Genomic DNA, 249,611 nt, shown 5'->3' with positions numbered 1-249,611 from the left:
AAGGGTAAACCTATTATGTCACCAGATGGCGCGCCAGTCGATCAGAAATATATTCAGTTAAGCGCAGGCGTCATGACATATGAACTTAAATAAGTTTCTACGTATTAGGCTCGAATCCCGCAAATTATGAAGCTGGGAAGCTGTCCGCTGGGTTATTTTGTTTGCCGCACAAAAAGGTTTCTTATCTCAAATAGGAAAAAATAAACTTTGAAAGCCCCAGCATCTATTTGTATGTGCTAATAGGTTCGAATCCCGAAATTGTGTAATAGAAAAATACATTAGGATTTATTCATACACCGATTTCAAATCTTTAGCTTACTGCAAAAGTTTTCATAACCCGTTATCCCAAAAAATACAAAAGATCGTCTTAAGCAATTATTGACAACAAAACGAAGAGTGCCTGATCCTGGTGCGTCCGCCGTTGTGGGCCAAAAAGAGTCAAATCAAATCTATGAATAATTTTTGGGGATTATAAATAGCGCCGCTTATGAAATAAACCAGTGACATGTGGTCATCAATTTGAAATAAGAATCAATATTTTGTGGGATTCGAATCTAATAGAAACTACTGCGACGCTCATGCTGCAGTCATTAAAGTTCACATGTCATGACGCCTGTGCACAACAAAATTGATTTCGACCGACTGGCACGCCATCTGGTGACATTATAGGTTTATCCTTAATGATGTGAGTTGATCCTTCGCGTCATGACATTAACCTTCACGTTATGGGTTTATCCTTCACGTGGTGACTTAAACGTTTGTTTGGCGGAGATGGCCGCCCATAAACCTTGGTTGAGCGTGCGTATTCATGGGGCGTATAATGCTGATGACAATTCAATTCATTTTTATATTGACACAATTAAAATTTTACAATGAAACACTTACTTTCATGTTACTTTTACGTTCATTGGGTGCTTGCATAAACGGCAATTTGAAAAAAATCATTGTAAGAACATTTATACGTTTTCAGTTTATCTAAAACTTAAAACCGCTTCTTTGTCAAATAAATTCTGAATTGAATTGACCGGTTTGACTGGTTCCCTGTCTCTTCAGAGAGCCAGGGAGCGATTGTTTGTGGTGGCATTTAACTTAATCGGTAGACTGGTCGCCTGTCCAATTCTGCGCCACCTGCATTCGCAGTCAGAATAGGTAACTGAAGGTAGAGACCGGCAACCAGTCTAACTTAATCGGATGATCGTAGTGGATTGACATTTGAAGGAAATGCAATTTATTATTGCTTTATTTTTTTTTTTATTATTTAATCTAGCAATTATCAACATATGATAGATTCCGAAAAGACACCTCAATATTTAAGAAACACATCCATCTAAAAGCTTGCACTAACTTGGTTCATGTCTACAATAAAACCATATTCCGATTCCCAGTCCGCGGGTGTATGATGATATTTCATGTAGTAAGACAACAGCACCAATTTCCGAGTTCTTTAAAAAGTTATCAGTTCGATTAATTCTACTACGGAAATACAAAACCAAGCTGTTAGAGGTACGAATAGCTCATAGAGAGCCTCATCACGAGTTACGTGTAACAACGAAATCTAGGATGAGAACTTTTGTAGATACAACGAGCGACACGTCGATTCTTTTTACAGATTAGATTTCATGCAATTAAACGAGTATTTAGGAGAATATATTGGTCAAAAAACATGTAAGTTTAACCAGTTAATTTGTATTCTATTATATTTGATAATGAATGTTTGAAATAAGAAATTAATCAAAGATCAGTGTTCAAATTTATTTAAGATCAGAGTTTAAATTCTATATGTTATTAATTTCAGATCAGCATTTCATCATATCGTGTTCGTTATGTCTCGATATTAAAATCCAATATAAATCCTAAAGAAAGGTCTTCTTCACATTAATGGAGCCAACTACACAAGCTTTCAGTACAAACATGTCAGCAAGCCCATTTTTAGAATTTCTTTCCTGTTTTTATTGTTGTCCCTGTTTGACCTTGTTACTTTAAATGTTGTATATTCGCAACATTGGTAAAAATATCGAACGTTTCCATAAACTTGACAAGAAAATATTTTCAGATTTATGCTTCTGATTTCAAAGAACAGAGAACAGAACAGAGAACAGAGAATGGAAACTTACAAAATAGTTTAAAGCAGGGCGTAGGTCGACGTTGCGACGCGACGCGATCGTCGCGTAGCGTCACAAGTCGGTTGCGACGCGATTGTCAGCGACAAAGTGCGACTAGTTGCTGCCAGTCGCAACAGCACGCAGGTCGGTTGCGACGGTCGCGTCGCATCGCAGAAAGTAGAACATGTGCGACTCATTGCGACTGGCGTCGCTGGCAGTCGCGACCCGTCGCTGGCAGTCGCAAGGTAGCGTAGGTCGGTGAGTCGTTGCGACGCGATCGTCGCTGGCGGTCGCAGTGAGTCGCAAGCCGTCGAAAGGCCGACCTACGCCCGCCTTAAGTCTTCAAACACAGGTATACATCGCATTTTGAACTACAATTTTGGGCATAACCACCTGGGCATAGTGTATGTACCCCTTTGATGAATCCCGATATGGTCGGCCAATGATCTAAGAAATCTTATCTAACATCATTAAGTAATAGGTTTTTAACAGACCTACAGATACGCTCGAGATCTAAGTTACACTAGTAATAATTAGTATCGTCCTCTAGGTGTCGAACTTTCGAAGTTGAAAAGGTGATGAGCTTGGGAGAGTAGGCCTACTTGGAAAAAATTTTATGTTCGTAATTTCAGCTTGATACGAGCATGTTAGTTATCCACGATGACGCTTAGTTGATTAAACTTCATTGAGTGCATTTTACGTTCACCGCCTACGGCCATAATCTGAACCAGCATCGCTGTTTTTGCAGCTATACTATTTCCTCTATATTCTGCGTACTGTAAGTTTGATATCGCGGTCGTAACACGTTTTTTGAGGCAACCACTTTCTATCTATGTTCCAACGTGTGGGCGTTGTTCGACTTTGGCGCTTTCAGAAACGTCACCAAAGCCGCTGTGATGTTAAGAATCATAAAATAGCTTTTAATAAAAGAGACGCCATTTCTTTCTTCGACGAGATTACGGGAATCCACTGCTTGTTCCATAACGTCTTAATAGATGGCAGCACTTAATTTAAACGGGTTAATTTAACTGGAACGGTAGTTTTCAAAAGCAAGAAAATATCTTTCCGATAAAGCTTTCTAATTTATCAAAAAAGGCAGACGCGCGAAACTCCCACGCGATGTTATGTTTAAATTATTTGATGTAGTCGTTGCCCCTGATGGCATCTATAGTTGCGAAGTCTGAGACTAAATGTCTAATAATGAGCGTTTGTTATCTCTGTTATCATTAAAACCCGAGCAGACACATCGAGGGTCGGCGGCTAATCGGAGTCACCCTCCTCACTAGCCGCGCACAGGAAATCGTGGCCACTCGGGCTACCTGCCAGAGGCGGAACGGAGGCGCCGTTCTCCCTTCAACATGTCATTTATCGCTGGTTATTCGGTGTCGTCTTAGCCTGAGACGCAAAGGGGTCTCCCACTGCGCACCGCCATCTTACTGAACATTGAGATTTGCGAAAGGAAATCGCAAAAATAAAATTTTATGCTGGTTTGTAATTATTGATATTGCTTCTTAGAGTTATCTACTACCTTTATTTTTGTATGGTTAAAAATGGACTTTGAGTGCTTTGAGAAATTCGAGTTGTGTAGCGTCGGGAATTAAAGGATTTCTTGTAAGAGAGGGAACTTTCTGTGTTGGTTGCAAATGTGGCCTAATTGAGAGCATAATTTGCGTTTCAACAGAATGTACCGCTCATGGTTGGAGACAAAAACAAAATCTAGTATCTCTAATAAAAGTTTTATATATTTTTGAAAATGCGGCTCCGCTGAAAGTTGCCAAACTGGACGTTGACCCCCTTGAACAGATTACTTGTTTTCCAGCAAGAAGGTTGAGATTCAGTAAATCCATCGTACGATCCCAGAATGAGGGATTATTAGAGAGATTTATGTGTTAAATATGTCATGAGCGTTTAAATTAACTGCCACATTTTACAATGGACTCTAAAAACGTTTTAGGGCCCATGATTTCGCCGAACACAAAATCGGCGCTAGGCTGGACGGGCTGTATACGACAATTCCTCAACTGGGCCGATCAAACTTCAATAGCGGGACAAACCGGATCCCGAAACCAGCTAAACGAATTGCCCCCGCCAAAATACGGTACAAACAAGATATGGATTATCATCTCAAAATATCCCCATGGAAAATGTGAAGGAATCAAACTGCGTTTAAAGATTTCTTGTCGGAAATCTCAATGTTCAGTTAAATTGCAATGCGCAGTGGGAGACCCCTTTTGCGCGTAATCTCAAACTCAAGCGGGTACAGATCAGTCGTCAGGAAAGATATTCCAAACATTTTAACGCAGGCTTAAACTGCAAATAACCCTCTTTAACCTCTGTGAAAATAGCAAAATATAGCTTCAAGAGATACTAAGATATTTCAAAATTAATAGATATTGCGGTTTCTTTTACGCACGGTTAAGATATGCGGTCCTTGGTTTCAGATCGTCACTGTTTTTAATTGTTGCGTTCAAAAATTCCAGGAATCGCCAGCAAATATCTGCATTTCATTTCCATTAAAATGCTGTATAACTTAAGTTTATCGAGCAAGGGGCTGCAGAACTATATGATATTCAATCTAAACTTATGTTTCAAAAATGAGCGTAAATCATCGCAACAATGGGGACCTCGAGGGACCGCCACAAAATGGCGCCTAGAAACTGGCAACTTCTTTTATAAAAATCCATTGTATTTTCTATGAACGATGTTTATATATTTAGTTTCATTTGAAAGTTGGTCGTTTTACAACGCATTTACGTACGGTACGTAGATATACCTGCTTGCAGTCAGCGATAAAGCCTTATGGCAATTATAAATAAGAAAGCATATGCTTTTATTTATATTATTTCGTGCTGAAAAGAAAATCAATTTCTCCTCCAGATAATCATTCTACAAGCGTTCTCATAAACCCATGCACAGGTGTTTCGCACAGATAGGGATTATACTGTATCGAGAAATAATTTTGTCGCGCATATTGGAAAGATTATTATATCCCAATTTGAACAGTTCTAACGGTCGATGACTATTCTTGAAAGGTGCAATATTGCACCTAGTCCTTCGGAAATTACCACATATTTATAGAACAGAATTACTCTCCTTTCATTTTCAAGATAAATAGGTACAACAAACCTAGACCAGAAGTAGCTTTATATCTGATGAAAATAAATATCATCTTATCCTTGATAGGTTAACAATAATCCAATTCAAATAGTTTAGAAGATGCCGGTATGCTCAATATGTGATTGAATAGCCTAGAATTGAAGAAATTTGCCTTGTGGAGAGTTTATTTCTATCTCAGTCATGATATTAGGCCTTTGCAAGTAACCCAATAGAAGTGGTACAGGGTAAGTCGGCAATGCTTGAGTAGGTATAGAACTGGTATCGTATAAAATTGAAGCCGTCGTAACAGGTTAACATCAATAGTGATGCATGAAATACACCACAGATTCATTCAACCAACAAGTCCAACAGTCACGAAGACGAAATACTGAAAATATCAAAACGCTAATTTTTTTGAAAATCTGAATTTTCGGTTTTTCACCAAAAGCCATTATCAAGGAATGACACGAAATACAGCGTATCACAGTTTATAAACAAAACACACTAGCGCACACATAACTAGGTGACATTGACCAGAGGAAATCAACTGGGACGAGAGTCTATCATTATTGGAATGTGAATTTATTAAGGCCGATTCAACTATGTGGCGTCGGGTAACATTGGAAGACGGAAAAACTTAATGAATTATCGAAATCAAATCTATGACCATTAGTATCCCAAACTGGGTAGCTACATAACTTTGGGGATGTTGATTGATAATACAATATCGGTTTCAGCGACCGGTTTCACCTAAATACAATTCATCACAACTAAAAACATTTATAACATTTATAAATACCTGGGGCCGGGTTTATAGACTGATCATTTTTTAACCCGGGGCAATTCAACCATTTTCTATCGAGTTAGCCCCCCAAAAGATAATAGCAGTCAATAAAACTGGCCCAGCATCTAAGATGGATGCAGGATTGCTTTTAGGAAGATGACCAGACATTCTATTATTATATTTGAATATATAATATGTAATATCCTGAATGGTTCAAGATAATAATTCGGTAGCATTTCTTAATTATCGAGATAAATCGAAACAGTGCATGCGTGAAGCCTGCGTGTCTACCAGCATGCCAGGCACAGCTGGACACAAAAAATGCGTTGTTCACGTTTTATTGTCAAATTGATAAATCATCTTAACTGAAAAGTTCTGTCTTGTCACAGCTTGCAATGTTACAATAGGGAAACGTCTTGTGGACATACATCTTAATTGAAATTGGGCGTCTAATGTGTCTATACATCATTCAAACAACCCCTGCATGCACAGCCGGCTGGCCTAAGCACAACGCCACCAGGAAAACCTGATATTTCCATTTGTGCGTTAGTCTATAATACGGGAATTTCATCACGGAATTTCATCGGAGTACATCCATCGGATTTTACGTGGCTTGGTGATGGTTCAAAATGATGGTCAGGATCGCTGTTGTTACTTCTATAATATTCCTGTAGTCGTAATCGCCGTGCAAACGATGTAAATCTGTTCTTAGCTTAATTTATCCATGTCTTTTGAGTAGGACAAAATTTAAACCCACGCGACAAATGCATGACCTCAGGGTCGGATCCATGGTCCAATTTTGCCTGGCTCACCAAAGAAAAAAGGGCACTTTTTCAAAAAGAGGCACATGAAAGGAATCGACCCCAATGCACTGTAAAGGTCATTTTCAACGATTTTTGTTGCTTTTGCTTGACAATGCGTACGAGTCGATCATGGATTCTGAAAACGAAAGTGCATGGTACGATTATATATTTGGAACACCATTCAGGACCATATGGAAACAATTGTTTAAGGCACATATTAACGAAATTTCCCCCAGAAAAGGCATTTGAAAAGTTTTCATTTCGAAAGGAATTTCAGATCGTTTGAGTGGCTAATGTGAGGCATGTAGGTACCGTACCCTAAATCCGCCACAGAACCTCATCAACGGAGAGTGAGCTGGATGACAAGTTCACCGACGATTTATTCTTTCCCAGCCAGTTGCATTTCCTCATGTCTTGACTGTGGTATCGGCATCAACAATTTCTTCATATTGACCTATTTCTCGAAGCATTAGATAATATATTTGAACATTTCTTTGAAAATCAGGCTGGTCACCAGTTTCTTATATACTTTTTACCTGCTCTTCAAAAATGAAAAAGCCATCTGCAAAATACCCGGATAGGATTTCGAGCAAAATTCTTAAATACGCATATTTTAGCAACAATTCCTTGAATGTTGAGTGGCCCATTAACGATTTTAAGTGCGAAATTATCACTAACCATGACCCTTACCGAGCCCCCTCCCACTATTAGGAAATCGCTGTTAGTACTTACACGGTTAGCACTCATCGCCTAACCACGCTTTGGTGCGGTCTCACGAACAGTGAGCATAACCGTGGTTAGTTAACAGCGTTTTCCTGCGCCCATTTACGAATAACTACAGTTTACTAACCACGGTTAGCGCTTACAAGGTTTTCCTGCGCCCGCCCCAGGATGATGAATGTTGACATAGTGACAATTAAATATTCATTTGTTACTATGTATTTATCCAGCCATTATCTTGATCAATTTTTGAACGACTGATGTAATAGAAGATTACCAGGCGCGGATCCAGGGCCATACAGTGACTACAGCACAGTGAAAAAAGGGCACATTTTGCATTTACACTCTTAATTTGAGAAAACAATTAAGATGATTAAGACGATTCTTAATAGTTTAAATGCAATTTAAACTTAACTTTGAATGCGTATCGAACCTGAATGTATTGATATATTCTCGTAAGTTCTTCATATGAATTCATTCTAAGAGTTTAAAATAAGTATTGTCAGCATTTTGGTTGAGTTTTAACAACAGCGAGTCAGACTATAAAAACGTCGTTGCAGTAGTATTTTTGATTCTGTAACGTGACGCCATTCGCCACCACCCGATGGCGCTGATACATTCGGTGTTTAGCGAGACTACGGTTGCTGAACTCCGTGCTAGCGTGTGTAAAGTGTATGTATGCTGTTTTCTTCTGTTTTCTTTTTCCCGCTCACAATCAGAGATAGTCGATATAATTTTTCCCAAGTGAGAACAAGTCATCACATACCAGTGTCATTCGCGGTCGATTGAGACGACTTGTAGAACTGCGAAAAGGTCTCAAACGTCCGGCGTAAGCGTGTCACTGATATCGTTGTAGGATTTGTGACACATACATAATTCATGTAATAGTTACGCGTACAATGAAATGAATTGAGAGTTGATTTATAAGTACTATAATCGTTTCATTGGTCTGGTTGTTTATCCCATTAAACACCTGTTACTACATACATACATGATCAATATGCTAAGGTTACAGATGGGTTGCCAGTATCAAGTGCTCTTCTTCACAGAGGATAATTCAAACCTATGAAAGCATAGTGGTGTGGGTCTGGCATGAATGCGATGAGCTTATTGATCACTAAATAAGATATGTGTCGTAAGGGAATTTTCATGAATACAGATGAAAATGCGGTAGAATAGTGCACGTGGTGTATGAATATATTCCATATGTTGGTTGTGATGCGGTTCCTCATCTTGATGCTATCCGAGGACTCGCCGACCGGAGACAGATGACAACGACGTATACTGAGCGACATACCGACTGGATGACTGGGCGACTGATGGTTGACTCTGGTCGACTGGATGACAAGACACCAACAATAGACCCTGGTTTTCACGAGCGGTTGAAATAGCTTTTTTAGCTGGAATACTTTCCAACTAAAGAAGCTATTGCTTGCATAGCTGGAAATTTCTGCCGGCAGCTGGAAACCGCGCTGCCGCAGTGTGGCTGTTTTCACGAGCGTCATTGGGCAGGCCTGGAAACTGTGACGGCAAGCATTTTCATGAGCGATTTACAGCCAGCAATTTCCAGCTGAGAAAAGTTGCAGTTACTTTTTTCAGCTACCGCGTTTTCTATCTCGGAACAAATTTCCGGCGGTAGCAGGAAAAAGCTACGTAGCTGGAAACCGCTCACCAGAAAACACTCGGATGATAGAAGTGATAAATATTAATGGTACGGTAATAGTAATGATAATATATCGATCACTACCGTTTGAACCATTACCACCATCGCAACCGTTATCATTACGACTACATGCATCTATACTCTACGAGCTTCCAGTAATCCAGTCATCCAGTTGTCCAGTCATCCATTCACTGAGGAGTGGGAGCACGTGATTTTGCCCCGTTTTTTTGAAATGGCCCTCGTCTTAAACTCATCTTAAATTCCATTCGTGTAGCATTTGTCAAGCAGATCAATAGAACTCGTTAATCCAATTTTCATAACTTCAATCTTATACAACTATAGTTTTATAGACTGTTATTAACTTTAATCTAGGGGTTATCTAAAAAAAAATTCGACAACTGATATTTTCTCTTAATAAGATCAGTACTGAATGTACAGATATAAGTCAGGTGTGACGATGATCACTGAAGGCGAAACGTCGCGTTCTCAATATTAGGAAAAGGATCCATCACCGTACAAGAATAGTGAATAGTACTAGGGGCCCAGAGACACCGCGGCCTTCGATATATGATTTCGACAGCACATTTTATTCAAAAAAGATTCAGAAAGATAGAGATCTTAAAAAAATTGCTTTTCTGCAAGAAATATATTTCCCAATAATTGGAAGTAATATTAATTCATTCTCAAAATGCTTATCACGTGACCATGAGCCGTTGCAGTTGCCAGTTATCGTAACCGACATAAGCAGGGAAGCAACTGGTCGGATCACGTATCCCGCTAGTCGGCCTCAGTAGATGGGAATCGGAGCGCTGGGTTGCTCTCAGTTGCGTCGGTAGCCGTCGACACTTGTCGACATAAGCCAGCCTTTAGATAAACATAACACATTATTATGGATTGAACACTGTCTATAAAACCGGGCCATTGTGCCTGAAAAACGATTTGCTTACTACATAGACAACAGACAACATGGCACTGACTGAAAGCAGCCGAACCCAGACTCGGACCTGTCAACGCCATCAACTGATCGTAAAGCTGGACACGGATGACGATTTTATGAACATTTCATGGACTCCAATGCGCCTCGATGTGAACCCTAACCCCCTACCTCACGCATTCGAAACTTATTCGACACTTCTAATAAACTTCTAATAAACATTTCCGCTCAGGATTTGACAGCTATATATGCCTAAGCCCAATAATCGTCTCAGCCAGGTTTTCAACTTTTTAGCCAGAGCGGTCTCGTCAGACATTTTACAGGTCTTCACCCAAGGATTCATGAAAACACCAGGACTACATTTGAAAAAGTGAAAGAATAATGAAGAATAGATATTGGTTTTTTCAATATGAAAAGATTACTTCCCCTGTGAGTGAAAATCTAATCTCAAAAGAGCAAGTACAATATTAGATTTACGGTGCCCCAACACCCCAATCTACTATCCCACGTTTTGTCCTGACCCCGCAATGACCCCTTTTATGAATGTGAAATCAATCGTGTTTCTTTCCATAGTTGATGTATTACGTTTGTCAATAAAACAGTTTTGATTCCAATCATTAGTTGAAGACTTAATAGAATGAATAGAATTAAACTAAAAGAAAGTTTCTCTAATCTGTTCGTTCAGGAATCGGTTTTCGGTAAAGAACGTATCTAACACTGATGGGGATTGGGTCAAAGTTCACGGTTAACGGTTCATATTGATGGCGGCTTAAAACGATTCGTTTTGAAATTTATATGGTTAATTGAAGTAATCACGATGGATTGCTTAGCCTGATAATAATAAAGGCTATTTTCAACAAAAAAAACGAATTAGCTAGCATCCTCAACCTATAATTATAGTGATGTAGAACGTGATTGGCTGCAACGGGCAGCAATCTCATGGTACGTATTTGACATCGTTTAACGGTCTAGGAATGACTCTGTAGTCCAGGTCCGGGTCGGTCTTTCAGTCATCGACACCTGGTGAGATGACCATATGACCAACCGTTTGGGTTGGAAAGGTTGCATGGAAAAATCTTGGAGCATCTAACACAATCCAATTTATAATACACAGCATGCACTATTGCCACGTGCAGTTCAAAGACCGTACACATATTTGATATTCCAAAATACGTAACACCTGTTTCCTTCAGTTAAAGATAGGGATTGTACACAGCTGGATCCTTGAATCATGAACACCAAAGTAAACTGGACTCGGCGATAATGAAAACGATTAATCGATTTATCGCTGGATGATTATCTACAATACAAGGCTCACAACTGTAAAACGCGTTATTCGACCAGGTGATTCAACGGAAATTAACGATGTGGTCAGTTCCTGTTGATCTTTACAATAAACTATAACAAAGATACAACTTTCCCACATATTCCGGCCAGTGATCATGTATTCCTACATGAGTTTATGATCCATATATATTTCATATATATGCAAGTAATTAAACAGACAGCTGCATCACAGATATAAAACATACGTTTTAGGATTTAATAGTTTTGGCATACTCGGTACGGTATTGCGTTTTGAATATTGATGAAAGTATTTTGAATACATAATTCTAAATTATCATAAAGATTTCAGATTATTGATAGTTGATGTATATATACATATATACATAGATGATTCACGGACGCCGGTCGTTTTGTACACGGGCATCATATTGAACTTCAAATGTCAGTAAGACTCTTTAACTTTAGCCGGCAGCTTGCACTTGACGTCCAATATGACGCATTGTGATGCCAGGTGCATTATCTCCTCGGGGAAGTACAATGAGGGAGGAAATGTAGACATTTGAATTATTCAATTAGGGTTTTCTGACTCTCTGTCTCTTGTATTCCTGGTGATTATTATTTCTTTTCCCCTTTCCACCCAGAAAAATGTCATTTAATGTACCCTCTCTCATGTATCATCTGTAATCCTCGGTCAGATACGACTACTAACTGGTAGTAAACGGTGACGAGAATCATATTGCTCTGAAATCATAGGTTAGTATTCTTTGAAAAGTGTTACGTAAAATTGCATCATTGAAAGAATAATTTCAGCTTCGCTTTTTTCGCGGTCAATTCAATTATTTCATTATAGTAGAATGAACGACCTTAACGCGGCCTGATTTTGATAAGGAAGCATCTCAAAATGTCAATAGTTGCGTCCACTAGAATAACTGTCTAATTCGTTTTAACGTGATGCGCTGTTGTATACGTAAGCTCAAGGGTTCCGAGTCTAAACAAAATAACTTTTATCCCGTTATATTTCTTTTACTTCCTGTGTGATGTCACTTATTATGACAAGGGTCAATGAAACTTTGGGGGATCAAAAAAAATCATTTAAGTCAGGAGTCATCGGAATCATAATTAGATATATCAGTTGCCTACGTAAAGCGTTAACGTTGCAAATCGTAAATATGCCCGCTTAGATCCGCGTCCGATCAACGGAATATCCTGAACACTAAATACTCTGCCAATACTCAGACTGTGGCGAATCGACGTTACTATTCTTATTCAAAGCTTATTCAAATACGTAAATTTATTCCAGGAGAAAATAAAGATATAAGTCGAATGTGTAGACTAACTGCACACACTGCTGCTGCTACACAACACTATAATTCAGACTTCGATAAGACGCACATCATTCATACCATAGTTTATACGTCCATGTTCATACAAACCCTGGCCTAGGTGGTGTAAATTTTTAAAACCTTATTTCAGCATCGCTTTTTTCGCGTGTAATTCAGTGCTTTTGTTTTATTATATATTTCATATTTTCTGTGTGAACGTGGTGTGAAAGAGAGTGTGATTGGGTGTACGAGGCCAGTGCCATGAACATTTTATAAACAGGTTTCTTCATGTGTACCTCCATCTTGAATTTTTGTATTTGTATTACTTTGTACGATTACTATAATTCAAAATGGAAAATGAAATTATCATATTATTATAGAAATCACAAAACGTAGTATATAAGTACATGTACATCGGTGGAAAATGCCAACTGGCACAAAGTGATTATTTCATACAACTGCCGCCAGGGAGCTGGTAAAGCACCGTATCATCAAAGTTATGTTGACTAAACTTGGTACATCAGTACTTTGTACATAGCCCATATGGATCCACATATCATACCAGTGTACGTCGAGCAGAAAAAATTGTATTGCTGCTTTACAGCTATATTTTCGTTTGGTATCCGGACGTCTTACAGTTCATGCACTAGAAATCTCCTTGATTTCGCAATCAGTAAAAACAGACGCATGGTTTATACGTATAGGCCTACATTTAAATTCAGATGAAGTCACAATCCGTTGAATTGATAAATTTCAACCACATGTACCCTTATCAAATTGATAGCTCAACAAAAATGACCCAATCACTGTAATTCATTAGACCAAGGTAATGCAAAATTTATTTTGAGCTACGCCTATTGCTGTAAATGGACACACGATGTGCTGGGAAAGGGTCTAATTCAATCGAAAAATGCGATTTGAAATCCCTCGATCGTTTATCAATCTCTCATGACGACTGAACAAATAACGCGATTTATACGCAAACATGGATATTTTATTATGCACAGCATATTTCATCGATCGGTTATTGAAATATTTCAAATTGATAATATGATGCTCAGTAGTTCCATTACAAAGCATAGCATTTTAAGAATCCATTCAGCTTCAAACGTGGGGGGATGGGGCAGAGAAACCCGAAGGACGACGCTTCTATTTGATATAATAATATTCGCAGAAAGGGCACATTTGTCCAGGGGGCAATTGCCACCCTGCCCCTCACTATAGGTACGGCCCTGTATCTAGAGGTACGTACGCCTTAACTAGAAATAGCTTCTTTTTTTTCTTTTTTTTTTTACTTAAAATAGGGATTGTTCCCATTATTTATTTATTTGGCTGGTAAATTTTGTTTGATTTTTCGATTGAGTGTCCCTTACAGACCCACCACACCTGCCGGGAGCGAAACAGGGGGTTTGATTTTGAAATCGGAAATCGAAGTACAGATATAGATGTGTGTTCGGCGGTCGAGTTAACAGAATATTTTTAAATCGAAGTACATAATTGGAAATTCGGTTCCGGTTCATCTAAACAATCTTCCATTCAGTCTGAACCGGCAAGCGACTGATTGGGATGAATTTTTCTGGCTGCCTAATTTAATACAATGAGATTCTGGAAATAGCTATATTCCAAGATCATTTTGTCCATTTTTATATTTTTTTTGGTCGTTTTCTAAGTGTAAATAGTCCGATAGTTTATTGTGGTTTTTTCTCGGTTAGATGTTGATGTACAAGTCCTCTAAGTTGATGATCCCGCGTGTTGACTAGAAATAGCTTTAAAGTCGTGTGCACGTCCCGCATTACGTCTATGGTATGGACTCAATGCATTTTTGTAAATTCTCGACCATGGAACTATTGTCCCTGCTTCATTTAACTCGGTCTACTCATTACCATGTTTAGTTCGGTAACATCTGGACTGTTTTAGTTGAAGTGACAATAATTTAATAAATGTCGGTTAGACGTTGAATGACACTTATTAGCTGATATAGGGTAATCAATAATTGTATATTCCTTAACGATCCTAAAAACCCCGCTTGTCTTGAATAGACGGGAATTGACTGGGGACATAGGTTAATCTAATCTTTTTTTGGATTCACTTATCTTGATTAAATTTGCGATTAAATGAAAACTTATACCAATCACTGAGTAGACAAATCAATTTAACGAACCGTATAAGCTTATGGGTTCCTGAATATATGGATTAGAGCCTAGAAATCCAGTTCAAAGTTGGTGATGAACTAATTTTGACAGACCGGCGGGACCACTCCAGTTAGCCAGCCGGACCAATACTCTTCCCATCAGTTAAATTTTTTCTAATCCACCTTTTTCAGGGGATAGTCCAATAATAATGACGAGAAAAGCAGACATTTCAGCCCGGTATCTCAGACTGTGTTTACTTGTGTTCAGATAATTTTTTTCAAGAACTCTAATCCAAACAGTTCCGCCTATATACATGGTACTATAGAATAGAAGGAACAACCGTCAAATGTTTAAGATGGTAGTATGGGTACCGTATGGAACTATCAAATCCTACAAAATGAGTAGTTGGTTACGCAAGAGGGTGAATCTTATATTCGATTCGCTGTTGCACTGGGGAGCCATGAAGAAAACCAGCTACTGATATAATCACGTTCTCTTGACCGGGTGAGGGTACTCTAGTAGGGTTGGATGAGCTACGTAGATCCCATTTACTAGGATAATCTAGCATTCATCCCAGTAGGCTACGCATGAATTACAGAAGTCAATACTTGATAGTATACCCATCAGTGACATCTCGAACATTTTCGCGGACTAGGATAAACTGACGCCAGATTTGGCCAATAGTGCAAAAATGGAATAAGGTTGTTCGAATAATGTCGTGACCCTTCAATCTATCTTTGAAAATAAGAATCGCTGATTGGCCTGTCCTTGCTGCTTGTTACCATAGTAACATGCCAGAGCGAATAAAGGGTAAAAAACAATTCATAGGTTTTTCATTAACACCACCTATAAATTCTTGGAATTTCTACGATTTAACTGTCGCCTTTCTTTGGTTAGTTTCAGCAATCTAACGAAAATTTGTTCATAAGTGAGTGCCGCCCTCAATTATCGATTAATTTTGAATATCTAGAAATTATGTATATATATGTACACTTACACAAAAACAGAGAGAGGATATTTAATGAAACAACCCGTTCACTCTGACCGGTCGTTAAAAACAATTCGCGCTTTCCGATTGCTCCAGGCCTACTTACGTATATAGTATATTACTCTATTACATATCGACCAACTTGGCCCGATTATAGTGTGTATGATGTGGTGAACAAATCGATAATCCAATGTTAAGTTAGAATGAATTTAAGTTCCACCTGCGCCCTTGAAGGATATATAGTCCTCATGACATGTACGTAATATAATGTATAGCTCTATTTCAGAATCATGATAAATCACACAACTTTATTAATCATCATCAATGATCTCATGCCGTCTTATCTTAGCATCTTTCAGAGTTTGCCAGCAACAATTATTTTTCGAATGCCAGCTTATTTTTACATTCGACCAATCATTTTCATATTTTGTACAGTAACTTAGACAAACACCACGAAGTTTATTAACGTAATGTGGAAGCTTGAAGTGCTCCACATATACATGGACATTTTCTTTAGAAAGCTAGTACTTTATATTTGAATGCAGTTACAAGGACCAGTAACAATAGTAGGCCTAATCTGAAAATTGATTCAAGGTCGGTGGTTGCCGTGGAAACATATTTGTATAATCAATTGAATATATATGAATGTATATGTAGCGAAGCTACAATATTTTACGAAAAATGTGTGTTCAGCAGTTATCATGGGTCTATTACATGAACAATGAGAAGCCAAATAGTTTAAATCAAACAAAATATTGAATTTAGAAAAAATGAATGAAGGAACCAATCGATCAAAAGGGCAAACATCACATATTATATATCGAGACAGAGTAGAAAGAACGTACGGGTAACAGGTGGAAAAAGTAAATGACGGGATGTACATTCGCGCACAGCTGACGATATGATTCCCAACTGAAGATAATTCATGTTCTGAATTAATGCGACACAATCCGCTTCAGCTGCCACGTGTGCATTTTAATGTATATATGTAGTAATAAAATCCTACCCTCAGACCAGCTGTTTGGTGATGGCGAATTATTTGAATTTGAATAAAATTGGGTTTTGATTAGAAGCAGGTACACTAACTGCATTTATAAGTATGCCTTAGTTTTTATAATTCTCGTGAATTTGTATGGATTACTAGAATACACATAGCGAATATAGATGTGTATGTATATATATATATACATACATATCAAATAGAAACAGTAAAGGCCTACACGTAAATATACGAATATCAAAAGTATATTTTCTCTGATATTCAATAGGGAATCCCTGAGTTAAAAGACTTAAATTCGGTGACTCAACTAACTAAACTATGAGAAAACCACAACCTGCTTTATTGCTTGACAAATAGTTTTCATGTATTTATGTTTGTTTAGAAATTTGGACCTAAATAAAATCAGTATGCCTTATCAGGCATCAATTTCCCAATATAAATATAGTAGATTTGAGTTTAAAGTAATGTTAACTGATAAAAGGTGATACGGTAATTCAAACCGCACGTGTTAGATTCTCATTGTTCATTGGTCGATGTTGGGACGGAAGGCGCGTGCGGTCCCACGTGGCAGGGCACCTGTTACGTTCGACAGCCGTTCAATATAAAAGCCAGACCAGATCGACGGTGAATCACATTAACTCGTGGACAGCCAAGAACTAGCGACTAAGCTAGCTTTGAGAAAAACCTTGGAATATGAATTCGAACATCCGGATACTGAAGAAATTTTATATAAGTCGGACATGTGGGGCACCCATACGTAAATCCGATCAGGCATGCTATATCGGCCGGTGCCTACGGTTAAAAACTTCAGTTCATACAAAATATGAATGTTCGAACAGCTGCACGCTTATCGAATGAATTTTTGCAGTAAAAGAAGGCGACGACGGTTTCTGAGCGTTCCGAAGAGTCGATCGGTATGGCAAATTGTAAGTTCTCAATTATCTTTAATAGTTAAATCGTTAAAATCTCATGCAATCAGTCTCGTTGGTTATGTGAATGACCAAACGGCAGAGGTGATCAATAAGAAAATTATAAATCGTATTATATCCGCGTAATATGTCTTTTTGGTAGCCTACAAATGGTGATAAAACACATATAGCCTACATTTACAAACCCCGATGGAAATCGAGTCACATCGACCGATGCCTATGGCAATTTATTCTATCGCGTCTCTCAAACATACATTTGGCTACATAGATTCGAAAATGCATTTATTGTTGAGAACTGTTAAAACGACACCAGAGTCGGTTGAATAGATATAAGTAAATGTAGGCTCACATGTCAACTGGCGCAAAACCTTATCAAGTACGAGGTTCTTTGTGCGCGACACACGATCAACGCGCACACGCTCTGAATTGTTTCGAAACCATTTAGTCGTGTGCCACCGCGGACTGGGATCAAGGATTGTGTACATTTGGATTGGAAGGCACCGACCATAGAGTTGCATCTGTTAGTCATAGTGATTTAAAACATAAATATAATCCATGAACATCGTGTGTTGTTATTTGTAGATGGACACACGCGGTTCCAGCCATCTTAATCAACCGGTGGCCTCACTATATGATATCTGTACCATCACGCCAGCCCTTCGTGCAATGCTCCGGTCACGCAATGCTTTGTTCGTTCGGCTCGCGTTATCAACCAGAAAAAAGCTGCAAAGTGAGGCCAACCTTACAGACGTCAAGAGTTTCTGCCAAACGGATATGCCGATAAATTCATTATATACGCCATATTGGCTTGACAACGTGCATCACGGATTTTGATCTGTTTCTAATTTGCTTTGTTACCGTTCGCCGGTGTCTATGTGTCATTACTCAATTAAAATTAAACTTAATTAAATCAATTAAAATTATCGATTGCTTCACCTGTTCTCTTTGTATCGTGGCCATGAAATTGCACATAATGAAAGAAATCCACTATCAATTTGAATTTTTTTCTTCTCAGTCCTAGTACCAGTACGTAGATGGAGAGGCACATCATAATGAAAAAGGCACCCCGAAAGAACGCTTGTCGCAAAATATTAACCAATTTTTGGAAGTACGTTGGACAAGCATATTGATTTAAACTTTTTTTAGGACTATCAGTTTAATTTTGTTTCATTTTCCTGTGAAATATCAGGGCAACTTCCCTTGGACCTGCACCTGAATAGTGTAGGCTAAAAATACATCGTTCCTATTTTGAAAGATCACTATTGGACGGGCCGGTGTTTTAATTTCATAACTTTTGAAAATAAAAATTGAAATATTTTGAAGCCTTTTTAAAAAATTGAGCCTTTTTAAAAAATTGACCCAGCAGGGTCTATCTCATCATTATACAGTAAACTTCGCTCGAGTCGGATCTTTTGGGACCGTAAAAATGGGTCCGGCTTGGGTGATATCCGAGTTGGAGTTAATATGTAATTCATACATAGTGCCACAAAAATGCTGCACTTTACTTTTGGCGACCAGCACCGAGCTGAGACACCAGGTATCTTTTTTAGACTTATACATGCATAATATTCAATGTATCCTGGTAAAATATGCGCGCTGTGCATGTAATGTATACATGTACATGGAAATGGTGCCGAGTGGGAATTATAATGCACACCTGCTTTAAAGCATACGCCATCGATTTGTTTTAACACAATGATCGATATGTTCCAATACAAAAAGCGGGTGAACATATAAAACCACTATGAATGTACAATTCAGGATAGCGAAATTCTTCAATTGACGACTGTATATCGGTACCTAGTGAAATACGGTATACACGTAATGCGAAAACTACTATATAAAATATATAAACATCAAATAATTTTCAATAATATATATCTATATATATTTCGCATATATATTTTCATACAAATTGTATCGTAGCAACCAAGCTCTTTATTTTACTTACACAAAATCATGTTTACCTATTCAATTAACTATTCAATTATCATTAAATTATATCTAAATAACTAATAATTACAATGATTATAATCATGGGCAGTATAAAAACAATGTATCATTGAAGTTATTGTTACCTTGGAAGGAATAAGCTAAGCTAACAGTTTATTCCGCTAAGGTCGTTGACAATATTATGTACAGTTGAGGAAGCATCATTGGTCTCTGCAGCACAAGACATTAAAAACGTTGATATAAAACATTGAATTTACATAACTATGTCATAATAAACATGACATGAAAATTAAAATATTCATCATGTAATTAAAATATTCAGGTGTAGGGCCTTCCTGTGCACAAAGGATTTCATAATAATTATCTTTCTGATTGTACACATATGTTGTTTGTTTCACTCTGATAACAAGGATAACATTTTGTTAAAGGCACAGGGAACACATCAAAATGGGTAAAAACTTCTCTTTATAATCTCATAACTAGTTTTAAGATCATTTTTAGGGATCATTTCTATAGTATGTATCGCCAGGACGTCACGCTATAATGTGATTCCGACCTCAACTAGTTGTCTTTGATAAATGATTCATATGTTCTAGTTATAAAAAGGGTTAATAATATGGTATCCAAGCTTTTTGGGCTACCTTTTACTGGATAACTGTACTTATTGACTGGCAACAATTCCATACTCCCCATAAGTAATGGGCCCTACGAAGTAAAGTGCAACTGGAAAAGCTTTCCACCCTAAGCAGGGATTGAAACATTAATGCACAATTTCTGTGATTAAACAATTTCGTTTTAAAACTTATCATTTGAGCAATGGAAAAAATTGTTTCAACAAAGATGATCTATTTTACTGGGATAGATTCCTTCACTAGTGTTTGTTAAATACAATCAATTCATATTTCATTAATCTTGATTTCATTTACAATTAAATGACATCATCAGATATAACCAAATTAACTTGTGTCACTTTCACTGACCATGAACTCTAAAACGAACATTGAACTGACCAACTATAACTTTCATCTTTAGACTTTAACTCTTTGTTGGATAATAATTTGATTCACCTTAGAAACTAATCATTTTGAAAGTTAGTACACATAAAACCCGGATGCAGAGTTCGACACTTCAAGAAGTCAGAAAAGTTTTCAAGGCTAAGTAGATATCTAACGAAGGTTTGACTAAGAAAGTTTATCTAACAAAGTTGGCAGAAATTCCAAAGAGCCAGTACTATAATGTAAGTCACAGTATTGTTACATGTATCCACCAGTCACACATCAAGCCGATTCAATGCCCGACTCAAAATGTGTCCTAGATCTTCATATGGTTACTCGATGTGATGAAATTATATCAGTTCAAGTTCAATGATCTGCCAGTCTGTTCCAATGATTGGATGAACTGCCATGGAGTGGGATATACTCATAGTGTTAATTGCTCTATTTAATCACTCTTGATTTAAATCGGGCGATTCAATTTCAAATTTTCACACGTTAGGGTTACTTTCCGCTGTAAAAAATGGTAGCAATTCTTGCACCAATGGAAGTTACCTAAAAGTTACCTGGGCAGTTAGCCTGGAACGTGTCAAATTTGGAATGAGCCAAATCAGAGTGCGCATCCTGGACACATCAATCTATGGTAAATTCTAGGATATTTTCAAAACAATTAAAATGGATAATCTGTGAGCAACCCGTAAGATAAATACTAATCCGGTTTACTTGAATTTTAGGCAATATGGAAATTATATGAAATTTGAAAACTACATTTACATTAATCAGCTTGATGAGTAAGTGACCAGTTTATTACCATTGAATTCATACCACATACCACAATGTACGATTTAGAACGAACCTGTAACCAGTTTCTGTCCACACACACACACAGATTAAGTTCATTCAAAAATATAGAATGGACCTGGACCAGTCTTTTAGGTTGGTCCAAATTGGAACGGTCTAAAATAGAACAGACTTTTGGAATGGAATTTTCGCTAGTGAATGTTTGGTCCCATCCAAATTTAGACCATTCTAAACATCGTAGTTAACACGGCTTATGGCTAGAACAATCATCACTGTCACTGCTTACACTATCATATGAGTAAGTTAAGTACAATATGCAAATTTAAAATGTCAGTTATCAGCCTTGAAGAATTAATAACCAGGGCCGTACATAGCAAGGGGTGGGGGTAAGCCTTTTGCAAATATACATGTATTGATACATCCAATAAAAATTCAATGTAGAATCCTTCACTGACAAGAATCTTGTTAAAGGCCTATAAGAATCGTTATATTGGTTTTTTACTTAAGGAAACTACACTTTTTCGGATTTCTCTACCACTAAATATTCAAATGCTAGGTACGGCCCTGATAAAGAGTGAAAATATATGTACAGTCAAGCCCGCTTAAGCCAGATTGGGATATGTTGAGTTTATATCATTTGATAATTTCGTGACCTTTTGTTTCATTCAATATAGCCCATAAATATTTACATTTAAGTCGTATAAAAGCCACATTTTTTTAGGCGTGAAATGGGAAAGGAACAAAATGGAAAAGGAGCAAAATTGGGATAGGGGGCAAAACAGGAAGATACCAGTCACTGGCAATGCAAACATAATACATACATTCAATAGCTAACCTCTAAAGAGCATAACTGCTATTGGCATCAAAGTGTAAGTTGGCTATACAAATTCGTGAAGAAAAATTATGAACAATCAAGAAAAATTCAAGCAGAATTCAGTTGAGGATTACTTTGCAAAATAATGAATCACTAACAGAGCTGCTGCACCCGAGAAAGCAGAAGTGAATACAATTACTAGGCTATATTGAAGTAAATGTAGTCTTAAAAAGTCTCCTCTATGTGAGAGGTACATATTCTATAGATTTTTTCAATACATGGCTCATCCTTTTGATAATCACACATTGAGAATGACTGTAGTAACAATTGGTATATTCAATTGGGAAGCTTTTCTAAGTAATAAGAATTTCACAACAATTTACAAATATATATATTTTTCATCAGATCTTGCTTAACTGGGCTTGACTGAATACTGAAATTGTGTTAACTTAAACAGACATTGTGGCAACTGGACACAGGAAAGGATAGGATCGATTATACCACGGAAAACGAAAGAGTCCATGATTATCCATAAGAAACAGGGAGTTGTTCACTGATTACTAAGTATATAGAGATCACTGGTAACTTCTATACTATATACATTCGTGAACAAAAAGTCTTAAATCTTATAATCAGATAGTTCTGCTGACATCTGAGCACAGAAAAAATTGAGGTTCGACTATTCAAGTTCTGAAATATAGCAAGAATTAGGTTCGTATAGTTGATTGTTAAGAAATAAATAACATATTCCTCAGCATCCAGAAGAACAGATATCATAACATATATACACAAATAATATTATACAAACATAATGAAACAATAATAATAATTATCATACATAGAAATAATTAAATTAATCTCCAATAGGAGCAAATATTACATTTTCTGGGATTGAAAATTAATTCATATACGTACACATAATCTGGAGTCATCAATTCATATATATGTCAGGAGAAATTTATATTTGTCATGACTTTGCAGGGATAACCTAGAAAATTTACAGAAATTCCAGCCCGAAACCAAAAAAGGTAATTCCATATAGACTTTAATGAATATATCAATTCTTTAAAAACCTTGCATTGATGAAAGATTGAAAATCGCAGCATTTGTCCACCTTACTAAAACGCATATACGATCCAGTCAACATTCAAGAGAATTGATAAACACCGTATTGAGAAAATCTTTTTTTAAACAAACTACAGCCGCACTATGAACTCAAGACTTGAATGATGACTCAATTGACAGGACTGTTCTAAAGGAATGTCAAAACTTCTCTTATATCCGTTTATCTTTATTAGAATACATACATACATACACATTTATAATAATGATAATAATATTATAGCACCATAGTCTATGCCACTACTCCCTAGGACATTACTGACGACTTGTTTTGTCTTGTCACACTGGCAGTGGTACTCTGGCATAATGGATAATTTTTTTTCCAAATGTGCCATCACCATCTTAAATTTTCTCCAATATGGGGATTGTTTAGGTCCATTGGTGGTTCGTAACAAATTCCATCTGTTCAGTGACTGACTGCTCAGTGTCACCTACAACTTACATGACATTCAGTTTGTCCTTGAAACCTTTGATAATGGCTGTGACCTTCACACAAATTCTTTGAGCGGTTTTATAATGTCATCTGCAATATATAAGAAATGACTTCAGAAATTCAGAGTATGATAAAGTTTATTATACCCATCGTCTTTACACTACATAAAAACGTAGTCATGGGTTCTCAGCCTATGGCTGTTGGAAACTTTGTAATACGAGGGTACTCTCTCATTTCTCAATAAATACTAGACATTAAGTCGTAACCCGCCTAGTTTTTTCCTCATACAATAAAATCCCATTATACAAACTAGGGGTCCAGGGACACCACACCCACTTGGAAAGTGGTTTGAAATGCTCAACAAACAGAAAATTCCTACATTCAACAGGTAGGTACCCGCTTCTCAGGGCCACAGTGTTCACTTGCTTTATCATATCACTCTTGCAATGTCTATCGATTACTTATTCCCCTATCACTAGTGAAAAATAGACTTTCCATTGAAAATATTTGAATTAATCAAAATTGTGAAATATTCCGTGACCAAAGGTAATTGTTTAAGAATCTGTGACATTTTAATGATACAATTGCGTGGCTGTCCTGCATAATGCAGGGCAGTTGGCAGCTCTGTTTAAGTGATGTTTTGGAGGTTTTCTTCCAAGGCCAGTCAGGCATCTTGAATAGTTGACTCTTCAAAATAGATAGGGTTCATATGTGTCAGTTGAAAATAAACACTAACAATAAATCAATAGATTCCAAACACAAACATGGCCACTTTCTCAATTTTCAATGATAGAAATCGTGTGTGCATTTCAATTATTTCGGCTGTTAGGGGTTTAAGGCACAATATAAGTTGATGATGTGATATGGCGATGTTAATTAATGATAATTCCGCAGTGAAGCTAGTCACGTACGGTGCCGATTGAGTGTACAGCTGCCAAAAACACTGAAATGTGCATAGTTGCGTAACTATTTGCAGTGAATTGCAGACGAAACATGAAGCCTTAACGGCCGTTTTAAAAAAGAATTATACCAATCGCAATTGTAAAATAAAAATGAGATAGAACCTAAGTTAAAATTCTGACCATTTCTAAAATGTTATTACTAATTTTTAGTCAGTGCCGAACGTTTAGTTTTCCAACAATAATGAGGGGTGGTAGGTAGTCATGCAATTCAAGTCATCATTTATTACACGTTACTTCCGTGTTGTTGAAAATCTCGCGAGTCCTGGACCAAACCCCATTGAACAATGTGATCTGTGTGCTGGCCACAAATGCACACAGATCGCACTACACTACCCATTAAACACTCCAGTACCCACAGCTTTCGTATATCCATCCAAATATTTAGAGTGTCTTTCTTCCTGGATTGAAAGGTCCAGGTATCAGGCTGTTATCAATACCAGCTTGTACAGATTACTACTCAAGTGAATACTTCTTTGATACAGCGAGGATAGATGATGTAAGTAGTCCGTTTGAATGATAGGCGTCATTAGTGATCATTATTGGGAAAGCGATTCAAGTCACAGAAGGTCTTTTATCGATAGTTATTAAGCATTAAATTATCAATGACTTTGGACTCAATCTGTAATCAATCTAAATGAACGGATCCATCCTTATTTCATTGATGAACAAAAAAGGATTCACTGAGATTCGATCATGTCACCAAGCCAATGCTCTATCGCTAGACTATCAAGTCTGGTGAGTACCACAATCATAGCAACTCTGTATTGCAGTTGGTTTTGTTAGTAATTTGAGTTTTGAAATAGATGGACAGTACATTTACAGAATCTACTGGTTTGGAATTAATGTTATATTTCATAATTGAACATTACATTCGGAAACTGTTACTAGTCAAATCAGTCATTTTTTAAAGATTCGCCGTCTGGAAAAGGGCAAAGAAATAATAACAATTACTACATACAATAGGGATTTTTCTGATGGAGTCGAATAAAACCCCAAAAAATTTAATTCCATAATACCTCAAATGGCCAATGGAGTAGCAAAATAAAACAATCATATAATTAATTTGTTAATCAAATAGATTATTCTCTGGGCAAGTACTACACGCACACATCATGCATTCTCAAATATGGCGAAAGAGTTTAACATAACCCTTGGTATGGACTTAATTTACATAATCATTGCATAATTTGTAGACTCATGTCCATAGAACATCCACACCGATTTTATCTAACATTATCAAAAAGTCAGGGATGAGAACGCTGATGAAATCCGCAGTATTTTTCTTGAGCTACACTGGCCAGGGATTATGAAAAAAGCGGGACTTTTGATGACAATTTGTTAATTACTGAAATTGCAGCTAAACTGCAACATAGGCACTAAGCTCAAAGTGGGGGTAACCAGCATGATTTCCTGCACAGCCTTGTTTCAATTCTAGATGGCAGCGCGAACTGGTTATTTTTTCACAGTAGTTTATATCGGCAATAACAGATGGCAGCACAAAACGAAAGTTTTTGGGCGAAGTACCGTCGCATGCTAAAATACTCGTTTGAGCCGAAACATAATGCCAGACACAGCAAACCATCCACCTCTATCAATTTCTCAACAGATCTGGACAATTTGGAAAGCTTGTTTTTTAGAAATTAAAAGTGTTTTCCGAGCAATTAGAGCGATCTTGAAACCATGAACGACTATCATATTTTGGAAGGTAATGGCTATTTCCAATGTGGCACATCCTCATTCGATGATAATCAGCATCTCACGCATTATGGGTCGAGGCCTGAATTATTGCTGTTTAAATGCGCCGATAAATGCTCACTAAAATTCATCACAGTGTATATCTGAAGGCATTTGCCACGTACGCGCACAGCAACAGTAGTAGGCTTATAGGCCTAATACATTACTACTGTTGCTGCGTGCACGTGTCAGCAACTGATCGATAAAATACATACACATCGTAGTAGATACAAAATCTGTGTTGCAATGAATACGCATTGAAATGCAATACACGACAAGTTAAACAGGCGCTGAACGCCTTTTCAGTTCATCCGATTACCAATCGAGAGTGAGGCCATCATCACCCACCACCCCCACCCCCAACCCCAACCCTGTACTTTTATATCATTTTGGACTATTTTGAAAAATTATATTTTTCAATACTTAAATCTGTGGGAAACTGCGGATGGAATTCTCATCTCTGCACAGTGAAGCGAGGAGCATTTCATAATCATATTCAAAGATACAAAGGATGGCGTGCAACTGGAAAACTAAACTACATGTACGTGGACTACTAGTATAATGTGAAATCATGGATCTACCACCATACGAATATTATCATAACATATATACACATCTTGATCCAAAGAAGTAAAGAAAGAAATGTGCTTTTGTAATACTAAGACAAGTATTTTGATAAAGAGAAAGTGGCTCAACAGTGCTTAAAAAGTATGTACACACGGACATGGATTGACACCATATATATCAAACAATGAAGGTTCAAACACAAAAGAAATTCTAAGTATTTTTTTGGTTCACATCTTATGGATCTTTGCATTCATACTTTATGAAGCACACCTCAAAGCTGATGATATAATTGGAAAAAGTGTATTTCCCACCCTCCTTTCAGAAAAAAATTAACCTGCTAGCTAAGCAATAGACATGACGGTTTCTCTCACCGCCACTTTTCGGTTGTGTCATATGATGGTTTCTCGTCCACGATTTCCATTCATTTGAGAAGACGTACCGTGATAAACTCTTAGAATTGCCTCGCATACAAACTTGTACTGACTCTGAAAATAAAAGATGGCTGATTTAGACATTGATGTGAACTAGTTTAAACAAGAACTTAACTGTTAATGGAAATGTGCAAATTCAGAATCCTCATTAAAAATCGATTTGTAACAGTATGATCCTGAAAACCAGTTTGAACTATGAAATAAGTCACACTCATTCCACAACCGATTACCATTCCCTGAAAAGGTGTTGTTTTTTACATTTAAAATTGTTCAAATTGTTTGGAATTTCTGAAAGATAAAATGCGCATTGTTTATCGTTGCAATGGCATTCAAATGGCTTCCTATCACGTGGATGATGTATTTCAACTGATATGATGACATTTAATACTCACAGGATGTGCGCCAGGACTTTAGTCCCAAGTGGGCTTAAGATCAGTTATAAAGGACCAATGGTCCCGTGGCTCGCTAAACTGGTGTGAAGTAAGAAATTTGTCACGTAGGCTACTAGTACGCAAAAATTCATTTCATTGAAAATCAAAAAAGAAAAAATATATCAAAAAGGACATAATTTTGGTCAGTAATAACTGACTTTTTAACGAGAATGAAATCTTTTAAAAATTGATTATGGGAATTTTTGTCTCGACAAATTAATGTTTATTCTAATACATCCCTGGAATGACATATAAAACAACTAAAAGTATGAGTGACCAAGTTTATGCAAATTTGAGGCCAGTGACTGACGAAATAAAGTTTATCGACTGCCATGTTTTTTAATAATTCACGATAGGATTGCTTTTAGTATGCAGGCAAGCTTACATCTTCACTCAAGACAAATCGTTGTTATGCGCGATATACACCGTAGCGCGCGTTGACTGATACATACACGCAGTGAACGCGAGAGTATAAGGTGATATCGTATACGCGACTGTACATGACTGTTTTCAACGCGAACGAACGCTCATCACTATGCCGCGATTTACAAACTAATACAAATAATCAGGCTCCAAAACCGATCGTTAATGCAAACGTCAGTAAAATGACTTCAATTAATGATGATAAAACAATTATTCCAGACAATATCAGACTCATCTTAATTCGATGCTAACAGCTGATCAGTATCATCAGTGAATCAGCCGTGTGGCGAACACGGAAGTAAATTTCTGCAATTTGAAACCAGAATTTCATCAGATATCTTGATGCAACGTTACCTTATGCACGGGATTTCAAAACTAGATGAATCATTGAACACATCGCACACAATAAATCGTTATATCATATGCCTTGAGTATCAGTATTCGCACTAGAAATGATGAATATGAACCTCTTCAAATTGTGCCACCATTTTTTCCTGCTGATCCACCTAATTTACATATTCAACCAATGCTATGATGTCATGATGGAGTTCAAACGGTCAACACAAATTATATAACCGAGATTTTGGGGGTTTCGTCTTTGAAAGCCCAAAGTTCTTACGACGCAAATAGCATCGAATTTTCACATGTGTTATTTTGGACAGTTAAGGATGCTGCATAAAAAACGCGCTCAAATAAATCAAATGTTTGACACATTTTGGTTAATTTCTCAAAAAATATGAAACCCAAGGCTTTCAACTTTTCGCACCATTAAGAAAATAAATTACGAAATATATTTTTACTTAATCCGTTCAATTCGCCCATTAGTAGTGAAATTACAGGCTACTGAAATTACGTTTGTGTGTGCTAAAAATAGCTCTGAGCGTAGTGTATTAAGCATACGAATGATTATCGGTCGGCCAGACCGTTGACATAGGCTCGCTAAAGCGAGCCAATAAAACTAATTGGTTAGCTTTGAGTTCTCATTTCTTTCTCAAAGAATTATTAGCGATGTGGCTAGCGACAATTACCGCTAGGCCTATTGCTGACGAATCAATGCATGAACAATCAGATCATAGTTTTCTCCAATGTTAATTAAGACAGCTTCACATCAGACTTCGACAGAATTGCCAAATGGGAGCTTCTAATACTTTGATTCAAGGGCATGCACTGGATATGTGAAAGCTAAGACATCAAACTCCAAATGCTGAAGAATCAAACAATGCGGATACTCGATCACCTAAAGATTATATGGAATAATGAATAATTGCCAGTACATCATAAACCTTGATTATCTATGTTTATCCTTACATGTATCATGTCAAGCCCCATGGTTGTTACTTTCATTCCAACCGATTTTCAACTAATCAAAACTTACAGCTGTTTGTATAAGCATTGCTCGTTGATCTCTCATTTGTCTTACAATATCAAGCGGATATACAGGCTGGTTGGCTTCTATAAGGCAAAGTGCTGTTTCCATAGTAATAAGCACTCCAGTGCGTCCAATACCCGCACTGTAAAATAATCCAAGACACTTTTTTCATCAGATTGTTTGATTTGAGCGACAAGAGACCAAAAATCACCATGACTTTTCATTCATAGAGTCACTTATTCTCAAATGTTTTGAATGATTAATAGTGTAAAGTTTGAAATTTCAGACCTGTTTGTTCAGGGATTACCTGTACTTCTCTTTTTTATACCTACCTGCAATGAACAATTGTTGGTTCATGCATTCCAGTTCTATTTTTACGCACACGCTGAACAAAATCTAAGAAGTCAGATGACTCATCTGGTACACCATGATCGGGCCAAGCAATATATTGCATTTGCTTAATATGGCGTTCTTCACTTGACTGCAGAAACAAAAAAAATATGCATTAAGGGGGGTATTCTCAGAATAGATTGTTTGTGCTGCTCATTAAGTATCGTTCGATACTAATGACACTACCATAATTGAAAGGTAACTAACAATTTTTGTTCAAATTGTTGCCCTGAATGATAGGTATAACAATAGATATGGTGAAGCCATGAAGGGACCAGCGAGAGGCATAGTTAAGTGTATACTATATGTAGTTAAGCATTTAAGTGTATACAATAGAGGCTATTATTTGTATGCAGTTTTCCCTTCATTGTAAAATCTGCTCTGTAAGATTCCCTGAAGTTACCCTGAAAACAGCACCGGATAAGATCATAACACCAGAAATGGTGCAGAGGGCTCTTTTATTTTCGACCTTGACCCACAGATAATTGCAACCAAGTGCACCTTGATCCATAAATAACTGTAGGACTAGGCGCGATTCATAGAAAAATGGGCTCCACTCCTAAAGGCATCCCTTAAGGACGAAACCCAAAAACGCCTCTTAATCAATTTTGGTCTTGGTCCACATATTGTTGGTAGCAAGTTTCATCTTGATCCATTAATAACTGTAGGACTATTAGTGATCTACATAAATATGGACCCCAGTGCTTAGGGGACCTGGGGAGCAAATGAAAAATAGAGTTCCCAGGACACCATGAACACTTCGGAAGTGGTTTGAAATGCAAATAAATTGCCCATGGGCAAAGTGTGGTTTACCTTGAAAACTAGAGGTTGTTGGGAGAAAGGGCATTGCTTAAAAAATCTTTTTAATTCGTGACTTCAAAGTTCTAGAAGTTTATATTGTATTCTAACTTTCTTTAAGAATTATTTTGTAGTCAAATAAGATCAAAGATAAACATTTGTTTATGGTCTATGTCCAAAATTTCGTAGGGTACAGGTAGGCGCGGCATTGGAAACTATTTTATATTTTCAAAGAAATATTTTTCACAATATGAAGAAATATTCAAATAAAATTCAGATGATGTCACATATCAGAGGGTGGCTGAATATTGAGTCTAGGAAACGAAACCTTTTCCAATGTATGGCCGCGGAAGCTAAAACCGGGGCGTAGTATTAGATCGTTTTAAATCCTAGAATTTCCCACTTCAATATTCAGACCTCGACCTATATCTCTAGTTTGCTGCTTAGTATTTTCAATTCACAAGAAATTACAATTTATTACAAATTCTATCAAACAGAAAACACAGCGCTCATCTGCTACGACGATTATTCAGCTTATCATACCAAACGTGCACGCGCCAAGCAGGGTTACAGCATCACCATATAGAAGTCTGTATGAGCGTGTGTTAGTGTGCACAACAGTCTAATGTTAGCACTCCCGCGCACGTGGAGGCCTTGTATAGTGAACGTTCACTTCAATCTCAATCCACACATTCACCGGGTATTAAAATGAAACAATACCTATGGCGATATGTGAAATAATTGTATTCTCACCAGCAATGAGCATTTAAAATTCGCACATATACGGCACCTAGTCCAATGAAACGTTCGCCATTAATGGCTTTCCCATAATTATTTTAGTAGTGCCGGATTCCCCGTATATCCCAAAAACAGCCAATCACATTCGCTCGTAGAGACGACGCCCCCAATCGAGGTCATTGCAATTTTATACGCAAGAGCTAAGAATTTTCCCCCCAAAAACAGTTTTTCGTCGAATTTAAACAAAGTTGACCATGTCATCGACGGAGGTTCGTCATGTCTTCAATCGCATCGATTATACGTCTTTAAACCAATGAAAAAAATGCTCACATAAAAAAAACGTACAGCGATTTTACATGAATTGGCTCAATGCCAACCTCATACTGCTGACAAAAGTAAACCAAATATTCGGGTAATCTTAATTTTAAATGCCCCCTGGTGAACATATGCAGAAACCGATGAAACTTTGAAACCCATCGCAATCACAGAACATGTCACAAGCTTCAATTTAGCAAATGATTGTGGTAAAAAATGCCTAGGTACCAATATGATATGCAAATATGGGCCTGCCAAGCAAGCCTATGTACACACACAAAATCTACCAACTACAAATATTGTTTTTGAGTTGAGGCATATATACGCAGTTCCACTCACCTCCATACTGATGAGCGTAAATTCTCTAAATGCAAATGATGACGATACTTGTTCTTTGAGGCAGGTAAGTTGTAATGTGCCAAAATCGGCAGTTTCGTATAAATCTGGCCAGTACTGATGACATTTCACTCGACCTCGTTCAACCTTCGTCGTTAGCATAACGACTAAACGTGATTGTTGTTCCCATACCATCTAAAAATAGCACAAACTACACAATCAAAATCTCCCTTCTACAGTGTAATTGTCCACTAATTTACTAAATCAAAATATACTTATATCATATTTATTATGATAAATGATCATTGTAACCAATAACTGAACCTATAATTCAAGGATTTTTGTCAGATAAAGCATTAAAAATATACAAATATAGCTGCAAAGCAGCGATAACGGGTTTTCTGCACATTCTTAGAATCCTGTTCAACGGTGGATTTCAACAAAGCATTTGATAAGGCTCAACATCAGCCATTACTAAACAGGCTATTAGGAAACAGTATCAATGATAGGTCGCCCAAATGGCTCAGCAGTTATCTCTGAACGGAAACTTGTAACCGAAATCAACGGAACGCCTCATCTTGGAATGAGACGGTTTAACTAGTGGAGTCACGCAAGGTAGTATCCTAAGTCGTCTTCTGTTTAATGTCCTGACAAATGACATACACAGTAATCCAAAATATACCAGACCGAGTAAATTTCCAAAACGACCTTAACACACTGTTCGACCAAAAAACTTAATGTTCCGACAAAACCACGGGTGACAAAACCAAAATTATGAATTGTTGCGGGTGACAAAACCAAAATATTGAATTGTCACGGGCGACAAAACAAAAATATTGAATTGTCGCGGGCGATAAAACCAAAATAATGAATTGTCGCGGGCGATAAAACCACAATAATGAATTGTCGCGGGCGTTAAAACCAAAATATTGAATTGTCACCGGCGATAAAACCAAAATAATGAATTGTCACGGACGACAAAACAAACTAGGGGTCCAGGGACACCATGCTCACTTGGGAAGTGGTTTCAAATGCTCAACAATCTAACAATTTCAATACATAACGCCCTCTAGTGACCATATACAAAAACCAATGACCTTGAAACCCACCACAATCATAGAACATGTGAGCAGCTATGATTTTGTAATTGATTGTGAAAATATACCTCGTTACCAATTTAATATGGAAATACTAAGTTATTCTACTATTCAACGCCCCCTGGTGACCATATGCAAAACCCAATGACCTTAAAACTCACCACAATCGTAGTACATGTCATGAAATACAACTTTGCAATTGATCGTAGTAACAAAATATGCCTAGGTACCAATCTAATAAGGAAATACTAAGCCATTCTACTATTCAGTGCCCCCTGGTGACTATATGGAATAACTAATGTCCTTAAAAACTCACCACAATCATAGACGATGTCATGAACTACAACTTTGCAATGGATCATGGTAACAAACTATGCCTAGGTACCAATCTAATAAAGAAAAACTAAGCTTTTCTACTATTCAACGCCCCCTGGTGACTATATGGAATAACTAATGTCCTTAAAAACTCACCACAATCATAGACGATGTCATGAACTACAACTTTGCAATTGATCATGGTAACAAAATATGCCTTGGTACAAATATAATATAGCGATACTAAGTTATTGTATTATTCAACGCCCCCTGATGGCCACATACAAAAACCAATGACCTTGAAACTCACCAAAATCATAGAACACGTTATGGGCTACAACTTTCCAATTGAATATAGTAACACAATATGCTTAGGTATCAATTTAATGTGGAAAAACTTTTTCCCACCTACGAATGAGTACTGATGACACCAAGATGGCCGCCAATTGCATCATAATTGGCTGATCAAAATACCTGTCCCAGGTATAAAACATCCCTCTCTAAAGAATACCCATCAGCAATTGCAATGAGAAATGGCAAACCAGTAGGAAGCTACAGGACCTAGAATTTTGGCCAAAATTGACATTTTTGGGCACTAAAAAGGTCATAGGACGGCCATCTTGAGTCAGATCGACCCAATTTTCTTATGCTGATGGGCCTTTGGTAGATTCAAATATAAACGAAAGATCAAGGTAATTGATCAGAGCGTCTTCAAAATTTCCCACGAAAACTTCGAAAATGTTTAAAAAGTGCTGATTTTGGCAAACAACAATGGCTGCCAGTCGACCATCTTGAATCTGACAGGGCCAGTTTTTGGGCTGACGATGTGTCTAGGGTAGATACATGTATAAACCAAATATCAAGACATTACCTTGAAGCGTCTTCAAAACTTCCGGAAATAACTGGATTCCGTCTATGGACGGACGGACGAAAAGTGAACGCAAAAAAAAAATTGTCCCGGGCGACAAAAACAAAATATAAAACCAAAAAAATGAATTGTTGCGGGCGACAAAACTAAAAAGAAGGATTGTCGCGGGCGACAAAACCAAAATAATGAATTGTCGCTGGCGATAAAACCGAAGTAATGAATTGTCGTGGCGATAAAACCAAAATATTGAATTTTTCGCGGGCGACAAAACCAAAATATTGAATTGTCGCGGGCGACAAAACCAAACTAATGAATTGTTGCAAGCGTTAAACCCAAAATAATGAATTGTCGCGGGCGATAAAACCAAAATTTGAATTGTCGCGTGTGACAAAACCAAAATAATGAATTGTCGTGGGCGACAAAATCAAAATCATTGTTTTCTGGCGTTATTTTAGTTTTGTCGTAATGTCACCCTCATTTGCATATTCGTGTTTTTTATCTTATCAGCCACCATACTAAAGCCTTAAGGTCGCGTAAAACTCGATAAACACTTCAAGCGACACAGCGAACGCTTACTCCGAATGTCAAGTGTGAGTCCAGCATACGGATAGGAGTGTGTAATATACTTGTATTTAGTAAATACCTTGTGGATTTGACAATGATCGGTATGTACTGTAGGAAATATAGAGTATTGATGGTAATGATATAGAGGTTGAAGCCCGCGGCCGAATAAAGTAATATATTTTTTTATTTTGATACCTCGTCGACATAACAGCTTTTCTCCGCTATATCTCTTCGGCATGTTCAGTTTAGGCCTACGACTCCCCGGTACACTTATGATTTATCTTAGTAAATACACGGTTAATTTGGTAAAGGAAAATAGGTATTGCTAAACTAACTGCTTGACGCCCGCAGCCAAATCACTGGTAGTTATAAATTAATTTGTACTCGACGTATCGGCCCCACTCCGCGCGGATGCGCCACCGCGCGGGATTTACGCGAAGCAGCAAACACAAACATGGCCACTCTCTCAATTTTCAATGATAGAAATCGTGTGTGCATTTCAATTATTTCGGCTGTTAGGGTTTTAAGGCACAATATAAGTTGATGATGTGATATTGCGATGTTATTTAATGATAATTCCGCAGTGAAGCTAGTCACGAACAGTGCCGATTGAGTGTACAGCTGCCAAAAACACTGAAATGTGCGTAGTTGCGTAACTATTTGCAGTGAATTGCAGACGAAACATGAAGCCTTAACGGCCGTTTAAAAAAAAATTATACCAATCGCAATTGTAAAATAAAAATGAGATAGAACCTAAGTTAAAATTTTGGCCATTTCTAAAATGTTATTACTAATTTTTAGTCAGTGCCGAACGTTTAGTTTTCCAACAATAATGAGGGGTGGTAGGTAGTCATGCAATTCAAGTCATCATTTATTACACGTTACTTCCGTGTTGTTGAAAATCTCGCGAGTCCTGGACCAAACCCCAATTTGAACAATGTGATCTGTGTGCTGGCCACAAATGCACACAGATCACACTACACTACCCATTACACACTCCAGTACCCACAGCTTTCATATATCCATCCAAATATTAAGAGTGTCTTTCTTCCTGGATTTGATTCTCATGATGAGGAGAAATTCGCAGCTGATCCCCGGAACGACGATGTAGTAACACACGTCGATTTGTCGATGTCAACGGCTCGACAGTGCTTTTAAAATCTTAAGAAGTAAATTTCCAGTGTATCGGTAATATGATTTGATGAGGAAAATGGGCTATTGTTAAAATCACTGTTTGAAGACCGCGACTGAATGTGAAGTCTGCGGCAATAAATTAGTTCATTTATACTTGAATTGATAATCGAAGTGACAGTCGGCCTGCGGGTTGATTTCGGGATGACGACTCGAAAAACATGTCGCCCCATTGAATGGGGCTAAATTTTCGATGTTTACGGCCCGACAGCGCTTTTGTAACGATGATTCGTTTAAAAACACGCGGGCTATTTGTAGATCTCAGTGAGCTGAACGATATTATATGGATTGTATATGAAACAGCGGTAAGGTAACAAAGCCTATGTTCTTTTGGTAAAAATAGTGAGGAAGAAAATAATAATAATAATAATCACGCGGATATCAATAGGGTTTTCTGTGAAATAACAGAAAACCCTAATAATATCAACAGTTTCTCAGAGACCCAAATCTCAGAATGCAGGAATAAATTGAGCAATGCTACACATTGCTTGAGTGTCAGTTGATAGAGAAAATGTACAGAACTCTTTTAAGCTAAGCTAATGTCACCTTGTGAAGTGATGGCTTTACTGCAGGGATTGATCTACCTTAATATTAGTTGTGGAAAAATAGACGGGGCACACAGTAAAACTGAAGTACTTTAAAAACATAAACGGTCCTAAGGCTAAAATGAAATGATTCCTTGTTTCTCATAAGCGGCCAGGTCATTTTTATTAGCTGCAATAAAATTAGTTATCACTTCACTCTCAAAACTGCCAGGTTGAGGGTGATAAAGGGTAACTGACACTCTTTTTATTTCAAAATATGATGTATTCTATTGATCTATACACTCATCCATTCAAAAATGTTCAGTTTACGCACAATTTGTGATTTTGTAACATGATTTTTGACCTCATTTTGTTGTTTACATCACTTACTGTTCAGCGTCGGCTAAATCAGCAGGTGCGCGCTGCAATGTCATTAAAGGGACAGCTGAGAAATAGCATTTATAGTAATGCGTTGAACTTTAAGGAACTGCGTGTACCTTCTGTTATATCTCAATGTCAGATTGTTTTACAACTTTGAAACTGGCCAGGGAGGTAGAAGGATCTATTGTCTATTGCATAAACCTATTTCAAAGAATCAATGAGTAATTTGAATAGACTAAATCGATCAAATTGAAGATGCAGATTTTAATCCGCTGCTATGAAGCTATTAAAGTACACTATGCTTAGCTCTCAGCACTGTTACTGCTGTTCCATAGTTCACCTATAGTTCAGCACCACAAGCATACTATACAGTGTCTTATAAGCACTAACAGAGTTCGATCTCACTAAAGAATAAATAAATTCATATTTTTCATAGTCATTTAAGACTAAGTAGTTTGAAAACTAACACTTCAAAACTCTACAGAAACTTTTGATATGTAGACTTTCAAAATCAAGAGGCATTTCATCTGAATTCGAATGCCAAATAGGTATAAAATTAAGTCAAATTGCTCTTGTAGCTTATTTCCTATTCATTGCTATAGACATCATTTCCGAGCTGTCACTTCAGTGACGTAGTTATATTAATAGACACAGTTCCACGTGTTCAGCAGAAGCAATGTATTAAAACACTGTATGTACACTGGACAGGTGCGCGAACATCTAAATCATCAATTCTGACTAGATTGAAAAGATTTTTCCAATTATGAAATCACCTAGCCTTAATGTATACCATTATCTATTGTTTAGTGTAAAAAGTAGAAAATCTTTTAAAAAGTGTCACTTACCCTTTTAAAAAAAAAAATTTCGGATCTGTTATGGATAGCTTGATCATGATTCTTAAACATGAGGCCCATGGGCCTCGAAGCTTCGCTTATGATGTTATGCTTTGATAACCTTTGTATAACCAGGTGACATAACCATTATCGGGAAAATTCTTTTCGCACTATTTTTAAAGAACAGTAACCAAATGTTTCAAAACAGTAATCTTTATCCGTATAGGAGTAACATTTTAACGAGACGTCACCAATTTTTACCAGCATGTGTTTATCTTTCCTTGTAGAAGGGCACACACAGTAAAGACTTAATCATTTCGACCCAGACAGCAAACATACGTGAAAAATCAAGATCATTGATAAAAGCATCTAAAATTTTCCTCCAAAACTTCAAAAAAGCGCATATTTTGACGAACAACCAGAGATCCACGGATCTTTATATCTCTGGCGCAGTTAGTTGAATGAAAAAATGTGGGACCATTGAGATGTTGGACTAATGAGATGTGGGACCAATGTGATGTGGAATAAATTGTGGGGCTAATGAGTATCATCAGTACTCTACGTTATAAATAATTGCTTACTTCGTAAGATAAACGCTAAACCTAAAGAAAATCTAACAGTGATCATATAACTATAAGCAAACGGGAAGTCCGACTTCTCAAAAATCCGCTAGGCACTGCTAGTAATCTTGTGTTTTGTTCAGCGCCCTCACCAGTGGCGATATACAATAGATGTCGTAGACTGGTTACCGTCTCTATTCTTAATTAAGCATTTTTCATTGATTTGTTAAAGTTTTGATACTAAATCTTGAAAAACGGTAATGTCCAATGCTCGCAGTGATTAATATAATCGAAAATATTTCCAAGAATCTATTGTTTATCGCCACCAGTAGGGCGCTTATCAATTTCGAAGATAGCAAAGGCAAATGTATAGTGACGTCACAGAGTTGGCCTTCCATTTCGCTTATAGTTCTATGCAGCGATCTAGTAATGTCGATCAGCGCGGCGCCGGGTCGTGCTGATTCGATTGTGAGCGCGTCGACGATGTAGCGTATCAATTGAATCACCAATTTTTGCATAATAAGATAGTTGTGGGAATATGACGACAATCATTTAAAATAAACATATAATAAAACTGTCAAATGACTTTGAAATGAGAAAGTAAATCCTACAAAATGGCACATGAATATTCCAGCAGATTAAAAGACCGGTTTGTCTGTGTCGTATAATTGAATATTCCCTTACATTGTTTGGCTGCGGGAGATCAGCTAACTGCAGGGAGCATTTACTTTACATCAATTTATTGATGTACAACGGCCTTCCAGACGCTTTATGAAACAAAATGCTCCTTGAAATTTTTTTTAAAATCGCCACAAATTTGTCGATTTCTCTTAAAATGAACACAACATTCAAAATTCCACTTCCAACAGATTTTAGCCACATGATCAAGCTACATTTTGCACATAAATATGGTGGATTGCATGACTTCGTGTTAAAGTTACAACCTCATTCGGAAGCAAAAATTAGATTTTTAGATCCATTTTACAACATCTCGCGCGAGATAAAAATAGCTGTTAGTCGGCCATCTTGAATCTGACCAACCAGTTTTTGGGCTGAAGATGTGTTTGCAGTAGATACAAGCATAAACCAAATATCAAGACAATGCATTGAAGCATCTTCAAAACTTCCCAAAATAACTGGATTCCGTCTATGAACGGATGAAAAGTGAACGCAATAGCCTGCTGGGACCAAAGTCACAAGTGGGCAAAAAGCAGAGCACAAATTTCACAAAATCTGGTTGATGACATACCTGCCAGAAATCAGCAGTGGTGTTTGGAAGTGGCCCCTGGGCAGCTATATATCTATTTACAATTGCCGATTTTGGAATCTCCATCTGTAAAATATGAGGAACTATCAAATTCAGTGCTTAGGTATTAACCAGTGGTCAAATCATGATTATCAATTCTTGTTATACATACATTTACATAGTTAGCATTAATATAATCACCAGAACTAGCAGACTTTAATTGCACCCGAGTTTGGTCATCTAAAAAGAGAACAGTTGGAAGATATAAGACCGTGGTAAATGTCACATTTGTCTCCCGGGATATATACAAAATCTACATGGTAAAAAGGAAAACAATTCAGCTAAAACAGGAGTCAGAATGATATTCAATCGAACCATCTAACTGGCAGTTTCCAATAAGCTTGCCTTCTAACTAGTTAAGTGGGTCGTAACCACAGGCAGTATCTGTCTTAAATTTTCCATCAGTATAATTCTGCTAACAAGAACATGGTTGTTGTATTGGATGATGACCATCGGTAGAGCTGGACATCATACTCATCCCACTGACAAATCCCCTTGAAATTGCAGGCGTGGATACAGGATATCAACAAATTCTAGCTTTTTCCCCAGAACTTGGACCCTAAATCTGCATCGTTTGAGTTCATTTGCAATAAAGATCTCTTGCTTCACCATTCAGTAAGCGCTAACTTACTATATACATTGACACACTTAATCCTTTTAACAATTCAACACACCCTGGTGAACAAATACAGTAATAACCTCACCACAACAATCATGTACAATCATGAACTAGTATTTTGCAATTCATCGTGTTAACAAAATATGCATAGCAACCAATATACAGAAAATACCATGTTATTCTGCTATTCAACTCCCCCAGGTGAACAGAAATAAATGACCTTGAAACTTGCCATAATCAGAGAGCATGCCATTAGCTTCAATTACACTCACACTATTCCATTTAGTGTGCATTTGAGTTCACACATGGTTAAGATTTTCAGCATGTATGTACTCATTCTGAATGTAGATACTTACATGGCGAGATATCTCTATAACGATTTTTTGGAATATTTTCTGGAAGTCTTGCATCTTGCATTGTAAAATCAGGTTTTTTCCTGTACAGTTGCTGAAAATATGAAATATTTTATAGAATTTTCCAAAGAATTGCAGGGTTATTGATGTACGGTCTTGACTACGTAGCTCGAAAATTAACTTGATGGACAATGATTATCACAATGGTTAACTGTAGAGCTGGAGAGTACTCCCAATGGGGAAACAACTCAGTGATGTTATCTATTGACCAACACAGCACTATACTTTTAGCATAATATATTGTAAAAGCGATTTATAATTCCAATATTCATTGTATAAACCGGAACTGACAGCTCACATGGGCATTGTAGTACCAAAGCTGCCACTGTCAAAGTGTTTATCAATCAGCTGTGTGAGCTGCAGACCAAGCTTATGGTATCAAACGCTTATGTCCCAATTATTGGTTGTCAAAGCATACACACAACTGCAGGAACAGAGGCCAAATGAATGATTTTGATTCAGGGAGAACTTACATCAAACTGGCCTAAGGCTGCACCATTCTCTAAAGCCTCCTGTAAGAGCATTAGTGACCCAGATAACATATCACCCTGTGGTACAGTACTGGATATATGATGAGTATCTGGTATGTACTGAAAATCAGGCTCCTCACTTGGGTCTTCACCATAGTACACTGCAAATACATGTACAATGAAATTTTAAAATTAAGACACAATTTAAACCATGTGAACATTGAAATTATATTAGCACATGGGTGTGTAAAGACCAAAAAAGAAATGGTTGGCCCAAGCTTAAAAAAAACCTAAAGCTAAATTTCTTACAATCTTATTATGGGAGCTCAGTGGGCTCAATTCTGATTCAGATAGTGAAAGAAATGAATCTTCTTGCAGCAATACTAATCTATATGTATTATTAATATGAATAAATTAGTTGTTAGTGTATGGCGGATCTGACAAATTGATCATGCTAGGTATTTTAACTGTTTCTTCATAAAGTGTGCATCTAGTAGCTTTGCCCAATTTGCCAATTTTATCAGCCAATCTGTATTTTTCAGTTTTTCTTATCATGTGGCAGTATGTTTAGGTATTTTACTTCTGTAATGATTTCATACTCTACTGACTTTCAAAACCAAGACCAACATTGCAATGCATATTAGGAATTTGTAACATACAGAACAATCTAATAACAGTTCTAAATTACTTCTGCAGAAAAATTACACTACAAGTGGGAAAAACCCTGTATCATTTAGGAAAGATTTTCAGTTATAATCCTAACCATCCGCAAAAGCAACCAAAGAGAAAATAGAAAAATACCCACCATTGGGACGTACTATAAGCTCTAGTTCTCCCGAATGATTTTCACGAGAAGCACGGATAAACATCACAACCTGCAATCAGTCATTAAGAATTCTGAATATCCAGTATAAATAGAGCCTCCACTACCAACTTGGCATGGGAATACAAAGATCTCCATACATACAGACACATATCAAAAAGAATTATTTCTCGTGAATACTGCCAAAATCATTGCAGTCTGCATAGCTGAGTCCATCCACACAAATTTGGACAAAAAAATAGCGAAAATGTAAGAAGTGCGACTTTCTTAACTTTTATACATGCAGCCTGCCTAAGAGTAACAATCCTCCAAACATTGTGATGCTAAATGGGATGTTTATCGATCTGAATCTGAAAGTTGCTCTCAACCAAGAATGTGGCAAAGCAACTATGTCTCCCAGGGGTAAGCGGTTTCAAACCAATCCACCAGATTTCTTGAAAATCTATGTAAAACTATAGGCTATATTGCATGAATAAGAAATTCAAGATGGCTGCCCTGGCAAAAATTCATCGAAACCTATCAAGAATTGTAGGCAGTATTGTGCTGAAAAGAAATTCAAGATGGATGCCTTGGCGGCCATATACAAAGGCCGAAATTCTCTACTTTCTGAAGGGGTGGACATCTCTCCTGCCCCAATCCTCACACTTGAGATTCATCAAGCTTCATTAAGAATTCAACCAGCAGTTAACTGATGTTGAATTGATACATCATGCATGTGTACTTGCTGAATCCAAATCACCAATTTGCTAACATTCTATTAATCGGCTGACGCATACACTAAGAAAATACTACACTCTCTGGCAATAATGACGAAATAAATGTTGCGATTATCTACGTATATATGGAAATAAACAGTTAATTAGAGTAGGCCTGTAAAGTATTGACTAATTTGTTTTTATTTCTGGACAGGTCAGCACTACTATAGAATATCAATTTTTTTACTTCGGCAATATCTTATCAACCGAGTAACAACTAGATGAGTTGGTACACCTCTGATGCCCCAACTTATAAGCTCTGTCTATACTAGACCAATTCCTCAACTTACAATCGGGTAACGCTGTCTATACCAATTGAAAACACGGGTATTGTAGCTAAATATGTTATTTGGTTTATAGGAATGAACCTCATACTATGTCAAACATGTGTACCAAGTTTAAGATATTTACCCATTGTTTTCCAATGCGCCCCCTGGTGGCCACAATTTATACTACAGCAAGCTGAATTTAAAAGGCATGTTCCTTGGACCATTTCCAACCTGTGTACCATGTTTGAAAACTAGAATAAGGCAGAGCCTCGAATGCCCTCGGCCTGAAATTCACCGCCACGTTAACGTCTAGGCTGTTAACCTCGTTTTTCATGTCGGCCCCCTGGTGGCCATAATCTGAATCGAATCAACCCAATTTTAAATAGGGTTCTGGCCCAAGTGATATCATACTTGTGAACCAAGTTTGAAAACAATCGGCCAGCAATTGCGGCCTCTAGGCTGTTAATGTCACTTGCGGCGGAGGCAACGGTGGCAGCTTATTCAGACAGGGGTAAATCTATATGCGCCCTTTCAACTTAAGTTGAGCCGGGGGCAAAAAAATAGCTTGAGAAATGAAGGATCCATCGCGCTAACTTCGTTTTCCAATGCAGCCCCCAAATGGCCACAATTTAAACTAGTGCAACCTGAATTTAATTACGAACATACCTCGCACCATTTCTTACCTGTATACCAAGTTTGAAAATTATTTCTCGAGAAATGAAAGCTCTATCGCTCCAACGTTGTTTTTCAATCAAGTCCCCTGGTGGCCACAGTAAAAATTTTCAGTGACCTAATTTCATGTTCAATAAAATTTGCCAGCCCTACTCTACGTCTGCATAACATTCTATGATCCAAGGTGAAATACTTCAGTAGTTATAGATTTTTATAATAACATAATAATATAATAATTAACTGTCCTAAGAAATTACATCTCAATAATGTTTACCTGCTCATGAGTATGTTGAGAAACATCTCGTCCATTAATGTATAAAACTTGGTCCCCTTCATTGAGGCGAGGTATACATGTATCTGCTGGTGTACCGGGAGCAACACGAGATACTATTATTGGCATGTTTTGGTCAGCACCACCCTGAAATGAGACAAAACATCATACAGTAATCTCCAAGTATCTCTCACTATAAATCTCTATTTGTGTGGATATGAATCTGCTGACTTCTACTACATACAAAGCACATGATACGAAAAATCTGTTTCCGATATATTATCTTCAACTGTTTTCAGTTTAAGCCATTACAGTAAATCATTTGCAAGTCTGACCTCAAAATAAGAGGAAAAAAGGTTTTCTCCTCTGACTTACACATATCACTTTATCACCAAGTTTCAAGGTATTCAAGGTATATGCCAAAAATAATGAATTCCATTCGCAGATAGTTAGATTCAGAAAAGCTAACACTGTTACATCATACTACTCGAAATATAATTATTATACCCAATAATGGCAGCTAGAATTCATTTAAATTGTTTTACCAACGATTATAACATGCAAGGACAGACTTAGCAGATATCAAGAACTATATATAAAACTGAAGGCAGTTAATCACTTTGACTAAGACCAACATAAAACCAAACAAGATGAAAATTCTGGGTAAGATCTGTGTCACTGAATGCGTGCAGCACCTGGTACAATCTGGGAAAGTAAAAAACCTAAAAACATACAATATAAAATGCCCAGAAGCAAAGTGGTAGAATTAACTACAGGTTCATGTGAACACCTGCTTTTATCTGCAGCTACACCTCAGCGAGTAGACCTAGCTATCCTTGTCATATGTGGTAATCTCATTCAATTTCTCCGGCCAAGGTTCTTAATCCTTATATTCAACCGACAAATATCATGCAAGCTTGCAGCTTGCGACTGATTTTGGACCATGCATCAATCAAGTAATAAACTTGTAATAACTTAGTTGAATTAAATTCTTTTCATTGAGTTAGGATATCAGTACTAGGTAGGACTATACATGTGTATAAAGCAATAATGCATATAAGCCAGCGTACTCAGTAGTTCGATCTACTAAATTGTTTTAACAAAGTTGTTCATAAGTCGAATGTTGTACGAAATTTATGAACACTACTTCGTTTGAGTTACAAGTATTAGAGCTATGAAGAACTGGGAACCCTAATTATCTCAGAGAGTATACTTACGGTAATCACCCTACGTGCAGATAATTCTGAATATAATAAATACTTTTGCAGTTAATAGCCTTTCGTCACCAGAGCTTGGTAGACCCGGTGTTGTAGTGGTTACAGCGTTTAAATAGCAGTCTGCAGGTTGGGAGTTCAAATTGTCAATTGCTTTTTCTTCTGAAGCAAATGTCCCTATTTGCATGGTTCCAACAGTTATATGAATTCAAAATTCCCAAGTTTCTCCCAAGTATTTCATGGATGAATTTTCAATTTTCCCAAATGGAAATGAATGCATATCATCGTGCTACAGTCAACATTTTAGTGGTGACTGGTTGATAAAGGTGATTTTCAAGGGAACGATGGGCTAATCCCAATTCCATGAAGAGATATGTCCTATGGCTCATAAGTCGATGAGACATACATGGACTTTGACACTTAACATTGAGAAAATTGGAAGTTCCAATTTGGAAAAATGGACAAGGGCCCTAGGGCAGGCTAGGCATCTATTTAGCTTAAGTTAGCTCAAGTATAGCCTAAATGTTTTGTTTTTTAACAAATTCTGAAAAATGTCAAAATTATACACGTCACATAGCACTCATTGGAATTTTGAAAGTTGTGTGAGTCATACTCAAAAAATAAAACTAAAAGCTTTAAGTCGTCTTAGCCACGTGTCGGTGTAGTGCTAATTTTTATCACTAATTGCGTCCCATACCACTACCCATTGAAATACTACGCGGAGCATTAGTGACGAATAGCCAGCATCTCTGTTGTCCAGCAGTATGGATAAGGGATTGCACTGTTCATGGAAGTTTTTAATATTCTAGACAGTTTTGATCATCAGTTTGGTGTCTTCTTTATTCAAATAAGTATTGTGTGATATTCATCCATGTATTTGTATGCAAGTTTTTTTTCACCATGATACGTGATAGTGTAAAATTTTCAAATGAACCCATTATCAATAAATAACCCTAAAAACTGATTAATTCCATTGTTTGTTTAGGCAAACAGAGCAAGTAGTACAGTAAGTGCGTTGCTCGCACCTCCTACTATAAAGTCTATTAGGCTTAAAAATATTGATACCTTGTTTCTCATTTCCCCTGAGCTATGTGTACATTTCTTTTTTCATATACGTAGAGGGCTGCTCATGCAATAAACTACCAATTTCATTTTGATATCCTCTCACCTGCCATTTGCCATTTGTTTGAAACTATTTGAATTTTGAATTTGAACGTTTATGGCTAGATACGATTGACGCTAACCAGCGGTTACAATTCGTACAATACATTATGCAGTCTCCCATTGGCTGGAATTCCTGCGCTTAATTCTGTTGCACTGCAGCTAAGCTCAGCTGGTTATGCTTGAAAGCAACTTTAAGCCTACCATAGGCTGGAGTAAACCATAAGCAACTAGCCAGAGAAGTCTTCGCGACGAGTCGGTAGGCATTGGCCGGCTGGCTTAATTCGGCTTATATTGAGCAGTTATGGTAGCAACTGGAGGTCTACCAGGACTCACGCGAAGCAGCAGAACACACACATGGCCAAACTTCGTATATTCACAATACAAATGGGATATAGTATGAATTTCAATTATTTCAGCGATAAGGGTTTCAAGGAACAATATAACTATATAATGTGATATGGCTAACTTAATAAATGAAGTTGCCGCAGTGAAGCTAGTGAGGAACTGTTTCGATTGAGAGTACAAGTCAAAAGCGTATAAAATTGTGTACATAGTTACATAACTATTATCAGTTAATTGCAGACGAAACATGAAGCCTTAACGGCCATTTACAAAAAGATTATAGCTATCACAAATATAAGAAAAAAATGAGATAGGACCTAAGTTAACATACTGGCCAATTTTAAATTTTTAAAGACTATTTCACTAATGTGTAGTCAGTGCGGAACGTTTGGTTAATGAGGTAGAGAGGTAGTAGGTTGTCATGATTTACACGAATTTGCAAGAATGATGAGGGGTGGTAGGTTTTCATGATTTGCGTGAATTTCACAGACTCAAACCCAACACGTGGCCACTAGATCGACGGCAAACAACAGCCGAGGCCTCCTCAGTTACTACTGGTGAAAGTTCTTAACGAAATGTAAACGGCAACTCATCCAAACTATCATGCATATCACCTTGCTTATGACGCCAACAGCTACTAATTTTATGTCTCAAAGCTATTTTCCAGCTCAATTGTTTGTGTAGGGCAAGATTTTTGAGGGGGCAGGTGAAATTTCAGATATGCTTACCCCATAGAAAGTGATTTTCATTCCTTAGAACAAACCCTGAGTCGACTTAAGAGATTTTTATGTTAGGATCAGAAAAATATGTATTGGAATTTCACTGACGCAGCTGGTTAACCGAGTCAACCGATACCGAATAGGGCGGAGTCTACTTTACATTTGTCGCTATGGTGGGTTGCCTTCATTTGCTCATAATTCCATTCCGTAATTTCTTATGTTCCCTCTCCCTCAATATTAACATGACTTGACAATGATCATTGTGATCTGTGAGGTGGCCAAAAAGCACATAGATGGCACTACTACCGATCTGATCCCTAGCTAACAACTGTTTTTTCACAACCTTCCAATCATCTAAGTGTGTTTCTCCCTGGACAAAGCCACTATTCAGGTTATTTGGCTAATTCGGATTGAAATTTTGAGGTTAACTTAAGATGCCCATTTCACAAATGCGAATAAACTTTAATTTGAATTATAATTTTACCTTGCTATGGATCAGGATGGTTTTGGTTAGTACGAAAAATAATAAACCAAATATCAAAACAATCCACTGAAGTGCCTTTAAATTGCATTGCATCTACAGATTGACAAATCAATAGATGGACGATGAATGAAAAGCATTAGCCTGCTGGCACTAATGTCCCAAGCAGGCTAAAAACTGTTTGATATGTTGTAAGTATCTTAAATTTCCATTAAATATGGCCAGAAGCAAGCTATTAGCCTCAGAATTCAGACGAAAATGACCTTTCTCGGCACAAACATATAAACAAGGTCACATGATGGCCATATTGTGTCAATTTTTCTCGAGATGATGGGCCCTAGGGCAATAGCTACACATAGATCAGTAAAATATGATTGATCAAAGCACATTGTATTAAAATTGACCTTGAAAACAGTGAATATAAGCAGAGAGCTTATTTTGGGTGAAAAATAAAGGCCACAAGGTAATCGTTATTCTGATTGGACCATTATTAGGCCAGCTGGTGAGTCTTAAGATAGATGCATGTATCAACCAAAAATTAAGACAGTATATCAAAGCATTTTCAAAACTTCCCAAATAAGTTGATTGCGTCTATGGACGAAAAGTGAACGTAATAGCTGGCTGGGGCTATGCCCAAGTAGCATAAAAATAAAGACTAACTTCTAAACAAAATGACACCATATTCAAAGTTCATCAGAAAAGATATAAATTCACAATCTTTCCTTAACGTTTTCAAACATATATTCATCTGCAACACAACCTTAACTCATTGCCTGCCAAAAACGTACTGGTACATTCGATATCACCCATCACTTGCCTGGCAAAACTGTACTGGTACGGTTTACTTGTTTCTAAACTTTAATGATAGATGGCAAATTCATCGCACAACACCAGTTAGTTTAATGCATTTTACGACTAAAACAAACTATCAGTCGTTCTATGCAGTGTGTTAGTAACATCATCTATTCAAATGGGGGCTGAACACGCATGAATGGGCATATTTTATGCAAAATACCCCCTCTGCATAGGTCATTGTTGCAGATTTTATCACTCTTAGAAGAAATGCTGCTTATTTCACATGAAAAAGCAAGGCCAGATGAACAAAATAAACAAATTTGATATCTCTTTAGTTTTTGTTTTATGAATCTCTGAAAAACAGAAATCATGGAAAAGCGCAGCATTTTCTGAAAAAAAAGGCCTGGCAGGCAAAGAGTTAAATGAATGACTGCTCAATTCCCCCCTCTATGAGCTATTCAGGCAGATATTGCCAAAATTTAGATATTGATAAATAATTCTTTGCAGCTATATTCTCAATGACATTGATATGAGTAGCAACTGTCTCCCTCAATATAACAGGTCACTAAATCTAATAACTTTCATTATTGCTACAGTCCACCTTGCTGAGTTTAAAATAGCTAAAACGATAATTCTGCAAACGACTTTACTATAATATGGTGACATACACTTAGTATACTGAATTAGATTCAATTGGCAATAATGACTGCATATCCGGGATATACTTTATTGAGTTTAGAATACAAAGAATATAGATTATGGTTTATAATCAGAATATGTATAGGAGCTAAATCCAAAATGGTAATAATCACTACAACCATAAAAACAATAATGCAAAGAAAGGCAACAAAAAGTTACTTCGCCACCAGATTGAAAAAAAAAATAGAATGGAACAGCTGTAGTATTCTCTACTAAAACTTACGCCACGTTTTCTACCACCCTACAAATATACAATATCAATATACATATAAAATTACCAGTATACAATAATTGAAAAAGAAAACATTGATAAGCAAATAGGAAATATTCACTTCAGAAATGAAAAAGTCAACAAAATTTTAATTAACAAAACAAGAATCCCAAGGGCTTCGATACTGTGGTTATATTAGTAACCAGGTTCGTGCCATAGTACTCTGCCAATAAGTCACACAATTATATGCAATCTCCTTGCCTATAGCATAGGCCCTATGTAGTTTGACTCCTCCGGTACGCAATTATGCCCATATTGAGTGTGAGGCTCTTTCAATTATTTATGGAGTCAAGCAAGTTCACAAGTACCTATATGGTAGAAGGTTTTGGTTGGTAACAGACCACAAAACCATTTGTTACAAAATTTGGTTCCAAAACAGGAAGTCATGCCCTAGTAGCTCTCCGGTAATTAAAGTTGGTCACTTTTCTTAATGGCGTATGACTATAACATTGTACACAGAAATGATAAAAATCATGAAAACTGTCACATTCTGTGTAGGTTTCCTAATCCTAATGCTAAGATGGAAGCAATGAAACTACTGTACAGCTTAGAATTAAATTAACATCATTAACGTTTATTTTCTGTTTCGTTTACGTTTAAACAGAAATTGATTGGCCTTTTGAAATGAAATCTAATGTGTACCGTACATCGTTGTATCGGTTTTAAAGTGCGTTCAAATCGCGTGTACCATGCGTTTCAATTGCTACGATAAATGAAAACGCAACGCGTTCAACACGCAAACGATGTGCAATTTTTGTTAAATTAATTCTAAGCTGTACCGTAGATATTGATTATTAAACATAAGTTAACATGCTACCTATCAATGATGTAGACATTTAGTCTGAGACTAGAAAGGATCCAACGATGTCGAAAGTTTATCAATACATACTGAATGGTTGGCCTAATCACTGCAAAGATTCTGATATTTTGCCTTACTGTAGGTGCGGTAAAAATCATCTATAGATCAGTGTTGTGTACTTCGAGGGATGAGGGTTGCAATACAAACAAATTCAAACAGTTCATGTGGGATGACTCAGATGACGCTCGGAATATTTTGGCATTATTTGTATCAAGTCACTAGCAATAAATTATTTGTGGTATCCAGGCATTGATCAAGATATTGAAAATTTAGTACAAAACTGTCATTTGTGTCTTAGCATGAGACATGCTCCAGTTAATGGCGACCAAAAATGGTCCATGGGAGAGGATTCATGTAGATTTGGGTGATATTGGAGGTAAACACTACCTCATTATTGTTGATTGTTTCTCTAAATGGCTAATATATTATTATGATGACATCAATATCTTGATGTCTTGGCGGCTTGAGTGCGGATGCGGGCAGCTTGAGTGCTAATGGGTTACCTAGTGCAGATATTGATATAACTTCGAGTTATACAATCCAAGTATATATAATACATTGCACAAGCTAAAAATTCTTTTTAAGGACTTTTGAGTGTTTTGATGGTGAAAAATTTGAGAATCATTACCGAGATATGATAGTGATACTCAGGATTGTCAATCATTGTAGCTGACAGTTTGGTCTAATTGGATGTCATTTCATTATTTTGGTTGAAAGACCCAACAAGAGCTCCTAGGGGTCTGACGCGACAGTTTCACAAATTATAAAAGATTTAAAACCTGTCCTTCAATCAATTCCAGATTTCAAATGCTTTAAGATCAGGTCTTTAAATAAATCATATTTCCATGACTTTGCAGAAAATTTAGAAATATCAAGATGTGTATGAAACTAGAAAGAAACTTTAAAAGAGGACGTTCGTTTGTGAAACGCATATAGACCTAGACACCCCCACATTGATTGGAAAATTTGAATACCGGCTATTCAAGTGTCATCCTACTGCGTAATTCAAAAATTATTCTTTGGGATTCAAAAATCGAGGAATCAACCATAAATTCTGCCTTAAGTTTTACATTTACTCAAAAAATTGAGTAGGAGGCCGGTGAAGGTTTTAACGTTGAGACTGAATGCAAGTGGATTTAGGGGTTGGACTAGTCCTACCCTTCAGAATTTGAATGTGCCCACCAAAAAGTATTTGAATAGATTTTCTAAGCAAAAGTAAATCCAAATGTCATAAAATACCCCTTTTGGTCCTATATATTCGGAGGGCCAAAGGAACCCCACCAATGTTTGCCTTGCACTTAGATAACCATAAAATAAAAGTAGTCAGGAAGTATTAATGGCAAGAAAACTTGAGTAAAATATTTATCAAACACATTTAATAACAGGATATGATCTGTAGTCAAATGTGTGTCTGCCAGATGATGTTTCTTCTAGGCTGTTTATATCCTAAAAATAAAAAAAAACAAAAACAACGACAATTGATATTTCAATACATGTCCCCTGGACAAGAATTATTTCAGAGAGAGTCTATAAAACGTGAATACTTGATTGTACAATCTAATGGCATAGCAGTTGGCTCCAGTTGAAAAATCATTGGACAAAAGAAAAAATCAAAAAAGTTTTGGCGCCAAAAAATCTAATTTGTTGTCAGGTTTGTTTACAGATGTGCGCGATGCACGTGGTTATATTATCGTTTACATCTGACGTCATCGGCAGATCGCAAGCCCCGCCCCACGTGTCAATCAAATGGCTCATAGGCAAAATGTTAAAAGAACCCTACTAAAAAAACTATGCAGTGTAACAATCCGGGATTTTCGGTACAGAATCTGACGCCAAATACCTTTCTCTTAAAGGTTTTTTGGTGTATATCGGATAAATAATAATTATGATATTCACTTCATAAAATTTGAAGTGGATTGCTTCTGATTCATGGCGGCTGTATTTAGTCACGTAGGTCAAACTGACAGCATGTGTGTGCATGTCGAGCGGACCATTGCGTAATTTTCAATGCTGCGAACGTCTCTAGATTCTCACTGGGCCTCTATGCGCTCACAAAGAATTAAGTTAAGTCTCCATATATGTTGACACTCACCTTTAAAGAGACTTCGTACGGTCCTCTAATCTAAAGTTAACATCCACGATACAACGATTTTAAAAATGGCACTTCTGTCGATCACTATACCCTCTACGTCATAAAGCAACACGTGATGTGTGATGTCACATAAACGGCGTGAAGAGCATTTTTTCAAGAGGGCACAGCAAAAACTAACCAACTATTTTTAACCAAATTCAATCCCAACTTGAAGACACCATTTCTGATGCGGAATTTGAGGAAATCTCTAACTAACTAACTAACTAACTTTAAAACGACCTTAAACGGCTGTCAACCAAATCGGAAGTGCGTCATCAACCGGCAAACCGATCACATAAGGACGTTCGTCTAACGAACGTCCTAATAAAAATGAAATTCAACAATCTATTACTATAAATTAACACTTATCACGATTCATTGCCCCTTTTTTAGATTTCAATACATTTGTTCATTTAGCCAATTGGCGCACATAAAAAAGAACCCCAAGGGGCACTATGGCCAGCCTGTCAGCATTTCATAAAATGGCAAATTACAAATTCTGTGGGTTATTTGAGTCAATACCTATAATTTACACAATACAATTGCAGGACAAACAGCTACTGGAGCTGGCAGAGACAAATACCTCAGATAAATCATTTCCCTTGGTCTTATTGATTTGAATGCGGAACAGAATAGAATTTTCTGAAATTTGATCAATAAAACTAAATTGAATTGGATTTGATGTTTCATTTGTTCAATATAGTAAAATTGAATTGGATTTGATATTTTTTGCAGAATAAAATTTGATTGAATTTGCAGTTTGAGCACATGGCTAATTAACATATCAAGGTCATCCCTCCGATTTGAGAAAAAGCTATTTTTCCACAACTGCATAATTGTCAATGACATTTTCTGAAGTGCATCTTAAAATTACAATTTTTGGAACTAAAATTTGTCCAATGGTTTTTACCAATATTTTCTAAATTTGGATTGATCGCCAATGGTTTTTCTATACGACCCGGCCCTGCGGTATTGCATTTAGCCACCGGCGAAATCCGCCATCTTTTTACGTCATAGCAGACCAAGAAAAACAGCTATGCGGGGCAGGTGGGCGGGATTCCCACCATAGGAAAGGGTAAGTACTACTCGGAAATACAAATTTTAGTTCCAAAAATTGTAATATTTCCGTCGAGTACTGTACCCTTTCCTGTGGTTTTTGCTAGACTAGCCTAGCACAAGGATGGTGGGAAAGGTAGATAGAAAAACCACCGCTCAAACGCAAGGTAAGAGGGAAAAAGAGAGCACTTACCCAAGCACGGAATGGAACACTGTAGCACAGGGAAGACCGGTTGGCCACAGTGAGTCCGTCCAGCTCAGGGGCCCCCCCCAGAATTTTGCGAAATTAATACTTGCAGATATGAGCCCAAACTATGTACAAGGATACACCCCCTGTGATCCTGATAATGCAACATAAATATTCTACACTAAAGGATCCGATCGGAAAGAACGGACACCTTGAGCCATGACAACAGGACCAAGTGAAGCTAATGAGCCTAACTGGCCTGAAACATCCCGTTAATAAAATGACGTGAATGTCGATGGAGAATTCCAAAAGGCGGCCCGACAGACTTCCTCCAACGCCCGAAAAGGCTGCGCAGGAAGTAGCCATAGACCTCACTTGATGAGAAACCACTCCCTCCGAGGAAAGATTCTCCTTCAATAAAATGTCCTTGATTAGTGAAGAGACCCATCGGGCCACTGTGTCCCGCGAAATATCACCCTTTAGGTGATCCAGCAGCGGAATAAATAACGCTCTCGTGCCCCTCCGTGAAGCAGAGCGATCTAAATAGAAACACAACGCCCGCACAGGACATAAAGTCCTGTCCGGGATGCCCGGTTCCACTCGATGTTTTAGGGCTTCAATTCGCCATTGACGCCCAACCGAGCCTGGTCGTTGGTTCTTTGCCAAAAATTCCAAAGCAGGCCGCAGCGAAACAAATTCCTTCGCTTGCCCAAAGACAATATGACCTTGTCGGACTGAAAGCACATGAATCTCAGAGCGACGGGCCGAGCAAGCCAAGAACAGCAAAAATTCAGTCTTTTTTGACAAATTTGCAAATGACGCTGCCGAAAGAGGTTCAAATGGAGCCTCCATAAACTTCTTCAAAATTACAGACAGATCCCATGGTGGAGCTGTCCTTGGTACCCGAGGCCGGGAAATAGAAAACCCTGCAACCAGCTGGGATATCCGATGATCCCCTGCTACATTTGGCCATCCAGAAGCACGCAATGTATGAGAAATCGCGGAGCGGTAACCTTTAATAGTTATGACCTGCAAACCTTTTACTACAAATAGGTGCAGTAAAAAATCTGCCAATTGAGCTACAGAGGGTGAGCATGGATCAATTTCCCCTGCAGCACACCAATCCGCAAAATGACTCCATTTGGCATCGTAAATGGTACTTGTTGATGGCCGCTTAGATCCTGCGATAAAGGAGGCAGCCTGTTCTGAAAAGCCTGAAGCTGACAAGGATCGCTGGACAATGGCCAGGCGAGCAGATTTAACCACTGGCTGTTTGGATGATGCCGAAAGTTCCCCTGAGACAGAAGCGATGGGAAATTCGGAAGAATCCTGGGGTTGTCGCACAGTAGGTTGAGAAGTGGTAGGAACCATTTCTGAGCCGGCCAACATGGTGCTACCAGAACTATGTTGCAATTGACTGATCTCTCTATTTGATCCAGTAAGCGCGGCAGGACTGGTGTGGGCGGGAACGCATACGCATGCATCCCCGACCAGTCCAGAGAGAAGGCATCGACCCCCCACGCTTCCGTGTCTGGAAACGGGGACACAAACAGAGGACACCTCCGATTGAACCGGGTGGCAAACAGATCCAGCAGCGGATTGCCAAACATGCCCCGAACCCGATCGGCTACTTCTTGGTGGAGAACCCATTCTGTCGCAATAGCCTGACCTCGACGAGACAGAGCATCGGCCATCACGTTCCTTTTCCCTGCTAAATGTGCCACAGTCAGGGACACGCCCTTTGACTGGCACCAAAGAAGAATTTTGGCCGACAGACCTGTGAGGGTTTCTGAGTGAGTGCCCCCTTGGTTCTGAAGGTAAGCCCTCACTGTTGAATTGTCTGTGGCTAACCAAACATGGTGGCCCTATGTGGTTGGTGGCCTCGTAGCGAGACCATCTCCCGGACTCGGTTCTCCAGATGTGCCCCCCATCCTTGGTGACTGGCATCCGTGAATACACGAACTGGAGCCTCTAACGGGGCTAGTGACACCCTGAGCCGAAGATTCGTAGTTGCCGCCCACCACTGAAGATCCGGACTTAGATCGGTTGGAGGTACGGGAATCAAGGCCTCCCAGTTGCCCTTCGACTGAGACCAGAAGACCTTCCAATATTGTTGCAAGCGCCTGCTTCTGAGGCGGCCTAAGGGCACCACCAGACCCATGGAGCTGATGGAGCCTAGGAGCCATGACCAGTAACGAGCTGTTCTCGGGGTTGTGGACACTCCCGCTACAGCTTCTTGAAGTTTGGCTACTCGAACCATAGACGGAAAGACTTCGCCGATTTGGAGATCGAAGTCCATGCCGAGATAAGTGAACTGTTGGGCCGGCGTCAACTGAGATTTTTCCCTGTTTACGCGGAACCCTAGCTGATGGACTAAGTCCAAGACTGAGGTCATTGCCTCCCGACATTCCTGAGCCGAATTCGCGACTATTAACCAGTCGTCGAGGTAAACGAAAAGTCGAACACCCCTTGACTGAAGTACCTTCTGAACTGACTTGACCAACTTGGTGAAAACCCACGGGGCCGTACTGAGGCCAAATGCCTTTCCACTTTATCCTGAAAAATCTCCGAGATTTTGGGTGAATTGGAACCTGAAAGTAAGCATCTTTCAGGTCCAATGAAGCCGCCCATTGACCCGGATGGAGCCCTTGAATCACGTCCTTGGGCTTGGTCATCTGGAACCTTGGAATGTCTAGGTGCCGATTGAGGGATGACAGATCTATCACTGTCCGTTGACCCCCTGTGGCCTTTGGTACCATGAATATTCGAGAAAACCAGCCGGGAGAAGTTTCGTTGCAAACTGGTTCTATCGCTCCCTTCTCGGCCAATTCCTTGAGAGCCGGAGAGATAAAGTTCTCCTGACCTGGTTTTGGCCGCATGTCGGGAGGTGACCTCATCAGGCGCGGTTGCCTTAGGAAACGGAGACGGTAGCCACGAGAGACGACCCGGGAGGGCCAACCGTCTCCAAAGAGGTCGGACCAGTGGGTTGCTGCCTGCTGCAGACAACCTCCCACTGGTCCCAAGAATTCATTTCGAGTTTTTCCGAAAGAAAGAGCCCCTTTTTGGAGCCTTCCCTTTGCCTCGATACGAACCGGAACTGTTACGACCGGACGAGGCTTGACACAATTGTTGAAGTTGTGCGCTAGTTCTCCAACCGGCATCCGAAGCCGCCTGAGAAAGCGCTGAAGTTTGAGATGGTCCTGTTTGCGTCCGTGCCGAACCTTGCGCCGCCGGCGTCGGACCAGAACGCTTTTTCCACGGAGTTCGGGGGTTGGACTTGGCCTGAACCATCCGAATCTTCCTCAGCTCTGCGGAAACCGGAGCGCACCAACCGGAGATAAGACGTGAAGACGTCCCCAATGGGGCTCTCAGCAAAGCATTGGACACCATATCCGGTAGACGAGTTTTGGAACTGGAGTCCATCACTGACTGACGGGAGGCTAACACAAGATTAGCCTGACCCCGAACCGACAACGGAATTACATGCGAAACAGACCGAGCCAAAGATTGGATAATCCGGTCCATTCCCTCCAGTTTTAGGGCAACTGACTCTGGGTCGGAGCCCGCATGAACGGCGGCGTGAGTCTCGCGAAGCTCACCCGTCAACACCTTAAGTGCCATATCTTGAAACGAACAAACCTGGTAAGATTGTCCAGGATTGACGTCATGGCCACCAAACCGGACTTAGGCAAACGAATACCCGACTGTGCTGTAACAGTATCCGGGCTGATCAAAGTATAATCAGCATCCAGGCAGTTATGACTGTGATCCACAGCACCTGGAGTTGCGTAATACGCCGAGCGAAATGCGCCTATAGGTGGATCGGTAGAACTAAAATATTTCCCAGATTTCATACCCCGTTCTGGAGAGGGAAATGAAAATATTCCAGGCCGACATTCACCCCATAATTGCGTATCCAATCGAGCCCATTCTCTCGAAACCGCTGACGATTCCCGTAAAACGTTAAGATCGGAGTCCGGAGGGCGATAAGCTTCCATTGACTCACCGACCAGAGGAGCTGCTGTGGGCTTAGCGCGAGTTGTGACAAAGAACTCACTTATCATCGCTCTAAATGGCATGTCCCCCGCTGGTTCGGATAAAACTGAACGGGACGGAGATACATTGCGAGCCAGGGAAGCCCCCATCGCCTGGGGCAACCCACAATTGCTCGCGACAGGAACGACCCCAGAAGGAATTGCCGCTTCTGGGACCGGATCCTCATTGAAATCAGACCCTACCGCAGCATCCAGGAATTCAGAGTCAGAATTCCGAAGAACTGAGTGGGCTGGCGAACTTCTAACCGGACAATCAGGAATAGGCTTACCTGTTGTAGAGGTTGCAGCGACTTGTTGCGACGAAGATAACAAGTTTAAAATTTTCTCCTCAAATACATGGAAATCCTTCTGAGTCAGGTATTTTCCGGTATCCCGACGATCATGCCGACTTCGGTGACGGTCCCTCGAACGGGATCGCGACCTACTAGTAGAAGAATCGCTTTCATCGCTAACCGACGTCGACGAACGATGAGAAGACCGACAGCGAAACTTCCGACAATAACGATCGTAGTCCCTCTCGCGATCAAACCTTGATCTGCGAGGAGATCTTGCTCGTTTATTACGCTCACGGCGTCTAAATCTAGTGGGAGAGCGAGCTCTATCCCCGGAGCAACGATCAGAATCAGACGATGAACGTACCAGATGTTTTGAACCGGAGGACGTCTGGACCGGACCGGTGCCCGAACCGGACCGATGCCCAACCCGGACCGGTACCGACCAAACCGGTGCGGGCCGTTCGCGACTACCGCGGCGCGCGCTCGGTTCAGAACATGTAGTCTGAACCGGCCGAAACCGGTGAACTCTTAGTTTAAGAGCCTTATCGGCCCGAAGCCAAAGGTCCTCTGACCACACGTCGCAAATCTTGCAAGGATTGCTCCTTGCACATATTTGACCGGATTTGCGCCTGCACGACGCACATGAATCGTGGTTGTCCCAGGCGCCAAACAAATACCCGCATCCCTCCCCGCCACGATGCTGACCCTTGGGAGGGGGTGGCATAATTTAATTATCCTGTTACAAATCAAAACAATTCAATTCAATCAAATTATATTTGTAAATAAAATTCTTACGGAAAAATAGAAACCAGGGATAACCCCCAAACCGAACGGACTCACCGTTATGAGAGTGAAAACTCTCTAATATCCTAATTCCCAGATTTTTACAGCGAAAAAATCCAACGCGTTCTACTGCGAGAACGCCAAGAAAAAAGATGGCTGATTTCGCAGGTGGCTAAATGCAATACCGCAGGGCCGGGTCGTATAGAAAAACCATTGGCGATCAATCCAAATTTAGAAAATATTGGCAAAAACCATAGGAAAGGGTACAGTACTTGACGGAAATATATTTCTCCCAAAAACCAAATCAACTGAAGATTTCACAGAAATCGATCTTGAAATACAATCTTAAACCTTAAAATATAACCGAAAGTATAACACTTAGACAAAACTGCGGGTTCACATGAACACCTGCTGATCTCTGTGGCTAAGCCAATCATAGAGGAGTCTTTGCTTTTTTCTTTAATACAGATATCTTTGCATTCAGATTTTAAATTTTAACAAGGCCCTTTTTTCAAAATTCAGCTTCATAGGATTGGGAGAATGGATAATGCTTTAATGAATGATTTGTATGAATATATGGTCAGTTGCACCGTCAAAGAGCCTTTGCTCTGGAAACCATGTCATTTAAATTCGCTCCATTTGTATAGTAATAGGCTCAGCCTACGGCTGGCCCAAAAATATTTAGCCCAGGCGCTAACTGGAGGAGGTTTTCTCTAACACACCTCCAGAGGTTCATACGTGGATAAAATAGTCTACCCAACATTTCCTCAATCGTTAGGGTTTTCTGTTTCTTCACAGAAAACCCTATTGATATTCGCATGATTATTATTATCATTATTATTATTATTATTATTTTTTTCCACACTTTTTTGTCAAAAGTGCATAGGCTTTTTTACATTACCGCTGTTGCCGATACAATCCGTCTGATATCATTCAGCTCACTTCGATCTACAAATACCAGGGATGAAAACGGCCCATATTGAAAAAGTCGGAATATATTCTGAATTAGTGCCGCTTTTCGAATGAGACGCCATATTGGTTTCTCCGACTCCACAAATGTGCTAACTACTGCCAAAAATTGTCTTAAGGAGCACTCCTAACTACGGAGCGCTCCGATGTGACGTGCGTGATTGAGGCGATTTACACTGATCTCAGGAATGAAGAAAATAAGAGAAAGTCGGAAATCCGTCTATGGTCGGAAGATTTTCATCCCCGAAATACTCCATGCATATTTTGAAGAATCAACGTTACAAAAGCACTATTGGGCCGTAAACATCGAAAATTGAACCCCATTCAAAGAGCCCACATGTTTTTCTAAGTCGTCTTTCCGAAATCTACCGCACGTTTCTTGTCACGTCGATTATCAATTCAAGCATAAATTAACAAATTTATTACCCAAAGATTGCACATTCAGTCGTGGTTTTTAAAAACTAATTTTAACAATAGCCCATTTTCCTCATCAAATCATATTACCGATACACTGGAAATTTACTACTTAAGATTTTAAAAGCACTGTTGAGCCGTAAACATCGACGAATCGATGTGTGTCACTACATCGTCGTTCCAGGGGTCAGCTGCGAGTTTCTCCTCATCATGAGAATCAAATCGAGTACAAATTAATTTATTACTACCAGTGATTTGGCCGTGGGCTTCAAGCAGTTAGTTTCGCTGATGGCATTTTATTTTTGGTGAAAAGCTGTTGCAATAGACAGCCCCCAAGGGCTGCCGTTGTCAAAGCATCATGATATACAGGGTCTGTCAGGCAAATTTTGTCAGACTTTTATCAGCAATTTCTGGTTAATTAGCAAATCATGTTTATCCAAATCACGTCTCACATTGACGCACCCCGATACCAATGTATCAAATGAGTCCCTTCACACATGAAAAACAGTAGAACAGATAATATCACTTTCATGGTTTGGTCACACTAATACTATTAATTTCTATGACCATCTAGATATTTTCGGGAGTCATTACAGATTTTCTTTTCTGATGATTATCACTAGTCAAATTTAAGACAACAATTCAAGCCACTTGAGTACCAGGTCACATTTAACTCTAGAATCCCAGGGGGCTTTAGCGATTTTCTGAACTGATAAGATGAAATGAAGAAATATTTAGTGTGGTCCTCAAATTACAAACATTACATAGTTTGGTCGTACCGATACTATTAATTTCTTTGACCACCTCGATATTTTCCGCAGTGGTTACAGATTTTCCCTTAAGATGATTATGACTAGTCAAATTCAACAGAGCGCAGCGACCGGCAATTTGGTGGTAAATAGGTATATAGAAAACCCGACAGAAATTCTAGACCCCAGTTCTCAAGTGGTTAATCGAAGTTAACGTACTCTGCAATCGTGATGAACCAGATGGGCCTAATCAAAACCGTAATTTCCCTTATCAGAGAATTGAAAAAAAAAACATTATTTGTCGCCACCCTGTACATATAGAGCACCGAGGATATATAATACCAAACGTGGTGCATTTTATCTAAAATATGATCATACCATAAGAAGTATTTACACGAGTTGACATAATAAATTGAATGTACGTCATTTCGAAAAATACTTTTTAACACAACAATACTAACCTTGACATTGAAGCCAAACCGTCCTTGTTCGTCAGGCTTCATTCTTATTGTGACAACTGAATCATGATGTATGGCACCCCCATTAGGCTGAAAGAAATAATTTGATCTTTATCGATGATGTTGAAACAAACTCTGTCGTGAGTAAAATCTGCATTGAGAAAAAATTGAATATCAACACTAAAAATCAATAATAGGGTGAGCCTCCGTTTGTCATCATATAATCCAAATGCTATCTTTCTTAAGACATTAATTCTTAAGTTAATAATCCACTTCTTTCATGGTGATCAACACTGAATCCATGTCCGTTGTAATCCTTTCTTTATTTGTCTTTGATTAATGTCAGCAACAAGTTCAGTAACCTCTTTGAATTTAAACTGTCCAAGAACTCAAATTATGCCAGTTATACTGGATCAAGAGCAATGGAATGTGACAGTCTAAATTGTTGGATGGTTAGAAATGTCTATGACTCAATTCAAATTCATCATTCTACTTTGAAAAGCTTCACCATGGTACAGATTTGACTCTGTGATATCACCCTGACTCCTGGATATCAACAAAATAATTTTGCACTCAGGACTAATAAGAGGTCGCTACAAAAACAAGCACTTTTTCAATCTAGTATGAATATTCTTTGGCAGAGTTCTGAACTGTGAACTCATTAAGGTGTTACACTTTCCTTTCACTGGTTAGTAATGAGAATGTAAATATGTAAATGCATCAACCACACCTGAGGGAAGGAAATTCTAAATTTCCCAACATCCTATCCTTATATATTGAGGATGAAAAATGTTATCAAGGATAATTCTTAACTTTGACTGAATCAAGACAGGGTATTTAAGATTTTGGGATAGTGCAACAGATCTGTTGAAAATTGGATGTTTTCACTGGATCTGTAACACTAAACTGGTCACAAGTCACAGAATGACAGTTAATGTCATGGATCCGTTACACTTTTAACACCGAGAATACATATGTACAAATCCAATTCTGAACTAAGGCATTAGAATGACCTGCTCAGACTGTACACTGGTTGTTATATTATAAACTAAAGCCTTTAGATTATTAGAAACCAAACTAAGGGGCTTTTAGGGCACTCTTGAGAGTAATGCTCCAAATAGCATCATTTTAAAAAGCATCATTTTTGAAATTAGATGTTATCAACTTCAATACCTGAGTAATAAGATTGAGATCCGATGATGATTGTGCTGGTATGAACATTGATTTACATCGACGAATGCCAGCTTTTTTCTGAAACTCGCTCCAATCTGAGCACCCCAACATCACCGCACTATCTGATAAAACTTTCCTATCACCTACTGACTGACGAATGCGTCTCAACGTACGCGGTGACCAGCCTCTCAATGCAGGTAACAAGTCTGGTGCAGATGGTTTTTTATTTTCTCCTTGAATTGATTTGTTATCATTATCACCAACCGATACCAATTCAGCAGTATCAAACTTTTTTAAACTGTCGATTGAGAGTTCTATATCTGGTTTTTTTGATTCTATGTTTGCCAGCTCACATTTCACATTCGATTTATTGAGATTCTTGGATTTTGAAGGATTGCTAGAATTGTGCAGGACTCCAGTATCCTGAATAGCAGATGGCATCGCTACTGAACAAGGTGAAATAAACATTCTAACACTTTGTGATCGAGACAATGGTATTCTGCATTTAGGTGGTGCCACTGTCTTTGTATAATTGGCGCTATTTGATCCAGCTTGGACTTCTGCACTAGATTTTGTTTTAGAAGTCACCAATGTAGTTGAATGACCTGTCCATGATGGTGATGTGTATATTCCTTGTTTAGTAGAATTTACTGACGAAGATGAACACAAGATTTGTCCTGATTGGCTACGGCTCATCCAATCACGTAAATTCTCTTTGATATTCTGCTGTGAGATCGGGGTAACACTAACAGGATTGGCATGATTCTGATTTTCAATAGGATTGTTTTTATTCTTATCAGACCAGGCGTTGAAGAAGCGTTTTACTGGACTGATCGTTTTTTGTCTATATTTCCGGTGGCTCTTTAACACTTTAAGGTTTCCTGCCACGATATGATTTTGAGAATCACCCATCCATGCACATTTAAATGAGTCTCTACGCTGAACAACATTTTGATTCCTATCCGCACAGCTATCACTTATCGCACATGTAAACGATTCAGGGTAGTTTGACTTCACCAATCGTGGTGGAACTTCCGAGCAGTGGTTATCAAAAATGCGGTCACATGATGAAGTTCCAGATGGAGCAGCTGCTTTGATGGCCACTGAAGATGAAAGGCCACTCGCAAAACTTCCATAACTAAAACTTGATGATGTACGCGTTCTTCGATTTGCTGGTGAGAGTTTTTTCATAACATTATCACCGGTTTTCATAGATGTGTTTGACCTGGATGTTGATATTAAATCAGCACTTTGAGAATATGTCTGAGATTGTTGTCCTTGCAAAACAATGCCCATTTTTGGATCTCGATTATATCTCTTACCACTAGTAGTGCTAGTGTTAGAAATTTTACCCGGAGTTTGTACCATTTCTTGTGCAGTACTGGTCACAGCCTGTGAAAATGTTGTAGTCCATTCATTTGCTGCAGTTGATACAAAAGGCTGTGATTTAGTTCTACACTGCCCAAGCACCATTTGCCATACAGCATTCTCAAATTGGCCAGTATTGCTTTGCGGTTTAAATTTGGGTAAATCCATCTTCTGTTAAGAATAATCACCAAATATGATAATTTGAATGGTGCATTCCGATAGGTCACTTGATGAAAAATGAAACTATATTCTCAGGTAGTGAGGAAGAATGCTTGCTGTACGCTTCTAATTCTACTCGCCTGCACTATGATTTAATGAGGTATTGCACTACCTTTCATGTAGGCCTAACCTTATACAAAGGAAGTATGATTAAAAATCTATGTTGAGTTATTTTACAAGCCATTGATTGGGTTTCATATTGCCCCAGCAATTTGCTAAAATAGTGAAGAAATAATTTACAGAAAACTATGTCATATGTGTCATGTAAACAAATGAATTTTCTCAGAAGAATTCAAATTCAATATCAAGTATTTCAATCATTTACTATTAAGCAAATGATCCTGTTTCTAAACCCCTAACATTGTGTACAGAAATCTGTGTCAATGGTATTTCTACACTGCATATGCAATTGAAATACAGGCTACATAATAGTACTTAAAATTGCAACAAGGAAAAACATTTTTATATCTAGCTAAAATTGATATCACACTGAGCAGTCCAAGAGCATAAAAACATTATAGACTTGTTTAGATGTTGTACGAGTATGCGCAGTCCATAAATATAAAGCTCACTCAAGCGTATTAGACGGAAAGAAACTTTTTCATCCATGCTAGCATATGTTATATCAAATCGTTTGAATTTCAGTTGCTGCAATCATCTAAGTATATGCTGAATGTTCAGCAGCTATCAAAAGCTGTCACAACATTTAACCAATCACTGTACTCAGTTTTAAGTAATCCACACCATGTAACAGCTTCAAGAAAGTAATCAAGGTGTATGAAATCCTAAGTACTCGCAAGAAAATATTCCAGTAGGTCCTAAGCCTGTTTTTACAATTTCTTGAATGATCAAATGCACATTCCTTGAACACTATTCGTACGAACATACAGTGCATAGTCACCAAGAGACCTGCAAAATAATAGCAGTACTACAACACACACGCTATCACTGCCAGACTAATGTGTCACGTCTAGGAGGTCAATAGACCTGCGACATTCAAGTGTAATTATAATGTGTATGCTTGTGTCACTAATTCGGTTGTTCAATGATTTTTCTGCATAGACAGACAAAACACGATTTTTGACTGAATGACACTGAGCAGTAAGTGGTTCTCAGTACATACTACTGACCAGTGTTATCATACACACAGGCTCCAGTTCAAGTAGCTTTTTTACAGAGTGCATTTCATACCCTGTGATGTTGTATTAACTAAGATAATAGACCCTGTCATGTTCTGTCAGTTTCAATAATTTCATTGCAAATATGTAGCAGTCTGATTATGATATTGACAAAGATTAAAGTTGCATTAAATTTGGAATAAACATAATGCTACTCTTTCCATCCTGCTATACTGTCAAAATCTTCACTGAAAAGTATATCACTACAAAACTTATTTTGCCTGTAGCCTTCATCCGATTATGGATTGTTTCACCCGTTATGGTGGTATACTATGGAAGTATTATTGATGGTACGTAACTCTAGACAATGCATAATGAATGCACCATGTGCTACTACAAGTAATGCATAACTGAGTCGTGTGTTGTGTGTGACAACATTTTTTATGAGAACATATGTGCAATTTAATCCTCCATTCAAACATGTTTGCAGTTCCCCTTTAAATATCAAAAAGACATGGGAGCCATATCAATGGCAGTTCACAAGGCAATCTATGTACATAGCCATGGATATGAAATACATGATGCAATAATCATGGTTTGGTCCCACCAACTCTAGAAGGGTGTTGAATTGGAAGAAAACTAGAATCTCTCAAGGACGATTTATGCCAACACAGGTGAGGTGAAATGTCTGTGTATAATACACCTCGAGCTATGTCAACCTATTTATGCATTATAGCCAAGAATTGAAAAAACTTGAAGTAAACCCAAACAATTAATGAGTTTCAAAGTATCTATACCGATAGAACATATGATCATCCACTAAAAGGGGTGGTGGAGACGCCTTAGTTTCTTAGTGAAGATCTATCTTTTGCTTCAGTTTGCGCCTATGATGCTTGCCATATATTTCAAAACCAATATATACATTTGCATACTGCAACGCCAATTTATACATTTTTGCCATCATAAACTATGAGTGAGAAAAAAATTGTCTCATTTCTTGATTTTAGAAATCGAAAAGCAGAACCACAGAGAGCGGCAATGTTGAGTCGTAAGGTTATGTGCTTCTTGAAAATGAGGCCAGGAAAAAAATTGCCCATCATATTCTGAGCGTAGGCCTACTATGTAGTGGCACTTCATTCAATGGACAGACGTATGACAAAATTAACACAGTAGAATACAGTTAAGATATTATTGCATGGTGGCATAAATGCTGAAAAATATGAAACAATATATTTTTGCTTTTTTATGAATTGAGCCCCTGAGGTGACCATAAGTTTTTACTGCAGGGGTATAGCAAAATGCAAATATTTTGTACCTAATATCATATTCTCAATAGAGACAGCAGTTGATTATTACATAAATATATTTTTCAGGACTTATGAACATCCATAACCCAGTCAGATGCATGTTTAATAGTAGGACTCTGGAAAGCACGTTGATAGTGTAGGGTATATAATTCAGTGGTACCATCTATCAGTTCAACATGGAACTGATGTGTTGAATTACGATGAAACATCAGTACACTGTTTATTACAGAAGTTGTTAAGTATTAGCAAACGTGCAAATTGTATACTTGCGCTACCAAAGTACTACGTACATAGATTTGTTCAAAAATGAGATATTCTATGTATGAATGTATTTTTCAACAACCACATTTCATAATTCTATTGTTTTTGAAAGGAGCCAAGGCATGTATATTTTACAACGTTAGGAAACAAATTCGTATTTGGTTTTAACACATGCTTTCATCACTAAAATTCAAGATTTATTTTATAATGGTACCCAGGCTATAGTTTAACTTGAGAGAATTAGGGGTACAGGGCTACCATGCCAAATTGGTCAAACGTTTGACAATCTGGCAGTTTCAATATTCAGTGCCCTACGTTGAACATATTTACCAATTACCTTGAAACTAATCACAATAATAGAAAATGTCATGGGCAACTTTGGAACTGATTAACGGACAAACAGGCAATGATTACATAGTACAAATTGTCTAATGGCAAAAACTATCAAAAATTGCAATGTTTTATAAACTATTTATCTATGGCTACCTGGTACTGAGTTTGAGAAGAATGATATTCATCACAAAATGTTATTTTGACATTAACATGGTTGAACAAATGATTCACTGTAGGCCTATGTTCGTACAGTCAGGCAAGCCTGAGTCGAAATCGACAGATTATACCTGAGTTGTGGGGCTATACCCCATATCGATATCACAGAATAAAGTGCATATTCATATAGGACAAATGAAATTATAAACCATTTAAGAACAAAAGATTAATACTGAGATATGACTTCGTTTTCATTCACCTCTAAACAGATAATTGTAGATTTTTTATGCCTACCTGTCTCTAAACAGACAACTAAATCGAATGACAGCCCTAGAATACGCGAAGAGCAGTTACCAGACACATTTGCAGCTAGCTATCATATCATAACCTCAATTGATGACAAATGCAAAATGAAAGTCTAATGAATCTTCTCTGAAATCCATTAATACAGTTTACTTCACATGCAGACATTGTATCACAAATTATGTACTAAACGATGGCTATAAATCTAGCAGAAAATGGTTTACTAAGTATTTCACTTGGCATTTAATAATGAAGTTTCAGGGAAGTAAAACTATGTTTACTGTGTCAGTGAAATCCTGAGAAATTCCCCTTTGTAGGTAGTAGGAACCTAGTTGAATTGATCTCTTTAGTTTTTCATGAATAACCAATAACTTAATATACAAAGGTTAATACCTGAATAGATAAAAACTCAAGCAAATGAAATGATTAGGATATCACATTATTAACATTATTAGACACAAATGTGTCAGGGAATAACCGGCAGTAAATAAATATCTTTTCTATTCAAACATAAAGCAATGAACCTTGGTGAATTGATTTGTCCAAATCGTAGTCCGAAGCTCCAACGTATGATTGCGGAATAAAACCGATGCAGCCATTTATCCATGATGGCGAGATCAGGCCACGATCCATCATAGCGGTGGGCTATTCAGCACGGACAAATTAAGCATATTTGATACAACACAGTAAAATTATAGCCATGAATTCCAAGAATTTGACTTGAATTGAATAATTAACATAATTGAATTATTTCAATTTAATTTTTTCTCACATTTGGAAGCAATAAATCTTCATGAAGTTGATCTTTCCAAATCATAGTCTATTGCCCTGTCCTATTATTGCAGGACCGAATAAAGTGCTGCAATCTATACATAACAACAACAGGCCATAGTAAACAACATGCTATGATTAACCACAATGGTGGATTTTTCAGTGCATCCAAATTAAAGATGTTTATAGCCTGATAGTAAGGGTTTATCAGGCATCTGCGGCAATAGTGGATAAGAACATCTCAGCATTTCTGTATGTATTAAGTCGCTATAGCTCAGTTCATGCAGTGACACACCGCAGATCAAAGTTTTGCCTCCCGATTGGGGATATTCATATTTTTCTAAACAACTGTTTTGCTTGGTACCTATATAATTCAGTTTTTTGTGGCCTCCACAGACGCAGGATGTCTTCAGTAGGGGGAGTACCCAGTTTCTACGCACAACGATCACATCACATTCATAATATTCATACACTCTAGAATGCGATTTTGCGACCTTGTATATCTTGTTTTCCCTATGTCACTGAGAAGACTTGTTCACAGTTCATTCATTTTAAATGTTTCTCAAGTGAAAATCACTTTAATTACATTCTGTATAACAGATACCACAACAAAGTAAATAAATCAATCTCATTCACTGTTTCTGCTTAGTCTGAATGTATTTCTTCTACTCTAAATCAATGAATTTAAGTCCTATATTTCTTGAGATAATTCATTTTGGTGTTTAGTGTAATAAGCATGTAACATGTTTCCATGGAACCTAAAGATGAACTACAACCCTAAATAGAAATAATAAGTCTCATGTTGATCAACAAGATATTTCAATTACTTACCACCCAACAACATTTATACATTAGACGAAAAGTTTGAATAGACTCTTTCATCGAGTACCCGTCATTTTAATATCCTTTAAATACAAAAACCTACATATCTCCGAGAAGGTATAGGCCTACTATCAATCATATGTACGTATGTATGTATGTAGTGTAGAGTATATGGTGCACCAGTGGCTGAGCGGTGGTGTATACCAAACTTAAAATACCACTATCCAGCAATGATAACACAAACTTCTACGTTAGTAGCTTAGTTAGACATACGTAACTTGTCTTATGATTACAAGCCAGGGCACCAGCATGCCACGTTTTACATTGACAACTTGGACTGTATTACTACATACAAAATTCCACCTAAATTTTTTGGCAATATGAGACCCCCTTCAGTTATAAAAGTTTTATTCATAATGATTGAGGTTTCAAATAGAAATAGAAAGAATACGTGAAAAATTTCCCATTATGAATTATCAAGGACTATGAGCAATTCCTTAAACTTTCTTATTAAGTTTCCAATTCAGCATCTCCATAGACAAATCCAGGGTGGTCACTTTTATTTGACTTCTTTTTTTTTTACTATTCCCTGACAAGCACGTTGTTTTCCCTGACTTAATCTGCTAAGAATCCAATCAATTAAAACAGTCGTAAGACATAGACGAAACCTGTTTGATTTCATGTGTGATCTAGCAATCTCAACAAATTTCCCTGACTTTTCCCTAATTTTCAGCTTTTTTACAATATTCCCCGATTATACCCCGACTTTTTTCTTAGAAGAGGAAATTCCCTGATTTTCCCTCATTTCAAGTGAGTGCCCACCCCGAAATCATTTTTGGCAAAATATTCATAGGTCCTTATATAAATGGAAATATGGTTAATCAGGCATTCAATATTTATTTATTTATTCTATTTACTTTTATTTATTTATGTGACATACACATATAATCAGATTATCATAAGAACACAAGAAGTTGCTGCCCTCAGGTGAACATAGGCTGAAACTAAAGGTCCTAAAGCATTGGTAGATTATGCTTTGGTACTGCATTAATCTCGATTAATGGCTATATCTACTAAAATGTGCATTATTAACAGGCAGGATCACAGACTTATGGTCTATTTGTTTTTGCTTTAGTTACTACGTATCTATGATTCATGCCAAAAAAAATTCAATAAAATTTGATTTTTCTGCTGAAGAAATAAAATTGAATCCCATTTCGCTGACCTGTTGTTTCAAGATTTAATTCAAACAATATGATACCTAATACTTCATAACTCAAGATGCACCATTGAGGACATGTAATTCGACATAAATTCTAATCTCAGCGTGAGAGACGACTTTATCAAGTTACAATGGGGGTTAGCTCGACGATTACATTAAATAAGTGCGTATTAACATTGATGGAGTATTGGTTCACAGAAATTAGTTCTTACATTTTGCATGAAAGAAATCTTTGTGTAATAATTGTATATTCTAAGTTTGATGAAATATTTAGGGCCTACACTGATCGCATGAGCACCTGAATTTACTGACGATTAAATAAATATCTACAAAACCAGAGGACCCCGAGGTCCATATGGTCTAAGACAAAATTTGTTTAAAATTGACAAGTATTTGACAAAGAAATGGTCAGTTTTCTGTAGGTGAAAACAAATTTAAATTGGTCATTAAATTTGTTCTGCTCTACAGTAAACCTCACCTTATTCGAAAACTGGGACCAGGAAAATTGGCTCGAGGAGAGGGAAGTCAAGTTAAGGAAAGGGTAGGCTTAATTAATACGTTATTTTTGAGAGGATGTGCACTACGTCATCAATATATCGGGACTAGACTGGTTGCATCCAAAATAACTTTAATGATTCCTATGATTTTTATATCATATCATATTTATTGTCGACAATATTAAGCAATAGATGTGTTATTTTTCAAGGCATCCATAAACTTCAGAGTTTGTTTTCTTGTTTCAGTTTGTTGGCCATGCATATTAACGCCATTTTGAAAAATCTCAAGCTAAGTTGAGGTCACCTTATGATCCGATCAGATCGTCGGATTGGAAGGAGGCGAGTCTGCGATTTTTCAATGGGGAACCTTTTCGACAAGCGTTTACTAACGACTGCGACGGATTAATTGTAGACCAGTCATAAGCCGAATCGTAAGAATAGAGAAGGAAACAAAATTCTTAATATGGACTTACCTAAATTTACATGAGTGTATGTTTAATCAGCATCAAAATTAAACATTGGTAGTCTAGAGATTAAGCAGAAGAAATGAAAGAGGGTGAAAACTCTATTGGATTGAATTCAAATGATGAGAGAAAACTGACTTTGTACAGATAGTTAGATCGAAAATAAGGATGGAAAATATCAAGAGAAAAAATTTCTTTTTCTGAATCATGAATGGAAATGCATACCTATCTTCGGCATGAAGTTTTTGGCAGAATTTCAGAGAATCCGTGCTCCAAGTAATCAAAAAAGCCTAAGATGCCCCCTCCCTTGATTGAATCAAGAAGTGTTTATGAAAATCTGTCCATTGACACGATCACCGTGAACACTATACATGTTGTAATCATACACAACTGCATGATTCATCATAAAATATATACATGGAAGTGGGTTTTCCCTACTGACACAAATAGACACTCTCCATGTTCATGGTGTGACGATTTCATTTATTTCATACACTGTGTGAAGTTTGTTAAACAATCTATTTCAGAAGTTGAACAATTTCCAAGATTCACTTCCCCTTTCCCAATTTCACTGTCCTTCTACATAATTCACTGCTTTTCATGGTCACCCGGCACGAACCCTGGCAGTTGAATCATTTGCAGTTTCCAAGAAAACTTTAACTAGGTCACACACAAGACGAGCTTTTCATATTCATGGAGAGATCAATAAACCACATAGCGGCGAGTATATGTAACACGTGTGTGAAGCATAAATATAGTTACAAGGCATGTGTTCTTCCGAAACAAAATGTAGTTCCAACAACAAGTAAATAACTGAATTGATAAATAAGCAATGGATTCCGATGAAATTTAATAGGGTTAGAGATTTTATTACTGCATTGAATGGTTTAAAAGAGAAGAGAAATTAAGCCTCGTTTGGAAGTTATTTTGTACCAAAGGAAGAAAGTTTCATATGTGATAACAAAATGGACTTTGCTAAAGCAAAAGTCCGTTGGTAAGTTCCATTTTCTACGATGCCTTCAGATCTTTGTAGCCAATCAGCAACAAGTATTGTGTCACAAGACTCTTAGACTCGGTGATAATTGAGTTGTGGTCAATCTGAGTGCTTTTAAGATTATGCGACAAATGAATTGGCAATCAGCAGTCAGTTATTCACTACCGCTGTTCTTAAGACGATACCAGATCATTTGTAAACAATTGGATTTGCTTTAAATCAATAGAATGGAATTTATTCGGCGAATTTTTTCCATTCAACAGATATTGATACGAACATCTGTTGTTGACTGTTTATATAAACCTTTTAGTTGTGGCCATATACCTTACGACGTACTGAGCCAGAAATAGAAATTTTGGTGATTTTACTAAAACCCCTGGTATATAGATACCTTAAGGGTTCTGATAGGGGTACTATACCCACAGAGGGCAACATAGTGGGCAAGCATTTTAGTTTAAAACATAGTTTATTTTTTATACTAATCATGAGCATCACATGACCTAATTAGCATAATTTTTCATAGTTTTTTTCAGAATTCGGATATCCTACCAACTGCAAAACAAAGCCTGTGTAGTATGTTCTGATGATTATCTGAGAATTTGATGGTAAAATTTCCATGGATAAAAAAATTATGGCTGTTTTAGTGTAGCAAGGCAGTCCGTGCAATAAGAGAAACATATTAATCAATATTGATCCACTAAATATATTTCAAAATGACTGTTTGTACCAAGTAGCTACTTAGAAGGTTTTGGGATAGATGGCGCATGGGTATTATGAAAATTCTCCATGAGAATGAGAGTCACCGGTGACCATGTACCATGTACCACGTTGTATACTGTGTGCATGTGTGTAACAGTCTATCCATTAGCACAACCACACGTGAAGGCATACACCAAGAAACTATTCAAACGAAACAATAACGACGGCAAATATTTCATTATATTCTCACAAGCTGACACAATCGGAATTCATTCTTCATTATTCTATCTCCTAGTAGGGTTGAGTTGAAAATTTTTTTTGGCCAATAGGCGCAGCATCACTGGAGAATATTTTAGTAAGGAATGAGTACAGGCAAAAATTGATCCAGGCCTGGTCCAGGTCACTTTGACCCAAGCAAAATTTTCAAATATGATCGTACCCATTGTCTAGAAATAAATGTCTGTAAATCTTGTGAATTTGTGATTTATGCGAAAGGAAAAGCCATTATTTCTTGATGATGTCAAAATGTTTGTTCTTCTATGAGCATGAAGGGTTGATGCAAACACTTAATGGCTCCAAAATATTCAAATATGTGTATTTGATTATGAGGTTTCAGTCATTTTGCATATCATTCCAATCAACTACAGCAAAAGCTGAAACTAAAAGTCCACTCGTTGCACATAATCTTGTTTTCTTATACATGTACAATGTACTAAAAGCAATGAATGCTTACCAGAGTTTGGTCGTTGTAAAGTGGAAGTTGATATAATTGTTCAGGACAACTGGTAGCATCCTCATCAACACATGTAGATCGACTCGTTAATGTACCGAAAATATCCCGTCGCTTCGAATTCTTTCGCGATAGAAATCCACCTTCACTGCAAAATAAATCCAAATGAGTTAAATGGCTTTCCTGACTCAAATGTGGCTTCATTCGATAGTATTCCCGAACATTCTTTGGTTTAGAGACAGTTCGATTGCTTTATTGTGATAGGAATTTTAAACTAGGGGTCCAAGGATTCCACACACACTTAGTGAAATGCTTGACAAGCTGAAACTTCCAATATCAAAGCCGAGCCAATGCATAGAGAAATTGAATAGGCCTATAATTAGATATTTTACTTCCCCGAGGAGGAAAGATCCCTGGTTCTTCATGAGATATGTTACATGAGTGATAACAACTATTTAACGTAAAGACTATAAGCCAATTCCTGCAAAAATCTTTTCCAACTTAGAACTAAGACTTATGAAACTAAGATGGCTACCAAGGGAATACATAAACATCCAGATAAAAATCACGATCAAACCTACAAATTTTCTGTGAAACCTAAGAAATGCACAGAATGCGTCAAACAACATAGGTAGCCATGTGACCATTTTAGTTGCCGATCAGGTCGTTTTGTTTTAGTTCATAATGTGTTTTGGGTAGATAGATGCATAAACCGAATATCAAGATTATCCATCTAAGTGTATAAAAAAAAACCTGATTCCCTCAATGAATGAACGGACATACTAAGGAAATAACTCTCCAGGGTTGAATGACAAGTTTGTTGAAAATTTATCACTTACTCGTCACTTTTATCTTCATGCCAGTTTTTATGTGAGTTATTATCCTTTTTTAATGAGTTTGTAACATTGTTTGCACCGATGGTTGCAGTGGTCATACTGACATACTGACGCATGTTTGGCACACTATTACTATTAGGAAAGTTTTTCCGACGATCAATTATGTTTCGCTCGCCACATATCACATCCCTAGTTGTGCCACCTATAGTCCGTCGCGCATATCTTTTACTCGGAGATCTTAAATGAGAATGCATTAAGTCCATTAATCACTGAAATTACTGAGTGCACACCCGCAAAAGTAATTTGGATAGAAAGTCATAAATTAGCTTACATATTGTACCTGGAGAAGCTGCGCTCGATTCGAGCATGCCGTTTGCTTTCCTCTTGTGATTGGTATTCAGTGCGACCACTGAAAATAAAGAAATTATAGATATATAACAAGAGGCACATGGGCTTTGAAGCATTGGTAGATTATACTGTGCTAAAAAATTAATTGGTTTATGTATTACATCTACCGGCAAATGTTCTATGACGATGTTGATTGGGAGAACCACTGACTTAAGAATACTTCTATTAAAATGATTTTGATGTTAGCCACCACCATTAGCGGCGCTAGTGTTGGGTCACCTACCTCAAAGGCAAAATGCATTGAAATGTCGGTGACTTTTGTATTCATCCTAGAACTACATTTAAACAGAGATCCCCTACTCTTGCAATCTCCAAATTGTAGGAGGTTCGAAGTGTTTTATTTTTTTTTAAATGATCAAAACTATATTTTGAAATGGTTTCGTAGCTCTTTTTGACGATTTTATCGGAGAAGTCTAATCAATCACATGAGAATCTAGGCAACACATATACTCGCTTGCCGCAGCTTCGTGACAGAATCTCAACAACTACAGTTCATCAGTCATAATTCTGTTATTTTCTCGTTTGATTGGTATCATTTATCGTTCTAACTTACATCGTTAACTCCTTTATATCAAGATTATAATGTAAGGTAGTTACCAAACATATCTGATAAAAATGACCATATAGTGCTGCCATCTATGGCCAGTTACAGCCATTATTGTCTTGTTATTGCATTGCTGATTTATCTTATATAAAGTATTTTTTCAGGAATCAAAGGCATATAACAGTAGACTAGAAAAATACTTCAATCTTCAGTGCCCGGTGGCTCTTTATGGTTTATAGCGCGTTAATTTCATTAAAATTTACTCAAACTGTCGATTTTGGACGATTTTTCTTCTCATTTCGCCTTCGGCCTAGGTGACCGAACACTAGCGCACCAAGCGGTGGCGACAAACATTAAAATCATCTGAATAGAAGTATTTAATGAATTTCATTTTTCTGCAGAACAATTTAGCCTACACTATTTGTATTGTTAAACCTCATTAATACGATTTTTTTAAAGACAAAACTAGTTTATTCTCATGTTTTCCATCATGTCCCAGCCAAGAGATAATATCAATCAAGATTTGTATACAAAAACCCATTTAATACAACAATTTCGGCTACACAAATTCATATTCAACGTACAACTGTAAGGGGTAATCTCGACTGACAGTGGTTTTTCTTACGTGAACTGATAGGCCCTATTGCTGAATAATGAAAACAAAAACAGTACGATTTTTCTGAAAGCAAAATACTCTGCATAATAGGTAGATCAACCTGACAAACGTACGCATCAAGACGTCGCACGGAGAGCGATGCCGGCGTTGGTGTCACTGAGGCAGGCTGATGATTGCTTGTTTGTCTTTTTGTCTGTTTACGTCGTTCGGACCTTGGTTTTTAACCCTATTGGATTGTTCATTTAACCTCACGATGGGACGGCCTTTGAAGTGTTGCCTGCACACTGTAAGCAGCAAGCAGGACTCGAACCCACTTGTCATTCAGCACTGATAATGGATGCAACAGCATCACCCCTTATCTCACTGAGCTACCGAGGCTGCTCGATTCAATTCCAAACTAGGGGTCCAGGGACACCATGCCCACTTGGGAAGTGGTTTCAAATGCACAAAAATCTAACAATTTTAATATTCAACGCCCCCTGGTGACCATATACAAAAACCAATGACCATGAAACTCACCACAATCATAGAACATGTCAGCAGCTACGATTTTGTAATTGAATGTGAAAACAAAATATGCCTCGTTACCAATTTAATATGGAAATTACAAATTATTACAAATTCTATCTAACAGAAAACACAGCACTCATCTTCTGCTACGACGGTTATTCAGCCTGTTATCATACCAAACATGCACACGCCAAGCAGCGTTACAGCATCACCATATAGTAGTCTGTATGAGCGTGTGTTTGTGTGTGCAACAGTCAAATGTTTAGCACTCCCGCGCACATGGAGACCTTGTGTAGTGAACGTTCTCTTCACTACACATGCGCTCCAAGTAGTGAATGTTCGCTTCACTTCAATCTCAATCAACACAATCACCGGGTATGAAAATGAAACAATACCTATGGCGGATATGTGAAATAATTAAATTCTCACCAGCATTTAAAATTCGCACATATACGGCACCTAGTCCAATGAAACGTTCGCCATTAATGGCTTTCCCATAATAACTTTAGTAGCGCCAGAATTCCCCCGTGTATCCCAAAAACAGCCAATCACATTTACTCGTAGAGACGATGCCCCCAATTGAGGTCATTGAAATTTTATACGCAACAGCTAAGAATTTTCCCGCCAAAAAAAGTTTTTCGCCGAATTTAAACAAAGTTGACCATGTCATCGATGGAGGTTCGTCATGTCTTCAATCGCATCGATTATACGTCGCTTAACCCGAGAACCAATGAAAAAAATGCTCACATTAAAAAACGTACCAGCGACGATCGCGTCGCAACGACTCACTGACCTACGCTACCTTGCGACTGCCAGCGACGCCAGTCGCAATGAGTCGCACATGTTCTACTTTCTGCGACGCGACGCAACCGACCTGCGTGCTGTTGCGACTGGCAGCAACTAGTCGCACACAGTCGCTGACAACCGCATTGCAACCGACTTGCGCAGCCACTTGTGACACAACGCGACGATCGCGTTGCGTCGCAAGGTCGACCTACACCCGGCTTTAGACTGTTCTACCCAGATCAGGTTACTCAAATTTTTTAATGGACTAAATGTAAGTATCCATTCACACAGGTGTTGTTGAATTTGCTACAGATAGTTATCACTGGGTCTGCAAGATGTTGCCTTGAGTATTTTACCCCAAAATGTGCAAATTAAGTATTGATTTAAAGAGTCCCTTTTATTCATTAAGAACATTTTTGATGCCAATGGTTTATCATATCTCTGGAAACAGCAATTGATGGTAAATTCTAGCACATTTCAAAAACCATCAGAACATATATATAGAGTGATCAGCTCAATCTTAGCCAATATAAAATGATCCTAAATCTGCAGACAATTATCAAACATCAAGACAATAAGTTAAAACCTGTCATTATTGTCTCCAAAAATCTTTTCCCCATCTACGAATGAGGACTGATGATACTTAGATGACCACCGACAGCGTGACAATCGACTGATTGAAAAACCCTTCTGATATGTCAAAGATCCCTTTCCAAAGCATACCCATCAAAAATGTCTATGATAAATAGCAACCATTAGGAAGTTACAGGTCTTGTGATGTTACAGGTCTTGTAATTTCAGGCCAAAATGATGTTCTTTGGTACGAAAAGGTCAAGGATAAAAAGATCAAGATAATTGATAGAAGCATTTTCAAAATTCTCCTTAAAAATCTTTTACAAATGAGTTAAGTGCTGATTTTAGCGAACACCAATGCAATGGCCACCAGTCCGCAAACTTGATTCCGATCAGGTCAGTTTTGGGGCTGCAGATATGTCTAGGGTAGATACATGTATAAACCAAACATCAAGAAAATCCATTGAAGCGTCATGAAAACCTCCCAAAATAACTGGAACAAATGAACAAACTGAAGGATAATGTACAAAAAGGGAGTGCAATATCGCTCTGGGACTCAAGTTCCAAGTGAGCTAAAAAGTATCATGAGATGAAAAGAGATGAAAAAATTGGCAAACCATACTTTGTTGGAGCAGAAATGAAGATATACCTGTATCGAAACTTCGATCCTAAAGAGAAGAAGTGCTTTTTTGGTGGAAGCGGAGTGTGTAAACGGAAGAACGTATGATGCTCAACACAAGATTTCCATAGGTTTTTACAGGAACGATAACTGATCATGTTGAAACCAATCAAATTCTCCATGTTCTCTGACTGAAAATATATATAAATATTTATGTATAAATGCGCATACATTAGTCATTTGCAACGTATAGATAACAAACTTCAAAAGTTTATATTCCCTAAATATATGGAATGAAAAAAGTTTCAACCCTCACAGCACTAAAAATTTGACATTTAACTGAATGCAATGATATCAGAATTCAAGGTACAGCATAGCAGTTTTCTGTATTAATGATACCTTCACATGTACTACTTGGTAGCAATAGAATCCATATAGAAGTAAATGGTCCATATTGTTGTGCATAGATCCCAATCGGGTGCTGCCAATATTCATTGCTACCAATTCACGCAGAGACAGACCAGCACAGGCAAATACGATTTTAAAACAACACAGTGACTTTATAACTACGAAATTTAAAAATTTAAAGGTTTCAATATGGGAGTGATTTTTTTTGGTAAAACGGGAACAAGTCCAAGCTCTTAAATAATATCCTGCAATATATACATAAAGGCAAGAATATACCTCCATTAATCATAATTGTGTACGGTTCAGTCTGGAGAAAGTAAGATTTTAATGGCAGATGGAGTATTTGTAGATCAACCGGTAGGTGGTATCAAGGATAATCTGATAACATAAGTCTTGTGGCCGGGTTGAAGAGCCCACCTAGAAAACTTGGAAGCAATCAATCTTTATTGGATTGCATTGTTATCAGTATAAACACAGTACTGCCATCCACAGAACAGAAAGATATTGTGTCTCATTCTACAACTTTTTACTACTCATTTTCATGATTACAAATTTATGGCAATGATTCATAAAGATTATTGGCTCATTCACCAAAGGAACCTACATTTTGATAGCTCTTCAAATGGATAACAAATTGAGCAGAGTATTCATTTCCTCATATGAACATATAACCAAACAAGAAACGAAATTCTTCATATTGACTTTCCTAAATTTACATGAGTGTATGTTTAATCCAGCATCAAAATTAAACATTGGTACTCTAGATTAGAGATTATAAGCAGAACAAATGAAAAATAGTGAAAACTATTGGATTGAATTCAAATGATGGGAGAAGACTGACTTTTTACGGAAAATATCAAGAAAAAAATGTCTTTTTTCGAATTTTGAATGGAAATGCATAGGCCTTCCTATCTTCGGCATGAAGTTTTAAGGCAGAATTTTAGAGAATCCATGCTCCAAGTAATCAGAAAAGCCTTAGATGTCCCCCTCGATTGAATCCAGAAGTTTTCATGAAAATCTGTCTATTGATACAATCTCCATCACACACAACTGCATGATGATTCATTCATCATAAATATAGATTATTATTATCATTAATTTACATGGTAGTTGGTTTTCCCCACCGACTCAAATAGACACTCCACGTTCATGGTGTGACGATTTCTATCCACTGTTTACTGCTTTTCACGGCCAGCCGCGATGAACCCTGGCAGTTGAATCATTAGCATTTTCCAGGAAACTAGGCCAGGCGCGAGGCACGCTTTTCATATACATGCACAGATCAATAAATCAAATAGCAGCAATCTGTAACGAGCATGTGTGTGAAGCATGAAAATACGTAAAAGGGCATGTGTTCTTCCGAAACGAAATGTAGTTCCAACAACAAATAAATAACTAAATTGATAAATAAGCAACGGATTCCGATGAAATTCAATAGGGTTAGAGCTTTTATCACTGCATTGAATATCTTAAAAGTTCCAAAGAGAAACTAAGCCTCTTTTGGAAGTTATTTTGTACCAAAGGAAGAAAGTTTCATATGGAATAACAAAACGGACTTCGCTAAAGCGAAAGTCCATAATAAATCTAGGTTAACGCTCGTCATTTTATTTCATGCAAGTATATAAATGTGGCATTATGTGGGTATAGGTGCAGGATGTCGATGCCGCCATTTGCATGATCCAAAATATCAATACCTACAGAGATGCCATCTAAGCTAGAGCAACCAAATTCACTATTTTTCAAGCATATTCAAATATTTGGGGTCAATTGTGGGTTAGAGAACTACGCAGCCTTTTTGATAAATCCAACTGTACATAGCAACTTTTGTCATTCAAATTTACTAGCTATATGGGTCGGAAGTCTTATCATGTTCACCCGGTGTGCAATTGTGCAATAAGCAAACACAGAATTTTGAGGTTAGTGAAAACAGTTGTGAAGGCTAAGTGTCAAATCAAATAAGGTAATATAGACAACCAATAACATGTGAAAATATTTTTGCCAATAATAAATCATGATACTCAGCTGTTAGTATGATATACACATTCATTCATAGAAACCAGTACTTGTAACTTTACATCAATGGAAATATAGACTCCACCTCAACTGGTACTGGTCTATCCCGCTAGCCATTCAATTCAGTAAAATAAACATACACAATATTTCTATTTGCTACTGTTTTTCATTACTTAAATTTTGCCAGTTTCACTGTATTTGTGAATCCGCCTTATTCTTTAAAATTTTGACTTCTTTTCTGTTCATTCAGTGCCTAAACCAGTAAAATGTAACAGCTCTGCAACAACAATACAACGCTATCAATCTTTAATGGCCCTATGTTACTCTTATGCAGCATAACAAGAATGCCTAGAATTCAACGTATTTTTTGTTCATTTTGTTCCTATTATATCATATGAATTCCGTCTGCAGTGCGTCATTAATGAACTGAGGTAAAGAAATATGTTGCCGAATTTCAAAGAAGACTTGAAGTAATTGTGGTGTCTTTTAGGGCCTATTGGGCCTATCATTTAAATTGCATAGATTGGATCTCATGTTATAGTCGAGATGATTGTATGAAATAATAATAGTAATTGTTAGGCTAAACAAAAATGATACCTTGTTTCTCCGCAGCGGCCGGGTCATTTTTGTAAAATATGATAAAATTTATAAACAGTTCATTTCTATAGCGGCCGGGTCTGTTATGGTAAAATTGATCACGATTTTAAAATAAATTGCCCATGGGCAAAGTGTGGTTTACCTTGAAAGCTAGAGGTTGTTTGGGGTAAGGGCATTGCTTGAAAAATCTTTTTAATTCGTGACTTCAAAGTTCTATTGTATTTCATCTTTCTCAAAGAAATATTTTGTAGTCAAATAAGACCAAAAATATACATTTGTTTGGTCCACGTCCAAAATTTCGTAGGGTACAGGTAGGCGCGGCAGGGAAACTATTTTATATTTTCAAAGAAATATTTTTCACAATATGAAAAAATATTCAAATAAAATTCATATGATGTCACATATCAGAGAGTGGCTGAATATTGAGTCTTGGGAACGAAACCTCTTCCAATGTATGGCCGTGGAATCTAAAACACCGGAGCGTAGTATTAGATCATTTTAAATCTTGGAATTAACCATTACAATATTCAGACCTCGACCTATACCTATAGTTTGCTGCTTAATATTTTCAGGTCACAAGAAATTACAATTTATTATAAATTATATCAAACAGAAAACATAGCGCTCATCTTCTGTTGATGAAATGTCAGACGCGCCAGCAGGCAGCGTTTACAGTATCACTATAGTAGTGTATACTGTACGAGCGTGTGTTTGTGTATGCAACAGTCTATAGCACAGTCTATAGGCCTTGTGTAAGTGAATGTTCGCTTGTACTTCAGTCTGGATCAAATTGATCACCGGGTATCAAAATGAAACAATACCTATGGCGGACAATAATTACATTCTCATCAGCAATGAGCATTTGAAATTTGCACGTACGGCACCTAGTCCAATGAAACGTTCGCCATTCTATGGCTTTCCCATGATTATTTTAGTAGCGCCGGAATTCCCCGTATATCCCAAAAACAGCCAATCACATTCGCTCGTAGAGACAACGCCCCTCAAACGAGGTCATTGCAATTATATACGCGAGAGCTAAGAATTTTCCCGCCAAAAACAGTTTTTTGTAGAATTTAAACAATGTTGACCATGTCATCGACGGAGGTTCGCCATATCTTTAATCGCGTCGATTATACGTCGTTTAAGCCGAGAACCAAATAGACAAATGCTCACATAAAAAAACGTACCACGATTTTACATGAATTGGCTCAATGCCAACTTCATATCGCTGACAAAGGTAAACCAAAAAGTAATGTATAGGGTAGATAGGCGGCCGGCTGGGTCAACATTTAAGCTCAGCAGAGCGGAGAAACAAGGTATCAATTTTTTTTAGCCTTACCTGCATATGTCCAAACCATACAGGTTAAGGCGGAGTCTACTGTAGCATGTTTCATTTGAAACATGTTAATTTCTACCTCAATTCTAAGGACATTTTTCAATTGCAAAAAGCTTAATACAAGTAATTTGCGCAATTTCTATGACTGACATGCAAGATAGCAACTCTATGGAATAATATTTTTGGTCAAGAAAAGCCTATCATAAAATGGAGACCAAAAATATTTGTTCCATTGGTCACTTTGTTAAAATTGCAGTTTAAGATTGGTGACTTATGAGAGATCCAGCCACCATGCCGACAAATGCTTGACAATCTGATAATACCAATGTTTATCGTCCCCTGGTTAACAAATACAGAAACAAGAGGGCCCTGACGTTCTGCAAGCATGCTCAGTTCTCCTAAGCTTCAAATTTCCAAATAAATATGCTCGTCGGTTAAAAGTTTACCACATATGAAACAAACAGCCTATGTAGTATTTGTCAGCGCCAACTCAGCTAAAATTTCAGGGCAACATGGTGCAGATAGCGATTGCGAGTAATAATTCACAAATTTGTCAGTAATCTTAAAGGGCAAATGCCATCAAAATTGTACTTTCCGCGATTTCTTAACCAGAAGAAACTTAAGTATACATATAACGACCTGAGATGTGACTTATTGAAAAAAAGGAGCACGAATTAGCCGTAATAATTAGTGGAATATTCATCTATTTATCCTTCACTGCGTGCGTATAGTTCATATTCAACCCTTGGGTGGCGCTATTTGTGATGTTAATTATGACAATCAACACAAGCACATGTGCAAGCTAGTACGCGTAGGCTATGTATAATCGTTAAAATGAACATCATTTGTTCACCGTATTCACTGACCTACAGTGCTACTCACTTATATACTATTATTATGGCATATACAACGGTAGCAACACTATACAATGGTAAGAGTTTATTTATACAAATCACTCCCAAAACGATAAAATATGGCATGAACTGTTTAGTGAAATGACTGGAAGCCGCAAGCTTTTGTCAGAGATGACGTCAGAAACACGCACCTGCTAAGATAAACAATAACAGTGAGCACGTGCTGAAATTGCCGATTTAAAAGTCATATTTCTCAGTAATGACTGAACTAAAATTCAAACCAGTTCCATATATGATATTTGTGAATAAATCACATTTGAAAATTAATTTTGCACAATATTCTATTTTGATGGCATATGCTCTTTAAGCATCTTGTTAAGTAATCAAACATTTTTCTTCTGCCCTTCCACAGTAATAATCTAGACCTTGTCAGTAATCAATTTTAAAGAATATAGTAACTATTAAAATGAGATTCATTGTAATTAACACAAGAATCACTTGATGGAGAGGATCCGGCAGACTCAAATCTTCGTGAATGTCTAGTGTTCATCAACGACTTACTTATTTTTTCTAACACATTTATGGCGTATTTGGAAAGATTGAGCAAGTGTTTGACCGTTGAGCTTCTGCTGGATTGAAGCTGAAACCATCAAATGTGAATTTTTATGGTCAGCTATTGTTTACCTGTATCACATGATTGCAGAGAAGAGAAATGAACCCGACCCAGGTAAGTAAAGCACTGCAAAGGATTACCCAGCGCCTACGACTGTGACCCAAGTACAAATATTTTAGGGTTTTTCAGGATATAATACACGGTTTATCAAAGACTATGCTAGCATAGCTGCTCCGCTAATGAAATTGTTAACCAGAGTCACAAATCTTAAGGGGAAACAAAAAACTGTGGAATGGAAGACTGGAGAGTACTGTGGGGACAAGAAAAGCAAAACTTCACAGACATAGCTGAGGTAGAAATGCGTAACTTGCAAGAACATGATTCAACTTTTCGAGGCATTGTTTCTTATTTGAGAACTATAACAACCAAGCCATGGGAAAACGGTAATCGATGTGTTAAGTCGTTGGAGCTGCAGGATGATATTTTGTACCGCAGAGTTACTGAAAAGACCTCCCGGTCATGATTTGCTGAAATGGAGATGTTTGCCTGGAATGAAATCAGATGTTGGAGAATATCTAAAAAGTTGTTAGTGCTGTGTTCTGCTGAAGGCTTCGACGCCTACACAAATTGCCCCGAGTTCAGTATCGAGACACCATACCTGATGGAGTTACTCTGTTTTGATATCTTTACATTGGAGCCGAGTCAAGATTTCGAAAAGGTACTCGTTATGACCAACCATTTCACGATGGCTATTCCGACTAAGAATGAGACAGCTAGAACGGTGGCTAAATATTTATATAACAAAATTGTGTTGAAAATCGGAGCAACATCATTTGGATCAGGGTCCAGCATTCAATAGTAGTGATCAAGGAGTAATGCGAGTTGACTGGTATGAAGAAAAGCAGAACTACACCGTATCACCGGGCAGGCAATGGTGCAGTGGAAAGGTTTTACGTATGTATAAAACAGGGATAAAAATTACAATTTTTGGAACTAAAATTTGTATTTCCGAGTAGTACTTACCCTTTCCTATGGTTTTTGCCAATATTTTCTAAATTTGGATTTATCGCCAATGGTTTTTCTATACGACCCGGCCCTGCGGTATTGCATTTAGCCACCGGCGAAATCCGCCATCTTTTTTCGTCATAGCAGACCAAAAAAAACAGCTATGCAGGGCAGGTGGGCGGGATTCCCACCATAGGAAAGGGTAAGTACTACTCGGAAATACAAATTTTAGTTCCAAAAATTGTAATATTTCCATCGAGTACTGTACCCTTTCCTATGGTTTTTGCTAGACTAGCCTAGCACAAGGATGGTGGGAAAGGTAGATAGAAAAACCACCGCTCAAACGCAATGTAAGAGGGAAAAAGAGAGCACTTACCCAAGCACGGAATGGAGCACTGTAGCACAGGGAAGACCGGTTGGCCACAGTGAGTCCGTCCAGCTCAGGGGCCCCCCCAGAATTTTGCGAAATTAATACTTGCAGATATGAGCCCAAACTATGTACAAGGATACACCCCCTGTGATCCTGATAATGCTACATAAATATTCTACACTAAAGGGTCCGATCGGAAAGAACGGACACCTTGAGCCATGACAACAGGACCAAGTGAAGCTAATGAGCCTAACTGGCCTGAAACATCCCGTAAATAAAATGACGTGAATGTCGACGGTGAATTCCAAAAGGCGGCCCGACAGACTTCCTCCAACGGAGCACCCGAAAAGGCTGCGCAGGAAGTAGCCATAGACCTCACTTGATGAGAAAGGACTCCCTCCGAGGAAAGATTCTCCTTCAATAAAATGTCCTTGATCATTGAAGAGACCCATCGGGCCACTGTGTCCCGCGAAATATCACCCTTTAGGTGATCCAGCAGCGGAATAAATAACCGCTCCCGTGAAACCCTCCGTGAAGCAGAGCGATCTAAATAGAAACACAACGCCCGCACAGGACATAAAGTCCTGTCCGGGATGCCCGGTTCCACTCGATGTTTTAGGGCTTCAATTCGCCATTGACGCCCAACCGAGCCTGGTCGTTGGTTCTTTGCCAAAAATTCCAAAGCAGGCCGCAGCGAAACAAATTCATTCGCTGGCCCAAAGACAATGTGACCTTGTCGGACTGAAAGCGCATGAATCTCAGAGCGACGGGCCGAGCAAGCCAAGAACAGCAAAAATACAGTCTTTTTTGACAAATTTGCAAAAGACGCTGCCGAAAGAGGTTCAAATGGAGCCTCCATTAACTTCTTCAAAATTACAGACAGATCCCATGGTGGAACTGTCCTTGTTACCCGAGGCCGGGAAATAGAAAACCCAGCAACCAGCTGGGATATCCGATGATCCCCTGCTACATTTGGCCATCCAGAAGCACGCAATGTATGAGAAATCGTGGAGCGGTAACCTTTAATAGTTATGACCTGTAAACCTTTTGCTACAAATAGGTGCAGTAAAAAATCTGCCAATTGAGCTACAGAGGGTGAGCATGGATCAATTTCCCCTGCAGCACACCAATCCGCAAAATGACTCCATTTGGCATCGTAAATGGTACTTGTTGATGGCCGCTTAGATCCTGCGATAAAGGAGGCAGCCTGTTCTGAAAAGCCAGAAGCTGACAAGGATCGCTGGACAATGGCCAGGCGAGCAGATTTAACCACTGGCTGTTTGGATGATGCCGAAAGATCCCCTGAGACAGAAGCGATGGGAAATTCGGAAGAATCCTGGGGTTGTCGCACAGTAGGTTGAGAAGTGGTAGGAACCATTTCTGAGCCGGCCAACATGGTGCTACCAGAACTATGTTGCAATTGACTGATCTCTCTATTTGATCCAGTAAGCGCGGCAGGACTGGTGTGGGCGGGAACGCATACGCATGCATCCCCGACCAGTCCAGAGAGAAGGCATCGACCCCCCACGCTTCCGCGTCTGGAAACGGGGACACAAACAGAGGACACCTCCGATTGAACCGGGTGGCAAACAGATCCAGCAGCGGATTGCCAAAAATGCCCCGAACCCGATCGGCTACTTCTTGGCGGAGAACCCATTCTGTCGCAATAGCCTGACCTCGACGAGACAGAGCATCGGCCATCACGTTCCTTTTCCCTGCTAAATGTGCCACAGTCAGGGACACGCCCTTTGTCTGGCACCAAAGAAGAATTTTGGCCGACAGACCTGTGAGGGTTTCTGAGTGAGTGCCCCCTTGGTTCTGAAGGTAAGCCCTCACTGTTGAATTGTCTGTGGCTAACCAAACATGGTGGCCCTATGTGGTTGGTGGCCTCGTAGCGAAACCATTTCCCGGCTTTGACTCGGTTCTCCAGATGTGCCCCCCAACCTTGGTGACTGGCATCCGTGAATACACGAACTGGAGCCTCTAACGGGGCTAGTGACACCCCGAGCCGAAGATTCGTAGTGGCCGCCCACCACTGAAGATCCGGACTTAGATCGGTTGGAGGTACGGGAATCAAGGCCTCCCAGTTGCCCTTCGACTGAGACCAGAAGACCTTCCAATATTGTTGCAAGCGCCTGCTTCTGAGGCGGCCTAAGGGCACCACCAGACCCATGGAGCTGATGGAGCCTAGAAGCCGTGACCAGTAACGAGCTGTTCTCGGGGTTGTGGACACTCCCGCTACAGCTTCTTGAAGTTTGGCCACTCGAACCATAGACGGAAAGACTTTGCCGATTCGGAGATCGAAGTCCATGCCGAGATAAGTGAACTGTTGGGCCGGCGTCAACTGAGATTTTTCCCTGTTTACGCGGAACCCTAGCTGATGGACTAAGTCCAAGACTGAGGTCATTGCCTCCCGACATTCCTGAGCCGAATTCGCGACTATTAACCAGTCGTCGAGGTAAACGAAAAGTCGAACACCCCTTGACTGAAGTACCTTCTGAACTGACTTGACTCACTTGGTGAAAACCCACGGGGCCGTACTGAGGCCAAATGGAAGAGACCTGAATTGGAACTGGCGGCCTTTCCACTTTATCCTGAGAAATCGCCGAGATTTTGGGTGAATTGGAACCTGAAAGTAAGCATCTTTCAGGTCCAATGAAGCCGCCCATGTACCCGGACGGAGCCCTTGAATCACGTCCTTGGGCTTGGTCATCCGGAACCTTGGAATGTCTAGGTGCCGATTGAGGGATGACAGATCTATCACTGTCCGTTGACCCCCTGTGGCCTTTGGTACCATGAATATTCGAGAAAACCAGCCGGGAGAAGTTTCGTTGCAAACTGGTTCTATCGCTCCCTTCTCTGCCAGTTCCTTGAGAGCCGGAGAGATTAAGGCCTCCTGACCTGGTTTTGGCCGCATGTCGGGAGGTGACCTCATCAGGCGCGGTCGCCTTAGGAAACGGAGACGGTAGCCCCGAGAGACGACCCGGGAGGGCCAACCGTCTCCAAAGAGGTCGGACCAGTGGGTTGCTGCCTGTTGCAGACAACCTCCCACTGGTCCCAAGAATTCATTTCGAGTTTTTCCGAAAGGAAGAGCCCCTTTTTGGAGCCTTCCCCTTGCCTTGATACGAACCGGAACTGTTACGACCGGACGAGCCTTGACACGATTGTTGAAGTTGCGCGCTAGTTCTCCAACCGGCATCCGAAGCCGCCTGAGAAAGCGCTGAAGTTTGAGATGGTCCTGTTTGCGTCCGTGCCGAACCTTGCGCCGCCGGCGTCGGACCAGAACGCTTTTTCCACGGAGTTCGGGGGTTGGACTTGGCCTGAACCTCCCGAATCTTCCTCAGCTCTGCGGAAACCGGAGCGCACCAACCGGAGAAGAGACGTGAAGACGTCCCCAATGGGGCTCTCAGCAAAGCATTGGACACCATATCCGGTAGACGAGTTTTGGCACTGGAGTCCATCACTGACTGACGGGAGGCTAACACCAGATTAGCCTGACCCCGAACCGACAACGGAATTACATGCGAAACAGACCGAGCCAAAGATTGGACAATCCGGTCCATTCCCTCCAGTTTTAGGGCAACTGACTCTGGGTCGGAGCCCGCATGAACGGCGGCGTGAGTCTCGCGAAGCTCACCCGTCAACACCTTAAGTGCCATATCTTGAAACGAACCAACCCTGGTAAGATTGTCCAGGATTGACGTCATGGCCACCAAACAGGACTTAGGCAAACGAATACCCGACTGTGCTGTAACAGTATCCGGGCTGATCAAAGTATAATCAGCATCCAGGCAGTTATGACTGTGATCCACAGCACCTGGAGTTGCGTAATACGCCGAGCGAAATGCGCCTATAGGTGGATCGGTTGAACTAAAATATTTCCCAGATTTCATACCCAGTTCTGGAGGGGGAAATGAAAAAGTTCCAGGCCGACATTCACCCCATAATTGCGTATCCAATCGAGCCCATTCTCTTGAAACCGCTGACGATTCCCGTAAAACGTTAAGATCGGAGTCCGGAGGGCGATAAGCTTCCATTGACTCACCGACCAGAGGAGCTGCTGTGGGCTTAGCGCGAGTTGCCCCGTGCTTGACAAAGAACTCACTTATCATCGCTCTAAATGGCATGTCCCCCGCTGGTTCGGATAAAACTGAACGGGACGGAGATACATTGCGAGCCAGGGAAGCCCCCATCGTCTGGGGCAACCCACAATTGCTTGCGACAGGAACGAACCCAGAAGGAATTGCTGCCTCTGGGACCGGATCCTCATTGAAATCAGACCCTACCGCAGCATCCAGGAATTCAGAGTCAGAATTCCGAAAAACTGAGTGGGCTGGCGAACTTCTAACCGGACAATCAGGAATAGGCTTACCTGTTGTAGAAGTTGCAGCAACTTGTTATGACGAAGATAACAAGTTTAAAATTTTCTCCTCAAATACATGGAAATCCTTCTGAGTCAGGTATTTTCCAGTATCCCGACGATCATGCCGACTTCGGTGACGGTCCCTCGAACGGGATCGCAACCTACTAGAAGAATCGCTTTCATCGCTAACCGACGTCGACGAATGATGAGAAGACCGACGGCGAAACTTCCGACAATAACGATCGTAGTCCCTCTCGCGATCAAACCTTGATCTGTGAGAAGGAGATCTTGCTCGTTTATTACGCTCACGGCGTCTAAATCTAGTGGGAGAGCGAGCTCTATCCCCGGAGCGACGATCAGAATCAGACGATGAACGTACCGGATGTTTTGAACCGGACGACGTCTGGACCGGACCGGTGGCCGAACCGGACCGATGCTTGACCCGGACCGGTACCGACCGAACCGGTGCGGGCCGTTCGCGACTACCGCGGCGCGCGCTCGGTTCCGAACATGTAGTCTGAACCGGCCGAACCGGCCGAACCGGTGAACGACCAGAGACCGGTGAATGATCGGAGACCGGTGCCGGTGAACCAGCGTTCCTCCCCGGTGAACGGAGTTGGGAAGCCGATCGTACCTGAACGACCGGCGACCGCTCCGCTTTACGATAAGAAACAGGATTAGAAACGTCCGTTGGCACATCGGCCGAAACCGACTAATCCCTGCTAACTCGACGACGATCTCTTAGTTTAAGAGCCTTATCGGCCCGAAGCCAAAGGTCCTCGGACCACACGACGCAAATATTGCAAGGATTGCTCCTTGCACATATTTGACCGGATTTGCGCCTGCACGACGCACATGAATCGTGGTTGTCCCAGGCGCCAAACAAATGCCCGCATCCCTCCCCGCCACGATGCTGACCCTTAGGAGGGGGTGGCATAATTATCCTGTTACAAATCAAAACAATTCAATTCAATTCAATCAAATTATATTTGTAAATAAAATTCTTACGGAAAAAAAGAAATCAGGGATAACCCCCAAACCGAACGGACTCACCGTTACGAGAGTGAAAACTCCCTAATATCCTAATTCCCAGATTTTTACGGCGAAAAAATCCAACGCGTTCTACTGCGAGAACGCCAAGAAAAAAGATGACGGATTTCGCCGGTGGCTAAATGCAATACCGCAGGGCCGGGTCGTATAGAAAAACCATTGGCGATAAATCCAAATTTAGAAAATATTGGCAAAAACCATAGGAAAGGGTACAGTACTCGATGGAAATACAGAGGCGTTTGAAAAAAGCGGAAATATTACACAGGGATGAAAACAGAGGAAAATATTAGAAATAAAATTTTAGGCTAACTTGTGCTGGCCAAACCAGCAGCCGCGAGCACCAAAGCTGCGAAGCCCCCTAATGGGGGGTTTGGAGGACCTGCCCAAGAAAATTTTGAAATTTCAAGGAGATTTTGGCGCATCTGAGGCCCATTTTTCAATGACAAAATAAGACTGCTGCCACGCAGTTGGTCGTTTGTTATTTATGTCTTGAGTAAATGAAAGGGATGGCCCCGACAATGTCCAAATCAGTAGAACATGTTCACATGTTCATACTTAAATGCACTTGTCAATAAATAGTTGAGTCCCGAGAGGATCTATAATCTTCCTATCTATCACTCAAGACAAGCGCACTGTGCCTGAATTAAAACAATGACTACTTTAATTGAGCACGTAGGCTATGCTTTGTTGAATGAATTGAAGCCCGCAACCGCAGATTCTAAATATCGATTTTCCCAAAGTGCTATTACATGTATATACATTTTTGATCTGTACTGTGGGTTTAGACAACAGCGATGTTTCGCTATGATGTTGTAAAAAAGATTTCTGAGCTCGTAGCACCGGTTTTATAAGACGCTTTTACGGTCCGTTCTGTAAGTGTGCTACGATCTAACTCTCAACTTTTCCCCGAGAGCCTAATCCCCCATCATTTTCTGAACGGATCTACATCAATCTCAAGAATGATTAAAATGAACCTCCAAACGCGGAAATCCGCATTTCCGCCGAGGATCTTCATCCCTGATTACAATGAAAGTTATTAGGTTAACTACATGTATTTGCAAGCACCGAAGGTGCAAACCCCTTTGGTATGGAAAACTGTGCTTCCAGTGCCTGTGATCCCAAAACCCTTTTCAATGCCAGTACCAGTAACTTTGCCAATTAACATCCCCCGAGTGAGCATTTTTTTAAATTTCATTTGGAAACCCAAAAAATATGTGATAAGTGCCAATTGTGTCAAAAAATGGCTGTCAACCATTTTGATACTGAATGGGCCAGCTTTTGGGCTGCAGATGAGTCTAAGCTAGATAAATGTATAAACCAAATATCTGAAGGCAATACCTATCAACGCTTTTTTAAATCTTAACAAAATGTTTGATTCTATCTAAGGATAAACAGAAGCCTGACGATGGATGAAAAGTGAAAAGAACAGCCCTCTGAATTGGTTTAAAGGACCAAAAGAAAGCAATATTCATACATAATTATACACACTGGACAGTCTTGCGATAGACACAGGTTTACATTACAAATCGTTTTATATATGGACATACCTCAGGGCTGGGTGGTAGTTCACTGGGCTAGACAAAAAACAAATAGACGATAAGACATTCTGTATAATATTCTATGTAGGAAATAGTAATTCTACTATCCTCCTTACAGGGATGTAAACTCGATGGCATCAGGAAGTTTAACTACAGTAGACCTCAACTCAAATTCATTGGAACCAGAAAAAAATCAATGAGTTAAGTGGGATTCCACATGTTGACATTCAATTATATGAAGTTATCTGATTTTAGGACCTCTAGCCATGCTAGAGATTGTGTACGTACTTAATAACTAAATGTCTGAATGTCCGTGAGCGGTGTATTGTCCTATCGTGTAGCATGGATTGTTCTACTGTTACTACCAGTAGCCTACTAGTAAAGCAATAAGCACATCCATGTTTTTAATCGATACTTGTGTTTGCTACCGGGAGATCGTTCAGATATTTCAGTCGAAAGGAGTTTGAATTTACTTGTGGTCAAGAATAGTTCGAGCTGAACGAACATTCAAGCTGACCAATTTCACGAGAGTGAATTTAAATGTATGGTAAACAAAGACAGAAAAAAAAATTCAACACTACACTGAGTTGAACCGATTTTTGACTTAATAGGATTTGAGTTGAGAGGACTCTACTATACCACAATACAAACAGTTCACTAAAAAGAATCATTGACATCAAAACTAGCAGTGCCTGCCAGATGTCTCTCAATGGAGTCCTAATGCCATCAAGTTGGAATCCCAGAAAAAGGGGATGTACTTTACTTGATTGAGCACAATAAATAGGATTCATTATGCTCTTTTTGGATTGACACTATGATGTTTTTTCAATTTCATAAGGAAATACGAAATACAAGATGAAAGCCCATTAGCTAATGGTAATTTTTGTTAATCTAGTAAAAAAGCCTTTCCCTATTTCTATTACGATGTGAAGGTTTGTTAATTTCTATGGCCAAATACAGATTATTATAGGTGTTAGATTAACATAAAATCATATCAATCCTTAACCAGTTCACTGCTTCTGTAGCTGCACAAAGGACATTGCGCGGCTCTGCGCTTTTTTCATGAAATGGCCCATATATCATCTTTTGTTTTGTCAGGCAAATCTCGAACTGTGACAGTCAAAAAATTATGTTCCCCGCTGCACAATATCTATAATAAGACCTGGACACACTAGCTGATTACTTGTTTGAGTCGCTAATTTCAATTCATACAGTCCCGAAATTTTGAAACAAGATAGGGAAACATTCTAGTCGGCAACTGCATCGACTAGATCATGAGGGCACAGCATTGAAAATAAATCAATCTAATTTCTATTGTCAACCAGGGGTCCAACTTTTGGGAACAGGTATGATGCTCGACTTCTGAACATTTTAACATTTAACACCCCTCTTGGGCAAATTATAGAACCAACTAGTAAATAAAAATTTGCAATAATTATAGAATACGTCATGGTTTTCAGCCATTGCATTTTATTGAGTGAAAAATAAAGCCCCAAACAAGCCAAAAATGTGAAGAATTCTATATTTCTCAAAAGTAGCATAACTATCTACGTTCCTGCCAACACCTGAGCCGGTTGGCCAAATTAGTTGATGAGTAAAATTTGCCAGTGTGTCCAGTTTGAAGTAGATGGAAACTGGTTAAGGAAGTGATGTAAGGGTTGAATACAGCCGGTAAGCCTCCCTCAAAGATATTCTGGGCCAATTTGATTCTTTATTCTGCTGTGATGCAATTGATATGTACCAGCACACATATTTTATACATTTATACTTACAATGTCACCTACAAGCTCACGGCGTAACTGGATGAAAAACTGCTTGCGCTTGAATGAGATCTTTACAATTTTCGCCCATGAAAATGTATTGATTTTTACATTGTTTTGAAAGACAGAAAGACCAGAGCTATGAACCCCTAGTTGTATCTCAACTTGGTGTTGGTCCTGTAAAGATACAAAACAACAAGTTACATAAACAGAGGCACTAATGAATTCATCGAGTGAAAAACCTGGCGATAGGGCATAAAATAAAAAAGTCCTTGTTTCTGGTCCCACTAGTATGATTTTAATGAGTAGGTAGGTAGGGAATTCTTTTTTTGGGTGTTCAACACATCAAAGTGATATGTCCAGAGAGTCCAAAAGTGTCATTACCGTCATACCCCTATAGGACGGTAGGACGGACAGACAGACCAGTCATCGCTATTGGTTGCAATCACATACAATGATTAATGAAATCCTTCGATGTCAGTCATTGATTTGATTAGACAAATTGAAATAACGAGGATTGAAATTAAATATAAAATTCTCTACCAAACAACAAACTTTATTGTGAAACCTTTATTTACAATTCTTTTTACTAGCGAACAAGTCTGATGCCTCTTTCGTTTTGTTGCCGGTTCGTTATTACATGTAATAGGTTCTTCATGCTTATAATATCCTCTAAATCCATAATCACGATCTGTCTGCAGCCGCCATTGTATCAATCGCGCTAATTACAGCAGAGAGCCATTGCGTCTGTTTGGTGGCAAAACAGGGAGATTGTGTTTACAAATACTTTCTATGTATTTCCATTTGTTTTTCATTTCGACCAAAATAGATTAAGCAGATGTAGTACCATATAGTAAGGCACTCGCGCAGTGTATAGGTTGCCCCAGTGACAGCCGGCTGATCTATGTATCGTGTGCATGCTTGTGGGAAGCCATGCGTATGTCAGCTCACGCCAGCGGTTAACAAAATGCTTTAGCGCATCTTGAAAGTCCTACCATGTCAGTATTATGATTACCCCGATATGAACAATAAAAAATAACTTTTTGCTATCAACTATTTCCTGATCTGAAAAAAATTTTATTTTCTATCTTGCTCAACTTCCCATAAAAACTTTAGCCTTTTTGATCGGGTCGGTCGGGGGACCGGAAACAAAGACTTTTTTACTTTGTGCCTAATAGATATGCACAGCCAATGAAAATGACCACAAATTACAATCATCCAAGCATAGTTATTAATTATTCAATCCAAAATATATTACTGTAAATCATAATCTAGTCACATTTAAAAGGAATCTGATATACCAGACAAACTGCGTCAACCCATTGACATTCTAAACCATTGAATATCAAGGCAAAACGCCAATTGACAACAAACTTGCAAGAGTCTGACACTGCTGCTGCTTAAATAGAACTTGAAAATGCTTCAGCAACTGGGGTCCGGGATACCATGCCCATAGGTGAAATGTTTAATAATCTGACAATTTAAATGTTCAACACCACTGATGAACCAATACAGAAACAAACTAGAATGTGGCGAAGCTACGCATCACTCCCAAGGGTTAGCAGTTTTAAACCCATCGACTGAGTGAAAATTCATGAAAATCTATGTAGAATTACAGGCTGTATTGCAGTAACAGACAATTCAAGATGGCTGCTCTGGTGGCCATATCTAATGGCTGACAGGGGTAGACATTTCACCTACCCAAATACTAACATAAAGATTCATCGAACCCTATCAAGAATTGTAGGTCATATTGCGCTAACTTTCAGGGCATCTGGGAAATCCTCCGGCCGGAATCTAGCAAAAATCAATATCAGTTTGGTGTGGAAGCCATGTTTGATTTATAACAAATGTATCATAGATTCTGATTGGTGGTTGAAATCTTAAAAAAAAAAAAACAGTAGAAAGCAGGTTCGAATCCTTGAAGCAGCAGCTATTTTCTCGGCAGAAAGATTTTTCAATAGTTATCATTAATTTTATTTGAATACAAAAAAAATAGATTTACAGGCAGTCAGCATTTTGGATCCAGCAGTATTGATTTATAGAATAGTTTATTTTGACGGACTATATATATGCATCACATGCGCTCATCAGTCTGATCATTTCTTTAATAAAATGAAATTGAATTTGATATTTCCCGGCAGAATGAAATTCGATTGACTTTGCATTTTATGCAAATCAAGGTCATCCATGCCTAGCGCCGATTAGTGAAAAATCTATTTTTCCTGACCCTAGCATAATTGAAAAAGAAAACAAGAGCCCCAAGGGGCACAATGGCCAGACTGTCGTATTTGGCAAATGATTATATAATACAGTACAGTACAATCATGTTTTTATAAGTAGCACAGATGGGGAGCTGGCAGGAACAAATAGAGCTAGGGGCACACGAGCGTAACTTTTTGCCCGATTGCAAGAATTTGTAAATCGCCCGAAAAATTCATGGCGATTGAACATGTTTGATATTTTTGCCCGCGTATTTACGACGCGATGTAAAAGTGGTTTATGTTTACATCTATCGGCAAATGTTCTATGATGATCTGGATTGGGAGGACCACAGACTAAAGGTCTTAATGTACGATTTTCATTTATGCTAACAATGGAAAATTAAAAGATGCTGCATAAAAAAACGTGCTCAAATAAATCGAATTTTTGACACTTTTTGGTTAATTTCTAAAAAAATATGAAACCAATGCTTTTCAACTTAGCGCACCATACAGAAAAACGTATCACGAAATATATTTTTGCTTAATCCGTTAGTAGTGAAATTACAGGCTACTGAAATTGCATTTGAGTGTGCTAAAAATAGCTATAAGCATAGTGTATTAAGCACACAAATGATTATTGATCGGCCAGACCGTTGACAAAGGCAAAAAATCAGCAGCTCTGAAATATCAATGAGCTGCCTAATTAGGGCAGTTTTCAGCCGACTTGGGACTGAGCCACGAACTGTAATGAGCACTATTAGACCGCATGATTAATACATGGTACTGGGTTTTCCCATTGACTCACTTGTCATCATTACAACAAGCTATACATGTAGGCCTACTTGGATGCTGAGCGATTAATTTATAATACATACGTAGAAGGATACGTTTAAGAGGTAAAACGGTAAATATTTCAGTTGAAGAGTTGATATCTGCAGGGCTACAAGTAAAGACGTCCAGTATCGCTTGCCGATCTTTGCTCAAAAGATTTCCGGAATATTTCCACTGGCAATCAGAATGCAGATATTGATACGATAATCAATGATTCTGTTAAATTGGAAGGGTTGGAGGGTTTATCTTAGTTACACTGCAAATCTTTTGTGTTATGGCTAAACACTGGTTGAATGCGTTTTTTAGATTTTCAGTCACACAATGTGGTATAATAATAGCTGTGGCTACTTAGTAATTTTGGCAAACAACAAGGACAATCAATTAGCCATTATGATTCTGTTCAGGCTAGATTTAGGCTGCGGATGAATCAGTCTAGGGACAGACAAACGAACGGACAAAACAAAAGTGAATACATTAGTCAGCAGGGGTTTTTCCCAAAGTCGGCTAAAATATACATACTCTAGCATAATGGAGGTCGACACCATACATATCCAATCGTTTTGCTCGTTCTAAAAAGTTGTATTCCGCATCGGCTGGTGTCTGTCCTCTAAAAAAAGCAAACACGCAAAATTAATTCACTGATATTTTTGTACCCGTATAAAATAATTTTAGAACACCCTTCTAGTAAACAAAACTTAATTTAGCTCTACATTCATTGAGCTTTCCAATGATTACATACAAGATATATTATTCCATAGGCCTAAGACATAAGCATATCGTACAATTCATTATAAAGTATCTTTGTTCAATTCATTCAACTACATCCATTATATGTTCGGCATCTACGTATTACCAAAGATCTCGCTGTGGGTTTTGGCATGCTGCGGCACTTAACCGCCATGCAAATAAAAGATGCTACATGCATAAAAATATTCCAATAAGATATGAAAACACGAAGTGACTCGGTTATCCAACACCCCCTAGTAAACCATACAATTCAACACAATCCTACAACATATAAGTTTCAAAATATTCATTGGCGCCAATATAGATAAGCAAATTTTATGGACATAACTCAATATTTAACTCCCCCTGGTAATGACAACAAATATCTGGGTAAACCGAATTCCATGTGAGATGAATATGATGACACTGATAACATTTAAATAACATATAAATACCAAGATTATAATCAAACCCCCAGTTTCGCTCCCAGCGGGTGCGGTGGGTGTGTAAGGGACACTCAATCAAAAAATCAAAAACGAAATTTACCAACCAAATAAATAACAGGGACAATCCCTATTCTAAGATCAAAACCTGTTGATATTTTTCTCAAAAAACCTAATTCTACCTACAAATGATGACACTAACAGGGATCCCAGAGGGCCTTCAGCAAATCCACGGAAATTTCGGATGTTAGAAAAAATTTATGATTAAAAGCAGGAAATGAGAACTACAAAACAGTTTCCGGTGACCTTGACCTTTGACCTATAGGACCCAAAATGTGATCCCTAGGATAACCCAACCAAAAAATTAATTCAATCTTCTTTGTCCCAATAAGTTGAAACACTACCGGAACGTCAATAATTGTATAAATAGAGTGAGTCACACAAAGCTTCACGCCATATAAACTTATTACATACGTCAACAATTGTAGAAACGGCTCACCATGAAGCGCCGCTCAGATAGGCCTATAAATACCCTGGGATTTCCCAGCATGCAAAAAATTTAAAAAATCAATGCGCGAAGGTCCCGACACTGCAGCTCAGCCGCTGAATTAACAAAACCAGCAGATTAAACTTTTCAAGTTTCAATGCCCGTAGATAAACTTTTATTATGATTACCAAAATATTTTTCAAAAATTAGGTCACCTTAGGTTACCAAATGGAAATAAATTTAATGCTTGCTGAGCTTTAATGACAAATCTAAATTATATAAATGGAAGAACATCAAACTTTTATGCACGTAAGACTACTAATCACCGGCAGGCAAGTGCTTCAAGCAAACTGCCGATGATCACTTCCTAGTCTAAGGATATGAAAATTACCGAACTTAAACTAGTTGATTATGAACCCAAATGCTGGGAAAACGCATCTGAGCAACTACAAATAGAAAATTTTTCCGGGGGAAGGCCCCCGGACCGCCTATCCTGATAGGTGCTTGCACCTAAAGGGCAAGCACCTATCAGGACAGGTGGTCCAGGTTCTCGCGTACATGCCGCCCCTCAGAAATTTATCACAATGGAGAACACTGCAGATATTTCTGGAAAATCCTGATGGAGATCTGATCAAAGGGTGTTAAGCAGATTTCCAGAGATTTTTTCCTTGAAAATTTACGCAGACATGGCTAACCAATCAATCCATAATCTTTCAATCGTGGTGTCAAGACAAATTTGACAGACGACAAAATCGTCATACTGGCACTTAAAGGGTAACTAGGAACTGCCATAATTCTACATATTATTGATAACACAAGGGTATCAGCAAGAGTCCGCTGGATCAGAAATAATGTGTTAACTGTGGATCGTAGTTGATAAGCATATCATCTAAGTTAACATCTTCAGGTCATTGCAGGCTAAGTGGGTCATCATGAGTTAACCACATCACCACAGGTTAAGTTAATAGATAGCATGGTCCCATTTCAGGTGGATTATTGACAATAAACAAATACCTGTGCGTTTTGTGTAGTTTTGCAACTTCTTTTTCGAATTCATCATTTTGATTGGGGATAAATGCGAATTCAGACAGATACCCATTTGTGTGCTCTTCTGAATTATAATCACCAAGTTCAGCTGCAAGAAAACATTTCATATCTTATCTGTTTGATGTCAAAACTTAATTACCGCAGTGTCACCGTACAAATAATTTGTTAAGTAAATGTAAAAGAAGTTTTCAGTCAGGAGTAAATTAACCATTTTAAATACATGTATTATCAATATAGTATTACTTAGCCGTGTTATTGTTCCTAAACCTTCTAGTAAGTACTTTGATACTACACGTGATGTAGGCCTCAATTAGTGCTATGAGTGTACATGTACATTAATAGGAATGGTAGTTCCTGAATATGAAAATTCAGTTACCTTGTTTCTAATCAATTGGAAATTATACCCATGACATAAAAAAATCGATCAGCTAAATAGCGATAGATCAAAATCTATCCTTAGCCACAAGCATATTCTATGTTTTTGGAATATCCAGGCAGACTGAGGGTCAACAATTTAAATTGTTTTACTTTGCAATTAAGTTGTACAATTATTTATTTCATACAATTTCTTTGGAAGATTTATGATTGAAATGTTAAAAATAATCGCCATTGCTGCCCTCTATATGAATAAATATTTGTTACGCAAATAATTATTTTGAAGAAAAACTTCCTTCATTTGGCAGCGCATTGATATCTTAGAACCAAACAACTAAAACAGATTTGCAAGAATTGTTTTAATGAACTGAAAATCACAGATTGAATAAAGCCTGACTTATGTCGATAAGCGCTGCAATGCCTACCAATTCTTACTAACGCAACTGAGAGACACCTGTTTGGTTTGTGTTTGAAACTACTTGAATCTGAAAGTTTGTAACAAGATACTAATATTGCTAACTAGTGGTCACAACTTGTACTCGGTACATACGGTCTCCGATTGGCTGGAATTCCTGTGCTCAGTTCCATCGCTTGACAGCCGAGCTTAGGTCAGTTTCACTCGAAAGTAACTGTCGACCTACCATAGGCTGGAGTAGAACATGGGCAACTAGCCAGATACAGCTTACGACAGGTCGGTAGGCATCAGGTTACCGTCGCAAGCTGGCTTATGTTGAATGGATATGACAGCAACTGGCAGCCTATCGTAGGCTGCTCATTGCCGATAAATGCAGTTGCGTCGGTAGGAGTTGAGTCACTTGTTGACTAAAGCCAGCCTTAAATAACCCTTTGCTCAGAAAGGGTTTATTCCTTTTTCCCAGAAGGGGATGGAGGTATCACAGTGTACTTCAAAAAACAAAATGGAGGCTTTTTCACGGCAATGTGTCTAGTAAGGACATATGTGCATGTGTAGTTCTCAGAATACTTAGTGGTGATAAGACGAATTGTAATTTTGAAAATCTTGATTTCTAAGTGACATCAAAATCGTTTTTCTTAATATGCTGCCCCATTATATGCTATATCTATACTAGACTGATTCCTCAGCTAACAATCCTGTTACGCTGTCTGCACCAATTGAAAACATTGGGGTAACTACCAGTGCACCAAGTTTGAAAAAAATTTTGTGAGAATGAAGGCTCTATCGTGCAAATGTTGTTTTCAAATGTGGCTCCTAGTGGCCACACTTTAAATTAGTGCAACCTAAATAGCCAGACCATTTCCCACCTGTATACCAAGTTTGATAAAGATTTCGTGGGAAATGAAGGCTTTATCGAACTAGCATCGTTTTCCAATGCAGCCCCCTGGTTGCCACTACTCCAGCGACCTATTTTCATATTCAACAAAATTTGTTAGCGCGTTTGTCTCTACATCTGCATAAAATTCTATGATCCAAGGTGAAATACTTCAGTAGTTATAGATGTTTATAATAAAACACAGACAGACACGTCGAAATCTATATGCCCCCACTAATGTCGTTCCAAACAGTTGTGGGTAAATGAAGAAATCGGGGACAAAGCAGTTTAAGTTAACTAGCATAAACATTTAAAGAAATCCCACAATTTGAATGTAATATGATGAAATTCATTATTTTGAAACCAAATTGTAACATATAAAATTCGAATTGTGGGATTTCTTCAATTATCTACAGTGAACACAGATTAGAGTGTTTTTACAACTACAACTTCCTGGTTTAGCTATCTTGCTTTTTCATGAACTCCAAATGTGAAAAATATACACGTTACAAAATATAATATATGTGCTAAAATATTCCAAATTCAATGTTATGCCCAAGAATTTTTGAAAATGTGAAAATCATATTCGCAAAATAAAACTTTTACTCGTTGTTTCAAAGTCTGTTGAAGGCATCATTCGAAGATTTGCTTCTGAAAATCTAAATTGTGTTAGGAACGTATGTTGCAGCATGATAAATACTTTTGTTTTTGTAACAGAGACTGTTGCCAGGAACAAATTTCAGATTTTTCCTTCTATTCAGTCCAGCAATAATTTGCGTGATTTCTGAATAAAATTCTGAATACTTTTTTTCAGAGAATAAAATTGAAGTGAATTGGAATGCACCTTCCAATCATTTCACTATTTGTTCAGCAATATTGTGTGGGAAACTAATCGCAGGGAAATGGTTAACCTCTTCACTACCACAGATAATGTAACATACCTCACCAGGATTCAAACCCAATGGCATCATTCAATTAATATAAATTCGGTGTTAGAGGCTGTTAAAGGTACAAATCCTCCATCTATGAGTAAAAATTGGAACTAAATTGAAGCAGACAAGCATATAGTACGGCTACACGCCAGTGGCGTAATGAATCGCCACACCAGCGGTTGTAGTAAACACATATATTTGCGACGTAAATATACGTCACGCATGGTGAGTGAAGGTCATTAATTGGGACGTGAATATATGTCACAAGTGGTAATGAAGAGGTTGACAAAAAAAAAAACGAAAGCATATCTTACATTGTACTGCATAGCTGGATAGCACAGCAGCTGTGTTCCATGCTACCACTAGCCGACCTTCAAGTATATCCTTCTTCAACTGTAGAAAGAAATGATACCTGTAGAAAATAAAAAAATTAGATAGATGCATCGTGTTAAGTAATATATAACAATCTTGTAGCTCATTGATGTCTATCTCTTATTCTGAAGACTACCAGTATCAATGAAATTTAAGTATTCAAAAATGATGAAATATGCATGCAACGATATTAATGACCACAAAATCCAGTTTCAGATCCAGGCAAAATCCAGAATAGAACAGTCGCAGATCGGGGGGGCGGGGGGGGGGGGGGGCGGTGGGAATATTCAACACACTTAGGAGAATGTATGGAAACAAATGAAACGCATTTAAAGTGAGCCTATAGAACACTTTGAACTGCATACATAAACACTTAATAGGTAAGTGCCATTCACAACCTAGGGAGAATGAGATGCTGGAAAATTCCAATTTTACCCGAGGAGTTATGCCTTACGCTATGTTAGCCTTTGTTATTTTTCATTGGACTTTGGATTCTTGCAGACTTCCTGCATTCATACATCTTGTCATGTGTAATGAACATTTTCAGTACGCATAAAAAGATATATAAAATACATAATTATGGAATCTATACTATAGCAGGTTAACCGAAGATACTTAGTCATTGGGTTGGCATGGCATGTGCACTTTAAATTAAGTTTTTGGTACCAAATGAAAGACACTGGCTCTGACTATAGTTTAGAATTGATTTCCTGCCATAATGTTTAGATTGATTTCTGGACCATTTAAGTTTGAACCCTCTGCATTACATCATTGTGCACATTGGTCATAACAAAAAGTTGCATGCTGTGAGCATTTGCAGTTGGTTGGTTGCTTTGAAAAGGGTACTTAAGAGTCGTGGCAGGTGTCCCGGCAAAGGCAGCACTAGCAAAGCTCTTGTAGGAGGTCTGGAGTCCTCCACCATCTAATTTGAGTGACCCCTGCCCCACGCTAATGCCTTGTCAGTCATGCTAAAATCAACTAAAATTCTGCTCGATTGAATATGGACAATTTCTGCAATTAAAGGATTCCATAATATGTAACTACTTACCTTGTGTATTCTTCCTGCAAACGACTTGGATCCGAAACATAAAACTTGACTCGAAAATAGAAAATATATGGTGGCCCAACTGAAAAAAAGAATCCTTACAATAAGTACATTATTAGGCCTACGCACATCTCAATGTATTTTGAATAATAAAGGGAATTCTATAATGAAAAAGTAAACCATCCAAATGTTTACCTCGCATTTGCTTCTTGACAGTCTTTAAAGGGTCTAACCATCTCTGAAAATAGACAAAAGTGGTGCTGTGAAAATATAGATATGTGAAAAGAACTATGAATGAATGTGACTCAAATTATGATACCTGAAAAGTTAATAACATGGTAGGCCTTCGAGAAAATTGATGGATTGGAAGGACTGACAGCAGTAGGAATTGAACATACCATTATTTCATGTAAGAAGTGAATGCATGTAGGAAAAGCAGGCGTGAAAGAATTCTAAACAGTAACAAAAAATAAAATGAAAAGTACAATGTTACGGAAAGCTAGGTGGTCTGGCGACACCATACCCGCAATCTTAGAATTTTCTGGGGGTTGACCCCAAGACCCCCTAAACCGCATTGCCTCTCAGCGCTTACCAGGATACCCAAAACAATGAAGAGCCCTTTTCATATTACATAAACCCCTTTCTCCCAGTCAGGAATACCACAATCCAGCATTCCAATATCAGTTAATAACACCTCCTGTTTCGCTCCCGGTAGGTGTGGTGGGTCTGTAAGGGACACTCAATCAAAAAATCTAACGAAATTTACAAACCAAATAAACAACAGGGACAATCCCTATTTTAAGATCAAAGCTGTTCGCCGAAAAAAAAAAAAAAAAAAATAACACCTAAGGCATGCTCCGTAAATGGTACAGTGATTGCCATAAAAGGTCGATCATTTCTTTATTTTCATGATACCTATGATGAATTAGTAACACTTTGATAACAGTTCAATGAATTATTTGCAATGACTTCATATTCTGAATGTTAATAGCTTAATGCGTCAATGGTGAGCACAGAAATAAAACTTGCCTATTAATCCTATGATTTACCACAGAGGGATACATGATTTAGGTAGGCCTATACCAAACATCAAGACAATCAATTGATTGAAGCATATTAAAATTTTAGCTCTAAGACTCCAAAAATGTCCAAAAACTACTCAGTCTGGGGTCAGATTAATGAACTCAGGAATTTTTGCATCTGTTTCATGATAGACGTCATCAAATTTATCACATCAAGGCACAGTGGCAGTGTTGGACAGATTAAAAAGAATTGCTTGGGATATTGTTATAATTACAATATACATAGGACCTACATATAATACACCTAGGCCTAGGCCTATATAAAAATTTTGGTTTTGAAAAAAATATTCATTGCTAGGGACCTTTAAAACAGCCAGGGCTTTTCTCATTGTTTGAATATCAAATGCAATGCAAATTTCTGTACTTTTGGTAATATTGATTCTCAAGGAAATATCTGCAAATAACTCTTACTTCAGAGGCAAGAGAGGAGAGCTGGATTCTCGAGAAGTGCATAGTCATTAGATCAAATTAGGAGGATGATGATACCCAGTAACCATGGTAACGACATGTGATGATATTTAAGGATTCAAGAATTGATCGATGGCAGCATCTCAACAAATCCCTTCGAGAAAATCATTAGCAAGGAGATTTAGGATATAAGCAGCAGTATCTCAAAATGATACAAGTTATCGCTAAATATCAGTATACAAAAATATATCTGAAGACCTGATAAATATTTTCAGTTTTTTCATGCATGGATACTGGTGTACCTTTCAGAAGCACTCCTGAAATGTAGTAGGTTTAGTGACCAGAACGCAGGAATACTACAGACTTTTGGCTCAAATAAAAACGAGAGCCCTAAGGGGCACTATGGTCAGCCTGTCAGCTTTTCATAAAATGGCAAATGATGATGCATTCTATGGGTTAAATTTGTCAAAATACACTCCCAGCTCAGAGTCAATATCTAATAATTTACACAATACAATCGTAGAATACAAAAGTAGCACAAACAGCGACTGGATCTGGCAGGAACAAATACCTCAGATAAATCTTTTCCCTTTGTCTTATTGATTTTAATGCGGAATAGAATTGAATTTTCCGAAATTTGCTCAATAAAACAAAATTGAATTGGATGTGATGTTTTTATTTGTTCAATAAAGTAAAATTGAATTGGATTTGATTTTTTGCAGAATAAAATTTGATTGAATTTGTAGTTTGAGCACATGGCTAATTAGCATATCAAGGTAATCTATCCGATTTGAGAAAAAGCAATTTTTCCCGGACTTTGCAATATGGTCAATGATATTTTCTGTAGTGCTAATAAAAATATTCCTCCCAAAAACCAAATCAACTAAAAGCTTTCACAGAAATCGATCTTGAAACACAATTTTAGATCTTAAAATAAAATCCGGAAGTAAAACGGTAGACGATACCGCAGGTTCACGTGAACACCTGCTGATTTCTGCGGCTAAGCCAATCATAGAGGAGTCTTTGCTTTCTGATTGGCTTTTCAAAACCAATATTTTAGCGATCAGATATTCGCGAAAAAGCTCATATAAATTTTAACGAGGCCCTCTTTCAAAATACAGCTACGTAGAGTTTGGAGAATGGATAATACTTTAATGAATGATCTGTATGAATATATGCCCAGTTGCACATTCAAAGAGCCTTTGCTCTGGAAACCATGTCATTTAAATTCGCTCCATTTGTATAGCAATAGGCTCAGCCTATGGCTGGCCTAAAAATTAAAAAAAAATTTACACACAACAATAACTGAATTACCGTATTTGCCAGCGTACTAATGTATAAATGTAAAAATTCCCAAATCTTCAAACTAGGTAAAAATCCCCACTTGGCGATTTTTCAAGAACATTACATAGTGAAGATGTTTCACCATTCTATTGATTTTCAATGAGATGGCAATATATCTTAACTATGCGATGAATTATTTCATTGCGATAAATTCTTAGGTAAATTGTTAGAATTAAATGAATTTCTAGAATTAACTAGGGTTCCACGGATACCATGCCCGCTTGGGAAATAAATGGTTTCAAATGCTCAACAATCTAACAATTTCAATATTCAACACCCCTTGGTGACCATATACAAAACCAATGACATTGAAACTCACCACAATCATAGACGTGTCAGCAGCTACCATTTTGTGTTAGATTATGATGATAACATATGCCTCCTTACCAATTGAATATGGAAATACTAAGTTATTCTACTATTCAACGCCCCCTGGTGACCATATACAAAACCCATTGACCTTGAAAACCACATTCATAGAAGATATCATGAGCTACAACTTTGCAATCGATCATGGTAACAAAATATGCCTAGGTTCCAATATAATCAGGAAATACTATTAAAAGTTATTCTACTATTCAACACCCCCTGGTGACCATATAAAGTAAATAACTTTAAAACTCACCACAATCATAGACGATGTCATGAGTTAGAACTTTGCAATTGATTATAACAAAATATGCATAGGTACGAATATAATATGAAATACTAAGTTATTGTATCATTCAACACCCCTTAGTGGCAATACAAAAAGCAATGACCCTGAAACTCACCAATTGACATTTCACAACGGTGACCTTGAACTCTAAACATAGTCAGTTTCATCAATATTAAAAGCCTATCTGGTGTATAAGTCAACCTACATTTTTTGGATATGATTTTGGTCCGGAAAACTTTACTCATACACCAGCAACTACGGTATAAGCCATGAACACATAGAGTGACAATTACAAAATTGATCGACATACTCATCCATCATATGCATTTTGCTCTTCCCAAGTTAAAAATGGAAACATATCATTTTAATCTGTTCAGTCGAAGTTATTCCACTCTATATAGAAACTGAGCAAAATGCAGACTGTTGCAGTTGTCTAGGTAACATATCACATTGTTATAATGTTCACACCCACTCATATTACCATGGTAACCCATTAATGCATGAACTGGTAGTGGTACATGAATCAATACAAGAAGCAGACAACAGACCACAAAACCATCTCCGGGAAACAGTGCGAATGTTGCGAACATTTACACAACTTGAAATCGGTGTAGAATGAATTCACTGATGGATAATCTCACCATTGTGTCCTGTGTTGGCGACAAATCAACAAATTGAAGTCCAAAATAATCTTTTTCGATCAATTCCAGATGTTCAAAGACTTTATCCAATAAGACTTGAGATTTGGACTTTTTCTGAAAATGAAATATACATGTACACAATGCAATGAATTGAATATGAATATATATATATATATATATATGTCGAAAGAAACTAAGACAAAGTTTGGAAGGACTTTTTTATCAAAAGGAAGGACACAGATGATGTTTGTCCAAACTTCCAAAAGAGGACTGTCCAAAAAAGGACTTGGAAGGACTGCTAAAAACCGTGCAATCTAGACATCAGGATTTAGTCTGACATAAGCAATTACATTAGACAAGGTTCCCTGCACTTGTGTTCATCAAAAATTAATTTTTCATATTACCCCACACTGATATAACGTCCCAAAATATCAAAAATTCTAAAGCTTTACAATAACAGAAAATTTGTTCGAAGATGCTTACATCAATTTCAAATGCCTCTTGCGTATCATCTAGGAAATGTATGATACACTGTATCGTTTTATTTGGCTGCCGCAGCTCGCGCGCCATCTCAGACGCCCGTACATTGTATGACCCACTTGAAGCCCGCAGCTTCATGGACATAGTAGACTGCGACTCTACAAAACAAAACAAAAAAGAAATCAACAAATTTCCAATTCAAGTGAAATTAAACAATAAGACATCATTTCATTCCATTTTTTCTTTTCCAGGACACAAATGATGTATAAAAAATTCTGTGTTTGAAAAATGCACGAATTCATACATACATGTTAAATGAAATAAACCAAAAAGTGGGCATTGTTGGTCTTGAGACAGATAATAGATTGGAGGGTACAGGTTAAAGCTTATCATGATTCCAACCGACTACTACACAAGTTCTTTCAGAATTACATTATAAGCCCTAACCATAATTGCTAATACGTAATTGAATCGACCGACAACCAGTCTAGTCCCGATATATTGATGATGTGGTGCGTGCACATCGTATCAAAAAATAAGGTCAAAATTTAACAAATATGGAATAAGAGTTCTGAAATATATATTAAATTATGAAATAAGCACCAAAATTCACAACATAAATTGTTATTCTTAAACGCCAATATTGATGACATTGCACATTGCACTCGCACAGAACCCCATAATTAACGCATAGTAAAATTAGTAGTTATCATTGTATAAAGACATTAGGGATGTTTTTTATGGCGTAAAAAACTGATTCAGAACCAGTCGATCATTGTGTCTTCGAAAATATGCACAAGGTATCATTTTGGAAAACAGAAATGGGTGCCAGCCAGCCATCTTGAATCTGATTCGTTCAATTTCTTTGTACTAGGTCACAAATAGTATATGAGCATTAGGGTATGGAACGCCATCACTGCAAAAAATCTAATTCGCAATATTACATTCTCAATTGGTAACTTAACAGACGATTCACAAACTTAGACTTAATCTTACACAGTCAACTCAGAATATTACGCAGTCAACTCCTAATCTAACAATATATTCGTAATCTTATAACCCGCAGTTAGCTCAGAATCTTATAGTCAGCTCATAATATTTATCGCCAACTCGTGATATTACAGTTAGCTCATAATCTTTTAGTCAACTCGTGATATCACAGTCAATTCGTCATATTAAAGTCAACTCGTCATATTACAGTCAGCTCATAATCCTTTCAACCCGTCATTTATGCCAATATATAACACCAGATGGCGCTGTTGGCATAAGACTGGTTGGTATTTGGTATTCGCCAGCTACTCGAAGGACTGCTTTCTCATAGAAAGCATTGAGTATGTTCCACAATAATTACGCATCTCATCTCACTACCTCACAAGTTCAACTAGAAAGCAATAACAGATTTTTTTCACACCAGGTCCGCCATCTTGTTTTAACATGGTGACAGGCTATCACATGTTCTCAATAGGTAAACTCTCATCGGTACCAAAAAATAAATACATAGGCTTCACTGCCACCAGACTTCAGCACAATCTATCAAAAATGCTAATAGCTAAACAATCAAGCCCAATCCTGGGCCTCTTCACGTAATTTGGTCAAAGATTTTAAGAAAATAATACGAAAAGAGAAGGGTCAGCCTAATTGCCATGTCATGTGAAGAGAGAGAAATGATTTTATTGAAATCTTACATAATACAAAATACATAAAAGACAATACTCTAATATAACAGGATTAATGAAGAGCAGGACTCATCATTAAAATGATTATTGTAGCAGGCCTATATAATATAGGCTTAGCAGTTCAGAACCGGGCACCTAGCTCATCACAGCACTTTACCACCACTGGGCTAAGCCCAACTGTCTCATCCGTACTGTTTCATTAGTGAAAGCTATTAACCTAAACCCTAACACAATCCCTGATCCCAAACCTACCATAAACCCCTCAGGACCCTATACACCATACCCCTAACCCCTTCTAATGTACGCTCCACAGGCATGTCCGACGTTTCATAAGCAAGTGCCATTCTTACCATATGGACCATAGACTCAAACCTTCTAGACCCTAAATTTCTGCGGTTGGTAATGCCGCCATATTATTTTTTGTTCCATCATTCATTAACGTGTAACGTGTAGACTGGAAATAAGATGGAGTTACGCATGCCCAACAAAGGACCAACTGCTGGGTCCCAGATAAAGCAATTCACCATTAGCGAATACCAAATAGACTGAATGTAACAGGCAACAAGTCTAATACCAACAGCGCCATCTGGCGTTAAATATTTGCGTGAATGACGGGTTGAATATAAGTTTATGAGCTAACTGTAAGATTACAAATGGACTGTAACATTACGAGTGGACTGACATATTCTGAGTTGACTGCGCAAGATTTTGAGTTAACTGTAATATTATGGATAGACAGTTAGATTACGAGTGGACTGTGTAATAATCTGTGTTGACTGTTAGATGATGGGTTGACTATCATCTAAGCTTGTATGTTAAGTTACCAAATAAGAATGTTTTATTGCGAATTATATTTCTTGCATTGATGGCGTTTCATATTAGGCCCTACTTAAGAACATACCAACATTATAAATATCACAAATACGATCAATATCGCAGTCGATTTCAGTTCCATAGATTTTCTCATCGAGACCTGATGTCGACCGACATTTCATCCCATAACGATTGTCATAACGCGAACTCGCGATGCCACATATCTCTGACTCACGTAGACCTTTCCATGGTTCTTCCGGAGTTGATGCAAGTGCTACACAGTCCTTCACAATATCAGGATCCGAAAGATTAGTGGATGATGCCATAATGTGTGGTTAAACTGATAGTGCCACCTACTCATCAATATCACTGCTCTGTATCACAAACTGTTGACTTAAAAACATGTCATTGGATTGTTCACCACTGTCAGGGGTGTACAAATGACGTCAAATTTATCAAATGCTTGTAAACCTAATGAATTAACCTCATAGTATAGCATAAAAAGAAACTTCACTTTTCAGAATCCCAGTCACATGAATAAAGCAAAACAAAATTAATATCTGCGTATATACTAAAAGGAGTAATCAATTTTCAGAATGAGTACTAATAGTTGCGTATAAAGGCAGCACGTTAATTCATAAATCACACACATTTAGACTGCCATAAATGGTATGCATAGCATTTCATGATTATATGGACTGTTTGATGATTGGGGCACAAAACGTCATCTTGGTAATTGCTCCATTGAGATTGAGGGTGTTCGTCAATGAGGACTGTCAGTTTCTCCTTTTATAGTAAGTCTTACTGATTTAAACTTGTTTCAATCGGACACTTATATCCATGATGCTAATCTTTTAGGTCTAGAAGCATTCAAAAAAATCTGTTTGTAATGATACAACAATTATTCATTAAACAGCTTAACATTCCTATCTTTTTTCATTACCAAGAAAAGGCCAGGATATTCCAATTTTCAGCCTAGTATCTTTCATCCATGTATTTTCCCTACACAGTGCAAAATATGATCCTCTCATACAATATAAACTGTATTCAGGAGGGTCTTATCTGGCCCTAGGCTATCTTTATCTTATGTGGACCAAAAGACATATTAGCCAAGTGAATCAAAGCCATTACTTATAATGGCTTTGATTCACTTGGCTAATATGGCTCAACAGATAAAGGAACTTGCCTTTTCTTAACCCATTCTGATCAGTACTTAAAGAGCATTAAACAGGAAATATCTGCTGATGCGTTAATGTTAACCAACTAGCTTACTGAAATATGTGTCCCAGCTACAACCAAAGTACCATTGATAATTCTTGCGCTTACATAAGAAATTAACATAGGCCTACCATATTTTGGAAGGGAAATGGACAGATTCACGTGTGTGAAAAAGCAAATCACAGATCAAATAAATCCCTTCCAAACAGGTGACTTGAATGGGACTCCATGAAGATTAAGAATTAAATGAATATACAAATAAGCCAGGTACAAAAAAGTCATACTCAATTTCACTGTGCACTATCAAAAGAATGAAATGGTTTTCATTCACTTTTACACCACTCTATACAGTAGATATCGGAATAAACGAAGCAAATGAATCATATTCTCTTGTAGCCAGATTCATGATTCATCAATTTGATTTGTAAAATCCAAAGATCACATATTATTCCAGGACAATATCTTCTCACCACGTACGTAAATGAGATTCTACTTATACACAACGACTGATCCAATATGAATTTACATGGGTAACCACAATATTTATCCAAATGAAGCACTAATCAATATATATCCTCTTCCGCTAATATGAATATCATTTACAGCTCTGTATGCATTTAAAGGTGTAATCCAGAAGAAATTTATCCTCACTGCTTAACAACAACAGCAGCAGATGCTGCATTCACCGCACCACACCGTTATCCACCTGTCCTCACAGAATTCAGACCAAAATGAAAAAAGAAAACCAGGAGAAGATGTAATACAGGCTGGCGAGGCGCATGACTCAGCTCTCTCCACCAGTTACTGTCTCCTGCACTTCTGCCTACAGCTCCCACTGAAGCAGCAGCAGCAGTCTATGTTGTCACACACACTCACACTGCATCTCAATCAATAATCAATATTCTGTATCAAAATAAATAACTAAATCAAGGAGATGACACTCGGTTTTAAAAGACAAAACAAAAGCCAACTTCATTTAGGCCCTAATGATATATATGATATCATATTTATCTTTCGCAATTTAGACAAATCAGTAGATACGTAAACATAGGCCTATAGGCTAATCAACAATAAACTGGACTAGAAACAATAAAAAATCCATGAAGCATTTATGACATTTCAAAAAATGAATGGAGACGCTTTGTATTCGAACAAGTTTAAAAAAGAATAGAAAAATTTTGCTATGGAGCTTAAGTTATTGATCAGTCTAGTGTAGGCCTATCTAAAAAAAAAATGCAAAGGCTGTTAAATCCACATTTGTTGAAATGCAGTAAATATTCCTGAATATGAAAGCAAGATTTTGGAGTTGATCATTCGACCATTTGCTTATAGCTAGCATTGTACACTTCTTCCCATATACTTCATCAGTGAGTGAGCATTTCTTTTAAATTCATCAAATTTTTATTTGGAAAATATCGCAGCCATTGTACACAGCAGCATATACAGCAATTAATGAACAGTAACTGAGGAAAGTTATTTATCGCTGCTATAGGCCTATGGCAGCATGCACTGAAACCAACCATCAGCCTAGATCAAAGCTGAATGAGGTTAATTCGATTAAAGTCTACTAGCGCATATTTCTACAGTTAAAAATGTTTGGCCAGCCCATATTTGATACAGATGCATTTATTTCGCCAGAAATCTGTATCAGAAGAAAACTAAATAAGAGCAATAAATGTGTTGTATTTGGTCAGTGTCTTTCCACTCCCTGAAACTGTGTAGGCCTAGCCTATCAGCACTGTACACCATGTATGCCACACCAAGGTGTTCAAATATGGCGATTTTCAATAGGTGTAATCCATAGCTCAAGCCCATCAAAACATCCAAGTTTTGAGAAAATAGCATGTCATTGTAGCGTGTAGAGCTCTAGTCTAGGGCTTTGGCCGGGTCATTTATTATGCAAATGATGACTTTTCATGAAGGTTATTCAAAAACCTCAGCAACCTGAATCATGATAGGCCTACAAGAAAATTATTGACTCAAAAAACCCTATGGAGCCTTTGAAATGCAACCATTTAAAAAATATCTCCCAAAGGGAAAGAGCCTCAAAACCCTTGATGCAAATTGTTTGCGCGTTTGACACCTTGCGCAGACAGATATGAGCTGGCCACTGTCAATTTGCTTCCGCTGGGCTTGAAGATGGCCACCATCCACCTTGGCGACCATTTTTAATAAAATAGCATGTCATTCATTAGTGTGTGTATATGCGCTAGCAATGCAGCTTATGTGTTATCAATCTTCCTACATCTCCTAGTGCTCTAGTAGTACTACATCCTATCATCAGATGGCACATGTGTCTGGCTGACTTCACAGTACCTCGATCGATATAATTTGACATGCCAAAATCATTTGTTCATTAGGCCTACAACTGATACAGCATAGATATTGAATTAAGCAGTGCAGAGCTGCCAAACCCTAAAATTTGTTTTGATGGACAGAGATCCCCATTTTCCGGATATACAGCCAACCCCCGATATACCGCCCACATCGGTGCAGAATGATTTTGGTAGTATAAAGAGTATGACCGTATATCGGGATGTACATTGAGAAAACCTGACGGTAGGCGGGGTGGCAGTATATGGGAGGACAGTATATCAGGGGTTGACTGTACCATCAATTTTCAGGGATAACCTTAACATTTCAGCAATTAGCCTAAGCCATTTAACCTTAAACCAAGCACTTATTTTGTGCGCGGGTTAGTAGGTAGAGAAAGCAGCATCTTGAACGAAAGTTTCAGTAAATGTACAGAAAAAATTCAAATTTAACTCAATGTGTGAAAAATCCACCGACTACCGAAAGTACCGACTGCTTGCCCCACCACTCATTTGATGCCTTGAAGTAACCACAAATAAACAACCAAAATGCTGACACAAAACTTATAATGGATCTGCATACAAAACTCAAGGTCGCTGTGTAATCCTTATGTGTTAGATGAAATGTGTGAGGGATGCCTCAACATTGATTTAACTTTACCATGATTAATAAAATTAGCACCATTGAGCTAAAGTTTATTAGCATGATAGAAAATTACCCAAAATATTGTCTGTAAGAAAAAACAAGAGGTTCAAAGCCCTAGAGACTAAGCCGAGAAAATTGAAAGTTCTAGAAAATCTGGGAAAATATACAAGGGCCCCGAGGCAGGCTGGCGTTCAATGTAGTTCGTACAATTGTCTTGTCATAGGCCTAATCATATTTGAACAAAAAAGAAATTCTAAAAATGAGCTTGCTGACATGGTTATACTGAAAGCTTGCTTTATATTTCTGTAGTAGAATTAATCGTACTTTGAACTGATTACTTTTTAAAGAGCTAAGAGATCGATGTTGCCTTACATCGTTACACGAAATGTTACACCCGGGGACTAGGGTTCGGTCGGAATGATTTTATTGTTGACATGGACACGAAGGGAACACGAAAAGAGATAGGAGCCACAATTTTTCTTTTTAAAATAGTAAAGACATTAAGCAAGAATAAGATGCATTTCCTTCAATGACAATCGACTATGATCATCCGATCAAATTTATTGCCACCATAGACTACTGCCCCTGGCTTTTGAGAAAGGGAACCAGTCTTCAATTCAGTTCAATTCAAAATTTATTATACAGAAAAGCGGTTAAGTTTTAGATATTTAAACTGAAAATTATAAATGTTCATACTGAGATTTAAAAATGGCCGCTAACGCAAGCACCCAATGAAAGTAAAAGAAAATTAAAAGAATTTTTTAATAATGTGAAAGTAAATGCTTTAAATTGTGAAATTCCAATTGTGTCAATAAAGAATGAATTGAATTGTCAGCAGCACTATGCCGCGCATGAATACCAATTTGAAGACTGATCACACATGCTCAACCAAGGTTGGTATGCGCTGCTGAAATAACAAAAACAATTGAACAAAATTATAAAACAATAAAAACGACAACCGATATAGCCAAAGGCCTATACGTAAGGAACCTAGATTTTATAACTGCATTACATGTGTGTAAATATCAGAGCCCAAGAAAGTTTCTAACGAAAGTTATCAACTCCCCAAGCAAGTTATCAATCCGTGTGATAGAAATATGAACTTGCAAGCCCATGAAAATCCATAAAATGCGATACCACTCTATGCCTATTCTCAACATAGCACCACGAAGGAACATACGAAACATAATGAAGACCCCATTTTGGTTGTCCTTGGGTGCCATGTATCCTATCAACCCGACAATAGCCCCGATCACACTGAGACAATTTGGCCCGGGCCAAATAGGCACGGACCAGGATCGAATCAGATTTGCCCCTTGCCGAGTTAGTATCCTTTTTAGTTATCTAATTTCAATACTGCTCTCTCACTGTGATACAACGTTCAACTCTAACAACCATCTATCAGTCATCTCTGCCTGAGGAGAAACAACATCTGAGCAGCTGCTAGTAGACGATCAGGAGTCATCTATCAGACCAGGTACCCATTTCCTATAGGTTAAGAGAGGCAATGAGGATAAGTGTCTCGCCCCAGGACATTACGGTAATGTATGGGTTCGACAATTAAACAAAGCGAAATGAGTCACTTTTCTGGAACCAATGGTCTAACTTTTTCAAAGGATGTATTAGGCCTATGTAGTCAGAGTAAGACAATGATGAGACAAATCAATGAAGCTAGAAATTGCCATGCTTACTAAGTACGGGATACTTAGTTAGATAGCCGACTCCATTAGCCTATATTCCTCACGACAAACACTGACTATGAGCGAACTATGCACTGCATGAATGTCGAATGAAATGCCCGCTATTCTGTGGCTTTCCCATAATCACATCCGAAATTCCAAGAATTTCCCAAATTGTCGATGACATTATTCACACCACAACTAGTTAGACCAGTCTAAATGGGTCCATACCTGATCCGGTCCAAATTTAGACCGGATCAAGTTTTGGTGAGCATTCACACAGCGTTTTGACACACCTTGATTAAATCGCTTGTCACTGAGCCCAAACGATGTGGCCATATGCTAAATAATTAACTAGGCCTGGATGAAGTCTTGCTTCTAGATTCCAAATTCGATTTTATTCTATCACGCTGAAACCCTAAGTGTTGTTTTAACACAAATTAAAACAAGGAAGTAAAACGGATGATGATTGCGACATACGAATATGAATATTTGTTACGTTATTTCCATGGTATCGCGAGGAAAAAATCGTACTAAAAAATAATTACATTAACACTAAAAAAAGCATTTAAAACTAAACTGGACCCACACTCTAAGGTCGCGACATCCACCGCAGATTCAGAATTACAATTTAAACCAGACCTGGTACCAGTGTCCACACACATAGATTTAGACCGGTCCAAAATTTGGACAAACCTGGTTCGCTCCTTTAGACCGTGCCAAATTAGACCGGTCTAATTTTGAACGGCATTTTTGCCCATGTGAATGCTTGGTCTGGTCTAAATTGGACCGGACTAAAAGTTCATCATGTGAACGCGCCTGTAGGTAAACCAAAATTGTGCAAGTTCTGCTGAATTTGACAAACAAAAAATGCTACCAGTCTACCATCTTTATTCTGACCGGGCAACTGTTTAGGCTGAAGTTGTGTCTAGGGCAGTTCATGTATATAGGCCTAAACCAAATATCAAGACAATCCATTGATCAAGCATCTTCAAAACTTCCAAAAATAACTGGATTCCATCTAGACAGACACCAACATAGTGATTGCAATGGCCAGCTGGGACTTAAGTCCTATGTGGGCTAGAAACCCAGGGTAAATAGAAACAAAAATTCTGATAGGGTAAAAATGACATCATCTAAGCTGAGCAAGGGTGACAGGGTTTTTTACTGATCCATTCCCTGCTGGGGAGGGGTAATATGGATAGGACCTCATTTGCTTGTATTATACTAACAATCAACTGAGTTGACCTACAACTGAAAGGCACTGATATTGACATCATGTGATTATAATCATCAAATTATATGGCAACAGTGAATTATACCGGCTATGCAAACAAAATTTGCAATAGAGCAAGAAGTGGGTAGACTATGCACAAACCTTATATTTCAATTATTTCCTATGCCTAAAAATTCAAAATTCGCAGTTTATAAGTGTGGTCCCGAGAACACTGTCAGTGAACTATGATTTTTAGCGTGAAATAAGTGCGGGTAGCCCATCATGGTCTATATTTCCATAGAGACACCATGCACACCTAAAACTCACCACAAACATAGAACATGTCACAATTTTGCAATAGGGCCTACATTGTGGTAATAAAATATGCCTTACAACCAATACAATATGAAGATAGTAGGCCTAACTTATTTGGCTATTTAGCGCCCCAGGACTGTAGACCATTTAGGCCTACAACAACCATGACCTGGAAACTCATCACAATTATAGAACATGTCACGAGCTACAATTTATGACAATTGATTGTGGTTGAGAAATATCCATAGGTATCAATATAGGGCCTAAATAGGCACATTGAATAAAATTCAATATCCAACGCCCCATGGTGGCAAGAACAAAAACATATCCCAGGGATCATAATCGGCCGTCAAAAAAATATCTGAAATAAAATTACGAATTTTTTAGGATTGACTTAGCATAATCAGTCATTAGTGGACATCCTCCCACAGCAGGGATTCGAACCTGATGGCATCGTGACACTCAGCGACGACACAAACCCCTGCCACAGTAGTTAGTTACCTAATCGTTGGTGGCAAGCTTTTTATAATCGGATGGGCTTATACCAACGTTAGGGATGACGAGGGCCAAAACACAGTTGAAAAAAGTAACACTTCAAAAATATACTTTCTATTCACTTCAGTCCACTATTAATGGCTTAATTCACAAACTAACACAGGTACCTTCCGAAATCATCCAATTTTATGTAGGACTATGTTTCGAGTGATTAATCAACATTATTTTGAGAAATTAATTAACTTCTCCACAAATTCTGCCATTGGCCGCCATTTCTCTGTATTGCATACATGTGGCACGATAGACAAGGTGACCTACAAGGATCAATATAAAACTTCCAAGACAATTTTTATTTTTGATAGTTTTCCAACATGTATTTCAAATCTTTGTGCTTTCCATGATAAATAATGAAATAATAAATTCTGGATGAAGAAAAATGTGAATTAGTGTTGATTTCTTAATTTTTTCAATTCCGTCGTTTCGCTTCGTTAGTTTGCGCTGTTATCCTGGCCTCAGTACACAGGTGCCAGAACCCTCCAGTAATTTTCAAAATGGCAGCTGTTGACTTGACGGAAATTTACTCTCACTTTACGGCCGATTTGCACATGGATTAAGATCGTCAGGTGAGGTGTTATAGGGGGTCCTCCTTATTACCGAGATGACATTATTTACCGAGATGACATGAAATATAATATATTTATTTATTCCTTATCGATTTTAACACTTGAAATCATGTTACATCAGTAAAAATACCTTCTAGAGTCATATTTTACATATTTTTCCAGATGTTTTGTTTAAAAAAATTTGACTTCCTCTTGGTTAGCAATAAAATTTCTTTGAATTTGATTGATCTACGATCTCATCTCGGTAAAGTTAAAAGTTATTTTTCTACAAAAATATCCGACAAAATATGACTCCAGCGGGCATTTATTACTGATAGGCCTAGCCTATAATATGATTTCAAGTGTTAAAATCAATGAGGAACAAATAAATACGTTATATTTCATGTCATCTCGGTAAATAACGTCATCTCGGTAATAAGGAGGACCGGTTATAGGTATCAGACAAACTACGAATCTGTTGTGCGTCGCTTACAACAAAAATTAGACGGATATCTTAAGAGACAACGAAATGCCAGGCAAATTACTCGTCAGTCAAATTGGCTGACGGAGATTTCATTGAAAAATGACCTTCCCATTCCTGACAGTGGTTTGTGAAAATATCCGATCGTGAAACTAATCCACAGACAGGTTAGGCCTACTGACTACTGCCACAGTAGACCGGGTGCTCAGGTTTGCCGCAAGAAAACTTGCTGGCCGTATAATCGCAGAGGTAAATTCACAGAAGAACTATAAATGGGAAAACCCGAACTAAAAGTAAAATAAAACGAGATTTCTGATCGGCTGATATAACATCATTATCTTAAAGCTACATACATTGTACTTGTAGTTAGTAACCTAATCGTTGGTGGTAAGCTTTTTATAATCGGATGAGCTTATACCAATGTTAGGGACAACAAGGACCAAAACACGGTTGAAAAAAGTAACACTTCAAAAATATACTTTCTATTCACTTCAGTCCACAATTAATGGCTTAATTCACAATCTAACACAGGTACCTTTCGAAATAATCCAATTTTATGTATGTTTCGAGTGGTTAATCAAAATTATTTTGAGAAATTAATTAATTTCTCCACCAATTTCGCCATTGGCCACCATTTCTCTGTATTGCACATGTGGCATGATAAGACAAAGGGACCTACAAGGATTTATATAAAACTTCCAAGACGAAACGACAATTTTTATTTTTGATGGTTTTCCAACTTATATTTCAAATCTTCAGGTTTTCCATATTAAATAATGAAATAATAAATTCTGGCAAAAGAAAAATGTGAATAAGTGTTGATTTCTTAATTTTTTTCAATTTCGTCGTTTCGATTCGTTAGTTTGTGCTGTTGTCCTGGCCTCAGTCCACAGGTGCCAGCACCTCCAGTAATTTTCAAAATGGCAGCTGTTGACCCGACGGAAATTTACTCTCACTTTACGGCCGATTTGCACATGGATTAAGATCGTCAGGTGAGGTGTTATAGGTATCAGACAAACTACGAATCTGTTGTGCGTCGATTACAACAAAAATTAGACGGATATCTTAAGAGACAATGAAATGCCAGGCAAATTACTCGTCAGTCAAATTGGCTGACGAAGATTTCATACAAAAATGACCTTCCGATTCCTGACTGTGGTTTGTGAAAATATCCGATCGTGAAACTAAACCACAGACAGGTTACTGACTAATTGTACTTGTAGCTGCGCACTCAGTCTAGTGTAGCAGGGATTCGTACTGTGGCAATCTCGATGCCATCAGGTTCGAATCCCTGCCGGGGGAGGATGTGAGTGTAGGGTCGGGAGTGCTATGACATCTATCCAGGTGGGCTAGGTGTAGGCCTAGCAGCATAGCTAATAAATTAAAATTCCAATCCCGTCAATGTCAGGACAAAAGCTTCTTACCTAAAACTTAACGTCAGCCACCAAAAATTGAAGAATAATCCTGCGTGCCTTCAAAGCACAAACACATTGTACATACGGCTAGAGAGCCGAATCTAAAGGCAAAAATTCGATCTCGATCGATATTATGGATACTATAGCCCAAAATAATTTCTTTACTTCCGGTTTCCAAATACAAAATGGCGGCTTTACATCAATATCACGTGACTAAAGTTTATCACTCCGGATTAAATATTCATAACTTTGGAACAATTTTCGCTAACTTCACTCCTAAAAATGAATACAAATGACAAAATTCGTAGTCGATTATTTTATCTCTAGGTTATGTAAATGCATTTTTATATCAGTTCGTACTGCCATCTATGTAGACTGGTCGCCTGTCCAATTCTGCGTGAGACTGGTTGCCTGTCCCATTCAATATTAGACTGGTTGCGGGTCTCTATCTTCAATTGAGGGGTCAATAGTAATAGGGGTTATGCCCATCCTCCATTTTATATTTTCGATGCATGTCAAATAAGGTCAGACATGTAAGAAGCAAGTTACTTCCTGGTTAAGATGGCTCTTCGAATCTGGTTTATAGCTTCGAGCAATATCAAAATAGCCCTGCAGTATGAATGATTAAAATAGCATCTGATAATTAACGAATCATTAATGTAATCAACAAACAAAAGGAAACTTTACAATGGACGGAGAGGCATTAATTGCTGTATGTAAACAGAAACTAACAAGGATTGAAATCTATTGTGAGCTCAGCCTCGACCAGTCACTGAATACAGACCATTCTGAAGGATATAGAGGACACATTTTCTATTCCAGAGATGTATTTAGTGAATTTATGTTTTAATAGTGTTGTAAAATGACTATATTTAGTATCTGAATAAAGTTTACAATTGTTGAACTCCTTAGTGCCTGTGAGATCAGATATATTTGGATCCACCTCAGCGTACTGATTTCCTGATACAGACAGCAAGTTGGGACACTCAAATTAAGAGACTTGGCCAAGACAAGTTATTCAGATCACACTGGAAGTTTGCAATATCCTCCTCTCCTCATGGACCACATGCAATGTCCAGTGTTGACTTTGCTGGAAATCGATTATTGTTTCACTGAATTCAATAATTATTGTTCACTTCTGATGTGGCGAGATTTACCATGGAACCAACCTTCAGACCTGATGACCAGTCCGCAATAGCATTATTTATCCTTCTTTTACGGAAAACGTTATGAGCTTTGCTCGGCTTCTAAGATTTCATCAGCCTTTTCACCCATGTTGTAAATCAGTGTATTTACCTGGGTAGCCCCATCCTTTGTTGACAGGCCTGATGCTATACTGAACCTATCAAATCTCTTGAGCCATTTTGGCCATTCTGTAGGCTTGGAAAAATCAAACGGTTCTGGTAGCGCGATCTGAAACGAGGCCACCACTCGCTGTTTATCCTTATACACGTGTAGTGTAGTCACGTACTTATAGCTGTATCGTTTTAAGGAAGGTCCACGTCACGAGTCCGTGTCTGCTGACGTTGCTGGTCTTTCAGCTGAGCTTTTCAACCTTGAGCTGATTTTCTCGGTGATTCGAGACTAGTAATAGGGGTTTAGTTGTTTCATACCAAAGGTCGAAGGGTCGAGTGAGTAAAAAATAAAAAATAAATTCTCGCACACTCGAATTTATTTTTTATTTTTTACTCACTCGCCCCCTCAACCTTTGATATGAAACAACTAAACCCCTATTACTCTTAAAATATTCATATATATGAATAAAATATAAATGAATAACTTCTAAAAGCAATTTTAATAAAAAATTTGATATTAAAATGGAAGCAAATAAGTACTACTGCCCAACATGTAAAATCAATATAGATAAATCCCAAAAATCAAGACACAATAAAACTAAAACACATTTAGAGAATAAATTGAAACTAGAATATAAAGATGATATATTAGAAACTAAATTAGATGAATTAAAGAATGAAAAAGAAACATATAAATGTGATACATGTAATCAATCATTCAGTGATAAAAGATATTATAAAGAACATTTAAAATCTAATAGTCATATTAGAAATATGAATAATGATAACTTATTTTCATTATTTAACATTGAAAATTATATCTCAGCAACAAATTTAGTGTATGGAAGACAATATAAAATTGATAATATTTCTATAATCAATCAAATATTATCAAATGTAGCATATTTAATTATTGAACTGATAGATAATGGAATCAAAAATCCTAACATATTTAATACAGTTTTAAATCATAAAGGAACTTTAGATGAAAAAATTATAAATATTCTTGAAACTCCTTTCAATGAAAGAAATGATGATTTAATACTTTCTAGAGGTTACAATAATTTGATTAACTTAAGAATTGAAAAAAGACAATTATATTATTTAAATTTTGATGATAAACCAATTATCTATAATGAAAATTCATCAAATATTGGTATTCAATGTGAATTAGATAATGAAAAATCATTTAAAGATGTTGGAACTCAATGTAACTTAGATAATGAAATTGTTACGCCTAAATATAATCCTAATGAAAGCGTTTTATGTAATTGTGGAAAATATACTCGAAGCAATAAATCACACCATCTTAAATCAAAATATCATAACCCCAAATATGGAAATCAATTTAGTAAAAAAATTTGATATTAAAATGGAACCAGAACAACCACAAACTATCAATATTACAAATAACGCTGGTGTTATAAATATATACTACAAGAAGTGTTCTAAGTGCGAATTAGATAAATTAGCTATAACAGAATTTAATAAGCGTAAGATTAGCAAAGATGGTTTTCAATATTGCTGTACATACGGCTAGAGAGCCGAATCTAAAGGCAAAAATTCGATCTCGATCGATATTATGGATACTATAGCCCAAAATAATTTCTTTACTTCCGGTTTCCAAATACAAAATGGCGGCTTTACATCAATATCACGTGACTAAAGTTTATCACTCCGGATTAAATATTCATAACTTTGGAACAATTTTCGCTAACTTCACTCCTAAAAATGAATACAAATGACAAAATTCGTAGTCGATTATTTTATCTCTAGGTTATGTAAATGCATTTTTATATCAGTTCGTGCTGCCATCTATGTAGACTGGTCGCCTGTCCAATTCTGCGTGAGACTGGTTGCCTGTCCCATTCAATATTAGACTGGTTGCGGGTCTCTATCTTCAATTGAGGGGTCAATAGTAATAGGGGTTATGCCCATCCTCCATTTTATATTTTCGATGCATGTCAAATAAGGTCAGACATGTAAGAAGCAAGTTACTTCCTGGTTAAGATGGCTCTTCGAATCTGGTTTATAGCTTCGAGCAATATCAAAATAGCCCTGCAGTATGAATGATTAAAATAGCATCTGATAATTAACGAATCATTAATGTAATCAACAAACAAAAGGAAACTTTACAATGGACGGAGAGGCATTAATTGCTGTATGTAAACAGAAACTAACAAGGATTGAAATCTATTGTGAGCTCAGCCTCGACCAGTCACTGAATACAGACCATTCTGAAGGATATAGAGGACACATTTTCTATTCCAGAGATGTATTTAGTGAATTTATGTTTTAATAGTGTTGTAAAATGACTATATTTAGTATCTGAATAAAGTTTACAATTGTTGAACTCCTTAGTGCCTGTGAGATCAGATATATTTGGATCCACCTCAGCGTACTGATTTCCTGATACAGACAGCAAGTTGGGACACTCAAATTAAGAGACTTGGCCAAGACAAGTTATTCAGATCACACTGGAAGTTTGCAATATCCTCCTCTCCTCATGGACCACATGCAATGTCCAGTGTTGACTTTGCTGGAAATCGATTATTGTTTCACTGAATTCAATAATTATTGTTCACTTCTGATGTGGCGAGATTTACCATGGAACCAACCTTCAGACCTGATGACCAGTCCGCAATAGCATTATTTATCCTTCTTTTACGGAAAACGTTATGAGCTTTGCTCGGCTTCTAAGATTTCATCAGCCTTTTCACCCATGTTGTAAATCAGTGTATTTACCTGGGTAGCCCCATCCTTTGTTGACAGGCCTGATGCTATACTGAACCTATCAAATCTCTTGAGCCATTTTGGCCATTCTGTAGGCTTGGAAAAATCAAACGGTTCTGGTAGCGCGATCTGAAACGAGGCCACCACTCGCTGTTTATCCTTATACACGTGTAGTGTAGTCACGTACTTATAGCTGTATCGTTTTAAGGAAGGTCCACGTCACGAGTCCGTGTCTGCTGACGTTGCTGGTCTTTCAGCTGAGCTTTTCAACCTTGAGCTGATTTTCTCGGTGATTCGAGACTAGTAATAGGGGTTTAGTTGTTTCATACCAAAGGTCGAAGGGTCGAGTGAGTAAAAAATAAAAAATAAATTCTCGCACACTCGAATTTATTTTTTATTTTTTACTCACTCGCCCCCTCAACCTTTGATATGAAACAACTAAACCCCTATTACTCTTAAAATATTCATATATATGAATAAAATATAAATGAATAACTTCTAAAAGCAATTTTAATAAAAAATTTGATATTAAAATGGAAGCAAATAAGTACTACTGCCCAACATGTAAAATCAATATAGATAAATCCCAAAAATCAAGACACAATAAAACTAAAACACATTTAGAGAATAAATTGAAACTAGAATATAAAGATGATATATTAGAAACTAAATTAGATGAATTAAAGAATGAAAAAGAAACATATAAATGTGATACATGTAATCAATCATTCAGTGATAAAAGATTTTATAAAGAACATTTAAAATCTAATAGTCATATTAGAAATATGAATAATGATAACTTATTTTCATTATTTAACATTGAAAATTATATCTCAGCAACAAATTTAGTGTATGGAAGACAATATAAAATTGATAATATTTCTATAATCAATCAAATATTATCAAATGTAGCATATTTAATTATTGAACTGATAGATAATGGAATCAAAAATCCTAACATATTTAATACAGTTTTAAATCATAAAGGAACTTTAGATGAAAAAATTATAAATATTCTTGAAACTCCTTTCAATGAAAGAAATGATGATTTAATACTTTCTAGAGGTTACAATAATTTGATTAACTTAAGAATTGAAAAAAGACAATTATATTATTTAAATTTTGATGATAAACCAATTATCTATAATGAAAATTCATCAAATATTGGTATTCAATGTGAATTAGATAATGAAAAATCATTTAAAGATGTTGGAACTCAATGTAACTTAGATAATGAAATTGTTACGCCTAAATATAATCCTAATGAAAGCGTTTTATGTAATTGTGGAAAATATACTCGAAGCAATAAATCACACCATCTTAAATCAAAATATCATAACCCCAAATATGGAAATCAATTTAGTAAAAAAATTTGATATTAAAATGGAACCAGAACAACCACAAACTATCAATATTACAAATAACGCTGGTGTTATAAATATATACTACAAGAAGTGTTCTAAGTGCGAATTAGATAAATTAGCTATAACAGAATTTAATAAGCGTAAGATTAGCAAAGATGGTTTTCAATATTGCTGTACATACGGCTAGAGAGCCGAATCTAAAGGCAAAAATTCGATCTCGATCGATATTATGGATACTATAGCCCAAAATAATTTCTTTACTTCCGGTTTCCAAATACAAAATGGCGGCTTTACATCAATATCACGTGACTAAAGTTTATCACTCCGGATTAAATATTCATAACTTTGGAACAATTTTCGCTAACTTCACTCCTAAAAATGAATACAAATGACAAAATTCGTAGTCGATTATTTTATCTCTAGGTTATGTAAATGCATTTTTATATCAGTTCGTGCTGCCATCTATGTAGACTGGTCGCCTGTCCAATTCTGCGTGAGACTGGTTGCCTGTCCCATTCAATATTAGACTGGTTGCGGGTCTCTATCTTCAATTGAGGGGTCAATAGTAATAGGGGTTATGCCCATCCTCCATTTTATATTTTCGATGCATGTCAAATAAGGTCAGACATGTAAGAAGCAAGTTACTTCCTGGTTAAGATGGCTCTTCGAATCTGGTTTATAGCTTCGAGCAATATCAAAATAGCCCTGCAGTATGAATGATTAAAATAGCATCTGATAATTAACGAATCATTAATGTAATCAACAAACAAAAGGAAACTTTACAATGGACGGAGAGGCATTAATTGCTGTATGTAAACAGAAACTAACAAGGATTGAAATCTATTGTGAGCTCAGCCTCGACCAGTCACTGAATACAGACCATTCTGAAGGATATAGAGGACACATTTTCTATTCCAGAGATGTATTTAGTGAATTTATGTTTTAATAGTGTTGTAAAATGACTATATTTAGTATCTGAATAAAGTTTACAATTGTTGAACTCCTTAGTGCCTGTGAGATCAGATATATTTGGATCCACCTCAGCGTACTGATTTCCTGATACAGACAGCAAGTTGGGACACTCAAATTAAGAGACTTGGCCAAGACAAGTTATTCAGATCACACTGGAAGTTTGCAATATCCTCCTCTCCTCATGGACCACATGCAATGTCCAGTGTTGACTTTGCTGGAAATCGATTATTGTTTCACTGAATTCAATAATTATTGTTCACTTCTGATGTGGCGAGATTTACCATGGAACCAACCTTCAGACCTGATGACCAGTCCGCAATAGCATTATTTATCCTTCTTTTACGGAAAACGTTATGAGCTTTGCTCGGCTTCTAAGATTTCATCAGCCTTTTCACCCATGTTGTAAATCAGTGTATTTACCTGGGTAGCCCCATCCTTTGTTGACAGGCCTGATGCTATACTGAACCTATCAAATCTCTTGAGCCATTTTGGCCATTCTGTAGGCTTGGAAAAATCAAACGGTTCTGGTAGCGCGATCTGAAACGAGGCCACCACTCGCTGTTTATCCTTATACACGTGTAGTGTAGTCACGTACTTATAGCTGTATCGTTTTAAGGAAGGTCCACGTCACGAGTCCGTGTCTGCTGACGTTGCTGGTCTTTCAGCTGAGCTTTTCAACCTTGAGCTGATTTTCTCGGTGATTCGAGACTAGTAATAGGGGTTTAGTTGTTTCATACCAAAGGTCGAAGGGTCGAGTGAGTAAAAAATAAAAAATAAATTCTCGCACACTCGAATTTATTTTTTATTTTTTACTCACTCGCCCCCTCAACCTTTGATATGAAACAACTAAACCCCTATTACTCTTAAAATATTCATATATATGAATAAAATATAAATGAATAACTTCTAAAAGCAATTTTAATAAAAAATTTGATATTAAAATGGAAGCAAATAAGTACTACTGCCCAACATGTAAAATCAATATAGATAAATCCCAAAAATCAAGACACAATAAAACTAAAACACATTTAGAGAATAAATTGAAACTAGAATATAAAGATGATATATTAGAAACTAAATTAGATGAATTAAAGAATGAAAAAGAAACATATAAATGTGATACATGTAATCAATCATTCAGTGATAAAAGATATTATAAAGAACATTTAAAATCTAATAGTCATATTAGAAATATGAATAATGATAACTTATTTTCATTATTTAACATTGAAAATTATATCTCAGCAACAAATTTAGTGTATGGAAGACAATATAAAATTGATAATATTTCTATAATCAATCAAATATTATCAAATGTAGCATATTTAATTATTGAACTGATAGATAATGGAATCAAAAATCCTAACATATTTAATACAGTTTTAAATCATAAAGGAACTTTAGATGAAAAAATTATAAATATTCTTGAAACTCCTTTCAATGAAAGAAATGATGATTTAATACTTTCTAGAGGTTACAATAATTTGATTAACTTAAGAATTGAAAAAAGACAATTATATTATTTAAATTTTGATGATAAACCAATTATCTATAATGAAAATTCATCAAATATTGGTATTCAATGTGAATTAGATAATGAAAAATCATTTAAAGATGTTGGAACTCAATGTAACTTAGATAATGAAATTGTTACGCCTAAATATAATCCTAATGAAAGCGTTTTATGTAATTGTGGAAAATATACTCGAAGCAATAAATCACACCATCTTAAATCAAAATATCATAACCCCAAATATGGAAATCAATTTAGTAAAAAAATTTGATATTAAAATGGAACCAGAACAACCACAAACTATCAATATTACAAATAACGCTGGTGTTATGAATATATACTACAAGAAGTGTTCTAAGTGCGAATTAGATAAATTAGCTATAACAGAATTTAATAAGCGTAAGATTAGCAAAGATGGTTTTCAATATTGCTGTAAAACTTGTACTAAACTATATACCAAACAATATCGAGAAGATAATATAGAACATTATAATTATTATATGGCAGAATATATGAGAGGAAGATATCAAACAGATGTTAATTTTAGATTGAAACAATGCTTAAGATCTAGATTAACACAATTATTCAACAAAGAAACACATTCAGAAACACTATCTAATTTATTGGGTTGTTCAGATGAATTTTTCATATCATGGATAATATATCAATTCGACGATAAAATGAATATAGATAATTATGGTGAATACTTTCATATTGATCACGTATTGCCGATTTCTAAATTTGATATGAGTGATGATTATGATAAGAAGCTAATCTGGAACTCTAGAAATTTAAGACCTTTAGAAAAGAAGGAAAACATAATTAAATCTAACAAACTAGATATGAAATTAAATTTAGATCAACTGGATAAAGCAAAGACATTTGTTGAATTATGGAACTCAACACATAATGAAAAATACGTTGAGGCTTAAACGCTTAGAAAACCGGTTACTCTCGATCTATGTCAAACCGCCTATATGTAATTGTATTAGCTCTTTGCATCTGTCACACGTTATAATCAGTTGAATGGGGTGTACCTCATTTGAATATTGATTGAATGTGTTATTTCAGTTGAAAAGGATTAATCAATTACATCACAAAGGAACATATGTTGCTCCGACAGTGTTTAGCTAGTGAATAACTGGCAGTTATAAGCGCGCAGCACATAAGCATAGGAACGTATAGGATATTCTCTCTATAAACACAATTTTAGGAGTTTACAGTTATAAATGTAAGTATTGTTTTTGTTGTTATTAAGGCGTTGGGAAACGTGAAACATGTAAAACTTACCCTGGTAAGATGCGCCACAAATGGCCATGTTTAAGTGTTGTAATTAATATTTTACAACTGCAACTTCAAGTTAGTTTTATTCTACGCTAGATATTTATCTTTTAGATTACAAAATGAAGACCATTGAATCAAGAAAGTGAAGATGGATGGATGTGGAATCAGAAATTATGAATATTTCAACTCATGAGACTGTAGCCGTTTAGCCATACTGTATAGGCTTTCAATGCATTACGTTTGCCGGAATTTCAATTGCGTCATTAAGCTGTTGTTAATGTCACACAGTGACAGATGTTCTATTATACTTTATTGATTCCTGCATTCCACGCATACCTTACCGCGCATGAAATGCGCGGCTTGGAATGTGGAAATCGATAATGATAGTAGAATAAAATATATGTGTTTATGAAATAGTATTTCCACCAGTCGTTTCTTTGAATGTATTTTCAGTTTTAGGATTCATTATCGAGAATCCGAAATGACTTATCTGGACAGTTATAATTACTGCTCCTAATAGATAGACAATAGTAGTGAGATATTAAATCCTTATTTAAATAAAATATAATAAAAAAAACAATAACTTCAACTAGCTAGTGAATTCTATTATATTTTTAATATTTTCTTTTCAAAAAGATAATAATTCATATTTTGAATAGATTCAAATAGAAATTCTTTAAATTCAAATAGCTAGTATCAGTAGTCAATACTAGAATTCTTTAACTTTAACTATCTAGTATCATTTTATAATACTTATAATATTTTTCTTATTAAATTTCTCTAATGTAAATGTCAAAGAAATCGAGTAAGAATAGTATTGATATTGAAAAAAAATTAGATGATTTGGGTATTAGTGATAATAAAGACACAGTTGTTTCTAATTCTATTCAAGTTAATAACAATATTGATTATGAATACTACTGATATTGTAAGCATCATCTTGAATTATTAATTGCTGGCGGGAAATCTAAGGATTTCTTGGGAAAAATAATAACTTTTCAAGAATTAGATGCTATGAAACCAGATAAAGTAATAAAATATTTTAAGATTTATGAAGAAGCTAGATTAGCTAGAATAAATGATTCTATTTCAGGTGGTATTGTCAAATGTTATTCTAAGTTATGTAACCAGTTAATATCAATTGATGATGAAAATAAATTATATAGTGATTTGAAACATGACTACTTAGTTATGACTGAATTACAAAAATGGGTTGGTTATGCTTCATTTCAATTAGGATCGGTTATGACATTAATTTCTACTGGCGTCATAACATTTTCGAACATCAAACCTATGGAATATAAATCAGGTAAGAATGAAACAGATGTACTACAACCAAACGGTGAAACAGAAAATGAATCAGAACAAAAATTAACTAAAATAAATGAGTGATGGAGTTAAGAAAAATGTTAGATCCGAGAAACAAATTAAATGGGCAAGAGAATTAGGTAAAAGATCTTCAGAATTAAAAAAAGCTAAGAAAAAGAAATTAACTGATATAAATGAATCACAGACTTTATCTGATATTAATTCAAATAATAATCCATCTGATTCTTCTAATAGTGGAAGAAATAATTACTATCATGGTTACAAAATCAACCAACATATCAAATACACAAGAAAATGGATAAAACTTATTTAACAAGAAAAGTTATGGTTTCATATATCGATCAACAATGGCAAGCAGATTTAATTGACATGAAGAACTTAGAGGAATACAACAAAGGATATTTCTGGATACTAAATGTTATAGACATATTCAGTAGATACGCATGGTCAATTCCAATCAAAAATAAAACTGGTATAGAAGTAACAAATGCTTTTAAATCAATATTTAAAGAAGCTATTCCAGATAAGATACAATTTGATGAAGGTAAGGAATTTTATAACAAACATTTCAAAAAACTATTATCTGATAAAGATGTAGATTATTTTTCAACACACTCAGATAAAAAAGCATCTATTATAGAAAGATTTAATAAAACATTGAAAACGAGAATGTGGAAATATTTTACTGCTAATGAAACATATAGATATATCGATGTATTAGATGATTTAGTGAAGGGTTATAATAATTCTAAACATAGTTCTATAAATATGAAACCCATAGAAGCTAGATAAGAAGATAATTCGGAAATAGTTTGGAATAATTTATATGGTGCGTTTGTTACACATGATTTCGGTGAACCTAAATTTAAAATAGGACAACACGTTAGAATATCTAAATATAGAAAAACATTTTATAAAGGTTATACCCCAAATTTTACAGAAGAAATATTCAAGATTAAAAAGATAATATTAACTAAACCTTTTGTTTATAAACTAGAAGATCTAAAAGATGAAGAAATATTAGGTTATTTCTATGAACAAGAATTATCACTTGTACCAAACCCAGATGAAATAGAATACAAAATAGAAAAAGTATTGAAAACAAAAACTCTTAAAGGAAAAAAGTATTCTTTGGTGAAATATAAAGGATATGATGATTAATTTAATGAATGGATTTTATCTAGTAAAATTAAAAGAATAAATGAATAAAGATTTATTTATATTTGAACCGCATAATATGTTAGTTACTGGAGTAACAAACTGTGGTAAAACACATTTCATATTAGATTTGTTAGAAACTATTTATAAGAATCATTTTGATAATATAATATTATTCTGTCCTACTTATGAAATGAATAAAACATATAATAGAGATATAGTTAAGATAAAAAAGTTTATTATATTAGATCCTAAAACAGTAAAAGAAAATTTAGATAATTGTATAAAAATAGCAATTGATATCTATAAAGGATCAAATACATTATTCATTGTAGATGATTGCGCTAATTTACGTGATTCAAAAGTTAGAGAAAGTGAGTTATGTTATCTTGCTTTCTCTGGGAGACATTTCGGGATAACAACATGGGTTTTAAATCAAAAATATAATTCAATTGTTAAAGACTTTAGGGAGAATATAAGATTTCTAGTTTTATTCTACAATAAAGATAGAAAATCTATGCATCAATCATTGGAAGAAAATCAAATTATACCTACTGAATTACATGATGAATATATGAATAAATTAAAGAATAATAAAGGTTCAAAATTATTACTGAGATTACAATTTCCCTATGGATATAAATTTATAAAATATATTATTTGTATACCTATGTATTAGATACCCTATTATATACCCTAATACCTGATACCCTATTAGATACCCTAATACCTGATACCCTATATAAGTTTGAAAATGATAAAGATTATTTATTATTACTGAGGTTTCAATTTCCATATGAATATCAGTGTATGTATTAGATTGTATTAGATATGTATTAGATACCTTAAATACTTAAAACCCCCTTTTTTATTTACTATTATTTTATACAATTTTCAACTAATATTATTATATGAGTTAAATATGATTAATATCTTAATCACTTTCATCATCACTCTCTAATTCACTATCAGGCCCCAACAATTTATTCAAATGCTCTACCGAATCTACATCAATAGTTGTTTTATTTTTATACTTATTCTTCACCCTTTTTACCGCATCATCAATAGTTGTTTCATTGTTATGCCTATTCATCCAATCAAATTTATCATTATTTTCTACTTTATGTTTCATAGAATCTTTATTATCAATATGCTTTTCTGTAACTATATTTTCATTATCATCTTTATTAGTGTTTGCTCCTAATATTTCATTTACAGTGTTTGATCCTAATATTTTATTAGCATCGGTTAAATCTAATTCATCTTTATTAGGTGTTGCTAATAATAAATCTTCATATAATTCTTTACCATTTACTTTTTTATTTGAAACAAACTTTGTAACATATTTAAATGGGTGTTCTATAAATTCTCTTAAACCAACACGTTCTATTACATTAATATGTACCTTTGTATTCATATGTTTATTCCAATTTGATGGGGCGTTTGAAAATTCACCTTTACAATAATCACAATAATTTCTATTTTCACTAATATTTAATATTATTTCATTATTAGATGTAGAAGGTATTACATTATTAGATGTAGAAGGTATTACATTATTAGATGTAAAAGGTATTGCATTGTTAGATGTAGAAGGTATTACATTATTAGATGTAGAAGGTATTGCATTATTAGATGTAGAAGGTATAACATTATTATCAATTACATTACTTAAATTATCAACAACTTCACTTTTATTATTATCGATTTCTATTAGTTTAGTTTTATAAATTTTGAAAATAGGATCAAATATCAAAGCTATATTACAAGGTATTACATAAAATAAACCATCATTATTTTCATGTGTATCGATGTATGGAATATGTTTATATACTTTACCTCCTTCCATTTATTATATAAATTTTTATTAAAGTTAAAATTCTAATACATAACACTATTTAATTGAGAATTTACAATATTTAATTGCGCGTCAGATATAATATAAATTTGCATTTTAAAATTTTTGTCTCCTCTTGTAATTTTTTTCCAGAACCATGTAATGAATTATCCTCTGTTGTTCTAAAATCTAACCATAATGCATATTTATTGCCGGTATAATAATCAATTTGATTAATATTACAATTTTCAGATGATTTTACTTTTTCGTTCATAAAATGTTTTCTAATTTCTGGCCATTGATCTATCATTCTCATTCCTTGACAAAATATTTTATTTGCTATTCCTTCGATAGTTATTTCTACTTTTGTTATTTCAGGATTATAATAATAATCAACATTTATTGCGCCATTAGTATATGTTGCAATGGTAAAAAATATTAATATACCTTTAATAGATCTTCGTGGGAAGTTATTATTCTCATTAATAATTTCATCATTTGCATTAATAGTTACAGTTTTAAATTTATCAATATAATCATATAATAATGAAAATCCTTGATTGTATTTAGTTTGAATTATACTTGAAATATTTTCATCAGTTACTGTATCATATTCTAAACATATATTCGATAATTTATAACCCATATCTTTATTAACGCTAGATATTACAATTTCATTAACAGGAGCAAATGTTATTTCGAATATAACATCTTCTTGAATTGCGTATTTATATAAAGGCGCATTATTATTTATCAATTCAAAGTCTAATGTAATTTTATATTTGCTTCCATATATACTTTTTATCAATTTATCTATAGAATTAGTTAATATTGCATTATGTGCTTCTGATCTTAATTTATTTTGGTTTTCTGATTGGATTCCTTGAAATATCATATTATTTCTATTTTCTTTAGTTAACCATAAATCTTTATAATGCATAAATAAATTATAATCATCTAATGAGAAAACTGTTTCTGGGCCAATCTTTACTGTTAAATTTTTAATCAAATATCTTCCAACATTATCAACAACATAATTATTATTATTACCGATTACTTTTATATCGGCTGATAAATAAATACTATTTGGAACATAAAAAGTATTTTGTGTTATTCGAGGAATTCTAACATATAAAGTTTCATCAGGATTAATATTAGAAGGGTTATGAGTAATTATATGATGTGATCTTTCTGCTTTAATAGCATTAGATATTCTATGATTCTTAGAAGGATTGATATAACTGCCACTCATTTATTTAACAAAAAAATTAATTATTTATTTTTTATCATGTTTACTAACCCAAAAATAATAGCACTTACAACTGTAATTAAAAATAAAATAATACGTTCAGCAGCAAAGTTAATAATGTTTCCTGCAGATTTCAATATAAAACCAACAATTAATGCAATAATTCCTGGTAATGCTGCAGCAGATATTTTAGATAGTTCCCATAAATATTTTGCTAATTTTTTTAAACCATCCTTAACTTTATCTTGTATAGAATTATTATCATTCGGGGGTTTATCCAGTTTATTGGGAGTAGGAGTCGATTTCAAAGAATTTGATAGTGCTAAACCAATTGTTGTAAATAACATAGTTTCAGCTGTTAGAACTGAAAGAATTGTTATTCCTTCTAATTTAAATAATAACTTTATTCTATCTTTTAATGATATTTCAGAATTTGGTTTTATCAACAAACTTTTAAGAATAACTTTTAATCTATTAATATCATAATCATATGATTTTAATAATAATTTAATTTCTTCTTTCTGTACTTCTAAATTATCTTTTAAATTATTAATTTCTTTTTCTAAACGTAATTCTTTTTGCCTATATTCTATTTCATCAATTACTTGATGATCTAAATCAGACTTTAGTTGTTCTATTTCTTTATTTGGATTAGTTAATTCTTTTTCCAAATACATAATTTTTTGATCTCTTATACTTTTATTATGTGCAATTTTATCAGCTTCATTTCTTATACTAATAATTTCTCTAATTGCTTCATCAGAAAATATATTTAAATCTTCTAATTGTTGATCTATTGCATTAATTAATCCATTCGGTAAAAGTTTTTCAATTGGAACTTTATTTGATTTAAGTTTACTAGTTTTGGAAGTTATATTCTGTTCAGAAGTTGTTTCTGTTTCTGATTTCTTTTTGATTATTTCAAATAATTCATTAATTCTTTGTTTAAATACGTCTATATCATTACCAGTTAATTCTTGTTTTATAACATCAGTTATTACATTACTATTACTAATTCTTTTAATTCTATCTGGATCTAAATTACTCAAAGTTGATTTTGTTAATATTTTGTTTTGTTTTTTATAAGAGATATCAATATAATAATCATCTTTCAAATGATAATACCATTTACCATTATCTAAAAATTTTAATTGATCTGCTATAGGTCCAACGTCTTCATAATTTATGTTAAGTTTAGAATTTTCAATTATACGTTCTAATTTAGGTATTTTGTTTAAATTATATAAATCTTGTTTTACTAAATCTGGGTCTAGATTTTCAGGATTTAATTGTGATTCTGCATTTTTAATATAATCAGGCGTATTTAAATTATTATATTCTGGCTCATTACCGTCATTAAAACTTGTTTCATCAAAATCAGGTTGTTGTTCATCAGTTATGCCAGGTTCATCAAAATTATCCATTCCAATATCTTCTCCACCTTCTACATCCATTTACATAATAGAAAAATTGAAATTTAAAATATAATATTCCTCCGATTACAATTCCTATACAAGTTATAGCTAATTTAGTATTTTCATGGGATTCATTATCATCATTTAGTTTAATTATATCATGTTGAATATTATCAGTTTTTATATCTTCTGATGTATTGTAATCTTTTATTTTAGAATCATTATTTAATTTAATATTCTTAGTTTTAGTTTCTGTTGATTGAATGTGTTTTTTATTTTTTTCACCTTCCATTAATTTTGGAGCAGTAATAATCTTTTTATTTATATCATTTAATCCAAATGAATTATTTATTGTTGCAGTTTTAATTAGATTATTATAACCAATTATATTTCCCATCTTTAATACTAAATCATTAGAAATAATTAATAGATTAGGGCCTATACAATAATTTAATCTAATATGTGATTTATCTGAATAATTTTGATATCTTACAATGTTTTCTGGAATCGATCTGTTTTTATCATTATGAATGGAATCTTCAAATAATACTTTGAATTGTGTCTGTGTATCAAATGATGTATTAAAATTTCCAATTATTGGGGATCTTGTTTCAACCTATGATCCTAGAATACATATCAAATAAGTTCTAATAGATTGATTTATTCTTTGTATACCTGATTTAGTAAAACCTTCACTATTTTCTAAAATAAAATAAACCCAACCATTATTGTTTTCTTGTTTTAAATGATCATAAAATTTCGGTAATTTATTGAAATTTCATGTTTCTAAATCCTTTGTTTCTATTTAACCATAACCTTATTTATTATTATAGATATTATAAAAGCTATTAGATGGTATGGGAAGTGTACATTATGCTGCAACATTTTCAGGGCAAGGAAGTGATCTTATTGTTCCAATTTTTGTTCTAAAATCAGAATTATTTATATCTATATTAAATTCATTGCAAATTTTATAAAACTTTGATAAATTAATATTATTATCTAATTCTTTAAAATATCTAGATCCTGGTAAAGCACACTCTAATTCATTTAATATTATTCTGATTTGAAAGTACGTATGAAATCTAAATAAACTTTGAATTAATTTATATTTAGAACTATTCAAATGATCATTCCAACTCATTCCACATCCTGTTGTAGCGCAATAAACACTAAAATTTAATTGGTTCTGACAATACTTCATATTAGATTTTAATAACCATTGTTTTTCATCTTTCAATTTTTTAAAATTAATTAAATATACATGAAATATATTTTTCATCTTTGCATTAAAATTATTAGTTTCAGTGACATAAATTTCTAAATTAGTTAATGAATCTAAAACTTCATTTCTATATGTAATATCTTTATTAAAATCTATTGCTGGAATATTATATTTAATTGATTTATTATATTGGAAAGCTTTTGGAAAACTATCTACCATTTATATAATTAAAAAATTAATAATTAACTAATTCTCTTAATAATTTATCTTGTTCTTCAACTGTTATATGACCATTTAAACTTATTATATAATCTAGTGTATTCTTTAATTTATTAATTTCTTTTATATTAGTTTTAATTTTTTCTTTATTACTTTTTATATTTAATTTTGAACTTATACCAGTTAAAACACTTGAACTTAATCCTAATACACCAATTAAAATAGCTAAAGGTGTTAATGGACTGAATATTGCTAAAAATATCATTACAGAACTAATTTTAACCGAACCACTAATAATAAGATAATATATAATTTTACTTTTTAAATATTTTTTCTTTTTTATCTTTAAATCACTTTCAAATTCTAATATTTGTTTTTCTAAATATATTTTTAATTTAGTTTTATTTATATCATGAGGAATAATATCAATATTATCATCCATTTATTTAGCAAAAAAATTACTTATAAGTAAATTTATAAGCAACAAATATAACAATAACAGTTCCACCTAAAATCCATATTATTTCATATTTCTGTTGTTCTTTACTTGGGGTATAATAATCTGATAATTTAGGTTTGTATAGATGTAATTTTTCATTATTGGTTACTGCGTTATATAAACTCATTGCATCATCGACTGATTGAAAATCTCTATGTGAAATCTTCTGATCATATAATTCCTTGTTAATATAATCCATATAGTTTTGCCTCTTTTCTCTATATTCTTCTGCTGCTTTATTGTATTTTTCTAATGCCAAGTTATGTCTTCTTTGTTCTCCTAATGAACTATTTTTATCAATATGCTTAAATAAATAACAACCACCAGTAAATGCTAAAGCGTTAACAATTGCCGATCCTATAATAGTTATAATTGCAGAAGCCATTTATTTAGTAAAATAATTACGCATTTATTTGGGAGGAATATATTTTTGTTTTTCCAAATAATCAATAGTTAAATTAGATAAAGTAACTGCTAATGTTAATTTTTAAGATATCATTTATATCAAATCTATCAACATTAACACTTCCCATTTTGAATACTTTTTTAATACCATTGAATAACCAACAGTTCCAACTGATAGTAATGCTCCATTATATAATCCAGTTATTATCCACTTATTATCACTCATTTATTTATCAAAAAAATTGCTATCATCAAAATATTTAGTTATCTTATTTATAATTATTTAAACATTTATTTCATTACTAGTTTCATGATTATCATATATTTTGTTTAATATGTTTTTAATATCATCTATGATAAAATCTTCATCTAATTCATAAAATCTTAAAGATTCTCTAATTAAATTAGTAATCTTTTCTACATTTAAAGTTTCTTTATCTATTGTTTTTTCATACTCAAATGTTGTTTCATTAGAAGATGCAATATTTTTAATATGTGTAATTACATCATTAATGTTAAATTTCATTTCTTTCTCATGTTTAAAATCAAACCCAAAACATATACTCGGTCCAACAGTTATATTCATTTATATAATGAAAAAATTACTCTCTACATCTTATAACTAATTCATATATCACAGGAAAATTATTTAAATCAATTAAATATCCATTATGATTTCTTATTTCTAATTTGAAATTATTGAAATGTGGAATGCAAGGTTTAAAATCACATTCTGTTAAATTATAATTTATTTGAGTTCCAAATTGTTTAAACATTTTTTAATGGTAGAATATTTAGTATACTAGAATTGCAAGTTTTATCTTTAGTTGCTTCAAATGTTTTTGTAGGATCAATTAAATTGCAATAAATATAGAAATGTGTGTAAGGTATTATATTTGGTGTAGTATCAACATTTGAATAAAGTTTATCTGGTGTAATTCCTAACAGTTTAGCTACAGGTTTTTTAACTGAAAATTGATATTTTTCATTATGAGCTAACCTTATCTTCATTTTATTAGAATTATCACTTTTCAAAAATCTAATGTTAAATCCAGCATCACTACCTAATTTGATCCGAGCTTTTTTTATTAATTTCTTGCGTTAATGATTCTAAATTATATAATTCTGGTTTTAAAAATAGATAATTCCATTTATTCTTACTCCTGATTGAAAAAAATAAATGTTCAAGACTTTTATCCGATACATTGTAAAAAGAATTACATAAACTTATATTAACTAATTTTAAATCAACACAATTCTTGAATTCTCTATCTAATTGAACTAGTAAATTATGTGATTTATAATTTGTAAGTTTTCTAGGATCAACAAATGTTCTGTATTCTTTTAATTCTACCATTTATTTTACATATTTTCTTATTCGAAATCTATTCATGGTGCCCTTTTTCATTCTTACCTTTGTATACGAAATAGAAATCTCCAGAACATAATTCTTCTAGATCTTCACTTGATAATCTATGAAATCTATCTGGTAAATATGTTCTGAATTTATATGTATTTCCTTTTAATCCTTCATATTCTAAGTGTATAACTAATTTATCTCCATATTTGTTAGTAACTGTATCAATATTTGTAATTAGATATTTCTTATGGATTATTAATTCTTTTAACTTCTTAAATTTATAATCTACTGATTTGACATTTGAAGTATCTTTTATTCTATCTAAAAATAATTTGTTGTTCTCACTGTGCGCTTGTTTACTCTCCATTTATAATACATATTTTTATTAAAATTTGATTAACACGTTAGAATTCTTTTCATTATCTCGTTCTCTTTTGTTTCTTCTCTTTTAAATTTTAAGTATTCATCTAAATTACAACCATAAGCAACAGTATGAATTCCATCATCTAAAATATATCTTTTATCATCAAATGGGTTTAGACTTATCTTTTCAATTTCTTCAATAAACATTTCATGATCTTCAGATCATAAACATCTCATCTTATGTTTTCTAACTTCTTCATTGAATATACAATTGATGTAATCTTTGAAATGAATATTCTTTTCTACTACACTTTTGGTTATTCCTTTTAACTTTTTAGCTTCATGTTCTTTAGTTTTATATGAATACATTTTAGATCTAATACCAATGAATTCAATCACTTCTTCACCACCTAATTCATCTTTGAATTTACCGGGAACTTTTTTATTATCATTGCTAAACAATTCATGATTTTTAGGATAATTATGAAATCAAAATGATGTTTTAATGTTTTTAAATCATCAGTTATGTTATTAGTTTTTATCTTTAATATGTAACTGTCAGTATCAAAATATAAGATTTCTATATGTTTTTCTCCGAAAAGTGGTTGTAATACATTATAATAGAATTCATACATTAGTCATTTTGATAATTCTAAAACTGATGCTCCAACATAGATTGGTTTATTAAATTTCATTGATGTTCTTCTCATTTTAACTGCGGCTAAATTTTCATCAAATATTCTGTTACCTAAAAACTTAGGATATGATTGTAAATGCCTTATCCTTTTGCCATTACTTACTAACTCAATATCATTTCTATTTATAATATTTTCACAAGTCTTACCATAGAATGCATTATTCATTAACTTGAAAAAAATCTTTCTCGAAATCAGTTTTAGCTTCAGTTCTCTGTTTGGTGTTAAAATCTATATATTTTTCTAACCACTTAGATTGACTAAATGAAATATAACTATGTACTTTTTTTAGGATCATTCCTTGTTTTAGATAAAACTTTAATATTCAATAATGTACTACATAATTATATTTATCTTCTTGAGTTACCATTAACTTTTCTGTATGAATATGATTTTCAGGTTTAATTCTTTTTTGGTAATTTGATAATTCTTCATGAGTTACAGTTTTATGTTCTGGACAGTATGCTAGATTTCTAGATTTAAATTTAATATGTTCAGGATATTCTAAATCTACAACAAAGAAGTAACCAGTATCTGAATCATCTGCAATATCTAGGATTCTTTTCTTCCAATCAAATTTATCATTATTTTCATGTTGTGAAACTTCACTTATTTCAAATACTCCATAAGGTTGTGGTTCCATCATTGCCCAACCATACAAATTATTTGCATCTATATATAATAACTTATATCCAGGGTTATCATTTACATTGAAATATCTATCCCCTAATACACCTGAAACTCCTCCTCTTATAGATTTTTCGAATAATAATAATTGATCTATATTTGTTAACAAATCCATTTTTATATCTGTAAATTTTAATCCACAATCCCATGTTAATCCTGGACTTGAATAACAATGACAAGGATCAATATTCAAATATTTTAGGTTTACATCTCTAAACCTTTCAAATATATCAGTTAATAATAGAACATCTGATTTTAGATATGAATCTACTAATTGCCCATGATTTTCTATTTTGAAATGATTCCAAATATTCAATGTTCTATTATAGACTTCATCTTTAACATATTCATTTTTTAATTCATCATAGAATTGTTCTTTCAATAATTCAGTTATGTTAAAATCATCATGATTTTTATAGAAAGAATATGGAATTGCGCCTTTATATCTCATTAATTGGAAATCATCATTATTTGGGTAGTGTTGCTTTAATATTTTTAATTCATCATCAACTAATGATTTTGATAAGTTATCTAATGAACTATTTAAAAATCTATATGAATCTATAAATCTTAGGCAACAAAATTGGAATGATATATAATTCTCAGATGTTTTAGCTAACATTTTAAATTTATAAGTTGGTATTTTATCTTTCGATCTATTTGAATTTAATCTTTCTATTTCATTATTAATTTCTTCTATTTTATAACATAGCTGTTTGATAAAAAAATGAGCATCATATCCTGATAAATTATGAAATATAGCTGGTACAAAGTTAATTTTCTTAGCTTGTAAGTTACAATTCTCATGTGCAGCACCTCTAAACTTTCCATTCAAATGATCATGGTCTCTTACTTTTTTATCTTTATAATTAAATATCTTTTCACAATAATAACATTTACCTGTAAACACAAATTCTTCTTTATCTTCTTCTGTCATAATTATTTCTTTATTTGTATTCAATAATTTACTAAATCTTATTTCATATTCAATTAATAAGTCACAAAAATGATTAATAACATTTTCATTTCTATATTGATATTATTCACTTTTAATTAGTTCTGGATAATCAGATTTTATATATAACCCGAAAGCAGCAGCTGATTGATGAATCTTTTTAATTGTATTTGTTTTTGGTGGTTCATCTGAAAAATCATTTTCATTAGAATTTAATTTCTTTCTTTTATAATATATTTCTTTTCTATCTTGATCAGTTAGTTCTTTATTTAATGATTCAAAATCTCCATATATTACAAATGGTACTTTATTTTTGTAATCATATTTTTTGAATTCTAATATTTTATCTTTTTCATTTGGTAAAACTAATTTACAATAATCATGATTTTCACATAATTGTTTATGATTTAATAATGCACTTTCAGTTCTGAATTTATGTAAACGTTTTCTACATAGATATATTTTATTATCAAAATCATTTTCTGATTTAAAAAATAAATCAATTCTTTTAATCCACATATAATGATTCTCATAATATAATATATCTATAACATCGTTTGAATCATAATCTTTTGATAGATATAAAGGTTTTAATGTATAATGTTTTATATTGTTACCTTTTGTATTTGGCAATTTGATTAAATCAAATACATTTATCTTTATATTATTATCTCTTTCTATTTTTGGGATGTTTTTAATTATAACAGGATACTTATCTATCTTATAATTATTTTCAAATGGTTTATAATGAGTTAATCTAAAACTATGTGTAATATCTTCTGTTGGATGTAAGCAACTTATAATTGCCCATAGAAAACATTTATCATCAAAATTTTGTACATTTATTACAGCATTAGTTTTAAATGGTAGTTTAATATAACTCGATGCTTCAATATCTGGTTCTTTATAATATGATAAATTATTTTCATCAATTGGTTTTGATTTAGTTAACTTATTATATTTTGTGTTATACACATGTAAAGTCATAGATATTATTTCATCAAATATTAAACCTGATCCTTCAAAATATTTCTCTTCTATTTTAGTTTTTACTTCATTATAACATTTATCTAATTCATCATCTATAAGTTGTTTAGATATAATATGTTGTGAATGAGAATTTATATTATATATTGGTTTATCTTCAGATTTTATGAATTTAACTTTAGAATATATACTTATTTTATGGTATTCAACATCTGTAATTATTTTTATAATATTTTTCATATTTTCTAAATGTTTTTTATTTTCTTCTAATGTTTTTCCTTTATGAAATTTAAACTCAATCGCTGCTGGACCAATATCACTTTTAAATGCTTCGGTTATCTCTATATCTTTTTTATTATCTAATGAATTAATATAATTTCTTACATCTTCCATGTATGGTCTTTTATTGTTTAATTTATTTTTTATGCTTTTAATTGTCTTATGTTTCTTATCGTTATCATTATCAAAATAATCCTCACCTAAAATATCATTATTCATATTTCTAATATGGCTTTTAGATTTTAAATGTTCATTATAATATCTTTTATCACTGAATGATTGATTACATGTATCACATTTGTATGTTTCTTTTTCATTCTTTAATTCATCTAATTTAGTTTCTAATATATCATCTTTATATTCTAGTTTCAATTTATTCTCTAAATGTGTTTTAGTTTTATTGTGTCTTGATTTTTGGGATTTATCTATATTGATTTTACATGTTGGGCAGTAGTACTTATTTGCTTCCATTTTAATATCAAATTTTTTATTAAAATTGATTTTAGAAGTTATTCATTTATATTTTATTCATATATATGAATATTTTAAGAGTAATAGGGGTTTAGTTGTTTCATATCAAAGGTTGAGGGGGCGAGTGAGTAAAAAATAAAACTTAAATTCGAGGGTGCGAGAATTTATTTTTTATTTTTTACTCACTCGACCCTTCGACCTTTGGTATGAAACAACAAAACCCCTATTACTGAGACTATCTATCTTTTTGGCAGACAGAATATAATGTATCCCACTTCTGACACCATGTTGTGTTTTTGGATTCCTCTAGCTACGACAAATGAACAACCAACTCCATAATCGCTATATTATAAACTCTATTTCTCTCAAACTCCACCAGAGGGCGCCATCGCCCTGGTACACATTAAAATTCGCAAGAACACATCGCCTTGGACGAAAGAAAAACGACCAGAAAAAACCGCGCCCAATTGTTGCGAAATTCGAGTTTTTCAAAGATCGTGAACTGGTACGTTCAGTTGCAAAGAATCTCGCGGGCTCGTCTTTAGGACTAAATGAGCAGGTACCTGAGGAATGGGCGGCGAGAAGACGCGAAAAGCTCCCTGAGCTGAGAGCCGCGAAAGCGAACGGAAAAGAAGCTTTCTTTGTTCGGGACAAACTCGTTATTTGCGAAAACCGTGACCGCGTACCGATGGACAGCCACTAGGAACCAGCGGAGGGACTACACGTACAATTCGTAGACCGGACTGTTCTTGTATCTCGAAGTTGTTGTTATGTTATTGAATTTGTAAATAGTGTAAACTTATGTGACAGTAATCCAAATGTAAATAGAAATATCGTTGGCTCGCATGTAAATTCTCTAGATACATACCCTGATGTAATTAGTAACAATCATGTACCTGATGTAACTCCTAACATTGTCATTTCTGATGTAAAAATACGAAATGTTGACACTTCTGATTTAAATAAGGACAATTTAACTAGTACTGCAAACGCAGCAAACATAAGTGAAATGCCTTGTATCAAATCATCATTAAAGTTTTCTACGCTGAATGTATGTGGCCTTTTAGCTAAACTCGATATCCCAGAATTTAGTGAATTCATTAGCAATAATGACATCACATGTCTCACTGAAACTCACTTAGATGATTTAGACGGTAATTTAGGTTGTAGCTTGCCCGCCTCCCATATGGCGCACTTTATAAATAGGAAAAAGTTTTCAAAAAAGGAGCAGGTGGCGTCGGTATCATATACAGGAAGTTCTTGAAAAATAAAATAAAACCAATTTCGACTGACTCTCAGTTTGTATCTTGGTATTTATCAGATAAAGATTTTTTTTAATCGCAACAAACATGTACTTTCAGGTGTAATTATTCCTCCAGAAAATAGTCGTTATTATTCAGAAATAGCTATCAGAGAAATTGAAATAGAGTTATTAAAATTGAAAGTTGAGTATGATTTCAATGTGTTAATTTCTGGTGACTTTAATGCTCACACCGCTTGTATGCCAGACTTTTTGGAACCTGATAATCAGATAATTCAAGATGATCACGTAGACCCTATTGTTGATTCGTTGATTAATTTAGGCGTTCCCACTACTAGAAATAATCAGGACAAAACAACGAATAATACAGGCTATCAGCTAATAGATTTGTGTAAGAACCATTCACTAATTATCCTCAATACGGGATATCTACAAATTCAAGTTCTTGGATTACTCGTTTGATGGCACTAGTCAGAACCGGAAAACTGTGGTATGTCCAGACTAAGTCGGCCTAGAAAAGTAACCACTAAAGGGAAACATAAATGGTATGATAATGAATGTAAGAGACTAAAAAAGATATTTGATAGTCGTAGGAACAAATATAGATATAACAAATCGGATACGAATTTAAATGATATGAAAATTGCTGGCAAAAACTATAAAAAAGCTATGTTTGAACGTCAAAAATCCGCCGAGACTACATTCATTAATGAACTAAGATCCTGTGAATCAAAAGATCCAAAACAATTTTGGAAATTGATAAGTTCGCACAGCAATTCTAACATTCCAACTGACACTGTCACCCTTACATCCAATGACTTTTTCAATCACTTCGCTGACCTAAACGCTCACGATGAGACTGAAGTTTTGGATACGGAAACAGATCTACTTTTAGACGATATAGATGACTCTATGCTTAATGCTGAAATAACTATGCAAGAATTAAATAAAGCCATTTCTTCCTTAAAAAACAACAAAGCTACCGGTATGGATCTAATTTGTAATGAAATGATAAAAAATTCCGATGATAACTTACGCTCATCCTTTCTTCAACTCTTTAATATTGTATTGATGAGTGGCATTATCCCAGAAAGCTGGACTATAGGCTCTATTAAACCGATATTTAAGAATAAAGGCAATATTAATTGTACGGATAATTATATAGGTATAACGCTAGTTAGTTGTTTAGGCAAACTTTTTACAAATATCCTTAATAATAGATTCACATGTTTTATGAAGGTAAATCAACTTTTAAGTGAAAATCAAGCAGGTTTTAGAGCGGGGTATTCTACTACCGATCATCTATTCACATTTAAGTCTATTGTTGAGCTATACCTTAATCAAGGTAGACATCTTTTCTGTTGCTTCGTAGACTTCCGCAAGGCCTTTGACTCCGTATGGAGAATTGCTTTATGGAAAAAGATGCTGGCTTTAGGTATAAAAGGTCTCTTTTTTAACACCGTTCACAACCTCTATTTGAATTCCAAATCTTGCGTATCGTTTAAAGGTGATACTTCAAATTTTTTCCCTTCAAACATCTGAGTTAGACAAGGTGAAAGTCTTTCCCCCCTGTTATTCGCTATTTTCCTTAACGATATTGATAAATTCTTCAATGATAACAATAGTAACTCACTCAGCTTTATTAGCAACCTATACAAAAAAGTTTTGAAGAAGAAATTGAGATATTACTGAAATTATTTGTATAATTATATGCAGACGACACAATTCTATTTGCAGAATCAGAATCTGAATTACAAAACAATTTAAATATACTCTTTGATCATTGCCAAGTAAACAAGTTATTCGTCAACATTGATAAAACGAAAATAATGATTTTCGCAAGATCGAAGCAAAGATTAAAAAACCTTCCCGATTTTCTATTCGGTGATGAGACATTGGAAAGAGTAGATGAGTACAATTATCTTAGAATTTTGTTTAATTGGGATGGAAAATTTACAAAAGCGAAAAATGCAATTCACGACAAAGCTGTTCGAGCAATGTTTGCTATTATTCAAAAAGGCAGAAGATGTAATCTTCCTCCAGACTTACGTTTTAAATTATTTGATTGTTGTGTGGCACCAATTTTATTGTACGGGTGTGAAATATGGGGCCATGAAAATATCGATATACTAGTAAAAGTCCACACAAGGTTTTGTAAATTAGTTCTAAAAGTACCAAAATTCTGCCATAATACTATGATATATGGCGAGACTGGCAGATTACATTTATCGACTACTATTAAACTTAGAATGATTAAATATTGGAACAAAACTTTGAATGCTCACAAGTCAAAGCTGAATCTAGTCATGTATAATATTTTGTACGACTTATACAGAAAAGATTTATATGTATCTGATTGGATTTGCCAAATTAAGGAAATTATACAAAACTGTGGGCTGAACTATGTGTGGCAAGACCAGCTAATCGATCTACGGTCGATAAATATCATAAAACAATCTCTAAAAGATAGAAACATTCAGACATGGAGGGAAAAATTGCAAAATAGTGACATATGCGTAAATTATAGAATCTTTGAACTTAAATATGATTATGAAAACTATTTATCCGTTGTACCAAACCACCTCATGTATAGTCTCGCTGAATTTCGGATCGGTAGCCGTAAATAAGTTGACAACAAACTTAGCAATGTAAATATTGATAGAAACGAACGTATTTGTACATATTGTAGTCTTAACAAAATCGGCGATGAATTCCATTCTCTTTTTGAATGTTCCAAACTAAAGAATATACGAAGAGTTTTCTTATCACCTTTTTATGTAAATAGACCCAACACTTTTAAAATGTCACAATTCCTTAATGCTGTAAATAACAATATATTAATTAAACTCGCTAGATTTGTAAATGCTGGTCTCAAGCTACTTAAGTAAAATTCATATATACATATCTGTTATCTCTATTATTATTCTATTCTATGTGTATCTCTGTTTTCTTGTTTTTAGGTTTTGTAAATTCTATATATATATATTCTCTATATACCAATGTTTGGTTAGAGCGAAATAAATAAACCTTAAACCTTAATTGGAACCTAAATCCGCCATGCTCTAGTTCATTTGCAATGAAAATCTCTCGCTTCAAGTTTTCAATCAGCGATATTCTACTTTACTATATAGCGTCATGCGTAATCCTTTAAATATGATAATCTACCGTAACGTTGGATATGATAAAACCTCACTGCAAAGGCTAGAAATCACTATAAGTGTCCTAAAATTATCAAAAAACATTTTGCAACGGCTAAAGATGTAAAGACTGGTTGCCAGGTATCACATGGTGCCAGCACTTGACGGCCCAATTTCGATTGTTGGTTCGAGTCCTGGTACTTTTCATATTTTTATTATGTATCTACGAGTGTAGTCCTTCAAAAATCAATTTTATTTCCCAATATTATTTCATATTTATCAGTGTAGCCTGCAATAAATTACGTTAGAGTCTTGAACTCAACAACAGAGTGATGACACCGGGCGCCAGTCATTACTTCCGTTAGCTGCTTCGAGCGTCATCGCTAAATTTGTGAATTTTGGTAGTTTTTTGACATTTCTAGTGATCTTTAGCATTCATAGTGAGGTTTTATCGAATTTAGCACATTGTCAGGATATCATACTTAAAGGATTATGCTTGCCTATGTATAGTAAGTAAAATATTGCTAACTAAAAATTTGAAGCGAGAGATTTTTATTGCAAATGAACTAGAACATGGCGGATTTAGGTTCCAATTGCCGGTTCTGACTAGCGCCATCAAACGAGTAATTCAAGAACTTGAATTTGTCGATATCCCGTATGGCAGATGTGGCAATGATCAGACAGGTAATTATACTTTTAGGAACACTAGTGTCATCGATTATTTTGTGTGTGATTTAGAACTGTTTGGTTATGTTGAGGACTTTGAATTAATGCCTTTTGACCCTTTATTATCTGATGGACATAATCTGTGCGTGTATACGAACTTTAGGGACACCATTGCAAGCGATAATGAAAGGGGTAATGAACACGCAAACTTTAACACTTCCATTAGATGGGACAGTACTAGATCAAATCAATTTTTCCTGAATGTACAATCAAAATTACGAGATAATGATTTAGATAAGTTACTTTTGGATGGGTTGCAGGATCTAGGAAATCAATCGCCAGATGACATTAATGGACTTACCGATAGATTTGTATCTTCTTTATTATCAAGTGCTGATGAGTGTAATTTGTTGTACCATAGAAAAAGTAGGAAAAGTAATAACTGCAAAAAACCGGTTCGCAACAGATGGTTTGGCAGGGACTGGAGAGATGCACAGAAGAAATATAATTATATGAAAAAAAGATATAGGGGTTGCCCTACCCCTTCCAATTTTGAATCCCTTAAGAACTCATCTAAAAACTATAAAAAGGTCATCCGAGAAAATAAGAAAAAACAAAAAGATGAATTTATTAAGGAATTGAGAGAATGCGAAATTAATAACCCAAAAAAGTATCGGTCGATGCTAAACTCTGCGAGCAGAACAAAAGATAATGAGGCAAATATAGATATTGATATTTTTCTTGAACATTTTATGAGATTAAATGATTTGAATAATGTTGACAACGAAACCGATGACGGTGATGAGCCCCCAGACGTGGGTGACCCTCCTGTCCATGACAATTATGTTTTGAACATTGATATAACCAGTGATGAAGTAGTTAAGGCTATCTCTTTACTCAAAAACAATAAGGACCCAGGCATTGATGGAATCACGAATGAGCTGTTGGGAGTTAGTCAGTACCCGTTTTAAGTTGATATATTACAAAAATTATTCACTTTAGTTAAACAGGATGTTCCAGAGATGTGGTCTATAGGCGTCATCAAACCCATTTTCAAAAAGAATGGCGATCCCTTTAATCCCGATAATTATAGAGGTATTACCTTAGTTAGCTGTCTTGGTAAGTTATTTACAAGTATCCTAAATCAAAGATTGTCAACATTCCTAGATTCGAATGACATTATAAGTGAAGCCTAGGCTGGCTTTAGATCGAAATATTCCACCATTGATCATATTTACACGCTAAAAACAATCGTAGAGCTGTATCTTTGTAAGGGAAGAAGACTTTTTTGCGCCTTTGTTGATTTTAAGAAAGCTTTCGACTCGATTTGTAGGGTAACGTTATGGCGAAAATTAATTGCTAACAGTGTCAATGGAAACTTTTTCAATGTGGTCAAAAATATGTATAATTCCATAAAATCATGTGTAAAATTTAATGGTTGCACGTCACAATACTTTGCAGCTGATAGAGGCTTAACACAAGGCGAAAATCTCTCACCTATCCTCTTTTCGTTATTCTTAAACGACATTGAAGAATTTTTCATGGTTCGTGGAAAACCGACTTAATCATTTATTGAAAAATTAAATATGAATCGTGACCAGGATATTGATACTTTACTGAATTTATTCATAATACTATACGCGGATGATACAGTTATTCTTGCTGAGGATGAGAAATCTCTTTAGCTACACTTAGATACCCTATATGAATATTGTGCCGCTAATGGTCTCACTGTAAACCCAGAGAAGACTAAAGTACTGGTATTTGCGCGAAGTCAATCCCTGATAAAAACGATTTCGAAATTTATGTTTGGTGATCAAGAGTTAGAGTTAGTTGAAGATTATGTTTATCTCGGAGTAAAATTTAATTGGAATGGTAACTTTGCTAAGGCAAAAAAGTATCTTTACGATAAAGCTATGAGAGCTATGTTTTCGATCGTTCAAAAAGGCAGACGTTTGAAATTGCCCATTGATGTTATGTTTAAATTATTTGATATGTGTGTTGCTCCAATAGCCATGTATGGGTGTGAGATCTGGGGGTACGAAAATCTTGTAGAAAATATTCATTGCATCTTCTGTAAAATCTTAATGAAAGTGACGAAATATTCTCACAAATTACAAGTTTTATCAGAGCTAGGACGTTATCCTTTGAATATAGATGTTAGACGCAGGATGATTAACTTTTGGGTTAAAACAGTATCTGGAAAGCAAACCAAACTTAATTCAATACTTTATAAAATATCTTTCAATTTATTTCTAAGGGATAAATTTAAGAGCCCTTAGTTATCATATATTAAGAAAACGTTTGATGACTGTGGTTTGTCCTTTATTTGGACGCAGCAATTCATGACTAACAGTAAATCTTTTTCAAAACGAATAAAACAGATACTCCGTGACCAGCACCTTCAAGAAACCGTATCTGCCATAAATACTAATCCGATATACACTATCTTGAGGCAATATAAAAATGATATTAGGTTAGAGAAGTATATAATAGAACTTGGTGATGACTTAGGAACTAGTTTATTTGAATTTAGGGTCGGGTCCTATATTTTACCTGTGAACAAACCTTTAATTAGACAGAGCCGATAGAATATGCCCCACTTGTAATACTTTAGGTGACGAATCCCATTTTCTTTTTGACTGTACCTTACTTAACGAACCCCGCAAAAACTATTTGAATTTGAATACCTTTAATACCCTTGACATTCCGAAAAACCCAACGGTCAACTTAGCCAAATTCATTAAGACCGGCTTAGATGTATATAGATCCCTCCAATAGTATATATAGTATTGTAAATACTTATTTGTATATAATATACAAATATTTACAAAACAACACTGAAGTGATTAAAATTTAGAGAATGAAAACGTAACAAAATCGCTAGACGTAATCTAATTGCCTTATCCAGGTCTGTATTGACCCCGAAATGATGCGATAAGTCATTTTAAACCACGTCGCTCGGACGGGGCTCCGGCCCCGCTCGAATACTTCGTTCGAACCCAAAATCGAAGGCGACTCCGACCAAGGATCAGCGCAATGGAAGAACATCATAGCCTTTTATTCCGTATGGTTACATTTATTCGACTTCGAGTGAACCCACAATAAATATATGAATGTACACATATATAATTTTAACTAGGCTTTGACTTGTTACTTTTTATGGTTATGAGTTCGATTTTTCGGAGTATATATTCGAGCATGATTCTAGTCGAGTATGCGATTGCCTTATTTGCCTACAGTAATAGGGGTAATGGGCTTTCAAGCCAAAGGTCGAACGGTCGAGCTCGTAAAAATGAAAAACATGAAAATAATTACAATTTCTACTTGAATTACTCGCGAAACTCATAAAAATGAAAAATAAATTCTCACACGCTCGAATTTATTTTTCATTTTTATGAGTTTCACTCCTAATTCAAGTAGAAATTGTAATTATTTTCATGTTTTTCATTTTTTACTCACTCGCCCCTTCACCCTTTAACCTGAAAGCCCATTACCCCTATTACTCTTAAAATAATCATATACATGAATAACATTTAAATTGACAGATTATTCAATATAAAAGTTTAAGCTCTTATAGAATAGATATAAAAGTATATATTTACAACATTATTTCAATATTCATATTTGTGTGAGTTAGTAAAGTGTGATTGAAATAATACATGATATAAATCATTGAACTTCTAAAATCAATTTAGGAAAAAATATGTATAATAAATGGAATCAGAACAACCACAAACCATAAATATTACAAATAACACTGGTGGTGTTATAAATATATATTACAAGAAGTGTTCTAAATGTGAATTAGATAAATTAGCTTTAACAGAATTTAGTAAGCGTAAGATTAGCAAAGATGGTTTTCAATATTGCTGTAAAACTTGTTTTAAACTATATACCAAACAATATCGAGAAGATAATATAGAACATTATAATTATTATATGGCAGAATATATGAGAGAAAGATATCAAACAGATCTTAATTTTAGATTGAAACAATGCTTAAGATCTAAATTAACACAATTATTCAACAAAGAAACACATTCAGAAACACTATCTAATTTATTGGGTTGTTCAGATGAATTTTTCATATCATGGATAATATATCAATTCGATGATAAAATGAATATAGATAATTATGGTGAATACTTTCATATTGATCATGTGTTGCCGATTTCTAAATTTAACATGAATGATGAATACAATAAAAAACTTATTTGGAATTGGAAGAATCTGAGACCTTTAGAAAAGAAAGAAAATATAATTAAATCTAATAAACTAGATTTACAGTTATGTTTAGATCAACTGGATAAAGCAAAGACATTTGTTGAATTATGGAATTCAACACATAATGAAAAATACGTTGAAGCTTAAGCGCTTAGTAAACCGGTTACTCTCGATCTATGTCAAACCGCCTATATGTAATTGTATTAGGTTGTTTACTACTAAAACATATGTTGCCAAATATATCTTGTTTTCAATTCTAAAGAATTAATTAACTTCATCATAAAGAACATCTGTGCAGAAGTAATTAGTTTGGTTGAACGTGCGCCACGTCGGCAGTTAGAAATCAACTTTCACATACATAGTACGCATTGGATATTCTCTCTCAAAACACAGTTTACAGTTCTAAATCTAAATGTAAGTACATATATTATGAAGTAGGGAAACCTTTAAACATATTTAAGTACAGTAATTCATTTTTACGACATCTTTTAGATTAAAATGGAATACAGAGATCGACCAGAAATTCCAAGTCAACCAACGGATGAGGAACCAGAAACGACGGATAGTGAAACTCAGGAATCATTAGAAATGGAGGATAAAACTCTCGTAATTGACGAACAAAAACTACAAGAACATTTGGACTATCATCCATGGTGAAAATTCTGAGTGATGTAATACATAATAAACAATTACCGCGCGAACTACAATTACCAAAATTACCAGCAACGCGACTTAAATTGCTGTTCGGACTCAAAGAATCGAAAACTAAGAAAATGAGTGGAGATATCAGTGCCGGTTTTCTTTCAAACTGAGAAGAGTAGGTAGATTAATAAAATATGAAAAATTCAAAATATTAGGATTAGCATTTAGTGAAGTAGTCAGATATTTACCAGAAATTGTAGAAATGATTGGAAACAATCCAGTAATTAAAGAATTCTGGACAAAATTATAAATTATAACACTGTAGGTCTTAGATATCAAAAAATGTAATCTCGATTGTATATATCTGTTTTAATATTGTATTGTTTACTGTTAACTAAGTATTGCGCAATAACCGGTCCGATTGGACCGCATTTCTATTGTTCTCCATTGTTCTTTTATTGATCGTTGTTAATGGCGGCGGTTGTTCTGTATTGATTGTTTACTGTTAACTGTGTATTGCGCAATAACCGGTCCGATTGGACCGCATTTCTATTGTTCTCCATTGTTCTATTATTGATCGTTGTTGACGGAAACAGCTGCTCAATATTGATTGGTTACATTTCTATGTTTGAATGTTGTAGTTTACAGAATAAAAATATAACTGTGTATTGCGCAATAACCAGTCCGATTGAACCGCTTTTCTATTGTTCTCCATTGTTCTATTATCGATCGCTAAAATTTGTATAATAAATATATGTGTTTATGAAATAGTAATTCCACCAGTCGTTTCTTTGAATTTATTTTCAGTTTGAGGAATTTGATATCAAGGGTCCGAAATGACTTATCTGGACAGTTATAATTACTGCTCCTAATAGATAAACAATAGTAGTGAGATATCAAATAGAATTTAAATAAAATATAATAAAAAAAACAATAACTTCAACTAGCTAGTGAATTCTATTATATTTTTAATATTTTCTTTTCAAAAAGAGAATACTTTATATTTTGAATAGATTCAAATAGAAATTCTTTAAATTCAAATAGCTAGTATCAGTAGTCAATACTAGAATTCTTTAGCTTTAACTAGCTAGTATCATTTGAAGAATACTTATAATATTTTTTTGCTTTTTTTCTCTAATATAAATGTCTAAGAAATCTAATAAAAATAGTATTGATATTGAAAAAACATTAGATGATTTGGGTATAAGTGATAATAAAGATACAGTTGTAACTAATTGTGCTCAAGTTAATTGTAATACAGATTATGAATACTATTTATATTGTAAGCATCATCTAGAACTATTGATTGCCGGTGGAAAAACTAAAGAGTTTTTAACTAAGAATATTACTTTTCAAGAATTAGATGCTATGAAACCAGATAAAGTAATAAAATATTTTAAGATTTATGAAGAGGCAAGATTAGCCCGAATAAATGATTCTATTTCAGATGGTATTGTCAAATGTTATTCTAAGTTATGTAACCAGTTAATACCAATTGATGATGAAAATAAATTATATAGTGATTTGAAACATGACTACTTAGTTAGGACTGAATTACAAAAATGGGTTGGATATGCTTCATTTCAATTAGGATCGGTTATGACATTAATTTCTACTGGCGTCATAACATTTTCGAATATCAAGCCTATGGAATGTAAATCAGGTAAGAACGAAACAGATGTACTACAACCAAACAGCGAAACAGAAAATGAATCAGAACAAAAACTAACTAAAATAAATGAGTGATGGAGTTAAGAAAAAGGCTAGATCCGAGAAACAAATTAAATGGGCAAGAGAATTAGGTTAAAGATCTTCAGAATTAAAAAAAGCTAAGAAAAAGAAATTAACTGATATAAATGAATCACAGACTTTATCTGATATTGATTCGAATGATAATCCATCTGATTCTTCTAATGCTGGAAGTAATTATAAATTATATATTACAATTGGATTAGTAACAGTTATTATATTATCCGGTGTAATATATAAATCAAATTCAAATCTGATGATAAATATGATTCCAATGACAATAAACCTATTATACCAGAAAATAAGTCAAATCATAAAGCCATTGAAACTAAATCTAAATTATTATTAATGGATTAAAATAAGATGAAAAAAGAACAATATTTAAGAGATTTATATTATAACCCAGAAAGTGAAGTATCATATTCTAACGTTTCAGAATTATGGAATAAAATTAAATCTGATAATGAAAATGGTAATGGTGCCGTACGGCACCCATATGGTGATATAAAATATAGTGAACTAAGATTATGGTTACAAAATCAACCAACATATCAAATCCACAAAAAATGGATAAAACTTATTTAACAAGAAAAGTTATGGTTTCATATATCGATCAACAATGGCAAGCTGATTTAATTGACATGAAGAACTTATCTAAATGGGTGTTCTATAAATTCTCTTAAACCAACACGTTTTATAACATTAGTAATATGTGAATTTGTATTCATATGATTATTCCAATTTGATGGAGCGTTTGAAAATTCACCTTTACAATAATCACAATAATTTCTATTTTCACTAACATTTAATATTATTGCATTATTAGATGTAGAAGGTAATACATTATTTGATGTAGAAGGTATTACATTATTAGATGTAGAAGGTATTACATTATTAGATGTAGAAGGTATTACATTATTAGATGTAGAAGGTATTACATTATTAGATGTAGAAGGTATTACATTATTATCAATTACATTACTTAAATTATCAACAACTTCACTTTTATTATTATCGATTTCTATTAGTTTAGTTTTATAAATTTTGAAAATAGGATCAAATATCAAAGCTATATTACAAGGTATTACATAATATAAACCATCATTATTTTCATGTGTATCGATGTATGGAATATGTTTATATACTTCACCTCCTTCCATTTATTATATAAATTTTTATTAAAGTTAAAATTTTAATACATAACACTATTTAATTGAGAATTTACAATATTTAATTGCGCGTCAGATATAATATAAATGTGCATTTTGAAATTTTTGATTCCTTAATTCTTTGTCATGAATAATTGTATTCCATCTTTAGTGTTCTGTAATTTTTTTCCAGAACCATGTAATGAATTATCCTCTGTTGTTCCAAAATCTAACCATAATGCATATTTATTACCGGTATTATAATCAATTTAATTAATATTACAATTTTCAGATGATTTTACTTTTTCATTCATAAAATGTTTTCTAATTTCTGGCCATTGATCAATCATTCTCATTCCTTGACAAAATATTTTATTTGCTATTCCTTCGATAGTTATTTCTACTTTTGTTATTTCAGGATTATAATAATTATCAACATTTATTGCGCCATTAGTATATGTTGCAATGGTAAAAAATATTAATATACTTTTAATAGATCTTCTTGGGAAGTTAATATTCTCATTAATTATTTCATCATTTGCATTAATAGTTACAGTTTTAGATTTATCAATATAATCATATAATAATGAAAATCCTTGATTGTATTGAGTTTGAATTATACTTGAAATATTTTCATCAGTAACTGTGTCATATTCTAAACATATATTCGATAATTTATAACTCATATCTTTATTAACGCTAGATATTACAATTTCATTAACAGGAGCAAATGTTATTTCGAATATAACGTCTTCTTGAATTGCGTATTTATATAAAGGTGCATTGTTATTTATCAATTCAAAGTCTAATGGAATTTTATATTTGCTTCCATATATACTTTTTATCAATTTATCTACAGAATTAGTTAATATTGCGCTATTAGCTTCTGATCTTAATTTATTTTGGTTTTCTGATTGGATTCCTTGAAATATCATATTATTTCTATTTTCTTTAGTTAACCATAAATCTTTATAATGCATGAATAAATTATAATCATCTAATGAGAAAACTGTTTCTGGACCAATCTTTATAGTTAATTTTTTAATCAAATATCTTCCAACATTATCAACAACATAATTATTATTATTACCGATTACTTTTATATCGGCTGATAAATAAATACTATTTGGAACATAAAAAGTATTTTGTGTTAATCTCGGAATTCTAACATATAAAGTTTCATCGGGATTAATATTAGAAGGGTTATGAGTAATTATATGATGTGATCTTTCTGCTTTAATAGCATTAGATATTCTAGAAATCTTAGAAGATCTTATATAACTCCCACTCATTTATTTAACAAAAAAAATTAATTATTTATTTTTTGATATCATATTTACTAACCCAAAAATAATAGCACTTACAACTGTAATTAAAAATAAAATAATATGTTCAGCAGCAAAGTTAATAATATTCCCAGCAGATTTCAATATAAAACCAACAATTGATGCAATAACTCCTGGCAATGCTGCAGCAGATTTTTTAGATAGTTCCCATAAATATTTTGCTAATTTTTTTAAACCATCTTTAACTTTATCTTGTATAGAATTATTACCTGGGGGCTTATCTGATTTATTGGGAGTAGGAGTAGATTTTAAAGCATTTGATATTGCTAAACCAATTGTTGTAAATAACATAGTTACAGCTGTTAGAATTGAAAGAATTGTTATACCTTCTAACTTAAATTATAATTTTATTCTATCTTTCAATGATATTTTAGAATTTGGTTTTATCAACAAATCTTTAACAACAACTTTTAATTTTTTAATATGATTAAGATCATATGATTTTAATAATGTATCTCTTTCTTTTTCCTGTAATTCTTTGTTATATTTTAAATCATCTATTTCTTTTTCTAAAGCTAACTTTCTGCTTTCATAATCAGCTTCCTCTATTACTTGAAGATTTTTATTTAATTCTAATTGTTTTAATTCTTCATTTGCATTAGCTAATTCTTTTTCTAACATGGTTATTTTAGAAAATCTCATCTTAATATTAGCAATTTCACCAGCTGATATCTGTACACCTTTAATTTCTCTACGTGCTTTTTCAGGAAATTGTTTTAATTCTTCATCAGTTAAATCAAGTAATCCTTTTTCTAGTAAAGATTGTATTTGATTTATTCCAGTTTCAGCACCAGATGTATCTGATATACTATTCATCTCTTCTTCTGAATCTCTTAATCTATCAATTTGTTTTTCTAATGTTAATTGTAATTGACTTGAATCATTATCAATTGGTTGAGTGTCTCTTCTCGATGTTTCTGGTGTTGAAGTTCTTAATTTACCTAATCGATTTGCAAAATCTTCATCAGTTTCTGGATCAACATCAGTAGGATTTGGATTTGGATTTTTAAATGGTGAATATTTGTTTATATCAATATTAGGAATTGGTTCTTCTTTATTTATTCTGTCGAGTGCATTCCATATAATTCTGAGAAATTCTCTACCACCTTTTGAACCTTCAATTGTAGATAATGCTCGCATTCCAGGTTCAAAAATATTTTCTTGACCCATTTTAGATAATTGAATTGTTACAATATTCCTATTTAATTCAAGATTATAATACCATGAATCATTTTTAAATTCTAAATTATTGATGAAAAATGGGTCATCTTTATAAATTTGTTCTACAACACCTTCTGAATCAATTTCATCTATTACAACTTTTGGTAATAATTCGTTTACAATTGTATCTGTTACTCTAGATTTCATTCTATATAATTCCATAGGTTTATCAGGATATTTTTCTTGTTGTTTTTCTAATAGTTTCATAAATTCTTTTCTTTGTGTTCTAGTTGAAATTCTACCACTTTCAGGAGCTTTTAAATATTTAATTAATTTTTCACGTAATTCGGAATTAATTCCATCATAATCATCATCATAATCATCATCTTCACCTAAATTAGTATTATATGCCGTTTTATTATCATTACTGAAACTTGTTTCATCAAAATTAGGTGGTTGTTCATCACTTATACCGGGAGCGTCACCAAAAGTATCAATTCCAATATCTTCTCCACCTTCTGCCATTTACATAATAAAAAAATTAAAATCTAAAATATAATATTCCTCCGATTACAATTCCTATACAAGTTATAGCTAATTTAGTATTTTCATGGGATTTATTATCATCATTTAGTTTAATTATTTCATGTTGAATATTATCAGTTTTTATATCTTCTGATGTATTGTAATCTTTTATTTTAGAATCATTATTTAATTTAATATTCTTAGTTTTAGTTTCTGTTGATTGAATATGTTTTTTATTTTTTTCACCTTCCATTAATTTTGGAGCAGTAATAATCTTTTTATTTATATCATTTAATCCAAATGAATTATTTATTGTTGCAGTTTTAATTAGATTATTATAACCAATTATATTTCCCATCTTTAATACTAAATCATTAGAAATAATAAATAGATTAGGGCCTATACAATAATTTAATCTAATATGTGATTTATCTAAATAATTTTGATATCTTACAATGTTTTCTGGAATCGATCTATTTTTATCATTATGAATTGAATCTTCAAATAATACTTTGAATTGTTTCTGCGCATCGAATGAAGTGTTATCATTTCCAATTATTGGGGATCTTGTTTCAACTTGCGCACCTAAAATACATATCAAATAAGTTCTAATAGATTGATTTATTCTTTGTATTCCAGCTTTAGTAAAACCTTCACTATTTTCTAAAATGAAATTAACCCAACCATTATTATTTTGTTGTTGTATATTATCATAATATTTTGGTAATTCCTTCCAATTTAGTGTTCTTACATCTGAATTTGTCATTATTTTTCCAAATTCTTTAGTATATAATATTCCTAATCCACCCATTGTTCCAATTTTTGCTCTAAAATCTTTATTTTAATTAATATTAAATTCATTACATATTTTATAAAACTTAGAAAAATTAATATTATTATTCAATTCTTTAAAATATTTTGAACCTGGTAAAGGACATTCTAATTCATCTAATATTAATTTTATTTGAAAATATGTATGAAATCTAAAAAGTGATAACATCAATGGTAAACTTGATTTGTTTAAATGATCATTCCAACTAATTCCACATCCTGTTGTTGCACAATAAACAGCAAAATTTAATTGGTTCTGCCAATACTTCATATTAGATTTTAATAAACATTGTTTTTCATCTTTCAATTTTTTAAAATTAATTAAATATACATGAAATATATTTTCCATCTTTGCATTAAAATTATTAGTTTCAGTAACATAAATTTCTAAATCAATTAATGAATTTAAAACTTCATTTCTATATGAAATATCTTTATTAAAATCTATTGCTGGAATATTATATTTAATTGATTTATTATATTGGAAAGCTTTTGGAAAACTATCTGCCATTTATATAACTAAAAAATTAATAATTTATTAATTCTTTTAATAATTTATCTTGTTCTTTAACTGTTATATGACCATTTAAACTAATTATATAATCTAGTGTATTCTTTAATTTATTTATTTCTTTCATATTAGTTTTAATTTTTTCTTAATTACTTTTTATATTGAATTTTGAACTTATACCAGTTAAAACACTTGAACTTAATCATAATACACCAATTGATATAGCTAAAGGTGTTAATGGACTGAATATTGCTAGAAATGTTATTACAGAACTTATTGTAACCGAACCACTTATAATCAAATAATATATAATTTTACTTTTTAAATATTTTTTCTTTTTTTATCTTTAAGTCACTTTCAAATTCTAATATTTGTTTTTCTAAATATATTTTTAATTTAGTTTTATTTATATCATGAGGAATAATATCAATATTATCAACTTTATCTTCCATTTATTTAGAAAAAAAATTACTAATTAGTAAACTTATATGCTACAAATATAACAATAACAGTTCCACCTAAAATCCAAATTATTTCATATTTCTTCTGTTCATTACTTGGGGTATAATAATCTGATAATTTTGGTTTGTATAGATGTAATTTTTCTTTATTGGTTACCGCGTTATATAAACTCATTGCATCATCAACTGATTGAAAATCTCTATGTGAAATCTTCTGATCATATAATTCTTTATTGATGTAATCCATATAGTTTTGCCTCTTTTCTCTATATTCTTCCACTGCTTTATTGTATTTCTCTAATGCTAAGTTATGTCTTTTTTGTTCTGTTAATGAACCATTTTTATCAATATGCTTGAATAAATAACCACCACCAGTAAATGCTAAAGCGTTAACAATTGCCGATCCTATAATAGTTATAACTGCAGAAGCCATTTATTTAGTAAAATAATTATGCATTTATATGGGAGACTTATATATTTTTGTTTTTCCAAATAATCAATAGTTAAATTAGATAAAGTAACTGCTAATGTTAATTTTAAAATATCATTTATATCAAATCTATCAACATTAACACTTCCCATTTTAAATACTTTTTTTAATACCATTGAATAACCAACAGTTCCAACTGATAGTAATGCGCCATTATATAATCCAGTTATTATCCACTTATTATCACTCATATATTTATCAAAAAAATTACTATCATCAAAATATTTCGTTAACTTATTTATGATTAATTCAACATTTATTTCATTACTACTTTTATGATTATCATATATTTCAATTATTATTTTTTTAATATCATCTATAATAAAATCTTCATCTAATTCATAAAATCTTAAAGATTCTCTAATTAAATTAGTAATCTTTTCTACATTTAAAGTTTCTTTATTTATTGTTGTTTCATACTCAAATGTTGTTTCATTAGAAAATGCAATATTTTTTATATGTGTAATTACATCATTAACGTTAAATTTTATTTTCTTTCTCACGTTTAAAATCAAATCCAAAACATATGCTCGGCCCAACAGTAATATTAATTTATATAGTGAAAAAATTACTCTCTACATCTTATAACTAATTCATATATCACAGGAAAGTTATTCAAATCAATTAAATATCCATTATGATTTCTTATTTCTAATTTAAAATTATTAAATTTAGGAATGCATGGTTTGAAATCACATTCTGTTAAATTATAATTTATTTGAGTTCCAAATTGTTTAACATTTTTTAGCGGTAAAATATTTAGTATACTAGAACTACAAATTGTTTTTTTAGTTGCTTCGAAAGTTTTTGTAGGCTCGATTAAATTGCAATAAATATAAAATTGTGTAAAAGGTATTATATTTGAGCTGCCTTCTGCGTTTCCAGTAACTGTAAGCGGTTTAATTCCTAACATTTTAGCCAGTGGTTTGTTTACCATGAATTTATGTTGTTCATTAGATATCTTTATTCTAATTTTATTAGTACTATCAATTTTATTAAATTTAATTTCAAATACAGAAGTGCCCCCGATTTTCAACCGAGCTCTTCTATTAATTTCCTGCGCTAATGATTCTAAATTATATAATCCTGGTTTTAAAAATATATGAAACCATTTACCTTTATTTCTCATATAAATCATAAACCCTCTATGTTCAAAAGTTTTATCCGATATATTATAAAAAGAATTACATAAACTTATATTTACTAATTTTAAATCTACACAATTCTTAAATTCTCTATCTAATTGTACTAGTAAATTATGAGATTTATAATTTGTAAGTTTTCTTGAATCAACAAATATTCTGTATTCTTTTAATTCCACCATTTATTTTACATATTTTCTTATTCGAAATCTATTTCATGGTGCCCTTTTTCATTCTAACCTTTGTTTACGAAATAGAAATCTCCAGAACATAATTCTTCTAAATCTTCACTTGATAATCTATGAAATCTATCTGGTAAATATGTTCTGAATTTATATGTATTTCCTTTTAATCCTTCATATTCTAAGTGTATAACTAATTTATCTCCATATTTGTTAGTAATTGTTTCAATATTTGTAATTAAATATTTCTTATGAATTGTTAATTCTGTTAACTTTTTGAATTTTTAATCTACTGATTTGATATTTGAAGTATCTTTTATTCTATCTAGAAATGATTTGTTGTTCTCACTTCCGCTTGTTTACTCTCCATTTTAATAACATATTTTTATTAAAATTTGATTAACACGTTAGAATTCTTTTCATTATCTCGTTCTCTTTTGTTTCTTCTCTTTTAAATTTTAAATATTCATCTGAATTACAACCATAAGCAACTGTATGAATTCCATCATCTAAAATATATCTTTTATCATCAAATGGGTTTAGACTTATTTTTCAATTTCTTCAATAAACATTTCATGATCTTCAGATCTTAAACATCTCATCTTATGTTTTCTAACTTCTTCATTGAATATACAATTGATGTAATCTTTGAAATGAATATTCTTTTCTACTACACTTTTGGTTATTCCTTTTAACTTTTTAGCTTCATGTTCTCTAGTTTTATATGAAGACATTTTAGATCTAATACCGATGAATTCAATCATTTCTTCACCACCTAATTCATCTTTGAATTTACCGGGAACTTTTTTATTATCATTGCTAAACAATTCATGATCTTTAGGATAATTACTGAAATCAAAATGATGTTTTAATGTTTTTAAATCATCAGTTATGTTATCAGTTTTTATCTTTAATATGTAACTGTCAGTATCAAAATATAATATTTCTATATGTTTTTCTCGAAAAAGTGGTTGTAATACATTATAATAGAATTCATACATTAGTAATTTTGATAATTCTAAAACTGAAGCGCCAACATAGATTGGTTTATTAAATTTCATTGATGTTCTTCTCATCTTAACTGCGGCTAAATTTTCATCAAATATTCTGTTACCAATGAACTTAGGATATGTTTGTAAATGTCTAATTCTTTTACCATTACTAACTAACTCAATATCATTTCTATTTCTAATATTTTCACAAGTGTTACCATAGAATGCATTGTTCATTAACTTGAAGAAATCTTTCTTAAAATCGGTTTTAGCTTCATTTCTCTGTTTGGTGTTAAAATCTATATATTTTTCTAACCACTTAGATTGACTAAATGAAATATATCTATGTACTTTTTTTAGAATCATTCCTTGACTCAAATAAAACTTTAACATTCTGTAATGTACTACATAATTATATTTATCTTCTTGAGTTACCATTAACTTTTCTGTATGAATATGATTTTCGGGTTTAATTCTTTTTTGGTAATTTGATAATTCTTCATGAGTTACAGTTTTATGTTCGGGACAGTATGCTAGATTTCTAGATTTAAATTTAATATGTTCAGGATATTCTAAATCTACAACAAAGAAGTAACCAGTATCTGAATCATCTGCAATATCTAGAATTCTTTTCTTCCAATCAAATTTATCATTATTTTCATTCTGTAAAACTTCACTTATTTCAAATACTCGATAAGGTTGTGGTTCCATCATTACCCAACCATACAAATTATTTGCATCTATATATAATAACTTTTATAATAACCAGGTTTATCATTTACATTGAAATATCTATCACCTAATACACCTGAAACTCCTCCTCTTATAGATTTTTCAAATAATGATAATTGATCTATATTTGTTAACAAATCCATTTTTATATCTGTAAATTTTAATCCACAATCCCATGTTAAACCTGGTGATGAATAACAATGACAAGGATCAATGTTAAAATATTTTAGGTTTACATCTCTAAACCTTTCGAATATATCCGATAATAATAATACATCTGATTTTAAATATAAATCTACTAATTGTCCATGATTTGTTATTTTGAAATGATTCCAAATATTCAATGTTCTATTATATACTTCATCTTTAACATATTCATTTTTTGATTCAGTTATATTAAAATCATTATGTGATTTATAAAATGAATATGGAATTGCTCCTTTATATCTCATTAATTGCAAATCATCATTATTTGCATAGTGTTGTTTTAATATTTTTAATTCATCATCAACTAATGATTTTGATAAGTTATCTAATGAACTATTTAAAAATCTATATGAATCTATAAATCTTAGGCAACTAAATTGGAATGATATATAATTCTCAGATGTTTTAGCTAACATTCTAAATTTATAAGTTGGTATTTTATCTTTTGATCTATTTGAATTTAATCTTTCTATTTCATTATTAATTTCTTCTATTTTATGGCATAACTGTTTGATGAATAAATGTGCATCATATCCTGATAGATTATGAAATATAACTGGTACAAAATTAATTTTCTTAGCTTGTAAGTTACAATTCTTATGTGCAGCGCCTCTAAACTTTCCATTCAAATGATCATGGTCTCTTACTTTTTATCTTTATAATTAAATATCTTTTCACAATAATAACATTTATCTGCAAACGCAAATTTTTCTTTATCTTCTTCTGTCATTATAATTTCTATATTTGTATTCAATAATTTACTAAATCTTATTTCATATTCAATTAATAAGTCACAAAAATGATTGATAACATTTTCATTTCTATAATGATAATATTCACTTTTAATTAGTTCTGGATAATCAGATTTAATATATAACCCGAAAGCTGCAGCTGATTGATGAATCTTTTTAATTGTATTTGTTTTTGGTGGTTCATCTGAAAAATCATTTTCATTAGAATTTAATTTCTATCTTTTATAATATATTTCTTTTCTATCTTGATCAGTTAATTCTTTATTTAATGATTCAAAATCTCCATATATTACAAATGGAACTTTATTTTTGTAATCATATTTTTTGAATTCTAATATTTTATCCTTTTCATTTGGTAAAACTAATTTACAATTATCATGATTTTCACATAATTGTTTATGATTTAATAATGTACTTTCATTACTGAATTTATGTAAACATTTTCTACATAGATATATTTTATGGTGATCATTTTCTGATTTAAAAAATAAATCTATTTGTTTAATCCACATATAATGATTCTCATAATATGATATATCTATAACATCGTTTGAATCATAATCTTTTGATAGATATAAAGGTTCTAATGTATAATGTTTTATATTGTTACCTTTTGTATTTGGTAATTTGATTAAATCAAATACATTTATTCTTAAATTATTATCTCTTTCTATCTTTGGGACGTTTTTAATTCTAACAGGATACTTATCTATCTTATAACTATTTTCAAATGGTTTATGATGAGTTAATCTAAAACTATGTTGTTTATAATCTTCAACTGGGTGTAAACAACTTGTTATAGCCCATAGAAAACATTTATCATCTTCATTTTGTACATTTATTACAGCATTAGTTTTAAATGGTAGTTTAATATAACTCGATGCTTCAATATCTTGTTCTTTATAATATGATACATTATTTTCATCTATTTGTTTTGATTTAGTTAACTTATTATATTTTGTGTTATACACATGTAAAGTCATAAATATTATTTCATCAAATATTAAACCAGATCCTTCAAAATATTTCTCTTCTATTTTAGTTTTTACTTCATTATAACATTTATCTAATTCATCATCTATATGTTGTTTAGATATAATATGTTGTGAATGAGAATTTATATTATATATTGGTTTATCTTCAGATTTTATGAATTTAACTTTAGAAGATATACTAATTTTAGGGTAATCAACATCAGTAATTATTTTTATAATATTTTTCATATTTTCTAAATGTTTTTTATTTTCTTCTAATGTTTTTCCTTCATGAAATTTAAACTCGATAGCTGCTGGGCCAATATCACTTTTAAATGCTTCGGTTATCTCTATATCTTTTTTATTATCTAATGAATTAATATAATTTCTTACATCTTCCATGTATGGTCTTTTATTGTTTAATTTACTTTTTATGCTTTTAATTGTCTTCTGTTTCTTATCATTATCTTAATCAAAATAATCTTCACCTAAAATATCATTATTCTTATTTCTAATATGACTTTTAGATTTTAAATGTTTATTATAATATCTTTTATCACTGAATGATTGATTACATGTATCACATTTATATATTTCTTTTTCATTCTTTAATTCATCTAATTTAGATTCTAATATATCATCTTTATATTCTAGTTTCAATTTATTCTCTAAATGTGTTTTAGTTTTATTGTGCCTTGCTTTTTGGGATTTATCTATATTGATATTACATGTTGGACAGTAGTACTTATTTGCTTCCATTTTAATACTAAATTTTTTATTAAAATTGATTTTAGAAGTTCAATGATTTATATCATGTATTATTTCAATCACACTTTACTAACACTTTTAATGTTTAAAATCTAACTCATACAAATATGAATATTGAAATAATGTTGTAAATATATACTTTTATATTTATTCTATAAGAGCTTACACTTTGATATTGAATAATCTGTCAATTTGAATGTTATTCACGTATATGATTATTTTAAGAGTAATAGGGATAATAGGCTTTCAGGTTAAAGGTTGAAGGGGCGAGTGAGTAAAAAATGAAAAACATGAAAATAATTACAATTTCTACTTGAATTAGGAGTGAAACTCATAAAAATGAAAAATAAATTAGAGCGTGTGAGAATTTATTTTTCATTTTTATGAGTTTCGCGAGTAATTCAAGTAGAAATTGTAATTATTTTCATGTTTTTCATTTTTTACTCACTCGACCGTTCGACCTTTGGCTTGAAAGCCCATTACGCCTATTACTGCCTACGACTGTCGCCAGATTCGGTGGATTCGGTTATGATGTTTTGTTCTGGTTAAGAGGAGAAAGTCGAAGTTACAAGACGTTTGTTTCAAATCGTATCGGTAAAATTCACGAAGTTACTTCTCCGTCTCAGTGGAGATAAGTTGTAATCCAGCAGATGTCGCGTCAAGAGGCTGCAGTATAGCTCGGTTGAAAGATGAACAGTTATGGTGGCATGGACCACAATTTCTATGCGATATCTCAGACTGATGGCCGGAAACAGAGATCAAAATATCATCCAAAGCCATGGATGAAATTCGTAAAGATTGGGGAGATTATATTACTCATGAAACAGTCGAAAATCCAGACGTAGAAAAACCTACTGGGCTTATGATTCGTGCGTTGGATTTACACGTTGAAAATACAGAAAATCGCAAAGGAAATGATGTTTCGATGACGAATATTCCATTCGACGAATTTGTGTGGAGTTTGAAACCTAGTCCATGGTCAACATGGTTAACTGTACAAAACGGTGGTATATCCTCGACAGGAATGTTTTCGTTGGTTCGAATTTATTCATGGGTTAAGCGATTCGTATTGAACTGTAAAACGTGTAAGTCGAGTAGAAATTATATGATCGCGTATTGTCTCCAGAAGAACTGAAAGCAGTGGATGTAGAGTTGGTGAAAGTACGTCAGCGAGAAACTTTCAGTGAAAAAATAGTAGCGTTAGAAAAGAAGGAAAATGTATTACTCAGTAGTAAACTCGCAGGGTTGAACCCGTACCTGGATGAAAATGGAGTTGTCCGATCGCGAGCGAGAGTCGAAAGATGCGAATTATTACCGGAAGAAACCAAATTTCCGATAAATCTGTCAAAATCGAGTGACATTACAGGACTTTTGATAGTATAAGCACATAATGATAATGTGTAACAACTAGCAGTGCACTCGGGAACTAGCTCGTCAAAATAAATTCAGAAATCGGTCTGGATTTGGCGGGTCCGTTTTCCGTTAAGATGGGCGGAGGTCGGGCTAGAGCGAAAAGATACCTTCTTTTGACGGTTCCTGAACTCCGCTGAAAAAGCTGAAACCTTGAAACAGTGAAACGCTGAAAAGAAAACACTGAAATTTCAGGGGATTTCCGAAAAACGCTGAAATTTCAGGGAATTTCCGAAAAATGCTGAAATTTCAGCGAATTTTCGAAAAATGCTGCTGAAATCGTGCTAGGAACCGACAATACACGTTTTTAAATATTTTCCGGGCCGGGACCGCTGCCGAGTCCTGAACCTTTGCTTTAGTCTCTACCTAATTATTGGTTATAGAGACATGCATACACAGCATTTGTGGAGTTTGAAAACCTATCAAAACCCTATCACAACCCTACAAGCCAACTTTAAACACTATGCTGAATATTCCAAGAATGTGGTTTACTTCTTTACAAGACGAAAAAATTTTATTTCAACATTTCAAATGTATGTAAAATATGATTATAAGAGCCACTTTTCTTTTGTCAACACGTCACGCATGACAATGGGTGATTGTGGTAGGCCTATTCTGTGTTGGAGACTGGAGGTAAGTTAAATTTGATAGCTACTTATAATGATGATGCGGCTTTTGGACAAAAGGATCTTTACTTAATTTCGTTTTAATTCACCGTGAGTATTAATGGATTTAACAATTGCGAATAATTAATTTGCTATAATCATCAGGTTTTTTAAAGAAATGGCATACCATCTGTTCGAAAAATGTATCAATTCTTATTTTTAGACTATCTATAAAAGGAGGAATCATGGACCAAGTTGATTTGCTAAGATGGACATACAGATACCGAGAAAATACTTCTTGTAGCAGTGATTATATTTCATATCAGATGCCACCAGTGAACTACAACTGTGAAATTTGCAGCAGGATAGCTTAACGACACAATTTTTTAAAGATAAAATAAAACGAACGCTATTTCAGTAATAACTTGATTCAACCAGAGAAAAATAGGTCAACAGCTGATGTACAGTAGTACCCCGCTTTACTTGGTTTTCCTGGGACCAAATTTGTAGTCTTTAAAATCTAAGCGATATTCCGAGGTAACCAAGGGGATTTCAATAGAACTTTAAGCAATGGAACCAGGATTCAAGTCCAAGCTAAGCCAATCTGTGGCTTTAACGCTTGATTCGGATAAAATGTGTACTTTTGTGTACTCTTGCAGAATGTATATTTAAAGCTGTTAATTGATATAGATAGATAAATGTTCAATTATTGGATCTTTCTTGTTGACTCGTTTAATTTTGCGAGTTAAGAGTTCCACTTAATCCAGTGCCTAGCCTTAATCTACACTAAAGCCAAGCCTGTGTATGGGAAAATGTTTTTCGACTCTCATAGGCCAGACAAATCGAGGCATGAATGCAGATGCTAGTCTCCAGCAAGTTGAGAAAGTAAACCAAGTTTTGACCTCTACCCGGGGTCGACCTTTTAAGGCTCCTCCTTGTAGAAAATGTAGAAATATGAAACCCAATCGAAGCTATGCTAAGTACAATGTCAGTTGAACCTTTATTTACGAAGTTTAATGACACCGAAAATAAAATCAAAATAATCAAATTTCGATGCTAGCACTCATTATGGGTTGTCAGGTCCAGCCTAACTGTACTTTCATTCAACTAGTTCTTGTATGAATTGTGGAAATAGAATTACAATGAGAAGTTACAAGGAATTACCAAACAATAAGAAAAACTATTGAGAATTAGAATTACTGTATTTAAGAATTTATTCAAATGAAGTGAAAACTTCAGCTCATACGGGTACATGCACATAAAACAATAACAACAATTTATATCATGATGTACAGACAAATGAAATGTAAATAAATGAAGTAAAATATTATTTATTTAATTTTCCATTTTGGGGAAGCATGATGGTAGTTTTTGGAACTGACGTAGTTTTGATGAACTAATTTTTGGCTAGTAAGTATCATGATATAGTGTGTCCTGAACAATTTTTGTTTCTCCTGATTCAACTGAAGATTCCGGCTTTTGTCAAAGAAATGAGGTCCTCAATCAATCGATCAAAAGTTGAGCACAGACCACTATTCCAAAATCTTCTATATCCTATAACATAGTAAAAATAAGGAATCCGAGAGTTTAGTTCATATATAAGCGCGTTAATTCAAGGGAAATCCTGCTTATGGCATTGGCCAGCATCTTAGCGACATAGGCCTAACCAACTTAACTTTTGAAATCAAACCTATAGAAAGGAGGGGAATCCCAGTAAAGGTATGCCAGTACATCCGAGCCGAATGCCCCACCGTTTTTGGTACCCATACTCCGAGCAAAAGAGGTCCAGGAAATTCCTATTCCCTTCAATACGTTCCCTGTAAAAACATACGTAGCCAACACTAGCTTGGCCGGAAAACGCCAGAAATAACGACTTTGTGAACCCGTATAGTGGCGCCCTCAACGGGAGATTCACCATCTTTTTACGCTGAGCAAGACGGCTTGAATTGTTGGTCGGAAAATCGGTTGAAATTATCGGTTGTTAAACGCCCATCTAGTTGTAGATTAACAGTCACTGATCGAGACAGAGAAGTGGAAGATTGTTGATATTGATCGCGATCGGTCGGTTGGGGGATCGAATCCATTGAATTAGATTCGTCGATTCTCGGGTGGTTCGTACGTGCTCTCCTCTCCGGTTTAATACATGAATACAAGTCGATGATTTGGTCTATATCTTGAATTTCTTCCGGTTATCGTTCGATACTATAATAAATATATTCATCCTACAGATAATATATTCTTCTCTTTCAAGAGTGTATTTTCAAATATATCTTGTCTCCAATATTACATATCCTCCGTAAGGAGAGGTTGTTTGGTATTTTTTTCAGATTATGGCGGACAGTGGTATTTCCGCCCCCAAGGGGCCAACGCCAAGTCTCGCTCCTACGCTTCTCGGAAAGAGAAGTCGACTAGTAGTGCTGACAATACGTCAGTGGTTACTAACTCTCCGAGTATTCCTGCTCCCCCTGCCCTTGATCGGCCGGTCACGCAGGTTTCGAACCCACCTCGTCCCGGCGGATTCGGTCTCCACGGGATCTCGATCGCGACAACCGGCCCGCTCACGTCAGATTTGCGGGTCCCGGTCGCATTAAAGAATTCGGTCCCTGGTCCGGTCACGGACCCGGTCATCCGGTCGAAGGTCCGGTCTCGGTCAAAAACACGGTCCTGGTCAGGAACTGGTTTACATTCAGGTGCCAGTACCCGGTCCCGGACCCCGGTCAAGGTCCGCAAGGCACGTGAATACTCGATCTCTGTATCACCCTGCAAAGGATCTACAGCCGATCGCTCGTTAAGTGCGCACAGTGAGCGTCGCCCACGAGAGCGCCGTAGGAAAACGGATAAGCACGGCGGTAGGTGACACCGTTCTCGATCTCCGAATAGGAGCTCTGTTTCGCGCGCAACAGGGATAGTGAGATCTACCGCAGGAGATAAATGTCGACGGTATCGTCGACCTATCGGTCACGTTCCCGGTCTCCGGTGCGACACCGAAGGAAGTCTCATTCCAGCCACAGGTCGGCTCCTTCGGACGAAGTTAGTTCCATATTACTAGCCATTCAAGCGCAAGTGTTGGCCTTCAGCGAAGAGCTATAAGCACTACAAGCAGGATCCCAGGACTGGTCCTGGCCTCCTCTGTAATCCGTTAACAAAGATCTAAAGTTCCTTTCGTGTACGGAGCCGCATATTACCGGAATTCGGCCTAGCTATCATGCGACTCCAGGTTCGTCATTTAAGCCAACCACGGCTATCGATGCCGATGCCGATGTGGGATTTGGGTACGTTGGGCATTTTCACGGCTCAACCTAGCACGTATGCCACGCCTAAACAGGCAATGGAGGCTATGCAGTCCTTAAGCGAAAGCATTTGCCAAATCGGTTCCTTCAAGACATTGCTCTGTTCGCGATGCACGGGGAACTGGTCGCGATAAAATCCCTATTGGCTTCGTCGGCGCCAGATTTGGATATGGTTTCGGATGGGTCACTACGATTGACAGACTCCTACAGTCATCAGCAAGAGCGATTTGCCATCAAGTGCCAGTGGCATTCAGGTTACAGGCTAATCTGGCCCTGATAGCTCGGCACTTCTTGTTAAAAGATGCCAAACTCTCAGATGCGATTAAACAAAACTTGTATAGGGCCCTGTTGGGGCTGTCAAGTCGTTTGTTTTCGGGTTGGTGTTGGCCGACAGCTCAACAAGCTCAAAGGCTGAAGGATTCGCAGCATAAGACGGCCCCATGGCTTATTCCTAAGAAAAAGGACGCGGCCAAGCCTACGGCGTCTTCGTCCGGGAAATCAGCTTTGGTTGCAGTACAGGACGGTGCTAACCGCTCGGCCCAGTATCGGCAGGCCGGCTGGTCTGCGAATGGTTCTAATGCCTTAATTTCGAATCAGAAGTCGGGCAGGAAGTTCTCTGCTAAGGGTAAAGGTCCAAAAAAGGTCAATCCCTTTCGGAGGCAGACTAATCAAACGCAATGAAGGCTCCGTACCAGTGGGAGCATGCCTAAGAAGCTGTGCTTTCCGCTGGTACGAGCTCATTGGCGATACCTGGCTGACACGAACCGTCTCGGCCGGGAACCGGTTTCAGTTTCGCAAGAAACCTCCCTGGGGAAGGTCCCCTCCGGACATGCGACCCAAGAAAGGTCAGGAGCAGCACATTATCCCGGCGATCCAGGAGCCAATCGATAAAGGAGCCCTGCGTCGCGTTCGGGATCATCCCTCTTGGGGTTGGTATTCCAGGATCTTCACCGTTCCAAGGCATCCGGCGGTCTTCGGACGGTGATAAGACCTCTCTCTTTCCTAAACAAGTTTCTCGACTGCCCAAAATTCAAAATGATGACCCCCAAAGAAGTCATTCAAGGCATGAAACCCAGGCAATGGGCTGCTTCTATCGAATGAAATACACTTATTTTCAAGTGCCGGTGCATCCGAAGTCTCATCGGTATCTCCGCGTAAAGTGGAAAGGCATCCACTATCAGTTCACGTCGCTCCCCTTCGGCCTGAGTGCAGCCACTTGGGTATGTACCAAGGTCGTAAAGGGGGTCCAGAAAAGGCTACAAAGGAAAGGTATTCGTCTTTTTGTATACCTAGACGATTGGTTGGTGGTAGGCAATTCGGAGGGAGAATGTCGATCTCGTTCCCCGAATCGGGAATTAGGTTTCCTCGTAAATGGGGAAAAGTCCCAGCTTGCCCCATCGGAGAAATTCCTTTATCTCGGAATGTTTTTCGATCTCGTTCGAGGGATCGTCCGGCCGGCGGACAGCCGAATAGAGAAACTCAAATCGGCAGTTCTCGGCTTGACCAGTGGAACACAGCGTTCCGCTAGTTTTTGGTCGGTACAGGTAAGTTCTGTTGGACAGGTAAGTTCTGTTCATTGGTTCAAACTTCACGCGTGGCCGCTGTCCAGCGTAGTCTCCAGAGTGAAGGTTTTTCGGCAAACGTTGCCTCATCTATCGTCGCTTCGACACGACCCTCGACAGGTCTCGTTAACGACTCCAAGTGGGAACTCTTCAGTAATTGGTGCCGTGAGAGACAGGTGGATCCTCACTCACCCTCTGTAGCAGATGTAGCCGATTTTTTCCTTTTTCTATTCAAGGATAAAGGTTTTAAAGTCTGTACAGTGAAAGGCTATGGGTCGGCGATCTCCCATACCCATCACTCGGCGTGCCTTCCGTCAGTCATGGCAGATCCTCGTATTTCACAGCTGATTGCGTGATTTTCCATTTCTCGTCCGAGGGTGATCCAGGATCTTCTCCCATGGGATTTGACGGTCGTTTTGAAGGATCTGACTTCGGCTCCGTACGAGCCTTTAGCTTCTCTGTCGTTTTCACGTCTGACAAAGAAGACCGTGTTTTTACTGTGTTTGGCGGCGCGCAGGTCGGAGCTTCATGCCTTGTCGGCTCGGGCGGGTCATATTGTTTTTGGCCCCCTTGACCAGTTTGTTTTGCCTCGCCCGGGATTGTCGATCCCGGCGAAAAACCAGAAGCCATCCTCTGCGGGCAGGGAGTGGAGAATTGAGGCGCTGAGTTAGGGAGTTTCCGTTGACTTGCAGGACTCGGCCTGGTGCCAAGTCAGGGCTTTGAGGATGTTCCTGTCCCGCACCGAGCCCAGGTGTAAGTCCAGAGAAAGACTTTTTCTCCCCCTTTCGGAGAAGTCGGAGTCTGATATTTCCAGGGCCAAGGTGGCCCGCTGGATAGTCTTGCTCATCAAGGAGGCGCTCAACCCAGAAGGGGTGCCCGATTCCGCGAGAGTAGTGTCTCACCAGGTTCGGTCAATGGCCACTTCGTGGGCGGTTTTCTCTGGTGGTTCTTTAGACCAGGTTTGTAGGGCAGCTTTTTGGTCCTCCCCGTCTACCTTTGCGTCCTTCTACTTATGTGATGTGTCGGGGGAGTTGGGTTCTTTGACTGCGTTGGGCCCCATGCTCCTCGCTCAAGAGAAGCGCTGGCTCATGTCCGGCCCTTCCGTTGAGCCGTCTCAAGTTCCCTTCGTTCCCGGCTCGGGCGACTAGGGACCTTGCGGTTAGCTTTTCCGGCCTTTGGTATAAGTCCGGGGGCTGTCGACATGTTGTAGTAATAGTGTACATGAGTTCAGTTTGTTACGATAATTTAATCTCGATTTATTTACTGGAGTAGGGAGCACGTTTCCCATTCTCTTTTGGCCATTGGCAAAAAATGGTTGTCTTCGAATCAGAACATTGCGAACGGAGATATTGCGTTAGTTATCGATAAAGGTCTTCCAAGGCGGCAGTGGAAATTGGGAGAAATCAAATCAGTCTATCCATGAAAAGATGGATTAATTCGTGTCGTTGATGTTGAAGCCTCGAAGAAGGTTTATAAGCGATCCATAGGCAACATCTGTTCTCTGCTCTCGAAATAATATCGGTTATGTGTTGTATAAACAGTGAAGCAATCATTCGGAAAGAAAACCGAATTTGATGCGTAACTCATTCGTTGGTCGGAATTAGAAATCAGCAAACATATATATATATATATATATATATATATATATATATATATATATATATATATATATATATATATATATATATATATATATATATATATATATATATATATATATATATATATATATATATATATATATATATATATATATATATATATATATATATATATATATATATATATTCAGTTATTACCATTCCCAACAATATTTTTTTGTAAAAAAAATATTAAAATACCTTTGATAGATCTTTCAGGAAAGTTAATATTTTCATTGATTATTTCATCACTTGCATTAATGGTTACAGTTTTAAATGTATCTATATAATCATATAATAATGGAAATCCTTGATTATATCGAGTTTTAATTGTGCTAGCAATATTTTCATCAGTTATTGTATCATATTCTAAACATATATTTGATAATTTATAACCCATATCTTTAATAACACTAGATAATAAAATGTCATTTACAGGTGCAAAATTTATTTCAAATGTAATATCTTCTTGAATTGCATATTGTACAAAGGTGCATTATCATTTATCAATTCAAAATCTAATGGGATTTTATATTTACTACCATAGATCGTTTTAATCAAATTATCTGCAGCATTAGTTACTAATGCATTATTTGCTTATGATCTTATTTCATTTTGATTTTCTGTTTCAATTCCTTGAAATATCATATTTTTTCTACTCTCTTTAGTTAACCATAAATCTTTATAATGTTCAAATGAATTATAATCATCTAATGTATAAACAGTTTCTGGTCCAATTTTTATAGCTAATATTTGTATCAAATATCTACCAACATTATCTACAACCCATTTAAAAATCCAAATCTAAATCCTACTTTTGTTGATCCAGAAATGGAAGAGTTTGCAGATAAATAAGATGAATTAAGATCTTCAAAACCAAAAACATCGAAATAAGTTATTCAATAAATAAGTAGTGATTCAAGTGAATGACAATTAGTATAAGAAAAACAAATTGAAAAAATAGCCGATTTAGAAGAAGAGATAATTAGTGTTTTAGATAATACTGAAACTTGAATTTGCTCATATTAAGATGAGATTTTCTAAAAGTATCACTGTAGAAAAAGAATTATCTGAAGCAAATGAAGAATTAGAACAATTGAAATTAAATAAAAGTAATTGGAAGATGTGGGTTTCATACCAGAGGGCGAGAGGGCGAGACACCACTCATCACAGCTAGGCTCTAGTGAGAACGGACGATTGCTCTGTGACACACATATACAGTGAGTGCGCGTAACAACAGCTGCGCGTGGATAGACCGATACAGTGAGTCTCTACTGAGAACGGTTATTAACGCGTGTGCTATTACTGTAGTACAGTGATTGCGTGTCAACTGTACCCAGATAAATAGATGCTGTGAGGCTTTGGTGAGAACGGTTAATAGCGTGCTTGTTATATACAAGGGGAAGTAATCCCCACTCATCACCACAAATAATTTTGTTTCCGTATAAATGGAAGAGAATAAGACAGAACAAATTGATGTTAATGAAAATCAATATCATTGTCCATATTGTAAAAAATACATTGATAAATCAAATAAACCTTACATGGAAAATGTTAGAAATTATATTGATTCACTAGAAATAAAAGATACAATTGAAATTTTAGAAATATTACGCAGTAAAATTGTGACACACATAAACAGTGAGTGCGCGTAACAACAGCTGCGCGTGTGTTAACTGTACCCGGATAAATAGATGCTGTGAGGCTTGGGTGACAACGGTTAATAGGGTGTTTGTTATATACAAGGGGAAGTAATCCCCGCTCATCACCACGAGTAATTCTTTTTCCTAATAAATGGGAGATAGAAAAGCATTCTTAGCAACAATAAATAACAGAATAAAACCAGCAAAAAAACAATTTGAAATAAAAAAGTTAGTTGATGTTACAAAAGAAATTGAACATAAAATATTGAAATTAGAAAAGATAAAAACTAAATATGGAGAGAAAGTATCAGCTAATTTAAGCTACTGTAAGGTTAGTACATCGCGAGAATTTAAAGTATTTTTACCTGATAAATGGGTTTCATTGAGGACAGAGGAATTAAAAGATTTAGAAGGATTTAAAATAATATTATATCATGGAAAAAATGAAGATGGACATCATGATTTAGAAATTGTTGATTAAATTTAAAAAAATAAATTAATAAAAATAATGAATATCTAGAATCCGAAATGACTTATCTGGACAATTTAATTGCTCCGCGTAGATGGTGCCATAAACGGCACCCACACAGTGATAGACAAAAGTAGTGAGATATTCAATTAATATTCAATTGATTAAAAAAAATTATTTTTTTTGCCTTTTTTTCTAAAATATTAATCCATTTTTTTATTGTCAATTTTGGAATTTAAGAATTATTTTCATTTTTGATAGCAGTTGTTTCAGAATTATTAATATCATGAATTTTATTTGATTTCTTATACCAATTACACCCAATCAAAATGAATACAATTACAAATCCAACTGTAAAATATAGACATTTATCAAATATTCTATCATTAGAAGGAGTAGAAATAACAATATTTTCACTATTTTTATTAACATTTTTATTACTTATTTTTTCTTTTACAGCTTTTTATATTCTTGTGATTTAATTCCTAATTGCCGAGACCATTCAATTTGTTTCTGTGATCTAGGTTTTTTCTTCACAGTTAATTCCTTCACTTCTTTCACCTCGCTCATTTATTATAGAAATATTTTTACTTTCAATATTTGAAAATGTTATAACCCCAGTTGATAATAATGTCATAAATCCGCCTAATTGAAATGATGAATATCCAATCCATTTATTTAATTCAGTCATAACTAAATAGTCATTTTTTAAATCGGAATATAATCTATTTTCATCATCAATTGGTAGTGTATAATTACATAATTTACTATAACCTTTTACTACATTTTCTGATATCGCGTCATTAATTCTAGCTGTTCTCGCGGCTTCATAAATCTTAAATAATCTAATAATTTCATCTGATTTCATTGAATCTAGTTCATTATAAGTTAAATTTTTACCGACAAAATTTTTACATTTTCCAGATGCTATTAATATTTCTAATTGATGTTTACAATAAAGATAATATTCATAATTATTATTTGTTGTAACATTATTTAAAGCACCATCATCTGGAATTAATTTGTTTTCTGTTATTCCTAAATCATCTAAAGTTTTTTCAATTGGAACATCACCATTTTTAGATTTTATTTTCTTTTCACCTCCCATTTATATAACAAAAAAAATTAATTGTGTTGTTGCAACTAGAATTCAACTAGAATGTAACTAGAATTCAACTAGATTAACAAGCTAGTTGAAATATTGTTGTTTTTGTTTATTTCTTGTTAAATCTAGTTGATTTTTGTTCCAACTACTAACAACTAGAATTCAACTAGAATGTAACTAGAATTAAACTAGATTAACAAGCTAGTTAAAATATTGTTAAATCTAGTTGATTTTTGTTCCAATACCAATAACTAGAATTCAACTAGAATGTAACTAGAATTCAACTAGATTAACAAGCTAGTTGAATTTAAATAAATTCATATTTAAATGGGTGTTGTAATCTAAACAGTAATTTTGATCTTTTAATATTTTTCAACTTATCCATATATTCATTATGTAAATCATGTGGAATAATATCATTTTCCTCAAGTGCATTTTTCATCGATTTTCTATCTTGATTGTAGAATAAAACTAGAAATCTTATATTCTCCCTAAAGTCTTTAACAATTGAATTATATTTTTGATTTAAAACCCAAGTTGTTATCCCAAAATGTCTACCAGAAAAAGCTAAATAGCATAACTCACTTTCTCTAACTTTTGAATCATGTAAATTTGCGCAATCATCTATGATAAATAATGTATTTGATCCTTTATAAATATCAATTGCTATTTTTATACAAATATCTAAATTTTCTTTTACTGTTTTAGGATCTAATATAATAAATTTATTATTTTTAGTAATATTTCTATCATAAGTTTGATTAAATTCATATGTTGGACAAAATAATACTATATTATCAAAATAGTTTTCATAAACAGTTTCTAATAAATTTAATATAAAATAAGTTTTTCCACAATTTGTTACGCCAGAAATTAACATATTATGAGGCTCAAATATAAATAATTCTTTATTCATTTATATATTTTTAATTTTACTTGATAATATCCATTCATTAAATTTATCTGGCCATCCAACCCATTTTACTAAAGAATATTTTTTTCTTTTAATAGTTTTTGTTTTTAATACTTTTTCAATTTTATATTCTTGTTCTAGATTTTCAGTAGTTAAACTTAATTCTTCTTCGTAAAAGTAGCCATCAACTTCTTCACCATCTAAATCTTCTAATTTATAGACATATGGTTTTGTTGTTATTACCTTTTTTATTTTATATATTTCCCTAGTAAAATTTCGATCGTATCCTTTGTCAAATATCTTTTTATACTTAGAAATTCTAACATTTTGACCAACTTTAAATATAGGTTCACCAAAATCATCTACAAGAAATGCTCCATATAAATTATTCCAAACAATTTCAGCATTTTCAGGTTTTCTAGCATCGATAGGTTTCATTCCAATAGAAGAATGATAAGAATTATTATATCCTTCTATCAATTTTGGTAAAACATCAATCCATTTAAAAGTATTATTTGCTGTAAAATATTTCCACACACTTGTTCTTAATGTTCTATTAAATCGTTCAACAACTGCTGCTTTTTTATCCGATTTTGTTGAAAAATATTTAATATTATGATTATCTAAGAGTTCATGAACAAGTGAATTATCAAATTCTTTTCCATCATCAAATTGTATTTTTTCTGGTTTTAGTTTATCATCCGAAAGAAATTTTCTTAAAACATTTGATGTTTGTACAGCATCTTTTCTATAAAGTGGGAAACTCCATACATAACGACTAAAAATATCAATTATATTCAATAACCACCAATAATCATCATTATCTTTCTTAACATTTTTCATATCAATTAAATCTCCTTGCCACTGTTGATCTATATAACTTACCATAGTTTTACGAGTTTTATATTTTCTAATAATTTTTTTATGTGTTGTATATGTTGGTTGTTCTAACATAAATTCATTTATATCTTTATATTTAACTAAATTTTGTGGGATTATCTTATCTAATTTATCTTGTTTTACTTTACTCCATATATTTTTGGTAGAAGAATAAGCAACCGAACTCTCAGGGTTGTAATATAAATTTCTTAAATATTGTTCTTTAGTATTAGGAGTTTTTTTACCACCCATTTATATATCCTTAATTTTAACTTTATATTTCTAATATTGAATACTATCTAATTGTGAATTTACAATATTTAATTGCGCGTCAGATATAATATAAGTGTGCATTTTGAAATTTAGGCTTCCTTTTTTCTTTGTCATGAATAATTGTATTCCATCTTTAGTATTTTGTAGTTTTTTCCCAGAACCATGTAATGAATTATCCTCTGTTGTTCTAAAATCTAACCATAATGCATATTTATTGCCGGTAAAATAATCAATTTGATTAATATTACAATTTTCAAATGATTTTACTTTTTCATTCATAAAATGTTTTCTAATTTCTGGCCACTGATCAATCATTCTCATTCCTTGACAAAATATTTTATTTGCTATTCCTTCGATAGTTATTTCAACTTTTGTTATTTCAGGATTATAATAATTATCTACCTTTATTGCTCCATTAGAATACGTTGCAATGGTAAAAAATATTAATATACCTTTAATAGATCTTCTTGGGAAGTTAATATTTTCATTAATTATTTCATCATTTGCATTAATAGTTACAGTTTTAAATTTATCAATATAATCATATAATAATGAAAATCCTTGATTGTATTGAGTTTGAATTGTGCTAGCAATATTTTCATTAGTTACTGTATCATATTCTAAACATATATTCGATAATTTATAACCCATATCTTTAACAACGCTAGATAATACAATTTCATTTACAGGAGCAAATGTTATCTCAAATATAATATCTTCTTGAATTACATATTTATATAAAGGTGCATTATTATTTATCAATTCAAACTCTAATGGAATTTTATATTTGCTTCCATAAATCTTTTTAATCAAATTATCTGCGGCACGAGTTACTATTGCGTCATTAGCTCCTGATCTTAATTTATTATGGTTTTCCGATTGAATACCCTGAAATATCATATTATTTCTATTTTCTTTAGTTAACCATAAATCTTTATAATGCATAAATAAATTATAATCATCTAATGAGAAAACTGTTTCTGGACCAATCTTTATAGTTAATTTTTTAATCAAATATCTCCTAACATTATCAACAACATAATTATTATCATGACCAATTTATATCGGCTGATAAATAAATACTATTTGGAACATAAAAAGTATTTTGTGTTAATCTAGGGATTCTAACATATAAAGTTTCATCAGGATTAATATTAGAAGGGTTATGAGTAATTATATGAGGTGATCTTTCTGCTTTAATAGCATTAGATATTCTAGAATTCTTAGAAGGACTTATATAACTCCCACTCATTTATTTAACAAAAAAATTAATTATTCATTTTTTATTATTTTTTTCTTGATATCCTTTTGATATCATATTCACTAACCCAAAAATAATAGCACTTACAACTGTAATTAAAAATAAAATAATATGTTCAGCAGCAAAGTTAATAATGTTTCCTGCATTTCAATATAAAACCAACAATGATGCAATTACTCCTGGTAAAGCTGCAGCAGATTTTTTAGATAGTTCCCATAAATATTTTGCTAATTTTTTAAAACCATCCTTAACTTTATCTTGTATAGAATTATTATCATTCGGGGGTTTATCCGGTTTATTGGGTGTAGGCGTAGATTTTAATGCATTTGATATTGCTAAACCAATTGTTGTAAATAACATAGTTACAGCTGTTAGAATTGAAAGAATTGTTATTCCTTCTAATTTAAATAATGATTTTATTCTATCTTTTAATGATATTTCAGAATTTGGTTTTATTAACAAATCTTTAAAAATAACTTTTAATCTATTAATATTATTCTAATATTATTCTTTTTGTAATTCTATGTTATATTCTATATCATCAATTTCTTTTTCTAAATATGCATTTCTTTTTTTAAATTCAATTTCTTCAATAACTTTATTATCTCTATCTAATTTTAATTGTTCTATTTCTTTAATTTTATCAGTTCTGTCTTTTTCTAAAGTTCGAATTTTAAAATCTCTTATACTTTTATCATGCGCAATTTTATCAGATGCATGTCTTATACTAATAATTTCTCTAATTGCTTTATCAGAAAATATATCTAAATCTTCTAATTCTTGATCTGTTGCATCAAGTAATCCATTCGGTAAAAGTTTTTCAATTGGAACTTTATTTGATTTAAGTTTACTAGTTTTGGAAGTTATATTCGGTTCAGAAGTTGTTTCTGTGTCTGATTTCTTTTTGATTATTTCAAATAATTCATTATATCTTTGTTTAAATGCGTCTATATTATCATCTATTTCTTTTTGTGTAACATCAGTTATTTCATTACTATTACTTATTATTTTAATTTTATCTGGTTTTAAACTTTTCGAAGTTGATTCCGCTAATATTTTTTTATTATTTTTAGAAGTGATATCAATATAATAATCACCTTTCAAACGATAATAACATTTACCATTATCTAAAAATTTTAATTGATATGCTAAAAGTCCAACGTCTTCATCATTTATATTAAGTTTAGAATTTTCAATTATACGTTCTTATTTGGGTATTTTGTTTAAATTATCTAAATCTTGTTTTACTAAATCTGGGTTTCAATTTTCAGGATTTAATTGTGATTCGGCATTTTTAATATAATCAGGCATATTCAAATTATTACTATATTCTGGCTCATTACCGTCATTAAAACTTGTTTCATCAAAATCAGGTGGTTGTTCATCACTTATACCAGGTTCATCAAAAGGATCCATTCCAATATCTTCTCCACCTTCTACATCCATTTATATAATAAAAAAATTAAAATTTAAAATATAATATTCCTCCGATTACAATTCCTATACAAGTTAAAGCTAATTTAGTATTTTCATGGGATTTATTATCATCATTTAGTTTAATTATTTCATGTTGAATCTTATCAGTTTTTATATCTTCTGATGTATTGTAATCTTTTATTTTAGAATCATTATTTAATTTAATATTCTTAGTTTTAGTTTCTGTTGATTGAATATGTTTTTTATTTTTTTCGCCTTCCATTAATTTTGGAGCAGTAATAATCTTTTTACTTATATCATTTAATCCAAATGAATTATTTATTGTTGCAGTTTTAATTAGATTATTTTAACCAATTATGTTTCCCATCTTTAATACTAAATCATTAGAAATAATTAATTGATTAGGACCTATACAATAATTTAATCTAATATGTGATTTATCTAAATAATTTTGATAGCTTACAATGTTTTCTGGAATCGATCTATTTTTATCATCATGAATTGAATCTTCAAATAATACTTTAAATTGTTTTTGTGTATCGAATGATGTATTTAAATTTCCAATCATTGGGGATCTTGTTTCAACTTGCGCACCTAAAATACATATCAAATAAGTTCTAATAGATTGATTTATTCTTTGTATACCTGATTTTGTAAAACCTTCATTATTTTCTTAAATGAAATAAACCCAACCATTATTGTTTTCTTGTTTTAAATTATCATAAAATTTCGGTAATTTATTGAAATTTAATGTTTCTAAATCCTTAGTTTCTATTTTACCATAACCTAATTTATTACTATAGATATTATAAAAACTATTAGATGGTATGGGAAGTGCACAATATTCTGCAATCTTTTTAGGGCAAGGAAGTGATCTTATTGTTCCAATTTTTGTTCTAAAATCAGAATTATTTATATCTATATTAAATTCATTACAAATTCTATAAAACTTTGATAAATTAATATTATTATCTAATTCTTTAAAATATCTAGATCCTGGTAAAGCGCACTCTAATTCATTTAATATTATTCTGATTTGAAAGTATGTATAAAATCTAAATAAACTTTGAATTAATTTATATTTAGAATTATTCAAATGATCATTACAACTAATTCCACAACCTGTTATTGCACAATAAACAGCAAAATTTAATTGGTTCTGCCAATACTTCATATTAGATTTTAATAACCATTGTTTTTCATCTTTCAATTTTTTAAAATTAATTAAATATACATGAAATATATTTTCCATCTTTGCATTAAAATTATTAGTTTCAGTAACATAAATTTCTAAATCAATTAATGAATTTAAAACTTCATTTCTATATGAAATATCTTTATTAAAATCTATTGCTGGAATATTATATTTAATTGATTTATTATATTGGAAAGCTTTTTGAAAACTATCTGCCATTTATATAACTAAAAAATTAATAATTTATTAATTCTTTTAATAATTTATCTTGTTCTTCAACTGTTATATGACCATTTAAACTTATTATATAATCTAGTGTATTCTTTAATTTATTAATTTCTTTTATATTAGTTTTAATTTTTTCTTTATTACTTTTTATATTTAATTTTGAACTTATACCAGTTAATACACTTGATGATAATCCTAACACACCAATTGATATAGCTAAAGGTGTTAATGGACTGAATATTGCTAGAAATGTTATTACAGAACTTATTGTAACCGAACCACTAATAATCAAATAATATATAATTTTACTTTTTAAATATTTTTTCTTTTTAACTTTTAAATCATTTTCAAATTCTAATATTTGTTTTTCTAAATATATTTTTAATTTAGTTTTATTCATATCATGAGGAATAATATCAATATTATCAACTTTATCTTCCATTTATTTAGAAAAAAAATTACTAATTAGTAAATTTATATGCTACAAATATAACAATAACTGTTCCACCTAAAATCCAAATTATTTCATATTTCTGTTGTTCTTTACTTGGGGTATAATAATCTGATAATTTAGGTTTGTATAGATGTAATTTTTCTTTATTGGTTACCGCGTTATATAAACTCATTGCATCATCAACTGATTGAAAATCTCTGTGTGAAATATTCTGATCATATAATTCTTTGTTAATATAATCCATATAGTTTTGTCTCTTTTCTCTATATTCTTCCTCTGCTTTATTTAATTTTTCTAACGCTAAATTATGTCTTCTTTGTTCTCCTAATGAACTATTTTTATCAATATGTTTAAATAAATATCCACCACCAGTAAATGCTAAAGCGTTAACAATTGCCGATCCTATAATAGTTATAATTGCAGAAGCCATTTATTTAGCAAAATAATTACGCATTTATATAGGAGGAATATATTTTTGTTTTTCTAAATAATCAATAGTTAAATTAGATAAAGTAACTGCTAATGTTAATTTTAAGATATCATTTATATCAAATCTATCAACATTAACACTTCCCATTTTAAATACTTTTTTTAATACCATTGAATAACCAACAGTTCCAACTGATAATAATGAGCCATTATATAATCCAGTTATTATCCACTTATCATCACTCATTTATTTATCAAAAAAATTACTATCTTCAAAATATTTAGTCAACTTAGTGATGAATAATTCAACATTTATTTCATTACTACTTTTATGATTATCATATATTTCGGTTAATATGTTTTTAATATCATCTATGATAAAATCTTCATCTAATTCATAAAATCTTAAAGATTCTCTAATTAAATTAGTAATCTTTTCTACATTTAAAGTTTCTTTATCTATTGTTGTTTCATACTCAAATGATGTTTCATTAGAAAATACAATATTTTTGATTTGTGTAATTACATCATTAATGTTAAATTTCATTTCTTTCTCATGTTTAAAATCAAACCCAAAACATATACTCGGTCCAACAGTTATATTCATTTATATAATGAAAAAATTACTCTCTACATCTTATAATTAATTCATAAATTACAGGAAAGTTATTCAAATCAATTAAATAACCATTATGATTTCTTATTTCTAATTTGAAATTATTGAAATGTGGAATACAAGGTTTAAAATCACATTCAGCTAAATTATAATTTATTTGCGTTCCAAATTGTTTAACATTTTTTAATGGTAAAATATTTAATATACTAGAATTACAAATTGTTTCTTTAGTTGCTTCGAATGTTTTTGTAGGATCAATTAAATTTCAATAAATATAAAAATGTGTAAAAGGTATTATATTTGATATACCATATGTGTTTCCGTAAATAAAAGTATCTGAAAGAATTCCTAACAGTTTAGAAAAAGGTTTTTTTACCATGTAAGCATGTTTTCTTATCATCAATGAATCATCAACACTTTCATCATCAAACTTTACTCTAATAAAATTAGAGCTCTCACTTTTTATGAATTTAATATTAAATTTAGAATCACTACCTAACATAATCCGAGTTTTCTATTTATTTCTTTCGCTAATGTTTCTAAATTATATAATCCTGGTGTAATCATAAGTTGATAAGCTATTTTTCTATTACGTCTTTCATAAATAAAAAAGGTTCTATGTTCGTCAGTTTTATCCGATATATTGTAAAATGAGTTACATAAACTTATATTTACTAATTTTAAATCTACATAATTCTTAAATTCTCTATCTAATTGAACTAATAAATTATGTGATTTATAATTTGTAAGTTTTCTAGAATCAACAAATATTCTGTATTCTTTTAATTCTACCATTATTTATAACATAAAAAATTACCGCTCATCACTAAAAATTAATTTTGATAAAATTTTTCCTTAATAAATGGATGAGAAGATAGCATGCGAAATTTGTGGTAAACTTCTAAGAAAAAGTAATATGGCTCGACATATGAAAAAACATGATGAAAATTATAAACCCCCTAAAATAAACTGCCCAAAATGTAATAAATTAATTATCAAGAAATCATGTTAAAAAACATTCAGAGAAGTGTAAAATTAATGGCGCAACGGCTAATGTTGATAGTGATGAAAGTAATAGTAATTCTGTTGAAGTTGAACCTGAAATTATTTGGAAAAGACCTTTCTTATTCTATGATAAGGATAATATAAAAGATCATTTCTGTGAGCCTTGTCGAATAAAATATAGCCCTGAAAATATAGAAGATTGGGAGAATCATCAATTTCGTAAAGCACATATAGATAAAATTTCTAATAAATTTGAAACTGAATTCAATGAAAGAAAAAATAATCTATTAGAAAAAATAAAATATGAGAAAACGTTACCAGATAATAAAGAAACAGTTGAAAAGTTAGAAAAACAATATAATTAATTAACAAGAAAAATATATTATTGTAAATATTGTAAATTGATTATTACAAGTAATTCAAATCTACATAATAGAACAATAAAACGTAAAGAAAACGTAAGAAAATACCAAGAGCTTAATGAAGATCTATTACCAATAAATTATAAACGAAAATGTCCACAATGTAGTTACGCGACCTTAAGGCAAGAAGGTACTGTGTTATTTTGTAATGAATGTGGATGGCAAAAGAATTTATGGAGTGAAGAAAAAACTAGAAATTTTCTCATAGATCCAAAATTAAATTATCTAGATGAAATTTTTAAAACATTTTCTATAGAAGATCATACACCAGAATATATGCAATGGCTTGAAAAAATGAAAATAATAGAAAATAAAAATGGTGAAATAACTAAAAAAGATATTATAAAAACAATTATTCCGTCAACATTTAACACAAAAGAAAAGAAAATGTATTTATATTTATTATTTAACGATTATTATGAAAAACCTAAATTAACAGAAGAAGATATGAAAAATATAAAAAAAATATTCAAACAAATATTAATGTATCATTTGGAAAATAGAATAACAGATTCAATAAATTATGAATTCTTTTTAAATAAGATTGTAAATTATTTAAACATAGATATTATAATTCCATTTGATGAATTAACAAACAAAAAGAAACAAAGAGAGCGAGATGAAATGTGGAACAAGATAGAACTTTATTTAAATAAGAAAAATGAAATGGAAGAAGAACCTAAACAATTAAATGAAAATGAAGAAGCCAATAGTAATTTCGAGTATGATGATATTGATTTTATGTTTTAATAACCATAAGGTAATATTTTTATACCATCATCTAAAATATGCCTTTTATCATCAAATGGATTCAAACTAGTTTTTTTCAACTTCATTAATGTACATCTCGTGATCTTCTGATCTTAAACAATTCATTTTGTGTTTCATTACAATTGAGTTATATAAACACTTTATATAATCTTGAAATTCTATATGTTTATCAACCACATGTTTTGTTATTCCTTTTAACTTTTTAGCTTCATGATCTTTTGTTCTGTAACTATACATTTTACTTCTTATCCCAACAAATTCAATCATTTCATCACCCCCTAATTCATCTTTAAACTTACCAGGAATCTTTTTATTATCATTGCTAAATAGTTCATGATCTTTGGGATAATTGCTTAAATCAAAATAATGTTTTAATGTTTTTAAGTCTTTTGTTATATCATTTGTCTTGATTTTTAGTATGTAACCGTCAGTATTGAAGCAAATTAATGGAAATCCACTGTTAAATGTACCATCTTCAGTTGATAAATCATAAACATAATCTAATGGGTTATATATTTCAAATAAATCTTTAACTTCTTCAGTTAAATCTTTTTCTGTGTGGCTTAGATTAAAGCAATTTGGTTTAGATTTAATCAATCCAATATCCATATTAAAACCTAATGAATTGCATAATATATTCAATCCTGATATAGCAACTTTTCCTTTTTGAGCAAAGGTTATCTTTTATCCTTTGTAAATTTTTTAGCACGATCTGCTGCATAGAATCCAATGAAGAACCATTTTCTTAAATTATTTTTTGCATTTATACATAATCTGGAACTATCTTTTCTTTAGTTGAAGTATTACTTTCACTATTGCATGAATATAGAATTCATCATTATATTTTATAGCAAAATCTTTAGGATTATTTACAAGTATTCTATAAACTGCTAATGATTTCATATGATCCATGATTCTAAATGTTTTATGTGAATAAACTTCTTCACAGAATTTCTTAATTCTTTCTAATAATTTTAAATCTTGATTGCATAAATACCAACAGTATTTATTACCCCAAACATAATTATCCACACCTGCTGAACCATCACCCATGAAAAATCCTTTGATAAAATATTCTTTTTCTTCTAATGTTTCGGGTTCTATATTATAAATATTATCAATAATTTCATCAAATGACATATGATTCATTCTTTGGAAAAATCTTTTATGTAATAATTCATCTCCAATTTTTATATCAGTTGGTTTTATTTCATCGCCATTTCGTTTAATTAAACTATGATCTTCTGTAACATCAACGAACCCTAATTTAGTTCTAACTCTATAGATTTTCTTATTTGTTTTATGCCTAATAATATTCTTTAATTTTTTCCATCCATTTCTTGTCCAAACATCCATTAAACCATTTATTTGTATTAATTCTTTTTCACCATATGAAATATAACATTCATTTTGTTTTGGAATTATTTCTGAAATTCTTCTTATCAATATTTTATCATTACATTTTAATAATATTGGGGTGTCAGCTGTTACAGAATCAAAATATAATATTTCAATATGCTTTTCCCCAAAAAGTGGTTGTAAAAAATTATAATAAAAATCATACATTAATAATTTTGATATTTCTAAAACAGTTGAACCTATAAATATTGGTTTATTAAATTTCATTGAAGTTCTTTTTAATTTAACTGCTGTTAAATAATCTTCAAATCTTTTATTTCCTAAATGTCTAGGGCTTGATTGTAAATGTCTTAATCTTTCAGAATTATTTACTAATTCAATATCATTTATATTTCTAATATTTTCACATGTTTTTCCATAAAAACTATTATTCATTAATTTGAAGAAATCTTTTTCAAAATCTGTTTTTGATATGGTTCTCTGTTGAATATTGAAATCTATATATTTTTCTAACCACTTCGATTGATTAAATTCAATATATCTATGTACTTTCTTTAATTTCATTCCTTGTTTTAGATAAAATTTTAACATTCTATAATGAACAATATAATTGTATTTATTATTTTGAGTAAGTATTAATTTTTCTGTAAAAACATGATCTTTCGGTTTTATTTTCTTCTGGTATTCACTAAAATAACTATCATCTACAGTTAAATTTTCTGGGGAATAAGGTAAGTTTCTTGTTTTAAACTTTATATTTTCAGGATATTCTAAATCAACTACAAAGAAATAACCAATTGGTGCTTCATCTTCTAAACTCATAATTGCGCTTTCCCAATTAGTTTTATCATCATTTTCAACTTCTGTTAATATCAAATTTTTGTATGGTTGAGGTTGCATCATTGCCCAACCATATAAATTATTGGCGTCAATATATAATAATTTATATTCATCATTTGCTTTAAAATATCTATCTCCCATAACACAACTAATTCCACCTCTAATTGATTTTTCAAATAATAAAACCATATCTGGTTCTTTTAATAAATCTAATTCTACATTTGTATATTTTAAACCACATTGCCAGGTTAAACCAGGACTAGAGTAGCAATAACAAGGATCAACATTAAAATGATTTAAATTAACTTCTCTAAATTTTTCAAATATGTCAGCCAATATCATAACATCTGATTTTAAATATAAATCAACTAATTCACCATGATTTTTCATCTTAAAATGGTTCAAAATATTTAATGTTCTATTAAACACTTCGTCTTTCACATACTCCTCTTTTAATTGATCATAAAATTGATATTTTAATAATTCTGTTACATTAAAATCATTGTGTGTTTTATAAAATGAATAAGGAATTGCACCTTTATATCTCAATAATTTAAAATCTTGTTCATTTGGATAATAATATCGAGTTATAACAAAATCATTATCAACTAAACTTTTTGATAAATTATCTAATGAACTTGCTAGAAATCTATAAGAATCTAAAAATCTAATGCAACCAAATTGAAATGAAATATAATTTTCAGATGTTTTAGCTAATAGTTTAAAATCATATTTTCTTACATTTACACCATTCATAGCATTATATTCTTCTATTTCTTGATTATTGTACCCAATTTCCTTGATAATTGTTTTATAAATAGATGGGTATCATAGCCTGATAAATTATGAAATAATATTGGTACGAAATTAACTTTCTTAGCTTGTAAATTGCAATCTTCATGAGCAGCTCCACGATATATTGAATTTAAATGATCATGATCTCTAACTTTTTTATCAAATGAATAAAAACGTTTTTCACAATAACAACAATGAGTTGCATAATTAAAATCAATTTCATCTTCTTTTGTCATAACTATTCTTTTATTTTTGTTTAATAATTTTGCAAAATCACTTTCTAATTCAATCATTTTATCACAAAAATTATTAACTACATTTTCACCTCTAAAAGAAATATATTGACTTTCATATAATTCAGGATAATTTGATTTCATATAAATTCCATTAGCAGCAGCTCTTTGATGAACTTTTTTAATTGTATTTGTAATTGGTGGGTCTTGTGTTGTGTCTTCATTTAATTCATTTCCTTTATCCATTGATTTTAATAATTGCTTTTTGTTATATATTTCTTTTCTATCTTGATCAGTTAATTCTTTATTCAACGATTCAAAATCCCCATAAATTACAAATGGAACAATGTTCTTAAATTTATGATTAGTAAATTTCAATTTATAATCTTTTTCTGTTGGCATTATTAATTTACAAAAATCTTTATTATCACATAATTCTTTATGTTTTAATAATGTATTCTCAGTCATAAATTTAGATAAACATTTTCTACATAGATAAATTTTACGATGATGATCACTTTCTGTTCAAAAGAATAAATCTATTTGTTTTAACCACATATAATGTTCATTTTCATCTTTTTTGTAATATAACAAATCTATAGCATTTTCATCATCATAATATTCTGTTAAATATATAGCTTCCAATGTATAATCTTTACTATTTTCACCTTTTGTCTTTGGTAATTGCATTAATTCAAATACATTTATTTTTAAATTATTAACTTTTTCTATTTTAGGAATCATTTTTATAGTTACTGGATATTGATCAATTTTATATAATGTTTCATATTTCCGGTAATTTGTTATTCTAAAATTATGTGTCATATCTTCTGTTGGGTGTAAGCAACTAATAATTGACCATAGAAAACATTTATTATCTTCATTTTGAACATTTATTACTGCTTTTGTTGTAAATGGTAATTTAATATAAGATGATGCTTTAATATCCTTTTCTGTTGTAAAGTTTGAAGCATTTTTAAACATTTTATTACTTTTTGATGTTTTATTTCTTTTTGTATTATAAACATTTAAATCTAAATATATAATTTCATTCAATGTTAAGCCAGAACCCTCAAAATATCTTTCTTCAATATGACGTTTAAATTCATTAAATATTTTTTCTAACTTCTCTTTTATTTGTGTTTTTGAAATTATTTCTTCAGAGTGTGTTTGAATATTATAATTCATTTTTTCTTCTGACTTTATAAAACTTACTTTCCCAGAGATACTAATTTTTGGATATTCAACATCTGTTATCAAATCTAGTATTTTTTCTATTATTTCATTAAATTTACTATAATCTTCTATTGTTGTTCCTTTAAAAAATCTAAATATAATAGCTGCAGGACCAATTTTACTACGTAATGTTTCTAAGATTTCAATTGTATCTTTTATTTCTAGTGAATCAACTTTCTAACATTTTCCATGTAAGGTTTTTTTGAAATGGATTTAGTTTTTGAATTTGGTTTTTTTACTTTTTGAGGTTTATCGTCAAAATAATCTTTTCCTAAAACATTATTACTCAAATTTTGGTGGTGTTTTTGTGATTCGAGATGTCTATTATAATTCCTTTTTACTATAAAATCATTACAAACTTCACATTTTATTTCATCCACATTCATATTTTTTAATCTTTCTTTTCTTTCATTGGAATTTTCTGGAGTTTCAAAATCTATTACATTTTTATATGATTTGCAGTTTTTTCATGTCGTGTTTATGAGATGTATCGATGTATTTTTTACAATATTGGCAATAATATTGATTTTTATTAACATTATTGTTTTCTGGCTGGTGTTCATTCTCTCCCATTTATTAGGAAAAAAAAAATACTTGTGGTGATGAGTGGTGTCTCGCCCTCTCGCCCTCTGGTATGAAACCCACATCTTCCAATTACTAATAAAGATCTTCAAGTAATTGATGAAACTGAATATTAAAGGAAAATTTCATATTTAGAAAAAGAAATTGGTGATGCAAAATATGATATTGAATTACAGAAAGAAGAAAGAGATATATTAGTAAAATCATATGATCTAAATCAAATTAAGAAATTAAAAGGTATTTTAAAGATTTATCTATAAAACCAAATTCTAAATTATCATTGAATGATAGCATAAAATCATGATTTAAATTAGAAGGCTTTACTATTTTTTCAGTTACAACAGCTATAACAATGATTTTTACAACAATGGGTTTAGCTATATAAAATTCATTAAAATCTATACCTAAATCCCAAGTAGCCTCCAAGCAATGATTCTATACAAGAGAAAGTTAAAGATGGACTAAGAAAATTAGCAAAATATTTATGGGAATTATCTAAAACATCTGCTGCAGCTTTACCTGGAATTATAGCAACAATCGTTATTTTTATTTCAAAATCTGCTGGAAATATTATTAGTTTTGCTGCTGAAAATATAATTTTATTCTTATTTACAGTTGTACGTAAGTGCATTTTTTGTATTAGTAAATATGATACAAAATACATGAGAAATTTTTTTTCTTAATAAATGGCGAATGCAAAATATATAGATCCTTCAAATAATTCTAGAATATCTAACGCAATTAAAGAGAACGTTGTCATCACATAATTACTCATAATCCCTCTTAGATTAATCCAAATGACATTTTATATGTTAGAATTCCGAGATTAAATCAAAATAATTTTTATGTTTCAAATAGTATTTATTTATCAGCTGATATAGAATTAACTGGTAATAATAATAATTATGTGGTGACATCGTAAAAGCGACGTCATGACCTAAAAGCGATGTTCACGAAGAGACGTGGTATTTTAAAAGCAATGTCCTTTCTAAAAGCGATTTTCATGAAAATTTATCGCCTTTTTAGAGTGACGACGCAATGTCAAGCTTTTTTGTCGAGGGTTTTGATGAACCTGAAAACCATACATCCAAAAAAGGAATTAACTAAGAATTCGTCAGTTTCATCTGTTTTGGTTTCCACAATGTGACAATATCATAGTTACTGTCCTAGCTGAGGATCACACTAAGGATTTATTTCTAACGCTGGTGGTGTGGGATCTCATGAGGGTCATTCTCACCATACTCACACTAACTATGTCCTACAAAAGTAATAGTCTCCACTGGTTTAATTTATCAACTTAATTTTTCAAAAAGTCAATCTAAGATGCATAGACGAAGGTACATGTATATTGAATAAATACGCTCAAATATATGATGATATGATAAATATAACCAATGGCTTGCCATAAAAATGGATGCCCCAGTAAGGTTTTTGTATGTTTCCTTTGCTAGAATTATTATTATTATTATGGTATTTTAAGTGCCAGAATCTACTTAAGTGATCAATGACACTATATTACTGTATAAATCTTATGTGGTGAAAACAAATGTGTTTTGATGCTTCTCTTGAAGACAGAGATACTCGAAGCCGCTCTTACATGGCGAGGAAGGTTGTTCCACAAACGTGGAGCAGCGACTGAGAAGGCTCTGTCTCCAAGAGAAGCTAATCTTGAACGGGGTTGAGTAATCAAAAGGTCATCTACTGAAAGTAACATTCTAGTCGGGGTTTTAAAATTCTTGCAGATATTTTGGAGCCAGTCCATAGAAACATTTGTAAGCCAACAATAGGATCTTGAAGTTAATACGCTCTTTGACTGGGAGCCAGTGCAGCTGTTGAGAATAGGAGAAATGTGTCCGTATTTTGAAGTGCCAGTTACTAGTCTGGCTGAAGAGTTCTGAACTTTTTGTAATTTAGCAATAATGAAATTTGGGAGTCCAATGAGTAAGGCATTTTAGACCATCTCACCTGGAAGTGACAAGTGAATTAACCAGAGTTGCTGTAGCATCAGAAGTAAGATATCTTTGGATTTTTCCAATGTTATGCAGGTGGAAGTAGCAAGATTTGCAGATAGCATTAACATAATGTTCAAGTGAGAGATGTTGGTCAAAATATGCGCCTATATTCTTAGCCAATGACACCGTTGATATTGAATGATCACCGATCAATATCGTGTTCTCAGCAAGATTGTGCTGCTTTAAATGAATCATCATAAATTCGGTTTTATCATCATTTAATTTCAAGAATTTGATAGCCATCCAACGTCGAATTTCATTGATACAGACCTCGAGTCTCTGCAAAGCATCATCTACCGCTGACGGATGGAATACTATGTAAAGCTGGATGTCATCAGCAAAGAAATGGAACTCAATTTTGTGCTTCTATGATGTCACCCAGAGGACCGACATATATACTAAACAGCAGGGGGCCCAAGACTGACAAGAATTATTCTTTATCATCGAAATCTGAAAAATATTTTTTCATTTGATAAAAACAACAATACTTAATTCTATCTAGTGAGTAAAATAAACTTTTAATCATAATTTAATGTGCCCCGTATTTTCTTGGTTAAAAATGTGAAGAATATGAAAATGCAGTTCCGTGCTTTTATTTCAACTTTCCGCGGGAAAGGTGGCGTGCAATCGACCGTGACCTGCATTGCGGATTATCGACCACGAGTTCTGAATGAATTGTACGTAAACATCAAAAATCTGAAAATTTAGTGAATTAGACATTGCAGTAGGCTGGTCCTTGTTTGTTATTAATTAGTTATCAGCATCCTTAATCGCGGCATGAATTCCAGCAAATGAGATGAATAGTACATGTATTACCACGCGGGACAAAGTGGAAAATTGTGAGAGTGGCGACGGTCTTATCACTGGAATCATTACATATCGATTATTTCATTCTTTGTTCAGAGTTATTCACAAATTGTAATTTTGTAATTATCTTAATGTAAATGATTTTAACTCACTGTATTCCGATGGGCACTAGTAATTGGAAAAGTGGGCTTTCAGATCATAGGTCGAGAGGTCGAGACACCACTCATCACCACAAGTAATTTTTTCCCCTAATAAATGGGGGAAAATGAACAACATGAAGCCTAAATTCCCTATTACTCTTAATAATTTCATATAAATGAACATTATTTACATGAATTGCATTTATTTTAAAATCATTTATGTGTTAATTACAAAAGTTACGAGTAATTAACGAGTTGATTAAAATTATATTTTTAAACATATAAGTAACGAATAATTAACGAGTTGAGTGAAAACTCATATTTTAGAAAAGTGACGAGTAATTAACGAGTTGATTAAAATTAGATTTCTAAACATAAAAGTGTGAGTAAAGTGTGAGTGAAATAAGTCATTTCATACTAGAAGAGTACGAGACACCTCATCACGACAAGTATTTTTTTCCTTATAAAAATGAAGAAAGAAGAACCCAACTTCAAAATCGAAATCAATGAACCCAATAAATCATTTTCACAGTTTAACATTAAAAATTATATTTCAGCAACAAATTTAGTGTCCGCAAGACATTATAAAATTGATAATATTACTGTAATTAATCAAATATTATTAAATGAAACATAATCAATTACTGAACTAATAGATACTTTAGATAATGGCGCCAAAAATCCTAAAATATTTAATACAGTTTTAAATTATAAAGGTAATTTAGATGAAAACATAAAAAATATTCTTAAATGTCATTTTAATGAAAGAGAAAGTGATATAATACTTTCAAAAGGTAATGATAGGATAGACTTAAGAATTGAAAAACGACGATTATAAGTTACATTGAACTGCAACATCTTTACATGATTTTTCATTATCTAAATCACATTGAATTCCAATATTTGATGAATTTTCATTATAGATAATTTGTTTATTATCAAAATTATAATAATATAATTGTCGTTTTTCAATTCTTAAGTCTATCCTATCATTACCTTTTGAAAGTATTATATCACTTTCTCTTTCATTAAAAGGACATTTAAGAATATTTATTATGTTTTCATCTAAATTACCTTTATAATTTAAAACTGTATTAAATATTTTAGGATTTTTGGCGCCATTATCTAAAGTATCTATTATTTCAGTAATTAAATATGTTTCATTTAATAATATTTGATTAATTACAGTAATATTATCAATTTTATAATGTCTTGCGGACACTAAATTTGTTGCTGAAATATAATTTTTAATGTTAAACTGTGAAAATGATTTATTGGGTTCATTGATTTCGATTTTGAAGTTGGGTTCTTCTTTCTTCATTTTTATAAGGAAAAAAATACTTGTCGTGATGAGGTGTCTCGTACTCTCGTGTGCTAGTATGAAATGACTTATTTCACTCACACTTTACTCACACTTTTATGTTTAGAAATCTAATTTTAATCAACTCGTTAATTACTCGTCACTTTTCTAAAATATGAGTTTTCACTCAACTCGTTAATTATTCGTTACTTTTATGTTTAAAAATATAATTTTAATCAACTCGTTAATTACTCGTAACTTTTGTAATAAACATATAAATGATTTTAAAATAAATGAAATTCATGTAAATAATGTTCATTTATATGAAATTATTAAGAGTAATAGGGAATTTAGGCTTCATGTTGTTCATTTTCCCCCATTTATTAGGGGAAAAGATTACTTGTGGTGATGAGTGGTGTCTCGACCTCTCGACCTCTGATCTGAAAGCCCACTTTTCCGATTACTGGCACTCGATCACTTGTCGAAATCAAATTGACTAAGAGTATCAAGAGCACCAAGGGACACTATGGGCATCCTGTCAGCTTTTGATAAAATAGCAAATGATGCATGGGTTATATTTATCAAAATACACTCCCAGCTCAGGAGTCAATACCTATAATTTACACAATAAAATTGGCTGGCAGGAACAAATACCTCAGATAAATATTTCCCTTGATCTTTTTGATTTGAATGCGGAATAGAATTGAATTGAAGTCGAGACAAATCCTGTTTAAGTCCGATGACCTCGTTTTCCAGAAACGAATTCTCAGCTTTCACCTCCTCAACACTGTTACGAAAATATTCCATAGAATGTTTAAGTTCGTCTACCTCTTTTGAGTGTCTCTAGTAGATCCAGTTTCTTCAGTTGAACCGTAGTCGTGCCATGTCTTGTTCTAACTATATTTAGCTTCGCGCTCTCATCGTTATTCGAGTTGCTGCTGGCCGGAAGTTCACTAGACGTGGTAATTACGATATTTTTCATGCTGATTTTTCCATTTTATTTTCTCACCTTTGCTTCTTTTCAGCTACGAGACTTTGCGGTCGGTTTGTATTGCCACCGAATCGGTTTATGACATGCTGGTACAGCTAATCCCAGCGTATATTTTTAAAGTTTGTTTTTGGCAGTTTCGCCTTTGCTTGGTGTGTTCATCAGCGCCATATTAAAAAAGCGATCGTAATGATCACTAACTGCACGTACGCTAACGCCCATACAATCACTTCCGGGTTTGTTTTTGTTTAAGTTTATGTTCACTATGATGGCTATCAAATATTCCTGGTATTATAGGTGGGATTATTGCTTTTTTGGCTCGTATTAGAAAGTCTATGTCAAGACAACGGTCTGGCCGATCGATAATCATTCGTATGCTCAAAGCCTATTTCTAGCACATTCAAATAGCCAATTAATAGCAGATTCAGTAGCCTGTAATTTCACTACTAATAGACGAGTCGAGCAGATTAACCAAATAGATATTTCTTAATTTGTTTTTCTTTATGTTGCGCAAAGTTGAACGCCGTGGGTTTCATATTTTTTGAGAATTTTACCAAAAAGGATAAAAAAACTCGTTATATTTGAGCACGTTTTTTCCAGCATCTTTAACTGTTCAAAATAAAACATGTGAAAATTCGATACTATTTGTGTCGGAAGAACTTTATCTCGTCAAAATCCGACGCTTTGTTCGGTATAGTTATGTGCCTTCAAAGACGAAACCCCTCAAAATCTTTGATATATGTAATTTGTGTTGACCCGTTTAACCACCCTCATGACGTCATAGTATTGAATATGTTCTGGTGGATCCTAAACCAGTTGGACGTTAAGTGCTTAAGCAAATGGCGGCACAATTGAATATTTCGATATTCGTCTTGCTGCTAGCGCGATTACTGTTTTGACAAGGCAAGTGATGTAACAATCTGTTGTGTGAAATGTGTTCAATGATTCATCTTATTTTGAAATTCAGTACATAAGTAACGTTGCGTCATCAAGATATCTGGCGAAAATTTCGGTTCAAAATGCGGAAATTTACATACACGGCTGATTCATATTGAAAGCGATCAAATGAAAAAAATATTAGCACTGCAACGACGCATGGTTTTTGCAACGTAATCGCGTCCCGACATACGTTTAAGAATTTGGGACGACATTATTTTACAGCGAAGTACTCCCACGTCCCGACGTAATATAAACAAATGCATCTGATACGACGTAGGTTTTTGCAACGACGTAAGTTATTTCCGAAAATAACCACCAAAAATTACTTGTTTCTCATGAGATTCATTTTCCGCGAACGTCAATAAAGTAAGTCTGTAAAAAATAAAAATGTAAATGCGCATGCCGCATGCAGAAATGTCTTTTTGTTTTTTTCTTAAAAAAGTAAAACACACCGGCAGGCACAAACAACCTAATAACACTTTTAATGTTTTTCTTCACGGTCGCTAAACTGGAAACTTCTTTATTGTTACTGTGAGGCAGGTGATTTTTTGGTATTAATGAAGTGCTTTCCATTCCCTCGTTTGGAATTTTGAATAAGCCTTATTTCTATCTTTGTGTAATCATTGTTTAGTAACGAGTGAGTGGTTCGGGTGTGAAAGGGCTCAAAAATTAGGCATGGACCAACTTTGACTCGGTCCTGAACCGCATGAAATTGTCTCCGTATGACCCCGGCTTATAACATAGTTTTATGAATGCGAGTAAGTACCAAAGAAGACCTTTCTTAGTTGGTGTCATGTTTGTTTAATGGGATGCTTTGAAATTTAAACACAACCGCACCTTTCGCATCCCCTGGGTTCGGGCCTAAACGTGTACTCGAAGTGGTTGATTTCGTTTGAGCATTTGTTTTGTCAATAAAACACACACCCATCCTTCTTTTGATAGAGAATAAGAAAACAACTGCTTCCTTATGTATTTCACCCAACTAGTTTGGTTCTAAAATATACGATTTCAGACCGTGGTAAGTTTGATTCACACACGTTTCGTGTCGGGCCGACATAATTTGACACATTTTCGACGATAGTAGGGAATATGTAATATTGTGATTTGACTACTTAACTACGATTTAATCATTCGACGTGGCTCCTGTTACGGAGTACGGTTAGCGCATGCTCAAAACAGTAGAATTCTGACTTGCAATATTGGGATTCGAAATTAAACGAACAAATAGTAGATGCATTACCCATTGAGCCACCGCACACGACTGGATTCTGGCTGGGTTAATTTATATATAGCCTCAACCCTAAATCGATTCCCCAGTAACTTGAGCCAGTTTGATGATAATTTCACTATTAAGGCCTCAATGATGTTTCAGATGTGAAATAGGACACTGATGGGTGGTTATCTTTGATAAAATGAACTAGCGAAAAGGTTTAAAAAAGGTATTTTCCATAACATCCTTTCTTCAAATTTATCTGCGAAGTCCGAAAATTTTGTACAACGCCCAGATATTTTTTTCTGCATAAAATAATGATTTGATCTAAAAAAACACGCCACTTTTTTCAAAAAGTATTTGAAAATTATCTTTATTCTTATGTTAAGACACATGACAATCCATCTCAAGTTTTTGAATACATTGGAAGATACGAGGGTGCGTCTCAGTATTTCGGGCACATTTTACATGGAAAGCATTCAGCTAATGATCGATGACATCAAACTAATAAGGCTTTTCGCCATAATAGTTTCCTCTAAAAACAAGAAGCAAAACTTAAGTAGCATGTAATACATGTACTGACCTAAGAAATAGCGTCAGTGATAGTTTCATTCAAATAACTTATTTCTAACCATTAGTGATAGGCCTTCTAGCCGTAAACGTAGCATTATATAAGCCATATCGTAGAACACTGTTGATCCAACGATTATGAATCTTTACAGTTTTTATCGGTTTTGGGTGCGTTCAAGCATTTACCAAATACAAAGATAGCATGCAAAACAGGGCCTCGGCCTGGGGGATAATCCGAGTGAGTTCTTATTTAATTTGGTTGGGACGGAAGGGTGTCTGAGTTTGAAGATTTGACGCCCAGATATGGCGATTTTATATACGTAACGATGGTCTAAATGAATGAACAATGTAATCATGTATTATATATGTTTTAATTGTAACATCTCGGCTAAGTATTTCCTCTGAAATGAGGAATGAGTGGAAAGTAAACCTTTTTGCGACACGGGCCTGGTAAAAGCATTATTATATCTATATTTTTCGTTCACTTTATTTACTTACGGTCCCTTGTAGTTACAAACGACAAAAGTTTTCCACATGCTATGAGGGCAATTACCAACACCGCAACCAACCTCAGTAGATGTTTTCCAAATCAACTGAAAAGAAAAGAAATAAGTGTAACTGCAAGGCGACGAAATTGGGTACCCGGACCACTACTGCGTGGCAGTCGAGGATTCCACCTATGCAGGTTCGTTATTAGATAGTTGGACGGTCTTCCGCGTTCGATTGCTTATACAACTGAGTGAACTTGTTCCATAAATGAATCAATTACTAATCATTACTGTACTGGGGCCGGTTTCTGATATCTGAGCTAAAAATGAATTTATTGTATATTTGCTGGGTGCTGTGCTAATATATAGATTCGGTTCAAAGTTAACTGCAAATGAAGTTATTTTGACAGTTTTGACAGCAAGATTCAGTTGAGGTCGATTAGTTGTTTTTTTACATGAATGGAGCATGGTAGTGCATGATGAGTTCCAGAAATATTCTAGTTCGACCTAGGTCTGTTGCAAGAGAATAGCTAGAGCTTTTGATAGGATTTAGTTTTTTGGCTGATTGCACACGCATATCTGTATACGTAGCCTTTTCGTCTTTTCACTCTTTGCCAGCTCTATTATGTTGAGTTTGTAAATATTATGAGCGTTGTAAATATTATGGACAGCTGTCGGTCCTTTCTTCGTGTACGTAGGTGCACATTTTTGTCCATGTCTCTCCTTTGCCGTTTGCACTCTCTGGTGAGCTCCCTTCGCTCCCCTTGTTTGATTTCTGCAACATTTCACCCCCGTCGTTTTCAGCCGGCGTAATAGTTTCTTGTATATACAGAGAAAAATCTATATTTTCTAGTATTTTCAGGTAGATGGCTGTATGCGCAGCGAGCGCACCTTAGAATTTATTTAGCTGAGTTATGCAGTAGTGCAATCTGCTTTTGATTTTATTTGATCTATCTTGCGATGTAATCTAAGAAATCACTATTGTGTCGGTTCATTACAGTTCACTACATTTTAGAACCATTGTTGCATTGACAAGAACTTTAGGATAGCCCGTCAAGTTTTAAAAACAGAAATAAGCTCTTCTCCACGCCGAACAATTTTTTCATGTTATTGTATTAAAGAATTTTGAGGTAGATGGAAAAGGTGATTAGATGGAATGATCTCTTTTGCGTTCCGTCTTTAATTATGCAATTGATTATGTAATTTGATATTTTTCTCCAGTCGCGGGTCTCTTAGCTACTCGTTTAGATGGCTTTTGTCATGTTGGCTAGGGGTTGGTCGGACGGTCCCTATGTTTCCTCTAATGCATTATTTGGGTTTTGAAGATTTCGCCTTACTTGTACGATGCATTATGAGTTTATCTACATCAAATACGTAAATTTACGGAGATAAAGGACTCAATTATCAAAGTGATACAAAAAGGTATTGCCATCACAATAATAATGTCAAGAATTTCTGCTTATGAAAACGCCTACCTGCGTAAAATGACCGCAAACACTTCCGCAGTAGTTAGAATTAATATCGTAATCTGCCTTTTCGCTCTCCCAGGATTCGATTGCCTGTTTAATTGCCTCTGCAGGATCCATATTTGCCATACTGGACATGTAGATATTTTCACCGGTTCCTTGTCGCTGACTCCTGGTTGAGTGACGTGAGCTGCAGCCATTTGCGTAGTTTTGTGCCATATTTGCAATAGATCCTGACCATCTCTGAAAATTGAAGAATGCGTGCTTTTTGCCGAATTGCGAGAAAACCATATTTCATTTAAGAAAATACAAAAAGATGTCATAAAAGATGTCATTGATACAGCTCGTTAATGGAATTCCATCTGTTAGAATCGCCCACACGATATCCTTATAATCAAATGAATAATTTCAGATCACTGTTTGTTATGGAAATGAAGCAAACCCACTTATTCTAGATCACTTATTTTCTCGTTATTCCTCAAAGAATACATTATTTCTCATTTCCGTTTGGGTCAGATGAAATAAATACAATGTAGCTATTCTACAAAACTTACTCAAAGCCTTTATTCTTAAAACCTGTCTAAATATTCTCTATGGTTGGTACGTAAGTTTTTTTGTAGGCCTCATACTACCCATCGCGAGCCAAATTAAGTGCATTTCACCTTTTCAGAATGCCTGGAGACGAGAATAATTCTGAAGAATTGCCTTCGTATGCTAGATGTATAAGTTTAAGTTTGAGTTTAGTTTAAGTTTAAGTAACACAGAGAGCCCTGTTTCAAGTTAATTTACCCCATATTTTACAAAAAAGATTAGCACAAATAACTCTGTCATAAGATAGACATTACAAGATGGCCGAAAAAAACCTAATGGGTAGTTTCGCATATGTAGGTAAATACATTGATAAATCTTAAATATATATCATAAATACAATCATTAATAAATCGAGCTATAACTAAATACGAGTCATCCTTATCAAAGGGAAACAAGAAAACTAACTTTAAAAGTTTATTGGCGCCTCGAAAAATACTCACATGTATCACGTAATATTGTCGACATGAATAGTATAATATAAACTATATAATAGCAAGGATCAGTGAAGCTATTTTGGTTTTGAATATATCGATAATTGAATTGACAGACAACCAGTCTGGACCGGATATATTGATGACGAAGTGCACATCCTCTCAAACAACGATTATTGAAAGTTTATCAGGGATAAAATAACAGTTACAGAATTCATTCAATTGCAAAGAATGCCAAAATTTATAATTATAACTGATATATTGAAACCCCAATATTTATGACAAAGAGCACATCGACTCACAGAGAACCCATCAGATAACCCATATTAGGTATCAATGTATATAAACATTATTGTAACCGTTTTGACGGAGTCAAAAAGAGTAATATGGCGCAATGTGAGCCTAGCTGGTGACGAATTCAGTGGATATGCAAAGTATATGGGGCGCACGGGACGCACACGACTTTTGTTGAATACTTAATGAAAAATTCAACCACGAATACGATATCTAAATGTAACTATCAACCGAATCTAACCGAAAACTACCTAAAAAGTGTCAGGAGAACGTATATTTCTTTCAAGCAAGGAATGTAATTCACAACACTTCCATTTGTATCTGTTTATATTAAGCTTAATTTCAAGGCCCTTTTCTTAAACAATCAGGGGTGGATCTAAGGGTTTACTCACCGTTAAGTCACGAAGAGCCCTTTTCGCAAGATGAAAAATGTCTTTTTACGGAAGATTTTCTTTTCTCAATGTCAAATGACACTAGTTAAGATGTCAACTATATTCCATTATGGGATATTCACGAGAATAGGTACATATGCGGAATATAGCCTGTGGTATCAAATTTTCAAAATTTTCGTTCAAAATGCTCGATGCATTGCTTACGACGTTAACGGTTATCAAAGTAGACCCAATGACGGTGAAGGTATTTTGATTAGGTCCAACCCTTCTTAGAAGCTAACCCCTTTGATCTAAATGATAAAAAAGACATGCTAATAGTGATCTCATTTGTTAACTACTGGTGAACCACCCGCCACCATATTCCTGGATCCGCCCTGATAACAATTACCGTAAACATATTTTTCTGTTAATTCGTAAAATTATAACAGTAACGGCGACAACGTTATTCACTTACCATTTTCGGTACAGGATAATGGGATCTGACGCGGTTGTGTTCTGATAAACCAACTGAGCTTAGACTCCCAGCCACCGTCATGCCAATCATGGCTGTCACTACAATACAACTGGTCAACATCTGAAAAAAAACATAAGGTTCATTTTAGTTGCAAATATCCAGATGCGTTAAATGTAGTCATTGATCTGAAAGATGCATTTATATTTGATTCCAAATATTATGATAAAACATTCAAAAACAACTTTGAAAACCTAAATCAAAAATCTCCCTGATAAAACACGAAATTACATAATTCCTTTCATGATAATTATTCGCAAATCTAAAAATTATATTTTGATTATTTGAAATAACTGCCTGATTTTTTTCAACGGAGAAGTTCTGAAAACATCTTACCACTGGTCCGAAATGAAATGATTAATGCGCCAGAAATACTGACATGCTATAAATCTTCTTACCAAAAATCAAATCAAGCTTTTTCGTTATATAAATTATCACAATTGAGTAAACATTATATTCAGGATATTAACGGCTGCAATTATACTACCAATATTCCATTTGACATTAAGATACTGAACACACAATAAATATAGCCGTACTTATTCATCAACTCTGCTAACCAATTTAACAAGGTCCGCTTTCCACTATTTGCCTACCGTGAATTGGAATTGGAAATTCTCGACAACCTGAAAGTTCGCTATTCGACGCCACTGGCAAATAAAAACATCTGAGCCCGACACCCTCGTTACAAAACAACCCCTCGACAACACATAAGGTATATGAAAAAAGCCTAGCAAATGAGGATGACTCGTTGTATTAGAAACGAGACCTTTACAAAACGTCTGATCCATATTTTTGGATTCAGATAGGAATTTGTATTGCAGTAGTTCATGAATAAAAAGAAATTTTTTAGGATGGAACCAGTGAAGTAAAAAATGAAGTCAAAAATATTGTTTTATTTAGGCCGAAATTAGATATTGTTTTATTGCGTTACTATTTGTCCTGTCGTGCTCTACAGAAGCATTTCAAATAAAAACTTTTTGAAAAACTCTTAATTGTTCGATTCCGTTTCGGACAAACGAACAAAAGCGAACTTAATATTCCTCTAGGGTTTACGCCGTAATTAGGCCAAAATTGAAAACTCCTGAGTTTACAATCAAGGGACAGATTTAATGAATCAACGAAACGCCTTTAAAGGGATATATAGTAAAAACGTACCTTTTCGTAAAATTGCGATTTTTTGACTGATCAAAAAACAACACTGCTCGTCCAATGGAAAATGCAACGACGAATGATGACATTTTATAACTTCCCAACGAGGCTAATTCCTAATCAGCACATTAATCTCAGAACCCATCGAGAATTGAATATTGCAATCGTCAACTAGATCACGATCCCAATCGGAGATAATGTTTACATTTACGATTCTCTCCAACCCGCACTGGGAGGAGAGATATACAATTGAGGGAGCTTTTTTGATAATTGGTCGTTGATTAAACATAATCGCTAATTGCCTTTTATAACCCGGAGATGCATGATCACATCTATAAAAATTGCACTGATTCACTGGACTAATTACTGATACAATCATTTAGTTTCATGTCCATAGTGAATTCAGAATAATTTTAGTATGACCTGGCCATGAACGATTTCATCCTGAGATATTTACAGCGGCTATAGCACTACCAAACTCAAGTAACCGATATCGGTGGTTTACTCTTCTCTGCAAACTCTGGACGATCACTTGATTTTCTGAAAATTTCGGTAGGAGATCATGTCGCCATGGATTAAACATCTGAATTCGTTTACGAATAATATAACCAATCCTGCGTAGGGCACACATTGAAGTAACGAATTACAAATTTACTTATCGGCAACTATTGGTTAATACTACACTGATACTGTCACATCAAGATATCTATCCTACGTTATTCATGCCCCATATGTATGGCATCGATATTCTGTCTATTAAATGAACTCGTCAAACTTTCATATTTTACTCGTCAAACTTAAATTTTTTACCCGTCAAACTTCCATTTTTACCCGTCGAAACTAAACATCGAATTTGCTCGTCAACTTAACCTACGTAAAATGCTCGTCAAAATATCGTATTTGATGTGTCAAATATGATCTCACATATTCTGACAAAACCAAATCGCTATCGTAGACTGTTAAATGTCATTATCATTTGAGGCGTCAAAATCGCTATCGTAGATATTCGGTCAAAACTGAATGTTCATTTGACGCGTAAAATCGCTATCGTAGATATACTGTCAAAATTAAAACTTCATATTTGCCAATCGCCCGTCAAACACAGCGTATTTAACCGTCAAAACATCGTTTTTACCCATCATCAAATACATCGTTTTTACCCGTCAAATTGCGCATCAAATCACGTATTTTGACGAATATTTGGATCCAGCTGAAATTGTTTCATAGTGACTGTAACGAAGATGCCGCTGACGGCGAATGCAGAGTTTGACAGGCAACCAGTCCCACTTTTAAGCTGAAACGGCGCACTTTTACGGACGGCCTCCAAAGCGAGGTGATGGACGATTAGAGGATATTGGTTTGCAACATTAAGGATCCCCAAGTTCACTATTGAACTAGGGGTCAAGGGACACCAAGTATCGTATAAACCAAATATGAAGACAATCTACTGAAGCGTCTTCAAAACTTCCAAAAATAACTGGATTCCGGCGTCTATGGACGACCGGACGCTGGATGAGAATTAAACCCAGCACTAAAGTCTCAAAAGGGCTAAAAAGTAAGAATCATGACACGCTCTCATCAACCAAAGTCTAAAAAATGGGAGCAATTAAATGATATTGATATATGAGGTCCTAATATTCGTCCAAATACGTGATTTGATGCGTTATTTGACGGGTAGAAACGAGATGTTTTTGACGGGTAAATACTGTGTTTGACGGGTAAAAACGAGATGTTTCTTACGGATATTGACGGGTAAAATCGACGTGTTTGACGGGTAAAGTCGATATATTTTACTGGTAAATACGTTGTTTAACGGGCGATTAGCAAATATGAAGTCATTTTGTGTTAGTTTTCTGCTAAAGTACCGGTACGTCATGACCACGCTTACCCGTGCACATCCCGTTCTTTTTCTGATGTTCTTCTTCGGATAAGAAATGGCAACTGCCGTAAAAATGGCGACGTTAACTTGCCGAGATACCGATGGATGATGTTCCTAGCCGGTATTTTCTAAAAAATAAACTTTAAGATGGCGGAGATTGGACTTTCGGATTCTAACATATTTTGGAAAGTTTCCAATAAATAAATCACCTTTTACGGGTCAGATTCGATGTATACATACAAAGGTTTTTGTTCCCATAAATGCGGTAGTTAGTAAACCAACAGACGGTATCCCTTAGTGACGCAGTCCGGGTAGGGACTCGACAGCAGAAAGGTGTAGGCTATGCCTGCCTTCCCGCTCTGAAATCTAAATCTACTTCCCGACATACTGTCTTTTAGACTTTCAAGCGGCCGAATTTCAACATCCTCGCTTACCAGGGTTTATTGCCTCCCGTCGAATCTTACGTCAATACAAACCCTGGCCGCAAACCCTTCATTGCTTGCCCAAGATTTCTTCACCAGCCAATAACATGCGTTGATTCTCACCGGCAAATTCGCTACGCATCCCTGATTGGCTAGCATATAGACTGGTGGCTGCTTAGTGGCAACCTGTCCGCCCACTACATTTTGGGCAAGCAATGAAGGGTTTTATACAGAACTTCCAGGGCACTTCAATTTAAAGTTCTACCGCGCGGCGGCGCATTTCAGTGAGCTCGTCTAATCAAAGATACAATCAGTATATTACGGTATACAAAACAGTAGAACTTTATTGAACTCTAAAATTTTACAATGAAGAAAACATTGGAGTAAAAATCAATTACCGAGTAGGTACAGACAAGTTTAATTTACATGAGTCGAGTCATTCAATGCGGATAGAACTTTTTTTTTCCATTAATTTGGTCATGTTTTTTGTCAAGATGCTGCGGCCACGTACGCCGCGCGGTTACATGATGCCGAAGGCATGCAAGTGTCCACCAAATACCTTCTTGATAAACAGATTATCAAACTCCTTAGACCATATCAGGGCCATTCTGGCAGTTTGAATTCACTGTCAATATCATTTGATAACTTCACTGACAATAAATGTCCACTCAAAAGTTTATTAAACTTTCATATTCTCTCACGAACTCTACCGGAGCACCACCTTGTAGATGTTACCTGCCACCAGGAAACGTTCAAATGCAATAGGTTTGGAGTCCCGACCGAAAATCTTAACAACGACGAGTAACAAAACAATGTTCATAATTCCTTCAAAGAAGCAAATTGCTGCAATTCCAAGCTGTTTTCTCCTTTCCAGGGAAGTACAAGCCAAATTTAAAGAATATATCCATATGTATTATCTTAAAGCTCGATAAACGCCGGACACTATTAGAACCTCACAGTATAGGTTGGTAAGACGACTTCGCTGAGTCGTTAAAAACGGCAGTCTGGTGGGCGCGTCATCATTTTCTTCTACCAAAAACGGGCATCACGTGTAATTCCTTAGAAAAAAAATGGATGTGCCTTCAGCTCACTCGACTTTACCAAGTTTTATATCAATTTTACGAGAAGTAAATGCTTTAAGATATGCGATGTTCACATTTTCATTATTTTCTATACGAAAGAAGGAAATAATTTGATTTAACTGCCACGGACCTTACTCAAGTCAATGCGCAGCCTCGCGTGACGGATTGACATGCTAGGGACATGCGCATTGTTGAATGACGTAGAAAGTTCGACATGGCAGCCAGGGTTTGTATTGACCTGAGATTCGTGAAAAATCGGAAATACGACGGGATAACTCCAACTGTCCGTTTTCTCCGTAATTTTGCGGCATATTTTACAGTGCAATATTAAAATATGTTTTGATTTAATTTCGGGTGTCTTAAGGAGAATGGACAATTTTAGAAATTCACTATCCACCATCCTCGATTATCCGCCAAAATTGCAGAGGTCCCGACAGTGGTGGACCGATAACTGGCAGAAGACTGATTGTATTTGAAGATACACGGCACCCGCAAAACTCTCAAGTGCCCATGTCCCCATATAGCTACGTAGATCCGCCATTTAAACTGAATCGACCTTTATCACGGGTAAGATCCAACCAGAAATCGACCTGCGATACCGAGTCAATCATTACATAACTTGCCGATTATAAATTCTTATCTAAGAAATTGTCAACAAGAAAAATCAGTCATTCTCATTACCAAGAGGGTGTTTTTTGCGTGGCCTTAACTTGTACATTATTCGATTCTGGTAATAAATGTCACACTGTAATATATCGACTGGTATCTGCAATGACTTTTCTCGGGTCCATCCTTTTTACAGTAGCCCATACATTTTATCACATCCGCTTGCTTTCACGCGATAAAAAAAAGTGATTTGAGGAATCGAACTATCAACCCGCCGCATTACGTGGACTAGAACTCCTAACCTACCTACTTGAGTGGAACACTTTAACCACTGCGCCATCGAGCGTGGTCACTCCGCGCGACGAAAGGGTATTACATTACATATTATATTACATCAAAAACCGGGCAAGTGTCAAGTATCTTAGCCGCTGGCTTTTGGGGAACCTGTACGTCATTTTAGATAATTCTTAAAAGTCCTTTCAGATTGAATTATTCTACACAACGGCGATAGGGCGTGAACTAACGATTAGTTGTCGAACTTGAAAGAAGTTACTATTTCTGTGAAAAGATCGCTGGAAAATGGTAAATAGGTATTTAAGTTTTAGGCGTTCAGCGTGTGCGCTCCCCGTCTCCACGGTACACCCAAAATGACCAATACGTAATTCTTTTAATTGCGAATTAATGTCATATAATTAGACAAAATCTTGGTGACTATTTCTAGGCTTTTATTCTGAGCTCTCCAAAATGTTAATTGGTTAAATCGTTCGTACTTGTATTAGTGAAAGGTTTTAAAAGGCAGAAAGTTTACATATTGTCTAGTGGGTCTATATGTGTATATTGGGTTGATTTGGAAATTGGAGAGATTTCTTTTTCCATCGTTTTCCTTTTGTATATACTGCGAACAATTAAATTTTGCTATAACCTGATATTTTTTCTTTCAAATATGACTCTCGACGTATGAAAGTTCGTATCTATGAGTTTTTAATTTTTGGCCATGGTCTTGTAGAAGAAAAGATAAGAAACTTCGAGTCAAATGAGATTTCATTACGTTGGATTCGAACATTTCGTGGTCAGGCTCACCATAACAGACCGCCAATGCATGGTTCATCATCGGGTAGGTTCGAAACCAGGAGATTTAAGTGTGCATCTGTCAATCAGAGTAGCCAAAGAGTACATAATTCCTCTAATTTCGTCGCATTTTATGTCGTTCCACCCGGAAAACAGTTCCCGCACGATTCGAACGTCGGAAATTTGATTTGAGGGCGTAGTATCCGAGCTTGGGAGGGGGGATGGTTTTGTAGGTACCACTGGATTTCAGAGAGCTTTAGAGACTACCAGAGCAATCCAAAATCTACATAAAGAGCCCGGTTTATTCTATTCATCACTGAGCGATCCACTGGTTAGCACGCCGGTGAGTGTGCGTAATCATACAATAGAGGTTGCCCCGGGACCGGCAAATGTTATCGGTATAGGCATGTACCGGTATATTGGATATAGGTTTATGTATTTATGCATGTACTTTATATATATATATATATATATATATATATATATATATATATATATATATATATATATATATATATATATATATATAATTACAATTAGGGTCAGAATTTAGGATATGGTAAATTGTTCAGTTGAGAAAACACCTTAGTAAGCCATTTGATGATCATCTCCCCTGAATGGACTGAGAAAGTAAAAAGCGAGTGTGTTTCAAGGGTAGCTTAAAGCTTTATCATGATAAGTACACAATATCGAGGAATAAATAGTTCAATTGAACGTAACAAAATTTATTTACACGTACTTACATCTCAATTATTATGTACGCAACATATTTTCCCATAACGTTGGGAAGGTTTAACCTGATAGGATCGTTTTGATAAAAGGAAAAACAAGAAATTTAATTTCAATAAATTATTTGAAACCTGCGAAAAAACATAGAATTTTTGGGACAAGCTAATGTGGAATTGCAAATTTGAAATCGAAGTTTTAAGAAATGTGGGGAATTATGAGATTTGGCGATTGTGCAGATGATACAGGTCTTCGACTGTAGAAGTGGTTCCATTTAATTTTTTTTTATTGAAAATTGTCAATAATTGATAACTTGCGACCGACTTCATTCACTTCTGCCTCTAAGCTGGTCTGCAACTTCATTGCCTCCGTGGTTGAGGAAAGAGCTCTTCTGATGTCTGCTTCATCATTACTTTGGAGCATATCGTGTGTGGCCTAGCCCACCGGCCTGTAGACTAGTATATAGCCGTCGTTCCACAAACAACCAGGTTGTAGGGAACCGGTAACAACGACTGGTATTTCGACTAGCCGGCCCGGGGTCCCTGCTCGGTTTCGCCTCTCCTCGCTTTTCCTCTTGAGTTGGTTGAAGTAGACATTGTCATTTAAAATATTTTGTTTATGTTATTCTGTATGAATTGTAAGTTGTATTTTTCTTATTTTGAAATTTGCAACTTTATTGAATTTTGAATTTTTGAATTTTATCCCGGAATTGTATATGTAATAAGGATCAATAAAGAATTGAATTGAATAGTCACCTAATACACATGCCATCAGAGGACGCGGAGCCGTATATGACAGCTATGCTATTATAAATTGCTAACCTCGTGAAACCTGCATACCCCTTATGTCGAACATATTTTCTAAAACATTTGAATATTGAAATTATATGTTAACACATCTTCATATTGATCGCTTGTAGCCGCCGATGAAATTCACGCCGGCCCTACACAGATCGTAGATAGCTTCGTCATTCTACCATCATCCCCATGTCAGGGTCTTGCTTTTATATCAGACTTCCAAATCGTGTATACATCCGCCATTTTGACCGAATAATCCGATTTACTTATCATTTCTATTTATGCCTGTCACTTCTGATACAATCATACATCATTCACTATTACATTACGTCTTCTAATGATATTCAACGCAATATAACATTTCGACGTTCAAATAGAGCTCATTACATAATCAAAGGGAGCCATTCTACATCTTTGTCAATAATAACAATCGGTGAAGGTCAATACCTCAACCTCGATCGCTAAAACAATGGAACGCTTCCGAAACGCTAAAATTCATGTGTCGTCGATACTCCCAAAGAGAGGAAATAGCAGTAAATCAAATGAAATTAACGAAGTAATTAACTCTGTAAATTCGTACACTATGCGACTATGCGAACAACAAGAAATACCATTCATTGATAATAACCGCGTCTTCAAGCCACAGGGCACCGTACTCGAGCAGTATTACGCGATGTCGGATAGTTCGGGTATCCATATTTGTCGTAGCGGAAAAAACGCCCTTCTTGATAACTTTTTATCATCAATCACCAGAGAGGATGATGGTGACACGTTTGTGACTCCTGCGAAATCAGGCAAAAAACGAAATCGTAGTGACAGGTCTACGCCCTCGCCCAGCGTAAGCCAGTCTGTAAAAAAAGCCAGTATTAAATTTAAAAAAAATAGCACTTGATACTTCTGAAGATACCGAATTTTCTTGTTCTTCTAGTCAGTACTTTTGCTCTGCTGACTTCAACGAAAAGTTCCTCCCTATTAATCGAAAGTTTAGTTTAATTCATATTAACTCTCGCAGTCTTAATAAAAACTTTAGTCAATTAAAAAGTAACTTAAAATCTATAAGTCATGTATTCGATATTATAGCAGTGACTGAAACGTGGACTAAGTTAAATGACAACAATAATGCGCTATATCACCTTGACGGATATAACTGTGAATTTCAAAGCCGATCATTTAGCAATGGTGGTGGTGTCTGTTTGTATATAAAGAATAACATTCAATATAAAATCCTTACTGATTTATGTGTTTGTAATAATGTATATGAATCTTTATTCATTGAAATTAAGAATGTAGTTGTAGGCGTTGTATACAGGACGGGTCCTGATATCAACTCTTTTAACCAATCATTTATTGATAAACTTGAATCCTGGCCTTTGATTAGTAATCGTAAATTTTATATACTGGGTGACTTCAATATAAACCTCCTTGACTATAACGAAGACTCCCGAGTACAACATTTCTTTGATTCTATGTGCTCCTTATCATTTCTACCGCTAAATGATAAACCCACTCGAATAACTGAAAACTCTCAGTCAGTCATAGATAATATTTTCACAAATGACATACCATTGAGTAAACATGTACCGGGTTTACTCACCTTTGACATTTCAGATCATTTGCCTGTTTTCGTATTTTCTGATATTACTACCTGTCAACCCACTAGAGACTCTTTTTTCAGGCGCCATTATCCTAAAAAATCTATGTTATTATTTTGTGATGCGCTTTCAAAAACTGACTGGGATCCAGTGCTTGGTGACCCTAATCCTGAGTCTTCATATACCGTGTTTTTATCTTTGTACAAAGAATTATTCGATCATTTCTTTCCCCTCAAATTGTGTGAACAACCCTCGGCTCGAAATAAGGAAAATAACCATAAGTGGCTAACTCCAGGGCTTCTTATATCGATTAAACGTAAGAATTCCCTCTATAAAAAGTATTTGAAATCTCGTAACTCTGACGATAAATCTGAGTATACTATATATAATAATAAGCTTAAACACTTACTCAGATTCGCAGAGCGTTCGTATTACGCTTCTTGCATTGATTTTTCTAAATCCAAGGTAAAGGATACATGGAACGTCATTAAAAATACCTTAGCCTTGAAGGGCCCTCCAAAATTACCATCTGCCTTATTAGACTCCTCTGGTACTGTTATAAATAATTGTAAAGCTATTGCTAATCTATTTAATGATTATTTTAGTACTATAGGCTCCTCTATTGCTAGCGATATACCGCAACCAGAACCCAATAGGGAAACACATGTAACTAACATATCTGATAATTTCTTTATGTTTCCGGTTACTGAAATAGAAATTCATGACATTGTTTCACAGTTTATAGGCAAAACTTCATCTGGATGGGATGAAATCCCTATGTTTATTTTTAAACAGTCTATCGAGCATATTTGCAAACCGTTAATGCATGTAATTAACAATTCATTTGTTACTGGTATTGTCCCATCGGGTATCAAAATGGCTAGGGTAGTCCCTGTTTATAAATCCGGTGTTATAAATAATGTGTCCAATTACCGCCCCATTTCACTTTTACCAGCATTTTCAAAACTTTTTGAAAAAGCTGTTAGCAACAGGTTATCTTCTTTTATTGATAAACACAATATTCTCTCATGTAACCAATTCGGTTTTCGAAAAGGTCTCTCCACGTCACATGCTTTAATCGCATTCACTAATTACATCACTGAGAATCTAGATAATGGAAAATTTACTGTTAGTATCATGCTTGATTTAAAAAAAGCATTTGACACTATTGATCATTCTATATTATTAGACAAGTTGTATAGTTACGGAATTCGAGGGGTTGCTCATTCATGGTTCAAATCCTACCTCACTAACCGCTTACAGCAAGTGTCGTTCAAGAACTATTTATCTGATGTCAGTCCCATTCCTATAGGGGTACCTCAGGGTTCCATCTTAGGGCCCTTGCTATTCATTTTGTTTGTTAATGACATCGTTTATTCTTGTAATTTAAACTTTTTACTATTTGCTGACGATACGACTGCCATTAACTCTCATTCCGATCTGAATATACTGCAATCAAATACTAATGTTGAGCTCACTAAACTGTTTAACTGGCTAAACTCCAATAGGCTATCTGCTAATCTGTTGAAAACGAATTATATGCTTTTCCATAAAAAGATCAATATTCTTGATGATATCGACCTTGTAATGGGTAATGTTTCAATAACTAGAAACAGAGAAACAAAATTCCTTGGTGTAATAATTGACGACAGCCTAACATGGAACTCCCACATAAACAAGCTGTGCTCTATTGTTAGCAGAAATATTGGTGTATTAAGAAAAGCACGACGTATTTTTCCTAGATCCGCGCTCATCAAGTTATTCAACGGTTTCATCCTTCCGTATCTACAGTACTGTAATATCGTCTGGGCATCTAATTATGTAACTAGGTTACGACCCCTTATTTTGCTTCAAAAACGCGCTATTCGCATTGCTAGTGGGGTAAATTTTCTAGAACACACTACTCCACTGTTCAAAAAGTCGTATCAACTCAAACTTCAAGACATCAATGTGTTCCAAAATTCTGTACTGATGTATAAATCTGTCCATGTGTTGCTGCCTGTCAAATTGTCCAATAGTTTAATTCGTATTTCTGATCTTCATTCCCACAACACCCGTAACTCTAATCAATTTCGTTTACCTTATTACAGAACCAATATCAGGATGTTTTCTCCTAACATTAATTGTATTAGAGTCTGGAATTCTCTTCCAACTGAACTTCAGCAAGCATCCAACATCGATATATTCAAGCGGAATTTGAAAAGACATATAATAGGATTGTATTAATACTTATCATACTTGTGTTTAACATCATGTCCATCCATTCCGCCAGGGCATTAGGCTTTTTTTCATTAAAAGTATACCCCCCTTTGGGGTCCCTTTTTGTCCTTTTTCTTTACTACGCTTTACAGTGTAGAAGTACTTTCTGTAACTTTTCTTTTATGTAATAGTGATGACTGTATTTCTGTATTGTATCTCTTAAGTGAAGAAATAAACTTATTATATATATATATATATATAATATTTTGCCGAATAGCTTGTATGTGTACATAGAACTGTGACGTTTTGCACATCGATTTACGGCTGTCGTTTGCAAAATGACGCTGACTGGTTATCATTGTTTAGGTTTCATAATGGTAACGTTTTATAAGGCGTCAAATTAGAAAATCGCCCCGAAACTCGTAAAATTTCACATCTCACAAGATGATACCATAGTGCGATTGTGATCAGAAATTTTTACTCACTTCGTTTTTAAACGATCAGTGCACACATTGTTTGCCGGACGGATGTTCAAATTGTTTTCTGAAAAGTGGCATGGAAATACTGTCAAAATTAAAATAGCATTTTTGACGCGTCAAATGACGTCAAATTCACTTTATTCAAAATTTCATCTCATTTCATAATGCATTTAATAAAGATCTATATGGTCCAGGAATTAATATTAAGGTTAAGTTTAGTGCTATGTGTAGGTAAAACACTCCAATTGTATTTGGCTGCCTCGCTGGTCTAGCAGTGTCACTGTGCTAGTGCTTGCAGGCCTGAGTTCGAATACTGTTCTTTTCTCTCCATTATATTTTCTCCACAGATTTTTGAGTCGTGGGATAAGTGTGGGATTCTAATCAGAGCAAATTACTATGGGCAAAATAGTGACCATATATAACAGGAATAATTACCCGTCGGTGATCCTGTACCCAAAAACCGACCTGATCAGAATCAAGATGGCTAACTGCTGAAATCAGCACTTTTTACAAATTTTTTTTTTCTAATTTTCAAGGGAAATTTTGAAGATGCTTTGATCAATCAATCATTCTTATATTTTTATCTACCAAGTGCCCATCAGCTTACGAAATGGGTCGATCGGACACAAGTCGGCTGTGTGTTACCTTTTATTGTTCCCAAAAAGGTCGACTGATTTTGGCTTGACTTTTCGCTCTACGATCCTTATCAGACACTAAGGTTCGTGGTGTAATTCATGCCTGAATTCAGAGACCTTCATCCATTCCTTGCAAGGGTTTGATTCCCTACTAACATAAACCCTACAACGGTTTATTATTGCCCAAGGTTCCTTTGGACAGGTTGCCACTACTAAGCGGCCACCAGTCTGTATGGTATATACATAGCAATAATACATTGGATTGTAACAGCTGCCGCGAAACGAAGAGCTTTCGAGGCAGCGGCCGGTCTAGATCGGTGAGACCCGAGAGACCAGGGCCTATCCCCTCTTGAATTAGTTCTAAAGTGCAGGAAATTGCACAAACGTGCACATGGAATTTTTCAATATTTTGGCGGATCCCCAACCCTGTGTCTCGCGGCTCATACAAGACAGCCCTAGATCCGCCTCTGCGAAGGACAGACAGAGCAACCAGAAGAGAAAAAACAATGGATACTTATAGAATAAATGTATTATGAAATATGATTAAATTTTGAATGCAGTGAATTTGACGCGTCGTTTGAGGCGTCGATTGACTCGTCATTTGACGCGTCAAAAATGCCATTTTAATGTTGACAGTTTTCCATGCCATACAGGGCAGCTTGGGCTCCAAAACACAGGGCTGACCTAATTTACCACATCTGTTGAAATACTGTTGCATATGTTGCAAAGTTTGTCATGCAAATGTATACATACTGGTTAGCCTAATTGGTCAAGCGCATAACTGGCAAAGTAGTCCAGAGGTTCGACGCATCGTGCGGAATTATAGTTTTCCGGATTTAACACAATTGTTTTCTACTACCTTTTACCCTGTTACTTGTGGCCTCCACGGGCACAATTAAACTACTCTACATCTTTGTTTACTATATATCTGTTTACTGTGGCATCCACGGTTTCAGATCATTAGTACCACATGATATTCACACGTTATGAAATGATCCCACTTATTCACGGCAAATTAAACTGCCCTGCATTACAAAAATGACTTTCATAGCAGAAGACAAAAACTGTCGTCGACACTATCATACATTATAACATCAGCGACCAGCGACATGTAGACATGCAAATCAATTCAATAGCGAGTTGGGCCAGCAGAGTAAGGAGGTGGTTCCATTTCTGAAATGTTAGAATATAACCGTCTTTATCTACTTGTACAATAACAAATAGGCTCAATATGATAACTAGTTTCTCGACCACGTCCGGAAATTGAAATTACGACTAAATCGTCGTAGGGAAATGCCATGAACAGTGCAATGGTCATCCTCGAATGCACGATTAAAATATGGCCAGCCGAGTCGGAAACATGGCATTTGTGGCAAACAGGTTTTTAGATCAGTTGAAATTTTTGTTGTTGTTGAAAATATCAATATCAAAGTTTCAACTTAAATAACCAATCACAATATGAACATCATCTGTACACATTGTTATTTTCTGTCAATGTTGGACCAACATTTTCTCATTGAAACGACGTATTTGGCACTCGCAAAATTTCATAGATATACTTCTCCCATCGCAAGTTAGGCCTTTATCCCTATATCTGAGAAACTAGATATCTCAAAGCCTGTACACTGTCAACGTGTTAAAATTTTAAATTTACTCATTGTATTCGTCACTGGATAAAAAGGCTGGACTGGATGTGCTGATTGCGGTGGGTAGAAATCGACTTGATCTGTGTTTGAAGGATATTTCGACCAATTATCATACTGATGAGTCCGATGTGCATTCATCGGAGTGTCACCGGCTGGCGTCGCTACAATCCAGATACAATATTATTATTATGTTTGTATGTATCCACACACTTATTGAGAACAATTTCAACAGCGCAACTTACTCGATGGGCTGGTTTTCTTATTTTTTATCATCAATTTGTAAAGGATCACGATACCACCCGCTATACATACGCCAAGTAATACAAATCCTATGATGGCACCTGCAGTGCGCCCGCCACTGCAACGAAATAGTTTTTCCAAACCTTGATCAAGGTACTAGATCTTATAAATAGTCTATGGATATACAGAAACATCAGATACATGTACAATCAACCACTTACTCGTCCCAAAATGTACAACAAGTTTGTTCTCCGTCGTTACCGCAGCAATATGTGTAATCATCGCTCATAGAGTCTGATATTGGGCAAATAAAACGTCCCAATGGGAATCGAGTGATGTTCTCAACAATCTTGAAGTTTGTGCAAACTGTTGGATCTGAAAAAACGATGAACAATTAATCACTGATATAGGGCGTATAGTACGTCATCCGGATCGGAAATAATATATTCCACCATTTATATTTTTCAAGTTAAATACGTAAGAATGTGTACCTCTACATAGATCTACATCTAATAAAATCCAGGAAGAAGGACACCTGTGGGTACTGGAGTGTGTAATGGGTAGTGTAGTGTGATCTGTGTGCATTTGTGGCCAGCACACAGATCACATCGTTCATTGGGGTTTGGTCCAGGACTCGCGAGATTTTCAACAACACAGAAGTAACGTGTGATAAATGATGACTTGAATTGCATTACTACCTACCACCCCTCATTATTGTTGGAAAACTAAACGTTCCGCACTGACAAAAAATTAGTAATAACATTTTAGAAATGGCCAGAATTTTAACTTAGGTTCTATCTCATTTTCATTTTACAATTGCGATTGGTATAATTTTTTTTTAAACGGCCGTTTAGGCTTCATGTTTCGTCTGCAATTCACTGCAAATAGTTACGCAACTACGCACATTTCAGTGTTTTATTGCAGCTGTACACTCAATCGGCACCGTTCGTGACTAGCTTCACTGCGGAATTATCATTAATTAACATCGCCATATCACATCATCAACTTATATTGTGCCTTAAAAACCTAACAGCCGAAATAATTGAAATGCACACACGATTTCTATCATTGAAAATTGAGAGAGTGGCCATGTTTGTGTTCTGCTGCTTCGCGTAAATACCGCGCGGTGGCGCAACCGCGCGGAGTGGGGCCGATTCGTCTAGTATTTCTAATTCACGGAAATGATGAATAAACGAATGAATTTGAATGTATAATGCACTTTTCACGCTCGAATTTCCCAATTGACCATGGCGACAGTTCGTCTTAGGGTACCACACAAATTAATTTACCTGCGGAATTAGAAGAATATCGACCTCTCCTCATGAATGCCGCTGAGCCGTATATAGTTCCACCAACAATGGCCGCTCGATATGCCCGGCTTCCCGTGCCAGTGCTGGAAGTTCCTCCTCGACTTCCTCCTCGGTAACCTCCGCCCCGACTACCTCCACCTCTCCCACCTCTAGCAGTGACTAAAGCAGCATCTGATGAGATGAAAATGACTACCGTTCATAGCTTTTAACCTACTCGCCAAATGCGCGTCAAATGGACGGGTAGATATAAATAAGAGCCCCAAGGGCCAGCCTGCCAGCCTTTCAGTAAATGTCAAATGATGCATTCTGTGGGTTACAAGCAACATTTGTCAAAATACACTCCCAGCTCACAGTCAATACCTATACGTAGTTTACACAGTACAACCATGTTTTAATAAGTAGCACAGAGATGGAGCTGGCTGGAACACCTCAGAAAAATATTTTCCCTCGGTCTTATGGATTTGAAAGCGGAATAGAATTGAATTTTCTGAAATTTGCTGAATAAAACAAAATTGAATTGGATTTGATGTTTTATCAATTCAATAAAGTAAAATTGAACTTGATATTTTTGCTGATTTAAATATGATTGAATTTGCAGCTGAAGCATATCAAAGTCATCCATGCGATTTGAGAAAAAGCTTTTTATCCCAGACTTTGCATAATTGTTAATGATATATTCTGTAATGCAAATAAAAATATTACTTCCAAAAACCAAATCACCGAAAGATCTCACAGATATCGATCTTGAAAAAAAAAATCTTAAGTGTTAAAGTAAAACCCTAAAGTAATACAGTTGATGATTCCCCTGGTTCACGTGAACACTTGATGATATCTGCGGTCCAATCATACAGAGGTCTTTGCTTTCTGATTGGCTTTTTAAAATAGATATTTTTGCGTTCAGATTTACGTGAAAAAGCTCATATATATTTTAACGAGGCCCTTTTTCAAAATTCGGCTCGCAAAGATTAGGAGAATGGATAATGCTTTAATGAATTATTCGTATGAGTATATGCTCAGTTGCACGGGGCCTTAGCTCTAGAAACCATGTCATTTTAAATTCGCTCCATTTGTATAATAATAGGCTCAGCCTACGGCTGGCCTTAAATGGAATACGAGGAATGCAGTATGGACTAAATATTATAGGCTTTGTATTCCATAATGAAAAGAAAAACAGAGGGATGATGTTATCTATAAATTGAATTAAATTGAGTCATGTAATATATTAGCCATGCACAGTAAGTTCCTCGTGAAAAATACAAAACTCGGGAAATATACAAATGTCCTACGCACAGCAATGCAAAGATGCTAAGTATACACCGGAACCTCCTCTTGTTCATGGTGCAAAGTCAGAGTTAGGGGCAACTCTAGACCATGTAGATAAAAACTATAACGATCATTTTGTTCATAATCTGTGTACGCTCACGCAGTAATTTTCCTAACTCAGAGAAAATTTCATGGGAAGAAAATGGTACCGAGTTTGGAGGAATTGTCACAGATATTCAATAGTTATGGATGCTAGTGATAGTATTTTGAAAATGAGGTTTAACTTAGGTTGAACCTAAAACTGACTTCGCTAGGCTACACGATGCGCTATCAAATCAAGTTGAAATGGACATTAGCATCGTCTATCAATATTTGTGGCGTTAAAGTTATAGTTCACTGGTTATGATAGGTATTCCTTTCTAGGCAATTATATTTCCCAAGTATAGATATGGCAATGGTCAAAACCCCCAACGACCGTGACCGTTCTAATGAAAAATCTATTTCTAGTTAAATTGCTCGATGAATGATTTCTGTATAATAGCGCAATATATCTCCAAAAAATATCACGTTTACTTACTAAAAATGATAAAATTCGCCAAGAAAATAAGACGCACGAGAATCCGTCGCGTAGTGTACATGCTCGCTTTTGAGATATATGACATGATTGTATGCGTGACGGCTATGGTAGGATCAATATTTCTATAGCCACATGGTTATTCACGATAGTTGTATAGGTCTAAACGCACTTGCGTGCAGTATACTGTGTTCTTCATGATTGTTGTACAGGTCTAAACGATCCTACAATATGCTCACTACTGATCGATGTGTTCGAGTTCGTTATATAGGCTGATTCTAAATATCATCAAGCTGGTGCCATATTGCGATCGCTATCGCATAACATGAAAAAATTCAGTTGCCAGATGACAGTTTACAGGTGCAATGGTTTTTTGGTAACCGCTACGTAGGTCTATATACTGTAGGTCAATTTTTACTGCGTATTACTTTTCCAGTTAAATCTGTTTATTTCTTTCAATTTTCTAGAATGGATAGAAATATTAAGAAAGCAATGCTATCATTCATTTCAGCTTATTCCCTGTCCACGTTACACTCATTACATACCAATTAACTGCAAGTCAAACATGACATAACTGAGACAAATATGATCAATGACAAGAATGATTATACTTTTTCATAACTAGAGGACTAAATGTATTGTACTCTCGAGGTCCAGTTTTCCAAATACTAATGAAAACATATTACTACTGTTTTAATAATGCCACTTAAATAAGCGTCGTGGAGCGCTACGGCGAGACTGTCGCTTCATTTATCGTTCCCTAAAATTATACCAATCATGCAGTTACATTATCCGCTAATCTGTAATTTTCAAAAAACACAATGATAGGCAGGAATAAATACGCCAAATCGATATGTTTTTACCTACGAATTGTGCTAGATAACAATGAATTGACCGTGACATTTGATTGTATGAAATAATATTGTCCTTTGCCTTTTTAAACAATAACATTAAATAGATGGCTGACTAGTTGTCACTTCAAGATTTAATTAAACTATGCATGCGCAAGTCTCTTGATAGGAAATAAAATCGCGACTTAACAACTTCTCAAGAACTATATGCTCAATCGCGGCACTGAATCCCCACTTGTTAATCAGGGCGGGTGTTATTGCACTTTCGTACCTCCCTGAAAATTCATTTCTTCGTGATTATGTATCAGAGGGGTCTCGGGAATCAAAATATCTTTTGTAGATGTTCGAATGAAAGAAAGTTTAAGAAAAATAGACGGGTGATTTCAATTAAGATTTATTGCTTCAATCAGGTGCATCGAGACGATTTGAGGCAGTTATTAGTAATTCAAATCAAATCCACTTAATTCATCCATAAAGCAGGAGTGAACACGATAAATAAATAGTAACAATTAAAAACCGAATAAAAAAGAGACTGGTAACCTACAAAAGCTATGCAAACAGGTGGAGCAACATGATGACCACATGAGAGATCTGACTAAATCCGTGGATTTTAACTCTCAGGCCTATGAGGATTTAAAGAAGGAAAACAGTTCAAAATCAGTCGAGCTTAAAAAAGCAGGCCAGAAAATTGTTACATTAGACAAAGAGCTGAAAGAGGCAGTAAAGGATATAAAAAAACTCGAAAACCTGTGCATAGAGCTCAAGTGCACGATAAACAATGATCAACCACGTGACCCTCTGGAAAACACAGATGTAAATCTCGTTGTAACAAACCTTCCCTACGCCGAGAACGAAAACGTGACCAAAAAATGTGAAAACGTTATAAAAAAACTCGGGCTTAACCGAGAAGTGAAAGTGGTAAAACCTATCCGTCTAAAAAGCCGTAACCCAACATACCCTGGTATAGTTAAGTTTGCCATGCAGGATAAAAAAACGAAAATAGCAGTCTTAAGAGCGAAAAATGCACTTCTTAGAATCCCGAATTTCGAAAAAGTTTGGATTCGTAGCAGCAAGAGCCACTGAGAGACTCCATGAAATCAACACTCAAAGAATATTGAAAATGATGCCTGGAGGCAACTATCTAAAACTTGCCAGTAACGGACGACTGATTGACAAAACCCCGAAACCGAAAACCGGCCCCGTCGACAACGAACCCCCGATGAGAACCAAAGCTTTCATTCCTCCTAAAAAGACAGAAGAATATCTTTTAGCAAACTTGACAGTACGCAATTTTCCGCAACACCAGATTCCGCACCTACGCAGGTCAATAGATCTCAGAGAAACCCCAAACGACGTAGGATACCGTCTAACGATTCCGGTCAAACCCAGATCTTTACGTTAGATCAGCAGCCATCACTCCAACCCATAGAAACACCAGACGCCTGTGCTCCAACACCCAGTACGTCCGGCAACGAACATGAATATCTCCGCAACAGAACCAGTTCTTAGCGATATCCTGAGCCAAGCAAACAAAGTCCTAATCTCCGAATAGGATTGCAGCGTTGACCAACAGTCGCGCCAATTCGATTTAACCATTCTGTGCCTAAACGTGTGTGGACTACGGTCAAAAACTAGAACAGTTAATATGTGAAAAACGATATAATTGTACTAACTGAAACGAAATTAGACACTACCGATAAGCTATGGATCGAGACATTCGCACATGATTTGGGATATATCGTTTTTCCTCACAATAGAAAGGACCTATCCATTAGAAGATCCGGTGGTATCGCAATCCTGATGAGAAATAAACTTAATAAAGATTGTGTTGAAAATGTGTCCAACAAAGTGAGTCTGTGGGTCGAACTAGACCGAGGTTATTTTCTTGTTATATGTTATATATTGTTATATGTGGTAGTTACATCAGCCCTGAAACAAGGCGATGTTAACCTTTTTAACGAGCTAGACCATATGATGTCAACAAGATATTGAAAACAACCATATTATCATGTGTGGTGACTTCAACGCCCATACGAAAAACCTTCTAGATTACTTCCCAACAAACAATGATGATTTCATGGTAACGAACCTCACCTTCACGAAGCACTCGGTGATACGATCGACACCGTATCGTATTTGAATGATCACGGTTATTTAACTAGATATAATAGGGACCAAAGTGTGAATAATTATGGCCGAAAGCGCCTCGAATTTTGCAAAAGGTATTCTTTGTTCATGGTAAACGGTAGGGTCGGCCACGATAGACTTATTGGCGATTTTACGTGTGTAAAAGGGATTAACCACCATACAGTTGACTATATGAACGCGTCGCCTGATCTATTCCCAGTAATCTCGGATCTTCGTATACTTGATTTTGAACGGGCCGTGTCTGATGTACATTGCCCGATTCGCGGCATATTTAACTTTAAAAGTAGCTATGGGTCCCCCCAAGAAGAAAATATACAAGTTAATCGAGGTAGAATTAAATGGGACCCAAATAAAACCAATGAATATTCATGTGAAATGGAAGCCATCGATTTCAGCGATATACTAACAACCTTGGAACTGGCGAAATAAATCCAAATCAGGCAAATGATCTTATCTGCGACAGTCTAAAAAAGGTAGCTACAAATATCATGGGAATTACAAATCCCCGCAGTCCTAATATTAGAAACACAAGCGCCCGACCCAAATCGAATCTTAGTAGCAAAAGTAAACAATGTAGAAGGAATTATCGCCAAGCTAAGCGGCACTATGCTAAACATAAAACAGAAGAAAATAAAGCCAGACTAAATCGCCTTTTTCGACTGTACAAAAGCTCTGTTAAAACCGACAACCAAAATTGAATAGATAAACTAAATAAACGCATTAAGAACCTTAAAAGGTCTAACCCCAGAGACCTATGGAAACTCCTAAAGGACAAAGTCCGTTCCCCCTGCCTAGCAAATATCAATGACTTAACCAACCACTTTCGCCAACTAAACTCAAAGCCGACTTTCTCAAACGAAAACATAGACGCCGACCTAGAAAATATCACAATGGATAATCTAGATTATGAACCCAGTTGATCATGAATTGGCAGTTTCACAGTCCGAAATCTCCAAAGTTATACGAAATTTGAAAACAATTAAGCCCCTGGCCTTGACGATATTACTAACGAAATTCTAAAAAATGCAGAACCTGTGTTATCCCCAATTCTTGTCGTCCTATTAAATGAAACTATTACTACAGGAATCATTCCAGACAACTGGGTTTTAGGATCAATAATACCAATTTATAAAAATAAAGGATGACCCACATCACCTGATAATTACAGCGGAATAACTCTACTAAGCTGCCTAGGTAAAACTTTCACTAGTATCATTGTACCAGGCTCAGTATATTCCTAGAAATAAATGGTCTGTTAAACCTAAACCAAGCGGGCTTCCGTAAAAACCACAGGGTAAACGACCACATATTTACCCTGAAAAGTATATGTATCTTCTCTGCAAATAAGAAAAGATTATACTGCGCCTTCATAGACTACGAGAAGGCTTTCGACAAAATCTGGCGTTAAGCACTATGGCAAAAATTGTTGAATACCGGACGGGTGTAAATGGTAACATTTTAAGAATCATCCAAAATATATATGCTAATATCAAATCATGTGTACAGATGAACGGAAACAAATCTGTTTTATTGGTTTAAGACAGGGCGACAATTTATCACCAGTATTATTTTCTATTTACATAAACGATCTAGAGTGTTTTATGGCTAATGCAGGCTGTAGTTTTATTAATATAGAGGGTGATGATAACACAGTTTGGTTGAAACTTCTATAACTTCTATACGCAGACGATACGCTAATTTTATCAGAGCCGCAGAAAGACTCCAGCACGCCTTGGACACCTTAGTAAAATATGGCAAACTTTGGAAGCTTAAAATTAACTGTGCCAAAACAAAAATTGTTATTTTTCAGAAACGAAAATCGAGAAACCGAACTGAATTTAGTTGAGACGGCTCAACTTTAGTTGAGAGGGGCATATAGATTGACCCCCGTTTGAATACGCCGCTGCAAGTGACGTTTACAGCCTAGAGGCCGCAATCATTGACCGACTGTTTCCAAACTTGGTACACAAGTAGGGTGTCACTAGGGCCAGAACCCCATTTAAATTGGGTTGATTCAAATCATGGCCACCAGGGGCCGACATGAAAAACGATGTTAACAGCCTAGGGGCCGCAATTGGTGACCGAATAATTTCAAACTTGGTGCACAAGTAGGATATCACTGAGCCAGAACCCAATTTATAATTGGGTCGATTCGGTTCAAATTATGGCCACCAGGGGGCCGACATGAAAAACGACGTTAACAGCCTAGAGGAAATAGATAGAAATAATTGTTGCCTCGATATTTCTAACGCATTTACCACAAACCCTGTAACTTTCGCGTGGCGGTGAATTTCAGGCGGGGGGCATTCGAGGCTTGCCTCATTCTAGTACTTCGAGCTGTACCCAGATTTTGTTCCCTGGATCCGCCACTGGAGCCCCTGTGGTTTTTATGGCAAAATTACCATAGGATATAGTGATTATGGAACTATAGTGGTGAATTCATCGAGTCAATGATTTACTCAGTAATAAAATCCTTACTCACATCGACTAGCATAACACAGCCATTAACCATACTGTGTAACAAATCACTCCAAGAGCGTTAATTCCCGGATAGCAGGAAAATCTCAAAGGTAATTCCTCTTTTCAAAACTGGAAATAAGGAGCTGCTAAACAACTATAGACCTATCTCCTTACTCCTAGTATTATCAAAAATACTTTAAAAATTAGTACATAGACTCTATCAAATTTTGAGTACGCATAAAATTCTTAATATCAGTCAGTACAGATTTAGATCGAATCATTAAACTAGCCATGCTATTACCGAATTTATTGGCAACGTAATACAAAATCTGGAAAAGGGTGTTAGCTCCCAACGACTTTTCCTAGACTTGTTCAAGGCTTTTGACTCTCTTGATATATTACTATATAAATTATCGTTCTATGGTATCAGAGGTTATGCTTACAATTGGTTTAGACCATATCTCACTAATCGTAAAATGTTTGTTAAATATGACGATGAATATTCTACCGATAAAGAAGTTAATTTCGGTGTACCTCAAGGTCTTAGGGCCTTTGTTTTTTCTAATCTACGTCAATGATCTTCACTGAAATATACGTTATGCTAAAGCTATCTCCTTTGCAGATGACACAAACTTATTAATTTCCAACAGAAATATCAACTCACTAATATACAACACCAAATATGATCTAAACAAGTGATTGGTTCAACGCTAACAAGCTTACCCTTAATATCGATAAAACAAAATGTATATAATTTGAGACAAAAGAAAACAACATTATAGAAATCAAATTTGCAGATATGTTTCGGCAGTGAAATTCTTAAATTGGATAAATCCTCCAAATTTCTTGGATTATGGATTGATGACAGTTTAAATTGGGACCATCATGTTAAACGGTTGGTAAATAAGCTTAACAAAAATTTATATCTTATTCCAAGTTGGTCGAAAAGACTTCTGTATACGAGTTATATTCAAACACACCTTACCTACGCACTTATTATATGGGGTCCTATGTTGCCGTCCTGCCAATGTAAAACCATATTCACAATTCAGAAAGAAAGCAATACGACTTATAGATAACGCGTCATATAATGCCTCCACAGATACTATTTTTTGAAAATAAAAAATCCTTAAATTTCAAGATCTAATTAACTTAGAGATTATAAAACTTGGATATCGATACACTATCAACAAGCTCCCAATTCCATTACAAAATATCTTTCAGCAGAACTCAAACTTCCATCACCATACACCAGACAACTAAATTATCCCAGAGCTGCATTTCATAAATACAAAACTTTATAGCAAATCATTTCTTGCTCAGATGCCACGCACCTGGCACAACGCTGCCGACTGTCTTCGTACGTCATCTAGCATCAAATCTCTTTCGTATCTATTCAAGAAACAAACCTTGGATAACTACAATTAATTATATAGAGAAACCTCGATAGAAATAACAGCAATTCCCTCATCACTGTCTTTCTCGAAAACGATTTATTGTTGTTCACTATGTGCTATTACTGATTATGATAATTATGTTTGTTATTACCATTAATATGACCGTCGTCGTCGTCATTATTATTATTATCATTAATATTATTATTATCATTACTTCATTATAATAGTATTCATTATTATATAATAGTTACAGGGCATCTCCCCTTATGGTACAGCCCCCGGCTTGGAGATGTCCTTTTCTCGAATTGTATTGATGTGCGTATATCACTTATTTGTAAATTGAGAGAATAAAGCATTCATTCGTTCGTTCGTTCGTTCGTTCGTTCGTTCGTTCGTTCGTTCGTTCGTTCGTTCGTTCGTTCGTTCGTTCGTTCGTTCGTTCATTCAATAGAATTGAAATATTGAAACATAGCTGCATAGTAGCGATAACGGGTTTCTGCTTAACTGGTTCATATGTCGCACTGGGAAGCGTAAAAAAGATTTCATCGAAGCACAACCTGTTTCAACAATATGCTGGATATGTGGATCCATAAAGGCTGCCACGTTAAAAGTACTGATGTACCAAGCCTAATCAAAATGGCTTTGAGGATACCGAAGATATGGTCCCCTGGTGAGAGTTACATCAACTTTAAAAAAATCTCGTGTCGAGGCTGGTGTTGGCCAGAAATATTTCTGGAAAATTCTTTCGAAGACGCAAGATGCATTGATTGATCAATTAATTTTATGTTTTCTTTCTTAATTTACATTTGATTTGGCAGGTCATCTTTCTTTAGGAGTCTGTTTGTCAAAGCATCGAAGCGATACAGTCTAACTTGTTTATGTCTCAGATGCAGCGGGGCAGGGCGGTCATTATATTGCTGACTTATCCAAATTACACCCACACAGCTCAATGTTTTTCAGTTTGTAAACTCCATCGTACTCGGCATTATAGGACATCGAGGAATTGAATGTCAGCCACCTGAGCACTCGGCTTGTTTCGAGCAAAAGGCTTTAACTGACTTCACAGAATTTGATTATGAGTTTAGGATTTTCTAAATTTCTGAAGAATGCGTTCTCTGTTTTTGAGATCATTTCAAATTCAATCTTGAACATATAAAATTAGTGAAATAAATTTTCATTTTATTGAAAGAAATTCTACTGAACACAGATTTTGAACTGAATGATGTGTTGATTTATCCAGGTGAAAAAAATACAGCAAAATCAACTGACGATCAACGAGGTGAAGTTTTCGTTTATCTTCTTATAATTTGTCTACCCCGATGATCCGAGCATTGTGGCTACACCCTTTGAAACATCAACGCCTGATCTACTCAGCCACAGTCGATTTTCATGCCATCTGACCTATTTCCACCTGAAAACTGCCGAGAAAAATTCATTGAAGAACGTTTACCATTTCAGAATCTCGCCATCGAATGTTGGCAAAGATAACTTCGGCAACTGGATCGGTCTTTTCGCATTGTTTTGTTGCTCGGTTTCATACGCGTTGTCGGTTAGATTTTATTCTTTTTCCGTTTGAGGTGACCGATGAAGGTTGATAGTTCATTTACTCATCGGTTTCACACACGAGGTCTTCGAGTTTCCCTAACTCCGCGTTCGCAATCAGTCCCGAATCATATCCCGCGATAACTTCCAATTTTGTACGTATTCTAGTTATGAAGCCAGACAATTTGACTAGGCTTTCGTCACTTTCCGAATGAAGTAACTCCCTCACCTGATCAAAAAGTGTCGTCATCCGTCAAATTTGCGCATTTCGAATTATTTCTTCTTTCGACGGCATCTCTGAGTTTCCGAATTTACTGCTTGTATATCCTCGTCACGGCACCAAAATGTGGGCTAAGATTGCCACATTAAATGTTCCAGGTGCTGAGTAAAAGCATGAAGACCGCCGGAGAGGTGAACAACGACCAGTATGTATGGTGACTAAGTAAACTCTAATTTATTTCTCTACACAATACAGCATAAATTCATGCGCGGCTTACATAGGCGGGGTTACCTGAACTGAGGGGAGTGCGTTACTGGTAACTGACATGACGTAACAATTCCCGACACAAATGATCCAATGTGTTGAAACCTAGTGTAACAAATGGCGCGTTTCTATAAACTTCTCCAAATCTCAAATTATACACTTTAGAAAATAAAACGTGGCTAGATCAAACCATGGTTTTACTATTGAAGACAACATTTTGGAATACATGGATAAATATGAATATTTGGGAGTAATTTTCGATGAAAACCTCGATCTTGATACCATAACAGAACATCGTGCAGCGTCTGGGCAACGAGCCCTTGGGGGTATGATACGAAATATCCCGATGCCTCGTATGACTGTTATTCGAGAGTATTTAACACATGCATTTCTCCTATTCTCATGTATTCATCTGAAGTATGGGGTTTTAAAAATTTTCAAGCCATCGAGAGTATTGATACGCCGGTCACAATCCTCTCTTTAATCGTTATCTATAAAATACTTGAGTAAGGCCCTGGCGAGAGAACGTGTCCGTGCACAAATCCGAATGAATAAATTGAAATACCGGATGATAATATTGAAGATAATATATTTTATTTACCTTGAACAAAGAATGATTTTCCTAATCCCTATTGTATATGAATCCCTATCGTTCCGAAGCTTCTCCTGTCCTGCTGTCGACACTCGTCTTACTAAGGTACAGATTCTCGCGATTGACTGCTCTCTCAAGATGCGGGTCCCTTTTATAGAAAGAATCGGCATTCTTAAAATACCGACTCTCCCACTCGACTTTTGGCAAGGAGCAGCAACCTTACTGTCATGACTGTTTTGGTCATATAGAATTTGGCCTTAATGATTCGCTGATCTAAAATTATTTTCAAAACTGATTTGCTAAACTAACTTTTTCCTTCAAACCCTCCTGTCATGACGCGTTGTGATTTACTCACTCCTTGCTAGTCGTTGAGAGAGCAGCTATTGTCTGTGAATTACCAACGAGCGCATACAGACAGCAGAAACTTCAGACAGCTAGTTTTAACATTTAACACAAATTAATTTTTCTAAAACATTAGCGATTATTAACAATTTGTTCTTAAACAACATCTAGATTACTCAAATTAAATATATTTTCAAAACTTTGTTTTCTTTTCTAATTACAGTACAAATTCATTGTTTCTTTTTTAATTATTATAATTAACTACGATTCGGAATACATTGTGATTGATTATCAATTCTTAAATTATTTGAAATACTTATACTAATTATTTTATCTACAATTTAACTAATTCTATTTTAATACAGGATAAGCAAAACAACCACATCTTCCTAAACTTCCGGTTTTTCCTTTTACGGAAAGTAGCCGGGAATATCATCAAGTATCAGCGTGATCCCTTCACGAGCCTCATTATAAATACACTCCATTGTTCCGACCCAACCAAATATGGTTCCAACTATTTAAAAGTTTTATATAAAGATTTTCTGAATGTTTGCCAGATCTCACAGCAGAAGAACCGAGAAAGAATTGTTGTTTATAGACTGATTTATGGTTTGCGTTGGTAGATGAAAGCATCAAACAAGAACTTTCGTAATTCTTACTACTAGTACGTTCTTGTCTGACGGCTTTAACGTAACCCCCACGCATACGGAAACACCATTAAGAACATTTCTAAATACTACGAAACATTTTCAGTTACTACGAAAATCTAGCTGTGGATCAGTATCCAGATAAAAGCTCTCCGTTACTACCTTGGTGTACATAAATTTGCCCCAAAATTAGCAATTATAGGAGATCTTGGAGTGAGACCCATAGAAATTCACTGCTGGATAAACATGATCAAATATTGGAACCACTTTGTGCAGTTAGAAGATTCAAGACTTTCGAAAAAGGTGTTCATCAATGATTATTTAATAAGTAGGAAAAATTGATGTGCAAAGGTAATGACTATTTTTCCAAAATTGAGCGATTAGATCGGTTCCTGAACTTCGCTGAAAAAGCTGAAACACTGAAAAGCTGAAATAAAAACGCTGAAATTTCAGGGAATTTCCGAAAAACGCCGAAATTTCAGGGAATTCCCGAAAAACGCTGAAATCGTGCTAGGTACCGACAATACACATTTTGAAATTTTTTTCCGGGCCGGTGTCTGCTGACGAGTCCTGAACCGTGTTTTATGCTCTACCTTCGGTTACAGAGACATGCCTTAAGGTCGTCGTCATGATCGACTTGATCGATTGCGGATTGCGTGGATTGTTAGATGTGTTTTTTGCCATAGTTTTATGTGCATATACCGGTACGATCTAACAATGAAGTTATCACTTCATTTGAATAAATTCTTAATCACAGTAATATTAATTCACAATATTTTTTCTTATGTTTGGTGATTTCTTGCAATTTATCATTGCCAAGTCTCATACAAGTAGTAGCTGAATGAAAGTACAGTTAGGCTGAACCTGATAACCCAAATTAAGTGCTAGCATGGAACTAATGATTATTTTGATTCTATTTTCGGTGTCATTGAAATTCGTTAAGAAAGGTTCAACCGTCATAGTATACTGTACTTAGCATTGCTACAATTGGGTGCCATATTTCTACAATTTCTACAAGGAGGAAGGAATCTTTAAGTGTCTTTGGTTCCCGGGTAGGGTACGGGGTAAAACCTGGTTTACTTTCTCTTTCGACTTGCCGGAGACTACTATCTGCAATGTATTGCATGCTTTGATGTGTCTGGCCTATAGGAGTCGAACGATATTTTTTTTCCCATACACAGGCTTGGCTTTAGTGTAGATGAAGGCTAGGCACTGCACATTGTGGATTGACTGGAACTCTTAACTCACAAAATTAAACAAGTCAACAAGAAAGATCCAATAATTGGACATTTGTCTAACTATATTATTTAACAGCTTGAAATAAAACATAACACATTCTGCAAGAGTACACAAAGGAAATCAGTTCTTACATTATATCAGAATCAATAGTTCGCTTAACTCTGGCTAGAATTCTGGTTCCATTGCTTCATATTCTAATGAAATCCACTAGTATACCTTAGAATATCGCTTAGCTTAAGACTAAAAATTTGGTACCAGGAAACAGGGAAGAAAAGTGGGTGTACTGTACATCCGCAATTGACTTATTTCTCTCAGGTTGAATCAAGTTATTATTGAAATAGCATTCGAATAGCCATTTTATTTTTAAAAATTGTGTCGTTCAGCTATCCTGCTGCAAATTTCGCAGTTGAAGTTTACTGGTGCCATCTGATTTCTCAGTATCTCAAAAAATTTGCACATTCTAAGCCTGAATCTAAAAATAGAAAAAGGTGCATTTTAGTCAGATATAAAAGAATAGTGGCTAATGCACCCTGGACTATATAGCCTATGGGGTGGGCCTAGTTTGAAAGCACTGAGGTCCGAGAGAACAGCACTTAGTAAATAAATACTGAAATTAAACTTACAAAACACCCAGTACTTGAGATGATGTACTTGACAAGAAGTGTCACCAGCTAAGCAAATCAACTTTGTCTATGACTCCTCCTTTTATAGATTCAGTAGTAGTCTAAAAATAAGAATCGGTACATTTTTCTAACAGTTGGTATGTCATTTCTTCAAAAAAACTAATTATTATCACGCCACAGCAAATAAATTATTCACAGTTGTTGAATGGTTAGCCCAATTTAGATTAATTGGTTGACGCTAATCAGTATGACCCATACGTAGGGGCCTACTGCATGCCATTGGCGTCAATCCATTCCATTCCATTCCATAGCGAATTAAAAAGAAATTTAGTTAGATCCCTTTTGTCCAAAAGCTGCATCATTTATATAACTAGCTGTCAAATTTAATTTACCTCCTTCAGAGAATACCATAGTGACATAGTCCGTCGCCCATCAACGTGTTGACAAAAGAAAAGTTGCTGCATGTTTTATACATGAACGTTCAAATAAGATATTTTGCATCTTGCAGGGAATATTGAGCATAGTGTTTAAGTTGGCTTAAGTCGGTTTGTGAATGGGTTTTCCTCATTATGCTGCCTGTATGCATTAAAAATCCGGATTTCAAGCGAATTAATTTGTCCAACAAGTGGCCCTCTAGAAGTATACTCCACACATACTGTCCATGCATGTCTCTGTAACCGAAGGTAGAGACTAAAACACGGTTCAGGACTCGGCAGCGGACACCGGCCCGGAAAATATTTCAAAACGTGTATTGTTGGTACCTAGCACGATTTCAGCGTTTTTCGGGAATTCCCTGAAATTTCGGCGTTTTTCGGAAATTCCCTGAAATTTCAGCGTTTTTATTTCAGCGTTTCAGCGTTTCAGTGATTCAGCTTTTTCAGCGAAGTTCAGGAACCGCGATTAGATTGTTTCAACCGTAGTCCGTATGTGATTCGCTTAAGTGCGTAGTTTTTCATTATTTGCGAAGAAGGTACTTGTTTTCTCCCCGAATTCTCGCCATTGATTTTTCGATCTAATAGTTGCTCTTTTTGCTTTTTTCAATTTCAAAATCGTTACGCTTGGTAAGATATTCAATTTGATTTTGGTTAGTGTTTACCCCTAAATCAGAAAGTTTTTCAAGAATGAATAATTCTGATTCTAAGGATTTCGTAAGATTGTTTTTAATTTTCCGGAGTTCCGAAGCAAATTTTATAAATCATTGTTGTATTTGAGTTTTGCCTTCAAGTAGTTCGTTGTTAAGATGCCAGTATCCTTTGCCGCGTTTGACTTGAGAAGTGTTAATGATTAATTCGACGATCTTGTGATCGGAGTGAATGGAGTTGACATGTCTCACCTCCGCTATGTCTGGCTGTATAGTGTCTGATACATAAAATCGATCTATTCTTTCCTATTTACATTATTGTTCCGTTTTGCTACTCTAGAAAATGCTGGTGTGCCATGATTTTTCAATCTATAGGCATCTGCTAATTTGTATTGTTGGCATCAATTTGCTAATTTTTCGGACGCACTTCGTATGCTCTGGTTATCAGATGCTGGTATCAATTTGCTAATTTTTCGGACGCACTTCGTATGCTCTGGTTATCAGATGTTGAATCTCGAATTTGGGACTTTCTATGCAGTTAAAATCTCCAGCTTTTATTGAATATTCATTTGGGTTGATGTTGGGATAATTGCCGATATTGTGTATGAATGCTTTTCTGTCACGATCTTTATTAGGGGCATATATATTTACGATATTATAAATTTTACCAAACAAGGACAATTTTAGTGATATCAATCTTCCCTGCCTAGCCATCACATTGTTTAGAAAAATTGCCCGAACGCCAATAGATACTCCACATTTTCTTGGTTGATTGTGTCGTCTACTTCTGTGGTTTTGTATCTACAGGAGGTGGCGGTTTCGGGCTTGATCTTTTTTTTGGGTTGATTCGGTACTATTTTCACTTGAAAATGGAAACGTGCAGTTTTAATCAAAATTAGGAATATTATTTCCTATTGTAAAATAGTTTTTCTAATTCATTTAAATCGACATCATCTTTGAATTGTAGTATCTGTTCATTCATTTATAAGTAATTTTTCTATTAAAATTGATATTTTTTATTCAACTCGTTAATTACTCGGTACTTTTTATATTATTTAACTCATTATTCATATTTCTAATATGAGTTTTAGATTTTAAATGTTCTTTATGATATCTTTTTTCACTGAATGATTGATTACATGTATCACATTTATATATTTCTTTTTCATTCTTTAATTCTTCTAATTTAGTTTCTAATGTATCATCTTTATATTCTAATTTCAATAAATTTTCTAAATGTGTTTTAGTTTTATTGTGTTTTGATTTTTGGGATTTATCTATATTAATTTTACATGCCGGACAGTAGTACTTCTTATTTGCTTCCATTTTAATACTAAATTCTTTATTAAAATTGATATTTTCTTCAACTCGTTAATTACTCGTTACTTTTATGTTAAAATCAAGAATTTAACAAATATAACTATAAATATTCACTGATTTAAATATAAATTATTTCACTCACACTTTACTCACTCGACCCTGTGACCTTTGGTTGATATTTTCTTCAACTCGTTAATTACTCGTTACTTTTATGTTAAAATCAAGAATTTAACACATATAAATATTCACTGATTTAAATATGAATTATTTCATTCGTTAATGTCTCGTTACTTTTATAAGAATTTAACACATAAAAGTACTGAAAAGTAATAGGGATAATAGGGGTTTCAGGCCAAAGGTTGGGGAGAGTGTGCTTGACCCGACCTTTGGCATTTTTCTCTGAACCCCTTATATATTTTAGGCCCTCTATTGTTTATGCTTTATTCAAAACCTATTGGAGATATGATACGTCAATATGTAATAATCACATCTAAAGCAGATGACGACCAGCTCTATACGTTTGTTGATCCAAACAATTTTACGCAAATTGGTAATTCCGTATGCAGAGCAGCTAAACTAGTTTGTCAAGGTTTTTTTTAAATTACTCAACGATCAACAAGCTTAAAGCTAACGGTGATAGGTCTGAGTTTACTATACTTAATACACGGTCTATTCTCTTTCTTCCGTTTTTCAAGATTTGGTACATTGTATAAATACAAATCAATGGAAAATGCTAAATTAAGAATAGAGACCGGCAACCCTTATTCAACATCTATTGATTATCGCCACAGTTGAGGGCGCTGAACAAAACACACGATTACCAGCGGCACTAGCGGTTTTTAGAGGAATCGGCCTTCCAGTTCGCTCCTGAATATGGATTTTATTTCTCAATAAATATTAAATCGTGTATATAATTACAATATATATTATTGACAATATAATTTTTGAGAGGACACCCCAAGCCTAACGACTTATAGTTCTTTGATTTTCCAAATCAAAAGCTAGAACCAAATCAATCTCGATTTCTGGCCCATCACTTTGGAACAGTCTATATGCTTCAGTTATCTTATCATCTTCCATTTCAATATTCAAAAATTGTTATAAACAACGTTTATTACCATTTCATTAGTATATATTTAATTAATGTAGTTGGGAATGGTACTGCTTCCAAAAATTTTTACTTACCTGGATATGCTTTTGCTTATTTTATTATTATTATCATCATTATTATTATCGTTTGAACTCATTTTTTTTCATTTTCGTTTTGTTTGGTGTTTTGTCCACCCTTTCTATCTCTATTACGATTATTTAATTTTTTTTCTATCTATTTCTAAGGTGCCATCAATTTTACAAGCTTTGGCTTTTTTTGGCATCCTTGCTGTTGTATCGGAATTATTCATAACCAGATAGACTTTTATATATCGTAACTTGTTTTTTCTATGTATTATGTATAAATAAATGCAGCCAACACCAACCAACACCTACCTACCTACCCGCCAAGCCCGCTCGCAAAATACTTGCTACAATTCGAGTTTATCGGATATACGGATTCAGATTCCCTCTATGTCACTTTCCAACCGTAGATGCTTCAGCCACTGATTCGGGGTTGCTATAATGAGAGATCGTTGCAGCGCTGCAATCATACGGATTTACAATTAAACACATTAACTTAGATAAAGCACTTACCAACCGTGGCTTTTGAATTCATTTCCTCGGAGAGCCAGCAGATTCGAATTATTCATTTACAAATCCGGTAAACCAATCTCAATTAGTTTATTTCATAATGGAAATGAAACATACTTTGAAGAAAACACGATACAGGCTACTTTCGAGTATATACAATTCAAAGAGAACGTTAGAACACCGCGGGTGCTACATTTACTGGCAAATCTTTAAATAAGCCTACGAATGGTACAGTCTAAACGCCATACTAAACGTACTGCATTGAGTATTATGGTACTTGCACAAGCGTTTATGATGAAATATCAAAGTTTTAACTTGTATGAAATTAGTTTTTAAGAGTCAATATCATCCTGGCGAAGGGGAAAAGTTTTTTAAAAATAATACACGTTTTGATATGGAAAGGGACTGGAGAAAATAAAAATAAAATTTCTTTTTAATGATTTGATTATTTTCCGTATAGAACATCAGAAGGACTGCAGAAAAAAAATTAAATTAGAAGTTTAAATTGTGATGAATTTGATTCAAATGATCGGATAAATGAAATAATCATTTTTTTGCAAATCACGAGAGTGAAAATTGAGATATACACAGATTTTACAAGGTGCTAGATTGAACATCAAAACAAACATAACATGTCTTGAAAGATCGTGGCGAAAACACGGAGGACTTAAAAGATATTTTTTAATGATTTTTGCCGAATTCTCGGAGGCAGATCTCTACTCCAAGTGATAAGAAAATTCATTGATTTTAATGCCTTTCAAGATATATATTCAAAGAAAGTCTCGGGTAGAAGGCGGAAAGCTGAACGGTAGCATCGGGATCCTCCGACAGACAACGCTGCTGGTGTAAATATTCCTCGATTTGAGATGCATAAAATACACCAACGATGAGAGATTAAAGCATCTAGAAGGGGTTCATAATTGGTTCCTTTAATGGGAAAAATCGGTGTTGGAAATTGAGGAAATAGATGACTGAGAAAAAAAGAAGAAACTGCTCTCAAACTAGTGCAGAGATGATCTGAAATCATCTATTTTGGGATTCATATTACTATGGAAGGGCAGGTATAGGTTAAGAAATTGACCTAAATTGCAATTGTCTGATTGAATCATACAATCATTGATTTTTTGACGCCTTATAAAACGTTACCATTATGAAACCTAAACAATGCTAACCATTCAGCGTCATTTTACAAACGACAACCGTAAATCGATGTGCAAAACGTCACAGGTTTATGTGTACTCATACAAGCTATTTGGCAAAATATTATTGATAAAGATGTAGAATGGCTCCCTGTGATTATATAATGACCTCTATTTGAACGTCGGAATGTTATATTGCATTGAATATCATGAGAAGACGTATTGTAATAGTAAAGGATGTATGATTATATCAGGAGCGGCAGGCATAAATAGAAATGATAAGTAAATCGGATAATTCGGTTAAATGGCGGATGTATACACGATTTGGAAGTCTGATATAAAAGTCAGACCCTGTCATGGGGATGCTAGTGGAATGACGAAGCTATCTACGATCTGAGTAGGGCCGGCGTGGATTTCATCGGCGGCTACAAGCGGTCTATATAAAAACGTGTAAACATATAATTTCAATATTCAAATGTTTTAGAAAATATGTTCGATATTAGGGGTATGCAGGTTTCATGAGATTAGCAATTTATAATAACATAGCTGTCATATACGGCTCCGCGTCCCCTGATGGCATGTGTATAAGGTGACAATTCAATTCAATACTTTATTGATCCTTATTACATTGAAATTCCGGGATAAAATTCCCAAATTCAATAAAGTTACAAATTTTAAACTAAGAAAATACAAAATACAAGACACACGGGTAATTCATACTGAATAACTGTATAAGTTATTTAAATGACAATGTCTACTTCAACCCAGACTCAAGTCTAGGATATCGAGTGACAGCCAAACCGGGCCCCGGGACCGGGCCGGCTGGCTACACGATATGCTCGAAGTCATGATGAAGCAGACATCAGAAGAGCTCTTTCTTCAACCATGGAGGCAATGAAGTTGCAGACCAGCTTAGAGGCAAAAGTGAATCGAAGTCGGTCACAAGTTGACAATTTTTTTTTTAATTAGACCAGTCGAAGGTATCATCTACCAATCGGCAAATCTCATAATTCCCCAAATTTCTTATAACTTCGATTTCAAATTTGCAATTCCACATTAGCTTATCCCAGATATTCTACATTTTTTCGCAGGCGTCAAATAATTTATTAAAGTTAATTTTCTTGTTCCCTTTACCTTTTAGTTTACAATACAACGCTATAATTCCGGGAAGACTAAACAGCGACAGTAGACAGTTATTTGTGCCGGCAACGGGGCCTCGATGGTATCAAGACAAACTTGACATATAAATTCTTCCCTGTCAGTCGCTCATAATAGACGGACGCCACAGGCGCCCGGAGGACGTCCCTTTGATAAACGCGTATATGTGGATACTACGAAATGTCTTCTTAACCGATTCTGACTAGCTGACAAAGTCAGAAAAAAATGACGTCACTTGACGTCCGGTTTGAATCTCATGGGGAAATCGGAAGTAGAATTGCGTCACGCTAAAATCCGGCAGCGAAATAACTAAACTCTGGCAACTGTTGGATCGGGTGATTTCATAATTTATTCATTTTGTGATATTTAGAACAAGATTGGGTTGTTGAATAGTTTAACAATGAACCGCGTTGATCAAACGAGTTGAAAATATCTGAAATTCCTTTAGCAACGGAGCAAATTCAAAATAACGACCAACGCCCGCCGCTTCGGCGCCGCAGGTTAAAATCCCGAAGAATTATGCTCACGCGCGGAGCAGTCAATCCCAAGCCACGGCACTAAAGAAACGTTTATTTCCTATAATTTTTATGACCCTAAAACTGCGGTTAGAGATGCGTTAAAGTCGTACGATACTCGCGAAAATTGATTTGGATTTTATTATTTGTTGTTTTCTTCGCTTCGGTGTCCTCCCCTCTCTTCCTTTGCCTTCCTTTCTATGCAATGTCACGTTGTATCAATTAAATCATATAGGCGCAGGGTGGATAGATTCACATTTGAAGTGATTTTTCTACTTTTATTTCAGTCGCGGGACTTCTATTTTCGCTCGATTCGCGTAGTTCTCGCGGCTTTAATAATAATTATCCGTGCGGGTTCGATTCCCATATTTCAATAATATATGTGCAGCGCCGAGCATCGCTGTTGTTTTACTACCAATCACAGCCTTTGTTGTTGTTCGGCGTCGCGGTACGTGTTTCTCTAGCCAATCGCGGCTTTTGTTGCATGACGTCACATTTCGCATTTCTCGGGCAATTCAGAGCCTTTGTTTTTGTTGTGACGTCACGCCACGCGTCTATATAAGTGTGACGGTTCGGCTGCACAAAAATAACAACTTGGTTGTCAACTTACGTCAAGTTATAAAGCAAGCAAACTGATATTTCTGATTATCGGCTAACTGACTACCTTTATTCGGTGAGCGAATTGTATAGAACATGGTTAGATTTAAATTACATTTCTAACAACAGCGTATTATAAGCTATTTCATCATGGATGGTGACATATGGGAATCGTTTTTCAGACCTTTTTTGCTTTTCAAGCATTCAGCTTTGAGATGCTTCAGCTATAATCGTCGTGAAGTATCGTATGTAGATAGAATCAAATAACTTCATGGTGAAGCATGTTCCTGTGAAGCAATGATGCTTTGAAGCTTTCACTTTTTAGATGCATCAACTGCAATTATCATGAAAAAGAGAAAATACGAATTATCGTTTACATAGACTCGAGATCTAAGCTTTTGTTATGCGAAGCACGTTTCTTAAAGCATCGAGCGTTTCAGCTTTGAGATGCTTCAAACTTCGAGTTTTATACAGCTTAGCTGAATAGTTACTTCGGCGAAGTCATGTGAAAGCATTTTTTGAAGCTTTCTATCTGAGATCCTTATTTCAAAGCGTCTGAAGCATTTCTTGCTTCAACTCTGAAGCTGGATGAACTTTATCACTTTCTCTCCGGCTTTGATAGCCTATTGCAGCTGATACTGCGATGTCGATCTGTCATCATGATATTTTATTGCGATTTTCGCAATACATGTATTTATAATAATTGGTTAAACCTCTTAGAACGAGGTTGAGAGCAGTTTGTATGTATTTTTCCATAGTCCTGTACTTCTATGGAAATGTCCTGTTGATGGTGTATTAATCGACCGAATAAATGGCTATAATGATAGGCTATTTTATATATATTTTCTACTGGCGAGTCTGTTATGTTTTTGGGAAGCTGGGCACGTCCGAAGAAGAAACATGGGGAGAGGAGAGTCGCATCATTCGTTGTTTTGTTTTTATTAGTTCGAGACTGTGAGGTTGAAGATATGTGAGGTCTAGACTAGTTGTTGCGAGATATCATGCGAGATTGTACGGGCGGGGGGGGGGGGGGCGATGTTGTGCAACGAAAAGCACTTGGCAGGAGTCATGACTGAGCCCTAGATGGATATTTTTATGATGAAATCCTCTGAACGCAGTCCATCAGCGGTGGGGCTGGGGGTGGTTATTCTGGCCAGATAACCTGGAGTCATGGGGAAAGCAGGAGCAACAGCAGTGGAGTTGACAAACCTTTTTTTACGACAGATAATCCTCGACTTATAGTATTTTTGACGAAATGAATCCCGTTTCCCGGGGAAGCTGCAATTTAGGGCAGCTCCTTCTTTACTTCACTCCACGAAGTAAGGTGACCCGGGACGGATTTGGACCACGCTACTTACCAAATCCGCTACAAAATGGTGGCAGCGGTGGGATTATTTATATTTTACGATGATGCGACGTTCCTCTTATTCAGCTTGTGCCCAGCTTCTGATGATAAATATCTGTAACTAGGCCTCTCGTTCAACAGCCATGAACCAGGCCTATACTCGATTCCGAGACTTAACTCAAATGTATATGAACAATTTCTTTAAATTATATCAACAAGACTAGGTTTGAGAATGGAAACGATATCTGTAGTCAGAAATGAAGAGAACTGTGGCTCAATTGGTGACCATCGGAGATCCCACAGTTTAAGTCCATCAGAGAATCGTGTGATGATGGAACCCTTGCGCAGAGAAACTGGCGGTGATATGCTGCATGATCTACCGTCCGAGAACGAACGCGAGAGATTTCAACATGTTCCAGTTTCCAGTGACGTACGACCGTATCAACGAGATTCGTCGTTTAGTGTCTGCAAGATGAAGCCCGAGTTGTACTCTGGCGAAACTCCCTGGCAAGACTACAGTCAAGTCTTCGAAACAATGTCACGAATCAATGGTTGGAACGACGAGATGAAAGCCGATTACTTGTTTGCATCGCTACGTGGTCCGGAGAGTAGTAGATCCGGTTACGGAAATCAGACAGAGTTGTTCCTGGCAGAAATAAGAAATAGAGTTAGCCCAAGCTCCGACGACATTATCGGCTAGAGCGTATCCAGACCTTGATTCCTGCCAGCGTGATCGAATGATCAGAACACATTTTGTCGACGCATTAGATGACCGCGATTTGCGAATGCAGCTGTATAGAAGTCGGTGCGAGACTCTTAATGAGTTAGTTCGTTTAGCAGTTGAACGAGAAGGTTTACGAAGCTCGAAGACGACCGTGAGCGAGGAAGTCGGAGTCACGTTAACTCGCTTACGCTTGATGATCAAAGTGAAATTCGACAGTTAAGGCAACAAGTATCCGAACTCAGCAACACGGTGAAGACCGTAATGATGAACGGAAATGGTCCCTGAGATCAGGTTAGGCGCAGAGAACAAAATAAAGATGTTAAATGCTATAACTGTGGTGAGATGGGACGCATTGCTCGATTTTAAAAAGTCCCAAATTCAAAGTCCCAGGCAAACGAGAGACGACTGGTCCGAGGAGAGCCGAATCAGCCCGGGCAGTAGAGCTCTCGTCGAAGACGTTTGAACCTGAAACCGATAAACCAATAGTTGATACGTATTCCAGATAAACGATTCGATAAAGCAGATTCAAACATAATCATCAATGGTAATATCAAGAATAGACAGGTCGATTGTTTAATTGACACCGGAGCTTGCATTTCTGTCTTAAGTCACGATGTCTTTGCCACGCTCGACGCTGCGACGCGCGGTTAACTTTCTACATGCGACTTAAGCTTAT

At 34.9% G+C, this 249,611-nt stretch overlaps 3 protein-coding genes across 8 annotated transcripts; all 3 read right to left on the bottom strand.

The window, feature by feature from the left end:
• Positions 1 to 19,648: 19,648 nt before the first annotated feature.
• Positions 19,649 to 122,553, bottom strand: LOC141911956 (tyrosine-protein phosphatase non-receptor type 4-like). 6 transcript variants are annotated; one of them, XM_074803080.1, is made up of 26 exons: positions 122,399 to 122,553; positions 109,525 to 109,679; positions 109,042 to 109,155; positions 105,104 to 105,146; positions 104,912 to 104,990; positions 103,806 to 103,903; positions 100,863 to 100,983; positions 98,712 to 98,799; positions 95,170 to 95,334; positions 79,281 to 79,441; positions 75,526 to 75,603; positions 75,198 to 75,431; positions 74,362 to 74,506; positions 61,925 to 62,011; positions 49,938 to 49,955; positions 44,304 to 44,447; positions 42,316 to 42,385; positions 41,514 to 41,671; positions 40,984 to 41,074; positions 40,121 to 40,188; positions 39,952 to 40,035; positions 32,373 to 32,564; positions 30,125 to 30,273; positions 29,799 to 29,934; positions 27,473 to 27,623; positions 19,649 to 23,965 (listed from the first exon to the last, which is right to left on the bottom strand). In XM_074803080.1, exons 2-25 carry the CDS (start codon positions 109,663 to 109,665, stop codon positions 27,528 to 27,530), a joined length of 2,760 nt encoding a protein of 919 aa, XP_074659181.1. In that variant the 5' UTR covers positions 109,666 to 109,679; positions 122,399 to 122,553; the 3' UTR covers positions 19,649 to 23,965; positions 27,473 to 27,527. The 6 variants fall into 6 exon arrangements, with proteins under 6 accessions (XP_074659181.1, XP_074659182.1, XP_074659184.1 ...); XM_074803081.1 differs by having other exon boundaries at positions 27,510 to 27,623; XM_074803083.1 differs by having other exon boundaries at positions 27,578 to 27,623.
• An 82,446-nt stretch (positions 122,554 to 204,999) lies between these two features.
• Positions 205,000 to 210,599, bottom strand: LOC141912114 (uncharacterized). The gene is made up of 5 exons (XM_074803333.1): positions 210,537 to 210,599; positions 209,322 to 209,441; positions 207,169 to 207,402; positions 205,704 to 205,798; positions 205,000 to 205,170 (listed from the first exon to the last, which is right to left on the bottom strand). The coding sequence occupies exons 2-5, from the start codon at positions 209,439 to 209,441 to the stop codon at positions 205,140 to 205,142; spliced, it is 480 nt and encodes a 159-aa protein (XP_074659434.1). The 5' UTR covers positions 210,537 to 210,599; the 3' UTR covers positions 205,000 to 205,139.
• A 10,589-nt stretch (positions 210,600 to 221,188) lies between these two features.
• Positions 221,189 to 227,136, bottom strand: LOC141911525 (uncharacterized). The gene is made up of 6 exons (XM_074802514.1): positions 227,052 to 227,136; positions 225,191 to 225,382; positions 224,123 to 224,276; positions 223,904 to 224,019; positions 223,670 to 223,822; positions 221,189 to 223,188 (listed from the first exon to the last, which is right to left on the bottom strand). Exons 1-6 carry the CDS (start codon positions 227,134 to 227,136, stop codon positions 223,145 to 223,147), a joined length of 744 nt encoding a protein of 247 aa, XP_074658615.1. The 3' UTR covers positions 221,189 to 223,144.
• Positions 227,137 to 249,611: the final 22,475 nt, after the last annotated feature.

The sequence above is a fragment of the Tubulanus polymorphus genome, chromosome 10 (genome assembly GCF_964204645.1).
Source record: "Tubulanus polymorphus chromosome 10, tnTubPoly1.2, whole genome shotgun sequence".
Classification (NCBI taxonomy): domain Eukaryota; kingdom Metazoa; phylum Nemertea; class Palaeonemertea; order Tubulaniformes; family Tubulanidae; genus Tubulanus; species Tubulanus polymorphus.
Note: the sequence above shows the minus strand (reverse complement) of the source record. Positions and strands in the feature narration are given on the sequence as shown.

Excerpts from the sequence above, each read along its gene's own strand:
- LOC141911956 (XM_074803080.1), bottom strand. The coding sequence starts at position 109,665 with ATGTCCATGAAGCTGCGGGCTTCAAGTGGGTCATACAATGTACGGGCG. Across the intron at positions 42,386-44,303 it reads CTCAACATACTCATGAGCAG|GTTGTGATGTTTATCCGTGC; the intron begins GTAAACATTATT and ends GACTGATTGCAG. Across the intron at positions 40,036-40,120 it reads TTAATGCTAACTATGTAAAT|ATGGAGATTCCAAAATCGGC; the intron begins GTATGTATAACA and ends CATATTTTACAG.
- LOC141912114 (XM_074803333.1), bottom strand. The coding sequence starts at position 209,441 with ATGTTGACCAGTTGTATTGTAGTGACAGCCATGATTGGCATGACGGTG. Across the intron at positions 207,403-209,321 it reads ATTATCCTGTACCGAAAATG|AGATGGTCAGGATCTATTGC; the intron begins GTAAGTGAATAA and ends TTCAATTTTCAG. Across the intron at positions 205,171-205,703 it reads GTTTGTAACTACAAGGGACC|AGGAAACTATTATGGCGAAA; the intron begins GTAAGTAAATAA and ends TCTTGTTTTTAG.
- LOC141911525 (XM_074802514.1), bottom strand. The coding sequence starts at position 227,136 with ATGTCATATATCTCAAAAGCGAGCATGTACACTACGCGACGGATTCTC. Across the intron at positions 224,277-225,190 it reads ATATTCTTCTAATTCCGCAG|ATCCAACAGTTTGCACAAAC; the intron begins GTAAATTAATTT and ends TCGTTTTTTCAG. Across the intron at positions 223,189-223,669 it reads TCCAGTGACGAATACAATGA|AAATGGAACCACCTCCTTAC; the intron begins GTAAATTTAAAA and ends CTAACATTTCAG.